We start from the raw sequence: 288,358 nt of genomic DNA, 5'->3' as shown, positions 1-288,358 counted from the left end.
ATCTATGAATTGAAGCCATTTATCAGTGTGAGGGGACATAAGACATTACCTCTTCAAATATTGTGTGCATCCCATTTTCTCTCTCCTTTGCAACGGGAACTCCAATAAACATGCATTGCAATTTATCACTGTATCTCTTACAGACTGAATGCTGTGTCCCCTCAAATTTTTTTGCGATCCTAACCACCAGTGTGATGGTATTAGGAGGAGCGGCCTTTGGGGGTGATAAGGTCAACTGTGGAGTCCTCAGAAATGGGAATAGTGCCTTTATAAAACAGACTTCAGAGAGTTCTCTCACCCCTGCCATTTAAGGGCACAGTAAGAATGTACCATCTATGAAGCAGGAAGCAGCCCTCAGCAGACACCAGATCTGCTGGTACCTTGATCTCAAACTTCCCAGCTTCCAGAACTACAAGAAATAAATGTTAAGTCACTCTATCTATGGTATTTTTGTTAAAGCAGCCTCATTGGACTAAGAAAGTACTATTCATATCTCTTACCCTCTCCTTGCATTTTTCAGTTATTTTTTCTTGCTGTGGTTCATTCTGGACTTTTTTTTTTTTTGCCTTATCTTCCAATTTATTGTCCTTCCCTAGCTGACTCAACATCTATTCTTTAAGTTCTTACTTTTGCTTATTTCATTTTTTATTTTGAGAATTTCTATTTGGTTCTTTAAAATTATCTGCTAAAATTTTAAATCTATTTTTTTTTAATTAGAGGATAATCACTTTACAATGTTGTGTTGGTTTCTTCTGTACAAAGACACGAATTAGCCATAAGTATATATATATATATATATATATATATATATATATATATATATCCTTTCCCTCTTGAGCTTCGCTCCCACCCCCTCAACCCACTCCTCTAGGTCATCACAGAGCACGGGACTGGACTTTTCGTGTTATACAGTAGCTTCCCACTAGCTATCTATTTTATACATGGTAGTGTATATATCCCCACTGCGGTACTCTTGCCTGGAAAATCCCATGGACGGAGGAGCCTGCTAGGCTGCAGTCCATGGGGTCGCCAAGAGTCGGACACAACTGAGCGACTTCACTTTCACTTTTCACTTTCATGCATCGGAGAAGGAAATGGCAACCCACTCCAGTATTCTTGCCTGGAGAATCCCAGGGACGGCGGAGCCTGGTGGGCTGCCGTCTATGGGGTCGCACAGAGTCGGACACGACTGAAGTGACTTAGCAGCAGCAGCAGCAGCAGCAGCAGTGTATATATGTCAGTGCTACTTTCTCAGTTCATCCCTTTGTCTTTTATTTCCTCGAACACCAGAAACATTAAGGCTTAGTTTGTTCAACTAGAGTTATCACGGTTTGTTTCTACTGTACATTGTTTCTCTGGATCCTCACATGTCTTGTCTGCTCGTGGGACTGGTTGTCTTTGATTGGGCATGGGTCATTATACTTGAAAATTGTAAAAATAAGTCAAGAACTTAAATTTTGTCTTCCCAAAGGGATTAAATGCTTCTGCTAGGCTCCCAAGGCCATTCACGGAGAAGGCAATGGCAAGCCACTCCAGTACTCTTGCCTGGAAAATCCCATGGATGGAGGAGCCTGGTAGGCTGCAGTCCATGGGGTTGCTACGAGTCGGATGCGACTGAGCAACTTCACTTTCACTCTTCACTTTCACACAATGGAGAAGGCAATGGCAACCCGCTCCAGTGTTCTTGCCTGGAGAATCCCAGGGATGGCAGAGCCTGGTGGGCTGCCGTCTATGGGGTCGCACAGAGTCGGACACGACTGAAGCGACTTAGCAACAGCAAGGCCATTCAGATCTCATAAACACTGTTAGTAATGGAGGTGTTTTAGGATTGAGCCTTTCTAGAGTACCCTGATGTCTAGGAGCTGGGTTGCAGCCTATATGAGGGCTGGTTTACTGACAGTTCCCCCATATATTCCTTCAGAGTCTAAATGTGTTAAGACGTTTACTATGGTCCCCACTTTTGCAGACCCTAAACTACAACGTTTTCCACCACCCGCAAACATTGTCAAAATGTTTCCCAGTCTCTCCGCTGCATCTTCTGGATTTGAAAATGCCCCAAATGCCAAGCTCTCCTTTCTGGGATTCCTTCCCGTTTCACACCTCAGTCCAGTCTTTTTTTTTTTTTTAACTACTCTAATAGCTTTCCCATACTTTTAATCTGATTTTTAGAAAATATTTTGTCCGTTTTTTGAATTTTCATCAGAGAGAAAATTTGTCTATGTTATTCAACCTGCCAAAATTGGAAATGCAATCCAAAATATGACAATGTCATTTCCCCAAGATGCCCTTTGATAATATCTCATAAAACAAGAACTTTCTGGCGAACCTCCTATGATTTCCTATTCAAAAGCAAGTTCCCGTGGAACAGTGATTTTATCCAGTGTTATCTAATAGCAACTTGAAGACCAAGAGATTAGTTCATTCATATATTCAACAAGTGTCTATTGAGTGGTCTCTCCTGGACACTGATCTAGGTCCTGGAGATATAATGGTAAGTAAAGCAGACACCTTCCCTCTTCTCCCAAAGCCAAAGGTCTAGAAAAAGAGAGGGAGGAAGAGAGAGCAGGAGGAGGGAGAGAGAGCGAGAGAGAAAAAACAGCTGTTCTCAGAAGTGATGAAAGATTGAGAAGAAAATTGAGAACAATTGATCGAAATAGGAAGAACAGGAGAGTGCCAAGTACAAGAAGAATGATATCAGTAGCGATGCTTTTGTCTGCAAGTACCGGAAAACCAGACCCAAATGGGCTTAAATAATAACTGAATGAACCATCCATCACAGAATACTAAGCCTAGCAGTGGAGGGACATCAGACAGAGGTCTTGACAACTCAGCTGCTCTGCCACCTCTTCCCTTGTTGTCCTCAGGCTGGTACAGGGTGGCAGCTGGAGCTCCATTTGTTTCATCCAGCCATGAAACCATCCAGAAGAAAAACAGGAACTCCTTGAGCACCTTTCCTCATCTTTCATTGGGCAGAACTGGGTCACATGCCCTCTCATATACCTAATTACTGGCAAAGGGGATGAAATTACCACAATGGACCATACTAGTCACACTTTGTTCCTGACTAGGAATGAGGCCACCTTCCTTTCGGCATGCATGGGAGATGTTCAACAAAACTGGGGTCTGTTAGGAAGAAAGAAGGAACAGAATGGGCACTGGAGAGATGGCCAGCGTCCACCAGAGGGGTTGGTAGTAGCGGGGGGAGATGACCAAAGGCCAACCACTCACTCCACAGTTCCACTGGAGTCTTTTATAAATGCATTCTAACCCATAGACCAACATCAATGGCTAACATTACTCACTGTTCATATATTACATAAGAGTTCATCTGGACTTTACGACAGCCCCAGAAGGTAGATCCTATCTTATAATGACACAATGGAGTCACAGAGTGTTTAGAACCTTATCCAAGGTTATATGACTGGTGGAACCTGGATTGAAACCCAGGATGTCTGGTTCCCAAACTAATGATTTTACCCTCTTTGATAAACCTGTCTCTAGCAAGGTAAATGTTATTGTTTAGTCACTAAGCCATGACTGATTCTTTTGAGACCCATCCCCATGGACTGTAGCCCACCAGGCTCCTCTGTCCATGGGATTTCTCAGGCAAATATATTGGAGTGGGTTGCCATTTCCTTCTCCAGGGAATCTTCCTGACCCAGGGATGGAATCCGTGTCTCCTGCATTGGCACACAGGTTCTTTACCACTGAGCCACTCAGGGAAGCCTGCAAGGTAAATGGAGGTGATTATTCTGATGTTTTAGGTGAAGAAAATGAAGTTCAGAAATGTGAAATTCATTTATTCAGTTGCTTAACAAAACTTTGTTGAGTCCTTTAATACTCCTGGTGCTATGCTGGACTCTAAGGATACTGTTCTGAATGAGACATGTCCCTTGACCCTGTGACGCTTATAGACTAGTGGCATCGTAATGACCGAATGCCCACTGTGAACAATTTGGCACAAAAGTAAAAGCTGTAGCCTCTGGCATCAGATGCTAGGGTTCAAGTGCCAGCTTTGTGGCTCCCTAGCTGTGTGATTGTGGGCACGTTTCTATTGTAATCACCTCCTTTTCATCAGTGAGAGATTATCATACTAGAGTTACAGGGTTAACTAAACCCACAATACCCAACACAAGACAGATGAGATCAACAGTCACTTACTAGTCACCTTTACTGACAGCCTGGGGAGGACAACACACCACCCCGAGCCACATGGGGGTTTTATTTAGAAGCAGGGTGAATAGATGGGGGCTATGGGAGGCAGGCTTTGTAGTGCGGTTCCCTTGGTTCCTATAGGAGATGTGATTGGTTTATGCGAATAATTCTGCAGGCTGGCAGGCAACTGAAACCTGCTCTTTGAAGATCAGCCAGAACTGCACATCTAATAAGAAGAATTGCTTGGCTATAGAACATTATCCGCCAGAGCAGAGTGGAGAGGAGAGCTTGCTGTTTGGACATCTGGAGTGCTCTTAGTTCTGCTAGATATCAAGGTAGCACATAATATTGCATCTTAATTGTAGGGCTTAGGTCACTGTTTCTTAACCTCATTGCACCTTTGTTTTTTCACATGTAAAATAGGGACAATGACACTTAACTTATCGGTTTGGTTATCTGTGAGTTTTGAATGAGGCAGTATGAGTGAAACATTTCATTACAGGGATTGGCACGTCGTGAGGGCAGCACCAAGTGCTGGCGTGGGCTGAGACACCTGCATAAGGCCCTATGACTGGTAAGCAGTGATCTCAGATTTCAACATCTACCTTTAGTTTCCAGATTCTGGGGACTTTCTACAAGACTGACCTGAGATTTTGTTCATTAAGAAAGTACTGGTTTGCTTACCTATTCATCTTAAACACACACGTATATATTCACTTATTGTTCACTCATTCAATAAACATTTATTGCCTGTCACCACGTCGCATGGTGCCAGCACCAGGAAGATGGCCTTTGGAAGCAGACAGTCTGACGAAGGAGACAGACCTGAATGGCGTGCAATACAATACGATGGAAGCTGTACCAAGACAGCTCAATGCCCGGGATGAACCAAGGGAAGGACCCCTAAAGGTAAGACCCTAGGAATAAGCTCAAAGCAACCTCTGAAATATCTCCAGCTCCTTCCCCATCGACAGCTGTGGCTGATGATCCCTATGGTCACACTGGAGAGGAGTTTCCCACTGGAGTTCCCGGCTGACAAGTGTCAGCCTGTGAATAAGCCAAGACTTTCCCTGAGCGGGAGGAGACTCTTTCTGGCTCCTACACTGTTGCCGTCACTCTTTGGTGATGTGGTTTCAGGCAGGTCCCTCTCCTCGCTGGCCTCAGTTTCTCTACTTGCAGAATAAGGGCACTGGGCTAGGTGGTCTGGGAGGATCTCTCCAGCTCGACCTGAGGACATATTTTTAAACACCATGTCTCATGAGGTCCCTCCTCCATGAAACCACTGCTATTTCCTGAACTGGTCCCTTTGCCCTTCCTCACCCCTTATAAACATGACACTCATCCTTCTGGTCTATACTGCACACTCCTCTGGGCAGGGACCAAGCTCTTCAGACAATTGCTTCCAGGAGGAAAGTAATAGGACCCAACAGCAACACCACCAACAAAACCCAGTGGAAACAAGAGGCCGTTGCTTGCCCCTTTGTCTCTGGAGGTTGGCGGGCTTCATTCATTTGGACAGCTTGACTTTTCCCACAACGGGCCTCTCATCTTTAAATTAGACTGTGCCATGGCCCAGCAGCTCAGCTCTATTTTTTACTCTGTCCTTAGTCCTCCACAGATTTCAGAAAGGAGAGCCAATTTTGCAATTTTCTCCAAATTCGCTGTTGCCCAAAAATCTGGGAGGGGGCCTTTCCAGGCTGGACGGGAAGATGGAAACCTAGCAGCATCTGACACTTCCTAGGCTGGCCCAGCCACAGCCATGTGGGCAGGCGGCAGGCAGGCAGCTGGGCTGGCAGCTGGGGGAGGATCTAGAGAAGGAGGCAGCAAATTCGGCTCCTCTTCTCACTGGCTGTGTAGGAGATGTGACAGAGAGCACCCAATGCTGGGCTCTCTTATATATATATATATTTTTAATTGCAGTATAATTGTTTTACAATGTCATGTTAGTTTCTACTGTACAACAAAGTGAATCAGCTATATATTTACATATATCCCCTCCCTCTTGGACCTCCTTCCCACCACTATCCCCCATCCCACCCATCTAGGTCCTCACAGAGCACTGAGCTGAGGTCATTTGTAGAGATGTAGATGGACCCAGGGTCTGACATACGGAGGGAAGTCAGAAAGAGAAAGACAAATATCCTACATTAACATGTATATGTGGAATCTAGAAAAATGGTACAGATGAACTTACTTGCAGGGCAGAAATAGAGACACAGATGTAAAGGACTGACATGTGGACACAGTGGGGGAAGGGGAGGGTGGAATGAGTTGAGGGATCAGGTGCTGGGCTCCCTTAATCCTGTGTGTCTAGAGCCTGGCCAGCATCAGGACTTCATAGGGGCAAGGTTGTGGGATTCTCCTCCCGTCTGTGCTGTCTCCTTTCTCTGAAGGAGAAATAGATTCTTTATATCAATGAAAGGACTCAAGTTCCTAGAAGGGAGTAACTGAAAAAGATTTCAAACAGTCCAGACCAAACAATTTTCATCACGAGCCAGACCCTTGCAAGGTACCGGGAGGGCTTCCACACCTGCCTGTTGCTCCTGGGACATCAAGGGGAAAACCAGGCAAGCCTGGCACTGCCACTGATAAGCTGTGTGACCTTGGGCCAATTGCTTTACCTCTCTGAGTCTGTTTCCTTCTTTGCCAAAGGAAAGTGTTAAATTATTCAATATAATAGTATTATATCAGTATTGATTATATTATATTATATTATTATTGTTATATTGATATTTTATCTTAACAACATATTAATTACTCAATTAATTAATATATTGGATTTATTTGAATAATCACTTCATGTTATAAAGTACCATAAGTGGGTTATGATCATGGTCTCTGCAATCAGATCCAGGTTGAATCCTTGTACCACTTACCAATAGATGACCTTGGGTAAATGAGTTAACCTCCCTTAACTTCAGGGTTGGCTTGAGGATTCGATGAGCTACTTCATGTTAAGAGTGTGGCACAGGGCCGACTATAAAGTAAACACTCAGTAAATAAGTTATGAGCTCTCAAGACAATGAAGGTAATGAGTCTGAGCATTCAGATCAACTTCTTTCTATTGTTCTTCCTTGGGCAGAGGTCCAGAAGTGAGTGCAATGAAGTGGGCAGGAGCCAGCAGCGGCTGGCTCTTCACTACCCCAGGCTGGGATTTCCTTCCCAGGCACCCAGGCTGATATTTGGCTGACCACCAGAGGGCCAGAGGCTAGACATTAGGCAGTTGCTGCTAAGTGGGAGGCCAGGGGCCAGGAGAGGCCAGCTGAAAGGCAGCAGTACTGATGGACGTGAGGAGAAGGGGCAAAGAGCATTTTCTGGAGGGGTTCATAATTGGAAAGAAGCTCAGGTTCTGCCTCTAATTAGACTGGCCTTGCCTTGTCCACCTGGTGTGTCCCAACCCGTCCTCCTGAGACCTAGATGGTGATGGTGTGCACAGTGGGATACAAGTTTGGGAGGGGAAGAGCAGGCTTCAAAGGATAGAAGGGTGTTGGGGACACTTGCCCCTCCTTGACCGTAGATCAGAGACCTCTCCCCAGTGGCCACGGTAAACAACCTGCCAGGTCAGGCCCGGCCCCAGAGAGCCTTCCATGAGCAGTGCTCTCAGGGCGCTCATTTAAAGCCATGACCATGTTGGCCTCTGTGTGGCTGGAAGCTGACTTCCTCTCTCTAGTCCATAGAGCCCTCTCTTGTGAAGTGATAAGATTTTTTTCCTGCATGATGGCAGACTAGAGAACATGAATGACACTACCAAGTGAAATAATGGATAATGCTGTATAAAGACGAGAAAAATACTTTTAATCGCACCACTGTGTTGTCATAAAAGTAAGGAATCCCAAATGAGATAAAATAAAAAATCCTTGGATGTAAGTTGGTGCCAAAGTTCTCTTTTGTGGGTTTCTGTCAAAATACGGGGATGTTGATCTTCTGTTTCATCGTTCTACAGAAGCAGGGAATAGAACAGAAAGCCTAGGGGTCAGCCAAGATGGAAAATACAGTGAAAGATCTCCTTGCATAAAGCAAGGACATCCCTAAAAAACTTTATCATCAGTGTAAACAAATAAGAAATGAACTCTGCAGAGGGTTGAGCATGGAAACTAGCCTTGAAAAGAATCTTGATAGTGGATGGACAGGAAAGAACTCTGAAATTCAAAACTATAAGCTCACACTTACATGACTTTGCCACCCAAGTTCATTCTCAGCTTGGTCCAAAAACCCCAAATGGAGAATTTAATTTTAAGTGGTCCTACACTGGAAGGAGCAAATATAAATAATCTCTGGAGGAACTAGACTTAAACTCAGACCTCAAAGAATTCCTACAAATAAACTTCCAAGGAAAATGAGCAACTTCTGTCTCAATAAAGACAAAATAAAATAAAATGCACAAGAAATAAGATACCAAAAGGCCGATCAATGAGAAAAACCCACAATAGGGACAGACCTATAAAGACTTTGTATTCTGGAGTTAGCAGACAGAAAAACTAGGTTTAACGCATTTAAAGAAATTTTAAAATATTATGTTTTATTAAATAGTATTAAATAAACAAATTTAATATTATTAAATAAAAACATAAATATTAGGTTTTATTAAATAAATAGTATAAAAATGTTATACATATGAACAAGAAACAAGCAGGTCTGAAACAGAATCAAGGAGACTGAGAACTGAAAAAAATTTTAAGAACCAAAACTAAAAGCCCAAGTGAATTGATTAATGAGCAGATCAGACCCTGAAGAGAGAATTTGTAAACTGGAAAATAGTTTCAGAGAGCAGCAAAAATGTAGTTGAGCAACACAAAGAGCTAAAAGATATGAGAGAGAGAGAGGGTCAAGAGACATGGAAAAGAGTGAGAAGTTTTAACGTATTTTGAATTGACTTACAGATGAAGGTAAAAGAGAAAATGGGGAAGAGATAATGTTTGAAGAGATAAATACTAATTTTACAGAATTGTTGAAAGATTCTAATCTTTATATCCAGAAAACCTAATGAATTCCAAAATAAACACACACATATACACACATCGCTATGCCTAGTTGTCGTTGCTGTTCAGTCACTAGTCCGTGTCCGGCTCTTTGCAGCCCTGCGGACCGCAATACACCAGGCTCCTCTGTCCTGCACTCTCTCTCTCTAAATTTGCTCAAATTCACGTCCATTGAGTCGGTGATGTTATCTAACTGTCTCACCTTCTGTTTCCCCATCTCCTTTTGCCTTCCGTTTTTCCCAGCATCAGAGTCTTTTCCAATGGGTTGACTCTTCACATCAGGTGGTCAAAGTATTGGAACCTCAGCATCAGTCCTTCCAATGAATATTCAGAGTTGATTTCCTTTAGGATTGATTGACTGGCTTGATCTTCTTGCTGTTCAAGTGACTCTCAAGAGTCTTCAGCAGCACAATTTAAAAGCATGAATTCTTTAACGCTCAGCCTTTTTTATGGTCCAACTCTCACATCCGTACATGACTACTAGAAAAACAATAGCTTTGACTATATGGACTTCATCAGCAAAGTGATGTCTCTGCTTTTTAATATGCTAAGTTTATCATAGCTTTTCTTACAAGAAGCAAGTGTCTTTTGATTTCGCGGCTGCAGTCACTGTCTGCAGTGATTTTGGAGCCCAAGAAAATAAACTCTGTCACTGCTTCCACTTTTTCCCATTCTATTTGCCATGAAGTGATGGGACTGGATCCCATACTTTTAGTTTTTTTAATGTTGAGTTTCAAGTCAGCTTTTTCACTCTCTTCTTTCAACTTCATCAAGAGGCTCTTTAGTGCCTTTTCATTTCTGCCTTTAGAGTGCTATCATCTGCATGAGGTTGTTAAAATTTCCTCCTGGCAATCTTGATTCCAGCTTGTGTTTCATCCAGCCAAGCATTTTGTATGATGTACTCTGCATATAAGTTAAGTAAGCAGGGTGACAGTATACAGCCTTGTTATACTCCTTTCCCAGTTTTGAACTCCTTTCCCAGTCAGTTCTTCTCGTTCTAACTGTTGCTTCTTGTCTTGCATGTAGGTTTCTCAGGAGACAGGTAAAGTGGTCTGGTATTCCCATCTCTTTCAGAATTTTCCACAGTTTGTTGTGATCCACACAGTCAAAGGCTTTAGCATGGTCAATAAAACAGAAGTAGATGGTTTATTTTTTAATTCCCTTGCTTTTTCTATGATCCAGCAGATGTTGGCAATTTGATCTCTGGTTTCTCTGCTTTTTCTAAATCTACCTTGTACATCTGGATAAGTTCTCAGTTCACAAACTGCTGAAGCCTAACTTGAAGAATTTTTAGCATAACCTTGCTAGCATGTGAGATGAGCACAATTGTATGGTAGTTTGAATATTCTTTGGCATTGCCCTTCTTTGGGATTGGAATGAAAACTGAATTTTCCAGTCCTGTGGCCACTGCTGAGTTTTCCAAACTTGCTGACATATTGAATGTAGCACTTTACCGGCATCATCTTTAAGGATTTGAAATAGCTCAGCTGGAATTTCATCACCTCCACTAGCTTTGTTCATAGAAATGCTTTGTAAAGCCCACTTGACTTTGACACTAGGATGTCTGATTCTAGGTGAGTTACCACACTATTATGATTATCTGGGTCCTTAAGACTTTGTTGTATAGTTTTTCTGTGTATTCTTGCCACCTTTTCTTAATCTCTTCTGCTTCTGTTAGGTCCTTACCATTTCTGTCCATTATCATGCCCATCTTTGTATGAAATGTTCCCTTGATATCTCCCCTGCTCCTGGACATATAGTGAATATTGCAAAAGCAGCCAGAGAGAAAAGACAGGTAGTTTGGCAGCTGATGTCTTAACAGAAAAAAAAAAATTGAGAGAAAATAACTACCAATATAGAATTCTTTTTTCTTCTGATTTTTATTTAGAAGAAAATAAAAGTTGCTTTACAATGTCTGCTGTACAGCAAAGTGAATCAGCTCTACGTATACATATATATCCCTTCTTTTTTGGATTTCCTTCCCATTTAGGTCACCACCGAGCACTGAGTAGAGCTCCTTGTACTATACAGTAGTAGAATTTTATGCACAGTGAAACTATCCTTCAAGAATTGGGGTAAACTAAGACATTTGCTAACAAACAAAAACTAACTTTACCAATGAAAATCTTTGCTAAAGGAAACTATAAAGTGTGTACTTCAGGTGGGAAAAAATAGTTTTAGATGTAAGGTTTAAGATTCAAGAAGAAATGAGTAAATATGTAGGCAAATAGAAAAGAACTATCTGCTCAAAATATCAATAATATGGAGAAGGATCAAGATAAAAATAGAACACTGAACAATAATAGCAAAGGAACTGGAAAGAGGTCATTGGAGTTAAAGAATTCTAAGATATTTGTATTACCTGGTAGGAAGGCAGAAAATACCTTTCAGTTCAGTTCAGTTCAGTTCACTCAGTCGTGTACAACTCTTTGTGACCCCATGAATTGCAGCACGCCAGGCCTCCCTGTCCATCACCAACTCCTAGAGTTCACTCGAACTCACATCCATGGAGTCGGTGATGCCATCCAGCCATCTCATCCTCTGTTGTCCCCTTCTCCTCCTGCCCCCAATCCCTCCCAGCATCAGAGTCTTTTCCAATGAGTCAACTCTTCGCATGAGGTGGCCAAAGTACTGGAGTTTCAGCTTTAGCATCATTCCTTCCAAAGAAATCCCAGGGCTGATCTTCAGAATGGACTGGTTGGATCTCCTTGCAGTCCAACGGACTCTCAAGAGTCTTCTCCAACACCACAGTTCAGAAGCATCAATTCTTCAGCACTCAGCTTTCTTCACAGTCCAACTCTCACATCCATACATGACTACTGGAAAAACCATAGCCCTGACTAGACGGACCTTTGTTGGCAAAGTAATGTCTCTGCTAAATACCTTTAGCAAATGCTAAAGTTCAACATGTATATAAAGATAACTTCCACAATCACTAAACAAATAGACAAAGAACATACAGCTTCTAATAAAGTACCTCTCCATAAATGTGAAAGCAGGCAAGAAAGCAGTGGGGAAAAGAGACGAAAAAGCAGGAAAAATAAACAGTACACAATAAGATATTAGGAGTAAATTAAATATTTCAGTAAGCACAATAAATGTAAGTAGAAAAAACTTAAGTTAAAAACACGGTCAGACTAGGTTAAAAAAGAAAATGGCAATCGCATGCTGTTTACCACAGGTGTATTTATAACAAAAAGCAAAGATCAAAAGTCTCAGCATGGAAAAAGGTATGCTGGCAAATACTAACAACTTAAATCTGAATTTATGTTAATAAAAGACAAAAATGAACTTTAAGATCAAAAGTATTTTAGAGTTAAAGAGGTAAAGTATATAATAATACATAGAGAAGTCTACAAAGTAAACAGGAAATTCTTCATTTGTATGCATATAACATCCTCATGGACTCCATGGAGTTGAAAAGAGTCAGACATGACTGAGCGACTTTCACTCATTCACAACATATCCTCAAAACATATAAAGGAAAAATTCATAGCTACAGTAAAAAATAGACAAATAGACCTTGTAGTGAAAGATTTTAAAACTATTTCTTCTAGTAAACATTTCTAATAAAAATTTTTTTTAATCCCTGGGACTGCAAAGAGATCAAACCAGTCCATCCTAAAGGAAATCAACCCTGAATATTCATTGGAAGGACTGATGCTGAAGCTGAAGCTCCAAGACTTTGGCTGCCTGATGCGAAGAGCTGAGTCACTGGAAAAGACCCTGGTGGTGAGAAAGATTGCAGGCAGGGGGAGAAGGGGATGACAGAGGATGAGATGGTTAGACAGCATCACCACACTGTTTTTATACCACTGTGGCCTTTTGATAGGTCTTGCTATCCAGTAGTGACCATCTTCCAGCTTAGTTTTCTTTAACACTGTTTTTTAATTTATTTATTATCTGACCATGTTGGGTCTTAGCTGTGGCACGTGTGGTCTTCCTGTGTCATGTGGGGTCTTTTGTTGTGGTGTGCAAACTCTCCAGTTGTAGTACACAGTCTCCGGAGTGTGCGGGCTCAGTGGTTGTGGCACGCCGGCTTTAGTTGCTCCACTAACACACAAAAATATAAAACCCAAAGGGATTATAAATCTAAATGTGAGAGCAAAAAAGTAGAGAAGAAGAGGAAAACATTAGAAAACATTTTCATGTTCTTGGAGTAAGCAGTGGTCTGTTACATAGGTCACAGACAGTGTTAACTATAAAAGAAAAAATGTTAAGTCAAATCCTGTTAAGAGTAGAATTTCTGTTCATCCAAAGATACCATCAGAAGAGTGAAAATGAAATGCACAAAATGAGTTACCCAACAAAGTACTCATACCCAGAATGTGGAAAAAACTTCTAAAAATCATTAGAGAAAGATAAACATCCAGTTAATAAATGGGCAAAATACTTGATGAGCAGACATTTCAAAAGAGGATATCCAAATCACTAATAAATACATGAAAAGCTGCTCAACTTTATTCGTCATTGTAGAAATGCAAATTAAAACCACAGTGAGAATAAATTTGGACCCCTACTTCACACGTACACAAAAATGAACTCAAGATAGATCATAGGTCTAAGTGTAAGTTAAAACTATACAACTCTTACAAGAAAATATGGGTGTAAATCTTCATGACAAAAAATGATTCCTTAGATTGATAAAAAGAGACTAAGTTGTCCTTTACCAAAATGAAAAACTGTGTTTCAAAGGACACCATCAAGAAGGTAAAGGGTAATTCTCAGAATGGGGGGAAATTTCTGCAAATCACAAATCTGATAAAGGACTCGTATCTAGAATATATAAAGAACTGACAACTCCATAATAATTAAGGCAGACCAGTTAAAAGTGAGCAAAGGATTTAAACAGACATTTTTCCAAAGAAAATATATAAATGGCCAAAAAGCACAGGAAAAGATGCTCGACATCATTAGTCATTAGAGAAATGAACATTGAAATCACAATAATAATAATAGAGAAAATAATTTTAAAAATCAAAGAATAAAAATAAAAGCAGACAATAAAAAGTATTGGGATTCCCCAGCAGTGATGGTGGGAGTGTAAATGAAAATGACATACCAACCATGCAAAAACTTGGCAGTTCTCCACGCAGTTACCATATTGATTCAGCTATTTTACTCCTAGATATTTATCCAAGAGAAATGAAAATGTATATCCACACAGAACTTGTACATGGATGTTTATAGCAGAGTTATTTATAGCAGCCAAAAAGCAGGGGAAAATCTCACGTTACTCAGTTGATAAATGGATAAGTTAAGCTTAGTGTCCATACAATGAGCTATTATTCGGCAACAAAAAGGAATATGCTATGACATGGATGAACACTGAACACATTATGTAGGTGAAAGAAGCTAGTCACAGGGGAAATTCCCTGGCAGTTCAATGGTTAGGGCTCAGTGCTTTGACTGCCTGGGCCCAGGTTCAATCCCTGGTTAGGGAAATAAGAGCCTGCAAACTGTGGTGCAGTCAAAATAAAATAAAATAAGATAATCATAAACGACTACATATTTTATGATTCCACTTACATGGAATGTTCAGAATAAGCAGATTTTTTTAGGGAAAAAAGTAGACTGTTACCGCCTAGGATTGAGGTGGGAGGGACAGGAAGTGGAGGGAGATTAGAGAGTGATTATTAAAGGGCACAAAATTTCTTTGGGGGATGATGAAAATGTTCTGAAATGAGATTATGGTGATAGTTGCAAAATTCTAAAAAATAAGCTAAAACCATTGAATTGTACGCTTGAAATAGAGGACCTTTAGTTTTTTGAGTGAATGCAAGTTTATTTAGAGAGACACACATTCCGTAGGCAGAAGGGGAGAGCGGCCTCTAGATGAACTTTATTGTATGCAAATTATGTCTCAATAAAGTCATTCAAAACAAACACACCATGAGATACACATTCACTCTTACCAGAATTTTAGAATGAGAAAAGACAAAATATCAATTAGTGGCAAGGGCGGGGACCACCCAGAACCCTCTCACATTGCTGGTGGGAATGTAGGTTGGTATAATCACATTGGAAAATTGTTAGGCAGAATCTCCTAAAGTTTAACACACAGTTACTCTGTGATTTGGCAATTCCACTCCAGAATACATTTCCAAAAGACGTGTACCAGAATGTTTTTAACCACACCATTCACAGTAGGCTCAAGCTAGAAACTACGGTATGCTCATGAACGGGGGAATGGATAAATGAATTGTGGTATGGTCTCACAATAGTGCAATGAGAGTGAGTTCACACCTACCAGTGTGAATACATCTCACAAGTATAATGCTGAGTGAAGAAGCTAGGCCTCAAAGAGTAAACCCTATGTGGTTTCATTTAAAAGAAGTTCAAAAACAGGTCACACACATTGGTGTCTAGATGAAAGAGTTGGGACACTGCTTATCCCTAAGGACAGTGACTGGCAGAGGGCACAAGGGGATTTGAGGATGTTATTAATGTTCTGTTTCTTGATCTGGGTGTTGATTAGATGAGTGTGTTCAGTATGTGACAATCCAGTAGGCTATTAACTTGTGATATATTAATATGTATTTTTCTAATGTATGTGTGTGTGTCAGCCGCTCAATCGTGTCCAACTCTTTGCCACCCCATGGACGGTAGCCCACCAGGCTCCTCTGTCCACGGGTTTCTCCAGGCAAGAACACTGGAGCGGGTTGCCATTTCCATCTCCAGGGGATCTTCCTGACCCAGGGATCACACCCCGGTCTCCTGCATTGCAAGTGGATGCTTTACTGTCTGAGCTACTAGGGAAGCCCAATACATCAATAAAAAAGTTATAAAAATACCAAATACAAAAACAACAAAAAATGTAAAGAATTTAGTAATAAATTTAAGAGAGATGGGTTAGCCTTTTATGGATAGATCATAAAACCTAACTGAAAAATATTAATGAAGACTTAAACAATGGAAAGAAAAACCATGTTCTTGGATAGGAAGACAAATATCATCATGATGTCAGTTCTCCTGAAGTAGGTATGTAAATTCAATATAATTCCAATGAAAACCACCAGAGTATTTTTGGAAAGAATTTTTTAAAATTTTAATAAGCTGATTGTCAAATTAATATGGAAATGCAAAAAAAAAAAAATCAAGAATAACCAAGACACTCTGATTTTAGAAACCCCAACAAACCAGATGGTGGACTCATCATGCCAGATATCAGGATTTATCATAACAATATGATAAAGACAGTGTGATATTAGCATAGAGATGAAATAGAACAGAGAGCACAGAAACCAGCTCTCACATATGCACAAGCTTGATTTATGGCAGACCAGGCGTGCAGAGCCGCAGCACTAGGACAATTGGTTATCCATATGGAAAAAAATGAAATTAGTTTCCTACCTTACACAGTACAAAAAAAAATCAATTCCAGATGGAATAAAGGCTGAAATATAAAAGCATAAACTATAAAAAGATTAGAAAGACAATATCAGAAAATATCTTTTTGACCTCAAAGTAAGGAAAAAGTTTCTTAAATAAGATAAAATAAGTACAGATCATAAAGACAAAGACTGATAAACTTAGCTACATTAAAATTAACAATCTTGGTGTCATTAAAAGACACCAAAAGAGAATGAAAACATAAACCACAAACTGGGAGAATAACTACAACACATAAAACTAACACAGGATTGAATAGCATCCAGAATATGTAATTAGAATCAATAAGAAAATGGTGAAATGGCAAAAACGTAACCAGAAAACAAAAAATTGTGAAAAAAAAGATTTCATAGACAAAGGAAAATAAATGGCTTGTAAAGTGTAGGAAAAGAGGGTCAATCTCATAAGTCATCAGGGAAATGGAAGTTAGAATGAGATACAATTGCATATTCATGAGATGGACAAAAAGTCAAAGTGGGACAACATCAAGTATTGGTAAGGTTATGGAGCCATGAAACTCTCTTTCCCTGCTGTAGGGTGGCTATGAATTGACAAAATGATTTGGAAAACAGTTTAGCATTACCTTGTTGAGTCGAACACACACAAAGCCCGTAACTCCAATTTCACTCTTAGATAAAGACACTTTTGGTAAAGTGTATTTATTTATGGCTGTGCTGGTTCTTCCTCGCTGTCCAGGCTTTCTCTAGTTGCCTTTGTTGGGAGCTACTCGTCTTGGTCGTGCATGGGCTTCTCTTTGCGGTAGCTTCTCTTGTTATGGGGCACAGGCTGTAGGCACGCCAGCTTCAGGAGGTGCAGCACGCGTGCTCCGTAGCTGCGGCTCAAGGGCTTCGTTGCGCCACAGCACGTGGAATCCTCCAGGACCAGGGACTGAACCCAGGTCCCCTGCACTGGCAGGTGGATTCTTATCCACTGTACCAGCAGGGAAGTCCAATAAAGACACTTCATATGCGCACAAGGGAACACTTTAAAGATGGTTCATAACAGAAAGAAAGAAAGAACGAAAGGAAGAAAGAAAGTGAAGTGGCTCAGTTGTGTCCAAGTCTTTGCAACCGCACACACGGTAGCCCACCAGGCTCCTCCGTCCATGGGATTCTCCAGGCAAGAATACTGGAGTGGGTTGCCATTTCCTTCTCCAAGTTCATAACAGAACTCTTTGTAATAGCCCCAAATTTGAAACAGCACAAGTGTCTATCAATAATAGAAGGTTTAGTTTATTTGCCTATTTAAAATTAGGTTGTTTTTTAATTACTGAATTGTGATAGTTATTTATATATTCTAGGTATGAATTCTTTGTCAACTATACAATTAGCAACAATTTTTTCCCGCATTCTTGATGGCATCTTATGAAGCACAAAGTTTAATTTTGATTACGTTCAGTTTATCTGTTTTTCTTTCATCATTTGTACTTTTGGTGTCATATATAAGAAACCATTTTTAATCCAAGGTTATGGAGATCTATACACATATTTTCTTCTGAGAGTTTTATAGCTTTAGCTCTTACATTTAGGTCTTTGATGCATTTCGAGTTAATTTTTGCATATGGTGTGATGCAGGAGACCAAATTCATTCTTTTGAATGTGGAAATTTATTCTTTAAAAATATGTATTGCTCAACTTAAAAAATAAGTGCAGGACTTGAATAGACATTTTTCCAAAGAAAATATGCAAATGGCCATTAAGTACATGAAAAAATGCTCAGCGTCATTAGTCATTAGGGAGATGTAAATCAAAAGCACAATGAGATACTCCTTCATACCCACTAGCATGGCTATGATCAGAAGGACAGACTGTAACAACTGTCAGAGAGGATGTAGAGAAATCAGAGCATACACACTGTGGTAAAATGGTGAAGACATTGTGAGAAAGTGTCTGGCAGTTTTCAAATGATTAAACATAAAGTCACCTATGACCCCAAATTCCACTCCTAGGTATATACCCAAGAGAATTGAAAACATGTTCACACAAAAGTTTGTACATTTTAAAACTGTATGGTGATGATGGAAATTAATTTTTGTGAGCATGCTAGAGTGTATGCAGAAGTAGAAATATAATTTTGACCTTGTGAAACTTATACAGTGCTATAAACCAATGTTACCTCGAAAGTAAATTAAAAACCTTACACATGAATATTCATGGCAACATTATTATAACAGCTATAGAGTGGAAACAACACAGATACCTGTTACTTCCTGATGGACAGATAAACCAAATGTGGGACATCTACACAATGAATATTATTGGGCCCTGAAAAGAAATGAAGAAATGATATGTGCTACAGTGTGGCTGAGCCTTGAATAATACATTACGCTTGGTGAAGTCAACCAATCATAAAATATCACATATTGTATCATCTGTTTATATAAAATGTCCAGAAGAGTCAAATCTATACAGATGGAAAGTAGATTAATGGTTCCAGGGATTATGGGGAGAGAGGTGTAGGGAGTGATCATTAATGGGTACAGGGTTTCCTTTATGGCTGACAAAAATGTTCTGCAATTAGATAATGGTTGTACAACTGTGTAAATATACTAAAACCCACTGAATTGTTAATGTTGAAAGGGCAAAATTTATGATGTGTGAATTATATCTCAATAATAATAATACATATTAGGTAGTTAAATTGTTTTCAAAATTAAAGGCTGATTAACCCCAAATCAAGACATGATTGTCTCTAGTCTGTGTTTTAGGGGAAAGGGAGTTATTGCTACATGGAATGGGGAGGGCAGTTCTAATGTAATGTTTCATTTCTTAATGCGGATGATGTGTACATGCTGTTCCCTTTTATGATTCTGTAAACTATACACACATCTCTTGTGCAGTTCTGTATATGTGATACATGCTACAATAAATAAAAAAACAAAGTGAGGGAGTTGGATCAGATGATCTCTGAGGGTCCTCTTTGCCCAGATGGCCTCCAGCTCTGAGGATGTGACAGAGGATCTCTTAGACACAGACGTGATGGTGCTCCAGAACTGGGGAGCTGTCATGAGCTGTCCTTGGAGTGCACACTCAAGTGGAGATGAGGTCTCCCCGGCGGGCCCTCAGTGTGGTCTCCCAGAAGGCCTCAAGGGGGCGCTCATTACACTGACTCTCAGCCAGGCTCATCAGACACACAGGCAGCTGGCAGCCCCATCCTCCACCCAGAGGGGTGGGGGAGGGGCGAGTCCTCACGAACAAAGCACAGGAATCTATTGGATAAACCTAAATACCGCATTGTTAATTTGCAAGTAGAATTTAGTACTCATGTTGGTGTGTCCACATTCCCTTCCTGAAAGGGGGCTAAATGACCGCCCTTATTTCACCAGTAAGTGGCTCAGGATACTCACAGCGAGGACAGAGGGACCATCTCTCTCACACCTAGATGGTCTTACCAGTGCGGCTGGAATCCTCACAATCTATTGATGCAATCTCCTACTTCTCTAATCTCAACAGGAATGACCTGTCCTATACTATCAATGAATATTCATCAAGTGGTACTCTGACGCAGGTCCCATGGTAGGTACTGGGGATACAGCATGGAGCAGAAGAGACCTTACAGCCTAATAGTGGAGGTGGGACATATTTTCTAATAACCACACAGCCAAGAATAAAGTTAAAAATTGAGATAAATACAATGGAAACACATCTGTTCTGCTCACCAGCGAATCTCAGATCCTGGAGGAGTGTCTGGCACATATGTACTTGAAGAATAAATGAATGACTAGAGATTGAAAGAAATGAATTTGTTATGTGACTGGAAATGTTTCCAGTCCATGGCCCAGGGCTCTCTCTGCCTGTACTTCCCGGCACCACCAGAGTTGATCCAGGCTCATCACTAGTCTCTCTCTTCTGTGATTGGCCAGCCCCTCCCTTTGTGACCTGCACATGCTCTCTTTAGACCTTTCCATCAGGATGAAGCTCAGACTTGCTGACATGAGAGCAGTCTGTCTCTGAAGGGGACTTTACTTACTATTGCCCTGGTCTAAGTTCTTGGGGAGCGGGTCACCAATGCCAGCTCAGACAGCGCTTACTTGGCTATCAGAGAGCAGCCTTGGGTGGTCGTTAAAGCAGTATGAAGGTGAGATGCTGATTACTTCTCATGCAGGGGAAATGCTCAGAGAACTGGGAGATGTCACTTCTTCTACATAGCAGGCATGAGCCTATTCCTGATGTTGTCCAGACTTGCCAGGCCAAGAGGGGACTGGGACCTCAGGGCAGCAAGGAGCTGTCAGTCTACATAGATAGATGGAGCGAGGTCCTTGGAAGTGGTGATGGGAGAGTAGAAGGGCACTCCTGAGAGTCAAGTAAGGAGAAGAAGAAAGGAGGGAATTCTATAGGAACCCAACTAGAGAGACTTACAACACAGAATGGAAGGAGCCCGCTTGCTCTGTTACTGCAAAAAAGAGACCTTGGTCTTCTGGGAATGCGAAGCCAACTAGTAGAAGGGCAGGGCTGACTTAGTCTGCCTGTTTTCCAGAAGCAGAGTCCTTCTCTGGAAGGCAAGGTGAAGATGGTTTTTTACTGAGAGTTAATTCTGCCTAAATCTCTAGGAACCAGGGAGACTGAGAAGAGCAGGTATTTGCCTATTCTTCAGTTGAGAGGTCACAGTCTAGAGAGTCAGACAAGGACATGGACACCAATGGGAAAGGGTGTGAAAAGCTGCCAGGATGGGTGGTAGAGACTGAAGGAGCTTCAGGTCCCACCCCCATAGACAGTGTAGCCAAATGGCTAGAACAAGGCCGCTGGCTCACACAGCCAGCCCTGGGCTTGCACACCAGCCCTGCCCCTGACAAGCCGTGTAACCTCGGGCTAGTTACTTAAACTCTCTAGTTCCCCTGTATTCCCCTTCAAAATGGGGATAAAAAATGGTACCCGCTGGGCAGTGATCATGCACCTAGGGTTTACATGAAATGATCTCAGAGCAGGGCATTTGACATGTACAAAACCTCAATCAATGTTAGTTACTTATAGTTAGTTACTATATAATTGTTAAATATATATTATTAGTATTATTGTTAGTATAATTATAACTATTGTTAATACTATCCTGGTTCAGAGAAGAGTGAGAAGGCTAGAGAACCTGAGATAAGCAGTAAGAACTGGATACATGGGAAGGATGGCATCAGTGGGGGAAACTGAGGCAGGGGACAGGGAGCAGCAAATGAAGCTGGTAGCTGGTGGACAGGATAGGGCACAAAGACAGAGCTGGGGAGTCTTGAGGGTTGAAGGATAGTTGATGGGACCTGGAGGAGTTGAGCCTGGGCCCTGAACCTCCATCTACAGAGCCCTCCACACCTTAGCAGAGGCAAGGGCCCCTGTGGTCTGCTGAAGCGCTCTTGAAAGTGTCCCCTGTCCCTTCCTGAGATCACCCAGTCACATGCAATGAATTTGTGAGGTAGCTGCCATTCTGGAAAGAGCATCCCTGGAGAATAAAGAAGACTCAGCTTCTCATCCCAGCTGTGCCTCTAACTGGAGTGTGCTGGTCTGTCCCTTTTCAGGACTTCAGTTTCCTTATCTGTAAGATGGGGTTGGGGAAATACCTGCTCTCAAAAGTTCCTGCTACTTGATGATCTCTAAAACAACAACAACAACAACAGAAAACTCACTGCTACCCATGCTACTCTTGTTTCACAGATTTGGGGGTACAGATCTTCAGATATTTTATTTAGTTAGAGTTCAACGAGAGGTTGCTATGAGCCGACGCTAGCAGTCTCCCTTACTTTTAAGTCTGAAAATTAACAAGGCAACTGTTGTCTCTGGTTCTGAATTTCAGGACTAATATTTTTTTAAAAGCCTCTTTAAATGCAAATTGGCTCCAGACTAACCCACAGGCAGCTGCGGGGGTGGGAGATGGAGGAGATCTTGGTCTTGGGGTCGGTGGATGTGGTTGGAACGCTGGCTCAGCCGCTCACCATCTACTTTATCTTAGTCAGATACTTAATCTCAGTGAGCCTCGGCTTTCTGTAACATACGGTTAAGGGTCCTTTTCTCACAAGGTGAAGGGCGGTTGGGATGTCATCATGGCCATTACATTCTTGTTTTTCTTCCGTGTGTTGAACTGTAGGCATCACAACGGTTTTGTGAGCCTAAACAGATGCTATTGCTTCTGTTTTCAGGTTGGAAAACAGGTTCAGAAAGGGGGAGTGAATTTTCCAAAGCCACACAGCAAGGGCCGAGCTAGGATTAGAGAGCCACTTCCTGTCTCCTTTGGACCATGATGGCACCTCCACAGCCTGCATTTTCATGATTACTGTGAAGGAGACTTGGAATTCACCATCCTTGTCCTGTGGACCCAGGTGAGGCCAGATAACCTTAGCAGTGGGCCATGGATGCAGTGTTCTCTGACGTCTGCGCTGCCGGGGCAACCCTGGCAGGGCCTTCCTGGGAGCAGCTCTCCAGCTTGGACCAGGAACGAGACCCTCCTCCTCCAATCGACGACCATGGCCTGGGAAGGCGAGGCAGGCCCATGCGGCTGTCAACCACAACCACTAGCAGGCCCCTGATTCCAGTAGCTGTCCCGGAAGCTGCAACCCAGGCCTGTAATTTCCAGACTGGGCCCGGTCCAAAAGCAACCCCACTGCTGAATCAGTCACTCGATCGGTCCTATCTTATTATTTCTTGGCTTCTTGGCCAAGCAGCTTCGCCTCCGGGAAGTAGCACACAGGAGTCTGCCTTCTGCTTGGCATGTGTGGGGCACTGGCCAGCTGCATCCTGGCCTCCTCACTGTCTCTGCCCTGCTCTCCAGTGCTTTCTTGCCTGGAGGAATCCATGCCCCTCACTCTTTGCCCCTCACCCCCAGCATCCCTCCAGCCTCCTCCATCAGTTACAAACCTTCCTGGCTCCATCTCACTGGCTGAATCATGCATTTCTTCTCCCCAAAGGGCCTCAGTTGGGGTTCCTGCCAGACAATCTGACAATCTGTGCAGATAACTGTAGGGCATTTTCCCACAAAAAAGTGGGAAAATGGCCCAGAAATTAGAGAATTTGCCTTCCTTCTTCACCACCCCCAACTTCCCTACCATTTAGCAAAATGCCTAAGCTCAGCCAAAGAGGAGATGATTCTTAGGAGGACAAAGCAGAGACTTCCTAATACCTCCAGGAGTCTATTTTGTTATCAGGTGGGCCAACAAGCTGAGCATCACATCCTGGACCCCAAATCACTGCAGAAGAGGCTGGGGACTTGGGCCAGTGAAGGCCTGGTAATCATTCCTTAAATATCTTGGCATCTGTCACCTTCATCTCTGGTGGACAAAGCTCTGGATCGTACAGTCACCTCCCAGCAGGGCTAACAGCATCGCATCTAGTTCTTCTCCATGTCTTTCCTATGAGGAAGGCAGGGCCCCTTTCTGAAATGTGAATATCTCACACTTCTCTGTGCTCCTTCTTTAAAGCGCATCCATGGCTCCTTATTGCATTGGGGAGGTTTGTCACTATCACACCTCCAAGGCCCTACCTGGTCAGCCCTCTTACACTCCAGCATCTCTCAGGCCTCATTCCACCTGCATTACTGCCCAGCTCACATCAGCCTGTCTGTGGTTCCCCAAGTCTACACTCCCTCTCGCCACAGGACCCTTGCACATGCTCTTGCTTCTGCCTAGAGTGCTCTTCTTCATATGGTACCTGACAACACCCGTTTATCCTCAGACCTCAGTCCCTGTGTCCCCAAGCCCTGCTCCTTCATGGTGGTTTAGTCACTAAGTCGTGTCCTACCCTTGCGACCCCATAGAGTGTAGCCTGCAAGGCTTCTCTGTCCATGGGATTCTCCAGCCAAGAATAGTGGAGTGGGTTGCCATTTTCTTCTCCAGGGGATCTTCCCAACCTAGGAATCGAACCCAGGTCTCCTGCATTGCAGGCAGATTCTTTACTGGCTAAACTATGAGGGAAGCCCACCTCCTTCATGGGATCCCCTCATAGCATCACAGAACCACCCCCCATGACAGTAGAATCATGATATAATTGTGTGTGTGTGTCTTTGTGATTATTGGGTTAATGTCTATCTCTTTGATGAGTGCAGGGAGCGTATCTGCTTTGGCTCACTCCAGTGTCCCCAGTGCCTAGTGCCTGGCTCAGCACAGGGAAAGTATCCAGTCAATGTATATAGAGGGAGGGAAGCAAATGCTCTATCTCCCTGGTGCCAAGCACCCACGTTCCAGGAGTTTCTGATGGAGGCCACAGGGGCTCAGAAAAATGACATGGCAGAGTCGAGGGCTGTGGATAATTTATTCCTTTTGTAAATATGAAAAACATGAAAAGACACATATGTGCATCCTCAGAGTATGCAGTTATGTAGGCATAAGCTCATGGCCCAAACTACTATTGGTGCAGAAGTTCCTTTATCTGTCAGGTACCTGACAGAGGGTCACCAGCCTTAGACTGAACATTCCAGTTACAGGGAAAAGCAGAATTAAAAACATAGGCCTTGAGGTCAGACAGGTCTGGGTTGGAATCCCAGTTTCCATCACTGATTAAGCCATTTAGAGTTTGGGAGTATCAGTTTCCTTCCTTGAAAAGCAGAATGATGACTTCTACCTTATGGGATTATGGTAAAAATTAAATGCGATACTGCGTTTGATGTAGTTAACGCACGCTGGGCACACAGGAGGAGCCTAATCATTTATGCTATCAGCATCACTAAAACCCGTATTGGTGAGCAAACTTTGATTCCTGAACACGTCATTTGTGTTCAGGAATCAAGAGTTACCATGTTCCTCAAAAGTAAATTCACTGCCCAAAGTATAAGTTAAGACCATTAAGCTCAGGGAAGATTTTGAGGAGAGCTCAAAGCAGGGTTGTATGTTCTGCTGCTGCTGCTAAGTCGCTTCAGTCGTGTCCGACTCTGTGCGACCCCGTAGACAGCAGCCCACCAGGCTCCACCGTCCCTGGGATTCTCCAGGCAAGAACACTGGAGTGGGTTGCCATTTCCTTCTCCAGCGCATGAAAGTGAAAAGTGAAAGGGAAGTTGCTCAGTCGTGTCTGACTCAGCGACCCCATGGACTGCAGCCTACCAGGCTCCTCTGTCCATGGGATTTTCCAGGCAAGAGTACTAGAGTGGGGTGCCATTGCCTTCTCCGATGTTCTACTTCACATCAGAACAATAAAAGTTCCCAGACGTCCTTCTCGTCAGGTCTGTTCTCCACCCACCATGCTACAGAGTTACTTTTCCTCCACCGTTCCTCCATACAGCTCTTCACTGCTGTGCCTAGCAGTTCAGCTCCAGCCCAAGCTTGCATTCACCGTGAAGGGAAATAAAAGCTCAGCTTCCCAGGTCTGACTTCCCTGGCAATGCTTTAACACCAGTGATCACGTTTGGTTATGAAGGTTTTCCCTTGAGGTTTACCCTACTCTTAAGCCCAGCTGCTGCTCATTACTCTTCTTTTTAGTCTTATGGCATGCTTTCTCTGAAAGGTAATTGTGGTAAATAAAACGTCTTTAATTTTTAAGCAAACCATGAAGCCCACTCCACTGCAGGGTGAGTCTGTGATAAAGCGTTCTTATGCTGAGCTGAGATCTGTCTCCTTGTAACTACAGCTCCCTGGCCCAGCTCCCCCAATGTTCATACTCTCCCTTGCAGGACAAGTCTCCAAATATATCAATTCCCTTTCAGCCTTGTCAAAATTTTCACATGACACTTTTGTATTTGTCCTTGGCTGTGCGTTTGTCCGTTTGTCCGTTTAGTTTTCATATACGTCCTTTTCCAGTCGTGGTTCATAGAGTGTCTGATGCCACTATATTGGCATAAATTAGCTCCCCTTAACCTCCTCTGTGTCAGGTCACATCTGACCATACTGGCTGAATTTTCATAACTCTAAGATGCAGTCTGTCAGAATCAGATATGAGAGCAACTGGCTTCTAAATTGTCTACAGGGATAATTAAAAACACAGATTCTGGGCTTTATCCCAGAACTACTAAAACGAAGCCTCTGGGGATAGGGCCCAGGGATAGTGTTTTAAACAAATTCCCTAGGACTGACGATGCACAGTTAAAAGTGTAAACCACAGTTCTAAGGCCACCGGAGATGCAGCTAATAAAACTGAGACCCCTCTCACATTCTATTGCACTTATTCCCCAAGTGGATTTATCTTTGAAAGGATGGAATTCGTGATGGGGTTGGTGGTGGGGAGAAGAGAAGTGCTTTTTTTTTTTTTTTTTTCTTTTTCTTTTATGAGCAGAGGTTGTTTATCATGTAAGAGAATGTTCCTTTCTTGGGCTTTAGTAACATCATTTCTGGAATTACTAGGGTTTCTAAAAATGCCCCAGAAGCTGATGTATTGAGCTAGTTCCAAACCCACTGGCCAGTTGCTCAACCAAGCTATCCATTTTTGTGTTTGATAATATTTATTGAGTGCCTACCTTGTGCTTGGCACCGGGGATTCTTTGGTGAAAATGTAGACACATCCTGCCCTCATAGAGCTCACTTTCTAGTGGAAAATAAATAAGACCAAAGAACAGAGAAGAAAGGAGACAACAGTAGCTGGTGAGTGATATCAGCTGTCTTTGGAGATAAAGGAGTTTTCCAAGGATACGAGGGATGGCAGAAGTGGGGGACTTTGGAGGAGACTGGGACTGTGCCAAGGAGACTATGTCATACTACAGGGACCAACACGCATGCAGTAGACTGGCAGCTGATAGGCCGCAGATATAGCTGGGGGTGTAGCAACCCACTCCAGTATTCTTGCTTGGAGAATCCTGTGGACAGAGGAGCCTGGTGGGCTGCTGTCCATGGGGTTGCACAGAGTCAGACACGACTGAAGCGACTTAGCAGCAGCAGCAGTAGGAAGACAGAGAAAGAAGTGAATGTCAGGGTGAGGAGGTATAAGCCTGATACGTAGGAACATGAGCTATAAAGCTGGGTATACAGGAAGATAAGGTTTCAGTGTGGATCCAGGCAACTTGGACAGGCTGGGGAACCTCCAAGCAGATAATCTATAGGTTTGGCTCACCCTTCTGTGGCTTCATATCTATTAAATATGGTGCACCGGTTCCTCCCCTGAAAAATGGGTTGGGACAGAGTGGAGGGCCTGACTCCAAGGCTCACCAGAGGCACAAGTGAAACATGTGTTCAGGACACGTGACAGGGAAAAGAGACATCTCACACACACAAGCATGCACAGTCTCCCTCCTTTTGTTACACTGAGCTTGTTAGGTATGGAGCAGGAATTAGGGCTACAGAGCTGCTGGTGGGGTTGGCTGGGACATGTGAAGTGTGGAGGAGACAGGAGGGAAGAGTATTTGCCGCTTTGTGACATCTGTGCTGAAGATCTAGGGCCATCTCATTCAGGGCACCACTCAGCTTCCCATCTGCAACCGAGCTTTTTCACCATGAGTGAGTAATAACAGCATCAACAAAGGAGAAAGTGCTTCAGATAGCCCCAAATTGGCGTTTGTCCTCCTCAAGAGTGGAAAACACATTTTTGAGGTCAAATGTTTTATAGCTGGGAAGTCATTTTAACCAAAGCAGCTAGCCTAGCGATGTGTCATTTTGACAGCACAGTTTCACGTTCATTAAGTTCTGCCGTATAACCTTTCCTTCCATCCTTCAATAAATATTTGTCTCACTCCATAATGTTTGAGGCCCTGTCCTAGATGTTCGGTGGGGAGAAGGACCAGCCTCGACCTTTCTGGAGCTTTTGCTCTAGTGTGAGATCAGGCCTGGGGAGCAGAGCAGCTGGGTGGGAACCAGAGGGCTGGGAGTCCATACCAAGACCACTGGGGTCTTTCTGGATGTGGAGCTTCCCTCCACCCTACCAGGGGACACGGCTGGGCTGCCACCCATCACTACTTGCAGAGAAGAAGGTCTTAAGGCTTTGCTGTCCTTATACCGTCTCCCGGAGTGCAGGGAGGCCCTGGGGCTGCTGAGTGGTGAGGGGAGTAGCCTGAGTTCAGGGTTATCTGTGCCCAAAGACCAGAGAATGCTGCTTCCTCACCCCCCGTCATTCCTCAGGACAGTTCTCTCTGCTTGCCCACTGTGATTCCACATCGTGCTGGGGATGGAGTGGAGAGGAGAGAGATCTGCTTTGGTTGAGGCCAGGTTCTTGTGGAGCCTCAGAGGCCAAAGTCACATGGGTCTGGGTGTGCATCCAAGGTCAGTGCTAAAGTCCAGCTTTACTACCTTCCCCAGGCTCCTTCAGAACGTGACCTCCAGGTCCACTGCGCGGGGCTTTTCTGGCCACCCTGCTCTATACAATAGCAACTCCTGCGGCATGCTGAGCAAGCGTGCTGGGCACAGGAACACAGAAACACGAAGCATGTGCCCAGTGTTTTGGGGATGGGCACCTGAAGTTTTGGTGGCATAAGAGAGGGGCCCTGAGCAGGCCTAGGGTCAGGAACACTTAACTCTGAGTGGGAGATGTGCCCAGACTTAGAGTGATGCCATCTTCTCTCTAAGTAAGGTCTGCCAGGGCAGGTCCATCGTGGTACCCCAGGGCCTAGCACAGAGCCTGGAGCATAGTGTTGTTGCTGTTCAGTAGCTCAGTTGTGTCCAGCTCTTTGCAACCCCATGGACTGCAGCACTCCAGGCTTCCCTGTTCTTCACTATTCCTGGAGTTCACTCAAACTCACGTCCATCGAGTCAATGATGCCGTCCAACCACCTCATCCTGTGTCCCCTTCTCCTCCCACCTTCAATCTTTCCCAGCATCAGGGTCTTTTCCAATGAGTTGACTATTCACATCAGGTGGCCAAAGTGTTGGAGTTTCAGCATCAGTCCTCCCAATGAATATTCAGAGTTGATTTCCTTTAGGATTGACTGGTTTGATCTCCTTGCAGTCCAAGGGACTCTCAAGAGTCTTCTCCAACACCACAGTTCGAAAGAATCAATTATTTGGCACTCAGCCTCCTTTATGGATGTGGTCCAGCTCTCACATCCATACATGATTACTGGGAAAGCCATAGTTTTGATTATATGGACCTTTGTTGGCAAAGTGATGTATATAGTGGATGCTTATTATTTATTTGTTAAGTGACTAAACACAGTCAGTCAATACAGCCTTCGGTCTTGCAGCTCTCTTGTGCCCTAGGTTATGTGACCAAGTTATAGTTTCCTCTCCAGAGGGAACTCCAGAGAGGTGCAGTAACCACGCTGGTTCAGTGTGGAGGATCTCACTACTAGTGACCTCTGAAGAGCCTTGGTTCTAGAGATGATGGGCAGTGGAGCTAACGAAGCTAAGGCTTCAGGACCTCTCTCTTGCCCAGGCTCTTCCAAGGCTGGGAGTTCCCTGCTGGGAGTGCAGGAAGTCTGATCACTATGCCCTGGTGGTGTCAGCATGACCCTGTGTATTATATAAAGCTCCCCAATACCTGCCTCTGGGAGACATTATTAAGCAATTGGGCCCTGCTTTTAAAGACCATGGGGAAGGTGCTAAAGGAGATGGTACCAAGATCCAGGTTTTACTGTGACCCTGCTCTGTGGGTACCTGTCTGGCAGGTGGGGGTGATGGTGATGACTGGACTGAGCTGGGCCAGATGCCTGGGGAATGATTTCTGGGCACAAAGCACCAGCTGAGCAGGAGATTTCAGGGGAAGTTTCATGCGTGATATTACTGGTAACAAGCCCTGACGGCAAAATTTCCAGATTATCAACACAAAATATATTTTGGTAACACATACCAACCAAAGGGAAAATGGAATTCTCTTTCTTTTCTCTCTTTAATAAAAGATTTATAAAATCCTTATTATATAAAGAAGTGATCAAACAGGGTGCAGTCAGAAATGTTAAAATATAGGGGAAAGTATCAGTATCCTTGAGCCATGTTAGAGTGTAATTATTATTAATGAAAATATCATGGTATTCTTTCAGATTCTGTGATGTTTGTGTTGTCACATGTATTAAAATATGCAATTTGTGATTTCTAGTTCTAAGTACTTTTATATCTGATTTTATATTTTGTATACTTTTTTCTTGCAGCATCTCTCCTCCAAATTGTATAAATTTCAGGATCTACACAATATGGATATATCACTATGGTTCACAACACATTCTCATCATTGCTGTAGTCATTATCAATTTTTCTATGTAAACATTTTTAAAAATTTATTTATTTAGCTGTGCCAGGTTTCAGCACGCAAACTCTTAGTTGTAGCATGTGGGATCTAGTTTCCTGACCAAAGATCAAACCCAGGCCCCCTGCGTTGGGAGCACAAAGTCTTAGTCACTGGACCACCAGCAAATTCCCCTGTGTAGGCATTTTAATAAACACCCTAGAACCAGGTGGCACTTGTGGTAAAGAATCCACCTGCCAACGCAGGAGACATAGAGATGCGAATTTGATCCCTAGGTCGGGAAGATCCCCTGGAGTAGGAAATACAACTTGCTCTAGTATTCTTGCCTGGAAAATCCTATGGACAGGGGAACCTGGCAGGCTACAGTCCATAGCATCGCAAAGACTTGACCACAACTGAAGCGACTGCGCACCCATGAACCTGCCACCCAATACCAAGACATGAAACACTGGCAGCATATATATTTCTCCCACCCCATCTTCTTGTCGCACCTGCTAAGACAGCCACTATCCTGAATCTTGTATGCATCATTCCCTTACTTTTAAAGTGTGTTAACCAAATATGTGTGTTTAGTTTTAGTGTGTTATTGTTTTAAATCTTTTAAAAAGTGGTATTGTGCTGTTTGTGTATTTATGTTTGTGCTCATGGATTGAAGACTTAAAATAGCAAAGATGTCAATACATAGGTTTAAAGCAATTTCTATCAAAATCCCAGAAAGATACTGTGTAGATATAGGTAAGCTTATTCTAGAATTTATATAGAAAGATGAACTAGAATAGCTAGTATAATTTTGAGAAAGAGAAACAAATTGGGAGAAATCAGTCAACCCAATTTCAAGACGTACTGAATAGCTACAGCAATCAAGATTGCATGGTATTGGTGGCAGAACAGACACATGGATCAACAGAACAGAATAGAGAGCTCCAAAATCAACCCACACAAATATACCCAACTGGTTGTTTGACAAAGCTGCAAAAGCAATTCAATAGGGAAATGATAGCCTTTTCCACAAATGGTGCTGGAGTGATTGAACATCCACAGGCAGAAAAATAAAACTTGATCCAAACCTCACACCTTGCACAAAAATTAACCTAAAATGAATTCAGACTTTAATATAAAGCATAAAACTATAAAACTTTTAGGGAAAAAAAGCATAGGGAAAAATCTTCATGACCAAGGGCTAAACAAAGAATCCTAGACTTGACATTGAAAGCATGCTCCATAAAAGGAAAAAATTATAAACTGGACCTCGTCAAAATTAAAAACTTTTTCTCTAAAAAATATTTTGTTTCAGCCTGTGGGTGAAAAACAAGCTACAGATTAAGGAAAAAATACTTGCAAGCCATGTAACTAATAAGAACTACTATTCAGAATATCTAAAATATTCTCAAAACTCAACAGTAAAATCCCCAAACAATCCAATTAGGAAAAGGGCAGAAGACGGGCACAGGCATTTCACCAGAGAGGACATTCAGATGGCAAATGAGCACATCAAGAGATGTTCGTCATTGTTAGCCACTAAGGTCATGCAAATTAAAACTACAGTGAGACAGCACTACTGTGGGGATAGGCTAAATAAAAATAATGACAGAGACTAGCGAGATCGCTTATACATTGCTGGTGAGAAGGTAAGGTGGTACAGCTACTGTGAAAAACAGTTTGACAGTTTCTTAAAAACCTAAACATGTAACTACCATATGATCCAGCAATTGCACCCCTGGGCACTTATTCCAAAGAAATGAAGTCATATGTTCACATAAAAACATGTACATAAATGTTAAGAACGGTCTTATTTGCAATAGTCCCAAGCTGGAACCAACTCGGGTGTCCTTGAACAGTGAATGGTTAAACAAGCTGGTGGGACATCCACACCGTGGAATGCTATTCGGCAATAAAAAGGAATAAGCTATTGATAGATGCATTGTCTGTGCCTCATCTCCAGAAAGTCATGCTGAGTGAAGAAAGCCAATCTCAAAAGGTTACACCCTGTATGATTTCATTTAAACTGCAGTCTTTAAAGGACAAAATTATAGAAATAGAGAACATGTGGCTCTCCAGTGGTTGCCAGGAATTAAGGAGATGGGAACAGGAAAGAAGTGTACGAGGCTGCAAAAGGGCATCATGTGGGATCCTGTGGCGGGAAATGATCTGTGTCTTCTCGACTGTGTCAGTGTCAATCAACATCCGCGCTGTGATATGGGGCTATAGTTTTACCAGATGTTACCATGGAGGAAACTGGGGGCGAGAGTCATGGATTTCACTACATTGGTTAATCTACATCTCAGTTTTCTGAGGATGAGGAAAAAGAGTGTTGGCCAAAGTAATTTGAAAAGCTAAAGGTGTCCTTTATGTTAAATTTGAAGATAAAAAGAGCTGGGTCTTCCCTGGTGGTGCAGTAGTTGAGAATTGCCTTCCAATGCAGGGGATGTGGGTTCAATCCCTAGTCAGGGAACCAAGATCCCATATGCCATGGAGCAACAAGCCCACGCATCACAACTACTGAGCCTGTACGATCTAGAGCACTGCTCCACCACTAGAGAAGCATGGGTGTTGTAACTGGAGATGCCCCCCTCCCCCACACCACAACAAAGACCCAGCACAGCACCCTCTTCTAATGTAACAGCTGCCATGGATGCTAATGCTGACCCGAGGTACTGTGGATCACAGCTGTGGAATAAAGCAACCAACTCTCTATGTCGAGACAAAAGACCTGGGTTCAAATCCTAACTTTACTGCTTACTAAGCCCTTGACCTTTGGCAAGTCATTTGTGGCTCAGTCCCTTGGTCTGCCCTGATTCTCTCTTCCATTCTCCTTGATTCATATGAGGCTGACCTGGTCTTCCTGGCCAGGAGTGGGCACAATGCTGAGGTCTGAGCATCAAGGACTCATCGACCTAGCCAAAATGATTTGTTCTGGTGTCAGGCTGTGATCAAGGCCAGGTTAATTAGAATTTTCCTTACACCTTTTTTTTTCCCCAAGAGCTATCAGAAAGGACCCTCTCTTTTCCTTTGGAACTGTGACTCAAGAATGATATGGGAACTGCTTGGAATCTTCTTCTCAAACACATGGAAGAAGCAATAATAATATTGTTAGCATTCTGAGATCCAGCCAGGCCTTAAGCCAGCTACTTTAATAAATATTCTTTTCTATTTTTGCTAATTTGAGTGCGATTTCTATCACTGGCCCTTTAAAAAGTACCATGATTATTATTTCATTTAGCTATTTTGAGCCTGTTTTATTATCTATTTATATAAGCATGCTATTTAGCTATTACACGTAAATATAAAAATAGTAACAGTCTCACTGGATTGTCATACTTAAATAGATCATGCACATACATCTTTGTTCCTAAAGGTCATAGCTGGAAGGGCCTTAATAGTCATCTAGACTAGCAATCCTGGAGAAGGAAATGGCAACCCACTCCAGTGTTCTTGCCTGGAGAATCCTAGGGGCCGGGGAGCCTGGTGGGCTGCTGTCTATGGGGTTGCGCAGAGTCGGACACGACTAAAGCGACTTAGCAGCAGCAGCAGCAGACTAGCAATCCAACACTTGAATCTTTTTACCTTCCCACTTAATATTCTTTTTTTTTTTTTTTACAAGATTGAAGACAAATCTTTAATTGATAAAGATATCTTAATATTCTTAAATCTTGCTTGTTTACAGTGAGGATAATGACCACTTTTTTTAAGCACGTTGTGTGGTTGGGAGGATCAAATGGCTTGATGCATCTCAGTGCATTTTGCACAAAATATAAGAAAATAGTTATTATCTTACAAGGAGCTTGTGGTCTAGCAATAGAGATAAGAAATTTTCCAAGAATCCTCTAGATAGAGGTTCTTAAAATACAGTGTGTATAAGAACAATGTGAGGACTTCCCTGGTGCTCCAGTGGCTAAGAATCTGCCTACCAGTGCAGGGGACACGGGTTTGATCCCTAGTTGGGGAAGATTCCACATGTTGGGGGGCAACTAACCCTGTGTACCATAACTACTGAGCCTGTGCTCTAGGGCCTGAGAGTCACAACTGCTGAAACCTGCGTATGTAGAGCCTGTGCTCCACAACCAGAGAAGCCCTCATACTGCAACTAGAGAGTAACCCCTGCTCCCAGGAACTAGAGAAAGCCTGTATGCAGGAATGCAGACCCAGTGCAGCAACACACACACACACACACACACACACGAGGAATAGGGCAGACTGACCAAAATGCAGATCTCCTCCTTCTTATAGACACCAAGGTCATCCAGGAGTCACCCTCAAATCTGAATTAGTGACTAAAGAAAAAGAAGAGAGCTTGTGGGAAGGAACAGCTCTTACATGCTTGCTGCTGACAGTCAGAGAAGCATTCATTAGGAAGATGCAGAAAAGGCAGCTGGTCTGGAGTCAGGATGGGATCCCAGAGGAAGGGGTTGTCCCCAAAGCAGACTCAGAGCTGAGGTGTCAGGAGCAACGGACTGGTTAAATGTATGCTTCTGGTGGAAATTGGTAAGAGATGGGTGGAGCAGGATGTGCAGGGGAAGAAGCCAGGCAGGGGGGCTTGCAGGGGAAGAAGCCAGGCAGGGGGGCTTGCAGGTGAAGTTCCACACTCAGCCTGATCCCAGGGGAGCTCTGAAGTATGGATGACACTGTGGTACTCCCTCTCTAGTCAGTCATTGGCTATAGGGTAGATGGATAAGGATCAACTCCTACCCCATGCAGCTTTCCCTGGACACTTGTGTTTCAGCGCCAAGAGTAACCTGCTGAAGGCCACAGGTGCTAGCTGTTAGCAAAAGCTCCAAGAAGCTGGCGGATGAGAACTTTGAGAATCTGGACGGGACAGTATCAGTGTCCATGACTGAGGTCTGGGGTAGCACCTGGAGGCTGGGTGCATGATCTAGGAAGGAGGGGGAAGAGTCATAATCCTGGACTGAAAGCACCATGGGATGGATTCCATGCGGCCGGAGTTGCGACTCTCCTGTTATTTCTCGTATTCCCAGCAGAGCACAGATAAAAATCCAGAGCATTTGGGAATGTGACCCACCTTCCCACAGCCCCCTCCTTCTCTGCCTCCCGCCACACACACGAAAATGAAATATTTTTAGCTGTACAAATTTGCTGTCTGTCTCTCCAGACAGGGTTGCATAAGAAGGGCTGTTTTCCTCCCTACGGGACTGCAGAGGGATGGCTAAGCTGCACAGGGATGGTAAAGCCATTTACACATGGAGAAGCAGCCAGTGTGGCTTAGAGGGGATTGGCAGGTCCCAGCCCTCTCGGCAGACAAAGAGAAAACCTGACCGACGCCAGGGAGGCCGAGTGACTTCATACAGGGGCTGATTTACCACAAAGAACAACACACAAGCCCTCCCACTGCCCCTATCTTTTTTAATTTTTTAAGATCAGAAACCATTACCTCTGTGAGGAGGGCAAGTCAATCACTTGGCCTGAACTGGCCATTACAAGGATGAGAAAACTGAAACTTCAAACTGGGGAAGAGAAAGGAATGAATACCGGTGCAGCAGCCAGTGCTGGGCCAGGGTCACTCTTTTAGACCATTTCATTTCGGCTCCACCGTGGCATCTTTGGTATAATTGTGAGCATCTTCTTTACCAATGAGGATACAGTCTTGGGTAGGTGACTAGCTCTCCCTAAGTCTCACAGCTAAGCAGGAAGCTGAGATGAGAACCCAGGCCCCCCTGGTGTCCTGCCTTTGTGTTTCCCAATCTTCAGGAAATTGGGGGACCAACTTTCTAGCCAGCCATGCAAGAGCCTGTACTTGCTGCTTTTCACTCAAGTGTCAGGCCATGAGGGCAGGACATCATCTCTTCATTTATTTCTAAATCCCAGAGCCTGGAACAGGACCTGGAGGGACTCAATAAGTATCCACTGAATGAATTAGTTGAAGTAAGCAAGCCTTTCAGTTCAGTTCAGTTCAGTCACTCAGTTGTGTCCAGTTCTTTGTGACTCCATGGACTGCAGCACGCCAGACTTCCCTGTCCATCACCAACTCCCGGAGTCCACTCAAACTCATGTCCATTGAGTCGGTGATGCCATCCAACCATCTCATCCTCTGTCGTCCCCTTCTCCTCCAACCTTCAATCTTTCCCCGCATCAGGGTCTTTTCCAATGAGTCAGTTCTTTGCCTCAGGTGGCCAAAGGATTGGAGTTTCAGCTTCAGCATCAGTCCTTCCAATGAATATTCAGGACTGATTTCCTTTAGGATGAACTGGTTGGATCTCCTTGCAGTCCAAGGGACTCTCAAGAGTCTTCTCCAACACCACAGTTCAAAGCATCAGTTCTTTGGCACTCAGCTCTCTTTATAGTCCAACTCTCACATCCATACATGACTACTGGAAAAACCATAGCTTTGACTAGATGGACTTTTGTCGGCAAAGTAATGTCTCTGCTTTTTAATATGCTGTCTAAGTTGGTCATAGCTTTTCTTTCAAGGAGTAAGCATCTTTTAATTTCAATGGCAAGCCTTTACTGTTCCCTTTATGCAATTACTTGTACCACAAAAAAAGAAACAGTGATGCCCTTGGGGTGCTCACCCTAGAGTTGATAGGACACAATGCACACGTGGTGGAAAATGCTGGAAACGGGCCCAAGGTGACACAGATGCCCATATGAGCTGGTGTGGTCCAGATGGGCCTGAGTCCAGGACAGCTATAGGGGTGTGTGTGTATTTCGCCATTGCTCTGCCCACCTCCACCCCACCAAGCTCTGGCCAAAGTGAGCTATTCCTCATGTCTTTCCAGCCAGAGCTTTGGCCCCAACTGACTGGGGACCCCAACTGGGCTCCTTCTGATTCCCCAAGTGCCACCAGCCTTCAATGAGCTTTTCCTGAACCTTTCAGCTGGAGATTTCTCCCACCTTTGAGCTCCCATAACACTTGACCTGCACCTCTTCTGTGGCATGTGCCTTGTCTCTTTATTGACCCTCAAGATGGGTGTTGCTCCAAACACCCGACAAGAACCTGCACACTCTGGTGCTTCCCAACTGTGTGATGAGTGAGCCAGTGGAGGAATGGATAGAGAGATGGGCGCCAGCCAGCCAGGGGCACCTGGTGCTTTCTGCAGTAGGTGGTTGTCTCCAGGACATGATTCGAGGGGCACGGGGCCCACTCACCCTGAATTGAATGACCCCCAGCATTGTGTCTCCGGTGGCTCAGATGGTAAAGAATCCACCAGCAATGCAGGAGACCCAGGTTCAATACCTGTATCCAGAAGATTCCCTGGAGAAGGGAATGGCAACCCACTTTAGTATTCTTGCCCAGAGAATTCCATGGACAGAGGAGCAGGCTACAGTCCATGGGGTCGCAGAGTCAGACACGACTGAGAGACTAACGCTTTCACTATCATGTTAATATATAATTATATGTGTGTGTGTGTGTGTGTGTGTTTCTTTTTAAAAATCTAAAGTCACAACCAAGAAAGAGCTGAAAGAATTGAAAGTTGGTGCCACTAGGGAGAGGAAATTAGGGTAGGGGGCAGAGGGCCACAGTTTCTCATCAATTTTTACAACAGTTTAAAGAAACTTGTGTACAGTACTTTGATAAAATAAAATTAAAACATGAAAGATGACTCCGGTAGCTTTGCAGAGGATGGATACAGGTGATAAGGCTGGAGGGAGGGAGGTGGGGGGAGGGTCATAGGACAGGCCCCATGGAGGAAGCTTTCTGGGGAAGATAGGGCCTGAGTGAGGAGCTCCTGGTCTGGGCCCCTGGATGATTCAAGTGTTGAGGGACCCTAGGGGTCAGCTGAGGACAGGAATGCCATGGGGCAGGCAAGGCAAGCGTCCTGGGCTGGCCTCAGATGAGGCTGGAGTGTGGAAGCTCAGTCCTGGCTGCTGCAGTGGTCTGTGAGTCCCTCTGTGAGCTCCCTGACCGACACGCAGGCACCTTCATGACAGCTAGAGAGGGCGCCCGGGGTGCCCATGGCAACGGGACAAAGAATCCCCGGAAAGGAGAAAGAAAATGATGAAATCGAATCTGGCCCTGAAATAAAAACAGCCAATAGTTGAGATTTTTAAGAAAAAGGAAAAACAAAAACAGTGTTTGGTATATGAGTCACACCAACTTCTCCCAATTACCAGCTTTCAGGCTCCAAAGAAAGCATCTTTGGAGGAGCCTTGGAATGTCGTGATGGTGAGGCTGCAGGGCTCTGGCCCTCCAGGCAACCTTACGTTTGCCTCTTTCCAATGGGGGTCCTCACCCGTCCTACCCAGAGCCAATGGCCCTGCAGGCAGCTGGGTGCCAGGGCAAGACCAGTGCTCTGGAAGCCAGAACTGGGGTGTCACGTCCCTCTCTGGGTCTCAGTTTTCCCTCAAAGTGAGCAGCCAGACTGAATGACATCAAGGCCCTACCCGTTGGCTTCTACCCTGACTGCTGTGCTTTGGTATGGGAGGAGCAGTAGAGTGGCCATGGCGATGACCCTGGCACTTAGATTATTATTTAGACTATTACTGTCAACAGACAATAGAACCTTGGCAGAGGCTCCCATTCAGAAGACTGGGTGGAAGTGTTGGGAAAATCTATCCAACCTTTGAGTTTGGGAGGAGGGAGAGAAGGCTGTCTATGGGCTTGGCTGGGCAGACAAGGGAGGCTTCTTGAGGTGGTTTCAAGCTTGGAGAATCAGATGGATGTCCAGCTGCTCAGGCTGGTTTGGGAAAGGGCACCCACATTGCAGGGGGATGGACCAGATGGGAATGGAGTTCTATAGAACTCCCTGATCTATCCACGACTTCAAGGCAAGTTTAGTAGTAACCTCCTCTCGCATCTGGGTCTGCACCATCTTGCTACACCTGCCTACTCCCTTTCTCCATAAAGCACAGGTTTTGTGCTTTCAAGGATTACAGTACACATGCTTGGATGACTGGGGGTGGGAGAGAATTTAAGTAGTGCAGGGAGACTGCGGCTGCCATTTCACTCAAGTCGAGTGGCAGGACTGTTCTGGACCCTTGGTCAGTCTCATGGCTATGAACCTCACCTGGTGAGACCCTGGGAAATTCCATTCTACAGATCCCAGTGTGCAGCAGGGCCATGGGCCGCTGGCCTTTTTGATAAGAAGTTGCTTGTAGCCTGCTGCTGGATGGCCAGGGTCTGAACCTGGCTCTGCCTCTTACTAGATGAGAGATCTTGAGTGAGATCCCACAGGAAATAGCCACTCACAGAGCTTGAAGAAGAGGATGTTTATGGACATGTTCACAGGGGAAGGGGAACTCACAAAGATGGGGCAATGCCAGGGCCTCCCCCAGAGAGGATCGTTCTGCCTCTAGGACTGAACAGGCTGGTAGGGAGGGAGCCAGGCAAATAACTTCCCTGTCTCAGGGAACAAGGGAGCAGGTGAAGCTGACTGTAGATCAGCCCCTCACAGCACAGAGCAGTTGGAGCAAGGTGAAGGGTGGACCTGAAGGGACAAAGGCCAGCATGCATGACCTTTCTGTGCCTCTGCCCCTTCATCTGCAGAACTGTGGTGATAACACCTTCACTATAGGACTATTGTCAGAATTAAATGAGTAAATTCACATCCATATCAGCTGCTTAGAACAGTGCCTGGCACATAACGCATGATGTGTAAATGTTTGCTATTATTCATCTTATCAGGCTCCCACACAAATTTGTTCCCATCCTCTATATACTCAACTCTCTTCCTCCTTTTTACCCAAATCTGTCCCCTGCCAGCTGGCACTTGGGAAGGGTCTATCATCAGTTCCAGTGAGAGGGTACTTAACTGGTTTGCCTGGGGGCATTTAGCACTAACGGTAGAACTGCAGGTCTTTTTTTGCTGCTGTGATTCCAGGTGAATGGTCTTCTCTTCCTACACTGAGTACTAAAATGACCAGTGGGGGATACTGGGGAGCACGGAGGCTTCCTGTGGCCCCTGCCCAGGGACTGAGTGCCTGTGGCCCCTGCCCAGGGACTGAGTGCCTGACAGAAGGAGGCGATCGAGCTCCTTGCCCGTGCCGGAGCAGCTAGCCCTGACGCTGAGCTGGAGAGGCCTCTGTGTGAGGCCCTTCAGAGCTCAGAGAGCACCTTCAGTGTCCAGCAGACAAGGTGCCCAGAGAGGGGTGACCGAGCCTTGGGTCACCCAGGTGGCTGATGGTGAGGCCGGGATTTGAACCAAGAGTCCTGACCCCAGGCTGAGGTCCTTCCTTCACCCCTAACTGACCACTTTCAAGTCACACCCTTGAGTGGCCAAAGACATCCCTGGGCAGCTGTCTGAACTCACCAGTTGGCCTTGGAACAGTTTGGCCTTTCAGCTAGAGGGGAATGTATGATCCAGGAGAGGCTCCAAATGTGAGTCAAGCTGAGACGGGGACTCTTTGGGGTGTGAAGCCCCTCCTGTTCCCTGCTCCCTCCAGCACTAGTGACCCTCAGCTTGGGTATGTGGCCTTGACAAGGATTCTCTCCCCTATTCCCACCTATGGAGGTGCCCTTCAAGTGAAGTTTCCATTGACCTCAAAATGCCTTTCCCTCCACCTCATAGCCTGAGCCACCTCCAGGCCATTGGTCACATGCTCTGGGACACACACACATGTGAGCTGACTGTTTATGCCGTGTTTGCTCACAATAGCAACAAGCACCCCTTCTTCTGCAGCCCTTTGATAGAAACACTTCGTCACACTAGGAGGGGCTATAATGTAGCTGGCAGCAGAAAGCATTCAAAACACAAACTCAGGCTCATGAAAGCATCTGCAAAACAAGCTCACACTCAAGAAAGCATCCAAAAAGACTAAGTTTGGATTCAAGCTCTCTCCCCAGCTCCTGACTCATTTGTGCAACCCAAGACTTGCTCCATGGTGACAGGGACTGTCTGTTTCTGCCATATCTTAACCTCTCGAAACTTCATGACCCCTGACCCAGCATCACTCACACCCAGATGCCCCAGATTCCAAGGCTGGGAAGAGAAAGCTACATGGCTTCAAAGATCTTAGAAACAGATGAAATTTTTTAAAAAATAAATTTTATTGGAGTAGAGTTGGTGATGGACAGGGAAGCCTGGTGTGCTTCAGTCCACAGAGTCAGAAACGACTGTGTGACTGAACTGAACTGATAAATGGAGAAGGGAATGGCAACCCACTCCAGTATTCTTGCCTGGAGAATTTCAGGGACTGAGGAGCCTGGTGGACAAGAGTCCTTGGGGTTGCAAAGAGTTGGACATGACTGGGCTGCTAACACAGCACACAGCTGCTTTGCAATGTTGTGTTAGTTTGTACAGTAGAGTAAAATGAATCAGCTACATGTGTACATATGTGAGTGCTCAGTTGCTTCAGTCATGTCCAACTCTTTGCAACCCCATGCTTTGCGAGCCACCAGGCTCCTCTGCCCATGGAATTCTCCAGGCAAGAGTACTGGAGTGGGTTGCCATTTCCTTCTCCACTGTATATATAGATATATCTCCCTTATTTTTAGATGAAATCTTATGACATTGAAGTTGAAAGATACTAAATTTTGCAAGAATATGCAGTTTTCTTGTGGCCCGAGCTTTCACTGTTACTGGGTCCAAGCTCGCTCTGCTTGCTGCACGACAGGCCGATGAATCCAAGAGACGAGGTGTCGAGTTTATTTGGAAAGCTGGTGGATGGAGAAGATGGCAAACTAATGTTTGAAAATAATCATCTTGTCGGACTGTGGATGTCAGGTTCTTTTATGGATCAGAGGTGGGGGGAGGTGAGGGAACAAAATATAAAGACCATTTAATTCTTGCAAATATGTCCTAACGTGGCAAGCCTCAGGGGGATGTGTTACTCTCTTTTCTTTACAGTCATTCACAGGTGGGCAGGGTCAGATTGTCCCCCTGTGAGCTAAACAAAGGCACTTTAGTTTGAAGGTTAGGCAGAGGGGGCAGGGTTCTCTGAGGCAGGCCATTATGTGTGATTATAATAACAAAACCGGCAAAAACAAGGTTTAAAGTCATAGCAGGGACATCAGATTCCCAAAGGGGCTCTGTATGCGTCAGGATAGACTAGGTGATGCAGTGGTAACCACTGAGCCCCTGATCTCAGTGGCTGATGGCAACAGTGAATTTTCAGAGAGCTCTGGGTTGGAGTCTACTCCCCGAGCCTGTTCTCGTTCCCTAACATCCAGTCGCCCATCTTTGTACGAACTAAACAGAAGACAAACACAACCACGTTGCTTGACTAGATGAGCCTTTGTGTGGCAGGCACAGGAAGAACACAGCGTTCTGTGAAGGGCTGGCTTATGGGATCTTGTGAGGCAGAGGAGGAAACAGGCTCACAGAGGGGAAGTGGCTGGTTCTAAGCCACCTTGCTTGTTGTCTAGCCAGAAGCTGGGCTTGAACCCAAGCCCACCCCGGTAACTTCAGTGACTGAACCCTTCCCAACCACAACACTGCTAGTCCTGGTGTCTGTATTGTGCTTTCAGCTTTCTGGGGTATTTACATTTGTTTGGTGAATATTCACTGAGCCCCCTCTCATGTGCTGGGCACTGTTCTAGGTGCCAGAGATCCAGGGGTGAGTGAAATTGACCTGGGGGAGAGAATCGACAAAGGCAGAGATGGACTGGGCAATGGAGAGAGGACAATTAGACCGCTGACTGATAAGGAGACAGAGCTTCAACTGGAAGGCATGGTGTCTGTGGGGATTCAGCCTCCAAACGGATTGGCCAGAGCTGTTCTCGAGTCTTCCACAGTGCCAAGTCGCTCTGCCTCTAGCATGGTGGTACAACTGCCTGGAAGGATTCTGGGGATGTCCCTGCACCCCTGGGCCTGGGCTGCTTTTGTTTTTTTTTAAACTGTGGAATCACAGCCATCATTTTCTTTCCAACAGCGTGGGATCTGGTTTGTAGAAGCTATTCCTCAGGTGTTTAATGACTGAGTGAATAAATAGACAGGTGAATGATGACTGACGGTGGACGAGCCCCGTCTGTTCTCTGGGGCTCAGTTTCCCCATCTGTCCACTGGGATACTGTCTACGGGCTCCTCCCTGGCTCGTATATGATGACTAATGTGACAGAAGTGTGCTGTTGTGGTTGGAAACCCTGCCTGCTGGGTCTGCCCAGATGGGGCCTGTGTGTGTCTCCAAAGCTGACTTCTAGGCTGGGTAATTTTGCCCCAGAGACAATATGGGAATATGGGGATCAAATCTAGTAGTGTGATGTGGAGCAGGTGAGGAATTCTCCAGGGAGCTGGACTCAAGGACTCTGCAGCCAGTGTTAATAGTCAGACAGGTGTGACCCTAGAAGCGCAGACAAGAAATGTCTGTTCCCAAATACCTCTCCTGATGCTGCTGGAAATTCCGCCGTTTGTGATTGAGTTCATGAGTCCAGCATTGTTTCTTCTGCGTTTGGCAGGGAAGGGTGGCATGCGGCTTGTCCTCTCTGTTGCTGTTATTGTCATTAAGTCGTGCCCAACTCTTTGCCACCCCATGGGCTCTAGCCCACCAGGCTCTTCAGGCAAGAATACTGGAGTGGGTTACCATTTCCTTCTCCAGGGGATCTTCCTGACCCAGGGATTGAACCCATGTCTCCTGCTTTGGCAAGCAAATTCTTTACCCATGAGCCATCTGGGAAGACCCATGGGTCCTCTTTACAAATGCGAAAAACCTTGGCAGAGTGATGGGAGCTTTTAAATAAAATTCAATTCGTGTTTGCCTTTTATGTGCCAGCTTCCGTATGGCAGTGAAAGGTATATGGAGCTCTTTCTACTACCTTTGCAACTTTCCCGTAAACCTAAAACTATTCTCAAATTTCATATGTTTATTTAAATAAATTAGAAACTCCCTCTTCAGGCAGCAGAGTTGAGTGGGGAGGACCACAGCATCTGTGATAGTGAAGACCTGTGCTCTGCTAGTGGCAGAGTGGCTGAAGGGAAGGGGACAGAAACGAGGGACACGCAGGCAGTAGGTGAGACAGGACTTCACGACTGCTGGGGTGTGAGGGTTGAGCTGGAGGCACAAGTCAAGGTGATGATCAAGCCCCAAGCCCAGTGCCAGGCATGGAGGACACCGCAGGAAAGGAAGGGGGAGGCTGCCACAGTCCAACCTGGGCAACTGGGGCCATGGGCAGCATACCATCCCAGTGCTGCTGGGGTCTTCCCCAGTTCATGTACTGGGAGGCCACGCTCTTTACAACAGTGTTTACCAAACTATCGGTGGTGATAGGACCAGGGTTTTGTTTTTAGTCTTATAATGTATTTCCAGTCTGATAAAGATCAATATTATGGTCCACACCCTGTTCAGTGAGGCAAGTCCCCTAATCATGAGCTTGGGTGTCAGGCAATTTCAAAGTCTATAAACATTTCTGAAGGCTTAGTCTCCATTGCTCTTTTCACCTTGCTGCAAGCCAGTAAAAACACAGTTGATGGACGAGGACTGCTCACTTTCAACCTCACAACTACCCAAGTTAGGGACCATGATTCTCAATGTACAGATGAGAAAACTGAGACTCAAAGAGGTTTGTAACCTACCCAAGGTCATACAAAACTAGTAAGTTGCAGAAAGCAGAGATTTGAAGTCTCTAAAGCTTCCATTGTACATCCCCATCAGTTACTCAGGCAGACCTCTTTCCTCCTGCCCTTCAGGCTGTTTTCAATGTTACTCTTTACTCCTTTTCCCTTGAGGTCAAATCACGGGTTGCTTTGACTCAAGAAAAGGAGAATGTGGAGGAAAATGCCTGTGCCAGAAGTGACCTCACAGCCTGTCTCCCCGGGGCCTGGCGGGGCGGTGAACATGCAGAGTACTCAGAGTAGGGACCTCGCCAATGAGGTGGGAGCACTGACCTTGACCCAACATCGTTCCTCGGGTTCTGCTGCCCACCAGCTGGGAGAGGAGGGAGGGTTCCACAGCATCCTGCCCATGGCCAGCCCCTTGGGAGACCCCAGGGAGCATTTAGCAATGACTACTGATATCAACAGAATGGTCTGAGGACCTGCCATATGCCAGGCAGAGGGCAAAGTATGAAGAGCCTCTTGTAAGATGCCATCTCCCTGGGTTTCTATTTTTCACATCAAGTTTCTCCCAGTTTGAGACCAAAGCTGGGCTCTGGGGCTCCCCTTCTTCAGAGATGTTTGCAGGGATGAAAGAGGAGTGGATTTGAAACAAGCTCCTTTTCAGGGTTTGAGAAAGCCTAAACTTTCAGAGGAGATGGTGCCAGAAAAGAAGACAAGCTGTGCCTGTGGGGTAGTTAAGGGAGCGACAGATGACAGAGAGTCCCTGCCCTTGGGAATGGTCAGAAGTCAGGGGATCTGTGGTTATGAGGGACCAAGGAAGGTCCACTTCCCAGGGCAGTGGCTGAACTATGGGCCCAGGGAGACTCATCAAATATTCACCAACATCCACTGCATGCATACACCCATCTAGGTTCTGAGGATACCGTGTTAAAGGACAGACTTTTAGAAAATAATAACACATTTCTGGGGGCTTTCCTGGTGGTCCAGGGGTTAAGAATCCACCTTCCAATGCAGGGGATGTGGGTTCTATCCTTGGTCAGGGGAACTAAGATCCCACATGCCACAGAGCAACTGAGCCCATGTGCCACAACTACCGAGCCCAGGAGTTCTGGAGTCTGTGGGCCCCAACTAGAGAGAAGCCCTCGGCGAAATGAAGATCCCTCGTGCCACAACTAAGACCTGACACAGCCAAACGAATAGATAAATAAATATTTAAAAAGGAAAGAATGCATTTCTTGCACACACCTCTCCTCCAGCTCCTGGCTCTGGTCATTCTCCTGTCCCTGAATCCTCCCCTCAGGTCTCTGCTCACTCGTCCTGTCCCACAGCAGAGGGACACTCTTACTCAAAACCTTGATATTCAGTGGCTGCATTTTAGCAAAGGATAAACTGCATGTTCCTTGTCAGAGCTACAAGGCTGTTAGAATGGAACAGCCGAGATCACGTGTGACCATCGCTGGCACACACTCCTTGGCACCCGCGTGTGCACCGCTGCCCTGACCCTCTGCATCCTGGCCAGTTCTCACCCCGCCAGTCGCATTTCCAGTGCATCCTTTCACACGTTTCATGCCCTGGCAACACACGACCACTCCTTACAATTCACTTTCAGGTCTCTGCTCTCCTTTCCTTATACTCTTCCCTCTGCCCCAAACCTCTTGGGGATTTCCCATTCCTCAGCATATTGAAATCTTATTAACTGCCTGAGGCCAGGCTCACAGGCCGCCTCGGCTGGGAAGCCTTCTCTGATTTCCACGGTCAGAATGAATGCCTGCTGCTCTCTGTTCCCAGCGGCCTGACTCACAGATATTCATCACAATCTCCCTACTTTCAGCCAGCCCCTTCCGTTTCTTCTGCAGAGCACACTGCTTGGGCTACTCTCTGCTGGCCCTCACCCTCTGCCCGCCGACTCCCCACCCCCCCCCACCCCCGCCTCCATGTAGCATGCTCTCACCAAGCCATTGTTCTCAAACCTGCTTACCCGGCTAGTTCTGGTTATTGTTCAGATGGCAGATCCACCCAGGCTCAGCTGTAACCAGACTGCAGCAAGGGGTAGGGGTGCGGACAGGGCTGGCTCCAGCAAGGGAGAACTAAGCTTACAGGATGTACTGAATGTGATGGAGAAATGTGTACGGTTCTGATGAAAAGTTAGGGGCTGAATTAATCATAGATTCATGGAAAGAAAACAACTGAAAAAGGAAAAGCAATTAATAACTTTGTTTATTTTTGGCTGTGCTGGGTCTTTGTTGCTGTGCATCGGCCTTCGCTAGCTGTGATGAGCAGGAGCTACTCTCGAGTTGGGCTGTGCAGGCTTCTCGTTGCAGTGCTTCTCTTGTTGCAGAGCCTGGGCTCTAGAATGTGTGGGCTTCAGGAGTTGTGGCTCCCGGGCTCTAGAGCACAGGCTCAATAGTTGTGGCACATGGGCTTAGTCACTCAGCAGCATGTGGGATCTTCCCGGATCAGGGATCGAAACTATGTCTCTTGCATTGGCAGGAGGATTCTTTACCACTGAGCCCACCAGGGAAGCCCAGGAAAAGCAATTATTGATTCCAAAAAACCCGCAAAAACTCTTCAAAAGAAAGAAAGATATGTGTTTTGTATATTATTTATACACTTAAAATCGTGTCAATACTGAACAGTGATTAAGTAAAAATTGTGTATGCATGCCTGTGTGTGTTTATGTGTGTGCATGTATTGGGTTTTAGACAGTGTTACAGAGCTAAGTTGTCATTTGACAGTTAATGGCTAATGTCTATAGCTGAAAAATCAAGAATCAGAATTATAAGCTTATTATACAGAAGTATACAGATACAAGCATCTGTCTACAATGCTGGAGACCTGGGTTCAAGCCCTGGGTTGGGAAGATTCCCTGGAGAAGGAAATGGCAATCCACCCCAGTACTATTGCCTGGAAAATCCCATGGATAGAAGAGCCTGGTAGGCTACAGTCCATCGGGTCACAAAGAGTTGGACACAACTGAGCGGCTTCACTAACACTTTCATACAGATACACACACTCCAAAAACTGCTGAAAGTGGCTGTCTTGTTTTCAAAATCAGGACACAGCTGTTTTTCCTAGAAATTTTACAGTACTATTGCCCTTTTTTAAACTAAGAAGGTATATGAAGAAGATATAACAATTATAAATATATATGCACCCAACATAGGAGCACGGCAATATTTAAGACACATGCTAACAAGTATGAAAGGGAAATTAACAATAATACAATAATAGTGGGAGACTTTAATACCCCACTCACACCTATGGATAGATCAACTAAACAGAAAATTAACAAGGAAACACAAACTTTAAATGACACAATAGACCAGTTAGACCTAATTGATATCTATAGGGCATTTCACCCCAAAACAATGAATTTCACCTTTTTCTCAAGTGCACTTGGAACCTTCTCCAGGATAGATCACATCCTGGGCCATAAATCTAGCCTTGGTAAATTCAAAAAATTGAAATCATTCCAAGCATCTTTTCTGACCACAATGCAGTAAGATTAGATCTCAATTACAGGAGGAAAACTATTAAAAATTCCAACATATGGAGGCTGAACAACACGCTGATGAATAACCAACAAATCACAGAAGAAATCAAAAAAGAAATCAAAATATGCATAGAAATGAATGAAAATGAAAACACAACAACCCAAAACCTGTGGGACACTGTAAAAGCAGTGCTAAGGGGAAAGTTCAAAGCAATACAGGCATACCTCAGGAAACAAGAAAAAAGTCAAATAAATAACCTAAAGCTCACATGCTAGTAAAGTAATGCTCAAAATTCTCCAAGCCAGGCTTCAGCAATATGTGAACTGTGAACTTTCTGATGTTCAAGCTGGTTTTAGAAAAGGCAGAGGAACCAGAGATCAAATTGCCAACATCCACTGGATCATGGAAAAAGCAAGAGAGTTCCAGAAAAACATCTATTTCTGCTTTATTGACTATGCCAAAGCCTTTGACTGTGTGGATCACAATCAACTGTGGAAAATTCTTCAAGAGATGGGAATACCAGACCATCTGACCTGCCTCTTGAGAAATCTGTATGCAGGTCAGGAAGCAACAGTTAGAACTGGACATGGAACAACAGACTGGTTCCAAATAGGAAAAGGAGTACGTCAAGGCTGTATATTGTCACCCTGTTTATTTAACTTATATGCAGAGTACATCATGAGAAACACTGGACTGGAAGAAACACAAGCTGGAATCAAGATTGCTGGGAGAAATACCAATAACCTCAGATATGCAGATGACACCACCCTTATGGCAGAAAGTGAAGAGGAACTCAAAAGCCTCTTGATGAAGGTGAAAGTGGAGAGTGAAAAAGTTGGCTTAAAGCTCAACATTCAGAAAACGAAGATCATGGCATCTGGTCCCATCACTTCATGGGAAATAGATGGGGAAACAGTGGAAACAGTGTCAGACTTTATTTTTTTGGGCTCCAAAATCACTGCAGATGGTGACTGCAGCCATGAAATTAAAAGACACTTACTCCTTGGAAGAAAAGTTATGACCAACCTAGATAGCATATTCAAAAGCAGAGACATTACTTTGCCAACAAAGGTCCGTCTAGTCAAGGCTATGGTTTTTCCAATGGTCATGTATGGATGTGAGAGTTGGACTGTGAAGAAGGCTGAGTGCCGAAGAATTGATGCTTTTGAACTGTGGTGTTGGAGAAGACTCTTGAGAGCCCCTTGGACTGCAAGGAGATCCAATCAGTCCATTCTGAAGGAGATCAGCCCTGGGATTTCTTTGGAAGGAATGATGCTAAAGCTGAAACTCCTTTACTTTGGCCACCTCATGTGAAGAGTTGACTCATTGGAAAAAACTCTGATGCTGGGAGGGATTGGGGGCAGGAGGAGAAGGGGACGACAGAGGATGAGATGGCTGGATGGCATCACTGACTCAATGGACATGAGTCTGGGTGAACTCTGGGAGTTGGTGATGGACAGGGAGGCCTGGCGTGCTGCGATTCGTGGGGTTGCAAAGAGTCGGACACAACTGTGTGACTGAACTGAACTGAACTGAACACCTAAAGCAACTAGAAAAGGAAGAAATGAAGAACCCCAGGGTTGGTAGAAGGAAAGAAATCTTAAAAATTAGGGCAGAAATTAATGCAAAAGAAACAAAAGAGACCATAGCAAAAAATCAACAAAGCCAAAAGCTGGCTCTTTGAAAGGATAAATAAAATTGACAAACCATTAGCCAGACTCATCAAGAAACAAAGGGAGAAAAAATCAAATCAATAAAATTAGAAATGAAAATGGAGAGATCACCACAGACAACACACAAATACAAAGGATCATAAGAGACTACTATCAGCAATTATATGCCAATAAAATGGACAACGTGGAAGAAATGGACAAATTCTTAGAAAAGTACAACTTTCTAAAACTGAACCAGGAAGAAATAGAATATATTAACAGACCCATCACAAGCACAGAAATTGAAACTGTAATCAGAAATCTTTCAGGAAACAAAAGCCCAGGACCAGATGGCTTCACAGCTGAATTCTACCAAAACTTTAGAGAAGAGCTAACACCTATCCTACTCAAACTCTTCCAGAAAATTGCAGAGGAAGGTAAACTTCCAAACTCATTCTATGAGGCCACCATCACCCTAATACCAAAACCTGACAAAGATGCCACAAAAAAAGAAAACTACAGGCCAATATCACTGATGAACATAGATGCAAAAATCCTTAACAGAATTCTAGCAATCAGAATCCAGCAACACATTAAAAAGATCATACACCATGACCAAGTAGGCTTTATCCCAGGGATGCAAGTATTCTTCAATATCTGCAAATCAATCAATGTAATACACCACATTAACAAATTGAAAAATAAAAGCTATATGATTATCTCAAGAGATGCGGAGAAAGCCTTTGACAAAATTCAACATCCATTTATGAAAAAAACTCTCCAGAAAGCAGGAATAGAAGGAACATACCTCAACATAATAAAAGCTATATATGACAAACCCACAGCAAACATTATCCTCAATGGTGAAAAATTGAAAGCATTTCCCCTAAAGTCAGGAACAAGACAAGGGTGCCCACTCTCACCACTACTATTCAACATAGTTTTGCAGTTTTGGCCACAGCAATCAGAGCAGAAAAAGAAATAAAAGGAATCCAAATTGGAAAAGAAGAAGTAAAACTCTCACTGTTTGCAGATGACATGATCCTCTACATAGAAAACCCTAAAGACTCCACCAGAAAATTACTAGAACTAATCAATGAGTATAGTAAAGTTGCAGGATATAAAATCAACACACAGAAATCCTTTGCATACCTATACACTAATAATGAGAAAATAGAAAGAGAAATTAAGGAAACAATTCCATTCACCATTGCAACGAAAAGAATAAAATACTTAGGAATATATCTACCTAAAGAAACTAAAGACCTATATATAGAAAATTATAAAACACTGGTGAAAGAAATCAAAGAGGACACTAATAGATGGAGAAATATACCATGTTCGTGGATCGGAAGAATCAATATAGTGAAAATGAGTATACTTCCCAAAGCAATCTATAGATTCAATGCAATCCCTATCAAGCTACCAATGGTGTTTTTCACAGAGCTAGAACAAATAATTTCACAATTTGTATGGAAATACAAAAAACCTCGAATAGGCAAAGCAATCTTGAGAAAGAAGAATGGAACTGGAGGAATCAACCTGCCTGACTTCAGGCTCTACTACAAAGCCACAGTCATCAAGACAGTATGGTACTGGCACGAAGATAGAAATACAGATCAATGGAACAAAATAGAAAGCTCAGAGATAAATCCACACACCTATGGACACCTTATCTTTGACAAAGGAGGCAAGAATATACAATGGAGAAAAGACAATCTCTTTAACAAGTGGTGCTGGGAAAACTGGTCAACCACTTGTAAAAGAATGAAACTAGAACACTTTCTAACACCATACACAAAAATAAACTCAAAATGGATTAAAGATCTAAACGTAAGACCAGAAACTATACAACTCCTAGAGGAGAACATAGGCAAAACACTCTCCGACATATATCACAGCAGGATCCTCTATGACCCACCTCCCAGAATATTGGAAATAAAAGCAAAAATAAACAAATGGGACCTAATTAAACTTAAAAGCTTCTGCACAACAAAGGAAACTATAAGCAAGGTGAAAAGACAGCCTTCAGAATGGGAGAAAATAATAGCAAATGAAGCAACTGACAAACAACTAATCTCAAAAATATACAAGCAACACCTGCAGCTCAATTCCAGAAAAATAAATGACCCAATCAAAAAATGGGCCAAAGAACTAAATAGACATTTCTCCAAAGAAGACATACAGATGGCTAACAAACACATGAAAAGATGCTCAACATCACTCATTATCAGAGAAATGCAAATCAAAACCACAATGAGGTACCATTTCATGCCAGTCAGAATGGCTGTTATCCAAAAGTCTACAAGCAATAAATGCTGGAGAGGGTGTGGAGAAAAGGGAACCCTCTTACACTGTTGGTGGGAATGCAAACTAGTACAGCCACTATGGAGAACAGTGTGGAGATTCCTTAAAAAACTGGAAATAAAACTGCCTTATGACCCAGCAATCCCACTGCTGGGCATACACACTGAGGAAACCAGAAGGGAAAGACACGTGTACCCCAGTGTTCATCGCAGCACTGTTTATAATAGCCAGGACATGGAAGCAACCTAGATGTCCATCAGCAGATGAATGGATAAGAAAGCAGTGGTACATATACACAATGGAGTATTACTCAGCCATTAAAAAGAATACATTTGAATCAGTTCCAATGAGGTGGATGAAACTGGAGCCTATTATACAGAGTGAAGTAAGCCAGAAAGAAAAACACCAATACAGTATACTAATGCATATATATGGAATTTAGAAAGACAGTAACAATAACCCTGTATGCGAGAGAGCAAAAGAGACACAGATGTATAGAACAGTCTTTTGGACTCTGTGGGACAGGGAGAGGGAGAGGGTGGGATGATTTGGGAGAATGGCATTGAAACATGTATAATATCATATAAGAAATGAATCACCAGTCCAGGTTCAATGCAGGATACAGGATGCTTGGGGCTGGTGCACTGGGATGACCCAGAGGGATGGTACGGGGAGGGAGGTGGGAGGGGGGTTGAGGATGGGGAACACATGTACACCTGTGGCGGATTCATGTTGATGTATGGCAAAACCAATACAATATTGTAAAATAAAAAAATTAATAATAATAATTAATAAATGATAAATGGTTTAAAAAAAGGAATATATACTCCCTCTGAACTAAATAAAGCTAAAGTCCTGTCAAAAAAAAGAAAAAGGAAAAAAAAAGAATGTATATGGACTTCTTTGGTGGTCCAGTGGTTGAGAATCCACATGGCCAATGCAGGGGACACGGGTTTGATCTCTGATCCGGGAAGATTCCACAAGCCACAGAGCAGCTAAGCCCATGTGCCACACTGCTGAAGCCCACACATCCATAGCCTGTGCTCTGCAACAAGAGAAGCTACAGCAATGAGAAGCCCACACATGGCAGCTAAAGAAAGCCTCCGCAGCAATGAAGACCCAAAGCGCAACCAAAAATCAATAAATAAATAATTAAAAAACAAACAAAGCTAAGAACATATACAGCTTTGTTTAACCATTTCAAAATACTCAAGGTAGGTAAGAGACTGGTTGACTGCCATTCCTGCTGCGCAGCAGGCTCCTCTTGAGCAGACACTGGTGGAACAGGGTTGGAGAGAGCAGCCCCCACCCACTGGGGCCATTCTGACCCCTAGGGAAGGGTTTTGGGGAATCTGCTGGGACACAGCTGCTGCACCCGGTCGTGTTTTATTTTCATGGCTCAGGAGCACAGGGTGAAGTAGCTCCTCATTAAATGGAATGTCCCCTGTTAGAAGGGAGCACAGTGGAAGGCATTAGGTGGAAGGATGTTTGGGGCCAGCCAGGAGTAAGGTATTTGTTTTTTCTCTGCGACTCAGACACTTCTGGTAACCATTGTTCCCAAATGTGGTTTTTTGAAAACTTATTCTTTTCAAATTCCATGGGCAGCCCAGACTGATTCGTCCGTCTAGGAATTTGAGGGGCCAAGCACAGAAATAACATTTTATGGGAGAAGGGGGATCAAAGCCAGCAGGCTTTTTGCAGAATCCACTCAGGTCTTGCACTTTTGGGATCACACCTCATTAACGCCCCCGCCCCCCAGCCTCACCAGGTTGGTTTTTAACAAGCTGCCCTTCAGCTGTGCTCTGGTTTCTTGTCAATGTTTTCCAGGCAAACTGTTTCGCCTGGTGCTGGGACCAGTCCCCAGGGCCCAGACTGCAGCATACAAGGGGTCTTGTGCTTTGCTGACATACCATTGCCCTTCAGCAGCCAAGGGCATTGGGGATTGTTTCCAGGATGCCCATGGGTACAAAATCTGCAGCTATTCAAGTACCTCATGTAAAATTTGGTATAGGCTGATGGGGATATGGTGGGCTGATTATATATAGGACTTCTTTCTTAGAGTTCTTTCCTCCCCTTAAAGCAATTGTTTTCATGTCTCCAGTGCTTTACAGGTCATGAAGCACTTCAGTTTATCTATGTAATATCAACACAAATGGGCCAGGATCACTGTTTTCAACACAAATGGGCCAGGTTCACTGTAATATCAACACAAATGGGCCAGGATCACTGTGAACAAGTGGGTTCACTGAGGCTTAGGGGCTTCCCCGGTGGCTCAGTGGTAAAGAATCTGCCTGCAATGCAGGAGACTCAGGAGATGTGGGTTCCATCCCAGGTCAGGAAAATCCCCTGGAGGAGGGCACCAGGCAACTCAATCCACGATTCTTGTCTGGAGAATCCCATGGACAGAGGAGCCTGGCAGGCTGCAGTCCATAGGGCCACAAAGAGTCAGACACGACTGAAGCGACTAACGCTCAGAGAGGTTAAGGGACTTGCCTGTGACCACACAGCTAGAAAGAACAGAGCTGGGAGTTGAACCCAAGTCCTGAGGCCTTGGTCAGAGCCCTGCCCAGCACCAGTCACCTCTGAAGGTGCCAGCCCTCAGCCCGTGTACCCTGACCCTGCCATAGCACCTGGGCTGGTTCACCACCTGCCTTCTTTACATGCAGCCAGGTCTCCAGGCCTCTCATGTTTCTGTCCCCTCCCTCCCCAACCATGGCCTGTTTCCTAGAGCCTCAGTTTCAACTGTGACCACCAGTTGCATGGTCTGAAGCTAACTCACTCTAAAGGGTGAATGCATGCTTCTCAGTCCCTCCCAGGTGAGAGTGGACAGAGCCCAGGGTTTGATATGAGGGACAAGTCCCAGCTCTGTAACTATACTGCCTTGGGCAAAGCTTAAGACACACTGGGCCTTAGTATTTTCTTCTCTGAAATGAAGGCAGTAATTCTTATATCAATAGGGTTTTAATGATTAGACAATAAAAATGATTTATCATCTGTATAGAGGAAAGGAATGATTAATATCAGCAATAGTAATAACTGCCTGAGACCTCACACCTTTTCTCTGAAGGGTGTTTCATTCTCCCCATTTCACAAATGGGAATACTAACACTCAGAGACACTTCCTGACTTGTCCAAGGTCACACAGTGAGTTAGTAGCAGAGTCAGGTCTAGATCTTAGCTCTGCTCATTCCAGGTTCAGTGTTCTTTCCCTTGACAGAAGCCCAGTAGTTGCCTCCCCATATGAATGTCCATCTTGTGGCTGAGTCATCCACACCTCTTGGCATTCAGACAGTAGCTAGTGAATTCTTTCAATAAGAACTGTTATATGTTTTAGGATTATTTTGATTGCAAGTAACAATTTATAACTAAAACATGAGGAAAATGTATGATATCACACAACCAATAGTCCAGCGACCCAAGTACTGGCGGACTCAGGGCTCAGTGTCACTGCCAGCAAGTGACAAGGTGGATGGGTGGCGCTTCAGGGGATTCATGCAGGTGGGATGGAGCTCTAGGAAGGAGGGGTACTTTCTGCCAGTATCTCTGCTTATTAGTGAGGAAGACTTCTTAGGAGCCACCCCCTCTCTCCCAGCAGAATCCCCCTCATCGGCAAGGGGTGTATTTCAGGCCCAGACTAAACCCATCACTGGGCAGGGGGTTACCAAGATTGGCCTAAGCTAATGAGTACCCACTCCTGGGTGGGCCTGGAGCTCACATCACCTTCCAGAATAGGTGGGAAGGCGAGCACCTAAGCACAGTCAGGGCTCTGGCAAGAACGTAGAGAAGTCCAGTCCAGTAGAACTTTCTACAGAGATGGAAATATTCTGTATCTGCTCTGTACAGAAGGCGATGGCACCCCACTCCAGTACTCTTGCCTGGAAAATCCCATGGGTGGAGGAGCCTGGTAGGCTTCAATCCATGGGGTCGCTAAGAGTCTGACACGACTGAGCGACTTCACTTTCACTTTTCACTTTCATGCACTGGAGAAGGAAATGGCGACCCACTCCAGTGTTCTTGCCTGGAGAATCCCAGGGATGGTGGAGCCTGGTGGGCTGTTGTCTATGGGGTCGCACAGAGTCGGACACGACTGAAGCGACTTAGCAGCAGCAGCAGCAGCAGCTCTGTACAGTACAGAGCAGTGTGCCTACCATATTGGGTGTGGGAGATCTAATATGTGTGCGTGCTCAGTTGTGTCTGACTCTTTGTGACCCCATGGACTGCAGCCCACCAGGCTCCTCTGGCCATGGGATTTTCCAGGCAAGAATACTGCAGTGGGTTGCCGTTTCCTTCTCCACAGGATCTTCCCAACCCAGGGATCAAACCTGTGTTTCTTGTGTCTCCTGCACACACGTGGATTCTTTACCACTGTGGCACCAGGGCTATGTAAGTACATGTATGTGCATGTGTGTACGTCTGTCTGTCTAGCCACTGGACAGGTAATCAACTGTTTCCCACAGTTAATGAGCTCTACTTTTCTGGGAATACTTATATTTTGTTTCCCCTAAAATGGAAAGAGAGGGTTTTTGGTGGTTTTTTTTTTTTTTTTTTTTCAGCTCATAAACTGGTGGGTAGAGAGGGAGATAAGAAGCTTCTAGCAGGCTGGCCTGGAGCTGGGGCACCATGGTCTCCCCTGTCCTGGAAGACAGCTGTTTCTGACCAAAACCGCCTTTCTCTGTGGGCTTCCCATTTTACTGAAAGCTGAGAGTCTCAGGGCCTAAGCAGCTCTCTGAAAGGAGGAACGACTTCATCAGAATTCTTTCCAGCTTTGGGTCTTCACTGTATTTTTAAGGGCCAGATGCCATCACCCAGCCCCTTTCCAAAAACCCAGATGGCTTTCAAACAGGACAGACAGGGGCTTCTGCTCTCCAGGAAAATCCTCCACCTCAAGTCATAAACAGCCTGGGTAACCCTACCCTAGAGCGCCCGAGCTATAAAGACTGGCTTTGTTCAGGGAAAGGGCCTGGGAGAGGCAGCAAGTCTGAGCAGAGTGATTGCTTTTTCTCCTGGGGTCTGTGTGGGTGGGGGATGCTAGTGATCCTGTGCCAAGCAGGGAGGCCCACCCAGGTGGCGGCAGACGGGGCTGTGACCCCCAATGGGTCTTGAACACAAAGCCAAGGTGGTGGGGAGCATGGCCCAGGCTGGAGGATTTTGTCATAAACACCCTGTTCTGCTCCCAGGCGGACCACCTCTCCAGGCAAACACTTCCAAGTTCCCGCGTGACCCTGCCGGGCACTCTGGGTTCCTCCCCCACTTCCATACCTCCCTCCCTCCTTTTGTTCCAGAACTGACTCTCCACTCACATGCCAGGACTCCTTACCTCCTTACTTCTGTTTAAAATGTCTCCTCCTCATCCATCTACATGGTCCTGGGCTTCTGCTGCTGCTGCTGCTAAGTCGCTTCATTCGTGTTCGACTCTGTGCGACCCCAAAGACGGCAGCCCACCAGGCTCCGCCGTCCCTGGGATTCTCTAGGCAAGAACACTGGAGTGGGTTGCCACTGCCTTCTCCAATGCATGAAAGTGAAACGGAAGTCGCTCAGTCATGTCCTACTTTTCGCGACCCCACGGACTGCAGCCTACCAGGCTCCTCCGTCCATGGGATTTTCCAGGCAAGAGTACTGGAGTGGGTTGCCGTGGCCTTCTCCTGGGCTTCTAACAAGGTCCAAGTCAAAATCTGCCTCCTCCTTGAACCTCTTCCAGATTTCCTCCCAGTATTAAACACTTTCCTCTCTGCTTTGAGAGGTATGTGAGAACGAATCACAGTCTGCTGTACTTTAGAGTTCACATGTCTGTTATTCCATCCACTTTTCTCTGGGTCTGTTCTTCCTTTCTGCACTCCCACCCAGTGCCAGGCGCCATGTCCCATTTGAACTGGCCCTCAGCCCCTTTGGTGAAGATTCACTCTCTTTCAAGATTTTGCATCAGTATAACCCTAAGAGCTAGCATTTACCGAGCACTTACTATGTGTCTGGCCAAAGTTGAAGTGTTTTACGGGCATTAATGCTTGCACCCTCTAACAATCCTATGAAGGAAACATTAAAAGTTCCCCATTTTGCAGGTGAGAACGTTAAGGCACTGAGATGCTGAGTAACCTGCTCAGAGCCACACATCCAGTAAGTGGCAATGCCCAGATTTAATTCTGGACAATCTGTGTCCAGAGTCTGTGCCCTCAGACCTCCCTGGTGCCCAGTGGTTAAGAATCCTCCTGCCAATGATGGGGGCATGGCTTCAACCTCTGGTCCAGGAAGATTCCACATGTCGGGGCAGAGCAAGAGCACTAAGCCCAGGCATGACTACTGAAACCCGCATGCACTAGAGCTGGTGAGAAGCCACCACAAGAGAAGCCGCCACACTGAGAAGCCCTTGCACCTCAACTAGAGAAAGCCTGTATGCAGCAAGGAAGACCCAGCACAGCAAAGACCAAAACAAAATCTGTGCCCTTTAACCTCCCGCTCCCACTCTCAAAGTGGTTGTGAGCATGGCACCTGACTGGTGGGTTTGAATCAGGGCTCCACCTTCCCTCCTGTGTGACCTTGACGAGGTCGCTTATGAAATCACATACGTGAAATAGGGGCAAAAAGAGGACTGATATCTCAGTGCTGTTTCCAGGGTTCCATGAAAGAATGTGCTCCAAAAACTATGCTGTGCTTACTATTCCTGCTGGGACCACTGGACTTACAGAATGGTCCTGGTCATCTGCTGCAGGCCCAGGTATTGAAAGTCAGTCCTAGGGAAGTGCCTGGTGAAGGATTCATGTGGACAGGTCCAAGCGTAAGGGCCACCCCTGCCCAGGACCCTGGTGAGGCCTGACTGTGCAGCGTGGGGAGGGCGGGGGAGAAGGGAGGGGGTCAGGGCCTGCACTGCCACCTAGCACCTCCTACTCTTAACTGTTCCAACACCCCAGAAACAACCCACCCTAAATCTCACCGAGCCACAGGCGCAAAATCCCAACATCAGAAAACAAACAAGTGAAAAAAATACCTTGGAAAAAATAGGCTTGCGGTTAAAGGCCCAGAGTGACAAGATTCCTTTCTGCCTCATTTGAAAAGAACCAGCCACTCTGTCCCCAGGCTAACCCTGGTCTCTCAAGGTCTTCCTTGCAGACAGGAGAATTGTGCTGTGGGTGATCACCGCCTCAAATGATGTCTGCATGGGGTCAAGAACTGGAGGTGATAAGCAAGAATAAAAAGTGTCATGTTTGGAATGACATAGAGGGGGTGTGTGTGTGAGTTTCTGGAACATTTTTAATAAGGTTATTATATCCCCTCAACTCCCATTAAAATATATTGGAAGAAAATAGTGTTGTTTCAGACCTATTTGCTGTGTTTGCCTGCTCAGTATGTGTTCCCCTGCCATCTGGGTAAATAAGAGCCCTCTCCCCACTCTTAGACCACGGGATTCCAGGGTTCAGATTCCAGGCCTGCTCCCAGGTTGGGCTTGAGACCCAACCCTAGACTTTTAGAGCGTAAGATGCCCTGGGCCACAGAGGGTGGCTCAGAGATGAGCATATGACCCCAGGTGGCCCATTTAGACAAGTTTTCAGGGTTGTTGTTTCAAAAGTTGGGGTTGGTGGAAGCCTTAAGCTGCTGGTGGCTACACAGAGGACTGAGACCAAATGAGCACAAGAGCTGGCCGAGAGCCGGGGAGGACGTCGGGTGCAGGTGTTAAGGTCATGGCCTTTGGAGCCAGCCTGCCAAGGCCAAATCTGGGCTCTATCACTTCCCAGCAGTGGGATCTGGGTCTGTCTGCCTCATATTCCTCACCTGCAAAAATGGGGATAGGAATACCCACCTTCGGGTTGTTCTGAGTATTCACTGAGCTCAAATGCCAGCACTAAGTAAGTATTGGTTACTTTCAATATCCAACTGGGTTTTTGCCACTTGTAGCTGAAAGAGCACTCACTGTTTCTTGGAACCAGAGTTGGGGATATTTTCTGAAGCTGACATGTAGGAAAGCTGACAAGTGGCCCTGCCATAATGGAACTGTCCACAGGACCACATACCACAGTTATCAGTCCACCTCTGCTCAGCCCCAGCCCCTCGCCCCTTCACCCATCATGAGAGCCAGTTCTGACCAGGCAGCACGTCCCCCAGGATCCTTTCCACCCGCCAGGCAAGGACGGGCACCAGCTGCCCTGGGGGTTCAGGGCTCTGATGAGCTTGGACACAGATGTGTCCACTATTGGGTCACAGCTTCTTTCTTCACTGACCCATTGGTCTCACTTGGAAGGTGGGTCACTGACTCGCTCCCCTGGCTGGCCCTGCAGTGCCCTGTGCAACCAACACCTGCCCTGTTTAGCCCACGGCAGCCTTGCCCCCAGCAATGGACACTGTCCATGCACATGAGGCTGGCTCCAAGCAGCTGGACTTTCTGGAACTTGCCAAAAAAAAAAAAAAAAAAACACCTTGACACTTTCCTACCAAAGGAAATCCCCAATAGGGTCCAAACCAAGAGCATGGCACAGTCAGTTACAGCAGCAGCCTCTATTTATTGAGCATGGGTTCCTTCACCACAGAAAGGCAGTGCAAAGCTGTGCCCTGGCAAGGGACATGCCCGCCCATTCAGCCAGTGCCCTCCTCTGCAGGAGCTGCTGCCATCACACAGAAAGCCTGGGCTCCTTTCTCTTGGCTATGCCTCCGGTCCTGTGAGTAAATCTGCCTTTCCTGCAGTCCTGGCTAACTGCTGGCAGAGGCCGTGCCTGAGCTCCCCACCCCACCCAAGAGCCCTGCTATTAGCTAGCTATTGCCACATAACAAATTACCCCAAAGCTTATCAGCCTAAAACAACAAACACTGATTGTCTCCCACAGTTTCCGAGGGGGAGGAATCTGAGAGCAGCTTGGCTGGGTGACTTTGTTCAAGGCCTCTCATGAGGTTGCAGTCAAGCTGTCAGTCTTGTCTGCTGGAGGACCAGTTTCCGATCTCACTCATGTGGACTTTGGCAGGAGGCCTCAGTTCAACAGAGCTGCTAACGACATGGCAGCGGGCAACCCCCAGAGTGAGCAATGTGAGAGACAGAGAGACAGAGACCCCCCCCCCAAGACAGAAGCTGCAGTGTCTCTTATAACCAAACCTTGTATATGGCACACCTCACTTCTGCCATATTCCAGTGCTCACAAAGACCAACCCTGGCACCAAGTGGGAGGAGGCCTCATAGGGTCTGAACAGCAAGAGGTGGGTCCTCTAGGCCACCTGAGAGAGAGGCCACCACAGCGGCTCACACCCCCCTCCCACCCCACCCCAGCAGTTTGAAGTCAGAAAACAGCAGCAGGGGAAGGAGTGTGACTCAGAGTTAAACAGAAGTTGGATGGTGACAGGAATGCCTCAATTATCTAGACCGTCACCCAAGAGACTTTGATTTTCATAACCTGATCCATCCTAAAGGAGATCAGTCCTGGGTTGCCGGGGTCCAGCCCCGGTGGATCCAGGGAATTCGAAGGGGAGACGGCATCGGCAATCAGGAAACAACAGCTTATTTAAATGTTAATTAAAGATATAAAGAATGGTTAAATAAGGATAGGTCAGTGAGAAAACTTAGTGGAGAAAAGAGGCTGAATAATTCAGCCAGAAGGTGAGAGAAAGAACGACATGGGGAGACCAAGTTTCTGTGAACAAGGCCCGCACTTTATTTTCCAAAGTAGTTTTTATACCTTAAGTTATGCATAGAGGGTAATGGGGGAAGGGGTAGAGTCATGCAGTAAGCCAGGCTTTCTTCCTGCAAACTTATCATATGCAAAAGTTTAGGTGATTTGCATCATCTTCTGGCCCGGAGGCCTGTTAACATTGTAAGACCCTTTCTTCAGAAAACTTATTTTTCTCTAAAGGTGACTAGTCAGGCTCCACCCTCCAAAAGCTTTAGATAAAGTTGCATTCCTATAGGGCAAAGGTGTGGTGGGCTATAACAATAAAAAGAGTTAACTCAAGGGTCCAACGTCACAAACATTAAAGCTACTACTTACACCAATTATATTAATCAATACACTGCCAGGGACACAGCAGGTAAGGGATATGGAAACTTAGCAGCAAACATTGGCCCAACAAGTGAAAAACCCTTCACCAATACAATTTCTAATCAATCTTTTAACTGCTCAAAGGAATCTGTATTTAGACAGTTTAGAACATCTCATGCCTCTCACGGTTGGGAGGCTCTGAACAATCACATGTGGCCGGAAGAAACTATTTAGGATAGAGATGGTGGTGGGGGACAGCCCCCCATAAAGTCAGAGGTGTAGGTGAGAGCACAAAGCAGTAAAGTAGGCAGACTCTGGTTTTGGGGGGTAGATGCTCGAAAATTTCCAGGGGGACTCCTGAGGCTCAATCCCGCCTTTGTGTATGTCAAGCCTCCTTCCTCTGACCTTTGCCATGGGCGGAGCTCCTCATGCAGGCTCCCGGCACTGGGTGTTCTTTGGAAGGACTGATGTTGAAGCTGAAACTCCAATACTTTGGCGACCTGATGTGAAGAGTGACTCATTTGAAAAGACCATGATGCTGGGAAAGATTGAGGGCAGGAGGAGAAGGGGACGACAGAGGATGAGATGGTTGGATGGCATCACTGACTCAATGGATGTGAGTTTCGGTAAACTCTGGGAGTTGGTGATGGACAGGGAGGCTTGGTGTGCTGCGGTTCATGGGGTTGCAAAGAGTCGGACGTGACTGAACTGAACTGAACTGAACCTGATCGGATTACAAAGCCCCTTGATTTGGACTCTGGGGGAAGATGAGGGTGGGATGATTTGAGAGAATAACAGTGAAACATGTATATTACCATATGTGAAACAGATCGCCAGTCCAGGTTCGATGCATGAGACAGGGTGCTCAGGGCCGGTGCACTGGGATGATCCTGAGGGATGGGATGGGGAGGGAGGTGGGAGGGGGGGTTCAAGATGGGAAACACATGTACACCCATGGCTGATTCATGTCAATGTATGGCAAAAACCACTACACTATTGTAAAGTAATTAGCCTCCAATTAAAATTTAAAAAAAAAGCCCCTTGAACCGGGCTAACATTCTGGCAGCAACAGGATGAAGTTTGATTCTTCTTGGAGCCAACGGATGGTGGAGGTATTTGGGGACCAGCACAGACTCTGCAGCTTTGAGAATAAAGCGGGTTTGTACCTGAGACTGCTCGGTGGGGCAGGGCCAGTGGTCACTGTGCTATGTATGGAGCTGGGGGCTATTTGTTCACATGGGGACCCACTCATAGAGGCTAGAGGGAGCCACTCACAGAGGCTAGAGGGAGCCACTCACAGAGGCTAGAGGGAGTGTCTGAGGAAGACAGGTCTCCTCATGAAGGGGAAACTTGTTTTTTTAATGTATTTATTTAAATTGGAGGATAATTACTTTACAATATAGTGATGGTTTTTGCATACAGTAACATGAATTGTTCATAGGCATTCATGTGTCCCCTCCCTCCTGAACCCCGTCCCACTCCCCTCTCCAGTCCATCCCTCCAGGCTGTCACAGAGCCCAACTTTGGGTTCCCTGTGTCATACATGAAACTGCCACTGGCTATCTATTTTACATATGGTAATCTATATGTTTCAACGCTACACTCTCAAATCATCCCACCCTCTCCTTCCCCCACTGTGTTCAAAAGTCTGTTCTTTATGTCTGTGTCCCCTTTGCTGCCCTGCACATAGGATCATCAGTAATATCTTTCTATATTCCATATATAACATATATATATTCCATATATATATTATATATAATATACATATAATATTCCATATATAAAGATATTTGTCTTTCTCTTTCTGACTTACTTAACTTTGTATAATAGGCTCTAGGTTCATCCACCTCATTAGAACTGACTCAAATGTGTTTCTTTTTATAGCTGAGTAATATTCCCTTGTGTATATGTACCGCAAGTTTCTTATTCATTCGTCTGCCAGTAGACATCTACATTGCTTCCACATCCCAGCTATTAAGTAGTACTACAATTGATGTTGGGATACCTGTGTCTTTTTCTTTTCTGGTTTCCTCGGGATATGTGCCTGGTAGTGGACTGCTGGGTCATATGGTGGTTTTATTCCCAGCCTTTTAAGGGCTCTCCATACTGTTGTCCATAGTAGTTGTATTAGTTTGCATTCCTACCAACAGAGTAAGATGGTTCCCTTTTCTCCACACCCTCTCCAGCATTTATTGTTTGTAGATTTTTTGATGATGGCCATTCTGACCAGCATGAGATGATAACTCATTGTGGTTTCGATTTGCAAGGAGATCCAACCAGTCCATTCTGAAGGTGATCAACCCTGGGATTTCTTTGGAAGGAATGATGCTAAAGCTGAAACTCCAGTACTTTGGCCACCTCATGCGAAGAGTTGACTCATTGGGAAAGACTCTGATGCTGGGAGGGATTGGAGGCAGGAGGAGAAGGGGACGACAGAGGATGAGATGGCTGGATGGCATCACTGACTCGATGGATGTGAGTCTGAGTGAACTCGGGGAGTTGGTGATGGACAGGGAGGCCTGGCGTGCTGCGATTCATGGGGTTGCAAAGAGTCAGACACGACTGAGAGACTGAACTGAACTGAACTGAATAATGAGTGATGTTGACCATCTTTTCATGGGTTTATTAGCCATCATTTGAGCCCTGCCTTGAGGGAAGGGAAGGATTCTGTCAGAGACAGTGAGGACATCAGCACAGATGGAACAATGGAAGGAAGGAAGGAACAGCGAGAGAAAGAATTGAGGAACAGGAAACAGCGGGGCGGCTTCCGGGAAGTCATCCACCACCCTCGCTGCTGCAGGGGCCACGTTTCCGTCTTCTGGGCTTCATGCACCTTTCCTTCTCATTTTGCCCCACCGAATTTTAGGTTTCTGTGGATTGTCAGAAGGGTTTTTTACTTCTCTTTCACAGGTATTTGTTAATGTCTGCTCTGAGTTCCTGGAGCCTGTCCAGACCTCAGCGGTTCCACACCAACCCCCATCTAGCTCACTGTCCCATTGAACCCCCCTCTCACCACCCGCTCCTGTCCATCTTTGGCGGCCGCACATGTGGCTTGATACAGCTGCAGACACCATCCCTGAGGAAGCAGGGGGAGTGGCTGATCCAGAGCCAGCTAGCAAATTCCTAAAGCGTTAACAGGTTGGTTTTCATCAACGACTTGAAAGTTCTGGACAGCCAGACACGTCTCTTCAGGGTAATGATATTTGCAGGCCCCAAGGCCTGTCTTCCAGCTCCCGTGCAGGGCAGCCCTCAGTCTTCTGACAGCCATCACTTTAGGGTCTCAGCATCCCAGAGCCAGGCTCCCTGAAGCCTTCTCAGTCCTCCTAGAAATCTCTAGGGCCCGCAGTCTTACTGGATGCGACAAAACCTAGTTATTGTAAACTATGCATTCAGTCAGAGGATACCAGGGAGTCCCAGGCTCAGGCCTGAGTCTCTGACATGATCAGCATCCCCCTCTGCCTTCTTTGCGTGGGGCTCCCTGGGTGCAGTTCCTGCCTTCCTATCTCATAAGATGGCTGAGCAAGCGAGTCCATGAGGCTGTAAGTGTGATGGTCAGATGATTCTGTTCTAACGACTCATAGAAGTTTGTGCTTCTTTGGTTCAAAGTTCCCCCATTATCTGTTTTTTTCCTTTGTACAGCATTCATTTCAAACCACCTCTCACCAAGTAATTCAAAGGGCATGATTTACAGGAATAATCAGCTCCTATCTGTGGTTGCTGTATTGACATTTGCAGTGCCCTGGAAGAGTACCACATCCCCTGACGCAAACCCATGTAGTTATGCAAACCCATGTAGCAAGTTAAAGTGTAGCCAGGTCAGCTTCTCCCTTGTTCTGAATTCCCTTGTCACTCCCACAGGTGACGTCAACAAGGGAAACTCATGGTTTCTAAATAACTGCCAGGTCAAAGGGTTGGCTTTTCACCACTTTTCCCTCCTCCCACCTCCCACCCACCCCACCTCTGACGCTGGTGAGGAAGCTCTCAGATGAGGAGTCATGATTTTCAGGGTGCTGAGGGTGCAACATCCCCCCTCCCCTCTGAATGGTAAGTCTGTGCAGCTGGGATCATTGGAACGGGGCCTGCAGCCCCACCGGGCTGCAGCCTCCAAGTAAGTTTGCAGATGGGCCAATTTGGGGATAAGCATATAGCACTCACCTTTGCATCTTCTAGAAGCTCCTGCGTTGTTGCCAGGTAGAACTGCTGTGAAGCCACAGGAGTGACTCTGACCACTGCTGTCCAGTCCCTTCAAATTAAGACTCCCCATGGTGCTAATGCGAGTATTAAGCAAATATGATCACATCCAGATGGGCCACTAAGGCAAGAGGGAGCAAGCAGGTACAATGTGAGCAGGGATCTACTTACTCATTACGTTGGCATTCACTCATTCAAAAAATACTCTGTGCACTTGGGGTCAGGCCCTGGGGATGGAGTGGTAAGTGTGACTGCTGTGTTCTTGCTCTCACGGTGCTTACAGTCTGGTAGGGAAGTAGAAGGGTGGCCCAGCAGTGTGGTACAGTGGACAAGAGTGGCTTGTACTATGGGAGTCCATGACGGGGCTCTGCTATGAGTTGAATTGTGTCCCCCCAGAAGATATGCTGAAGTCCTAACTCTCAGTACCTGTGAATGTGACCTTACCTAGGAATAGAATCTTTGCAGGTATAACCAAGCAAAGATGAGGTCTGTAGAGTGGGCCTTCATCCATTGTTGCTGGTGTCCTTATGAGAAGAGATACAGGGATGCTCATGGAGAAGGCCATGTGAGGAGGAGGCAGAGGCTTGAGAAATGTGTTTACAAACCAAGAATTGACAGAAACATCAGAGGCCAAGAGAAAGACATGGAACAGATTCTTTTCTAGAGCCTTCAGAGAGCGTGGCCCTGCTGGCACCTTGATCTTGAATTTCAAGCCTGCAGAGCTGTGAGAGAATAAATTTCTGTTCTTTAAAGCCACTCAACTTGTGGTGCTTTGTTACCACAGCCATAGGAAACATAAAGGCATTAAACCCAGAGTAATGCATCAGAGAAGGCTTCTTGGAGAGTGACATTTAAGCTGTGATCTAAAGAACAGCGTTGTAATCAGAACTGTTTTTTTTTTTTTTTTCACTGTTTCCCAGATGGCTTCTACTTTTTAGGTCTCAATAAATAAGTCACCTCTTCAGAGGGCCTTCCATGCCATGCTAGATAAGTGGCCCTTCATTATTCTGTCCTATTACCCTGTTTATTTCCTTTATAACATACATCACAAACCATAATTATGGTGTCAACTTATTTGTAAATTTGTTCTTCATCTATCTTTCTCATGAAGTCAGAATTGTGACCTGCTAAGAATCTAGATTAGCTCGGTTGATAGAGAATCTGCCAGCAATGCAGAAGGTCCTGGTTCAGTTCCTGGGTCAGGAAGATCCCCTGGAGAAGGGATAGGCTATCCACTCCAGTATTCCTGGGTTTCCCTTGTGGCTCAGCTGGTAAAGAATGCAATGCAGGAGACCTGGGTTTGATCCCTGGGTTGGGAAAATCCCCTGGAGAAGGGAAAGGCTACCCACTCCAGTATTCTGGCTTGGAGAATTCTATGGACTGTATAGTCCATGGGGTTGCAAAGAGTTGGACACGACTGAGTGACTTTCATTTCACTTCAAGAATCTAGAGTTCCAAAGAATAAGGAGGAATGTTGAGATCTGAATTGTGTTTTCTAAAGCTCCCGGGCTGCAGATGGAGGCTGGACTGGGCGAAAGCAAGACCTAGCATGAGGCCTGGCACCAAGCCTCTGCTCAGGTGATAGTTACTGCGTGGGGGCAGGGAGGCTCACGAGGAGGCCATTTCCATGGTCTGGTCAAGAGATGATGGTGGCCCAGGCTAGAGCAACAGCAGGGAAGATGGAGAAAAGCAGGTGATTCTGGAGACATTTAGGAAAAAGAATGGAAACTGGTGCCTGATAACATGCGGGGAAGGGAGAAAGGGGAGAAGGCAGGAAGAACACTCAGGGTTTAGGATACGGCAGTGGGGGGTTTGAGAGGGCATGCATTCCTGGATGCGGTGAGTTTGAGATGCCCCAAGAGCATCAGAACGAGATATTGGCAAACAACTATAACATCTGTAGTTATGGCCTGAAGTTCTGGAGGCCACACTTGTCTGAATATACTGATTTGGAAGTCTTTCGCCTATAAAGAGTAATAGAGCCTTGGAGATGACTCCCAGGGAGCCTATGAATACAGAAAAATGAGAAAATGACCTTGGACAGAACCCTGGGAAGCAGCAAACCATAAGGAATGATTAGAAGAAAGAAATCTGCAGAGAAACCTGGGAGGCAGTGGCTGAGAGGGAGAAAGGAAACCGCGGGAGAGGTTTCATGGAAGCCATGCAAAGAGCACTTCACAGGGTGAAAATGGCCCGCAGCATCAAATGCTGTCTCGAAGCCAAGAAAACTGAGCAAAGGAATCTATCCCACCTATTTATGGACAAAGAAGTCATTGGTAATCTTGGCAAAAACCACTGCATTACAAAAGGTGAGGGCAAAAGCAAGATTGCCGCGGGGAGGCAGTGGGTGAACCTTGTATGTGTGGACAACTCTTTCTAGAGAAACTGGGCTAGAGGTGGAAGATGAGGGTAATTCTTAGACAGTTGTTGGTGTTCAGTGGCTGAGTCGTGTCCTACTCTTTGTGACCCCATGGACAGCTGCATGACAGCTTCTCTGTCCTTCACTGTCTCCCAGAGCTTGCTCAAACTCATGTCCATTGAGTCAGGTGGGGGTGAAGAATAAGGAAGTGATGGAGATGTGTTTGTTTGCTTCACATTACTGGGTACAAACAGAGGTACCAACCCTGAGAAGGCAAGTGGGGCTGGGATCCAGAGCCTGCAGAGAGGGAATCCTGGGGAGGAAAAAGCAGGGAAGAGAGTGGAAAGGGTTGCTTCTCTGGTAAGAGGCCACAGCTACACAGGTGGGACAGAGCAAAGGGCAAGGGAACACAGAGATCTTGAAAGAGGCTCGATGCAAACAGCCCCCGAGTATTCCCCTTTCTCACCCTCTTGGCCCCGCCAAATGCCTACACATCCTTCAGAGATCCGTTCAATGTCACATCTTCAGGAAAGCCATCCCAAGGCTTCCAGGAAAGACACACTACCAGTGATATACAGTCTCTTAGCACTCCACACTTCTCCTTCAGAGCACTTTTCTATAAAAACATAAGTTATAGAGACTTGAGAGAACTACTCTCTTTTCATGGAATTCCAACATCATCTCTCCATGCAAAGTTGCTGTGGTAGGCAAAATAGGAGTCCCTCAAAGATGCCTGAGTACTCTTCCCAGGAACTTTGAATATTTTATCGTACATGGGAAAGTGACTTTGCGAGTGTGATTAAGAAAAAGATCTTGAGATGGAGAGACTCTCCTGGATTATCTGGGTGGGCTCCATGTTGCCACAAAAGTCCTCATAAAAGGAAGGCAGGAGCATACGACCCAGCAATCCCACTGCTGGGCATACACACCGAGGAAACCAGAATTGAAAGAGACACGTGTACCCCAGTGTTCATCGCAACACTGTTTACAATAGCCAGGGCATGGAAGCAACCTAGATGTCCATTGGAAGAAGAATGGATAAGAAAGCTGTGGTACATATACGCAATGGACTATTACTCAGCCATTAAAAAGAATGCATTTGAATCAGTTCTAATGAGGTGGATGAAACTGAAGCCTATTATACAGAGTGAATTAAGTCAGAAAGAGAAACACCAATACAGTATAATAACACATATATATGGAATTTAGAAAGATGGTAACGATGACCCTATGTGTGAGACAGCAAAAGAGACACAGATATATAGAACAGTCTTTTGGACTCTGTGGGAGCGGGAAAGGGTGGGATGATTTGAGAGGGTAGCGTTGAAACATGTATATTATCATATGTGAAGTAGATCGCCAGACCAGGTTTGATGCATGAGACAGGGTGCTCGGGGCTGGTGCACTGGGATGACCCTGGGGGCTGGGATGGGGAGGGAGGTGGGAGGGGGTTCAGGATGGGGAACACATGTGCGCCCGTGGCTGATTCATGTCGATGTAAGGCAAAAACCACTACAATATTGTAAAGTAATTAGCCTCCAATTAAAATAAATTAATTTTTTTTAAAAAGGAAGGCAGGAGGATCAGAGTCAGAAAAAGCGACGTGCTCATAGAAGCAGAGTGAGTAAAGGAGATGAAAAGATGTTACACTGCTGGCTACAAAGATAGAGGAAGGGGTTGTGAGCCAAGGCGCGCAGGCGACCTCCAGAGGGAAAGACAAAGCAAAGGACATGGTTCTCGCCCGGAGCCTCCAGAAGGAATCAGCCCTGCCGACACCTTGGCTTTGGTCCAGTGAGACTGACGTTGGACTTGTGACTCAGGACTGTGAGAGAGTGCGTTTGTGTTGTTGTAAGCCACTAGGTTTGTGGAAATGTGTACCAGCAATAGGAAACGAACACAGCTCTTGTTCTGTTTTATTTTGCTTTTTGCTTTCATCCCCAGTATACGTGATAGATGTCTTTAGATATGTGTGTATCTTGGGGAAATATGTAATGTAGTGCTCTTTACGTGTATTTGCTTTTTTTTTTTTTTTTTTCCAGCTATGCTGTGCTGATTGTGGGATCCTAGTTCCCTAGCCAGGAATTGAACCCAGGCCCTTGGCAATGAAATTGCAGAGTCCTCATCACTGAACTGCCAGGGAATTCCCCATGTGTATTTGCTTTTAATTTACGTGAATGCTAATGTGATTTAGCCATCACACTTACTTGCATTTTTTTCTGTAAATGCCGTTTTTAAGACCTACCCCTAATTGTTGCCTGTGCATGCAGTGTGTTGCCCTGCCTGTGACACAGACCCCACAGGGCACATTGATAGCAGTCAACATAGATGCTAGGATTCCTGCTGACATCCTGCTGCTGCCAGGATTTCTGAGATGAACGCCCTTCCTTGTCTTCCATGGGCCTGTAGGTCGTCTCTCTGGATTGTATACCCGCGGTGCGTTTGTACTGCCCAAAATTCATTCACTAAGTGTGACCAGGTCACTCTTCAGAATAGAGGCTCCCACCTAAGTAAGTGGCCTTTGCTCTCCTACTTCTCCAACAGTGTCTGATATTATCCAGCTTTCTAATTTTTGCCAGGATTATGAGTGTCAGCAGGCATGCCATAGTTGAACTTTGAACTTATTTGAACTTACTCTTTAAAGGCCATGAGCTTGTGTTTCTCTTCACATACTTCTTAGCCATTTGGCATTTTCCTTATGCAAATTGCTTATTTATCTCCTTTGTTAATTTATCCATTGACATTGGGTTGTATATCTTGTTGATTTGCAAGATTTCCTTATATATCTTTTGCATCCATACTCCATTTAAGCTATTGAAAATATTTTCTCCCAGATTATCATTTGTTTAGCTTTGTACATTGTGTTTTTTATTGAAAAAATTGTTACTAATGATGTAGATAAATTATCCTTTTTCCCTTTTAAGGTTTGTACTATCAGGGCCATGAAAGAACTCATTTCCCATGCCTAGAAAGATTTTCTTCTGGTATATCTTCTACAAGTTGTTTAAATTTACCTTTCACATCCAGTTGGTATTTACCTTTGTTATAAAGTTTTATAATTTGATTCACAAATGTCTAATTTTTCACTTGGTTAATCCCTACATAATTTATAGATTTGTTGCTATTGTGAATAAAAGTTTATTTTCTACTATATTTTTTAATTGTTGGTTGGTGTTTTGGAGGAATGTTAATGAGTTTAGCAGGTTGATCTTATATTCAGTCATCTTGAGAAACTATCTTAGTTCTTTTAGTTTATCCGTTGGATGTTAGTTTTTATTTGTAGATAAGCATATTCTCTATCATTGATAGTTTCATTTCTTCCATTGCAATAGTTATATTACAATCCTAATTTCTTTTTCTTATCTTAATCATTGATCAGGCCCTCCAGTACTATTAATATATTGAGTAATGGTAGTTATCCCTGTTTTGTAGCTTAACAGAAGAAGAATGTATCCAAACCATTAAGAAATTTATTGCTAAGATTATCTATCATAGGGTTTTAGTAGAGAAACTTTTTAGAGTTAAAAATATACCCTCCTATTTATAGTCTTTAAGACTTCTTATCATAAAGAGATGTGACCAACCAATACAACATTGTAAAGAAATTATTCTCCAATTTAAAAAAATTAAAGAGATGTGGCCTTTTCAAAAAAATTTTATCTGCCCATTGAGAGACACGTGGTTTTTATCTCTTAGTTTATTAATGTGATGAGATACATGGGTAGACTTACTGATACTGGACCATCCTCACATTCCTGGCTAAAGCTTTCTTAGTCATGATGTGCTGTTTTAAAAATAATTTTGCTAATATTTTATGAAGAACTACCTGTGGCTCAGATGGTAAAGAATCTGTCTGCAATGTGGGAGACCCAGTTTCAATCCTTGGGTCTGCAACATCCCCTGGAGAAGGGAATGGCAACCCACTCCTGTATTCTTGCCAGGAAAATTCCATGGACAGAGGAGCCTGGGGTCACAAATAGTAGGACATGACTGAGTGACTAATGATTTTCAAGAAGAACTACAACTATGGCAGTGAGTGAAAGAGTCTATAATTTTCTGTAATGTCCTTATAAAGGTTTGAAAGAGGGTTATAGTGGCCTCGTAAAAGAGTCAGGCAGGTTTCTCTCTTTCTGACGGGATTCTTACTAGGCTGGACTCATGCTACTCAGGCTGGAGGAGGTGGCTAAGACCTTCTCACCATGTGTGTTCCTCGTGTCAAAGTTCTTCCTCAGAGAATACTGGTTACACATGTGTCTGCAGAGATGGCCGTGTATGTCCTCCACCCCCAGCCTACTGAGAGTCTAAGTGTTATACAGTGAAGATTCACTTACCCTCTTCTTTGTATGTCCAATGACACATGCTCTTCTATAGGGTCAGGCCAGCCTGGGGTTAGGGCTTGGTGTTCAGGGGTCAGTCTGCAGTCGGTGAGTGGTTAGTTCATGGCAGTTAAGGGCAGCCCTTGAGAACTGGGGTCAAGTACGGGTCTTTCCCAGAGGTCATCTCTAGTGAGTCTCTGGGTGGAATAACGCCATGGGTGGGTTCAAGGTCAGTCTGTGCCTGAGGTTTGGAGCCAGTCTCTGCCTGGTTTAAGGGTCTACGTGGGGCCAGGGTTGAGGTCAGTCCTGGCTAGGGTTAGGCATCAGTGTGTCGCTGGACCATGGATCAGAGAGCAACCCACGTGGGGCATGAGGCTTGCCTTGACCCCATGAGCAGTGCTTACTACCCTCTGCACACAGAGAGGACAGGCTGAATCCCTTTGGCCAAACAGGCTCTGTTCTGGGTGTTTGCACAGCATGTGCTCCACCCAGGTCCTCCTTAGCAGCAGACCTTAGCCCTGCCCCTTCACAGGATCGTCACTCAGCCCTGGGGATGGCCTGTCACTCTGCTCCCAGCCGAGTCAGGTGGCACCACTGCTGGGAGATGGCACTGCTCTGCTGTCCCAGGTCAGGCCTCCCGAGTCCACCACCCCCAGAGAAGCTGGAGGCTAACCTAGGTAGCCTCCTAACTAGAGTTCTGACAAAATGTGGTCCACTGGAGACGGGAATGGTAAATGACTTCAGTATTCTTGCCTTGGGAAGCCCATGAACTGTATGAAAAGGCAAAAAGATAGGACACTGAAAGATGAACTCCCCAGGTTGGTAGGTGCCCAATATGTGACTGGAGAGCAGTGGAGAAATAACTCCAGAGAGAATGAAGAGACGGAGCCAAAGCAAAAACAAAACCCAGTTGTGGATGTGACTGGTGATGGAAGTAAAGTCTGATGCTGTAAAGAACAATATTGCATAGGAACCTGGAATGTTACGTCCATGAATCAAGGCAAATTGAAAGTGGTCAAACGGGAGATAGCAAGAGTGAATGTTGCCATTTTAGGAATCGGCAAACAAAAATGGGCTGGAATGTGTGAATTTAACTCAGATGACCATTATATCTACCTCTGTGGACAAGAATCCCTTAGAAGAAATGGAGTAGTCATCATAGTCAGCAAAAGAGTCTGAAATGCAGTACTTGGATGAAATCTCAAAAACAACAGAATGATCTGTTTGTTTCCAAGGCAAACCATTCAATATCACAGTAATCCAAATCTATGCCCCGACCAGTAATGCTGAAGAAGCTGAAGTTGAACGGTTCTATGAAGACCTACAAGACTTTCTAGAACTAACACCCAAAAAAGATGTCCTTTTCATTATAGGGGACTGGAATGCAAAAGTAGAAAGTCAAGAAACACCTGGAGTAACAGGCAAATTTGGCCTTTGAGTACAGAATGAAGCAGGGCAAATGCTAATCGAGTTTTGCCAAGAGAACACACTGGTCATAGCAAACATCCTCTTTCAACAACACAAGAGATGACTTGTGTTGACATCTAGTAATGTCACCAGATGGTCAATACAGAAATCAGATTGATTATATTATTTGCAGCCAAAAATGGAGAGGCTCTATACAGTCAGCAAAAACAAGACTGGGAGCTGACTGTGGCTCAGATCATGAACTCCTTATTGCCAAATTCAGACTTAAATGAAGAAAGTAGGGAAAACCACTAAATCATTCAGGTATGACATAAATCAAATCCCTTATAATTATACAGTGGAAGTGAGAAATAGATTCAAGGGATTAGATCTGATAGAGTGCCTGAAGAACTATGGACAGAGGTTTGTGATATTGTACAGGAGACAGGGATCAAGACCATCCCCAAGAAAAAGAAATGTGAAAAAGCAAAATGGCTGTCTGTGGAGGCCTTACAAATAGCTGTGAAAAGAAAAGTGAAAAACAAAGGAGACAAGGAAAGATATACCCATTTGAATGCAGAGTTCCAACAAATAGCAAAGAGATATAAGAAAGCCTTCCTCAGTGATCAGTGAAAAGAAATAGAGGGAAATAATAGAATGGGAAAGAGTAGAGATCTCTTCAAGAAAATTAGAGATACCAAGGGAACATTTAATGCAAAGATGGTCTCAATAAAGGACAGAAATGGTATGGACCTAACAGAAGCAGAAGATGTTAAGAAGAGGTGGCAAGAATACACAGAAGAATACAAAATAGATCTTTACAACCCAGATAACCACAATGATGTGATCACTCATCTAGAGCCAGACATCTTGGAATGTAAGTCAAGTGGGCCTTAGGAAGCATCACTGCAAACAGAGCTAGTGGAAGTGATGGAATTTCAGTGGAGCTATTTCAAATCCTAAAAGATGATGCTGTGAAAGTGCTACACTCAATATGCCAGCAAATTTGGAAAACTCAGCAGTGCCCACAGGACTGGAAAAGGTCAGTTTTCATTCCAATCCCTAAGAAATCAATGCCAAAGAATGCTCAAACTACCGCACAATTGCACTCATCTCACATGCTAGCAAAGTAATGCTCAAAATTCTCCAAACCAGGCTTCAACAGTACATGAACCCTGAACTTCCAGATGTTCAAGCTGGATTTGAAAAAGGCAGAGGAACCACAGATCAAATTGCCAACATCCGTTGGTTCATTGAAAAAGCAAGAGAGTTCCAGAAAAACATCTGCTTTTGCTTTATTGACTATGCCAAAGCCTTTGACTTTGTGGATCACAAGAAACTGTGGAAAATTCTGAAAGAGATGGGACTACCAGACCACCTTAACTGCCTCTTGAGAAATCTGTATGTAGGTTAGGAAACAACAGTTATAACTGGACGTGGAACAACAGACTGTTTCCAAATTGGGAAAGGAGTACATCAAGGCTGTATATTGTCACCCTGCTTATTTAACTTTTTGCAGAGTACACCATGAGAAACGCTGGGCTGGAAGAAGCACAAGCTGGAATCAAGACTGCTGGGAGAAATATCAATAACCTCAGATATGCAGATGACACCACCCTTATGGCAGAAAGTGAAGAGGAACTAAAAAGCCTCTTGACGAAAGTGAAAGAGGAGAGTGGAAAAGTTGGCTTAAAACTCAACATTCAGAAAATGAAGATCATGGCATCCGGTCCCATTACTTCATGGCAAATAGATGGGGAAACAGTGACAGACTATTTTTTGGGCTCCAAAATCACTGCAGATGGTGACTGCAGCCATGAAATTTAAAGACGCTTACTCCTTGGAAGAAAAGTTATGACCAACCTTGATAGCATATTAAAAAGCAGAGACACCACTTTGCCAACAAAGGTCCATCTAGTCAAGGCTATGGTTTTTCCAGTAGTCATGTATGGATGTGAGAGTTGGACTATAAAGAAAGCTGAGTGCTGAAGAACAGATGTTTTGAACTTCGGTATTGGAGAAGACTCTTGAGAGTCCCTTGGATTACAAGGAGATCCAACCGGTTCATCCTAAAGGACATCAGTCCTGAATATTCATTGGAAGGACTGATGTTGAAGCTGAAACTCCAATACTCTGGCCACCTGATGCGAAGAACTGACTCATTGGAAAAGACCCTGATGCTGGGAAAGATTGAAGGCAGGAGGAGAAGGGGATGACAGAGGATGAGATGGCTGGATGGCATCACCAACTCAATGGACATGAGTTTGAGTAAACTCCAGGAATTGGTGATGGACAGGGAGGCCTCGTGTGCTGCAGTCCATGGGGTCAGTAAGAGTCGAACATGACTGAGCGACTGAACTGAACTGAACCTAGGTAGAAAGAAGTAAGCCATAGAAAGAAGTAAGCCATAGAGGAAAGTGTGGCTGCTTAAGGCAGACCTGAAGGTGCCCCGTTGTGCTACTTAGCAGCACTGCTATGAGGGGGAAAGGCCCTGGGTTCAAGTCCTACTCTCCCACCAGAAGTGAGCAGTCCTGGATAAGCCACCACTCTCTCCCAATTGCAGTTTTCTTGTTTGTATTAATACAATGGGAATCAGAATTCTGTGAGGATGAAATGAGGTAGAATGCTAAAACATTGTGAAACCTGTAAAGCGCTACTACAAAGTAGGGGGCGCTGGCGGTGGTGATGAGAATGATGGGGGTGATAGCTACGATTCTCCTGGGGCCTTCTGCTGGGGCACGGAGATTCTCCTGAGATCTGCAAATACAGAGAGATGAGCAGCAGCTCTGGAGTGACACTATCTTCAGTTCCAGGCTCAACTTCCTACTAGACGTGTGTCCATGGGCAAGACATGTTACCTCTCTGAGCCTCATCATCTCTAAAAGGAAACACTTGGAGCAGCTAACATTGTGAGAGTATTTATTACATGCTAAGTACTTTACGCAGAATAACTCATTTAAACCTTCATAACATTGTGCGTGGGCCTTCCTTGGTGGCTCAGTGGTAAAGAATCCACCTCTCAATTTAGGAGACACAGGTTCAAGCCCTGGGTTGGGAAGATCCCCTGGAGGAGGGCATGGCAACCCACTCCAGTATTCTTGCCTGGAGAATCACATGGACAGAGGAGCCTGGTGGGCTACAGTCCATGGGGTCTCGAAGAGTAGGACACGACTGAGTGACTAAACAGCAACACTGTGCAGATGCGGTTCCAGCAGCACAAAGAGGTCAAGTGAACTGTCCAAAGTCACACTGTAAGTCCAGAGTGGCGCCTGGCCAGAGGGCCCCTCCCTCACAGCTACTGTGTTCTGTTGGCCCTCCAGGTGCAACTGTACCTTCCCTCACAGGGCCATCCTGGGCATGAGTGCTGATGCCAAGAAAGCTCCCCACCCAGGATCTGGCACATAGCACAGGGTCACTAGATGGCAGCTTTTTTTAGTAGTAGCATGTAAAGCCTAAAGATCCCAGGAGAAGTGTCTGTGGGACCCAAGGGTTTCTAGTACTGAATCTGTGCCCAAGCCTTCTGCCCTGAAACTGGCAGAGCCACCCTCCACGTTTGGCAGAGCGCTGCCCACAAGATTTCTTTTGATCCTCATGCCCCCTGTCCTCCCTTCCCCCCCTCCACCGCTCCCAGGAGGTGTGTGAACCAGAAGGAGCCGGGATGTGCTGCGGCACAAATAACCCCCTGATCACAGTGACTTTTCACAGCCAAGGCTTTCTTCTCCTTCACTGCAGAATCCAGTGCAAGCTGGGTGGCTTTGCTCTGTGTCAGGAGTCCTTCATCCTGGAGCTAGACATTCTCTGTCTCCTCCGAGGGAGAAAATAGGGCTGCTGGAAGACATGGATATTTTTAAGGCTCAAGGCTGGGATAGCTAGCCTCGCTTCCGCTTACATTCCACTGAGAACTTGGTTCTAGGCCCTTGACCTAACAGCAAGGGAGCTGGGAGTAGTTCTACTGTGAACTCAGGAGGAAGATATGATAGAGTGGATATAGCGCATTGTCTCAGCCACAGGAGGCACTACTATCCCCATTGTACAGATGAGGAGACTGAGGCTTGAAGATGATGTAATTTACCCCAGGTCACCTGACTCAAGGATCTTTGACTCCTATATTAGGATTTGTGCCTCAGTGTGGGAGGTGTGCCTCCCTGCTCCCTTCTCCAGTATCATTTCCTTTGTCCACACCCCGACTGATGGCAAAGTTGATAGCAACAATTGACCCAATGCTTGCTATCCACCAAGTACGTACTAAGTTTTTAGATACCTCATTTCCTTTCCTCCTCATGACAGCCTTTAAGAGTTGCAGGCCGAATGTTCCCATGAGGGAATATTCCCAGGAGAGAAGAGGAAACTGAGGCTCTGAGTGTGGGAGTGACTTGCCTGTGAGTGGCTGGACCAAGCCTCACTCCTGGACCTGCCTGGCTTCAAGCCTGTGCTCCTCACCTCTATGCTGCACTGAAAGTTGGCCAGTGTAGCCTGGTAGTCAGACGTCTGACTCCCCACCCTACGTGGCCTGCCAGAAACACCTTTGCGTTACTTGGACTGGCCCGACATTCTCATTGGGAGAAAATGAAAACTCCCACCACGTCTGCTTTTGGTGGGGGTGGGGGGTGGGGGTGGCAGTTGAGGATCAAACGAGTGGAAGAATATATTTAAAAGGTCAAATTGTTCCATAAGTGGAAGAGATTTTTAATATCCTCCAAACTCTGCTTTTCTCCACTTCTTTCTGATGGGGACAAAAGTGGTGATTATCTGAGGGGCACAGCAGGGTCTGTCTCTTGGCAAGGCATCTCCTCCCAGCCTCCTGGGGCTTTTCCAGTTTTCAGGCTGTTCCCAACGACCCCGAGAAGACTGCCACCGTTTCCCTCTGCAATGATGGAAATAATTAGCTCCTTTCTTCCTATTTGGACAGTTATGCCTCGTTGGGCTCTTAAATATGATCTTTGTTTGCAGTACATTTTCAGCCCCTCACAGGTTCTATTTTTACTTCTTCCGCTAGAGGAGCTCTGGGGGAGGGGACCAAGCACAAAGGGCCCTAATTAATTTTCCCCCGCCTTTGAGCAGTTTTTCAAAGTATGTGTTTGAAAGGAATATTAAAAAAAGAAAATTCCATGACTCTGGAGGCAGATTCCAACATATTTCTCACTGCTTTCCACTTGGAAAGCGCCCGCCCCTGCCAGCGGTGGCCTGGCTCAAACGTTCTGTTTTGCCACCGGTAGCGCTGCTCCTCCTCCCACAAAGGACAACCGCCTTCTCCAGCCAGCCCCTCAGGCCACAAGCCGCCTTCGATTTCAGAGTCTGAAGGCCCAGGGAGGAGATGGTCCTGGCGAAGGGCCGGGCAGAGGTAAAGGAGGCCTCCAAGAGCCAGAATCACGAAAGCATAGGACTGGGCCTTTGGAAAAACCATTAAGGCAGATTCCTTTGCCCTGAATCCCCATTCCCAGAAGAGCCGCACAGCCAAACCATGTATGTTGGAGGTGATTTATTATCAATCTGGCCATCCTGGCTTTGAAATCCCATCCCTCCTACCGCCTGGGTCTTCCCGTGGCCATGCGAATCCTGAGCATACCAGCCCAGGGTGACCAGAAGCTTCTGTGACCAAGAACACTGGCCTGGAGGGAGGCAGTTTCATTCTTGGAGAGTGATTCCGGTTTTCACATTTCTCATTGCAAGTTATTTTGAAAGAGCAGATGCTTTTTGAAAACACGAGGAAATGTTTTCCATTTCCAGCTTTCAGTTGCCAGCATTAGGCTGCAATTTCCTGGGATGAATCTGAAAGCTAGAAGGGAGGTTAGGGGCCCTCTGAGATGAAGGGCCGTCTCCGGCATATGCCTGAATCCCACCATTAGTACTTCGTGCTTTAGGATTTTAGGCTCTATCGACAAGATGCAGTTCCTCTTAGTGAAAGGCATGGATGACAGTAACCTAGGGACACATTCCTCTCTGCCCCGCTCTGTTTCCCCTCTGCTTCTTCTCTCCTGATCTGGCCTTGTTCCCTTCTTTCTGTCTTGCCCACTCCCATCCACCCTCCATTTGCTCCCAATTTTCTTGTTCTTTTTTTAATTAAAAAAATTTTTTTTTGGTCACAAGGCATGTGAGATCTTTGTCCCCTGACCAGGGATTGAACATGTGCCCTCTGCATTGGAAGTTCAAAGTCTTAACCACTGGACCGCCAGGGACATCCCCCAATTTCCTTGTTGCTGGATTTTTTTTCTCCTCTCCTCCCTTGTCTCCTGTCTCTTCTCCTCTTGCCTTTGGCATCTGCTCCCCTTGCTCCTAGGAAGCAGTGTCCAGTCCTTTTTTTCTGTGCTGAGTTCAGTCAGCAGCTCTGCAGTCTTGCTCTAGAATTGGGACCATCGGGGCATGAGCTTCAGCTGCAGCTGGAGAAACACTTCGGGCTGCTCTCCACCCTAGGGCTTCCCAGGGGCTCCCTGGTAACCCTGTGATGACCTTTCCTGCTTCTTTCTGATGAAGCGGGGCAGGTGGGTGGGGGTGCACTGGCTGAAGAAAAGAAAGGTCTTCTCTTTAGAGCTGTCAAGGGGCACTGACAGTGAGCACTGAGAGGTCAAGGGGCCCGTACAGACACAGAGCAAGCTAGATGCGCTGGGCCCCTCAGCCAGTGCCCTGAAATGACCTCCAGTCTAGCAGGAGCCTGGTCAGGGCCTCTGCTCTCTGGTCACTGATTTCAGACCGCACACCCTGGCTGTCTAGCTCCAGCCCAGTCCTGCATAAACAAGAGCAAAGGTACAGAGAGCACACAGAGCCCCGGGGAACCCCGCTCACCTGGGGAGCCCCTGACCAGGCTGTCCATCATGCACGCGCACAGAAGACCGCTGCTGCAGGGTCACTTCTGCGGTCTGCCCCCACCCTTACTTCACCCCAGGACAAAAGTGTCCTGCAGAGGCCGCCCCAGGAGAACCCAGCCCTGGTAGCCTGCAGACGTGGCCAGGACAGACAAGGGCTCGGGAGATCTGACTTCCTAAAATGTGCAAATGCACTGAAGCACACATCCATAAATGTATGTGGTTGGAGTCCCAGAAGGAGAAAAATGAAAAAATGGAGCAAAAGTCATCTTTGAAAAGACAATGGCCATGGATTTTCCAAAACTATCCCATGTGTTACTTCTATTTTGTTAATTTAATTTGATTTGATTCAATTTTCTAGCTTTATTTTGATATATTTAACAAATAACAGTGTATCCGTTTAAGATATACAATTTGCTGATTTGATACATTTATATATTGTAAAATGATTACCAACATAGCTTAGCTGACACCTGCATCACATCACATAATTACCATTTCTTTTTAGTGGTGAGAACATTTGAGATCCACTCAATTAGCAACTTTCAAGCATACAACACACTGTTGCTGACTGTAGCTACCCAGCTGCACATTAGATCTCCAGACTGTATTCATCTTATAACTGCAGGTTTGTACACCTGACCACCATCTTCTCTTTTCCCCCACCACATACCCCTAGTAACCACCATTCTAGTCTGTTTCAATGGGTTTGGCTTTTTCAGATTTCACATATTATACAGTGTGCATCATTCTCTGTCTCACTTATTTCACGTAGCATAATGCTTCCAAGGTCCATTCATGTTGTTGCAAACAGTAAGTAGGGTTCCAGCATTAAGTAGGTTATTTTTTCTCTTGACTGAATAACACTCCATTGTGTGTATTTATGTCCCACATCTTTATTCATTCATGTGTTTGATGGGCATGCAGTCTGTTTCCATATCTTGGCCATTGTGCATAATATCAATTCTATTTAAACCACAAAGACCTAGGCAATCTGGTCTTATAGGCTGTTTTCTTAATCACTCTGTAATGCAGTCTGTATAAATCTAAATATTTGAATATTATGATTATTTGTCTTTTCTTTACTGATATTGATAACTTGTACCCTCTCTTGATTCATCTTTCCAACAACTGACTTTGACTGTTGATTTCCTTTTATTGTTTATATCCTGTTTCATTAATATCTGCTTTTATATCTATTATTTCCTTCTACTGTTTTCTTTGGGTATAATTTATTATTCATTTTCTAATTTCTTGAGATGGATACTTGTATAAATGATTTTCAGCTTTTCTTCTCTTTTAATATAGGCATTTTAAGGTAATAAATTTTCCTCTAAGTATAGCTTTAACGTCATAAGTTTTGATATGTCATATTTATATCATTCATTTCAAACTGCTTTCTAATTTCTATTGTGATTTTTTGATCCATGTATTATTATGTGAAACATAATGATTAATTTTCAAACATCTGGGAATTTTCCAGTTTTCTTAATAGATTTTTTAATTTAGTCCCCTAAGGTCAAAGAATATGCTTTGAATCATTTCTACCACTTGAAGTGTGTTGAGCTTTGCTTTGTGGTCTACCCTGCGGTCAATATTGGTACATGTCTCACGTGCGCTTGAAATCAATGTGCTTTCTACTGACCTTAGGTGCAGGTTCTGTGTATGCCAATTAGATGAATGTTGTCAGTTGTGTTGTTTAGGTCTATATCCTTATAGATCTGTGTTGTTGTTGCTTGTTTCATCAGTTACAAAGAGATATATTGGAACCTCTCCTTATAATTGTGATTTTGTCTGTTTTTCCTATGAGTTCTGTTAATGTTTGCTTTCTATATTGTGAAGCTATGCCATTAGGTGCATAAGAATTTAGGACAGCCGAGTCATCCTGATGGGCCTGGCACTTCAATCATTACAAAGTGTCTCTCTGATACTAGAAATGCTTCTTGCCTTAGTCTCTACTCTCTATTTACTACTGTGTGCATGGTTTATTTTTTTCTGTCCCTTCAGCTTCACCGTGCCCTCATTTTAGGTTGAGCCATTTGAAACTGCCATTTTTGTAAGTCAAAATATGGCTGCATGTTGGTCTTTACATATGTTTCAACTTAATATTTAAGGTGAGTTTCTTGTAAGACACTTAGGTTTTAGTAAAATATCTAGTCCAAAAATGCTTGTCCTTTAAATGGAATATTTATTCCATGGCCCATACCTTTCTTTGCTGTTTAGCCTCTAAGTTGCATCCGACTCTTTTGCGACCCTACAGGCTGTAGCCCACCAGGCTCCTCTCCCCAGGGGATTTCCCAGGCAAGAGTACTGGAGTGGGTTGCCATTTCCCTCTCCAGGGGATCTTCCCCACCCAGGGATCAAACCTGCGTCTTCTGAGTCTCCTGCATTGGCAGAAGAATTCTTTTAGCGCTGAGCCACCTACCTCTCATCATTATTTTCCTTTCTGACATTTAGCTGGAGTATTTAGTACTTTGACTGACACATTTGGTTGTATACTTACCATCTTTACTGGGGTTTCTTTTTGTATTTTTCCTACTTATTTTATGTTCCTTTTCCTTTTCAATAATAAAACACATTTCATTATTCCATTTACCCATTAGCTTGTCAGTTTGACATTCTTTCACTATTATTTTAGAGATTGCCTTAGATTATTTAATTTATTATAGTCTAGTAGAAACTAATCCTTCTGTAAATTCTTAAACAGTGCTAGAAGCTTAGAAGACAAAGTCCATTTACTCCCTCCTTTCTGTGTTATTGTTATGCACTTCAATTCTGTGTGTATGTGAAACTTATATTGTATTATCTTGTAAGTCAATATTCATTTAGACTTACTCACTCTTTTGCCCTTTCTATTGTTCTTCATTCCTTCCTACATGTTCTTTTTCTCCCATCTGGGATCATTTTATGTTTTCCTGAAGAACTCACTGTGGTGTTTATTTTAGTGCAAGTCTACTGGTGTGGAATTCTCTTGGTTCTTGTCTGTCTGGAAATAACTTTATTTTGCCTACACTTTTGCAAGATTTTTTTCCACTGGTACAGAATTCTAGATTGTATTATCATCATCATCATTATTATTTTAGCAATTTGAAGAAATCATTGCATTTTTTTCTGGCTTTCATCTTATTATTCTGCTTTTAAAAGTATGCATCTTTTTACCTGGAGCACTTTCAAGAATATTTTCTTTTTCTTTGGTGTTTAGAGATTCACCGTGATGTTCCCAGGTGTGATTTTCTTTATATTTATCCTGCTTGGACTTTGTAGTGCTTCTTAAATCTCCAACTAGAAGTCTTGTCATTGTTGGAATATTGTTGGTCATTATTTCTTTAAATATCACTTCTCTATTCTATCTTCCCCTTCTGGAATTTCAATTATATGCATATTTGGATGTATATTTAAACGTTCTGCCATATCTCTTATGTGTCTTATCTTCTTTTCAGGACTTTTGTTTGTTTGTTTTGGACTTCAGACTGGATATTTGCTAATGACTTCAGTACAGTTTAATTCTCTTCATCTGTTTCAATCTGCTATTGCATCATCTGTTGTATTTTTAATGCCATGAATTGCATTATTTTTCAGTTTTAGAATTTTATTTTTTAATACAATTATAGTTCTCAAGTAAAATTCTCCATTTTGTTATCAATAGAACATTAATCAGAGTTATTTGAAAGTTGCTGTATCTGATAATCTAACATCTAGGCTCTGTGGGTTTGTCTTTCCCCGTTTGTTTTTCTTGTGTGTTTCTTTTCTTGGCCCTGTGACCTCATGCACTTAGTACTTTTGATTGGATCCTGGTGAGCTTGTATTTAAATTTGTGGAGGCTTTGGATGACGTCACCCTCTTCTATAGAGGACTCACCCCATCCCCTAGTGGCATCTAGGGTAGGGGTCACCAGTCCACTTCAGTTCAGTTGAGGCTGAATGACTTGAGGCCTGGTTTTAGTCTTTGTAAGAGTCAGTCTTCCTCTGCTTAATCTTTTAGATAGTAGCCCTCCGGGGGTCCCGGCTGAGAACCTGGGTAATTCCTAGGTCCTTTATCCCTGCTGCTGCTGCTGCTGCTAAGTCACTTCAGTCGTTTATCCCTAGCAAATCCTAAAATCAGATTTTTATCTCCCAGGGATCTTGGACGCTTTCAGCACCCTTTTACTTGGCTTCTTAGCTTCCTACTCTACATAGGGTACCGACAAATAACTCGAGGAGAAAATTGCCAATGGCCAGTCTCACTTCTCTGTACCTCCACTGTCCCTTGGATCTTGACTCCTCAAGTCCCATCTGCCTTGGAAGCCCAAAACTGTGCTTTTTGTTTCTCTGCCCTATGAGATGGCCTGAACTCTGCTGGCTTCTCTGCCTGTTTGTGGGAAACCTCCGCCAGGTCCCTCAGCTTCTCCCCCTACACCAAATGTCCCAAAGGGAAAAGTGATGATCAAATGTTCATGTCTTCAAATGTCTTTCTTTTTTCCTGCCAAATCCTGGCCCCTTACATAGTGGCTGCCTTGGTAGTCCTACAACTCTTCAAAGAGATTTCTAATTTTTTTTTAAATTCAGCATTTTCAGTTGAACTCAGTGAAAACTATACTCTGATACAAGCTGTTCTATCATAGCTCAGAGTCAATCCTCACCTTTACATCTTTCAAAATCTTTTTTTAATACTTTTCAAGTTAACTGAAATGATTGTTTTTCCTAATCTTTTCTTGCTGCTCTGTGAGAGCATAAACAAATAAATCATGAGTATTTTCTTATACTTTTTGCTGAGTTGTTTTAGGCTTATCTCCCCAATCATATTCTAGTAAACGAACTTCGTAATTTTATTGTATTTATATTTTATAAATGGACAACCTAAACATTATCTTCTTTGAATCTCACTCTGATCCTGTAAATTGAGGTAACTTTTCCCCTATTTTGAAAATCATGATGTGGACGCTCCTCAAAATTCATTTAACAAGGAAGTTACATGAATTCTTGAATGAATGCTGCTAAATAAGCAGAAGAACCTTAACTAAAATTTAGTTACCCTGGTTTGAAGCCTAGCAACCGTTCATGCTTCGCTTTTGTGGGGGACTCCTTGAAGCCAGAACCTTCTTCTGAATATGCCATCAGGCTCATCAAGGATCTGGGTGCACGGCTGACACTGGGAACCCTTGCTGAACTGACTTCCGCTGTGTTGCAGCCGCTGATCAGAAGTGGAGGCTCCCAGGATGACACTGGCCCTTGACTATTGCATCAGACTGCATTTTAAAAGAAACAGAGAATAATAAATTAAATGTTGGTGCCAAAAGAAACCCACAGGAATTTATGAGAAATACAGCATAAATTCACTGAACCTCTGACTCAGTATTTGTTCTCCTCTGTCTTTTATTTAGGCACATCTGGATATAACTAAATCAGACAAATCTGTCCCTCTCAGACAGGGAGCAAATCCAGCAAAAAAAAAAAAAAAAACAACCCACTAAAACCCAAAAATAAAGCAAACTGACATCATTTAACAGTTAATGGAGACTATTATGGTCTAAAATGACAGGCGTGTAGATTGAAGCCATTTCTGAAATCAGTCATTCAAAATTTGAGGAGTGGGGAAAATACAACTTTTTTTTTTTGGAAGCATTTGAAAAGAAAAGAGCAGTCTGTGAACCATTGCTGAAAAAGTCAGGAAGGACTACAGATGCTTTGAAGCAGATTACTGGCGAGCTTGTCAAAATCTGGAAAAGGATAGCGTCCCCTCATTCTGGGTCATAGCAGGATTCAAGGCTTTATGAGTTACCAAGCTGGGAGTAACTCAACTCTTGACAGAGTTTGGGGAAAATGTTTTTCATTTGTTAAAAAATAGAAATGTGATTTCTGTAATTTGTTCACTCAATGAAAATCTCCAAACTCCTATCTCAGATTTAGCCTAATTCACATCTGTCCACAGCACAGAAACTGCAATCCATGAAGATCGAAATTGTCAGCATTGGTTATATTGGGCTCCCAGGTAGACAGTAAAACTTTATGGATTTTAAAAATGGGTTTAATCAAGTTTATTGGGGTATTATTTATATATACATGTATATATACATTTATATATGCATGTGTGTATGTATGCATATATAGTAAAATGAACCCATTTAAAGTGTACATGGGAAGTACATGGGACTTCCTTGGTGGTCAAGTGGTTAAGAATCCACTCCAATGCAGGGGACACAGGTTCAATCCCTGGTCAAGGAGCTAAATTCCCTCATGCCACAAGAAACTAGCTCCAAGTGCCGCAACTACTGAGCTTTCATGCTGTGTAGCCCTCACACCGACACTAAAGATCCCAGGTGCCATAGCTAAGACCTGATGCTGCCAAATAAATAAATATTTTAAAAAAATAAGTGTAAAGTGCAAAGAGCTTTAACAAATATATATGTTCATGTAAACAATATCAAAATCAAGATAAAGAACACTTTCTTCACCCCTAGAAGTATGCTTGTGCTATCTCTTAATACCAATCAGAGTGATTGAGAGCCAGCCCTAGGCAACCACTAATCAACTTTTTGTCACTATAGTGTAGATTTGTTGTTTCTATAATTTCTAGAGTTTCAGATGAATGAAGTCCCAAATATGTTTTCTTTTGTCCCTGGCTTCTTTCACACAGCATAATTATTTTGAGATTTATCCACGTGGTTACATTTATCAATAGTTATTCCTTTGAATTGGTGAGTAATATTCCCTTACATGTATGTTCCACAATTTATATACTTACTAGTTAATGGACATTGTGGTTATTTTTAGTTCTGGGCTTTTATTAACCTGCTATCTTAAGCTGTTCCTTGGACTGCAAAGAGATCAAACCAGTCAATCCTAAAGGAAATCAACCTTAAATATTCATCGGAGGGACTGATGCTGAAGCTGAAGCTTGAATACTTTGACCACCTGATGCAAAGAACTGGCTCATTGCAAAAGACCATGGTGCTGGGAAAGGTTAAGGGCAGGAGGAGAAGGGGACGACAGAGGATGGAATGTTTGGATGGCATCATCGACTCAATGGACATGAGTTTGAGCAAACTCCAAGAGATAGTGAAGGACAGGGAAGCCTGGCATGCTGCAGTCATGGGGTCACTAATGACTTAGTGACTGAACAACAAGCCCCTAACAAACATTTCTATATGAATTGTTCATAGGTGTATGTTTTCATATCTCTTGGGTAAATGCCTAGGAGTAGAATTGCTGGGTCATCTGATAAGCATCTGCTTAATAAAACTGCCAAATTTTTTTGAAAGGCTGATATCATTTTACACGGTCACTAACAATGTTCCACATCCTTCCAACTCTTAGAATTGTCAGTATTTAAGCATTAACCACTAGTGAGTGTGTAAAATTATATTAATATCTTATTGTGGTTTTTTAATTTTTATTTTCCTGATGACTAATGATGTTGGGCATCTTTTCACGTGCTTATTGGCCAGTCATGTATCTTCTTTCGGAGAAGGCGATGGCACCCCACTCCAGTACTCTTGCCTGGAAAATCCCACGGACGGAAGAGCCTGGTGGGCTGCAGTCCATATGGTCGCAAAGAGTCAGACACGACTGAGCAATTTCACTTTCAGTTTTCACTTTTATGCATTGGAGAAGAAAATGGCAATCCACTCCAGTATTCTTGCCTGGAGAATCTCAGGGATGGGGGAGCCTGGTGGGCTGCCGTCTATGGGGTCGCATAGAGTCGGACATGACAGAAGTGACTTAGCAGCAGCAGCAGCAGCATCTTCTTTGCTGAAGTGTCTTTTCTAACCTACTGAACATTTTTAGTTGCTTTTTCTGTTATTGTTGAATTCTAAATATTCTTCATAGATTCATGATATAAGTCCTTTGTCAGATGTATGTAAAGTGAATATTTTATCCCAGCCTGTGTCCTGTCTTTTCATTTATTAAAGAAGTTTTCAAAGAGCAGAAGTTTTTAATTTTGATAAAGGTTGTTATGAACTGAATTCATATCCTGAAGCCCTATGCCCCAAGTGGCTATATTTGAAGATAGGACCTTTACAGTGGTAATTAAGGTTAAATTATGTAATAAGGGTGGGGCCCTAATCAAATAGAACTGGTGTCCTCATAGGAAGAGGAAGAGACATGGAGATGCATAGACATAGGGAGAGGGCCATGTGAGGACACAGTGAAAATGTAGCCATGTGCAAGCCAAGGAGAGAGGCCTTAGTAGAAACCAACCTGCTAGCACCTTGATCTTAGACTCCTAGTCTCCAGAACTGCGAGAAAGCCAACTTCCGATGTTTTAGCCACTCAGACTGTGGTATTATGTTGTGAAAAGTCTAACCGACTAATGCAAAGTTCAAGTTATTAATTTTTTTTGTGGGTTTTTGCTTTTTCTTTCCTAGCTAAGAAATCTTTGCTTACCCCCAAATCACAAAGATTTTCTCCATGTATTTTCTGTAGGTCTTATACTTTCATGTTTTACCATTTGGTATTTTACTTAATTTGAATTAATTTTTATATGTAATGTTCAGCAGAGATTGAGGAGTTGTCTTCCCATATGGACATCTAGGCTTCCCTGGTAGCTCAGACGGTAAAGAATTCGTCTGCAGTAAGGGAGACCTGGGTTCGATCCCTGGGTTGGGAAGATCTCCTGGAGAAGAGAACGGCTACCCACTCCAGTATTCTGGCCTGGAGAATTGCATGGGTAGAGGAGCCTGGCAGGCTACAGTCCATGGGGTTGCAAAGAGTCAGACATGACTGAGTGACTTTCACTATGCATATGGACATCTAGATACTCCAGCACCATTTTTAAAAAGACTGTCCTTTTCTTTTTTGAATTATGTCAGAAGTAATTGACCATCTGCATTATTTTTGACTCTTTATTCTGTTCCACTGATCTTTATGACTATTTTGATGCCAGTACCACACTCTCTTGATAACCATAGGTTTACAGGGGACATTAAAATCAGGTGATACAGGTCCTTCATCTTTTTCCCCAAAGTTGCTTCAGCCATCCCAAGTATTTTGCACTTCCATATAAATTTTAGAAGAAGCTTGTCAATCTCAAAAAAAAAAAAAAAAAAAAAAAAAGACCTTCTCGGATTTCATTGGAATTGCCTTGAATCCATTGGCCAACGTGAAGTGGATTAACATCTTAACAGCATTCCAATCTATGAACATAATACAGCTCTCCATTTACTTTGGCCTTATTAAATTTCTCACAGCAATGCTTCATAGGTTTTAAAGTACAGGTCTTGCATATATTTCTTTGTCAGATTTATCCCTAAGTTTTTCCTAAATTTATCCCTGTGTATTATTGAAGTTATAACACTTTCCAAAAAGTATTATTCGATACTACTGTAAATGGTGTTTTGTTCAGTTTTGATTCTGAGTTGTCACTGCTGGTAGAGAAAAGCAGTTGATTTTTGTGTATTGGCCTTTTCACCGTGTGAAATTCACTTTTAAAAGATCCCCTCTATGTAGAGAATCATGTCATATATGAATAAAGAGAGTTTTGCTTTTTCCTTTCCAATCCAGATGCCTTTTACTTCTTTTTCTTTCCTTTTTGCACTGAGTTGGATCTCTAGGACAATTTTGAGTAGAAGTGATACAAGCAGACATTCATCTTGTTTCTCACATCAGTAGGAAAGCATAATCTTCCATAAAATTAACTGATCCTCTCCATCAGGTCAAGTAAGTTCCTTTCTGTTCCTAGCTCATTGAGAATTTTTATCATAAATTGTTGAATTTTTTTCAGATACCTTCTCTGTGTCTATTAAGATAGTTATATGGTTTTCACCCTTCATTTTATTAACATTGTGAATCTCACTGATTAATTTTTGAGTATTCTAGCAATCTTACATTCCTGGGATAAGCCTTACTTTTATGGTATATTATCCCTTAAAATATCACCAGTTCTATTTGCTTATATTTTGAAAAGCTTTTTTCAGTGTCTGTTCTTGAGTGATACTGGCCTGTAGTTTTCCTTTTTCCATGGTGTCTTTGTGTGATTTTATTGTCAGTGTATAATGGTCTCATAAAGATTTGGGACATAAAGAGTTCTCTCCTTTTTTATGAAAGAGTTGGTTTAGAATTCGGAGAAGGCAATGGCACCCCACTCCAGTACTTTTGCCTAGTTTAGAATTGGTATGATTGCTTTCTTAAATGTTTGTTGGAATTCAATAGTGAAGCCATCTGGATCTAAAGTGCTCTGTTTTAGGGATAAGCTTTTAAATTACTAACTCAATTTCTTTGATGAAATATGTGTTGTGCTTGAGTTTCCAATTTCAATTTCAATGTTACTACTCAAATGTGAGCAAAAACTATATGCAGAACTAAGAAACCACACAAATGACTTAATTAAACATGGGATTTTCCAGGCAAGAATACTGGAGTGGGTTGCCATTTCCTTCTCCAGAGGATCTTCCTGACCCAGGGATGGAACCCAGGTCTCCCACATTGTAAGCAAGACGCTTTACTGACCGAGCCACCAGGGAAGTCAATTAAACATTCAGTTCAGTTCAGTTCAGTTCAGTCACTCAGTCGTGTCTGACACTTTGTGACCCCATGAATTGCAGCACGTCAGGCCTCCCTGTCCATCACCAACTCCCGGAGTTCACCCAAACTCATGTCCATCGAGTCAGTGATGCCATCCAGCCATCTCATCCTCTGTCGTCCCCTTCTCCTCCTGCCCCCAATCCCTCCCAGCATCAGAGTCTTTTCCAATGAGTCAACTCTTCGCAAGAGGTGGCCCAAGTATTGGAGTTTCAGCTTTAGCATCAGTCCTTCCAAAGAACACCCAGGAACTATCTCCTTTAGAATGGACTGGTTGGATCTCTTTGCAAAACATTAATACATTCAAAAGCAAAGCAGAAAAGGAAAAATATCCCCATTTGAATGCATAGTTCCAAAGAATACCAAGGAGAGATAAGAAAGCCTTCCTCAACGATCAATGCAAAGAAATAGAGGAAAACAATAGAATGGGAAAGATTAGAGATTTCTTCAAGAAAATTAGAGATACCAAGGGAACATTTCATGCAAAGATGAGCACAATAAAGGACAGAAATGGTATGGACCTAACAGAAGCAGAAGATATTAAGAAGAGGTAGCAAAAATACACAGAAGAACTATACAAAAAAGATCATAATGACCCAGATAACCATGATGATGTGATCACTCACCTAGAGACAGACATCCTGGAATGCAGAGTCAAGTGGGCCTTAGGTAGCATCGCCATGAGCAAAGCTACTGGAGATGATGGAATTCTAGTTGAGCTATCAAATCCTAAAAGATGATGCTGTGAGAGTGCTGCACTCAATATGCCAGCAAATCTGGAAAACTCAGCAGTGGCCACAGGACTGGAAAAGGTCATATTTCATTTCAATCCCAAAGAAGGGCAATGCCAAAGAATGCTCAAACTACTGCCCAATTGCACTCATCTCACATGCTAGCAAAGTAATGCTAAAAATTCTCCAAACCAGGCTTCAACAGTACATGAACCATGAACTTCCAGATGTTCAAGTTGGATTTAGAAAAGGCTGAGGAACCAGAGATCTAATTGCCAACATCCACTGGATCATCAAAAAATATTTCCAGAAAAATATCTGTTTCTGCTTTATTGACTGTGCCAAAGCCTTTGACTTTGTGGATCACAATAAAATGTAGAAAATTCTGAAAGAGATGGGAATACCAGACCACCTGACCTGCCTCCTGAGAAATCTATATGCAGGTCAAGAAGCAACAGTTAGAACTGGACATGGAACAACAGACTGGTTCCAAATAGGATGAGGAGTACGTCAAGGCTGTATATTGTCACCCTGCTTATTTAACTTATATGCAGAGTACATCATGCAAAATGCTGGGCTGGATGAAGCACAAGCTGGAATCAAGATTGCCGGGAGAAATATCAATAACCTCAGATATGCAGATGACACCACCATTATGGCAGAAAGCAAAACACTAAAGAGCCTCTTGATGAAAGTGAAAGAGGAGAGTGAAAAAGTTGGCTTAAAACTCAACATTCAGAAAACTAAGATCATGGTGTCCGGTCCCGTCACTTCATGGCAAATAGATGGGGAAACAATGGAAATAGTGAGAGAGGTTTTAAATGAAATATTTACTTTAAAAGCTAAGTGGCTAAAGCAAATTTAAAAGGTGTTAAGTCCCCAAAGCAGTCAGCCTTCCTCTCTACCTCAGTCACTGCTGGGTCCTCTGACCTGGCATCCCAGTGTTTTCTGAGATACAGGGAGCCCAGCACGTGGGCTGCTCAATGGGAAGTGGCGGATGCTGCTGCTGTGGTAGACTGGGGTTTTGTTCTCTCACTCTCCATGTGTGTCCTGATGGGGACTGGTCAGTAGATGCGATATTTTCCCTTATGCTTCCGTATTTAATGACTTGGTAATCATAACTCTAGTCACTGCTCCTTGTGTTTGTCAATTTAGGAGTAAATAGCCAAAGTATTTTATTTCCTTATGTTCTTTCACATGCACAATCAAATGAGTCAAAGCAGGCCACGGTAGGAACACAATGCCAAGGATGAGGTGTAATTCATACAATTCAGGAAACATTCATCACGCATGTAAGGCTATTTGAATATTTTTATTTCTTCTTAAGTAAGCTGTGTCTTTAAGCAATTGGCCATTTCATCCAACTTTGATTTTATTGGCATAAAGCTTTTCATTACATTCCCTTAGTATGCTGTTACCGTCTCTAGAAGCTGTAGTTATGCTTTCTCTTCCATTCATTGTGTGAGTAATTTGTATTCTCCTCCTGCTCACCCCACTCATGAATTGTTGTCACAGGTTTTCTCAATTTATTGATCTTTTCAAAGTCAGCTCTTGATTTTTTTTGGATTTCTCAATTATTTTTTCATTTCCTATTTCTGTTCCTTCATATCTTTTCACTTATTTTGGGTGTAATTTGCTTTTTTTCCCCTTAGTTTTTTAAGAGTGAAGCTTACAATGTTAACAAAACACCTCTCTAAAGCAAACATTTAAAGCCAGAAAGTTTCAGTAAGCAGTGTCCAAGAAATTTTATGTTGACTTTTCATTTTCACTTAGTTGAAATATTTTTTAAATGTCCCTTGTGATTTACTCTGTGAATCAAAAGTTATTTTAAAGTTATTTTAAATCTCACACATTTGGGATTTTAGCACCTTTCTATTATTGATTGGTGGTTTAATTCCATCTTGGTCAGAAAGCATATTTTGTTTTCAGTCCTTCAAAAGACATTGAGACTTTCTTAGAGTACAGAAAATGGTCTGTCTTGATACATATTCTATGCGCGCTTGAAAAAAAAGGTGAAACTGTTGTCAAGTGACGTTCAAGAAATGTCAATTAGGTCAAATTGGCTGGAAGTGCTGTTCAGGTCTTTTCTAACCTTACTGATTTTCTAAGTACTTGTTCTATTGAGAGAGGAGTTTTGAAATATCCAACAATAATTGTGGATCTGTCTATTCATCATTGCAATTCTGTATGTTTTACTTCACTCATTTTAAAGCAGTATTAGTAGAAGTATACATATTTATGATTTTGTGTCCTCTTGATCTGTGCTTTATTATAATTGCATATTCATTTTTACGTCTAGTAATATTCTGCTTTTAAATACTACTTTCTCCAATACTAATACAGTCACACGAGTTTTCTTATGTTTATTGTTTTCATGGAATATCTGATTCCATTCTTTTGCTACAAACTATCTGGCCTTTATATTTAAATTGGATTTTTTGTAGACAGAATATAGTTAGATCTGCCTTTTTATTTTGACAGTGATTTTTTAATTGGGGTGTTTATATCATTTACATTTAATATAACTTTTGGTATGACTCTACCATCTTGTTACTTGTTTCCTATTTGGCTCATCAGCTCGTGGCATCTTTTCTTCTTTCCCTGCCTTCCTTTGGATTAATTGAGTTTTGTTTTAATTTCATTCGGTTTCCACTATTGACTAATTAGGTATATATCATTGTTTTTATTTCTTGCTGTTTGTTCTACTACTTGCAATATATATCTTTTCCTACCAGACCCCACTCATGCTTGGGCATAAGCCCCATCTTAGAGCCTCACGTTCAGTAGCTTTATACAGCCATTTATAGATCCAAACAAGACTCAGTTTGGCCCTAATCTCCCTGCTCTCTAGGCTCCCCAGCAGGAGTTCTTCGTCGAAATCACGCAGAGTTCCTCGAGGTTTTCATGTACCCGTGTGCCTTTCCCCCACCAGGAACCTGCGTGTTTGGTTGGTCCTCTGGCTGGTAAGACCTCCCACCACCTCTGCCAGTTTCACCCCCAACAGACTTCTTGTGTTTATAGAGCCAGCCCACCATCTCCGTCTCCATCCACTCTTCTCCACTCACCTCTCTGTGTGTATGCATGCACACACACAGACATGCATGCAGCACCCCCAACCCCAGAAGTGAATTTAGGTTTGACCTTGGTTCACTTGCTCCTTTTGTTTAAGTGGGACTTCTTAAAGACAAAGATTTTGCCTTATACATTTTTACAGTATTTTATCTCCAGACCCAGGAACAACATAGCAACTCAACAGTTGACTGCTGAATGGTATACTGACTTCCACCTTAGGAATTTATCTGCATAAATTCATATTCGCACCTGCCAATACGTGCATACTCTTTTCCCACTCACTGCTGATTAAAGACTGCTAAATCAACCTTTGAAAATATACTGATTGTCATGATCCCTTTGGCAATACATTTACTCTTTCTATATGTCCCAGAACAATGGCTCCTGGTACACAGTTCTTAGTTACATGGGTTACACTCACGGCTTCACCCTGGTCACCTTATTTAGACCATTGCCTTCCAAAGTCTCCTTGACTCCTCTCTATTTACTCTTAAGAAGGATTTTTTCCGTAAATGGCTCCTTTTTTTCTTTTTTATCATTTTCTAGTGAAATATGGTAGTTTTGATCTCAAGGATAAACCTATCTTTTACTACACTCTGCCCTCAAAGCTGGAGGAATCTCCCCGTGTACCCCTGGAACCAACAACCAGGCTGACAATTTTTACAAAACTACTACTTCAGAGATGTATGACATTAGACAGGTTACTTAACTTTTCTGAGGCTGAGTTTGATCATCTAGAAAGTGAAGGTGTAGATGATAATTATTAATGATGTTAATTATAGTGATAATTCAATCACAGGGTTGCTGGGATAATTAGATGAAGTACATCAGTGACGTAGTAGGTATTCAATACATGTTGTTCTAATTATTATTTTTATTAACCCTCAATACACTGATGATATCACCCCTCTGTTCCTCCAGCCTCTCACAAATACGTGAACACTTCCAGAATCTGCTAGGGGCTATGCCACAGTTGGGGTTGCCCAGAGAGGAAGAGTGCCTGCCCTTGGCATTGGAGGAGTGATGTTCTGTGAACCTTGAGAGCAGACAGTCAACTTCAACTGGTGGCTCAGTGGGTGATTTAGAAACGAAAGACCAGGAATATAATCTATATAGAATTATGTGGGATTCCAGAATTCAGGTCTTTTAAGAACACTGAACAATTCTGGAACTTTGGTCCATGGGAAGTATATAGGTTTATGGAACAGTAGACTCTTAGAACATTAGGCTGTGTGTTTCTAGATCCAAAGGTTTGAAAGAACTTTCTGTGATTCTGGAACATTAACCTGTGAAAATGTTATATGATTTGCAATTTTGGCTAATAATAATGTTATGCCATTTCATAACTTTATGTGCTTCTGGAAACTTGACCTGTAATAGACTTACATGATTTTGGAAATTTGATTTATTAAAACATTACATGGTTCTGAAAACTTGGCATGAAAAAAATACCCTGGATTCCAGGATCCTTGCTATCACAATATTACTGTTTTATTTTAGAAACTTGCTTACAAGAATATTATCTGATTCTGGAAGCCTAGTCCATAAGTGCACACATGCTAAGTCACTTCAGTTGTGTCTGACTCTTTGTGACCCCATGGACGGTAGCCTGCCAGTCTCCTCTGTCCATGAGATTCTCCAGCTAAGAATACTAGAATGGGTTGCCATTTCCTACTCCAGAGTATCTTCCCTACCCAGGGATCAAACCCCCGTCTCTTGGTCTTCTACATTGGCAGGCAGGTTCTTTACTACTCGCACCACCTGGGAAGCCCTGATATCACTTATGTGCAGAATCCAAAAGGAAATGATGCAAATGAACTTATTTATAAAACAGAAACATACTCACAGACTTAGAGAATGAATTTATGGCTACCAGCAGGGGAAGGATGGTTAGGGTGTATGAGAGCAACATGTACACACGGCTGTATTCAAAATGAATAGCCAACACGGACCTGCTGTATAGCACAGGGAATTCTGATCAATGTTATGTGGCAGTCTGGATGGAATGGAAGGAGAGTTTGGGGGAGAATGGATGCATGTACATGTATGGGTCAATCTCTTTGCTGTCCACCTGAAACTACCACAACATTGTTAATTGGCTATACTCCAATACAACATAAAAAGCTTAAAAAAAAAACCACAAAAACCCTTATTAGAAACCAAGCATGGCCCACCACTGAGGCAAGACCTTTCTGAGCACTTTGCCCAGCGCTCTGTGATTTATGAGGTTTTTCAGTATGACTGGATAACAAGCACTGTTCCTGACCCCGTGTGAACTTCTGCTCCATAATCCCACGAATGCTTTCAGATGCTCTTCCTCGGGCTCAGGTGGTATCCTCGCAGGGACTGTGCTCCTCAGAACTCTGCTCAAGACTTGAGGGGGCCCCTCTGTTGATACATGCAGCCATGTAGCTCTCTCCTCTCCTGCACTCTGCCCCGTGAATTCTAGCTGCCTCAGTCTCCTTAGACTCAGTTCTGTCTTCTCAACTCAAGGAGTCTTCCAGGATTTGCCTGTGTTCCTTCTCCCTGCACTGTGGCCGGGAAACTCTCTCCTGACCAGCACAATGAGGCAGTCACATGACTCAGGTCATTTGCTTGTTGTGTTTGGAGATCACTGACCTTTGTTGCCTGAGATCCAGTGTCTTGAAAACTGTTGTCTCATATTTTTGATTGTCTCAGGTAGGCCAGTAAATCCCATTCCTTACTTCCTCCTGGCAGGAAAGGCTCCAAACGTTCCAGATCTCATCCTGCTGTGTGCGCCCACGTATTAGGTCAACTCAGCCTTAACCACATCATTTCTGTGCTCATCACTTTGTTAAAGATTGATTGACTTTATTTTTTGGCTGTGCTGGGTCTTCTGGAGAAGGCAATGGCACCCCACTCCAGTACGCTTGCCTGGAAAATCCCATGGATGGAGGAGCCTCGTAGGCTGCAGTCCATGGGGTCGCAAAGAGTTGGACACAACTGAGGGACTTCCCTTTCACTTTTCATTTTCATGCATTGGAGAAGGAAACGGCAACCCACTCCAGTGTTCTTGCCTGGAGAATCCCAGGGACAGGGGAGCCTGGTGGGCTGCCGTCTGTGGGGTTGCACAGAGTCGGACACGACTGAAGAGACTTAGCAGCAGCAGCTGGGTCTTCGCTGCTGCACATGGGCTTCCTCTAGCTGCAGAAAGCAGGGGCTTCCCCTTGCAGTCAGCGGGCCTCTCATTGCTGTGACGTCTCCTGTTGCAAGTGCTGGGTCTAGGTGCCCTGGCTTCAGTAGGTGCAGCTCGCAGGCTCTAGAGCACCGGTTCTGAGGTTGTGGCACATAGGCTTAGTTGCATGTGGGATCTTCCTGGACCAGGGACCGAACCAGTGTCCCTTCCATTGTCATTTGCAAGGCAGATTCTTAAGCTCTGGACCACCAGGGAAGCCCAACTCATCACTTTTTGCAGTGCCTTTCCAAATGTAGCCAACATTAAGCAAATCACACTATTAGCTTTCTGTCTTCAAACTTCTTTCCCTAGACTACTTTCCACGTAACCACAGGTAATTGTTTTACCTATTCCTTCTCCACTGCAAAAATCATCATCTTTCCAGCCTCCAGCATTAATTTTATCACCACCTGCCATGGAATCTCTAAGTGTATGCCATATCTTTTTGCTTTTGGTTTGTTTCAACAGCCCCCTGCCTCCACTTCCAAATACAAATTTCTGTCAGTCAGAATAGGATAGGCCAAGCAATACTAACAACACCCCCCAGATGAATAAGACTTTATTTCTGGTTCACATTTCATGTCCAGTGTGGACCAGAAGGAAGGGGACCTCACTCATGGTAGTCACCCAGAAACAAGGCCACTCAAGGCTGCATCTGAAGACCCACTTTCACAGTTGCTGAGCAAGACGGGGACATGGCCAAACCCGTACCTTGGCTCTTCAAGCTTCCCAAGAGAGTCATACATTACTTCTGTCCACACTGTGTAGGTCAGGGCAAGACCTATGACTTCACGTAATTCCCAAAGAGATCAGAGACATTCAGTCTTACCATGTGCCAAGAAGGAAAAAAATGGGAATATTTTCCACCCACCCCAGTGCACACTCACATACTGTGTAGCTCCCTCTTTGATAATCAGCAGTCAGTATCAATACATGATTTGCTGAAGGATGCTCCACTACCTGGAATATTTAACAAGAAATGCCTTGTTCCAGACTTCCCCTGGGTGGTCAGAGTTTACTGCAGAACAAGGGAAACTCTTAACTACCAAGGCAGTGCAGATCTGCAAAGCATCAGGCTGGCCAGGTGGAGACAGCTAGGAAGGCTTGCAGCAGAAACATTCGCACTCACAGTAAGCTCGGGCTTAGTTTCTAAGGAGGCATTTACCAGCAGTGACTCTGCGGCTGCCATGTGACCTTGAACAAGTCATGTTTCCTCTGTAGCCCTCAGGTTTCCCTCCTAAAAAAAGGGGGAAAAACGTGTGGAAATTTCCAGGAGAGTGGCTGGCTTGCTCCCTCCCCACTGGCTGGGAAATATCTCTCACCCCTGGACCTGAGCCTGGGGCTGATTCACAGTAACCCTCAGCATCATGGGCCGGGTCAGCCAGTTGTTTATCTTGGAGTCTGAGCCCATTCCTGACATTGCAGAGATACAGACACTAAAAGCATTTGGGGGGCTGGTAGATCCCCACCCCCACTTTTCTACCCTCTCCTCTCCATCGTCTCTCACCCCAGGGGCTCAAGGGAATGTCTAAAAATGCGACTCAAAGGCCAGCGAGGGCAATTTCCCAGGGGCAGAGTCTGATGGTTCCCATGGAGACCCTCCTGTTTGCTTCCAAGGAACCTTCCCTGGTAATGACTCTTGAATTGATGCCTCTTTTCCAGCACCCTCTCCCGCCCCCAGCTTGTCTCTGAACTCAGAGCTTCCATTCTTCCCTGCAGATGATTCTAGAAGTTTCCCCTCTGTCCTCCTGCCCTGTTCCCCGCCCCCATCCACCACTGCTTGTGATGGCCAGTCCCATCTCCCCAGCTTCCCCTTTGCAGCCCCCTGCCCAGCAGCTTTCAATGGCTGCCTTTTAGGGAATGAAGGAATGAAACCCCCCTGTAACTCTGGACACCCCCCAGCCCTCCATTCAGGACAGTCTGCTGGACACATGGTGTGTGTGCTTCCTGGATTATCACCCCTCAACCCCATCCCTTTTTCTGGTTGTCTGAGGGGTATCTCAGACCTCATCCTGTTGACCACACCAGCCCACTCCAAGCTCTTACGTCCCCTGCTGTAGGTAGCTAACTGTGGAGGGTGCTGGTTGAGAGCGGAGGCACCGCCACCAGGCTGCACACCCTGGCTCTCCTTCCCCTGTATCACTGTGTGGCTCAGTTTGCCCATCTGTTAAAAAAGGAGGTAAAGATGGTGCCTCCCTCAGAGGGTTACCGGGAGGCGCAACTGGGAGACAGCACGTGACAATACGCAGTGCGTCTGTGTGTGGCAGTGACCTGCACACTAGGCAACACTTATTTCATCCACTGACCCACCCACTCAGCACCTGTATCCTGAGCCCCTCATTTTTGCTGGGCTCTGAGTTAGTTGCTGTGGACACACAGCAGCAGAGGGCTCAGTCCTGGCCCTACAGCAGGAGCAGAGACTGACCCTCTGCCTGGAGGACAGAACCTGAGCGGGGCTCTCAGGGTGGCCCGGGTGAAAGCGTCACACCCCAACGTGACCCTAAGCTCCTGGAAGAAGACGTGGTCGCATCTCCGTGCCCCCTCTGGTGCCTGGCCCCCGGGCCTCACTGCAGTTGCTGAGCAGTGGAGTCAGTTAGCGATGAGTACTCACCTTTGCGTTGTCAACTTAAAATAATGCACAACATGACATTGTGAGTTAAGTTTTATTTGAGGCAATATGAGGACTGCAGCCCAGGAGATAGCACCTCAGATAGTTCTGAGAAACGGTTCCAAAGAGGTAAGGGGAGAAGATAGCATGTATGTGATTTTGGTAAAGGGAGAATGCATGCAATCAAGCACATATTTTTTATAGAAAGTTTCTGCTGGTCTCGTGAAGCTTCTGCTAGTCACGAGAAACAATCGTCACCAAGAAGGATTTTAGTGCTTTTCTAGATATGAGGAGATACAAGAATTGGGCTCATAAATCAGCTCCTGAGACTATCTCACTATCTGCAGACCTGTCCTGCCAGTTTCCTGGAGCACAGAGTGCCTCATCTCTACTCTCCACCCTGAACCCCTTCAGGGTTGTTGGAGGTCAGCAGCGGCGGCAGCACATGATTTAATCCTCGCAGAGGTAAGTAGCAGACACTCATGGTGAGAGCCAATTTGTGATTGACACTGTGTCTCATTTTCTGCATCTGTGAAACGGTAGAAGTATTTCCTCTTTTGTGGGGCTGTGAGGATTGAAGGAATTATGATAAATAAAATCATGATGCCCGGCATATGTGGAGTGCTCAATCGATGAAGAAGGTATCAAAAAATGAAGACCCTACCTCTGAACCTCCGTGAATTTTCCCCCAACTTTTCGAGCTAGGGGCTTAGTTCACTTATTTTCACTGCATTGATGTATAAAGGCCTTTGCTGCTGTAAATGTTAGGTCTGGGGTTTATGTGACTCCAAAGTGTGTGGCTTCCCTACTGCCCCCACCCCTTCTCTGCTAAGTCGCTTCAGTCCTGTCCGACTCCGTGCTACCCCATAGACGGCAGCCCACCAGGCTCCCCCATCCCTGGGATTCTCCAGGCAAGAACACTGGAGTGGGTTGCCGTTTCCTTCTCCAATGCATGAAAGTAAAAAGTGAAATTGAAGTCACTCAGTCATGTCCGACTCTTCGCAGCCCCATGGACTGCAGCCCACCAGGCTCCTCCATCCGTGGGATTCTCCAGGCAAGAGTACTGGAGTGGGTTGCCATTGCTCCCACTTCCGTCCCTGCCAAATATGAGGTAGTGAACTCAATCCTGTGAATTGAATCATGAATTAAATTTCATCGCCTATGTTGGGTGTGGCCATTCCCCACATTTTAAAGTTCGTGAAATAAAGGATGGAGTTTCCCCACTGGCCTCTCCCACCAGCCCCAAACACCCTGAGGCTGAGGCCCTGTGCCCCCCAGCCAGAATGGCATCCTCCAGTCTGTAGCCCAGCCTGGAACAGGATGGGAGGAGGGGCAAATCCTGGGGGAGGGGGGCAGAGCGGCAGCCAGGGCGGTGCTTTAAGGAGCCAGAGGGGTTTCCTCTTCCTTCAGTTCTGGTAGAAACATTCCTTTTTTGAGAGAGAGAAATCCTATTGTCCAGGCCAGGAGGGTAAAGAGCCAGGCTAAATGAGGCCGTCTGGGAGGCTGTGGGCACTGGGGGAAGGCGGGGAGCTGGGGCCACCTCCTGGGCTCAGTCCCGCTTGTCCCTACCCCCCTGGAGACCGCTGTGCCAACACCCAGAAAGCGCGTCAGGGTCAGCAGCCACCCAGAGACTTGATGCTTCCTCCAGAAAGGTCCGTTTCCTCAGCATGGGGTCTCCTTAACGCCCAGACCTCACCTCACCCTGCTCTCCCTCTCTTGCCAGCCCGTCTCACTCATCTTCCAGAGCAAAATCCCAGCACGAGCAGTGCTGGCCACCCTCAGTTCTCCAGGCAAAAAATGGGCTCGAGGCCCTTTTCTGAATATAGAATCACTCTCTGCTGATGGTCCCGTGTATTCCGCTGCACCCCCTCCACATTTCCTGCCTGGAGCGTGACCAGACAAAGGACTGTAGTGTTTGTCTTGCCAATGAAGAAACCCATCTGGAGACAATGAGTGACCTTCTCTTAGACTTTCCTAAACTCCGGGAAGATTCTGTTATCTAATTGCAGTGTGTGTGTGTGTGTGTGTGTGTGTGTAGAGCAAGTTTCTGTAAATCAAGTCATGACTCATTTACTCCAAGTGACAATGATAGTCATTAATATTTTTTAAGAATTATTTTAGTGAATAAAAGAAACAAAACACCTCAGGTAAAGTCCCTTATCTCCTTCTTCTCCCCTTCCTTTTCCCAAAGGCAACTACCACAATAAATTTGGTATTTATCCTTCTAATCAACTTAAAATGCAGACATATGTTGCATCAATTTGATTATCATTTTTAATCTACATCAGTTCAGTCCAGTTCAGTCGCTCAGTTATGTCCGACTCTCTGCAACCGCATGGACTGCAGCAGCTCCCTGTCCATCACCAGCCCCTGGAGTTTACTCAAACTCATGTCCATTGAGTCCGTGAAGACATCCAACCATCTCATCCTCTGTCATCCCCTTCTCTTCTGTCTTCAATCTTTCCCAGCATCAGGGTCGTTTCAAATGACTCAGTTCTTCACATTGGGTAGCCAAAGTACTGGAGTTTCAGCTTCAACATCAGTCCTTCCAATGAATATTCAGGACTGATCTCCTTTAGGATGGACCGGTTGGATCTCCTTGTAATCCAAGGGACTCTCAAGAGTCTTCTCCAACATCACAGTTCAAAAGCACCTATTCTTCAGGGCTCAGCTATCTTTATAGTCCAACTCTCACATCCATACATGACCACTGGAAAAACCATAGCCTTGACTAGATGGACTTTTGTTGGCAAAGTAATGTCTCTGCTTTTTAATAAGCTGTCTAGGTTGGTCATAACTTTTCTTCCAAGGAGGAAGCATCTTTTAATTTCATGGCTGCAGTCACCATCTGCAGTCATTTTGGAACCCAGAAAAATAAAGTCTCTCACTGTGTCCATTGTTTCCCCAACTATTTGCCATGAAGTGATGGGACTGGATGCCATGATCTTAGTTTTCTGAATGTTGAGTTTTAAGCCAGCTTTTTCACTCTCCTCTTTTATTTTCATCAAGAGGCTCTTTAGTTCTTCTTCGCTTTCTGCCATAAGGGCGGTGTCATCTGCATATCTGAGGTTATTGACATTTCTCCCAGCAATCCTGATTCCAACTTGTGCTTCATCCAGCCCAGCGTTTCTCATGATGTACTCTGCACATAAGTTAAATAAGCAGGGTGACAATCTACAACCTTGATGTACTCCTTTTCCGATATGGAACCAATCTGTTGTTCCATGTCCAGTTCCAACTGTTGCTTCTTGACCTGCATTCAGATTTCTCAGGAGACAGGTCAGGTGGTCTGGTATTCCCATCTCTTTCAGAATTTTCCAGTTTGTTGTGATCCACACAGTCAAAGGCTTTGGCATAGTCAATAAAGCAGAAGTAGATGTTTTTCTGGAATTCTCTTGCTTTTTCGATGATCCAACAGATGTTGGCAATTTGATCTGTGGTTCCTCTGCCTTTTCTAAATCCAGCTTGAACATCTGGAAGTTCATGGATCATGTACTGTTGATGCCTGGCTTGGAGAATGTTGAGAATTTGGAGAATTTTTAATCTACATAGCATCTCTCTAAATATTTCATTCTGTCACTTTTTTAATAGTGTGATTTTTAGATCAGTCTTTGTGGATATATAAATCTAGTTCTTTTAAGGTAAGTACACTATTTTATAGAATAAACACACCACATATTATTTACCAATTAATGAACTGTAGATTAGCCAATGTCTTTCTGTTAAAATTAAAACTACAAAGAGCATATTTGCAGTGGTGTGCCAGTAAATGTTTAACCATCAACTTTCTGTTGAAATAAAAAAAGCCCTTGTTTGTAATGTTTGCTAATTCCTGAGGTGTAAATAATCTCACCATGACTCATGACTGATTTCAAGCTACTGACATGACATCACTGAATGCAGAGTTGGGAAGAGTTGAGACGGCCCAGCTCGCAAGCTGCTACAGGTCAGTTGAACAAAGTCTTCTGGCTCCTTCTCTCCTGCTCCCTTGACTAGTCTCTGGCAGAACCAGCTGGAGCCTTCTGTGGGGCAGGGGAGGGGCTGCAGGGAGGACGGAAGGGGAAAGGCCCTGAGCTGGAAGTTGGGTCACTCCACTGCAGCCTCAGCTCCTCCACGAAACTGTGGATGACCATGAGCGAGTCACTTAGCTTCTCTCAGTTCTGCTAAGCTCCTTGCTTCCTGCTCCCTGGAGGGTGCAAACTACCCTTGGTAGATTTCCAGATCTGGAGAAGGTGGAGGTGGCTAAGAGGTGGAGAGGAGAGATGCCAGGTCCAGGTGTGCTTGAAGCTGGGAATTCTTTATGGAGAAACCTCCTTGCCTGAGGCAGGATTGAAGCTACTTCTATTCTGCCACATGAATATGTAGCATCGCTCAGACGAACCCCAGAAGCAAGCATGGAGGACTGTGCTTCGAGTAATGCTCCCTGTAGTTGAATTAGGTTTTCTCCCTACTTTGTCACTGACTTGCCATGTGGCCTTGGCAAGTCACTCAGCCTGGGCCTCAGGACCCCTCTGACACCTGCCCGTTATAGGGGGTTATGTAGTGATGTGAGGGACTATGGAGTCAGAATGGTAACGTTGAATTTCAACCCCATCTCAGACCACCTTAGGCAACTTATTTAACCTCTCTAAAATGTTCAGATTCATAATCTATAAAATTGGAACACGGTAGCACCTATAGAGTACAATGTCCTGTAAACTTTTAATGAAATGTTCCAGGTGCAAAGTAAGGCTCAACCGCTGCCATTTGGACCCCCGTGAGTTCTGATATTCTAGGGTCACCTGAGAAAGGATGGGCGTCATTCCCAGAATGGCCAGCAGGTGGTGCTGTCTCAGAACAAATCTCCCAGTCGCTCCATGGGAAGGTTTTCTCCACCAAGACAGCAGAGGTCCCTCTGGAACCAGAGGACATTTCAGATGGGAAGGGGTTCTGGAGAGTCCAGCTTCCTCATTTTCAGAGGGGGACCCTGAAACTAAAGAGGGCATGCTGCTTTCCTGCAATCATGACAGAGACAGGGCTAGAACCAGGCCCCTTACCTCCCAGAGGAAGACAATTTCCACTCCTGATACCTCTATCTCCCTCCCACCTGCAGACTGCCCCCTCCAGACCACCGGTGTGGGCTGTTTGGTGGGCAGAGCCTGATTGAAGGGATCCGGATGGCCGGCTTCCCGCAGCTGTGCTGGGTGTGTGTCTGTGTGGGGAGGTGGCTCCTAACCCTCCAGGGGAAGGGGGCCCAGGGTGCCCCCTTCAGCAACCCTGAGTGGGGTTCCCCACTCAGCTTTTCCCAACCATCATTTACTCAGGTGAGTGGGGAGGATGCAGTTGGGAAAAGCGAAGGTATGACCCCAAAGACAGGCAGCTCAGAGGACGCAGAGCTAGGATGTTCTCAGGCCTCATTCTGTGTGCATGCCCAACCCCCAGTCCAGTCCACCCTGGTCCCCACTCTCAGGGTGCCGGGGATTGGGAGACCCAGCGAATGATCACTGCAGCAGGCGTGGCTCATCTCATCTTGGAGCTCCTTGGTCCACAGACCCCCACATGGGCTGTGCATAAGGCAGGGTTGCTCCCAGCTCTGGGAGCAGAGGGAGCAGTGGTGTCTGGGCAGTCCCTCACCCGGTTCTGCCTTCTCAGCCTCTGTGTGTGTGTGCTAGGTGGCTTTAGTCGAGTCCAGCTCTTTGTGACCTCATGGGCTGTAGCCCGCCAGGCTCCTCTGTCCATGGGATTCTCCATGGGATTCTCCATGGGATTCTCCAGGCAAGAATGCTGGAGTGGGTTGCCGTGCCCTCCTCCAGGGGATCTTCCCCACCCAGGGATGGGACCCGCACCTGTTGTGCCTACCTGCATTGGCAGGAGGGTTCTTTACCACTAGAACCACCTCTAGCTCTCCTCAACTCTCGGCTCCCCGGCTGCCCCGCCCTCACTCTCTCTGAAGGTCCCACATCATCTGCAGGGGTGCCCAGACCCCCAGATCTCCTGGAAGGGACACTGAGCATCTAGCCCCCTAGAACTGGCGGGCCAGGGCCCTCGCAGGTGGAAGGATACCTGGACTGTTTTCATTTCTTTGTTGTTGTCTAGTCACTAAGTTGTGTCTGACTCTTTTTGAGACACTATGGACTGTAGCCCGCCAGGCTCCTCCATCCATGGGGTTCTCCAAGCAAGAATACTGGACTGGGTTGCCATTTCCTCCTCCAGGGGATCGTCTCGACCCAGGGCTGGAACCCATGTCTCCTGCCTTGCAGGCAGATTCTTAACCACGGAGCCATTAGGGAAGCCCTTTCATTTCTTTAGACTGAAATGTATTTGAAAAATGAAAAATAGCAACTAAGAGTTACAAAGACTGCAGCTTAACTTAAATACTTATGATTACTGATTTTTTTTTTTCAGTTATGAAACATGACAGTGACTATAACTTTCTTTGGTCTGACATCTGAAGTCTGGATTTAGGGCCCTTCATCAATGTGATGTGTGTGTGCTAAGTCGCTTCAGTCGTGTCCGACTCTTTACGACCCCATGGACTGTAGCCCCCCAGGCTCTTCTGCCCATGGGGATTCTCCAGGCAAGAATACTGCAGTGGGTTGCCATACCGTCCTCCAAGGGATCTTCTTGACCCAAGGATCAAACCTGGGTCTCCTGCATTGCAGGCAAATTCTTTACCACTGAGCCATTGGGGAAGCCCCCATCAATGTGATACTCAGAGCCAAATGGCCCTCCTTCCCCGTCTCCCCATGGACCAAGACCAGAGGCTTCAGAGCTGAGGGGTGGGTGGGGCAGATACCTGGATGGAACCTGGAGTCTGGTGTCTGGTCCATCTCTGCCTCCGAGGTTCTGGAACCACAGACTGTCAGGCCTAGAAGGGGCCTTGGTGATCAGCTTGCCCCAAGCCTCCTGTCAAAGATGTGGAAACTGAGAAACAGGGAGGAAGGGCCTTTTGCTTCAAACACCCAGCAAGCAAGAGGCAGATCCATACCACAGCACCAGTCTCCTGACTCCCAGGCTGGCGCTCTTCCTGCTTCACTTTAGTAAAATGGAAAAGGAAAGACTGAGGCTGAAACGCCCCCTTTGTCCCCCTCCTCATCTAGGCCGTCTCTGCCCTCTTCTGTCCTGACACTGAATCCATGACCCTGACCGCAGCCACCACAAAAGACCTTTCATCTATTACCATTGGTATTTGGACACAGAGGGAATCTGGTCCCATCTAAACACTGGAGCAATCTAGAAAGGGCTCAAAGCTCCCAAGGGGCAGAATTGGCCATTGGAGGGATGGAGGAGGCAGGGCCTTGTTGCTGGGCAACCAACTTCATCTGTTGCCTCGGTGACAGCCCCATCAGAGGGAGGCTGTGTGCAGAGAGTGTGCTCATGAGCACCAGCTAGCTGGAACCACCTCCTCCCTGTGCAGACTGCCTCTTGTACGTGTTTGAGGCCCCCCAAGCATGATGAGGACCCTTTCCGGCCTCCTTTCCAACCTCCTCTTCCACTCCTTATGTAGAATCTCAAACACCCCAACTGTCAACCTCTGATTACAATATGCTTCATTTTACCTCCAGACCTTTGCTTACGCAGTTCTCCCAAACTGGCTGCCTGGGGTCTCTCCTCTGGAGGGCAGAGAGCAGGGAAGAGCAAGGCTTGGGGCCCAATCGTGATGCTTGGCAGTTGCAGAGGCTGCCCATGAGTGGGCTTCCTGCTGCCAGCCTTCAGGTGACTGAAGAAGCAGAGAGGTAGCCATTCATTCACTTGGCATGCAGTAAATGCCGATTACCTGCTGGGCATGTTGCCAGGCCCTGGAACATGGGGGCACAGAGGACAACCCAGTCACTGCAGCTCAGCCTAGCAGGGGAGTCAAACCAGAAAAGGGAGAATGACTCAGAGCGGGATGTGCTCCAGTGAAGAGGAGATCTCCAGAGGCTGCGTGAGCACAGGAGAAATGCATCTCATCCATAACTGAGGGAGAGAGTGGGGTGTGGTTGGCTGAATACTGGCTCCTCCCAAAGATGTCTGTGTCCTCATCCCCAGAACCTGTGAACGTTACCTTATGCTGCAAAGGAGACTTCACAGATGTGATTAAAGATCTTAAGATGGTAAGTTTACCCTGGATTAACAGGACGGGACTGAGGTAATCACAAGGGTCCTTGTAAGGAGAAGGTAGGAGGGTCAGAGAGAAAGAGGAGACAGATGATGGAAACAAGAGAGGTTGGAGTGATGGGAAGAAGTGGCCACAAAGCAAGGAGACAGGCAGCTTTAGAAGCTGAAAGAGGCAAAGATCAGGTTCTCCCTCGAACCTTCCAGAAGGAGTGTACCCCTGCCAACACCTTGATTTGGCCCTGTGAGACTCATTTTGGATTTCTGGCCTCCAGAACTGTAAATCTGCATCATTTTAAAACCCTAAGTTTGTGATAATTTGTTGCGACAGCCACACAAAAACTGATAGGAAGGCAACGGCTTCTTGGAGGCAATGATGTCCAGCAGTGTTTTGAAGTCCTAGTGTGTCCAGAAAATGGGCAGAGAAAGCAGCCTGGGCAAAGGCCAAAAAAGTGAGAGGGCAAGAACTCCACACTTCTGTGCCCTAAATGTGGTGCAGTGAGGATGGCGGGTGTGGGGGCTGTGAGAGATGAGGAGAGAGACCAGGGCACAGGCTGGACCACTCAGGATCTTACAAACCATGGAGAGAGGTTTGGGGGTTTCCGAAGAACTGTGGAGAGCATTGAGGGTTATAAGCAGGGGTTAAAGCACGTTGAAATCCAAGAAAGCTCACAGATTTCCTAAGGGAGAAAGGATTACAGGGGACAAGAAGGATTCGAGGACACTAAGCTGGAGGCTGGGCAGAAGTCCAGTGGGAAGGTGACCATAACAGGCTAGAGAGCGATGATGGTCGTGAGAAGCTCAGCAAATGGGCTGGTCAGGCCCTGGTGCTATTGGAATATGGAGGAAGAGAGAGAAGCAAACACAGAGGCTTTGACTTTGCCAGTAGGTGGCAACATTGGTCCTATTTGGGGAGCTGGGGTGAGTGGCTAGAGGAGGTCAAGGGGACTGGACTCAGAGGTAGCTGTTGGAAGGACCATCCAGGGGTTCATGCCTCAGGACTGGGAGCAGGTGGGGGCAATCCTGAGCAGGAATCCTGTCTGTATTCAGCTGAGGACCCCAAGCAAAGCCCTCAGGAGATGCCCACCTGGAAACCAGGGAGTTCTCCCCAGAGAATCTGCACTTTCCAGGGCGAAACAGACCTTCACCTCCTCCCCTGCCCCTGCGTCTGCCAGACCTGGCAGGAGAAGCATTCTAGTTCTAAGGCCCCGGGACTGCTGTTGCTGAGGCCGGGGCATCTGTCCAGGTGATACAGAGGAGAAATGGCCCTGCCCTTTAATTCCAAATCCCCGGTTACAGCACACACAGTCAGGCCTGGTCTTGGAGGAGGTGGGGGCTGCAGAACTGTTGACTCTCTTTCTCTGGCTGTCCCCCATGATGGAGGAGAGCTGGAGGCCAGAGTGTCTCCCTCCCACCACCCTGTGTGACCCTGGCCTTGGGTTAGAGGCTGTGAAGTCTCCATTAGCAAATGACAGGAGGCAGCTGGAGAAAGATGCTCACCTTCATGAGAAATCAAAGAAATAACTGTTAAACTGCAAAACTCCTCATATCCAGCAATGGCCCATGTGGGGTGGGACACCGACCGGGGCATGAATTGGTAAATGATTCTGGAGAGCAACTTGAGAGTCTGTAGCTTAGAAATGTTCATTCCCTTCCACCCAGTAATTTCTCTCCTAGGGATGTGTCCTAAGGAAATAGGCACAGATGTGAAAAGAAAGATTTATGTTCAAAAATGTTCCTCATGACAGTTCTTATAACTGGGAAAATAGAAACTATTCCACAACAGGGCAATGGTTATGACTCTAGGGCTCCTTGGACGGAGGACTATTATGGGGCTTTAAAATACGATGTTTGCAAAAAAAAAAAAGTTAATGATGTAAGAAAATACTCATAACATAAAGTACTTACATCATGCAAAATTGTCTTAATGATATAAACTCAAGTCTGCTAGAGGGAGCCCAGATTCCATCCCTGGTTAGGGAACTAGATCCCACATGCCACAGCCAAAAGTTCCCACATGCCAAAAATAAGACCTGGTACAGCCAAATAAATAAATAAATATTTTTTTCTTAAAAAAAAAAAAAAAAGCCTGCCAAGAAAATTGCAGAGAAAGCAGTATGCTGAAGCAAAAACTTGACTGGCCATATATTTGGTACTTTGAATGTTTTGTTTTATTTTTATTCTTAATAATTTTCTGAAATTTTCCACATTTTTTACCAATATACAGTACAACTTTAACAAAAAGAAAAAAATGTTTTCATAAAAGTCTCTCTGGAAATCAGGAGCCGGTGTGTTTTATAAGTTCAGGGTTTTCCTTGAACAGATGAGTGTCTGGTCCTCTCCTCACTGCTCCCCAAAGTGGGCAAGTGAGTGACAACGAGCTTCTGGGAAAAGGTGGCTCATAGACAGGCTGGTCACCTGGGTGCTCTTGGCTCTGACTCAGTCACCAGAGCCCCAGGGGAGCAAGTTGATGTCTCTAAGCCCCATCCGCCTTGTCGGCCGGATATTAAGTGAGAAAGGTGTTGCTGTCATTTTGTAGATGAGGAGGTTGAGGCTCAGAGAGGCTGAGTAACTGACAGGTAAGTTGCTCAGAGTCCTAACAGCCAGGAAGGGATCCCAGCGTGTGGGGCCAAGGTCAGACAAGGCTACCTTCCATAGACAGTAAATGGCCGAGTCGGGATTTGAACCCAGGCCTGTCTAACTCTGAAGCGCATGATACCACACCCAGGAGTTTGGACAGAAAGTTGTAGATTGAAGGACCTGCTATTTCCCAGTCCAGGTGCACAGGAGAGCTACCTGGGCAGCTTTTTAAAACTACACACGCTGAGGCCTTGCTCCACAAGTGAATTAAACCAGACCATCTAGGGGCGGGGCCCTGGTATCTGCATTTTAAAGTCTCCGTACGGTTTCAACGTGCACCCAGGAATGAGAACCACTGGACATGTTTCTCTCAGTAGTCCTTTCCCACCTGAACATTCCAGGGTGCTGTCTTGCCCAAGGTCACACAGTTAATCAGAAGTGAGGATTAGAAAGGGGGCCCAGACTGCAGGCCTCCCCAGCAGGGCTCTGTCTGTCCCCTGCCAACTCTGGAGCTCGGATTTGAGGAGAGACAGTCCCAGTGCTGTTTCCTGTTTAAGCATCTTCCAACTCATCCCCGCTGGACCTCTGCTAGTCCCAGCCCTGCAGGGCTGCTGTTTTCCTTCTGCTTCTCCATGACCCCCTCCAGGGCCCGGCTCCCACCCCACCCCACCCGCCACCCAGCTCCACAGCAGGGGCTGGGAGGGAGGCCCCTTCCCACACTGTCCAGCCTCGGGCAGGCCCAGTCATCCCGCCACAGGCACCAGCCTCCTCCTGTGTTCACAGTCACTGAAGACTGTCTCAGGAAGGGCCCTGGCACTGCCCGTGGCTTCCCCGATGCGTGGGCAGGACAGACGGGCATTGCGGGCATTGAGGGCTGCAGTAGGTGTTGAACCTACCCCGTGAAGAAGAGACAGCCTCGGGGAGGCCTGGGGACAAACTATAAGCTGAGAGCCCTCGCATCCTGGGGGCATCCCTGCAGTGGGACCATGCCTGGGGGGCGGGTGTCTGCACTCCACAGGCCCTTTCAGGGGGTGCCTGTGCCCAGTAGGGAGGCCGTGACCTCATGCAGCTGAAGTCGTTTGTGAAGTGAAAAAACTGATTTCCTCTCCCTGTGTCAAGCCATGCTGCTGCTAAGTCGCTTCAGTCCTGTCCGACTCTGTGCGACCCCATAGACAGCAGCCCACCAGGCTTCCCCGTCCCTGGGATTTTCCAGGCAAGAACACTGGAGTGGGTTGCCATTTCCTTCTCCAATGCATAAAAGTGAAAAGTGAAACTGAAGTCGCTCAGTCGTGTCCAACTCTTCGCTACCCCATGGACTGCAGCCCACCAGGCTCCTCCGCCCATGGGATTTTCCAGGCAAGAGTACTGGAGTGGGGTACCGTTGCCTTCTCTGGGTGTCAAGCCATAGACCAAACCAAAATGACTTAGTTACTTGTTCCAGAGAGGTTAAGACTGAATTAATTAAATTGTCTGCTAACAACCAGATCATCAAGACTCACTTCAAGACCCTCATATCCCTGTGCCCTGAAAGTAAAAACTCTGTAAATTGCCCCCAATCCCACCCAGCTCCCTGCCTGCACGTGCAGTCCTAACATTCTGTCTGTGCTCTTTGACTTTCTCACTTCAGACCCTGGTGAGAGCCTGTCCGGGTGGATTTTCCTTTACTGCCCGAAGTCTAGGTAACCCTTCTACTTGGTCAACAGTTCTTTGTGTCTTTTGGACAGTTCTTGGTCAACTTCTGGCTGACAACCTTGGTTGGTGCCTATGATGTAAAAAGTAATACTAATAAAATATATATATATAGTCTTTGCCCCCTGTTTCTGGCACAGAGCCCCTAAAACCCTTGGAATTTCCTAGGATTAGGAGCCTCTTTCGAGCACACCTGAGTGTAAGCTAATAAGATAACTTAGGGTGGGGCCCTGGACAGCCTCAGGATGGGGCTGGTCACCAGAAAAACCAAGTGATTAGAGGGTTGGAACTTCAGGCTCACCTAGGGACCTCTGGGAATGGAGAGAGGGCCTACAGGTTAAACGCCGTAAAAACTCTTGAACAACCAGAGTGGATGAGCTTCTGGGCTGGAGATTGAGGAGTGGCACATACCTTGCTCTGCACATCGCTTCCATCTGGCTGTTCCTAAATGGCAGCCTTTTATAATAAACTGGTAGATGTAAATGAATGTTTCTCTGAATTCTGTGAGTTGCTTTAGCAAATTGATCAAACCCACAGAGGGGTCTAGATCTAGAACCAGCTGGTCAGAAGCACAGGTGATGACCTGGGACTTGTAATTGGCATCTGAAGGGATTAGGAGGTAGTGAAGGGCAAGACTGAGCCCTTAACCTGTGGGATTTAATACCACCTCCAGGTAGATAGTTTCAGCACTGAGTTAAATTTGTGAGGGCACCCCATTAGTGTTTGCTGAGAATTGGAGAATTGTTTCGTGGTGTGGAAAAACAAAACGTGTTGGGGGGCCTCAAAACTATGGTTTTTCCAGTAGTCATGTACCGATGTGAGAGCTGGTTCATAAAGAAGGCTGAGCATCAAAGAATTGATGCTTTTTAACTGTGGTGTTGGAGAAGAATCTTGAGAGTCCCTTGGACTGCAAGGAGATCAAACAAGTCAATCCCAAAGGAAATCAACCCTGAATATTCACTGGAAGGACTGATGCTGAAGCTGAAGCTCTAATACTTTGGCCACCTGATCAAAGAGCTCCCTTATGGGAAAGATGGAAGGTAAAAGGAGAAGGGGATGACAGAGGATGGGATGGATGGATGGCATCACTGACTCAATGGACGTGACCTTGAGCAAACTTGGGGAGATGGTGAAGGACGGAGAGCCTGGCATGCTGCAGTCCATGGGGTCGCAAAGAGTCAGACGTGACTTAGCGACTGGGCAACAACAACAGGCTCAGGAAAGAAAAAGACCTTGTCCCCCCTTCTTATGTTCTGAGAGCCTGGGCTGAACCTTCCCTACCGAAGAATGGCCTGAATTGGTGGTCTGAATACAAGCCTCTCGAAGCAAGCAATCCTGTGGACTTAGAGCAGCACAAAGAAGTGACTGCTCCTTCCGTGTGGGATGAAGGTCAGTACATAGGCTCAGGGAGCTGGGAGGAGGATTTGAGCCAGGCTCTGAGATGGGTCATCGGGTGCAGAGTTCTCAGTGCATGTGGAAGAAACAGCCTCTTTGGGCTGGAGACATGGGGCTTCTGCAATTTTGGGGTCTCAGTGACACCTGGGCGAGGGTGGGGAGTGAGGGAGGGGGACCCCCTGAAGTGGCCTTACAGGCGTGATGCCATGGAGGCCTTTAGGTGGAAAGAAAGGAGGCCTGACTTGAGATCTAGGAAGGTCACCCTGGCTGTAGAGAGGTGGGGGGACCAAAGGCACCTGTGAGGAGGCAATAACAGAGGTTCTGGGAGCAAGGATGAAGGCCAGGGTGAGCAAGGATGCCCACAAAGGAAGAAGAGGGCAAAGCTGATGGTACCCACACCAGCACCCAGAAGAGCTGAAGGGACAAGATGGGGGCAGAGGAAACGACCTTGGTGGTGGCACGATGTCCCCCAAGGCCTTCTCTATGTTTGATCCTTTAATCCTCTGGGGCTCAGTTTCCCTGTTGGTATAGTGACCCCTGAAGTTCTCACAGCCAACAGTCTCTGAGCGGAAGGCCTCAACGAGACGGTACCACGGTCCCCAGCGGCCGCTCTCTGGAGGTGTAGTTCCATCGAGTGTCCAGCAGAGGGCAGGGCGGCCTACGTCCTTCTTAAGAAAGCGAGGGCTCAAGAGGAACTCTGTTTCCCCCAAAAGCGTGGCGCTCCTGCACGCATACATAGTGTGGCTCTTGGCATCTGTGTCAGTTTGGGCCCTCTGGTAAGCAGTCATTGAGTTGGTGTTAGGCGTGCAAGAGGCTGGCTGATGCTTAAACTTGTGAAAGATGGGGAGGGAGGAAGCAGCATAGGTGGGGATGGCCTCAGATCTAGATGTGACCTGACAACATCTCCATCAGCCCCCATCAACAGGGAGCTCTGGAGCCCAGACTGCCATCCGGCCGAGCAGTCCTGTTTGCGGGCTGAACCCTGCAGACCTTGAACTTGCGGTGCTCAGTCGTCGGCTGGGGGCTGCTTGGCAAGATAAGGCTTCAAATTCTGTGGACAGAAGGTGTTTGGAGGCAGTCAGCTAACCGCACTCCCTGCAGTCAATCTGCAAGTTCTTTCTTGAGGAGGGATCAAGCAGAACACGCCACCTCCTCTCTCTCCAAGCACAGTCCTCCATGACCAACTCATATTCCACCTCTCTGCTCCTTCCTGGTGAGTCTCCTCCGCAATTTCTAAACCCTTCACTTTCAGATCAGCTTTCAGGACCTTGAGGACAGGGAGCCAGGCCTAAGCTGGTCTTATTAATGGGTCTGATATGAGGGAAGAGCCGGGACAACCCGAGGTGCCAGAGGAACCAGAGCCCAGCCCTCCTCACCCTGTTTGGGGTTTGCCCAAATGAACACCCACTCTTTGGGATTCCCTATAACACAATGAGTGTAATCTTCCCCACCAGCCACCAGGGATAGGATAGGATCCAAAATGGGGATGCAGGAGGGGGCCACACTTCCCCGAAGGGAATGGTACACAAAGAGCATGAGAGCCCTAGTGGTTTAAAGGGCTCTGTGCCTCCCCCACACCCCTAGCATGACTCCACCTCTTGGTGCTGGTGGGGGCCCAGAAAAGGGAGCTTCAAAAGGGACTTTTCCAGAATCAGATCTGAGGATGCTCAAGGAGATAAGCAGTGGGGTTGGGGACTAGGCTGGGAGGGGAGTGGGGATTCTCCTGCATGTGTCATCCTGGGCTGCCCCCTCCTCCCAATTCTTCTCAGGCACCATGATGCCCATCTGCCATTTTGGAGGACTTGGGCAGTGCCTGCAGCTCCACTCTCTCAGGTCCAGATGCCATCCCATCCGTTCCTCCCCCTACTCCCCCCACTGGCCTCACCCCCGGCCCACTCAGATCAAGGGCCTGGGCAAAAGCCAACAGTGCCTCCCAGCACCTTCTCCTTCCCGAGAAGAGGGTCCTTGGTTGTTATGGAGACCAGACCTGCCCATCATCCCTCAGCCTTCCTGCAGGGAGGGAGGCAAATAGCTGCGGTGGGCGTCTGGATGATGGACAGATATCCAGATAAAGATAGCAGGAAAAAATATCTACCTCCCCCAAACACACATACACACACACACACAATGACATCTAGAGCTTGAGAAGGCATAGGCAGAGAGCACGAGGTTTGCTGTTGCTGTGATCCATGATTGTGTACGGGATTGAGTGAGTGTCAGCAGGGACGTATTCATGTGCAGCACCGTGCATCTGTGTGAGTAGGACAGGTTTCAGTGAGTCTGCACGTACAAGACCGTCTTTATCCTGCGTGCGTGTGTGTGGCAGGCCTGTGTGTGTAGTAGTATGTGAGAATGTGTGTATAGTAAAGAATGTGCCTATGAATGTGAGCATGAGTGTGCTGTGCACACACAGTGAATGTGGATGAGTTGGGGGTTATCATTGCCCTGTTATCTCTATTATCCACTGATCTTGTCCCCAGTGTGAGCTGCTTGGGACTCCCCAGTTCTACAGTGAGGTATGGGGGAGAGAACCTTGGGAGACCCAAGAAGGAGCAGGGACCCTGATGCAAAGGCCTGGCCAACTCCCTTTGCCTCATGGTCAGATTGTATAGCCTCTCCCCACCTCCATTCTCCTCAGACTGCAAGCTCCCTGTACAAGGATTGTAATTCCCCCTTGAACTGGGATCCCTTCCAAGGGAGGTCCTAATTTTCTCCTAAAATCAGAAATTCTCAGAGGGTAGGGCCTGTGTATTTAAATGCTTGTTGGAAAAGGTTTCCCAAACAAAATATAGGATGCCCTGTTAAATTTGAATTTCAGATAAAACATGAATTTTTAAATATAAATCCACTCCAAATATTACACTGAATATACTTATATGAAAAAATTACTCACTGTATCTTAAAATTCAAACTTAACTGGGAATTCTGTTTTTTTATTTGCTAAATCTGGCAACCCCACAATGGAAGCCCCCCAAAGACACAAATAGACTGAAAATAAAAAGACAGAAAAAGATATTCCATGCAAATAAAAACCAAAATAGAGCTAGGTGGCTATATGTATATTAATAGCAGACAAAACAGATTTCAGATAAACAATTGTTACAAGAGATTGGGATATTATATATTCATAAGAGGGTTGATTCATTAAGAAGATACAATGGTATAAACAAAAATACTCCTAACACCAGAGTTCCAAGATATATGATGCAAAGACTGACAGAACTGAAGGGAGAGATACACAGGTCTATGATAATAAGTGGAGATTTCTGTACCCCACTTCCAATAATGCAAAGAACAACTAGGAAGATTGATAGGGGAATAAAAGACTTGAACAGAGCTGTAAACCAAATATATCTGACAGACACATGCAGCACCCTCTACACAACAACAGCAGAATATATATTCTTCTCAATGCTCATGGAACATTCTTCAGGACAGACCACATGTTAGGCCACAAAACAAGTTTCGATCTTTTTTTTTTTTAATTTAAATCTTCCAAATCACCAAATCATCCAGTATAAAATCATTTAATTTAAATCATCCAAACCACCACACTGGAATGAAACTAGAAACCAACAACAGAAAAGAAAACTGGAAAATTCACAAATATTTGGAAATTAAGCAACAAGCTCTTAAACAATCAGTGGGTCAAAGAAGAAATCACAAGGGAGATAAAGTTAGAAAATACTTTGACACAGCAAAATACTTTGATACAGCATACCCAAACTTCTAGGACTCAGCAATAGCAGTGCTTAGAGGGAAATTTGTGCTGTAAATGCCTACATTAGAATAGAAGAAAAGATCTAAATTAAAAAAAAAAAATACTTTGTATCTTAAGAAACTAGAAAAAAGGGCAAACTGAACCCAAAGCAAGCAGAAGGATGAAAATAATAAAGATTAAAGCAGGGATTCCCTGGTGGCTCAGAAGGTAAAGAATCTCCTGTGATGAGGGAGATATGGGTTTGATCCCTGGGTCAGGAAGATACCCTGGAGAAGGGAATAGCAACCCACTCCAGTGTTCTTGCATGAAGAATCCCATAGACAGAGGAGCCTGGCAGGCTACAACCTATGGGGCTGCAAACAGTCGGACACAACTGAGCAACTACCACTTACTTACTTAAAGAGAATAGAGAACACCAATGAAACAAAACTTTGGTTCTTTGAAAAGATCACAAATTTGACACACCATTAACTAAGAAAAAAGAGAGAAGACTCAAGATACTAAAATCAAGAAATGAAATTGGGGATATTACTACCAACTACACACAAATGAAAAAAGACTAAGAGCATATGAACAGCTGTATGACAAAAAAAAAAAATGAATAGCATAGGTGAAATGAACAAATTCCTAGAAAGATACAAGCTACCAATATTAACTCAAGAAGAAATAGAAAATCTGAATAGACCTATATGTAGTAAAGAGATTGAATCAATAAAGAAAAATCTCCCAGTACAGAGAAGCCCAGAACCAGATGGCTTCACCAAAGTCCTCTACTCATTAAAAGAAGAATCAGCACTGATCTATTCTCCAACTACTCCAAAATAAGAGAAAAAAGGAATACTTTTTCATTCATTCTATGAAGTCACCATTATTTCCATACCAAATCCAAAGATGTTACATGAAAAGAAAACTGCAATAGCCCTTGTGAATATTAGATGGTCTATGTTTAAATAACTGCTATCTTTATTATTGAATGTGTGGTTTTCAAATGTGTCTTGTAGTCAAAGAATTCCGGTAAAATATCTTTACTATAATTCTTTTTCACTCTATTTATTAAAGGATAAATAATAAAAAGTGTCAATGTACTATACATTTTTTATTATTTATCCTTTAATAAATATTGTTTTCAAGATGTAAACTCCCAATTATACAATGGACCTTGACATACCTAAACTAAGCTACTCTATGGAAATGTTTGGAGATGAATTTAATTATTATGAAATCCTTCAAACCATCCTCTGACATAGTTTCTGTCTCAGTAGATTGAAAATGACCTATAATTACAGTCATTATAAAGATGAAGAAATAGAAGTTGAGTTACTCAATTTTGTCATCTTTCTAAGCCATGGGTCAAATTACATCAATGTTCTCTGCCCTGCATGTATGGTTGTGAGAGTTGGACCATAAAGAAAGCTGAGTGCCAAAGAATTTTTGCCTTTGAACTCAGGTGTTGGAGAAGACTCTGGAGAGTCCCTTGGACTTGAAGGAGATCAAACCAGTCCATCCTAAAGAAAATTAGTCCTGAATATTCATTGGAAGGACTGATACTGAAGCTGAAGCTCCAATACTTTGGCTAAACTGACTCATTGGAAAAAGACCCTGATGCTGGGAAAGATTGAAGGCAGAAGGAGAAAGGGACAACAGAGGATGAGATGGTTTGATGGCATCACTGGCTCGATGGACATGAGTTTCAGCAAGCTCTGGGAGTTGGTGATGAACAGGGAAGCCTGGTGTGCTGCAGTCCACGGGGTCACAAAGAGTTGGACATGACTGAGCGACTGAACTGAACTCTCTGTCCTTCAGCCATTTCCTCTGATTTTTGAGGAAGGAAAACTTCAGAAATTTTTCCCAAATAGAAAAAAATTTCCTGTGAAGACATTTTACTGGAATTTTTTGACTACAAGAAACATTTGAAAACCAGTATAATCAATACTGATGCTGAGGCTGAAGCTCCAGTACTTTAGCCACCTGATGTGAAGAGCTGACCCATTGAAAAAGACCCTGATGCTGGGAAAGATTGAGGGCAAGAGGAGAAGGGGGCGACAGGGAATAGTTGGTTGGATGGCATCACTGACTCAATGGATATGAGTTTGAGCAAGCTCAGTGAAGGACAGGGAAGCCTGGCATGCTGCAGTTCACGGGGTCAAAAAGAGTCAGACATGACTTAGCAACTGAGCAACAATAATCTACACCAAAGAAACAAAGATATAAACAGTATCATAATTTCTGGGATTTGTTTTGAAATGGAATATTTAGAATTTCTACCAAATCTATTCATATACTTTTTCTAATTATTTGCTTATCTATTGCTTCATGTAAAAGTAAATTTTAAGTTATAATTAAATTCTTCAGTGACTTATGAGCAAAGATAGATTGACAAATATGGCTTTACTTTGCCCTGAACATGAATTTGAGAAGATCAAATTGGATGTTGTCATTCACAGATTTGCAGAAACTGTAATGTTATTATTTGCCACTATGACTAATATAGAAATGTAGGCTTTTCTCCATTTTAAAAAACACATTAATGTCATGAGAAAGTATTGATCATTACTATTTTCCTTTTTTGTACTTCTATTAAAATTTGTATTGGCTGAATATATGTGAAGTTCAAAAAAACATTTTCACTGCATTTTTCCCATTCATTTTTGTGATTTCTTTGCAAGGTTATAACTGAGAGTGTTTGTCGTATGGGATAAGGGATGATTCCCCCACTCTCGATGTCAGACACACTAGGAGGGCGACTGACTGGGAGAGACCATTTGTCTAAAGCCTGAGGAACAGATCTGCCCCAGGCTCCCTGCCTTCCTCACTTCCTTCTGGATCCTTCCTGCACAGCTAGGAATATAGGGCTTCCTCAGTGATTCAGTGGTAAAGAATCAGCCTGTAAAGCAGGAGACTTGGAAGACACAGGTTCGATCCCTGGGTCGGGAAGATCCCCTGGAGAAAGGAATGGCAATCCTCTCCAGTATTCTTGCCTGGAGAATCCCACTGATAGAGGAGCCTGGAGGGCTCCAGTCCATAGGGTCACAAAGAGTCTGACACGACTGAGCACACAGGCACGCACGTGCACAGGAAAAAATAATACTTGCCAGGGCTCTGCTGGCACACTCCAGTCTTAATGGCTGATTCCACAATATCCCCCTCGCCCCCAGCCTGGCTGCTTCCTCTGCCACGTGGTTTCAGGCCCCCAGCCAGCAGGGAGGCAAACCAGGGTGAGAGCAGAAGGGAGCCTCAAGGTGTTAATTGGTGCTAAAGAATTCCTGCAACCCCATCTTTCCTCCATTGCTGAGGCGAGGCAGCTGAGAACAGTGCCAGCTTTGCACTTTGTAGCCTAAAGTCAAGCAGCCCCTCCCTCATGTCCTTGCTAACTTGCTAGGGATGGGAAGATGGGCAGGGAGGAGGAGGATGTTAATAATAAAAAGTCAGCCCTTTCTCTGCACCAGGATCCTTCCTAAGCACTTTAGTGTGTTACTCATTTGACCTTGATGACAAGGTAGGTACTATTAGAAATCTCATTTTACAGCTGAGAAGCGGCTCATATGTTCTGAGTCCCTGACCCAGGCCAAATACCGACTAAGCCCTATGAGGTGGCTGCTGCCCTCATCCGCATTTGATAGAGGAAACTGGGGCCCAGAGAGGCTAAGTGAGTCAACTGAGGTCACAGAGCCAGGGAGCAGCGCAGGTAGGATTTGGACTCAGACCTGGGTAACAGCAGAGCCTTTCGTCCCTGATGACCACACAGAACATAGGTGGTTCTCTGTGTGCTCTGAGGTGAGTGCACGCTTAGTCGCTCAGTCGTGTCTGACTCTATGACCCCATGGACTGTAGCCCTCCAGGCTCCTCTGTCCATGGGATTCTCCAGGCAAGAATACTGGAGTGGGTTGCCATGCCCTCCTCCAGGGGATCTTCCCAATCCAGGGGTCAAACCCACATCTCTTATGTCTCCTGCATTGGCAGGCAGGTTCTTTACCTCTAGCGCCACCTGGGAAGCCCATCCCACTTGAAATCTAGTCTCTGATACAGTGGTAGATACTAAGAGGAGGAGTCCATGGAGAGACTGGCTCCTCCCCTCCCCTTTAACTTTGGGCCACACCTTCTGGGAGTCAGGACACTAACCCGGCTTGCTTCCTGGCCCTGGATGCTTTGCTTCCCTGGGCTATGTACTGGCTGCCCCATCGTCCCACTGTGGCCCATTCCTGCTCCACAGCCCTACTCTGTGGTTAAGGGGCAAGTGAGGGTCCAGGCTTCTGACTTTCCTTCCTCCACCTTGACTTTGCTCCCTCTTCCTGGGTGGGGAAAGAGGCCTGTACTGCCCTGTGCCCCCAGGGTGGATGCAGCAGAGGGTAGGGCCCAGCTGTGGCCTCTCTCAGCTGCTGATTTGGTGAGTCTCAAATGGAAGTGTTGCAGCAACAATACAGCAAAGTGGACATTATAGATACATGCACACACACACATGCACACACACACACACACTCACACCTGACTCGACTGACCTTGTAGCAACTGGAGGACCCAAGGTCTCCTGGGGGAGGCAGGATGTCCATTAGAGGACTTGGACCAGCTGAGCCCCACTTTCCCTGTTGGGTCTGATATTGTCTGTTCTTCAAGTTCTAGGCTTCAGTTTGCTCATCTGTAAAATGGACATAATAAAGGTACCTTCCTCGTGGAGTTACTGTAAGAAGAGGAACAGGGCATGTCACGTGCTTAAGACTGCTGCTGCTGCTGCTAAGTCGCTTCAGTTGTGTCCGACTCTGTGCGACCCCAGAGACGGCAGCCCACCAGGCTCCCCTGTCCCTGGGATTCTCCAGGCAAGAACACTGGAGTGGGTTGCCATTTCTTTCTCCAATGCATGAAAGTGAAAAGTGAAACTGAAGTCACTTCGTCGTGCCCGGCGCCTAGCGACCCCATGGACTGCAGCCTACCAGGCTCCTCTGTGCATGGGATTTGCCAGGCAAGAGTACTGGAATGGGGTGCCATTGCCTTCTCTATGCTAAGACTAGTCCTGGTTCATAGTAAGTTCTATGGAAGTGTTGGATATGGAACATCATTTGTCATGAAGCTGGTCCCCAGTCATCAGGCAATGGCGCCACCTCCTCGGGTGCCTTCCAGGGTCAGCCTGGGCCACCTGGGGGCAAACCTGGAGGTTAAGTACAAGCAATGAGTCTTCTGGAACCTACTTTGCTGCTGACCAGCTGTGTGACACAGGGCAAGTTGCCTGTCCTCCAGCACTACCCCTCCCCACTTCTCCCGCCCCCATGCTTCAGTTTCTCATCAGTTGTAAGGATTAAATGAGATAATGCGTATAGAGGGCTTAACACAGGGCCTGGGTATAAATGGTGGCTGCCACCACCGCCATCACCACCACTTGCCACTTCCTCTCTGAGAGGTCGTCATGGGGATGGGAGTGAAGAAGAACAAGTGTTACTGTTTGTAAACCATTACTTGGTCTGTAGCAAAGGATATTGGGCCCGCAAAGTCAAAATGACAGACCTGAACTCCCACTGCAGAGTTCCGGCACAACTGGGATGTGAACACATAAGAGAATCAATCCCTTATGGCAACAAACCAACTTGCCGTCTGCAAACTGTCTCCACTGGCATTAGCTTTTTTATCCCAGCCTGAGACCTGGGTGGTTTTGCCCCACTTTTAAAAATAGATTTTTATTTTTTTAGAGCAGTTTTAGGTCCAGAGCAAAACTAAGCAGAAATTACAGAGATTTCCCATGTGCTCCTTGCCCCCACACAAACCCAGCCTCCCCCACTATCAACATTCCCCACCAGAGGGCACATCTGTTACACTCCATGAGCCTCCCTGGGTGATTCCTGATCACCCAAAGTCCATACTTTACAGTTTACTCTTGGTGTTGTATGTTAGGAATTTCAACAAATGTATAATGACATATATCTAACATTACAGTATCATACAGGATATTTCCAACTGCCTTAGAAATCCTCTGTGCTCCCACCATTCATTCCTCTCTGCCCTTAACTCCTGATAACTGCTGATCTTTTTACTGTCTCCACCAGTTCAGTTCAGTTCCGTCGCTCAGTCGTGTCCGGCTATCTCTGTAGTTGTGCCTTTTCCAGAATGTCACATAGTTGGAATCATACAGTATGTAACATTATCATATTGGCTTCTTTTACTTTGTAACATGCATCTAAATTTCCTCCATGTCTTTTCATGACTTGATAGCTTATTTCCTTAGTGTTGAATAATATTTCATTGTCTGGAGGTACCATGGTTTATTTATCCATTATCTGCTCAAGGATATCTTGGTTGCTTTCAAGTTTGGGCAATTACGAATAAAGTTTTCTACTACCATAGACATCCAGGGGTAGGTTTTCATGTGAATGTGCTTTCAATTCCTTTGAGCGACTCCAAAGAGTGTAATTGTTGGTTTGTAGGGCGAGGGTAGGTTTAGTTTTGCAAGAAACTGCCAAACTGTCTTCCAGAGTGGCTTACCATTCTGCATTCCCACCAGCAATGAATGAGAGTTCCTGGTGCTCTAGACTGTCACCAGCATTTGGTACTGTCAGTATTTTGGAGTTTACTCCCCATTTTGCAAATAGGAGACTAAGGTGCATAGAGGTTCAAGGCTTTGCTCAGGCAATGACAGATTGCCTCCTGCTTCACTGCCTTCTTACAGCATAACTCTCACAGTGTGCAATGTGATGTGTGTGCTTTGGCTAAGGAGTCATTTTCCAGTGGGGTCTGTGCCTGGCCCAGCAGGCTTGTGCAAAGGTCTTCCCTGTAGGGAGAAGCTACTCTTGTAGTCACCTGGGCAAGCAGTTTGGCAGAGGTAACACTGGAAGGAAGGGACAAATCTGCAGGGTCAGTTGTTTCTCTTAACCTCTGTGCTGGCTGGGTGGTGTGGACTTGGAAACAAATCTGAATCTTAGCTCAATCACTCATGAGCTATGTGAATGCATGTGAGTCATTTAGCCTCACCCCTTAGTTTCTCCCTGCAATCTTGATTCCAGCTTGTGATTCATCCAGCCACAAAATTAAAAGATGCTTGCTCCTTGAAAGAAAAGCTATGACAAACCTAGACAGTGTATTAAAAAACAGAGACCTATTTTGCCAACAAAGTTCCATCTACTCAAAGCTATGGGTTTTCCAGTAGCCACGTGTGGATGTGAGAGTTGGACCATAAAGAAAGTTGAGTGTCAAAGAACTGATGCTTTCAAACTGTGGTGCTGGAGAAGACTCTTGGAGAGTCCCTTGGATTGCAAGGAGATCCAACCAGTCAATCTTAAAGGAAATCAACCCTGTGTAATCATTGGGAAGACTGATGCTGGAGCTGAAGCTCCAATACTTTGGCCACCTGATATGAAGAGCCCACTCATTGGAAAAGACCCTGATGCTGGGAAAGATTGAGGGCAGGAGAAGAAGGGGCAACAGAGAATGAAATGGCTGAATGGCATCACTGACTCAATGGGCATGAGCCTGAACAAACTCCAGGAGACAGTGAAGGACAGGGAAGCCTGACGTGCTGCAGGTCATGAGGTCACAAAGAGCTGGACAGGACTTAGCAACTGAACAAAAACAACCAAAGTTTCTCCACCGGAAAAATAGACACAGCTTCATGGGATTGTTGGGAGGATCAAAGTGCCTGCATGCAGTGCAATTATCTAGAACTTAGATCACTTATATTCATGAGAGATAATGGTCTGTAGTTTCCTTTTCTCATGATGTCTTTGTCTGGGACTTGGTATCAGGGTAATTCTGGCCTCATAGAATGTGTTAGGGGCTCCTTTGGTCTTGATCATGACCTTGTAAAACCTCGGGGGAAACTTCTGGGTGGCGATTCATAAACTGGTGTCCTCACTTAGAGGCAAGACCAGGGGATAAAATGTTAGGAATTAGCAAAGTGCCCACAGAACGGGCTGGTCAGAGGGCCTGGGAACCACAAGTAAGACAGCAGGTGTGCTTTCAAACTCTCCTGTTCTCCCCTGAGGCTCAGTGAAGTCCTGACAGCTCCACCTGTCGCATCTCTGCTGAAGAGAATACAAGTACCCGAGCCAGCCGGGGCTGACAGTGCCACCCCAGCAAGGTGCCTGGGCGCCTGGACTGGACCCTGCCCGGGGTCCCCAGCTCTCTCCTTCAAGCACTCTCTAACCTTTCCCCCAGGCATGGAGTTGGCACGATATCCACCCACCAGGAGCTTCAGGACTCACACACACCGGGGAGCTGTCCTAGGGCCCTTGAGGCCAAGCTCCAGGTCTAAAAGGGTGGTCTAGTGAGCAGGTTGTTCCCACAGCCTGGCTGGTGCCATATTGCTTTTGCAGGATTGAGATCCTGAGAGACTGGGCCACTGGAACTGGGCTGACACACCGATTCTGAGTGACCCTCATATCAGACTCAGGACAAGTTCAGGCTTCTGGACTACCATCAGTCCACTGCTGACCCTTGGGTTTGAGCCCCATGTGTGGGTCTGTGCAGTGATTCTTGCCCATCATGGTGACCTCTGGCCTACAGCACCAGGAGTGGCAGCAGTGGTAGCAAACGTCCTTTACCCTGGTGCTAACTTCCAGGAGCACCCAGGGCACCCCTCTCCACCCCACTGCAGTCTTTTACGGCCTTTGTCATTTACACTTGAACATTGTGAATGGTCAGTTTATGATCAGAAAACAAATGACCCTTCTTATTCTCCTGCACACTGGGTAGGACTTGCATTTATGGTCATCATCAACAAAGCAGACCCTTTGAGACAGTTGTTAGAAGCCAGAATTCATGGCAACACAGTGGATGATGCAGTGTCAGGAGTAAGTCAGCAGCCAGCAGTAAGGGTAGCAGGAAGCTGCAGAGACAAGAAGATTCCATGCTTTCGACACAAACAAGTTCCTGTGAGCCATGGTATTGTGAATAACAGCAGCATTCTCACTTTTTTTCATGATGGAAGAAAGGAAATTAACCAGGAATGTCATATTTGGTGATAAAGAACATGAAGAGATGGTTCCTGGGCCTGAGCAGGAAAAGATGGTTCTTGGACCGTATGAAGAATCTTCACATGCACTGATCGGACAATCAGCAAAATATGTTAAGACCTTTCCTCTGCTCATTCATTGGTAAGTCACAACAGCTCATAAGGGCCAAGAATTTTGTATTGCATTTAAAAATCAAGTTGTTGATCTAGACAAGGGTGTTAAAGAGAAAAACCGCAGGCCCCAGATGGTGTTGTTTTGTGGTAAAGCCCATGATACCAACCCTAGATTTAGTATCTAATGGAATTGCAGTTTCAACCTTCACTAGAAATGTAATCATAATCAACTAGTCTGGAATTTTATGGTTACCACCAATGAGGTAATCTGTCACGAAGGCCCTTTCCATGCCCCAGAGAAAAAGAAGGCAAGGTGCAAGATAAAAGCCCTTGTCAGTTCCTTCCCCACCAAAAGAGGACATCCAGGCCTAAAAATAATCATCTCTTTTCTTGTGTGATAACTCTTTTGCCCCGCCTGTCTTTCTATAAAAACCTTTCATTTTGTCCAACCCCTCAGAGCTCCCTTCTATCTGCAGGATGGGATGCTACTCAGTTGATAAATTGCCTAATAAAGCCAATTAGATCCTCAAATTTACTCACTTGAATTTTCTTTTTTAACAAAGTTCCTACACACACCCAAATTTGCTGGAGGCCCTGCACGTGCTAAGAGTAGATATGACTAAGGGAGATAAACCCTCTTCTTGTGAACTGAAGTTCTGATCATCTTGGAGTAGCCAGAGAAGACCCTGGAGACCATCTGGTCCAAAGCCTGCTCTTTACGAAAGATGAGGACTTGAGATGCAGCACTAGCAAATGCCTCAGGGTATTCAACACGGACAAGCTGCTAAGTGCTGGAAGCATAGTGAAGGGATAGGATAGAATATCCCTGTGGCTTTCTGCTGAGCACTGAAGTGTAGCCAGATCTGACCATCCTGGAGAAGAATGGAAGAGAGCAATCCTAGGGGCAGGCACAGAGGGGCGGGGATGAGAGAGACCTGGGGGCCCTGCCAGGGGCTGGTCTGGCTGTGGGGCTTCTGGGGAGGGGCTGCTGGGTTGTAACTGGATCTTCAAGACCTTGCTCCCAAGCTCTGAGTTCCCAGCCTCGTTCTCCAAACTGAGGAGCATGTCTCCCATGAGCCTGTCAGGACTCTTGCCATCTCCACTCCTGGGCCTATCTTCAGGTTTAGCCTCAGACAGGCAAGCAGGGCTTAACCAGGACAGTACCTGCAGCCATGAAGTTTGCACAGGATTTCAAGCCAAAGCAGGAAACGTCAAAGCTACAGTTCCTTGCTGGACCTGTTTCAGGCACCTTCGGTCACCCTTCTGCTCCCTGCCAGACTTGTAATCTTGTCCTTAGAGGAAAGATTTTGAGAGCCACTGACTGGTTAAGATATTGAAGCCCATGTTCAAATATAACTATGTTACCTGGGACATAGAATTTCTCTGACAGGGTGTTCACCATATTTTATAATGAAAATCAATGATTCTTAGTATTCCCTGGAGGGCTTATTTCAACAGCCTGCTGGGCCCTGAATTGGTAAACTTGGTATAGGGCCCACAGATCTGCATTTATAACAAGCCCCCATGTGAAGCTGATGCTGGTTTGAGACCCACACTTTGAGAACCATTGCAAGTTATTTCAAAGTTTAGATCCAAAAAGCTCTAAAGGCTGGAAATCTGGTTTCTAGGGCCCGAGTGGCTCTGTATAAGGGACCGCTTTCACCTTCTGTTGGTGGTAGTGGCATAGCAGGTTTTTTCCTCTTTTTTCTTTTTTTTTTTTTTTTGCCCCCAAAGATTTTTCTTGTGAAATAAAATGTTTGTCAATGGACAGTTCTTAAGTAGATGGGGTTTTATAATCCCATTACAAAAATGAGTGAAACCAAGTCAATTGCTTGACTTGGAGATGGGGCTCTGGTAAGACTTGGGGGGCAGCAGAGGATGAGGTGGTTAGATAGCATCAGTGACTCAATGGTTGTACATCTGAGCAAGCTCTGGGAGATAGTGGAGGACTGGGAAGCCAGGCGTGCTGCAGTCCATGGGTTGCAAAGGGTCATTCACAACGTAGCGACTGGAGAAGGGAAAGGCTACCCACTCCACTATGCTGGCCTGGAGAATTCCATGGACTGTACAGTCCATGGGGTCGCAAAGAGTTGGACATGACTGAGCAACTTTCACTTCACTTCACTTATCAACTGAAAAACAACAATAAGGACTCAGACTCCTGTCTCCCTTCCCGATACTCTGTGTGTGCGTGCTCGGTCATGTCTGTGAGATGCTATGACAGATGCTCAGGGCTGTGGAAAGTGCAGCAAAGATTCAGTCTTCCTGGGTCTTGAGCCTGCTCTGCTACATGTTAGCTGTGAGCCTAGGCTAGCCACGTCTTCTCTCCCAGCCTCAATTTCCTTTCCTGATAAATGAGGAAGATAATAGTTGTTTAGTCCAACACATACATGTACTATATTTATATTAGTATTAATAGTTCTTGGCACATAGTAAGTATTGTATAGATGAACAGAATGATGATGCTAATGATGATGATGATGTTAATTATTAGCAAGATGTTCCTCCCTATAATGCATGTTATTATTGTTTAGTCGCTCAGTCATGTCCAACTCTTCGTGACCCCACGGACTGCAGCATGTTAGGCTTCCCTGTCCTTCACCATCTTCCAGAGTTTGTTCAAATTCACGCCCATGATACCATCCAACCATCTCACCCTCTTCTCACATTAAACATTAATTACAAATTTTTTTTAAATAGTTTTTTAGTCCACTCTAACTTGAAAATCATGAGGACTGAAAGATTGAATGACTGTGGATTTCTTATAGCAGTCACAGGACTTACGGAGTGGATACACTGCACCAAGTGCTTTCTCTCATTTACACTGCATAACAGCTCTGTGAGGCCACTGTTATTATTATCTTCATGATGAAGAAAAGAAGACGAGGTACCGGGAGATCAAACAGCTGTCCCGATGACACAGTGTGGGGGAGGGGAGCTGGGGTTTGAACCTGTGTATTACAGCTGCAGAGCTGGGCACTTAACCGCCGCACTGTGTGAGTGGACTGTGTTTCCGGAGCACACCTGTCCCTGGGATGCACGTGTTGAATCTGCTGGGAAGCCCTACCAGGGTGAGCCATCCGCCCTTTCTGCAGCCATCATGGCCCCAGGAAGAGATGGGAGGGCAGAGCTCTTGGGGGAGGCTGACTCTGAGCCGAGTTCCAAGGCTCCTCCCTCCATCATCTGTTTCCGTACCCCACCCACCCGAGTGCAGTAAACAGAAAAAGCCATCCACTCGCACATGCATGGGTACAAGCTCCCAGAGAGGCTCGAGGACGAAGAACCTGCTGCCCAGGTGGAGGTGTCCGCAGTGAAGGATGCAGCCCTCAGAGGGCCCAGACGTGCCTGCCTCCAGGTAGCTCACCAATCATCACCCCTCAGATACGGGGTGCGAGAGGACACCCCGGGAGCAGCCCAGCAATTCACACACCGGAGTCAGCATGTGCTGTTGTTCAGAGGCCACAGAGAAAGTGGGTGAGGGACGAGGACACAGAGAGGGACAGAGATACACAGCCACAGGGACGGGGGAGGGAAACACAGGGGTGAGCAAGGCTGCAGAACAAGGGCACGCGGATGCGGCCAGAGCACAGAGCTGGAGGCGAGACGGGAGCAAGAGAAGAAGCATGGTGGTCAAGGGGAGGTGGGGCGGGGAGAGCCCCACACCCAGACGTGAAGAGCAGCGGCGGTGCTGCCCGGAGGGCAGGGGGCAGAGCAGGACTTGGATGCAGTGAAGTAGGAGGAGGACACAGACACGGAGCATGGAAAAGTGGATGCACCAGTGGAGACAGGTAATGGGGAAGAGAGGATGGGCAGACGATAAAAAAGAAAGGGGGAAATGAGGGGCCGAAAGAATTAAATGCAGGGAAGGGTATTGAACAAGGCACTTGCTGTGTGCTGGAATTACCAAGAGCTGTGAAACACACAAACAGGAAATAATGAAACAATGAAGATGTGCAGAAAAGAAGGAGGCTCAGAGGGTTATGGAAAGTAGCACAGAGACTGGGCACCTAAACCATCCCCATCAGAGTCCAGGGAGGCTTCCTAGAAGAGCTGACATCTGAGGAAAGAATGAAGATGACTCTGGCAGTTGTTCAGGGGGAGAGAAAGATAACAGTGTGATGAGACAGACAACATCCAGATGCAGAGGTTGGGACAGGTCTTGGAGGACCCTGTTTGGACCTCATCCCGAAGGCAGCTGGGAACCCTGGTGGGTTTCAAGGAGACTGGTGTGTGTGTGCGCATGCACACTTCATCAGGGATGCCTGAGCTGCTTGGTGGAGAGCGGAGTGATCAGCACAAGGCAGGAGGCAGATGAGGAAGGGAAGGAATTGAGCAAAAGTGTGAGCTGCAGAGCTTGACAACTGAGTACCCGAGGGCAGGTTGTGTGTGGGTGTGTGTCCCGGCATGAACAAGGCAGCCAGGGAGGACTGCAAGAACTCCTCCCTCCTATAGGGCTTCACAGCTTTGATGATCTCCCTCCTCCTGGCCCCGTGCTACTGTGCAGCCCGCACACATGGTTTGGGATGTGTGCTCACATCTGCAGGTCTTTCCAGGGAGACTGCAAGCTTCTTGCAGGCAAGGACCAAGCCCTCCTAATTCTGCACAGTGGCATCCAACACAGAGTCTGGGGAAAAGCTAGGCAAACAAACACACGAGGCGGATCAGAGCCTGACATCGACATGCCGCCCTGGGGCATGCTGGGACTTGAGCCAAGAGGTTATTAAGGCTGAAGCTACAGGTGCCCATGGCAGCCCAGTTGGATTGGCAAGCAGTTATCCAGCATCTCCTATGTGTCAACTATGTTTTGTGATTAAGAAAAGAGAGAGACAGAACACATAGTCACAGCCCCATCAAAAGAGACAGGACAAATATGTTTAATTATGATAGTTATACTACAGTGTGAATCAGGCAGCTGTGGAGATAGTGTCAGGAGAGCTACACAGAGGTGTTGCCATTTGAGCTGGGATTTGAAAGATGAATAGGAGTTTGGCATGCAGAGAAAGAGGTGTAAGGGCATTCAAGGCTAAGGACAGAGCATGGTTTACAGCATTGAGGCATGAAGGAGTCTAAAGGAGACCAGAGCTTCTACTGCAAATGCTTATTTATTCCACAATTTTTAACGTGTCCACTCGGACTCCCTCTGGTTTCACCTACAGCTCAGTGGGTGGTCCAGGACAGCTCAGACTTAAACTAACAGCATCCCACCTTGAGTAAGAGCTGGCAGGTGGTGTTGGTGTCTTTCTACTTTCTGGCCCAGGGCATTCTCCAAGCTGAAGGAATGCCATAAGAGGCAGCCCTCAGACAGTGGGGAGGAGGAGTCCATGGATGAATGCCCACTGAATGACTCCTGGCAGGCAATCCTGGCCACATCCCAGACGTCTCTGGGGAAGTGAGTCTCCTTGGCCCCAGCAGTGACCTTGAGAACAAACAATATAAAGCCATTTTTTTTTCTTTCTCCAATCTTAATTTTTTTTCTTAACATATATATTTTATTGAAGTATAGTTGACTTACAGTCTTTCAGGTGCACAGCAAGGTGATTCAGTTATACATATGTAAAAGTGAAAGTCTCTCAGTCATGTCTGACTCTTTGCGACCCCATGGACTGAACAGTCCCTGGAATTCTCCAGGCTAGAATACTGGAGTGGGTATCCTTTCCCTTCTGCAGGGGATCTTCCCAACCCAGGGATTGAACCCAGGTCTCTGGCATTGCAGGCAGATTCTTTACCAGCTGAGCTATCAGGGAAGTCCATGAGTGAGTGAAGTCGCTCAGTCGTGTCCAACTCTTTGCGACCCCATGAATTGTAGCCTACCAGGCTCCTCCATCCATGGGATTTTCCAGGCAAGAATACTGGAGTGGGTCGCCATTTCCTTCTCCAGGAGGTCTTCCCGACCCAGGGATTGAACCCAGGTCTCCCACATTGTAGACAGACGCTTTACCGTCTGAGCCACCAGGGAAGTCCAGGAAGTCCATATACATATATTTTTCAGATTATTTTCCATTATACGTTATTACAAGATATTGACCACAGTTCCCTGTGCTATACATTAAACCTTTGTTGCTTGTTGCATACCTATTTTTTAAAATTAGAAATCTAGTATTCTATTCATACTAAGTCAAACAAGTAGAATCAAAGGTCATACATTTTTTAGGCAAAAATTTTCTAAAATATATATTATACATATTTGTAGACATGTATGCAATAGCTTTTCTACTATATAAAGCCAATTTTTATGTTGACTTTTCCTTCTTCCCAATCTCACTAATTACCCCCATTCACTCTTCCACTCCTGCTTCCTGGGATCACCTTCCAATTAAATCACCTGTATCCAATTCCTTTCTCAGGCTCTGCTTTGGGGAGAATCCAAACTAAGATGGGCCATGTCACAGGGGACCAGGAGGTGGGAGGTACTGTGATATTGACAATCAGGCCACAGAAAAAGCACACATTTCTGCATATCTCTTAGGGGCCAAGCCCTTGACTTGCAGGGGGGCTGCCAAGTTCTTTGAGGGGGCCATTGCTCTTTCAGACCTCTGTTCTGATTGGGGAGAGTGACAGACAGAAGGGGCGAGCCAGCAGCACGTGAGGAATCAGAAACATTTTCCTTCTGCCTTGGGAGCCTGTCACGTGGGCTGTGGGCAGCAGATTGATGTTCCTAATTACATTTGGCTTAGGCTGATATTAAGTATCTGTCTCGTTCCCAGAGCCCACAATGCTGGCGGATGGTGGGGAAGGTGCCAATAGGCATGCTGGGTAGCTGAGGATGACAATCTGGGAGTTTAAATATCCATGAGAGAGAAACATGGACAAGTCACAGTTGTGGGGGGCAGGGTGGTTCTGTTCTTGAGTTGCCCTTTAAAGGTTTCCAAGGGCTACGGGGGCTTCAGAAAGGTTTTGAGGTCCATCCTCCTGTCTTGAGGCTGACCTGCCCAAAACAGCCCAGACAGGGCATGTGACCCTTTCTGATGCTGGACAGCTTGCTAAGGGGAAATGCTTTCATGGATCTAATTTAAATTTCTTCTGTTGCAGGTCAAACGTTTACTCTGCTTGATTTTGTTCTTGGTGGCATTAAATATTCACTGAGCACCCACTGTGTGCCCGGGGTACACAGTAAGAGAGGACATGCCCTGGTACTCTGAACGCTTGCAGGCTCACAGTCTGTATTGGCCAGAAGCTCATGAAAACAAGTCCAGACGCTGGGACTCAAATGCAACACGGGGATCCGTGGGGGGTGGAGTTGTCCGGGGTTTGGCAAGGAGATGGGACTGTGAGAGGCAGAGAGAGCCTAGATCAGTGCAGAAGAATGAGGAGGGCATTCTTGGGAGGGGAGTAATGTGGTCAAAACATGAGGTCCATTGAGGAACACACTGAGGAAGAGTCTGCACAAATCAGATGCCTGAGACTTGTGACATCATGTGCTACCCAAGAGACTGAGTTTAAACTCCTTGTGGCTGAAAACAGGACTACTAACTGTCCAGCTACCTCCTAAGGGTGAAGCTCAAATAAGGCAGCAGGTATGAGTAGCCCTGGAATTCACAGCTCCAAAGCACAATGCTGTGCTCAGTTGAAAATGACTTCTGTTCAAAGTGTTGGCTTTGCCATTGTGTGATCTTGGGGAGGTCCCCGCCCCTCTCTGAGACTGTTCACTCATCAGCAAACCGAGAATGGTAATTCCTTCCTCATACTATTGCGTTAGGGATCACAGGAGAAAATGTAAATAAAAGTAGCAGGATGATCCACAAAGAGCTCTACAGATGCTGATTATTACTGCTGCTCTAAACAGTGGGCTCGGTGAAGTCAGGCATCCGATCTCTTCTCTGTTCCTCCAGCGCCTTCTACAGAGCAGGTGCGCATACCATTGTGGACAACGTCTTGTATTTGATTGAATTGTATAATCTCCAGGAGCAGAAAACTAACACTTCCGGGCGTAGGGGGAGGTTGTGATGCGTGGCAGATCCGTCCGCCTCCATCTCCGCTAACCCCTCCCCTCCTCAGTTTCAGTAGTTCGGGATCTGCCGAAACCGGTTCTGCTCCGGTGCTCAGGAGGAGGACTCCTTTCAGAAGACTCGCGGGGACACCTTCAGGTGGTTGTACCTCAAGTCCCTGAAGCAGCTCCAGAGTATGGTGGGAGGGACCCAGGTCAGGATTAGTTCACCACCGAGGACGCACCTGTGTTCCCCCAGAGCAGCGCTAAGCCCGAGGGTCGTACGGGCACACCTGGGGCAGGGCTCGTCCTGTCTCTAGAACGCAGCTTTTATAACCCGGGCTTCGGTACAGAGCTCAGAGCTCGCGGCGACGTGGAAAGAGCGGGCTCCCAGAGAAATGCCAGCCCGGCTACACGCCAGTTGTCTCAGTCACTTCCGATCCTGACCCTCAGTTTCCTCCTCTGTAAAATTGGCTACGAGCCCCCCTGGGCCACCTTCTCGCTGCGGGAACGAGACTGAAACGGGTGCTGGGCCGCCTCATCCTGCGCCCCTCGGTGCAGGGGTCTGCGAGAGGCAGGGGGTTCAGGCTGAGTCCCGGCGGGCGGCTGCCACGCCCCTCTCGGCCCGCCGCTCGGCCCTCCCCGCCCGCCGGCCGACTCTCCAGGGGGCGAGCCTGGCGGTCGTTTCGGCCCGCGCGGCGCCTCGGCCATCTAGCGTGTGACTTCGCCAGCGGCCCGGGGCCAACGGGGCACGCAGAGCCCGGGTCGCCGCCCATCCCCCGCCCTAGCTGGCAGGTGCCAGGACCCAGCTCGCCCGGCCGCCAGGCGGCCGCGGGCCTGAAGGGGTTAAGGCCGCGGGGCCTGGGCGCCGGCCCCGGGCTTGGCGAGCCGCTGTGCCCTGCGGCCGCAACCGATCCCGGAGGCGCGGGGCACGGCGGCTGGCGGGCAGGCGTGCGTTTCCTCCTCCTTCCGCCTCCTCCTTTGTAGCGAGTTCCCGGCCCCTCTTCCTCCCCCCGCCCCCCAGCCCGGGCCCTCTCCCTCGCTCCCTTTCTTCCTGCCTCGCCTTCCTGCGGCGAAGGAGGCTCATCTATTATAAATGCACATTCGGGGCTGACAGCGACGAGCGGCGGGCGAGCGCTGACGAGCGGTCCCTGCTCGCTGCCCGCCCGGAGCGCGGCCCCCAGGCTCGGCTGAGCCTCCCGCGGGGCGCGGGGAGCGCGCGGAGCCGCTCCGGACCCCCTTCCTGACGCCGCCGGGAGCCCCCGGGCGGACCCCGGCCGCCGCCCCCGCACGCCGCGCCCGCGGCCCCGTACCGCCCCGGAGTTTCTGCATGACTGTCACAAAGGTAGGCGCCCCTGGCCCGCCGCGCCCGGGACCCTCTGGCGCTGGAAGCCCCCGGCCTGGGCTGCGGGGGGCGCGGGGATGTGGGCGTGCGAGGGGAGGGTGGCGCTGGGTCCGGAAGGTGTGTCTCTCTTGCTCCCGCAGTCGCTCGAGCCCCTCGGCCCCCAGGACTGCGGAGGGAAGTGGGAGGATGCCGCTTTGGCAGGAACTGTCGTTTGGGCAGGATCCCTCTCGCCGGCTCAACTCCAGGACTGCATTTTTAACCCTTGTTTAGGATGCTGCATTTTTAACCCCAGAAGAACAGTGTCGGGCAGCTCAGTGGTGTCCCCCCTCCTCCCCGTTGGAGCGCACCGCGGGGAGTGTCGCTGCACGGACCGACGCTGGGCAGTGGGTGTGGGAATGGACTTGCCACTCTGAGGAGGCCCGCAGAGGTGAAAGCCCACCCCACCTGCCGGCCTCTGCTGCCCATCCCAGGAACTCGGGCCTGCCTCCAAAAGCAGTCTGTGGGCGCTCCCCAATCCCGGGAGTTGCTACCAGGGATGGGAAAGATTCTGGAGTGGCCAACTTGAAGATATGGGGAAGAGCTGTGGCGGGGTAAGGAGGGGCGGCGCTCATTCTGGCAGCTCCCATGTTGGGGGAGAGTTCTTGGACCTCATCTTAGGGGCCGAGGAGACATTTTGGGAGCTTCCTTGCTGTGGGAAAGAAAGAGTTAAGTGGAAAGCAGATCTGGATAGTGGAAAGTGCCCAGGGTTTAGGAGATCTGCCATTCACTCCCCAGCTCTGTCCCGACCCCCTGGGTGACCTTGGCAGGGCCCTCCTGCTTTGCCCTCAGTTTCCTCCTGGAGTGTGAGCATAGGAAAGATAATATGAACGCTGGGGTTGGTGACCAGCAATTAAGAACCAGTAAGATCAAGGGTGTGAACCCACACTTTTCAGAGAGCTCAGTCAGGGTAAGGAGATCACAGCCTGGTCTTGCTCTTGGGTTTGGTGAGCCATGTACCCAAGGCCAGACTCCACCAGCTGCCCACCTGGCTCTCATAATTAGAGAGTTGGAGGTCAAAGTGGGAAGGGCAGCTTGTTTGTGGTCAGAGCAGCAGACCAGATGGTGGGTCAGCCTGGAAGCAATGGGAGAAGTGGGTCTAGCTCCATCTGATGCCCCCCAAGATCTGCTATAAGACATCATGTTCAGTCAGGGTCTTTGGGCTCAATTCCAGAACTGGAACTTGGAAACATTGTGGGAAGATGAACTTGGGGGCTGAGGGGGTACCTTAGCTCTGGCTGCGGCTGGCAGGGCTGCTGCAACCCACAGAGGGCAGTATGCTTAGTGTTTTGAAATGATACAAATGCTATTTAGCTGGGAAGGATTACTGTCATTAACAGTGTTAATGTCAAAGAGGTAAGCAGGTTAGAGTAAAAGAGTAATGGATGGGCCTGGATGAGAGATAAAGGATGAGAGAGAGATTTGTAATAGTAGCCCTGAGATTTGATTCAGTGTCTCCCCTGTGTCTCTTTATGTATGTGAGCTCAGGCAGCCCTCCCAGGAGACCTGCAAGGAAGGTGTGTTCAGGCCCCCTTTAATGGAGGAAGAAACTGAGGCTCAGAGAGGTAGAGTAACTTGCCTGAGGTCACACAGTGAGTAAGTAGCTGAGCTGGGATTTGCCCTCAGGCCTGTTTCAGTCTCTAGCCTGTGATCTTTCCATTACCCTGCACCTTGGAGACTGGATGATTCCCGTGGTAGAGGGCCACTACTTGGAGACCTGGGCCCTGGGGTGGGGAGTCCACGAAGGTGAATACCTGTCTTTTCAACTCATTGGCAGCCCTGGCCTCTTGGTATCCAGTGATTATTCACTAATGTGCCCCCTTCCCCCACCATCCCCCATCAAATCCCTCTGTGTCTGGCTCTTCTAACAAATGTGGCATCAGTTTAAGCTGGCTCAGAGGATTAAATAAATAAAATCCCCACCTTAACCCTATCTGCTCTTCCCTTGTTAGCCCTTCATAGACTGCTGGTTTTCCAGTAGGGAGGAGCAAGAGGCCTGCAGGGGAGGGGCCTGGGGGGCGGGGGGCAGGGGGTGGGGGTGGGGGGCAGGTCCTAAAGCCTGTTGGTAAAGGCTCCTCTCTGAGTTTGGGAAGGAACCAGAGTGTTCCGGGAGTCTAAAGGCCTGGCCTCTGCTCCTAAATAAGTCACTAACAGGCTGTGTGACTTGGACCAGTCACTTCCATCTCTAGGCCTCTGTTTTCTCATCTGTGAAATGCAGAATTGGTTCCACCTTCTGCAGGGATTTGGGACAACTTCAGCTCTGGCAAGAAGTCAGCTCTGATGGAGACCAGGAGGCTCTTTGTTCTCTGAAGTTGGTCTGGTTACAAGACAGATGCCAAGAACCCTAAAGGGAGTCTGGGAGGTGGGATCACACTTACAAGCTGGGGGTGGTAGGCAGAGGAGGGAATGGATTAGAGGGTGAGACCCCAGCTCCTGCTGCCTTTACGCAAAGAATCACCACTTTGGGTAAGCCCAGCTTCTTGGACCCTTGCTTGGAGCTCTTGTGTCAGATCCCTGGAGGGCAGATCCTCAAGGCCAGGGTTTGGTGTGGACTGTAGGAGATGATAGGAAAGTAGAGACAAGGAAACATGATGGCCCGTTGCCAGATCTTTAGTAGCACTTCCTTAGGGGAAGGGGCCTCTGTTTTCCATTTGCCACCCACCCTCTGATACTTACCCCATTCCCCCTTCTTTGTGGGGCACAGCAGGTGAGGTTGCATATAAAGCCTGAGGGTTTTCTGGAAGGGCTCCTGCTCTAACACACTAGACACACAGAGCCCTGCAGATTTTGGATTGTGACCGTCTAGCCAGATGACATTTTTTTCCTGGGTATGATGTTTTAAACTATATTTTATGGTGTGTATTTTAGTAAGCTGTCTTAGTTTCTTTATGTACTAAGGAAAAGAAAGGAAGAAAAAAAGAAGAGAAAGCAGAGGGAAGGACCAGATGCAGTTTCCCCGGCCGCAGATGTCCACAGGAGGTCAAGGCCCAGCCTCCTCCTGGTTCTGGTCCAGTATCCTTCCATAGGGCAGGTCAGGGGTGACAGTGAAGGCTGCCCTCCTAGGAACAAGACAGTTTCATTCCAGAAGATTTTATTCTTTGAGTCCTTGTGCCTGATTTTTAGCATTTTTCTGTCCCTGTTCCATTTCAGTCATATACCTGACTTAGCATATAGCAGTCCTTCTCTGCTTCTAAATATCTGTTTCTAGACTGCCCTTGGCTGGAAAAACAGAACAAAATATGTTAGAATTGTGTGTAGAGTTTGAGTCAATGGGCTATAAGAAAAGTCTTTGAGCTCTATGTTGGCCTCTACAACCGCCTTCTCATTGCTCAGAGGTCCTTTGGAGTGCTTTCCCGGGGTTCATCTGTGATGTGACCAGAGTTGGGGCTCTGGGTAAGGAAGGTGGTGACTTCCAGTGGCTAGGCGGCCTTGTTCCCAGGTGCCTTGTTAAGTTAGGTGCCACTGAGCTTAGTGCTTTCCAAGTTCCCTAGGCTGGCTCAGGGACCCAGTGGCCCAAGAACAAAGTGCCCTGAGCGGCAGGAATGCCTACCGTCCCTCAGAACGACTTAGGAGAAGGAATGCGGGCAAAGAGAGGACCCTGGATGCCAGTGCTGAGCGGCAGATTCCAAGTCCACGAGCAGGATTGTCAGCTGCACTCTGGCCCCCAGGCCTGCAGGTTTGCCTTCCCTCTCCTGTCCCACCCTCACAGAGCTCAGCTCACTGGTTGGAGTCCCTGGCTTCTGCTGGGAAAGATTGAAGGCCGAAGGAGAAGGGGGTGACAGAGGATGAGGTGGTTGGATAGCATCACCAACTCAGTGGAAATGAGTGAGCAAACTCCAGGAGATAGTGAAGGACAGGGAAGCCTGGTGCGCTGCAGTCCATGGGGTCGCAAAGAGTCAGAAACGACTTAGCAACTGAACAGCACCAACACCATGTCTCTAGGCCCCTGTAGAGAGCCTTATAGGAGAACAGAATATACGAGCAGTTAAATCATCGCGTTCTCTCCCTTGACAAATGAAGGATCCTGGGCCCACGGAGCAGAACCGTGATTTCCTTAAAGTCACTCAGCAAGTATGACATTAGAGAGCTGAAACTTGGGTTCTTCTGACTCCTGGTCAGTGCTCTTTCTGCCCAGCTGCCCAGTGAGGGGGACTTCAGGCCGCCCTAGTGGGGGTGGGTGTTTTTCCCCCACTGCACTGCCCTCTTCTGCTGGACAGCCTCTCCCTTTTTTGGGTCCAGGTGAAGGGAGCCCAGGGTCAGGATGGGGGAGAGGGGATTACAAGCCCTTCTGCTTCAACTCACTGACCCACATCCAGTCCATGTAGGATGCTGGAGCCCCAGTGTCCCACTTCCCAGCACCTTTTTCCTGTCTGACTCTTACTGCGAGAAGAGATGAGAGAACCTCAGTTAAAAGGCTGAGAGGTACCGGTGTAACTGAAAGTGGGATCTGGCTGCTTACTGCTCAACAGCCATTAAAGAGGCCAGGTTGGTGGAAAGGAAAGTTTGCTTTATTTTGGATGCTGGCAACTGGGTGGGGTGGGGGTGGGTGGATAGGGTGAATGCCTGTCCAAAGGCCGACTCGCCCCATCCCCAGCACCCAGTGGGGTAGAGCTTTTATAGGCCGAAGGAGGGGGCTGCTTATAGAAACAGCACAGTCAGCTCTGATAGTCATCTTGAAATTAGCCATTGGTGGTCTGACCAGCGTCATCTTGATTGTTTTAAGTACAGTTAGTCTTCAGTTCCAGGGTCAGTTTGTTCGCATTTCCTTGAGGCCGGTTTTGAAATTGTGGCAGCTTATGCCCCGGCTGCAGGGTGGTCATCACGTAGTTAACTTCTCTACCTGGTGGGAGTTCCAGTATCCATAAGACGATTCACAGGCTGTGGCTCAGATTATTATCGATAGCTCCTGAGAAGGAACTACAGGTCCTTGGCTGTGCTTAATATCAAAACTATTATTATTTGGTTTCCTTTGGCTGTTTTCCTTTGTTTCTGCATATTCTCACTTCTCTGGTTAGACTTATTCTTTGACGTTTTTCCACAGACAAAAGGCAGGCAGAGGACATGAGGGGCAAAGACCATAGGGTCCTGCCCCATTTCACCAGTATGATGCAGCTCCCAGACTCTTGGGGTGGGATGGGGCAGGGATTCTGCCTTCTGTACATCTCACACTCTCACTATACTGCCTCCTTCCTTGCAATTCTTGTTGCAGATCACTGGCATCCTCACGCAGAAGGAGTCTAGGTAACATTTACTCATTCGTCTAGCCCTCTGAGATCCTGCTCTGGGCCAAGCCCTGTTAGGCACTGGGCTCAGAGAATATATAGCTGCAGCCCCTGCTGTCCAGGACCTTTGAAGAGATGGGTGTGAAGGAGGTATCATAGAGACCTGGGTTAGGAGCGTCAAGGTCCGATGGACACAAGGTGGGTCTTGACTGCCTGCCCTTAGTGCTTGCTTAGTAAATGCAGGCTCTTCCCTTCCTTGCCGTCTCTCCCTCTCTCTCTAGAAAAGCTCTGCTGAGTTACTCTCTTCCTGAGTGTGCCCAGAGACCCTGTTTTCTCATGGCTGAGGGTGTTGCCGCCTTGGCACCCATGGCAGCACCCAGAGGCATCAGGGCAGGGTGTGAGGCTCCCCAGGGCCCCCAGAATCACCCCACAGCCGGCCAAGGCTGTGGAGTCAGCAACAACATGGGCTTGGTTGGTTTGCGTGTGTGGATGCTGGCCGGACCAGCGGCCTGGCAGCGTCAGGCTCTGGCAGCCCAGCCATGGAGTGAGTTTTTCCACTTCTCTCCCAGGTTGGCCAGCCTGGAGCAGACATGGCCTCAGCCGCCGCTGGCTCCTGGCACCGGGGCGGCCCAGATTCTGATTTGGATGTGCCGGCCACAGAATTTGTCTGGTGTCCAGGAGATGAGGGAATGTGCAAATTCCCTCTGTGCCCAACCCCCTCTCCTTCCCTCTCCTCCTGCTCAGCTCGTTCAGTTCCCTTCCTTTCCCTGCCTGTGGACCCCACGGGCCCCAGCCCGAGCTGCCTGCAGCCTGGGAAGTTCAGAGCAGCTGGCACGGGGCAGGCCTGGCCAGGGAAGGACAGATGCAAATCCGGTGGTTTCCACATGAAAAGACGCTGTTTAGAATGAGCCTCTCCTTTGTGGGCCTGGAGTGTGGGACCAGCTGCGAAGGAGACACAAGTAGGGTGGCGGGTGGGGGGGCAGGGGAGGGGCTGTCACCGCTCTCCCCTTCTCCTTCCTCCCTGCCCCCTGCACAGGCCCCTGGAGGGACTTGGTAATTGGTTTCTGGCTGGCACCCTCCTTCCAATTAATTAACACAGTGATGGGAGGTGCCCAGGTTTCCTCAGAGCGGTCCTGTTTACAGAATACAAGCATGGGTTACTTCTGTGCATTGCTTTGCCCGTCCCATGGTGGGAGGCTTCCCCCTATTTACAGATGAATAAACAGAGTCTATGAGAAAAGAGACCACACCCTAAGTCACAGAGCTTATGTGGGTCAGAGCCGGGATGCACACCCGGATCTTCTGACTTTAAGCTAGAACCTGCTCGATCCAATCACATAATGGTCCATAACATGTGAAGACACAATGACCATCATGACAAGAATAAGTTATTAATCAGGCTTTGGGCAGGCATGATTGCATTTACTCTGTGCCCCATGAGATTGAGTCTATTATTGGATGATCCCATTTTTCAGATGAGGAAATTGAGGTTCATTGAGAATAATTGAATTGTTCAAGATTGCAGGTTTAGTGGGTAGGGGAGCAGGGATCTGCACCTAGGCTGTCTTGCTCCAGAGCACACATTCCTATAACTTCTAGGCCTCTCCTGCTGGGGCTCCATCATGGTCTGCACCTTCTACCCCCAAAGCATAGGGCTCCTGTCTGTGTGTCTGTGGCCCTGCCATGGAGGTGTGCTTGCCTTGAGCATGTCACTCGTGGGTGTGTCATGCTTAGATTTCCCTGTGGCCTTTGCGGGAGCTTGGAACCATGCACTTGATTAGGGGAAGGCTGCTGGGTAAGAAGGACATCTGGATGTGGTGACTGGCATTGGATAGGGCTGCTTATTGGTAGGGCAGCCAGCCCAGTGGCAAAATGGAGGCAGAGCGTTCTCCAGTTCTGTGAAACTAGCTTTGCGTAGCGGAGAAAGCAATGGCATCCCACTCCAGTACTCTTGCCTGGAAAATCCCATGGACGGAGGAGCCTGGTGGGCTGCAGTCCATGGGGTCGCTAGGAGTCGGACACGACTGAGCGACTTCACTTTCACTTTTCACTTTCATTCACTGGAGAAGGAAATGGCAACCCACTCCAGTGTTCTTGCCTGGAGAATCCTAGGGACGGGAGAGCCTGGTGGGCTGCCGTCTATGGGGTCGCACAGAGTCAGACACAACTGAAACGACTTAGCAGCAGCAGCTTTGCGTAGGGAACACAGGTCTGTGATTCAGGCCTGCAGCCCTTACCAGAAGCAGCCTTCTCTTGAGATGGCTTTTGATGCCCAGAGGGTGCCTACGAGTGCCAGCTTTAGAGTCAGACAGATGGCACTGTTTTATTTACTTGCTGTGTGTTCTTGGGCAAGTTGCCTAACCTCTCTGAACATCTGCTTCCCCATCCATTAATTGGGATTGATAATAGTAGTACTTAAAAGGATTATTATAAAGATTAAAAGAGCTGATCTGTGTGAAGCATTTACCACATGCCTGGCAGTTGTTGTCAGCTATTAACGTCAGGCAGACAGAAAATTAAACAAATGCTGACAATGAGTGTCCTGGAGTGTTATGAAATGAGCAGGGAACTCTGGGAATAGTAACAGTGGGCCTGCCTAGTCAGGGGGCTCAGGAGGGGCTGTTAGCTGAATCATGTAGGCTGAGTAGGAGGTAGCAGGTGACATACATGGGGAGCGGGGGAGAGATAACCGGCAGATGCCTGAAGTCAAAAACAGCTCTTCAGGGTCGCTTCCTGCATGCCAGGCATGGGTGAGGGCTCAGCCCAGCTCATTTAACCATCAGAGAGACTTCATGGTCTAGATCACTGTCATTATTTCCACTTTACAGATGAGGAAACGGGCACAGAGAGGCTAAATATGCTGCAAAAGGTCACCCATTGGGCGGAATGGAGACTCGGGCTTCCTGAGCTTGGTACTCTCCTTCTTCCTCCCTGCGGCTTGAAGATGCTTTATCCCACTTCGTTTTTCTATTTTTCCTGCACCACATGGCTTGCAGGGGACCAGGGAGTGAACTCGTGCCCCCTGCATGGGAAGCACAGAGCCCTAGTCAGTGGACTGCCAGGGAAGTCCCTCCCTGGGCAACTTCTTAAACTGACCTGAGGGGTGTGGAAGTGCCATGTGCAATTGCCCAGCCCTCTGCTGCCCTCCCAGGGCCTCCCCAGGCCCCCTAAGGGAGGGCAGTGCCCCTCCTGGCTAGCAGGCAGCTCTGGGGAGGGGTCATTTATTTTTTCAAAAGGAAACTTTGCTCTGGCAGAAAAATTTCCACCTTACATTTTTACTGGGCCTGATCATGACCACTTTTGTTCTTTAAATCTTTCTAATCATCTGTTGGGCATTGGTCTTTAAAGTAAATCCGTAGGGACAGATCCAGAACTTTTAATGTTCAAAGTCTATTGAGTGTCTGCATTTTGGTTTTTGCCCTGCCCGAGCTCGGAGAAGGTGACATTCTCCACAGGCTTAAACTCGCCCCGAGTGAGACAGATGGTGACAAGGTAGGAGGCTCTGGCTGCCCAGAGATGGGAATATGGGGAGGCTGCCTCTGGGTGGTGCTCACACTAAACCCTGGGAAGGAGCCCCCATGCTCAGGGTTTAACTCCCAAGCCATCTGAGGTCATCTGGTCCAGGCCTCTGCCTCCATGAACTTCACACTTTCTAGGAATATGAGAATGACTCCTAATCTCAATAAATATGAATTTATTATTAGGCTGTTCCTAGCCTTTCACCAGTTGGTAAGTCCCTGCTTTCAAGGAACTGACAGTGAAATAAACAACAGAAGTAGCTAACCCTTCTAGGGTGCTTAGTTTATGTCCCAGGCACATAAAAAGTGTTTCATATGTATTTATTCATTTAATCTTCCTGATTATCTCTGAGCTCTGTGCTATTATCATTTCCATTTCTATAGTAGCAGAAACAGGCCCGCAGAGGGCGGGGAGGTAATTTACTAGGGTCCCAAAGCTGGGAAGGGTTGAGCCTGCCTCCTAGGCTTCTGTTTTACCCCTCAATCAGGCTGGAATGACCCCAAAACATGGGGCCAGAGCAGGGGCCTGAAGGCAGAAGACCCAGGCTTGCTCTTGCCTCCTTTCTTTACTGTGTGACCTTGGACCAGTCCCTCAACATCTCCGAGCCTCTATTTTCTCATCTTTGAAAATGGAATTAGGACTCAGCCTTACTAGGATGCTGTAATGTGTAAGTGAGGCTCTCATAGATGTCATGTATGGGGTTTTTTGTTTTGTGTCTGATATGATCTCTCTCCCGTCCCCTGCATTACCAGCATTTCATAGCCTTCAGAGTTTGGCAGTTCCTTCCAATAGATAACCCACTTCTCCCCTGCTGTCCTGGCTTCAGAATTGATTCAAGGACTTCCCTGCTGGTCCAGTGGCTAAGACTCTGTGCTCCCAGTTCAGGGGGCTTGGGTTCAATCCCTGGTCAGGAAACTAGATCCCACATGCTGCAACCAGAGGTCCCGCATGCCACAGTGAAGATCACACATGCCACAACTAAGACCTAGCTCAGCCGAATAAATAAATAAAAATAAATATAGTTTTAAAACAATTGATTCATACTCTGCTGGTGTGAAAGAGCCAAGTTCATATCTTCCAAACGGCCTCTGTTTTCACTTCATCAGGCTTGTTGGGTACAGATAAAAAGTTGTTTTTCTCTCTTCCTGTTCTGTCTTTTTTGGCTGTTTTGATATGCTCGGGACAAATAATCTGGCTGTAAAAATTGGATGTCCTGCTTTCATTTGAAAAGTAAGCCAAATAAAGCATCCGTACCTTGATCTGTATCATCCTGGCTCCCCGCAGGTCTGAGCTCCCTGTGGAAGGCAGGGGAGGATGGGTCCCAGAACACAGTCCTGCCTGGGTCTCTGGGCAGAGAGACCCTATCCCAACCCCAGTGGCATGTGACCTTGACCTTGGCTCTAGGCGCATCCTTATTTCCTTGTGGCTCAGGATGCTTTTCTTCTGGGTTTAGGGAAAGGAGTATGTTCTAGTAGCATGAAGCATTTACGCCAGACAGTTTAAGCACCTTAAGTGTGATTTCAGAACTAACAGCTTTATGATCTGGCAGAGTTTCTAAGACATGGAACAGCTAAAAACCAAAGTGTTGGTGGGTGGGGACAAAAGGATTTAGTTCCTGGGGTTTTTTCCCTTTAACTTAAGGAAGATAATACTGTTGCTGCCTGCCCTGCCGACTTTCAGGTGAAAGATCAGTTTGCAGGAATGCTTGGGGAAATTTGGGATTCTGATAAATTTGGAATTCTGGGAAAGGGGATTTCTGTATATCTGTATATCTGAAGGACCATCTGATAACTTTTTATTATCACAGATCTGTCCTCTAAAGCTCAGGGGTCTACCTTCCTGCCTTAGTCATTATTATATCAGAGGACACACTAAAATTGTTGTGCATTGAGTCTCTTTCAGGACCTGAGTTGTCCTGTTAAACTGGCCTTTTCAGGGTCTATAAGTGCAAGCGTTAGTCGCTCAGTCGTGTCCAACTCTTAGCGACCCCGTGAAATGTAGCCTGCCAGGTCTGTGCATGGAGTTTCCCAGGGAAGAAGACTAGAGTGGGTTGCCATTTCCTTCTCCAGGGGATCTTCCTGGCCCAGGGATCGAACCCGGGCTTCCTACATTGCAGGCAGATTCTTTACCGTCTGAGCCTCCAGGGTCTAAACCACGTTCATTTCTCTGTCCCAGGAGCTCCTGTAGCACCCAGTCTCCACTGCACCAGACGCAAATAAAAGCTTAACATGCTATGTCGTTTGCTGATTGGTTTAGGAAGATGAACCTTGACTCAATTGTGAGCTTGCTGAAACCAGAGATTACACTTGATTCTTTTTAGTACCTTTCACAGTGCTCATCCCAGGGCTATCTATGCACATTAGAAAAGGTGTGATATAGACTTTGGGGTACCTTGTGTAAAGGTACAAGATTGGGCAGAATTTGAAACAATCCTAGACAGTTCCCTGGTTGTTGCTGCTGGACTAAATCTTTACTCCTAGAGATCCACACACTGCTAGAGCTGGAAGGAAATCTAAAGAGATGTAATGGATTCCTCCATTACAGAGGAGAAAATTGAGGCCCCAGAAGGTTTACCCAAAGGGGCACAAGTGCCTGAGCCAGATCTAGGGCTCCCTCCAATTAGTTGCAGGCTCAGGTTGGATGAGCTTCAGTACACTGGGTTTTTCTAGGCTTCTACTAGAAATCAGGCCAAGGACTGATTGAAAAGTGGGCATGGGGGAAAACTCCAGAAAGGAGACTTTGCGAACTTAGCCTAGCTTGCAAGGGGCGCCTGAATGGAAAAGCTTGGCTTCTCAAGTAACCAACCAGAAATGGCTGGCCCCAGGGCCGACTCATGGCCGTGGCAGAAGGAGCGACTTCTGAGGCTCCTGCTGTTGGGCTGTGGGGCTGTAATTACCCAGATCTGGTGGCCCATGTGTCCTTCATGCCAGGCTGCCACCTTTGCCTGCACAGCGGAGCGAGAACCCCACTCTCCCTCCTGGAAGCCGGCCCTCCTGGCACGCAGGGCTGCAGGCAATCTTTCTCTCCTTTGTTTCTCTGAAACCATTAGAAGGGCCTCTGGGTTGGGAGTCTGGGTTGCTAAGAGCTTTCCTCTGGCTAGACCTTATCACTGGCTTGAGAAGTCTCCAGACAAAGTTTTCCCTGGAACTCTCACTTGGAGGGAGGGAGAGAAGGAAGAAGGGAGAGTGGGTGGAGGGAAGGAGAGGGGAGCTCAGGAGCCACAAACAAAGCCGCCCCTCTGCAGGCCCCAGAGGGCCAGAGTGCTGGGGCTGGCAGAGGGAGCGGCAATCTCTGTGGGCCTTTGCTGTAGAGAAGCAGCGGGAGGGGCGCCGCTCTGCTGCGCCCACCACTCGTGCAGCGGACATCCGTTCCCTCCTGTTCCTGCCCTCTCCCCCTCTCCCCGCCTTACAGGAGGGTAAACTGAGCCCCAGAGAGGGAGGCACTCACGCTGGTGCACACAGCGGGGAAGCTGGGATCTGAACCTTGTACGTCTGATTACAGAGCCCCGTGGACACACAGAAACTGATCGTGCTGTGTGGTTGCCTTTTAAAGAAGACCCTCCCAATCACCATGCCCAGAAGCCTCTATAGAACTCAGTGCCGCTGGGCCTTTGAGATGTTATTAAAATAGAACTTCCCCTGGGAAAGGTAATGCCTTAGCTTGCTGATAGCAAGACCCTAAGTAATAAGGCTCAGGAGAGGACTTCCCTGGTGGTCCAGTAGTTAAAAGAGTTCGCCTGCCAATGCAGGGGACACGGGTTTGATCCCTGGTCTGGGAAGATTCCGCATGCTGTCGGGAAACTAAGTCCATGTGCCACAGCCACTGAGCCTGTGCTCTAGAGCCCGGCTCTGCAACGAGAAGCCACTGCAATGAGAAGCCAGGCACCCACTCTCTGCAAAAGAGAAAGCCCATGTGCAGCAACAAAGACCCAGCATGGCCAAAGGTAAATAAATACATTTTTAAAAAAAGACTCAGGAGTGGTTCCTGAGGGGGAAGGCAAGGCGGGGGAGAGCTGATTACCATGAACCAGTTTTACCCAGGGAACAGGAGTGAAGAGGATGACCAACCTTATTCTGTGCACCTCTCCACCCTGGCTTCCCTGCTCCCTTGACCACTGACCACAATCCCCACCCCTCGCCCTTAATGCAGGTAAAAAGAGGCCTCGGATTCACTCAGAAAACCTTTGCTGAGCACCTGGGTACCAGGGCCAAAGTGCCAGGAACTGAGCTTGCAGGGATAAACTCAGGCTGCCCCTCCTCGAGGGAGGTCAGTCTCATTGGAGAGATGGTGGCTCAGAAGGACATAGAGCTGCAGAGATAAGGGGAAAGAGGCTGGTGTGAGTGGAGCGGAGATGTGTACACACACCTCTGAAGCCATGGGGATGGGGCAGGGGTCAAGGAAGGTTGCTGGAGGAAGAGGTCTCATCTCAGTCATCAAGGATGAGTTAAGCAGAGGCAGGTGAAGAGGAGGGGAAGGCATTCCAGATGTGAACAAAGGCTTGGAGAGAGCTGTAGGATTGGCTCATTCCAAGAGAGATGAGAGTTGGATGCTGCTGGGTGGGAAAGGGTAGGACGGCGGGTGATGAACAGACTGGGAGGCAGGAGGAGCTGGGGGAGCAGAGCTGCCTGGCCAAGGAGGGTGAGCTTCACCCTGATGGTGCTAGGATCCCCCAGAGGGTTTTAAGCAGGGGAGTGACAGGGTTCACTTGCACTTTAGATGGTTCCGCCCAACCCATGTTGCCCAGGAGGCATTTCGGTGATTGGAGATTCACAAACTTCATGTGTCATGAGGTAGGAGTGAAAGTTCCAGGCCTCCAGCCCAGAGTTCCTACTGGCATCTCCCTGTACCTGGGTGAGTACTACACATGCCCCTTTCTTCCCCAGGCAGATGCCACTGGCTGAGACCACTGTAGGTTACTGGCCTTTCCCATCTGCCGAGGGCTGCCAGAGAGGTTGGATCTGAGCTTGAGAAGATGGGGTGAGGGTGGTGGAGCAGAGGGGCCCAAAGCCTTTCTAGGAAGATGTGCGTTTGGCCTGGTGAACAGACCTCTGAAATGCGATTTTGGAGCCCCCTGCTTAATTAAGCCCCAGCTCTGACACTATATGACCTTGGGTCGATCCCCTCTGGTTGGGACTCAGTTTTCCCAAACTAGCTTAGGGGAGTGTCACCAGGTCCAGGTCCAGGTGCAAGAGTGAGGCTACAGGTGTGCTTATGCCCAGAACTAGGCCCTGCTCAGCCTGCCTCCCCCAGCTTTCCCAGACCCTGCAGCCAGAGTCTCCTCCCGAGCTGTGTTCTCCAGCACACACATACATGCACACACACCTCGCTCCAGACTGCCAGGGGTGGCGGCAAGTTTATGAAATTCAGAGGTTGAGGACCAGAGTTGGAGTCTCAGCTCTGCCACCAATTTGCTCTGTGCCTCTGAGCAAGTGGCTCAGCCTATCTGAGCCTTTGTACCTGCCCCCTCCCGTTTGGTATAAATATCAGTCCTCGGCACACAATGAAGGGAATTGTATGAGTCAGCCTCTTCCTTGTCTCTCTAACACACCCTCCCCGGTGCTGCTTCTGCCAGATAGCCCTTGTGTTTTTTTTTGGCCACAGTGTGTTGCATATAGGATTTTAGTTCCCTGACCACGGATTGAACCTGTGCCGCTTGCATTGGAAGCACAGAGTCTTAGCCACTGTCCCACCAGGACAGTCCAAGAGAGTCCTTCTTTGATGAAAATTCTATCTAGTTTTGAGTGCTAAGCTGGTTGGGGATGAGGAGTAGAATTAACTGGGATAGGGCACAAGAGAACCTTCTGAAATGGTGGTTAGGTGAATGTGTAAAAAATTTTCAAGCTGAACACTTCAGATTTTCATACTACAGGCATGTTGGATATATGAATGTTAAAATATTAATGCTTGGTTTTATTATAGAAAATATCCTATTTATTAATAATAAAACATTAATATTTAATACATTTACTTTTTAATGGAAAAAAGATCCTTTCTCAGCTTTCTGGCTCAAGCTCCATCTCTCTCCATCCATTCATATATTCATTCACTCTACAAATATTTGCTTGGGCCCCAGGCAGCCCGGGCTCGCAGAGGTGAAGGACACACAGATGCATGCACTGTCTTGGGAGCTCAGAGGTGCAGAACCTTCAGTGGCTCCTCGTTGTCATTAGCGGTGATTCTCCTGCTGGCTGCAGATCACCTGGGGAGGTTTATATGCTTTTCCTCAGGGTCTGTATCAATAGCTGTGTGACCTGTGCAGTGCCTGATTTAATGTTCTGCTGATCCTGTCTTGAAATTCATTATAATTTTTAATCAAGAGGACCAGATTATGTAGTTGGTCCTCCCTACTCCCCCACCCCCAGAAGAACAGAATCAGATTCTCTGGGAGTTAGGGTCTGGGCATCAAGATTTCTTCAGAGCCGTGTGTCCTGCTGGAGGAGACCTATCCAGATTCAGCTCTCATCCTCAGACCCCTGGCTGAAACAGAAGCTAGAGCCTGGCTCTGCAGACACTTGTAACTGAATTGAAATGATAAGCCCTCACACGTGAGCGTATCACAGGAGCCATCCCCGGGGAGGCAGTGTGGGCAGCGAACCACGAAGGAGCTCGAGGGAGCGGCGGGGTCACTGTGGGGTGTGATGATCCAGAAGGGCTTCACGGAGGAGTTGGCACGTGCACCACCCTGAGAAGGGCGAGAGAAGAGGACGAGAGGGGAGAAAAGGCACAGGCAGAACAGCGTTTAGGAAAGGGAAAGACTCGGGGAAAAGGAGGAGCCAGCTCAACTGGAGTGCAGAGTGAGACTCGGGTCGGGGGGCTGGGAAGCACAGGAAATGACAGTCTGAGAAGTCAGAATCCTGTCAGCAATGGGGAGCCGCTGAATGTTCTGGGTCCAAGAATAATGTCCTCCATGAACATTTGAATCAATAAACAAAAGGACTTTGGTGAAGTCTTAAGGGGAAACTGGCCTGCTAAGTTGCTGCGGTCTCCAGCTGGACTGTGGTTCACCTGCTCTGAGAGGCTCTGCGTCCCCGTCCCCGTAGGTGGTGCCTGTCTGTGTGGAACCCCGTGTCCCCTGTGGTGTGGTCTTGGGCAGCAGTGATTGAAGTGTCCCCCAAAACAACAGATTCTGAGCAAAGGAATGGCAAACACAAGGGGAGGAATTTCTAGGAATGGCAGACAGTGAGGGGAGGGGCATTTCTGGTAAAAACTGGGCTCTGCACTCCAGCTCCCATCAGGTTCCCTGACCCAGGTGAAGAGCCCCTGTAGGAAGGTGGCTGTCCCCACCATCTTGCCTTCCCCATGGCCTGGTGGACACTGTAATCCCTGGGGATGGTTTGACGGTCCTGCCTGGGATAGAGGAGCCCCCATTTCTGAGTAGCCAGGAGATCAAACACAGATCTGTTTGTTTCTTAAGTCTCCTGAAATATTTATGGAGAAAAATAAGAAAGGGTCTCTGTTTGTTTAATGCATCCTCCAGGGAAGAAGTCATAGGGAATAGGCCACTTCCTGAGTCTGAGAACCAGTGAGCAGAGATGGAATTTCTTGGGGTTTGAAGCCAGACTGTGTACTTGCAGAAGAAGGTGGGGTAGGATTTCTGGAGGTGGTGAAGCCCTCTCAACCTCCTGCCTCCAGCCCAAGAAAGCCCTTCAGCACTTGCTTTCCTGGTGACTCCAAATAACGGCTGAAATCTCAGCCTAGTTTTTATTCTGGGCTTTGCCTCAACATGCTGTGTGACCTTATGCAAGTTGCTTAACCTCTCTGGGGGTATCAATCCTATTTGGCCCTTGACAGTGTCTGGAGAGTCAACTGAGCTGTGGAGTGGGCTTGCTCTGAAGCAGTGAAGAGGTAGAAAGGGGTATAGGGAGCATTGTGCTGTGCAAAAGTCCCAGCTATTCAGTGTTCCAGGCCAGAGAGCTGGCCAGGAGCCGGACTGAGGGCCGTTGGTGGCCTCAGCTGTGGCCCATGGGGTCAGGCTAGCGGGAGGGCTCTAGGACCCAGGCCCATCCTTTGGACCCCTCCCCCCTTCCTCCTCAGCTCAGCCCTGCTGTTCCACGTCCCTGAGAATGCTGGCAGGATTTCCTCCCAGGAAAGGGACGGGGGTGTCCGGTTTACATCCCCTGGGAGTTGCAGGCAGCAATTCCCCCTGACAGTGGGACCAGCCTTGTCTTCAGATGTGGAAGTCTGTGGCTCCGTGCCCGAGCCTCGTGGCTGGCCTCAGATTATCTGCTGTCCACACTCAGGGAACCTGGATCCCTGCCCTTAGTTTGGCCCCTGAGGCTGGGCTTCTGTTCTCAGCTCTGGGGCTGGCTGCTTGTTCTGTCTCCCATGGTGGACCTTGTAAAGAGATAGTAGTTAATAACAGTTCTTATCATTAGAACGATCTGAATCTTAATACAAATGACCATCCACTAAGCACCTGATCATGCCAGGCACTGTGTGGGCTGGGGATGCACAGAAGGGACCCATCTCCCCAGCCTTTAAGGAAGTTGACTTCTGCCTGGGAGGCAGACACAGACACTGAAGGAGGGCATGGGGCAGTGCTGAAAGCAGGTCCTGAAAGCCACAGAGCCCTGGGAGACTGAACAAGGCTTCCGAGGGGAGGTGGTATTTGAGTCTGACTTTGAAGGTTGAGTAAGATTTGGGAAAGGGTGGAGGAGAGGAGGTGCAGCATGAATACAAACAAGGCGGGCTCACTCCTGAGATGTTCGAGAGCTTCCAGGTTGTCCAGAGAGGTTGGAGCATGGAGGGTCAGGAGCTGGGAAGGTGGGGAGGGGAGGCAAAGCTGGAGGCCATGGTGAGTTGTGCATGAGTTGCACATGGGAAAGAGACGTGATCAAGTGCTTAGATTCCACAACAGTAAACATCCATTAAGCACGTACTGTGCCAGACACCGTTCTAGATGGTGGGACACATCCACATAGGTGATCGAAACAGAAAAACGTCCCTGCCCTCAGGGGACTGGCTCTGGAGGGTGGGGACACAGGACAGAACACAAATACATAAACACTAGGGTGGCAGGTGGTAGTAAATGCTATGAAGAAAAGGGCAGTGGGGTCAGGGGGCAGAGCGATGGGAGGGACTGCTTTAGACAGAGCAGCTCTGAAAAGGGGACATGAGGGCCCAGGGTGGAAGGAGGGGAGGAGGAGCCACGTGGAATCTGGAAAGATCTTTCTGGCTGAGAGAACAGAAAGTTCCTAGGCTCTGAGGGGGCTTCTCTGGTGGCTCAGATGGTAAAGAATCCGCCTGCAATGAGGGAGACATGGGTTCAATCCTTGGTTTGGGAAGATTCCCTGGAGGAGGGCATGCAACCCACTCCTATATTCTTGCCTGGAGAATCCCTATGGACAGAGAAACCTGGAAGGCTACAGTCCTTGAGGTCTCAAAGAGTTGGACACGCCTGAGCGACTAAGCACAGCACAGGCTCTGAGGAGGGGCTGCCCTACACTCAAGGCATGCTGCTGCTGCTGCTAAGTTGCTTCAGTCGTGTCCGACTCTGTGCGACCCCACAGACGGCAGCCCACCAGGCTCCCCCATCCCTGGGATTCTCCAGGCAAGAACACTGGAGTGGGTTGCCATTTCCTCCTCCAATGCATGAAAGTGAAAAGTGAAAGTGAAGTCGCTCAGTCGTGTCCGACTCAGCGACCCCATGGACTGCAGCCTACCAGGCTCCTCCATCCATGGGATTTTCCAGGCAAGAGTATTGGAGTGGGGTGCCATTGCCTGAGGCTTTTGTCTAGGGAAGTGTGAGGGGGGAGGTCAGAAAGGAGGGCGAAGCTGGGCCTGGGTCCCCCGAGTCCTCCTGCCTCCCTCCTGCTGGCACGGGCTTCCTGCTCACTGTTGTTTGTTGACTGACTAAATGAGCATGACCACTCAGGGGAGGACGGGCAGGACGGGGAAAAGCTGAAGTCTGGACAATGGCGAGGGTCTGAACCAGGGCAGAGACAGTGGGAACGGGAAGAGGAATCTCCAGGCCTTGGGGGCTGGTTATGAGGAGAGGAAGACAGCCAGGGTGTTTCTAAAGCGCCTCCAGAGAAGTGCTGGATCACAAATCCATAGGCATCACTACGGTGGGCTTCCCACACCCCTCCCCTGGGTCACCTGAGCTAGCTTAGCCTTGATCTGGGGCTTGTGAAGCGAAACCAAAGCTTCCCATCGCCCCTGACCTCTCGAGGGTGCTCCAAAGTGGGCCGCATCCTCCCAAGGGGCCTGCAGGACTTGGCGGAAGTCCTCAGAGGCCACCCTCCCCTGCCAACCTCACCTCGCCTCCAACCTCATTAGTATTTTGAGCAGAAGCATATTTATTTTTTCCTGTGGGGAATTGGTGTACAGCTCACTTCAAATTGAGTAAAACCAAAGAGCAGTTAAGAGGCCCTGCCTGCCCGGGTCAAGGAGGAACGACCAAGCGAAGTGGTACTGATGCTCTGCTGGCTGCTGGGCACGTCTGTTCTGGGCTGGCCCAGGTTTGAGTGGTAAGGGAGATGCTGTAGGACTGGAGCATGACCGGTAACAAAATACTAAGGAGAGATGTTTGCTTAGTGCCAACCACGATCCAGGGACTGTGCTGTTTTACGTGCATATTATATCATCCTTTCAACAGTGAGGCACAGGGATGGGGGCAGGGGGCAGGTGCTACTGTTATGTCCATTTTGTGGATGAAGATACTGAAGCTCAGAGGGGTTAAGTAATATGCCCAAGATCACACACTTGTAAACCGAGACAGAGCCAAGATTCTGTCCCAACCTTCATGCAGCCCAGAGCCCATGCCTCTAACTGCCTGGCTCTTTAGTCCCTCAGAAGCATTGCATTTTACCAATAGCTTCTCCCTGAATTGTTTCCGTCTCATTTAAAGAAAAGGACCAAACAAAAAGCCCTTTCGTTGCTATGGAACACAGAGGCCTCTCTAGAGTCACTGAGGTGACCCAGGACAGAGGGGCACGGGCCAACATTCCGTCCCAGCTCTGACTCGGTCCCTGCTCCTCCCCTGGGGGCTCAAGACCCTTGGGGGCCATTGTGATGGTCCAAGCAAGAGGCCTGAGCCGGCCAAGTGGAACAGTGAGGGCTGGAGGGGAGACAGGACTCGAGGTGAGGTTCTGGAGGTTGTTGAGTCCCTGGAGGCTCCTGAGAGGTGGAAGTCAGTGGGGGAGCAGGGGTGCCTGAGAAACCCAGGAGGAGGCTACTCCGGTCAGCAGTTCTGTGTCCCAGGTCCAGCCCCCTTCAACCAGACCATCTTCCTTGTTCACCAGCCTTGGCTCAGACAGCTTTTTCGGATTTAGAAAATCAGATCTCTCAGAGGCTGAAGTTCAGTGCTTTGGGCTCTGTGGGCAGCCCCGGGAGAAGAGGGGTGGCAGCCAGCCGGAATTGGGGAACTGAGCTGGGTTCCTGGCCAGAGAGATTGGAAGCGGGGTTGGAGGAGAGAGACAGAGAACCAACAGGAAGCTTTTTCATTTCTGCTTCTTTATCATGCAGGGTCAGTGATTTTTGCTAATAGCAACCTCCTGGGAAAAATATTGATCCAAAGGTGGTAATCCAGGAGAGCTGTATTAGAGAAAGCTCCTACTTTCTCAGGAGAGTAGCCCTGCCTTCTAAAAAGCCTGAACCTTTAAGAATCCCGGGGAGCTTGGTACCCTAGAGAGAAAGTCCCTGGAAAGCATTCCTCCCCGGAGCCTGCCACACCCGGGTTGCCTGTCTCTGCAGCTGTCTTCTCTCCCCAAATCCTTCCTCCCTACTTCTGATCCTACAGCAAACCATAACTCTCCCCTCTCCTTTCCTTTCTCTCTGCTGGGTACCAAGGGGCTGGCATGTGTTTAGAACACTGAGGGGTTTGTGCAGGACACTTGTCAGAAAAGAGTTTTGATTCTGACCAAAACTTCTGATGGCCTGGAAGGGTGATGCTGCTAGAGGAAAGCTGATAGGGATGAAACCTGGGCTGCCTCGCTGGGAGCCTGTCCTGGGTTCAGGCCCAAAGAGGGCCTGGGGCTGGATTAGGGGAGCATGGAGTGGGGTCCTATCAAGCTGGGTAGCAGTATTCTCTAGCTTCCCCCTGCCCTGACCCTGCCCTCCAGCCACACTGGTCTGCTAGCTGCCCCAAACTCAACTTGTGCTTTTCTGCTTTGTCTCTACTCAAAAGATCTCTTGATCCCTGCTTTCAAGGCCCAGCCAAAATGTCACCTACTCCCGAAAGCCTTCTCTGATCTCTCCTCACTCCAGACTCCATCCTTCTCATGTCACTGCTGTGTTGAAATGGTTCTGGCTGAACACACCTGTCTCCCCTGCCAGAGGGTAAGCCCTGTGCCCTGAGTGAGGAGTAGCATGTGGTGCCCCAAACCCCATGATGTGTTTCTCGTGCTGGCCCCATGTATGTTCCAGTAGAGAATTTTGAATGACATATCTTATGTTTTTGCATGGATACGAGGGTCTATTCTGTGCGTACAGCACAGCTGCAGCCATGTGAGATGTGTTTGTTGGCAAATTTATCAGAGGATGCAGAATAAAGCCTCCCAAACTTGTCCCCTGAAGGGCTGGGGACAGATATGGAAAGCTTATTTTTCCCTTCTCCCATGCCCCAGTGCTGCTCAGACAGAGGCTGTGTTGTCCTTGAAGAATTCTAAAGAAAGGGAAGTGTTCCCCAATGCCTCGCAGACCTCCTGCCCAAGAGAGGCAATGGCCTGGTGACCTTGTGACAGGAGTGTGCTCTCCCGGGGCTCCGCTGTCCCCTGGGAGGCTGCCATATGCTTTCCGGATGTCCGGGTCTCATTATACTCCAACTCGAAAATTCATCTTGTCTAATTGTGCTCAAGGCCTGAGTGAATCCAGGAACTATTAGCTTGGCTCTGTGGGCTGGGGATCACCATGGCAACAGAGGATGCGTCCTAATGAACTGCATCCTTGGAGACTGGCTCAAGGGTCCCCCTCCCTCTCTGTGTGGATTGCTGCTGTCCCTGCTGCTTGGCAGGGGCCCCTCCAGAAAGGACCTGGGCTGAGGAGAGGTGATGGAAGCAGCCTCTGCAGGAGCCGCCCAGCCCCCTGTGGTGTGGTCCATAATTCCTCCCAGTGCTGCAGGGATAAAAGATACACATGATCCTACAGCCTCATTACAGGCCAGAGGTTTCCCTTCCCCCACAGACAAATACCTTTCATCTAAAACACACACACGCACACAATTCCAGTGGTTTAAGTGCTGTTTGCTTTGCAAATCTTTCTAAAATGTGGAGGTTACACTTCCCCTTGGAGGCCTGACTCAAATGCCACCTCCTCCAGGAGGCCTTCCTGGAATGTCTGCCTCTTTCCCAGCCCTGTTTTGCCACTGTGCTTGGTTTGTGCCTCCTGGAGGCTGGGCCCAGAAGTGGACTTAGCCAAGTACATACCAGCTTTGCTTCATGCCAGGTGACAAGCTCCTCTAACACAGTAAGCCCCCACCCACCTTCCTCTTTGGAGGAAGCTCAGCTTAAAGGAGAAAGGGGTCTTTGCTAGCAGCCTTTTCTACCTTCAATCCCACCCCAGGGCTCAGATCGGGGAGCTTCTCTGTTGATCCCTGTGTTGGGAAGATCCCGTGGAGAAGGAACTGGCAATCAACTCCAGTATTTTGGCTGGGAAATCCCAAGGACAGAAGAGCCGGGAGGGTTATAGTCCATGGGGTGGCCAGGACCATCGGAGACCCTTCTGCCTCTGTAACTGTGTGTAGTGGCCCCAGGCCAGTCACTTTGCCTTCCCCACCTGAGCAGGAAGGAAGGGGATCCCCTAAAACTGGGCCTGTGGGGGAAGGAGTGGAAAAGGAAAGAAGACTTGAGGAAATGAAAAGAGTAACAAGGGACAGCCCTGGCCCGGCCCTCAGCCCCCAGGCCCCTGGCACTGCCATCTCTGGGCCTGGTCACCCACAGGAAAGTTGTTTTATGTGGGAGGAGGGTTGGAAGGCAGAGATGCAAACCCAGCAATTTCTCCACATCCACCCCACCTCCTTCTCAGCTGTCCTGCTGATTCTCAGTCTTCAGAAATGACCTGGAGAGAGAAGAATGAGTAGGGAGGAGGCTGCTGGTCTGACTTTTAATTAAAAGGGACAGGACACCTCCCAGCCAGCCTGTAAGGCAGTGGCACTCGTGATGTGTGGGTCTCCATTGAGGAGACTGGGGTGGTGTGCAGGTATGTGGGTGTGTGGACAGCTGGCCAACAGCAGAAGAGATCTGAGCATCTATCCAGAAGGCTGAGTTTTCTCTTCGCTCCTCCATATCCACTCCCTTAGTGCAGCAGACATTCTTGAGCATCTGCTGTGTGCCAGCCTGTGTGGCAGGCCCTGGACATGCAGAAATGGATGAGACACAGGCCCTGGCCTCAGTGACTGGGTGGGGAGGGTGGGCACTGAGGGGTTGAGGGGCCCACCTCTCACTGGACCCTTTCATTCAGGCGGCACCGCCTAAGCTCTGCCTGGGTGCTGCCTTTGAGAAGGTCCTGAGGATGAACTGGTGAATGTGGTAGAGGCCCAGGTCTGCGTGAAGCTTACAGCCAAGGGTGATGTGGGGGTGGGGCAGCTATTACAGGATGAGGGTAGCACATGGGTTGGGGGTTAGGCACCCCGGGGAGGAGCAACTAATGCAACCTAGGGGACTTGGAGGGCACTGAAGCAGAGGCCAGGAGGAGGAGGACTTGGCCAAGCAGACAGTTAGGAAGAATAACCAAAGTTAACAGCGGCATGGCCTGTGCAAAGGCCCAGAAGAGAGAAGCAAAGGCTTTGCGGAACAGAAAGAAATTGAGCATGGTGAGGCCATAAGTGTGTCATGGTGGAGCCAAAGCCAAGGAGGCCATCAGAATCCAATTTGCAAGGACCATGGCCTTGATTTGAGGGCAGGGAGCGAATGTGCACTGTGCAAGAGAAGGATACCAGGTTTAGATTTTACAAAGGCCACTCAGGCAAGCGTTTTTGTGTGTGTGATTAAAAAATTAAAATAGTTTCAGGTTTGTTTGTTTTTTTTTTCATTTAAGGCCACTTGGTGCTGTGGAAGGGAATGAGGGAAGGGAGGAGAGTGTTGGAGTAATTGGGGTATTTGGCCCAAATTAGGGTCTGACCCCAGGCACACAATGCGTTGTACTTGGATGGTTTCTGTTTTTAATTGATGTATTGGTGTATAGTTGATTTACAGTGTTTCCAGTGTTCAGCAGAGTGATTCCATTATACATAAATATCTTTTTTTTTTTTTTTTTTCAGATTCTTTGCCATTATGGTGGTGGTTTAGTTGCTAAGTCGTGTCCAATTCTTGTGACCCCATGGACTATAACCCTCCAGGCTCCTCTGTCTTTGGGATTTCCCAGCCAAAATACTGGAGTTGATTGCCAGGTCCTTCTCCACAGGATCTTCCCAACCCAGGGATCAAACCCAGATCTCCTGCATTGCAGGCAGTCTCCTGCATAGCAGGCGGACTCTTTACCGATTGAGCCACCAAGGAAGCCCATTTTCCATTATAGATTACTACAGATATAGAATATACTTCCCTGTGCTCACTGCATCTTTGTCATTTATCCATTATACCTAGATGTTTATTCGCCTTGTTATAGAAATTTCAGGCCACTAAGAGAAAGAAGAGTGAAAAGGGCTCCCACTTCCCTTTGTAATATGTCTTTAATTCCTGCCTGTCTTTCTCATGAGGCTTCTCAGGTGGCTCAGTGGTAAAGAATTCACCTGCCAATGCAGGAGATGCAGCTTCAATCCCTGGGTCGGCAAGATCCCCTGGAGAAGGAAATGTCAACCCTCTCCAGTATTCTTGCCTGGGAAATCCCATGGACAGAGGAGCCTGGTGGGCTACAGTCCATGGGGTCACAAAGAGTTGGACATGACTTAGAGATTTAACAACAACACCATCCCTTTCACGTACCAAGTTAAATAGGATCCAGCTGTCACCTCCACGGTTCCCAGGGCTCTGATAGCCCCGGTTGGTGGGGGTCCCACTATTGTGTCTGCTGAGGTTTCCCCTCCTTTGCCCCTGCTAGGGAAACGATGGTGGCTATGAGTTTCATCGTTCTCGACTTCAGTGAAGGGAGATTTGGTGAGGTAAGCAAAGCCCACCTTCTCCCTCTCTGAGAACATCAAGAAGCAGTTCCTTTCTGTTTTCTAATAGAAATGCTTCATGGAAGCAAACCTGTTTTGTGGGCAAAAGGGACTGCTTGTACAAGTCTCGCAAGCACACATTTATTTTCCTTGTTGGGATATGCATAATTTTATTTTCTGGGAGGTAACACACAGCTTTGCGATCCCTTGCCTAGAAAGAGCTGGCTGTCCCATTGGATTAACACCGTCTGTTTCCTCTGAGCAGGAAGGTGTTAAGGAATCCCTGCCCAGGCTGGGTCTGGGACAGGAGGTGGGAGCTGTCAGACGGCCTGGGGTGGGGAGTACAGCGGGAGAGAGAAGTGGGAAGGTTGGCCTTATTAGAAGGCAGAGTTGTCACTGTATCCCGCGCACCGTTGAAATCCCAGGGCTAACACAGGGCCTGGCTCCTAGCATGTGATTCCTAAACTAGCTGGTGGACGACAGAGTGAATGCATGAGTTGGGTGAATGAATGGGGTGGTGGGCACAGGTGAGCAAAGGTTGCCTGCAACCTCCACATAATCATAAGCTAGTCAGGAAAAGCTTGCTCATTGACAGTGGTAACATGAGGTGTGACGACAGCAGAGCCTGCGTGGAGGATGAGCTGCGGGGCAGTGCAGGGTCATCTGGAAGATGTCAGGAGTCTGTGTTTCTCAGGACAGCGAGGTATTATGAACTGATTGCGCTGCTCCCCGCAATGCATATGTTAAAGCCATAACCGAATTTGGAGATAGTGCCTCGAAGGAGGTTATTAGGGTTAAACCAGGTAATAAGTCTGGCGTGTTCCAGTTCATAGGGTCGCAAAGAGTCAGACACAACTTAGTGACTGAACAACAACAACAACAGGTAGTAAGGGTGGGATCCTAATCCTTAGGACTGACACCCTTATAAGAAGAGGAGGAGACACCGAGTGTGTGGCAAGCAGTGGGAAGGCGGCCGTCTGCAAGCCAGGAAGAGAGCTCTCACCAGAAACCAACTCCACTGGCACCTTGATCCTGGACTTCCAGCCTGCAGAACTAGGAGGCTGTTGAGCCATCCGGTCTTCTCTTGGGGTATAGCCTTAGCACCTGATACAGTGGGGATGCTGTGTCTGAGTTGGGCGGTTAAGCTGAACAGGGCAGGGGGAGGACTTCTCCCTCACAGAATCCTAGGGGCAGCTGGTCTCCTTGGGAGACTTATCCTGGAACACGTGCACCAGGAGATGCGGAGTAACAGCCCAGACTATGGAATCAGGCTGCTGGGGTCCTGAACACATTCTCATCCCCCAGTGTCTTATCTGTAAAGGATGATAATAGTAGTTACTGTTGGAACTTCCCTAGGGGTTCAGTGGTTAAGACTTTGCCCTGCAATCAGGGGGTTCTGGTTTGATCCCTGGTTGAGGAGCTAAGTAAGATCCCACATGCTTTGAGGCCTTAAAAACCAAGACATAAAACAGAAATAATGTAACAAATTCAATAAAGACTTTAAAAATGGTCCACACCAAAAAAAAAAAAAAAGTAGTTAACTGTTGTTAACTCCTTATTGTACAAGTGACATTGCGAGCATTACATTTATTTTACATGTGTAAAGCGCTTAACCCCAAGCCTGGTGTACAGTAACAAACACGAGCTCTCCCTCTTTCTCTTTGCAGTTTTGTCATTGTTGTTACTCTGGGGGGATCCTTCTCTCAACTCGTTTTCCGGGGCTCCAGCCATTGTTCAGAATGTTCTAGGACCTCCTTGAGAGCAATTTTCAGTACCAGCTCTTAAGGTCAGGAAATCAGTTTGACACTTCATAGCCGGCCTCCCCCCAAACCCCAGAGCCATCTTCCCCACCTGGAAAGGACCAAGCTTGTGTCTGAATGAGGAGGGCTGTGACTCAGGAGGCGGACTCTGTCACCGGAGGGCAAAGACATGCCTTCGCTGACGGGATCCCTAGCCTGCCCTAAGCAGGATTTCACACCGGGAATGTAAAAAAACTAATTTTTTGTTATTGTTGTTTCAAAAGTGGTGATTAAACTTAACAGTGTGGCAAGAATATGTTAATGTCCTTCCCAGCGGACTATCCAGAAAGGCCAGGGCCCTCTCTCTTTAAAGCCATGATTTAAAACAACCACATCAGACATCCCTGGTGGTTCATTGGTTAAGAATTCACCTGTTAATGCAGGGGACACGGGTTCAATCCCTGGTCCCGGAAGATCCCACGTGCTGCAACTTCTGAGCCCTCGTGCCCTAGAACCCGTGCTCTGCAACAAGAGAAGGCAGCGCAACGAGGTGCCCACACACCTCAACTAGAGACTAGCCCCCAGTCACTGCAACCAGAGAAAACCTGCACAGCAACACAGACCCGGTGCAGCCGAGTTTATAGATTAACTCATTAACTAAAAAAGAGCAGCCACCTCACTTATGTGTAAATTCAGCCCAAATTCATCATCCTAGCAATCCTACAATCAAAAGTCATATCTCCTGAGACCCTTTGGAAAGGTAGAATTAGAGGTACTTTTATCTGATTATACATTTCTGTCTTTGCCTTTCTGTGCTAGGTATTATGGGCTTCCCAGCTGGGGCTAGAGGTAAAGAACCCGCCTGCTAATGCAGGAGACATAAGAGATGTGGGTTTGATCCCTGGGTTGGGAGGATCCTCTGGAGGAGGGCATAGCAACCCACTCCAGGATTATTGCCTGGAGAATCCCATGGACAGGGGAGCCTGGTGGGCTACAATCCAAAGAGCTGCAGAGAGTCAGACACAACTGAATTGACTCAGCACCCATACACTGTGTATTTATTACTTTGCTAATTAGGAGGAAATTAAGCAACCTTTTAAGAAGTCTTTGAAAAAAAAGAAGAACTCCAGACTCCCAGCTGCCAGGACTGTCCTGGGTCTTTGATGGCATATTCCGATTTGTACATGCCATCATCAAAGACACATAAAAGTACTGTCACCCTTTTGGAGAGCAATTTGGCACTGTGCTTCACAAGCCGTAAAAATGTCCATATCCTGTGACCTAGTAATCCCACTTCTGGGAATCTGTCCAAAGGAAATAATCCAGAGTCGGGGACAGGCTCTGTGCATCAAGATGCTCATCGCAGCATTATTTATAACCAAAAATTGTGAGCAAAATAAAGGCTTTACAATATGAGACTGGCTAAGTAAATTAAGCAGCATTTATTTGATGGAGCATTCTGCAGCCATTAAAAACTGTAATACCCGATGCTCTGCATGTGGGAAGTTGTTTCTACTAAGTGAAGAGGGCTGGATACAAAGTTTTATGCACTCCAGGGCCATAACTGTGTAAAGGTTCTTTGGAAAATGCAGGTACTCTGAGACTGAAAAGGGAAGAGAGAATTGACAGGAACTCCAGGTGGGCTGAGGGAGAGAGGAGGGATTCACTGATGGCTCTTAGGCTTGTGGAATGAAAGTTCCATTGACTGGGAGTCACTGGTGGCCGAGCAGCCTGGAGTGGGGAGAAATCAGTAGTTGGTTCCCAAGATATTAGGTCAGAGGTGTCTTTGAGAATCTAAAGGGAAGGGTCCAAAGCTTAGGAACGATGTCAGGTGGAAATTTCAGAGCCATCAATATAGATGATATTTATTTATTCTCAGCTGTGTTGGGTCTTTGTTGCTGCACGTGGGCTTCCTCTGGTGGCAGTGAGCCTGGGCTACGCTATCGGGGCGGTGCTCAGGCTTCTCGTTGCGGTGGCTTCGCTTGTTGCGGAGCGCAGGCTCCAGGGCACCTGGGCTTCAGTAGTTGCTGCAGGTCGGCTCATTAGTTGTGGTGCTCAGGCTTAGTTGCCCCATGGCGTGTGGGATCTTCCTGGACCAGGGATTGAACCCAGCCCCCTGCATTGGCAAACGAATTCTTAACCACTGGACCACCAGCGAAGTCCTACAGATGGTATTTAAATGCCTGAGTTTGGATGACGTCAGGCGGGGAAGAGTAGAGGCAGCGGGTCACACCTGTGAGTACCGTTAGAGTCCCTTGCACGTCCCTGCAGGTCAGTGAGTCAGAATCTCTGAGGTGGCCCATCGGCATTTACTCCAAGCTCCCTGAGTCATTCCCATGGAGGGTGGGGGCTGGGTAAAATAGAAGTGACAGGTTTGAGCCCCAGGCTCTCTATGGCTGAGACTGAGGAGGGGAAACGGCTTCGAGTGACTGAGGAGGTGTGGCCAAGGGAGGATCAAGGAGGAGGGACTGGTCACCTGTCCCAACTGCCCTCCAGAGAGCCGGAGTGAGGAGGCTTTGGGCTCTGCATTGGGCAGTGTGGACGAGGCCCTTCCAGCTCTGGGATTCCTGTGTCTAGAACTGTGAAGATGGGCCCCACAGTGCCCAGCACAGGGCCTTGCAGGCTGTCAGCACGTTCTGTTGAACTGAACAAAGCAGTTGTTGGTCAGTGGCTTTCCTTAAAGTAAACGTTTTCCACACCCCAAATTCTGGCACATGGTCTGCAAGATTTTTGAGCTGCTTCTGAGTGGAAGAGGCCATGTAGAAACTGCAGCTTCGGATATAGACACACTGAAAGGGTGGAAATCCTTTGATAGCTCATGGATATAGTGGGTCAGAGTATTTGAAACTGAAACAGACAAGAAAAATCCAGAGCATAACTGAATATGGGGTTCCGTTTTCTCCAATATGTCTGGTCAGTCTCTGATGGCTCTAGATAGAGAACAATTTTCTTGAGCATGGGGGGTAGGCATGGAAGATGCTTCCAGGAGCTGTGGGCATGAGAAGGATTCTTTATAGGTGCTCAGTACATCCTCCACTTACTGTGGATTGATTCGGAGCTGCAGAAAGGGAGTCCCATGATGGAGGGTGCTACAAAAAGGAGCCTGTCGCAAGCATCCTGGAGCTCCCAAGTTCCTCCCTGGCTCTCCAGAGTAGAGACAGACATTGGGCTTTTAGAGTAGGTGGAGGGTTTAGCAAGGGGGCTGCATGGATTCTGTTGGTCAGCATCCAGACAGGGACGGCGGGGACAGTGCATCTGCGTTCTACAGTGTCTAGGGTCTCTACTAGGAAACCACAAATGACTCGGGGTGACTTGAACACCTGGAGCTGGGGCTGGAATCATCTGGAGGTTTCTTCATTCTCAGATCTGGTGCCCGGACTGGGGTGACATAAAGGCTGGGCCCAGCAGGAACTGTGGATGAAAGCATTTACATAGGACATCTCCATGTGGCTTGGCCTTCCTCGCATGGCAGCCTGAGTAGCCACATTTCTTCTATGATGACTCAGGGCTCCAGGAGCAAGTGTTCCAGCAAGTAAGGCAGAAGGTCATGACCGCTTAGGATCTAGCCTCAGAAGTCATGTAGTGTCACTTCCATACCAGATTCAAGGGGAGGGGACAGGGGACCACCACGAAGTCCTTTTGCACAAAATGCTTCTCTGGATTAGTCACTTCCAGCCCCTGTTTAAGGTGGCTGAGACTAGGTCTGGAGGAACAGTTGCCATCCCATGTCCATGTCCCCATTTTCCCCGAGACCTCAGGGCATGTATCCTATTTCAGTCAAAGTCCATGCTCTCAGACATAGGACCCCATAGAGCAGGGGCTTTGGAGGGAGGACTCTTATGTGCCTGACTGCCACCCTTCGGCTCAGCTGCAGCTGCTAGAGTGCAACCTCAACAGAGGGTTTGTAGACTGTGAGCTGCCACCCTTGGGAGGGGATTTACCACGCTTATGCTGGGCGAGAGTTTCCTTTCCCTTGGACTGGGACAACTGAAACTGGACCTGGTGGCCTCAGCAGGGCCACAACAGGCCAAGAGCTGGAAGTCAGAGGCTGAGCAGTGCCCACAGTAGAGTGATCAGCGTTTGGCCTCCTGTGGCTGGCTGCCCACGGCCAGACCAAAGGGTGGTGGTCACAGTGTCCAGGCCTCTGGGAAAAGGGCCAGCAAGGCAGGTGCTCCCTCGCCTCCCCTCAGGTTCCCTGGAAGAATGCAGCCTGCAGGACAGCTCCCCTGGTCAGGCTTACCTACTGACTGGCAAGGGGCCCGGCTGTCTCCCCCTTTGTGTGTGTGTGTGTGTGTGTGTGCATTTCTGGGGGGTGCCTTTCTGTTTTTCAAGAATTTGGCTCCCTATGCACTGCAGGGATTTGCTGCAGGATGATGTGAGAACCATGGGTCAGGGAATGCCCTCGCCACTTCTTCCCAGCCCCTCCTCTCCAAAGGAGGGACCACCCCCTGGAACCAGGATTCTTGAATCCTGAATGGTTGGAGCCTCAAGGCTTTGTTCCCTGCCCCTCCCCGGCTGGAGTCCTAAATGCCCTTTCTCAGGCTTCCCACCCGCAGAGTGATGGAGCTCCATGAGGGGACTTGGGATTTTTTATCATTGTCATCATCTTCATCATCTGCCTCCCACGGTGTTCACTGTTCCAGCTCTCCATCCGTCCATTCAGCAAGTATTCCAACAAATATCCACTGAAACCCAACATGTATTTACTAAAACTTCTACTCGATGTCAGACACACAGAGAGAGAACGCAGACTCAGACCCTGTGTTCCACGGGCAGCGATAGGAAGCTGACCTTCGATGGCAGCCAATGTGTTGGGAAGTCCCTAGGGCCCCTGGGTCAAAGCACAGGGCACCGGGGAAGCAGGGCGGGGCTCAAGGAGAAGCACGTGTGGACTGGGCCTTGGGGATGGCTGGGATTTGGCCCAGCAGACAGGACATGGGAACTCATGATAACAAGCGCGACCTGAGTGTGGGGCCTTGTTGGGACCAGGAATGCAGCTGCCCTGCAGGGGCATATTTGCTGTGTCAAAGGAACCTGGTGGTCCAGTGGCTAAGAATCTGCTTTGCATCATGGGGAACTCAAGTTCACTCCCTGGTTGGGAACTAAGACCCCACATGCCACAGAGCTGCTAAGCCTGTGCGCTCCCCCACTGCAAGTACTGAACCAAGCAGGCCACAGCTAGAGAGCCTGTGAGCTGCAACAAAAGATCCCTCATGAAGCAACAATGATCCAGCATGCCACAGCTAAGACCCGAGACACCCAAATGAGGGGAAAAAAAAAAAAATTTAAGGAGAGAGAGAGAACCTGCCCTTGTCCTTGGGTGCTCCCTGTCTAGAGCCCTTGGGGCAGAGGGGAAAGAAGATCTGGTGGACTGGGTCACACCCTGCCATTAGGAGTGAGCTTTCTTCTTTTTCCCAGCAGGGTCCATATTATTTTATTTTTGTTGCTTTTTGTTGTTGTTGTTTTTCTTTTTTGGGGGGCCATGCCGTTCTACTTATGGGATCTTAGTTCTCCAACCAGGGTTTGAACCCATACCCTTGGCAGTGAAAGTATGGAATCTTAACCACTGGACCACCAGGGAATTCCCACCAGGGTCCACATTTAAGAGGAGGTGAGGCTATGTAAGAGGAGGTGAGGCTATGTAAGAGGAGGTGAGGCTATGTAAGTACCAGTTCAGGGAATCAGTTTGTCGTCCACACCAAGCATCTAGGCAGGAGGTGATGAGAGGCTGAACCAGAGGAGAGTCCATGGAGGGGAGAAAGAAGGGGGGGTCTCTGAATCCTGGGGCTGGGCCTTGCCTCCCACGGGTGTCTGCCGAGTTGTCTTTGGTGGAAGGTTTCCTGAGTGGAGGAGGTCACTGGGGTCTCCCTCTTCTCTTTGCTGCTGGCCTCCCAGCTCCTCCCAGTGCCAGGCCTGTTCTCCTGGTCCTTTGTCCCCTTGCTGTGTTTTTCCCCCAGAGCCTCCTTGTGACTTAAACAAAGGCATAAAAGCTACTGATGGCAGACTGCTGCGCTGGCTGCCCGGGGTGAGCTGGGGTCAGCCAGCAAGGACATGGGACCGGAGACCCGATTTTCCCCGCACGCCTGTGGATGGGCCTTTGGGGCCTCGTCACTGGCAATGATGGCAGACAGGCTGGAATGGGGCGGGGGAGGGTGAAGAGGTCCCTTTCAGCCTGGAATCCGCATGAGTCATCCAGACTGGCCAGCGAGCCCATCCCCGGGGGGCCCTAGAATTGTGTAACCAGCTTCTCCCCTCCACCCTTAGTTTTCTTGTCGGAAACCTGCCCAGAGACTCAGACAGGGAGAGAAAAAGGATGTGGTGATAATTCCACTTGTTATTCAAAATGAGCTAGGTGAGAATTTATGGAACACCTCTCACAGGGTAGGCATTGAAGACCTGTCAGAAATGGGCCCTGTCCTCACGGAGTTTGCAGTCTCGAAGCCCTGCAGAAGAGCCTAGGCTCTGCAGGGTGGATGGGGTCTCTGGTGCCTCCAGTGATTTAAGAAGCAAGAGATGAGCCAACCACTCCCTGCCCAGAAGTTCTGGGTTTTCCTCCTGATGATAGGGCTGGCTTAGGCCCAGGCACACCCCTTCAACTGCCAATCCTTAACTTGACATCCAAAACCCCCTGCCGCCTGGCCCTGCCCATCTTCCCAGGCTAGTCTGCAGGCTCCCTTGTTCCAGCAGCAACAGACTCCTTGCCCTTTCCTGGTGGCCCATGAGCTTGTCCCCTGCATCCTCCCTTGTGCTGTTTCCTCTTCCTGAAATGCCAATGCCTCTCCCTCCCTCACCCCTGGTTCCGCACTGCGAATCTGGAGTCTGAGTCAAGCCTCAGGCAGACTCCATGCCAGCTTTTCCTCGACTCGCCTTCATCTCTCCGTTGGGTCAATCAGGCATTGTTCTGTCTCCCACTCAGTATTGCTGTGGTTGCCTAACTCAGATGGGTCTGTGAGTTCTTTGAAGGCAAAACTGGAGCTCTGTTTCTTAGCAGGAAGATGAGGCAGAACGAGTTAACTTAGTTTAGGCTCTCAATTCAACTCTTTATCATTCTGTGACCTTGGGCAGATGACCTAACAAGTCTAAGCCTCAGTTTTACCGTCTGTAGAATGGTTGCCTGACAAGTATGAAATGTTCCGTGAACGTGGCCTCTCATTCTGCTTTGCAGCATCTGTGGTCCTTATGCTGTGCCTTGCACAGATAATATGTTCAGAAATTTTTGGATGATCAAAATGAGTGACTGGTGCTCAGAAATAAACTTGAGCATACACCATTAACTAATTTTCTACAAAGGTGCCAAGAAAACACACCGGGGAAAGAATTGTCTCTTCAGGAAATGGTGTTGGAAAAACCAGATATGCACATACAAAAGGATGAAATGAGATCCTTATCTTACAGCATACACAAAAATCATCTCAAAGTGAAGTAAAGACTTAAATGTAAGACATGAAACATAAACCTCCTAGAAGAAACCATAGGGGGAAACCTCCTTGACGTTGGCCTTGGCAATGAGTTTTGGGATATGACACCAGAGGCACAGGCACCAAAAACAAAAATAAACAAGTGGGACTATATCAAACTGGAAAGTTCTACACAGCAAAGGGAACTATCAGCAGAAAGAAAAGGCAACCTGGAGACTGAGAGAATGTATTTTCAAACCATGTATCCAATAAGGAGCTAATATCCAAAGTCTAAAAGGAACTCATGCAACTCAATAGCGTAAAGCAGAAACCCAATGAATAACAAGAGAAAACAGTTGTTTTCTGAAACAAAGGGGAAACAAAGGGCAGAAACAGAAAACAAAGGGGGAAGGATCTGACCAGACATTTTTCCAAAGAAAACACACAAATGGCCAACAGGCGTATGAAAAGGTGCTCAATGTCACTAACCACTGGGGAAATGCAGATCAAAGCACAATGAGACACCTCCTCAGACCTGTCAGGATGGCCGTTATTAAAAAAAATAACAAAAGGTTGGCGCAGAAGTGGAGAAAAGGAAACCCTGGTACACTGTTGGTGGGAATGTAAATTGGCACAGCCATTATGGAAAACAGTATGGAGGTTCCTCAAATATTTAAAAGTAGAACTACCATATGATCCAGATATTCCTCTTCTGGGTATACAGTCGGAATCCTCTTCAGATTCTCAAAGAGCTATCTGTACCCCTATGTTCATTGAAGCATTATTTACAATAGGCAAGATATAGAAACAGCCTAAGTGTGAGTTTGATCCCTGGTTGGGGAACTAAGATCCTGCATGGCCAAAAAATAAATAAAAATTTTTCATTAAAAAAATTTTTTAAAAAATCTCTTGCCATTTTTCAACAACATGGATTAAACTGAAGGATATTATGCTCGGTGAAGTAAGTCAGACACAGGAAAAAAAAACTATAATCTCACTTATACATGGAATCTTAAAAATCTAAATAAATACGTATAAGCAAAGCTCAAAATGGTGGTTACCAGGGGCAGGAAGGCAGGGAAGATGGGGAGAGGTTTGTCAAACGATGCAGAGTTGCAGTTCACAGAATGAATGAGTCTAGAGATCCAATGCACAGCATGGTGACCGTAGTTACTAATACCGAGATGAATACTGGATGTTTGCTAAGAGTAAGTAGATGTCAGGTGCTGCCGCCACACACACACACACATGACAACTATGTGAGGAGATGACTGAATTAACGAGCTTGAACATAGCACTCATGTCACTGTGTATATGTATACCAAATCATCATGTTAAGTATACCAGATCATCACACCTTAAGTACGTACTATTATTATTAGAGAAAAAAGAAAATAAAAAAAATTTTAATCAATGACTTGCCTGAGTCACATCTATTTTGGAACCTTAAGCTGTCCAAATCAGAAGGGACCTTAAGGATCACTTGATTCAAGCGATCGCTTTTACTCTTCCTGAAACGAGTACTGAAGGGCACATGGTGTACTGAGGGTCACTTGAAAGACTCACAATTCAAACCTTAGTCCCCAGGGCCCAGTTCAGCGTTCTGACTGTTGCTGACATGTTGCCTGGTCCTTTGGGGCTGCTGGGCATGGGCACGACCAAGGGACATCCTGATGGGGAAGTGGACCCTTTGTGAGAATTCGGCATCTTCACACCATTCTGCTCACCTCCATTTCCTCCCTTTTTCCTACAATCAAAATTCCTAGATTTTGATTTCCTACAATCAAACTAGGGAGTTTGGCATGGCATCCAGAGACGGCAGTGAAGTCGCTCAGTCGTGTCTGACTCCTTGAGACCCCGTGGAGCCTACCAGGTTCCTCTGTCCATGGAATTCTCTAGGTGACCATACTGTGGGTAGCCCTTCTCTTCTCCAGGGGATCTTCCCAACCCAGGGATCAAACCTGGGTATCTCACATTGCAGACAGATTCATTACCATCTGAGCCACCAGGGAAGCCCAAGAATACTGGAGTGGGTAGCCTATCCCTTCTTCAGGGGATTTTCCCAACCCAGGAATCGAACAAGGATCCCCCTGCATGGCAGGGGGATTCTTTATCAGCTGAGCTACCAGGGAATCCCCCAGAGATGGTAGAAATCCAGCATTTTCCCTAGCTCTGCAGGGAGGCAGGCAGAAACTCTTGCTTGCCGTTTTCCTTGGAGAAGATTGTCTGCCAGGCTCCAGGTCTCCTTTTTCGTGCCCTTTCCTTTGGTGTCATGGGTCCTTCTGCATTTTCCCTCATTCACCTCCTCCTACTCTTCCATCCCTCCCTCTCATCCTCCCCAAGCACCCTGTGCCTCTAAGTTCTGTTTGTAGATACCCGGCCTCAGACTAGATCCTATATCCATCTTCAGTACCTGAGGCTGTGTCTCTCCCAGGCTCCCAATCTCTCCAGGAACTGATGCTTTCATTTCAGTTATTGAAATGACTTATCACCTTGCAGAGTGTGATACTCTGCTCTCCAGTCGAAGAATTTCAGCCTTTGTGAGGTGGGTTTGGGAGGCCAGCAAGGTCTCAGGCCAGTCAAGAATGTTCGCATTAGAGAAATAGGATGAGAGTGAAAATGGACCTCAGACACCAGCCTTTCCCTTGGCTTCAACTCACAGGGCTGCCAAGTAACATGTTCCACGCCACACCCTGCAAGTGGCCAAGGAAATAACCTGAGAGGGAAAATGAAAGAGGCTCTTTAAAGCTTCTGTTAGCAAAAAATTGTACTGAGCAACTCCTAAGCTAAGCCAGCTGTGGTTCTTCAGCGAGAGGGACGGTGCCCAGCCCTGAGACTGGCTGTGGGACTGGCTGTGACTGTGTGTGCGCTCACCATGATATTGCCATTCCAGTGCCAATTCATCCTTATAATTATTTTTTTAAATGATACCTTTTTCAGAGGATGAAGATGATACGTGTTCATCCTGGACCATTCTTTGTGTTCTTCTGCTTTCCCTTTCTTTTTTTCCTATGAGTGTATTTAAATATATCCTACCTTTGACATTTATTATTTTAGTATTATATCAAGAGCATTTCCCCATGGGGTTATCTATACCATATTTCACTGATTATAATATTGCACATTTTGTGATCTCTGAAATTGGGGTATATTTTCAATAGATAGCATGTCATAGTTTATCACTACATGTTCTTCTTTCTCAGAAGAACAGAAATTAATGGTCAGCCCCACAATCAATTGAATTAGAGTGATAAAATACGGTATATGCTTCAAAAACATACTTTTTCTGCTTGAAAATGATGGTCTGTCATTTGAACACAGACGTACTCGATGTTATCAGCCTCTTATTGTTGAATAATTAGGTGGGTGCAACTTTCTGGTTTTCTGGAACTTCCGGATATGTGAAGTGTGTCCACCTGGCTCGTTGTTTATTCGAGCAGACTCCCAGAGTAGGTGAAATTAATGAAAGTCTTAGAGGCTCTTGATGCAAATACATGTGCATGTTGACAAGGACCAAAAGTGAACACAAAGGGACTAATCTCTCTCTGAAGGGTTGAGAACAGATTTGGAATTACAAGCCAATGAAGCACAATTCCATTGATTTTTGTTTTAATACACAACCAAAAGTTGCTTCTGAGTATCCTCCTGTATCAACAAGGATTATTAAGCCATATTTGGTATTTGGAAATCCAAATTAGTACATCCATAGAGTTTACTGAGGCCTTAAAATTTACAAGGATGGCTGGTGCCGTTGCCATTTTTAGCAAAGTTCCTACTGTGTGCCAGAAATCCAGAAATTCTCAGTCAGCATGCTTTACCCTTGGTGTCGTCTTGAGTTGGTGCCACTGTCCAGTTGCTGATGTTTCTACTTAATTGAAAATTGCTGTGAGTTTAACTCTATCATTATTGACTTAGTTTGTTGTGGGCTGTTTAGTGAACCAGCCCTGGGTAGTACTTATTTGCATATCTGAAACCTATAATTTTTAATTAACCAGTTCATCTTAAAGTGTCATCTGGGACTTCCCTGATGGTGCAGTGGATAAGATTCCACCTGCCAGTGCAAGGGACACAGATTCAATCCCTGGTCTGGGAAGACTCCACTTGCCTCAGAGCAGCCAGGTCCATGTACCACAACCACTGGGCCCACGCTCGAGAGCCTGTGAGCTGCAGCTGCTGAAGCTGGCGTGCCTAGAACCTGTGCTCGGCAACCAGAGAAGCCACTGCAATGAGAAGCCCGTGCAACACAATGCCCCCACTTGCTTCTACTGGAGAAAGCCCAGGCACAGTGATGAAGACCCTACGCAACCAAAAATAAAACAAATATATTTTAAAAAAGCGTCATCTGTGGCCCACCTACACGGGAATCTCTTAGGTGCCTATTCAAATGCAGATTCCTGGGCTCTCATCTAGACCTCCTGGATCAGAATTTCTAGGAGTGGGCCTTAGAATAAGCATCTCTGTGCTAGTGAGACCCTCTGAACACATCTTTAATGTGTTTGCATGGTGGTTCAAAAGGGAATCTTCCGGATCTTTATTGCTAAGGCAGATATACATATAGTTCCCCAGTTCTGCTTATATAGAGCTAACTGCATGTGGATTTATCCTACTTAAATATCCTGCAAGAGGAAGGGTGCTGTTCCATCACATAAAATTGCGCAAGGCCTTTTTTAGGAAGTAGCGGGTGATTCATCATGCCTCCCTCTTATCCTCTGTTATCCCCGGTTGTTTCCCACTGATGCTTGGGCGTGGGTACGTGCGGGGCCTCTGGAGCAGCCAAGATCCAGGAGCCCAAGACCTCACGGAGCACACTATACCCTGACAGTGGCAATGCCTGCTAGAGAAATCCACTTAAAAGGGGAACATGGCGACCAAGACAAAGAGAGGTCCTAGATGGCTCTCCAGAGGCCACGGGGAGAAACAGCCAAGTCTCAGAGCCAAGGATGCGGCTGCACTGGAAAGTGGCTGGGAGGATTTCAGGACAGCCACCCCTATGCCCGGGGCCCTCTGAGGGCAGCCTTCTTCTCCATGCCTGCCCTGTGTGCTGGGGGCAGGGCCGGTTCCAGGGCCCCAGTGGGCCTTTATCCGCTGCCCTCAGCTCTGACTGGAGCACATTGTGTCCTGGCTGCGCCCCTCACAGCCTCTTAGTGACGGGCCTGTTGTCCAAGATGGGCCCGCGGCTGGTCCAGGCCTGTGCCCATGTATTATGCATCAGCCGCTCAGACAAAGCTTCTGTGTGTGGGAGCTGGGTGGGGTGGGGGCTTGACCCCCCACAGAGTCCTGTTTACCAGGCACTGGATGGCCGGAGGAGGGGATGGTAGGGGTGCTGGGTGCAGGAGGTGAGCTCTGCAGCGGGGCCTCTGAGAGCAGAGAGGTGAGCGTCACGGGTGCCAGGCAGGCCTTCCTGACCAAGGTGGGAGGGGAACGATAGCCCGCTGGAAGTTCAGGGCAGTCAGGGGAACGGTCCCCCTCCCTCCAACTCCCAGGGTTCCCAGGTCTGTTCAGAACTCACTGTTTGGTCATTAAGAGAGGCTCTCTGGCTCACCCTGGCTCCAGCCAGCCAGTAATTCCCTGAGGCACCTGTGATGTGGCCGGGCACCCAAGGGATGGGGCTGACATGGACCTTCCTAATCTGAGTGGACAGAAAATCAGTCATTCCCCCTGGATGGGGAGTCTCTTGGGGGTACAGGGGGTCCTTCTCTTCTGAAGCCCCTAACCTGAGGACCTGGCAGCCACACAGTAAATGCCTGTGGAATGAGAAAGGGTTTTTTTGAGCCATGATGGGTCCATTCCTGAGTCAGAGGCCATGGTCAGGCTCGGAGCAGCAGCAGAGGGAAGATGCATAGCCTTCCTTCCTAGGTGCTCCTGCCTGATGGAACCTGCCTGATGAAAGACAGGCTTCCCCCAGAGGAGGAAGGTGGAGGAGGCTGCCACTTATAGAGCCCGTTCTGCAGACCAGACACATGGCTGGTTGACATGTGGGCTCACTCCCTCCCCCAACCCGGCAGCCCAGGCAGACAAACCCTTTCCTCCCCTCTGTGCTGGAAAAACCTGTCTCTCACTGCCCTGCACCCTGCCTGGAGTGCATCGTGTCCTGCTTCGGATTGGTCAAGCATCGTGCTCTGGTGTAGAACCTATGAGCCAGGGACTGACTCTGGAGCTTGCGCTTTGCTACCAAACAGTATGGTCATGGGCCCCACATGATTGCTGTTGGGGACATGACTAATCAGAATTCTTTCAAAAGAATATTCGTGCCTCTTCTCTACCCCCCGCCCCCCACCCAGTTTCTGATATACATTTTTTAGGGAGAGGAGGGTTCAGAGTCTTGGATGTATGTAGCCTGAAAAAGTTCTGAGTTGTCCTAGTTCCTTCTCAGACAGGCATTTAGCCTTTTTTCCGTGTTATTTATAGGTTTTAAAATTGTATTCTGAGTCCCACAGAAGGAAAGTCTTTGCTCAAGGTCACCAGCCCCCACCAGGGTCTCTTGCTGGCCCGCTGACCTTTCTGCCATGCCACACTCCCTTAAAAGCCGGCGGCTGCCCTGGATCTTGGATCAAATGCCTGCTGGAAGCCATGAGCAGTTATGAGAATTTTCCGGGCTACAGCCCGAGTGATTCTGACAGGCCTTGCGTGCAGGCATCGGCACGTGGATGCTGACACGCACCGGGAGTCTGCATCACTGTCATGCGTGAGAGCCCTGGGGTGTCTGGGCCCAGTGGCTCAAGATCAGGGTCTTCCCTCCTGGGTGCTCGTGGTCTCAGGGGAAAGACATGCAAGGAGTAACTGCACAGTGTGCTGAAGTGCACTAGGTTCTGGAGCGCAGCTCACACAGGCAGACTAATTCCAATAGCGTGGGTCTGAGAAGGCTTTTGGAATTGGGTGTTTGAAAGGATGGTGTGGAGAAGGCAAGTGTGAGGAAAGAATGCTCTGTGTGTGTGTGTGTGTGTGCGCGCGCGTGCGTGCGCTTAGGTGTGTGCATGTGTTCATTCTCAGCAAACCCTGAGATCACAGGTGACGGGCTGGATAAAAATGATGGCTCTGTTGATGGACAAAGAGCTAACGAGGTAAAGAAACAGAATCCAACCCATGAAGGATTTTGAGTGTCTTGCGGGGAGCTTGGACTTTCTTCTCTCAGTGTAGGACACTGAAGGTGTTAGTGCAGAAGAAGATGTGACCAGAGGTGTTTTGCTCTTGTTTGGAAGAAATCTCTGAGGATGGAAGAACGGGTTCCGAGGATGAGGGAGGAATGGGAGGAACTCAAGTTTACACGTGCATACCAGGCCCTTAACTTATCTTGTCTCATTTAATTCTCCCAAAAACCGTGAAAGTGGGGCAGTAACTGTGGTTCCCAGATGAGGAGCTACAGCTCTGAGGGGTTAAGAAAATGGCCTAGGAATTGTTGGGCCTGAGTTACAGCTTTCCAAAGACACTGGCTCCCTCTGGCTCTCCTGAGGGGACAGGGTGCTCTCCTGGCGAGGTGGCCTGAGGGGACAGGTGGCTGGGGTGGGCCGGGACCCAGAGGCAGTGCGGAGGGAGAGGAGCGTGTCAGCCCCTGCAGACCGTGGGGCTGGGCCTGGCACTGCCTCTCAGCCTTGAAAGGGACCTTCTGTGTTTGTCTGAACCTCGTTCTATTTAATCCATCGCTTGTCCTCTATTCATCCTTGGTCTAGGAACCAAGGGACTTGTCTGATCCCAGCTCTGCCTCTAGTCTGCTGTGTGACCTTGAGCAAGTCGCTCGCCCTCACTGGGCCTCCATGTTCCCGCCTGTGAAGTGGAGAGCAGTGTACGTACATGTCTGTGACTGCGTGTGTGTGCCTGGAGTATGTGCATGCATGTATGAGTAGAAGCACATGCTCGCGTGTGTTCTTTCTCAGCAGACTCGCTGTGAAGAGCAGGAGCAGGTCAAACCTAGAGCTTTCCCCACTGTGTTCTCTCCCCATGGGGGGCTCTGCTGCAATCATCACTTCTTGTTACAGGAGAGAGTCCTGTGAGCGGGTCCTAAATAGGCATGGACTAAGCCACATTGTTCTTTCCCAACATCCTCGATTTTATTTCATTTCATTTATTTATTTGATTGTGTCGGATCTTAGTTAAAAGCATGTGGGATCTTTCATTGTGGTGGGAAGACTCTCGTTGGGGCTCGTGGGCTCTGCAATGGCGCCACAGCACGTGGAATCTTAGTTCCTTGACCAGGGATCGAACCCACATCCCCTGCATTGCAAGGCGGATTCTCAACCCCAGGATCACCAGGAAAGTCCCCCAACATCCTCATTTTGAATTCCCACTGGGTAACTGGAATCCTGCTGGCTTGACTCTGTGTCTGAATGGGGCTCTCAGAAGTTGTGGCTGAACTTGGGGTTTATGGTTGAACCTCAGGCACATGGAATGCCCTAGTGAACACGTTGTTCTGGATCACTAGATTTTCAGTTCACTTCAGTTCAGTTCAGTCCAGTCACTCAGTCGTGTCCGACTCTTCACAACCCCATGAATCACAGCACGCCAGGCCTCCCTGTCCATCACCAACTCCTGGAGTTCACTCAGACTCACGTCCATCAAGTCAGTGATACCATCCAGCCATCTCATCTTCTGTCGTCCCCTTCTCCTCCTGCCCCCAATCCCTCCCAGCATCAGAGTCTTTTCCAATGGGTCAACTCTTCACATGAGGTGGCCAAAGTACTGGAGTTTCAGCTTTAGCATCATTCCTTCCAAAGAAATCCCAGGGCTGATCTCCTTCAGAATGGACTGGTTGGATCTCCTTGCAGTCCATGGGATTCTCAAGAGCCTTCTCCAAAACCACAGTTCAAAAGCATCAATTCTTCGGAGCTCAGCCTTCTTCACAGTCCAACTCACATCCATACATGACCACAGTTCACTCTAGTCAGTGTTTACTGACTGCCTACTATGTGCCAGGCTCTGTGCAAACAACTGGTGACCCAAAGGTGCACCTGACTTGGTCCTTGCCCTCCAGGAACCCACAGATGGTGCCGTGGCTTTCAGAAGTTTTTTTGGCTGTGACTCCTAGTAAGAAAATCATTCTGTTTTGTGATCAAATGCACACACACACTGGAGAAGGCAATGGCACCCCACTCTAGTGCTCTTGCCTGGAAAATCGCATGGACGGGAGCCTGGTGGGCTGCAGTCCATGGGGTCACTAAGAGTCGGACATGACTGAGCGACTTCACTTTCACTTTTCACTTTCATGCATTGGAGAAGGAAATGGCAACCCGCTCCAGTGTTCTTGCCTGGAGAATCCCAGGGACGGGGGAGCCTGGTGGGGTGCCGTCTATGGGGTCGCACAGAGTCGGACATGACTGAAGCGACTTAGCAGCAGCAGCAGCAACACACACACACACATTATATATACAAAATCAAATCCAAAGTCATGCCATGCACACTGATATTTTCTTTCTTTTTTTGCCAGTAGCAACCTACCACTTGGGTTTCATAACCTACTAGTGGGAGGTGACCCTCCAGGGTGAGAAATGCACATAATGCACAGACTGTATTGCATTTAAATGATGTGCTGTGGGGAATCAGAACAAGGAATGGGTTCTTCTGATTGGGACAGTCAGGGGAAGCCCCTGGCTCAAGTGGCACTTGAACTGCGTCTGGATGAAGGCTAGGATTTCAGTCAACAGAGAAAGAGGATGTTCATCCAGACTGAAGCCACAGCCCAAGCTGTGGAGATACAAGAGGGCCCCACATCTCCTGCATCTCCTGCATTGGATTCTTTACTACTGTGCCACCTGGTAAGCCTCCATAATGCCTTAGAGCAAGCTTTAAATAAAATACAAGTAAAGTGCACTGAAGCAACTGGAAAACAGTTTTTCACAAACAAGATTGGACTCTCCTAAAAAGTGGGAATTACCACCTCCTATGGCTTCTGTCCCAGGACTGGGTGCCAGGTGGGTGCGTCACATAGATGTACACCTTGGACAATTGGAGCTGGAAGAAGCCTGAAGGATCCTTTCTTTGTGTTTTTTTAAATTTTGTTTTTGTAGACCATTTAAAAATTCTGATTGAATTTGTTACAATATTGCTTCTATTTTCTATGTTTTGGTTTTTTGACCACAAGGCATGTGGGATCTTAGTTCCCCAACCAGGGATCAAACCCACAGCCCCTGCATTGGAAGGTGAAGTCTTAACCGCTGGGCCACCAGGGAAGTCCCTGTTTCCTAAAGAATGGAGGAGGATCACCAGTGGTGTACAAGAGGGTTTCAGTGGGGCCTGAATGAACATTGTTTGCTTTAATTGTCACATATTTATTTCATGTGGATTATAAACAAAAGCAGCTAACAGATCAACCCAGTTTGGTCATGGATAAAATTGCTTAGGACGCGGCTGAATTAGATATTTAAATTTTAGAAAGCCAATTTATAAAAAATTTAAAAATAAATATGTTTCAGGTGATTCGTAGAGATAGTGAAGACGGATTGACAGGGGTATGCAAATTATGAAGTTTGGAAAACAGTGATTCATTTGAACCCCCATCTGACAAGTGACGAGGTCGTGGCCCAGAAAGGACCTTGCCTGTGGGTCCTGTGGGATGTATGAGACCACAGGAGTGAAGTGAGTCTTCCTCTTCCAACTTCATCTGGCCCTGCCTCTGGCTTTTGAATCATCTCTGTATTTCCAAAGTCCCTTCTGTCTTTTACTCACCATCCCCTTTTTCCCTGGCTGTATGAGGCAGACATAGCAGGGGTCATTGTTTCTCCTGCTTTGCGGATGAGCAGACTGAGGCCCAGAACGGGATGGGCCTGACCAGGGTTCGAGCACTGCCAGACTGGCCCCTGTGTGTGTCAGGCAGGGTCGGGCGGGAAGCCAGTTTCCGTGATGAAATCCCCCCAAAAATGGTAGAAAGTCGGCCGGGTGAAATCAAGGCGGTCTGCGAGCCTGGCTGCACTTGGGAGCAGCGTGAACAGTACGTCCGGATTCTGCACCGTCCACTTCCCAGAATCTATCGCTTTCCAAAGGAGCCTCAGATGCTCTCCTCGCCTGCTTGCTAACAGGGCTTGTTACTCGGCTCTTTGTGGATGGATGACATCAGCCATGAGCGTTCTCTACTCCATAATGATTGCAAACCCTGCCAGTACCCTGTGTGGGGACCTTCCTGGCCATGAGTAATGAGACCACAGCGGTGATTGGGCATCTTTGCCATGCCAGGCCCTGAGCTCACAGAGGGACTTGCACATTGAACCAGACGCTACCCCGACCCCAAGGGACTCACAGTCTGGCCAGGGAGGCAGACACATAAACAACAAGGCAGAGAACACTGCAGCAAGTGCTGGAATGGAAGACTGGACCAAGTGTCGTAGAGGGAGCGCGGAGGAGGGAGTGATCAGAGGGGCTTAACCTAGCAGGAGACTAGGGTTTGCCAGGAGGAGAGGAGAAGGCATTTCTGATAAGAGGCCAGGCCTGAGCAGAGGCCCAGAGGTGCCGAGGAAGTGTCCGGTTTGGCTGGGTTATATGGGTGAGGGAGGCAGGAGCAGAGACGAATTACAGAGGTGGGTTGGGACCATTCACAAGCTGCGGTCCCTGTGTTGCTCATGCCCCAGCGGAGTCCACTGCTGACGGGGGTTCCACTCGTGAGTCCACCGTTGACTGGGGTTCCACACGTGAGCCTGGAGACCAGCCCACATGCCCTTGAGGTGAGACTGTGCCTTTGGCCGCACCATCTGCCTTTCCCAGTGGGCCGGTTGCTGCTCAGTTCACTCTGCCATCAAGGCTGGGATGTCAGCTGGGCTGGAAGCAGCCTGGTGAGAACCAGTTGAATTCCCTTTAGTTTGGTTGCTGATTTGGGTTAGGAAGGCAGGGTGGCTCAAGAGGACAGGCTTTTGAGCAAGATGGCTCCCACCAACCCATGTGACGTCTAGAATGGGGATGCGGAGCCCTTCCTCTTAGGAGTGAGAATTGAATGAGACCCAGTCTGCGGAGGACCTAGCGGAAGCCTGGTTCTGAGTGAGCATTCGATACGTCGGCTGCTGCCGCCGTCGGTATGATGGTGTCAACTGTCAGTGAGTGGCTGGGTGTGTAAAGTGGGGTGTGTGTGGACGTGAGCGTAGTTTGAGGCCGTCTGTCTGAGTGGAGTCTGTGACCACAGTGGATGCCAGGGCTGGTTTTACATTCACTGAAGTGTGACTTGACAAGAGAAGGCAGTTGGTGGCTGAAGGATACGGATGGGATGTATAAGTGTAAGTTAGAAAGGACTCGTGAGGTGTTACCCACATGATGTGTGGGTCCCATATCTGGCACCCGAGTCAAGTGACCTTCCAGTTTCTTTAATTGCCTCCAGTGATGGGGAACTCAGCACTTCCAAACAGGACCTGTTCTGTCATTGGACGTCACTGACTACTCATTGGAAACAAAAGCAGTTCACCCATGTGGAGTGCCTTCAGAGGCACAAGAAACATCCCCAGGCTTCATTCACTCGCTCATTCACTCATTCATATTTGCTAAGCACCTAAAATTACCAGTGGTTCAGTCACTAAGCTGTATCTGACTCTTGCAAATATTATTAACACCAGGCACTGTTCTAAATCCTAGGGATGCATTGGAGGAGAAAGCAAACTCAGGCTCTGTCTTTTATTGGAATTTAGTTTTACCTTATCTCACAATACCCCTCTGAGGTTGGCAGGGCAGGGATTAGAATTAATCCCATTTTGCAAACTGGAAAACTGAGGATGGTGGTGGTGGTGGTGGTGACAGATGAAATTATAGAGGCCTAGAATGTGTGAGGTGCTTTGTATATTTTATTGAATCTAGTCTTCACATCAACTCTGTAGGGTAAGCACCATTAATATCATCCCCATTTTACAGATGAAAAAGCTGAGGTTCAGAGAATTGAGGTTGCTTGCTTAGGGTCATGCAGCAAGGATATGGCTCAGTTCTTTTCACCTTCACTCTGTGCCTCTAGAAGTGAGGTCCTGAGACTTGCCAGAGTGGCAGGGTTGGGGCAAGAACAGAGCAGCTGGACTCAGACCTTGGGCCCCTGGCAGCACTGTTGGGAGGCCACATGGGAATCCAGGCAGTATCTGCCATGTACAGGCTGCAAGTGGTAACCTCCAGTCTCTCCTGCCCACAGCTGTGTTTATCCCACCTCCTCAGTGCCACCCTGCCACCTCCTACCGCCACAGAAGTGGGTGAGTCCATCTTGAACAATGTCCAGGAGTGATCGTGGACATCCTGGTGGGAGAGGCCAAGGGCGGCCCTCAGCTTCCTTTGCTCCGGAGATCCTGATGGCTTCTCCATCCAGGCACCCGGGCACCTAAGGATCCCTGGAGCAGCAGACAAGGCAGGCAGCAGTGGGCGTGATCACTGCGTGCTGGGTCACGACTCCTGGGTAATCCCGGTTTGCACCATTTGCCCGGAATGAGATTGGAGGCTGACGTCTTGAGCAGCCCACCCTCTCATTGCCATCGCCGTGGTCTCAGCTGCTGCTCTGAACCTGGGCACCGGGAATGCAAACAGGGATATTGACAGCTGGATTGAGAGGAAACCCTTCTGATTCCTCCCTCTTCGCCCAACCATTCTGGGTTCATCCTCCAGTGGGGAGGAGGATTCTGAGCCTTAGGGACAGGATGAAGTGGACTCAAAGCATTAGGGTCACAGGGTCTCCCACCCCATCTGGGCAAGCAACTTAACCTCTCTCTTTGTTTTCTCCTCCAAAAAATGGGGATAAATCAAGCGAGCCAACTGCCCAACTTAGACAGGGTCATCCGTGTCAGGGTGCTCTGTAAGCTGGAAGCACCCTGCTGAGGCTAGCTTTTTAGACCCAACAGTGACCACAATTACTAACAAACATATTAATGATGATGCTCAGAGCATCCATGTCTTTGAAAGACACCATTCACTATTTTTTCCAACCTGGAACTCATATTGGAAACTACTGTCCATAGGACCTAAAGCCAATATATGATGTATCTCAAATATTATACACTGGACTCACCTGAGGGGCTTTCTAAACATCAGACCAGCAGGTTCCTGAGCTCTGACTTCAGAGATTCTAATACAGTGGCTCTTAGGTGGGGCTGAGAGTCTCTGTTTTTAGCTCCATTGCTAGTGGCGGAAGGTCTCACCCGTCCAGAGCAGGGATGTTATAGGACAAGTGGCAGCGTTCCCAGGGACCCTTTCTCCCAGCGGCGCTAAGGCTCCTGACAGCAGGTGTACAGAGCACATCACTGCACGGGCAAAGGGGCCCAGGTCTGCTCGGTCCACCAAACAGGGTTTAGGGATCTCTCAACTGGAAGCTTTCTTTTATGCAACTTTCTGCATTGAGGCCAGGACAAAAATTTCTTTCAGTAACTTGTTTTTAAGGCCAGGCTTCTAACTCTAAGACCCAGGAATTCTATTCCTAGGTACTGACTCCAAACGTTTGTCCACACAAAGAATGGTATATGCATGTTCCCAGCAGCGTTATTTGCAACAGCCTCAAACAAGAAACAACCTACTGTCTGCAGCACCAGATGGATGGATGCTGCCCCCACACTGGGGCTCTGCCCAGCAGTAGAAAGGAGCAACCTAATCCACGCAGCAACAGGGGTGAATCTCAAAAGAACTTGATGTTGCATGGAAAAAAGCCAAATATCAACATCGATACTCTATTCCATCTGTGTGAAATTCTAGAAAAGGCAAAGCTAGTCCATTAGTAGCAAAAGTCAGAACAGTGGTTGCCTTGGGCCAGAACAGCAGGTGGAGCGGGGCCTGACTGCAAACATACCTATCAGGGGACTCTTTGGGATGGTGGAATTGTTCAGTTTCTTATTTGTGGGGAGTACTCATCAAACTGTATGCTTAAAAGGGATGCATTGTATTGTCTATGCATGATATCGAAATAAAGTTGATTCAAAAGGAAAAAAAGGAAGGCCAGGTTTGTTGAGGTATAATTTACATGCAGTAAGAGTCGTCTTGTCTAGTGTACAGTTCTGTGTGTTTCCGCAGCTGCGTGCAGTATGTAACCACTGCCATGATCATGACAAGGCATGTTGCTGTCACCCCCCACCAAAGTTCCCTTCTGTCCCTTTTGCAGTAAACTTCTCCCAGTGCCAGGCCTTGCCACTCATCTGTTTCCTGTCTTTATAACTTTGTCTTTTCCAGAATATCATACACCTGCATACCTTGGAGATACTGCTGTTCTAGGCCACTGTAATAAAACAAATATCACAATCAAGCAAGTCACAAAAATTTGGAGGTGCTTACAAAAAGTATGTCTATACGATAATGTAGCCTATATGCACTTAATACTGTGTAATTGCATTATGTCTAAAAAAAAATGTGCATGCATGCTAAGTCACTTTAGTTATGTCCAAATCTTTGTGTACATACCTTGATTGAAAAATTCAGAGACTTCTCTGATGGTCCAGTGATTAAGAATCCACCTGCCATGCAGGGGACACAGGTTCGATCCCTGGTCTGGTAAGATCCCACGTGTCTCGGGGCAACTAAGCCCATGCACCGCAGCTACTGAGGCCCTCACTCGTGCCTTAGAGCCTGTGCTCCACATCAAGGGAAGCCACCACAATGAGAAGCCCTCAGACTGAAACTGGAGAGTAGCCCCTGCTCACTGCAACTAGAGGAAGCCCATGCACAGCACAGCCAAAAATAAAAAATAGTTAATGTTTCTAAAAAAGAAATATATAAAACAAAATCTTTGCAATAGTAACATCAAAGATTACTGATCACAGATCACCAAATATAATAATAATGAGAAATTTGAAATACTGTGAGAATTACCAAAACAGGACACAGAAACACGAAGTAAGCAAAGGCTGTTGGAAAACTGGTCCCAACAGACTTGCTGGCTGCAGGGTTGCCACAGACCTTCAATGTGTAAAAACTGCAGCATCTATGAAATGCAGTAAAACGAGGTCTGCCTGTAGATGGAGTCACTCTGGTAGCCTGTGCCTGGCTTGTTTCAACCTTCATCCTGGCTTCGGTGTGTCAGTAGCTTGCTCCTTTTTATTGCTAAGTAGTCGTTGGAAGGAATGATGCTAAAGCTGAAACTCCAGTACTTTGGCCACCTCATGCGAAGAATTGACTCATTGGAAAAGACCCCGATGCTGGAAGGGATTGGGGGCAGGAGGAGAAGGGGACGACAGAGGACGAGATGGCTGGATGGCATCACCGACTCGATGGACGTGAGTCTGAGTGAACTCGGGGAGTTGGTGATGGACAGGGAGGCCTGGCGTGCTGCGATTCATGGGGTCGCAAAGAGTCAGACACGACTGAGCGACTGAACTGAACTGAACTGAACTGAGTTGTCCATAGTATGGAGGTGCCACAGTGTATCCTCCTTTTTGTTGTTCAGTCACTAAGCTGTGTCCGACTCTTTGCAGCCCCGTGGACTGCAGCATGCTAGGCTTCCCTGTCCTTCACTATCTCCTGGAGTTTGCTCCAACTCATGTCCATCGAGTCGGTGATGCCATCTAACCATCTCCTCTTCTGTCACCCCCTTCTCCCCCTGCCTTCAATATTTCCCAGCATCAGGGTCTTTTCTAATGAGTCACTTCTTCGCATCAGTTGGCCAAAGTATTGGAACTTTAACTTAAGCATCCGTCTTTCCAATGAATATTCAGGGTTGATTTCCTTTAGGATGGACTGGTTTGATCTCCTTGCAGTCCAAGGTCCCAAGGATCCTCCTGGGGTAATTTAATTATCCCCAGCTGTTGTCCAGAAATCCTGTCTAGCAAGCAATGCTGTTTCTTTGATTCACATATACATCTTTCTGAACTGGCTGCTTCAAAAGTCAAAGTAGTTCATTCTTCTGCAATATTTTTGTAATTACCTCCAGCATGCCTCTTCCAGGGCTCAGAGTTCAAGTGTCTACAAGATGCAGACAAGAACCATGATTAGGGAGGTGACTTGAGCAGGACTGGGACAACCCACTTACTTCCTGAAGAGGCAGTGATGTAAATATGGGCCTAGAGGGTACACATCTCTGATTTCTGGTGTTTCAAAAAAAATCAAGAAATCTGAATCTTTATGAGAAATATCCTGATTTTTTAAATGTTGGCAGCCAATTCAGAACATTTGATTTGTGGCACTGGCCCTCGAACCCCACATCTGCGGGCCAGATTGAGTCTGTGGATCTTGTCTTGCGGCCCGTAGCTAGTGCTGTGCTAAGTGCTAGGGATGCAGAGAGGAAGGACTCTTGCCCTGAGGTCCTAGACTAGTGGGAGAAACCAGAGTTGTAGACCTACAAGTGTAGACACTGCAGACTGGGGTAAGGGCTCCATGAGCCATGTGAAAAGGTGTTTCGAGAAGACAATACTGTACCTAGTCCCTGAGACTATGTGAAAGGCTCCCCAGATGAGGTGACCTTGAATGAGTAAGAGTTTGCCACCAGGAGGGACAGGCCATTGGAAGGATCAGCATGGGTGGGGAGGTGTGGCATGGAAGAGGCTGGACCCTGCAAAGCGTGGCAGGTCAGCGGGTCTGGGCAGGTGCTTTGTGCACAGGGGTTGATTCACAATCCATTCTTTTCATGGACTTGACCCTTAGATGCTCTATTTTCAAAGCAGGAAGTTGGCACTGCCCCTGGATAGTTTTATTCTTAGAGCGCACTCTATCAAAGGCTTCGGTGGCCATTGTCCTGGAAGTCTGGCTGCACCCTTTGGAGGACAAACTGTGGCCTCATTTCTGGCAGCTCAGCCCTTCCCCTGGGAGGTCCAGGGCTCTGGAGCCCTCTGCCCGATATGCTCGGCAGATCAAAGGAACACAAGGGCCCCTACAAGTGATACCATCAAAGCCAGTTCCTAGGAAAGATGAAGACCGAATGGCACAAACATGTAAATAATGGAAAAATAGCACCAATCCCTAGGGGGTTTTTAATTATGTCATTATGCCTTAAGGATGGAGAGAAAGTGAAACAAGCTCTTGAGACTACTCCAGATTCTTTCCATCCCAAAGCCTTCTGTGGCTGCATGCAGGGGAGCCTGGTGCCATGACGAGGTTGAGTTTTGCTCTTTCACCTCCCCTGGGCCCTCTGGGGAGGAGTGATATGGACAGAAAGAAAACAGCAGCCTGGATAACAGATGCAGGACTGCCAGCTTTTGAGTGAGGGGACGAGATAGCAAAATCGAGCTGGGGTCTCCATGGCAATCACCACTTTTAGAGCAGTGGCTCTTAGATGTCACTGAGCGCGGCTCTTAAAAATACAGATGCCCAGACCCCCTCATCAACCTTCTGTCTCCTTGGCTGGGATGGCCCAGGCATCAGTACTTATGAAAAGAGACCTTCCCAGGTGAATTTAAGGTGCTGCAAGAGCTGAGAACTACTGCTTTAGAAATAGTGGTCTGGAGGTATGACCAGAGGCTGGGGCCATAGCCCTAGCCCCTCAGCTGCCAGTCTTGCTGGGGAAGTTACAGATCAGCTAAGAGGACCGAATCACTGAGCCCCTTAGCAATTACAGATGAGAGCCATGAGAGCTCTGAATATCGGCCCTGGAACCAGACTCCTGGGTCCAACCTCCAGTCCCATCATGCAGACTGCGAGACCTTCAGTTCAGTTCATTTCAGTCACTCCGTTGTGTCCGACTCTTTGCGACCCCATGGACTGTAGCACACCAGGCCTCCCTGTCCATCACCAACTCCCAGAGCTTATTCAAACTCATGTCCATTGAGTCAATGATGTTATCTAACCATCTCATCCTCTGTCATCCCCTTCTCCTTTTGCCTTCAATCTTTCCCAGCATCAGGGTCTTTTCAAATGAGTTAATTCTTTGCATCAGGTAGCCAAAGTATTGACATTTCAGCTTCAGCATCAGTCCTTCCAATGAATATTCAGGACTGATTTCCTTTAGGATCCACTGGTTGGATCTCCTTGCAGGCCAAGGGACTCTCAAGAGTCTTCTCCAACACTACAGTTCAAAGCATCAATTCTTCGGCTCTCAACCGGCGTCAGTCCAACTCTCACATCCATACATGACTTCTGGAAAAAACCATAGCTTTTGACTAGACAGACCTTTGTTGGCAAAGTAATGTCTCTGCTTTTTAATAAGCTGTCTAGGTTGGTCATAACTTTTCTTCCAAGGAGCAAGTATTTTTAATGCCTGCTTAGCAAGCTATTTAACCTTCTCTCTGCCTCCATTCCTGCATCTGCACAATGGGTACAATAATGTCAGCCTAAGAAAGATAATCGGGACTTAGTTAATACACGTAAATTGCTTCTAACAGTGCCTGAATGTTATTTGTTCCATTACTTATTATTAAATTTTATTTTTGCTTGCTTATTTGTTTTGCTTTTATTTTGTGAATTCATTATTATTTTTGTTCTGTGTGGGTTTCATAAGGGAGATTTGGAGATGACTAAGGCACCATTCTAATCCTCAGGAAATTTAGAGGCAAGATCTGAACATAGGAAAAGCAATGCATCAGGGTGGGGCACCTTACTCTATGTGCCTGGAATCCCTGTGAAGGGACCCAAAGTGTGGAAGGATCCTAGCAAGGAAGAGCAAGTTGGTGGGAGGGCACTGGAGCTGTGTGGCAGAGGTGGGACTGACCCCAGGACACAGAGAGAAGAGGACAGGAGTCCTTTTGGGCCATTTCGGGGTTGGGAAGAGAAAGTAACTATGTGCCCGGGACGAGGTGAGTCTGGCTGCAGCACAGTTCGTGGGAGGGGAGACCCAGAGTGATGGTTTGGTGAGAGGGGCTGGTCTGGTCTGGTCTTTGTCTTTGGGTGGGATGGGATGATGTGAGCAGGAAGTGCAGGAGGGAGGGGGGCCTGGACAGACCCCCCAGCCTGAAGGGGTGACTCAGGGGTGACTGGGCACTGGCCAGAGCCAAGGCAGGGAAGGAAGGGTGACCTGGGGGACACTGCCCTCCTCCTGATGAGGCCCAACCTTTGTTGTTGGTGGAAACCGAGGCCGTCGTCACCCACATCCCCCCACATTCACTGGGCCCTTATGTTGTTCACCTCTCAGGCCAACTCAGAGTCTCCCCAACCACATAGTTGCTCTGCAGTGATGAGTCCACAGAAGAGAGAGGCCCCAAGCGGGTGGAGGTGTGTCTTATTCATTCACCATTCAATTAACAAGCCTTCATTAAACCTCTGCTGTACGAAAGGCCCTGTGGGAGATAACAGATATTACAGACCTGGTCCCTGCTCTCCAGAAGCCTATAGTCAGAGACATTTGGCCTCTTTGTGCTGGGAATCTAAAACAAAGTAGGCATTATATGGGTGGGGTTGGGCTAGAAATATAAAGTATTATAGGAGCAGGGACTTCCCTGGTCTAGTGATTAAAACTACACATTCCCAATGCAGGGGGCATGAATTCACTCCCTGGTCAGGGAACTAAGATCCCAAGTGCTACATGGTACAGTTAAAAAAAAAAAAAAAGTATTATTGGAGCAGAGGGAAGGAAGACGTTGATTCAACGGGGGAATCTAGAAAGGCTTCCTGGAGGGAGGGGCATTTGCACTGGGCCTCAGAGATGGTCTTAGGTATCTCAGTTATAGTTTGCTGGGTTGGATCTTGCAGGGGCAGCTTGGTCTCCCTCCATCCGCTTCCACATCCCACAGACCCCCAGACTCCCTCTACTTACCCCACCTCCCAGCATCCCCCTCTTGGACCAACTTGATTTGCTATGTGTCTGAGGTATCACTGGCTCGATGAGGCTCTATGCCGAGGGAGTTTATTCACCCTCTCCTTTGTACCCCAAATCTCTCCCTGCCCCCAAACTGGAAACCCAGCAGGAAACCCTCTACAAAGAGTGCCAGGAATCCCACCCACCACCAAAACACAGCAGCCTCAGTGCTGGAGGGAGGGAGAAAGATGAAAAGGCAGCTTGATTTTGGTGGGCACTTTGCATATATTAGTAATAATGATGATGAACATTCAAGAGTAATGCCTCATTAGCATAATGACCGTATATTGAGTGGCTTCTCCGTGCCAAGCACTTCGCATGCATTATCTCATTTAGTTCGCACAATAGCCACCGAGGCCCCACAGCTTACTTGTTAAGCACACACCCAGTGGAGCTGGAAGGCCTCGGTTTGAATCCCCGTTCTTCCGCTTCCCAAGGTGACCTTGGGCAAGTGACTGTGCCTCCGTTTCCTCTCCTGCAGGAAGATATAGCACCTGCCTCATTGGAGTGCTGTGAGATTGATGTAAGTTAATATTGTGAAATTATAACTACAGCGCCTAAAACACACAGTGAATCCTACACATTGTCAAAAACATTAAAACTTGCAACATATCACTTTACCCGTGTCACAGACAAAGAAGTAGGACCTGCTGAGTCAAAGGATTACAGTAGCTGCATATATGGAATCACATAGTATGTGTCAGAAAATGTCCTCAGCAATTTACGTGCATTTTCTCACTTAATCCTCATATCTAACCCATGAGGAAGCACCACTGTTATCTCCACTTGCCCTGCAAACAGAGCCCTGAGAAGTAAAGCAACTGGTCCATGACAGTAGCTGGTTAACGGTAGAGGAAGACTTCTAACCAGGGTGGGACGCTAACACAGGAGGAAGGGAACTCTGTGTCTCCAGGGACAGCTGTGTGATTCTCCTCCAGGTGGGACAGGGAGGAATGAATTGGAACCAGGTGGCAGAGGTGCTTTTACTTCAACTTGTGTTAGCAGAGAGGTGCTCAGGAGGTGAGCCCTTCAGGGAGTGCTGGGTGAGCCTTGGGATTGTGCTGGGGGTACTAGGCAGGTCTTGGTGTTCTGTCAATGCTCCATGTCAAAAGTTCTAGAGTTATCAGTTTCAAGAATAACATTTAGGTCAGAAACATCAGAGGGTAATTGGAAAAGCTCCATGCATGGCTGCCATGCAGAGTTGTGTGAGCTGTGCCCTGCACAAGGGCACCTGGCTGAGAAGCAGATGGGGCTGCGATCCAGCCTGAGTTCTACCCATGGAGCAATGGGCTCTGGCCTGGAGCTGCATCTGCTGAGAGGAAGGGGCCCCTTTGTCTGTTCTCGCCAAAGCACCGTACAGACTGGGGTGGTCTGACTCCCATAATGGGGTCAGTAAAGAGATTGTATCTGCAGAGGTGAGGCTGCAGAGGCCAGATGCTACCAGTAGGTTGGAACTCAGGGAAACCTCAGCTTTGATTTCCATAGTGACCTGGGAGGCCTGAAGCAAAGAACCCAACCTTGGGCCAGGACTGAGATGCAGTGATGTATGAGAAAATGCTGAGCACCCAGCAACTTCACGGGCTCTGTGTTGTGCTTACGAAGTGGATGGGGGCCCGTAGAATGGTCGGCACCAGGAGCAGCCTCAGTGGGGACCAGATCCAGCGCTTTGGGATGGGGCTAAAGAAAAGGCTAATTGAGAACCCTGACCCTGTGACTGTGACCCCAACTCACTGGGGAGTCAAGGAGCTTGGGTGAGTGTATGTGTGAATACCATGAGAGAAAGGAGAAAGCACTTCAAAAACCAAGAACCCAGGCTTCTCTGGTGGCACAGTGGATGGGAATCCACCTGCCAATGCAGGAGACATGGGTTCAGTCCCTGATCTGGGAAGATCCCACATGCCATGGAACAGCTGGGCCCATGAATCACAACTGTCGAGCCTGTGCTTTAGAGCCTGGGAGCTGCAACTTCTGAGCCCCTAGAGCCCGTGCTGCACACCAAGTATAGCCGCCACCACGAGAAGCCCACGCACCACAACTAGAGCGTGGCCCCATACTCGCCACAACTAGAGAAAAGCCCGCGCAGCAATGAAGACCCAGCGCAACCAAAAGTAAAATACATAAGTAAGTAAATTCTTCTAAAAAACCGAGACGGACAGTGGGAGGGCCCCCTGCCAGACGCATCCCCCACGGCCATGTTTTGTCACCCGCAGCCGTTCTGTTGAAAGGGAAAGACAGGGCGCTGCGGTTGCTCATTACCCCTCTGGCACTGTGCCAGATGTTTTACATACATAGCCTCATTTCCATCTCCACCCTCCTTCCTCACAGTTTCTGTAGTAATGACAGCATTCAGTGGAATAAAGAAAATGGGGGGTGGGGATGGTAGGGGAAACTTCCTTGCAAGCTTCAACAGTGTTGCTGGATGGGAAGGTGCTATGTGGTTGATTGTGTAGCAATAGGCAGTATGAGTCTGATGACTGCTTTTTTCCCCCAGTGGTTGTCATTATTACCCCCTGAGTTGTGCAACTTTTCCTGCAAGTGCACAAGAGGCAGAGGTATCAGCCCACCCCAAGAAACTCCACTGAGAGAGGAGAGAAAACCTGGAAGGGAATGGAAGGGCTGTGGTTTCCTTCACCCTCTGGCAGAGATGGGTCTGCCAGGCATGGATGAGGCTTCTTCATAATCTCTAGCTTCTTGGTCGTGGGGACAGAGCGTCTGAAATGTGGAGACCTCATGGAGGCAGGTCACAGGCAATGACCAAATACTGAGACATCTGCTACCCTCGCCCTTTCTGCTACATCTCTATCAGTTGGGATGCTTTTGACTGTAAGTAACAAAAGCAGCCAATCGAGAATGACTCAAGCTCTAGACATATTCACAGTTTATTGAACAAGAGGCCTGGAGAGAGGTGGTCTAGGGTTGGTTTTGTGGTTCAGCAGTAGTCATGTATGGATGTGAGAGTTGGACTGTGAAGAAAGCTGAGCGCTGAAGAATTGATGCTTTTGAACTGTGATGTTGGAGAAGACTCTTGAGAGTCCCTTGGACTGCAAGGAGATCCAACCAGTCCATTCTAAAGGAGATCAGCCCTGGGTGTTCTTTGGAAGGAGTGATGCTAAAGCTGAAACTCCAGTACTTTGGCCACCTCATGTGAAGAGTTGACTCATTGGAAAAGACTCTGATGCTGGGAGGGATTGGGAGGGGGCAAGAGGAGAAGGGAACGACAGAGGATGAGATGGCTGAATGGCATCACCAACTCGATGGACGTGAGTTTGAGTGAACTCTGGGAGTTGGTGATGGACAGGGAGGCCTGGCGTGCTGCAATTCATGGGGTCGCAAAGAGTTGGACATGACTGAGTGACTGAACTGAACTGAGTGTCATTAAGTGAAGAAGGAAATGACAACCCATTCCAGTATTCTTGCCTGGAGAATTCCATGGACAAAGGAGCCTGGCAGGCTGTAGTCCCTGGGGTCACAAAGAGTTGGACACAACTGAGTGACTATCACTCACTTACTCAGTGTCATTAAGAACCCAGCTTTTTTCTATCCTTCTTGTCTGCCTCTTTATCATGTTAGCTTTTGATCAGGGGCTCATCACCTCATGGGCCCATGAAGGCTGCCACATCTCCAAGCATTACGTTCCCAAATGCTAACAAAGCCTGGAAGCAGTATATCAGCCAGTTTGGTAAGAAAGAGCTTTTATGTATCTCATTTGATTAATGAGTTAAAAAAAAAAACCTTTCCAAGAGTCCCCCTCTGAAGTGGGTGATAGGGTATCTCCTAAGTGTGGGGGATGCTAGAACAGTGAGTATCCCTCCTGTAGTGAAGTGGGTGGAAAGGGATGGGCATGGCTGGCATGTAGCCAGTCTGGAGCATCTGCCACAACACCCTTTTCCAGGCACTTGTCCCAGTGCTCTCAGGGAATACCCAGATGGCAGAGTCATGGAACAGTTCTACAGTTATGCCTGACTCCCTCCCTCCAACCCCAAAATCCAGTCACTTATCCAACAATTGGCTATTGACTGTTTGTGCAGGACACTCTGAGGGAGACCAAGAGGATGGAAGGAGCCCAGAGAGGTAGGCATTGTTTTCCTCCAGTTTTACAGATGAGAATGCAAATTCCGAAAAGCTAAGGAACTTGTCCAAAGTATGGTGCATATCTAGTAAGTGGTGGTGATTGTTGTTAAGTTGTTGAGTCATGTCCAACTCTCTGTAACCGCATGGACTGCCGCACACCAGGCTTCTCTGTCCTTCACTGTCTCCCAGAGTTTGCTCAAAAACCCCTGTCCAATGAGTCAATGATGTTATCTAACCATCTCATTCTTTGCCACCCCCTTCTCCTCTTGCCCTCAATCTTTCCCAGCATCAGGGTCTTTTCCAACAAGTCAGCTCTTTGCATCAGGTAGCCAAAGTTTTGGAGGTTCAGCCTAAGTATCAGTGCTTCCAGTGAATATTCAGGACTGATTTCCTTTAGGATCGACTGATTTCATCTCCTTGCTGTCCAAGGGACTCTCAACAGTCTTCACCAGCACCACAGTTCTAAAGCATCAATTCTTTGGTGGTCACCCTTCTTTGTGGTCCAACTCTTTCATCCATACATGACTACTGGAAAAACAATAGCTTTGACTATACAGGCCTTTGTCGGCAAAGTGATGTCTCTTCTTTTTAATACACTGTCTAGGTTTGTCATAGCTTTTCTTCCAAGGATCAAGCATCTCTTAATTTCATGGCTGCAGTCACTGTCCATAGTGATTTTGGAGCCCAAGAAAATAAAGTCTGTCACTGTTTCCACTTTTTCCCTATCTATTTGCCATGAAGTAATGGGACTGGCGTGATCTTAGCCTTTTGAATGCTGAGTTTTAAACCAGCTTTTTCACTCTCCTTTTTCACCTTCATCAAGAGGCTCTTTAGTTCCTCTTCACTTTCTGCCATTAGAGTGGTATCATCTGCATATCTGAGATTGCTGATATTTCTCCTGGCAATCTTGATTCCAACTTGTGACTCATCCAGCCTGGCATTCTGCATGGTGTACTCTGCATATAAGTTAAATAAGCAGGGTGACAATATACAGCCTTGATGTACTCCTTTCCCAATTTGTGCAAGATGTACAAGCTGGATTTAGAAAAGGCAGAAGAACCAGAGATCAAATTGCCAAAATCCACTGGATCATAGAAAAAGCAAGGGAATTAAAAAATATATATATATCCATCTACTTCTGCTTCATTGACTATCCTAAAGCCTTTGACTGTGGGTCACAGCAAATTGTGGAAAATTCTTAGAAAGGTGGTAATACCAGACCACCTTACCTGTCTCCTGAGAAACCTATATGCAGGACAAGAAGCAACAGTTAGTACTGGGCATGGAACAACCAACTGGTTCCAAATTGGGAAAAGAGGATGTCAAGTCTGGGTATTGTCACCCTGCTTATTTAAGTAAGTGGTGGTACTTGGATTTAAACACAGGTCTGTCTGATTTTAGAGGCCTGCTCTTTCCAACCTGCAAAGCTGGCATGTGGGCCCAGCTTACAGCCTTCTTGCATCTTCTTTTTACATGTAAAGAGAACAGATCAGACCATGAAGTGTACACTGAGTGCCCACTGGGACCTGCAGCCAGGAAATACTGCACGTGTGCAGGAAGGGCGAGTTCCCAGGACAGTGTGGTCAGAGACCCGCTGGAGCCAATTCACTGGCCTCTGTGTGTGTGTGTGTGTGTTTTATTTTATTTTTAAATTTAATTTTATATTTAATTGGAGTATAATTACTTTACAATATTGTGATGGTTTCTGCCATACATCAACATGAGTCAGCCATATCACTAGCCTCTTAACACCAGCAACCACAGCAGAGAAAGTCCTGACACGCCTGTTCAAGGAGAGTCCCTTCTCTTGAGCTGCCAGGGACGAGACACTTCCACTTGCCAGTGTAGACACTTATCAGTGTAGACTGGGGGCTGGAGTGGCTGAGGGCAGCTGCCCAAGAAAGGCCAGACATTGTCCCTCTGCATTGCTTGAGTGGGGTCTCGGTTGGTAGAAAGATTCTCTCTGTGACCGTTACTAATGGAAGACAAGAGGGTGACCAGCAGGCTGACTCCCCAGACCCCAGAGCAGCCACAAGACCAGGCATCAGAATCCTGGGATGACGTTTCAGAGCTACACGTACACGGGATCCCCCTTGTTGTCTTGTCTGCTCTAGCCTGGCCTTTGTGGTGGTGATAGGATCTCTCTCACTCCACCTCCTGCTTCTGCGGCCACTTCTTCATTGTGAAGGGACTCGCAGGCACCCCTGCCCCACATGCATAACTCTGGGGACACCATTCATGTGGTGCACAGAATATATATTCTGTTTCAAATTCTTTTCCATTATATGTTATTACAAGATATTGAATATAGTTTCCTTTGCTATACAGTTGCTGCTGCTAAGTCACTTCAGTCGTGTCCGACTCTGTGTGACCCCACAGGCGGCAGCCCACCAGGCTCCCCCGTCCCTGGGATTCTCCAGGCAAGAGTACTGGAGTGGGGTGCCATTGCCTTCTCCCCTGTGCTATACAGTAGGTCCTCGTTTATTTTGTGTATAATAGAGTGTAAGGAGATACAGATTCTTTTTTTTCTCTAAGGCTGATCTGATCTCATTCAGGAGCCCCACCTTGAAGGGTCACAGTGATGAAATACGTGGAGCTCCATGCAGTGGAGCCAGTCTGATTCAGTAATTTAGACAGTCTTGTGATGTTAAGACTCGGCCTCTTTGAGCTAATTTGGCTTCTGCTTGAGTGACTCCCAAGGGTCATTGTTCAGAGCTCCTCCTGTTCCAACTCCTTTGTAGAATGGCACCTGGGGATGTAGACAGCAGGGCTTACGTGACCTGGGGTGTCGGGGGAGGGAGACCTCTGGCCGGTCCTCAGACATGTCCTGGCTGCTGTCCGCTGAGGGGTGGCTGGTGTCCCCTCCCAGGCATTCCTTGGGCATCTGCATTGGAGTCTGCAGTGGACAGACCCGTAGTCCATTTTCCCTTGGCCCTGAGGGCAGCATCCATCCCCCGCCGGGCCTTTGGCCCACTGTCCATCTCACCCCAGGCCTGTCTTCCTCACAGCCTCTGCTTCAGTGAGCTTGCCCCCCGCCATGGCAACCTCCTGCTGGCCTGTGGTTCTTAGATCTCCCATGTCCTCCCTGTGGGCTGTGCAGGGCCGATCGGCTGGCTTCCCTCCACCACCCGAGAGCGAAAGAGGCTCCAGAGTGCATGCCTGGCCCTCTCTGTCTGACCATTTCCCTTGGCCATCTTAATTCTGAGAGGCCACCTCTTATTTGGCCCAGGACCATGCTGAGTAGTGGTCTCTCTCCTTCTAGAATACCAGTCAAGGAGTTGGAGAGAAACACCTCTACCCTCTGCTGTCAGCACCATTCAGCCTACAAAACACACCCACCTCCTCACTGAGATTCAGGCCCAGCATGTGGCAGATCAGGGCATGCGTCTGAATCTGCCTGTCGTCTCTGTTTCCTTCTCACTCTCAGTCTTTCCTTCTGCAAGAAGTGGGCTTCCCCTCCTTCTGGTGTCTGCCCAGGACACTCTGCCGTCCAGTCATCCAGGAGACTCTCTTCATTGGGTATCGGGGAAATGGGAGTCAAGAACCGCCTCTCTAGTCTGGAGCTTAAGACTATTGTGTAGCTGCAGATCCTGTAGCGGATGTCAGAAGCTGAGTTGTTCGGATTTCTGTTTGAACAATCCTAACCCTCTCTGGGTGAATGGATGCCCTGAGGAGGAAGACAGGGAAGGTTGTGGTTAGAAAGTACTAAGGAGTAAAGTACAGTGACATATTTAGAAAGAAAAAATGGTGCTCTTCACACTTCTCTCTGTCCTCCTCCCCATACCCTGCTCTCTGCAACCAGCCACTGCCTCATGGAGCTCACATTTAAACCCACAGGCTGTCACCGCTGAGTGTGGGTCCCTCCTACTGGGCAGAGCTCTAGAGCTGAGCTGGACGTCCCCGGGGACACAGCATGGCCGCCTAGAAGGAGGTGTGTCCCTTGTGAGTCTGGGGAATGACTGCTATGCTGGGGGAACTGGCCAAAGATCCATGTGGAGTCTTCCTTCCTTGCCAGGTCCTAAATTAACTCCGGGATTCTTTTCGTAAGGCAATTGGTGACAGGTAGAACATCATACCTGGTAAAGAATCCGCCTGCCAGTGCAGGAGACATAAGAGACACGGGTTAGATCCCTGGGTCAGGAAGATCCCCTGGAGGAGGAAATGGCAACCCACTTCAGTATTCTTGCCTGGAGAATCCCCATGAACAGAGGAGCCTGGCAGGCTACAGTTCATAGCGTCGCAGAGTTGGACACGACTGAAGCGACTTAGCACGCTAGCACAGAACATCATAAGACAGTCATTGGTCAGAGGGTTTTTTCAAACAAAAGCCACTTTATTTTCTCAGTAATGTTAAATTTGGACTTCCCAAATTTGGACTCAGCAGTAAAAAATCCACCTGCCAATGCAGGAGACTTGGCTTCTATCCCTGGGTCAGGACGATCCTCTGGAGAAGGAAATGGCAACCCACTCCAGTGTCTTTGCCTGGAAAATGCCATAGAGAAAGGAACTTGTGGGGATATAGTCCATGGGGTTGCAAAGAATGGGACATAACTTAGTGATTAAACAGCAGCAACAATGTGAAATTTAATCAAAAAGTTTCTGTTCTAGTCTCTAGACCCTCAGCTGGTGAGTCTCCTTGAATTGTTCCCAGCATCTTAGAGGAAATGGTGACTCTTACGCATACACACACGCACACACACACTCACACTCACACACTCACATTCCTTGGAGGACAGTGCAGAGACTCCTCAAGTAAGCTCTCTGCATGTGGCCTGCTGTGTGCTCACTGCCCTCTCTCATGCCCAAGATGACTGAGAGGAATGTAAAGGGTTTGCCCCTTTCCTTTCTCATTTGAGGCACTGAGAGATGGGCCGGCTTCCTCTGTTCACTGACAGAGATCCTGCCCTCTGGATGCAGTTTAGATAAATGATCTCTTGGGAAGGAGAAGGCCCAGGCCACGTTACATGTTCCCCCAGGGACTGTTTATCAGCCCATCTTTCTCTGCATTTCCAGGCAACAGGAAGCTATGGTCCCGGTCTATGAGGTAGACAGTCTGAGAGCCTCCTGCTTACAGGGACCAAGCAGAAGGGCCCCTCTGCAGGGCTCTGGGGAGGCCCATGGGATTCCGCCTGTGGACAGCTCCAATTGTTCCTTTCCCAAAAAGCACACTGAAACATCATCTTAGGAGGTTTTGTTGACAGGGAGCAGCATCAGCCCATGCTAGGTCTGCGCATAGACGTACAAGCCCTGCAGTGCCCCGGCTTGGAGTTAGCTGGGTGATCAGATCCTGCTGGGGAAGAACCTCTGCCTGGAGGACACACCCACCAGGTGCCAGGGAATGGGCCAGGTGCTCTCAGCATGGGATCCCAACTCATCTGAGAGTCAGACAGGACATTTCACAGGGGAGGAGCCTGGGGGTGGCAACTGGGCCTGGAGTCTCCTTAAAGCTCACCCTTTAGCCCCAACTATCAAATAACCTTTTAAAAAAATAAAAGTCTCACCTAACAAGGGACCAGAGGGCCTCTAAGGAGAGGATGTGAGAAGTAGAGATTGGAAAGAGAGTGAACCAGACGTCTTGGGTTGAATTCCACCAGTCCTTATTGAGCAGTTATTGCCTGCCTAGTCCTGTGCTGGATAATCCTGGGATGCAGAATAAAGCCCTCGAGGAATGCATGGCTCTTTGACTGACTTGCTGTAAGTCAGGGTGACTGTCAAAGCCAGTGAGATCATCTACAACACTTCATGAAGTACAAATTGATATAATTTACATAGTCTTTACTATTTAAAAATAATAATTCACAAAGTATTCACAAAACACTTTCACACATGTTATTATTCTATTGGTGCCTCACACTGCGTTGGGAAAAAAAAGGTATGAATTATGTCCATTTTACAGATGCCCAAAGGGCACAGTGCCCCTTGTACTGCAGCTCAGGGACTTGGGTAGCTTCATTATCACCAGGCAGCCTGTTAGAAGTGCATATTCCCAGACCCCCAGACTTCCTGAATCAGGTGAGGCCCAGTGATCTGTGTTTTCACAAGCCTGCGGGGGTGATTCTGAAGCATGCAGATTCTGCAGGTTCTGCGTCAGTCCTGGGTGGGGCCTGGGATTCTGCATTTCTGACTAGCTCCCACATGATGCCAGTACTGTCGGCCCACAGACAGTACACTACAAAAACAGGAATCACCGGGAAGCTTCATTCAAACGTCGAGTCCCCGGCCCACTCCCTGAGAGCGCGATCCTGCAGGCCTGCCGGGGGGCCCAGGAACCTGAATTTCCACAGACACCCCAGGTGATGCCACACTTTGAGGATCCATGCTCTGGAGTTCAAGCTTGCAGGCCTCCACCCCAGCCTCATTTTCAAAGGTTTTCCTCCTCCACTCCCCATCTCCATTGGCCCTGAACCACCCATCTGATCTCTTGCCAAATCATGGGTTAAGGGGGTGCGAGTGGGAGGCCATCTCTGAGCCAGCGGGGCCCTCAGTTCCTCAAAATAGGTCAGGAGTCTGGCACAGACCAGGCACAGCGGCTGCAAATAGAAACCATCTGTTGGGTCTGTGCTTTGAGCTCCACCACCCCCTCCCTCCCTGGGCAGAGGAATATAGAACTCAGAACCCCGGGAGAGGGTGGGTGCTTCCTTGGATGGGGCCTGCCCACCCCAGACACTCCCTCCAGGGCTGCCTGCAGGGGAGAGATGGCAGCACCATATCCAATCCCCTTAACCGCACCCCCCACATCCGTTTACCCCCCAGCTTCCCACAGGTAGGCTTACAGTGTGTAGATTGGTCATCAGGTGACCTTGCTGTGTGACCTTGGACAAGTCACTTCCTCTTTCTGGGCCTCAGTCTGTGAAATGAGAAGCTAGATTTTAGTGGACCCAAGGGTCCTCTTCTGCACTGGCAGGCTATGGTTCTATGAAAGCCTTTTTGTGTCAGGACCACATGTTAGACAAGTTGAGTTCATAGGGAGGCAGATACTTCCTTCTCCTTGCTTTCTGCCCAGGTTGGATCTTACAAGTTGGAATCAGCCTGCAGATCCCCATAAGGAGATAGTCAAGTTTTCGGATCTGGGGGCTTTTAGAAGGCTTTAAGGGGAAGTGACAGGGTCATTCTTCCTTCTTCCTGTCCTCTTGTTTCTGTACTCATTCACATATTTAGTAAACATTCGTCAATACTATATTAAGCATAAAGGTAAGCCCAGCAAAGAGAACGAAGGATAAGACACAGTTGCTGCTCTCAGTAACATCCAGTGTGGTTGGGGAGCAAACACGTAAAGTAAGAGACCAGACCAGTGACAGATTTTATTTTCTTGGGCTCCAAAATTATTATGGACAGTGACTGCAGCCGTGAAATTAAAGGATGCTTGCCCCTTGGGAGAAAAGCTCTGACAAACCTAGACAGTGTATTAAAAAGCAGAGACATCACTTTGCCGACAAAGGCCTATATAGTCAAAGCTATTGTTTTTCCAGTAGTCATGTCACTACTGAGAAGTAGTCAAGAAAGTCACTCAAGAAGGCTGACTACCAAAGAATTGATGCTTTAGAACTGTGGTGCTGGTGAAGACTCTTGAGAGTCCCGTGGACAGCAAGGAGATCAAACCGGTTAATCCTAAAGGAAATCAATCCTGAATATTCACTGGGAGGACTGATGCTGAAGCTGAAGCTCCAATACTTTGGCCACCTGATGCGAATAGCTGACTCATTGGAAAAGACCCTGATTCTGGGAAAGATTGAGGGCAAGAGGAGAAGCGGGTGACAGAGGGTGAGATGATTGGATGGCATCACTGACTCAATGGACATGAGTTTGAGCAAACTCTGGGAAATAGTGAAGGACAGGGAAGCGTGGTGTGCTGTAGTCCATGGGGTTGCCAAGAGTCAGACACGACTTAGAGACTGAACAATGAACAAGAGACCCTTGTGTCAGGTCTGAGTTCAGATCTCAGTTCCTCCACTTAAGTGACCTTGGACAAACTTAGTTGCATCTGTAAATAGAGATAATAATTGTATCTATACCTTGGGGTTATTATAAGGATTATGGGATGTAATGATTGTAAAATGTTTGGGTCACAGTCCACCCTTAATAAACGTAAGCTATTGTTATTAGTCTGATGAGCTAGAAAAAGGGGAGCCCAGGACAGAATCTGGGGACTTCAGAATCTGGCAACTTCCCAGCTCAGGAGTCATCTCAGGGGAGATGGGACGCTCTCCTGAAGAGCTTGGAGCAGAGGAGACTGGCAGCCTTCTGTTCACGTGTCCACCAGTCCTGCTCAGCAGATCAGGAAAGGCTGTAGGGATTCAGGGCAGAAACCTGCTCCCGGAATAAACTCCATATCTGGCTGGACTTGTGTTGGGTGATGGACAGAGTGCAGCATCCATGGATGTTTGATCTGAATCTTCCATCTGTAGTCTGTGGAGAAGGCGCCATCCCAACCGTGTTCATTTCCGCTTGACTTTGATCTGCTCCCTGATGGTCTGAGGCAGGCAGGGTGGAGCATGACAGGGGAGGAAGCCTCTTTTCATGGTTGAGAAGATTGAGGGGTTTGCCCAAGAGGCTCTGAGAGTTGGCCTGGAACCTAAGAATTCCGAATTTGCTAGGGATGGAGAGAAAGTCAGTGCAGTGGCTCCAGATCCTGGCCTTCTGTGGTCCCTGTGCACCCCAGCCGGAACTCCCCATTGTGGAGGTTCTGTTGGAGTCTCTTCTTCTAGGATGTGACTTTTGTGAGCTAATTGATATTCTCCTAGCACCATGCAATAGAACTGTTTGCAGTGATGGAAATGATCTATAATCTGTGCTGTTCCATATGGCAGTGGGTCAGCCTTCGCTGTCCTGCACCCCTCCTGAGATTGCCTGTGCTGTGGGGTGCAGAGAATCCAGAAGCAGACCCTGGAGGGACTCCTGGATCCCTGGAGGCTCAAACTGAGCAGATTCAGAAAGAGAGCATTTAAGCGAGAACACTCATGGTCCAGCTTCTTCATGCTAGAAATTTCTTGAGTGCCTTCAAGATCTTTTCCAAAGTCCTGGAAGCCAGTGAGAACCCAGTAAGACTATTAAATGCCAGAGCTGGGAGGGTGAGCCATCTCCTGCAGGGGAAGAAGCAGGGATCTACCAGAGGGTCCCTAGTAGGTTAGTGGCTGAGCCAGCTGGAACGCAGGTTTCTGGCCGCTTCCCTCATGCCAGAGGTTCTCAAATCGGGTTCCACGGTGCAGTCCCAGGACCATTGCTGGAAGGTGCTCCCAGTTTCTTGATAGATTTGAATGCAAACAGTTCCAGCTTTGCCCATTTTAAATTTTGGAGTTATGAGTCATATTTTATTTAGAGAAAGTGTTCTTCTGCTTAAAAAAGATCCTAGCTTTTCATTTCACAGAGGAGAAATGGAAGAGAAGAGTCCACCAGTAATTCCTACCTGACCTGACAAGCTTCTCAAGGCCCTGGGCTGATCCACTTCTGCTCCCTCCAATCTGAGAACATGGGCTGTGTTCCTCCCATGTGTCCGGTCCTGGGCTCTGGAAAGCAAAGCTGGCTCAGAGATGGAGGAGGACCAGCTGACCAGCGATGGCTTGTGAACCCAGAATGTTGTGGGCGAATTCAGCAGAGATATTGATGATCATGTCTGTCGTTGATTAGAGTGGCGCACCTTCTGCAAAGCCTCTGTCCCTGGTGTCCCATCCTGATAGGGATTTCAAGATGTAGGTGTGGCTGATATCCACATTTCACTGAAACAGACACGGAGCCTGGAGAAGGAAGGTGCCTTACCCTGGGTCACATGCGTGATGACCCAGAGAAGACTGAAAATGTCAGCCTTTCTCTGATGGCACAGGGAGAGGGAGTGGCTCTCCCACAGGTCCTGATGGGCTGCCCCGTGGGAACAAGTATCCAGTGGCCACCAGGGCAGATCCTGAGGCCTCCTGTGCTCCCCGGCTGACAACTCTCCCTGAGGATGTAGCTGTGAGCTCCCCACTCCACCCTTGGTAGAGATGAGAACAAAAACTACCCCCATGTATTTTTTTGTGTGTTCCAGCTAAAGGACTGAATTTTAGCCATCGTCATCTAGAAAGTGCGCCCGCTGGCCAAAATGCATCATTTTGGGGATTGGAGGACAGGATACAGTTTGTCTCCATGTGGAGTGTTCATAACAATTATCTCAGAGGAGAAAAGAGCCTGCCTCTATTACTTAAGAGGCTATAAGAACGGTTCAGCTGCAAAATGAATACTTCCTCCTTCCGGGCCCTCCCCTCTCAGAGGGAGACCAGGATGGCTCTGGGCCCAGGGAGAGGCCACCAGGGAGCAGGCCCGGCAACCATGCACATCTGGAGGCCAGAGCTTTTCCCTCCCTCCTCCTGACCCTGGGCCCAGCCCAGCCCCCTCTTTCTCCTGCCAGAGCCCAGCCTCCCCAAGTGAACACTTGAGGTCAGAGTCTCTCCCTTACAGGAGAAGGGAGAGGGTAGAACTAGCCTGTGATAAGCGTCACCCCACTCCATGCCAGACACCTTGCCAGGCACTTAGCATTTGGTCACGTCTTTGCATTCAGTGATTTGGACGACATTATTTGCACTTTGCAGATAAAGAAACTGATGCTCAGAGAGGTTGAGTAACTAGTCTGAAGTCACACAGCTAACAAATAACAGCCAAGATAGAAACCTCTGGGGCATTGCCCCAACCCTGCCCCCTACAGTTTCTTTACACTTTTGTATAATGCCCTGCATTGTATGAAAAATGCAGGGAGGAGTAATTAATAGCTTGGGTGGAGAGGCCAAAAAAGGAGAAGGTGGGTATTATGTAGGAAAGGACAGTAAACTGTCAGAAGTTCCTTTTCTTCCTTCAGCACTCTATCCAATTATCTCATTTAATTCTTATTATAACTTACTGGGCAAATAACATAGCTGTTTCTGTCTTACGGCTACGGAAGCAGACGTTTAGCTCAGTTTAGAAACTTGACCAGAAGGATTTTGCCATTAAGTGATGGAACCAGGACCTGAGGTCACTCACATCTTTATAAGAGTCAGAAGTTCTTGAGAGAGGGCCTGGCTCTGTGGCTTTCACAGCTTATGACTTTGGGACAGCCTCTTAACCTCCCCGAGCCTCGAATTAGTCACATATGCACCAGATACTTTCAGTGGGATTGTAGTACCCGTCCAGCTCTGCCTACTGGACGGCTGCACCTGGGGACAAATGAGGAGATGTGGAGGTGGTGTCTGGGGAGGGTCATGGAACTGGTCGCCTTGCTGATACTGTGCTGTCCATGGCAAGGGACTCGTTAAGCCCCATCTTGAGCGCTGTACTGAGTTCAAGAGACCTTGGCATCCTGATGACAAGAAGCCCAGAGGAGATAGGGCTGTGTGACCAGAAGGGCAGACACCACAAAGAAGGGCTTGGGCCCAGAGCCCTCACGGGCTGAGCATAAGGACCAGGCCCCTCATCCTGTGGCCAGGAGTGGGGGTATGAGCTGAAAATTCAAAATCTCAATAAATTGAAGTCCCAGCCCTGGAGTGAGGTTCATCCCATTGTATCCAAGGAACCGGGCAAGTGTGCCTGCACTTGGCCCTTGCCCTCCCACCGAACCAAGAGATTATTCAACAGGGTGACCAGAAGACTCCTGCTAAGCAGGAGTCCAGGGCCAGGCGTGGGGTGGAGGGGCTCTGCAGGGCCCAGAAGGAGTAGGATGATCACATAACCTACAGTCTAGTACCGGGAGAGAGAAAATATTCATACCGTAACATAAGTGACTCTGCACTAATGAGCAGTGTGAGGAGGCCTGGGGGAGACGCCAAATGCCACGAAAACCGTTGTCATTCTGTCACAGCGCCCCAGCTGGGAGACATTGGAATCCCTGTGTTACAGAGAAGGAATGTCCCTGGCCAGGGTGGCCTCTGACCTGGGACTCTCTGACCCCAGCCCTCCTCTCTGGTGCAACACAAGGTCTATTTGGGGGGTGCTGGAAGGCCATCTAGTCCCATCTCCCTTCCATGTTGCCCTTAACCAGAGGTCATCTACCTGAACCTTGAATCCTCCCAGAGATGGGAGGCTCATTACCTGTCATGATACCTTCTTTTTCCATTTTAGGCAGCTCTCACCATTAAGAACATCCTTCCTCTTAGGGAGCTCCAGTGTATCTCAGTCTTGTGCTAATTGCTCCTGGAAGATTCAGAGAGAGTGTGTGTGCCCTGCCCTCACTGGAACTAGCTTTGGGGAATCCACCAGGATCTGGGCTGAGCTTCAGGGCTAAGGGCAAAGGGCAAAGGGTAGATGTTCAGGGGACCTCTTGGCTGCCACACTGATTTCCCTTTGAGGTCTGGGTGTCTCCTTCAGTGCCAGCCTCAGCATAGCCTCCTCTCTCTGCAGCAGCAGGAGGAGGCTTTGCTGTTGCCTGCCTGCACACCCTTGCATCTGACCTCAGAATGAAGTCAGCCCCTTGGTAAGCGCGGGTGGAGCGGTCAGACCTCTGGGGCCTCCAGATGCTCCGCTTTGGCCCGCAGCATCTGCCAGCGCCTGATCCGGCCTCGCAGGTCCTCCAGCTGCCTCCAGAACAGCTTGGCACAAGCCAGCCGCCCTCACTGCCACCAGCTCAGCCAGGTGCGTGCCCCCAAGTTCCCTCTGTCCCTTCCTCTATATGCTCACCCTCACCCAAGCCAGAGATGAATAACAGGGGCACCTTTAATGTGAATTGTATCAAAGCTTTATGTTTGACTCCTCAGCTTTATAGGGAATCCAAGAATGGCTTTGAAGAGACCACAAAGCAACATGAGACAAATCACTAGGACATTTTCTTCTTCTTCTGTGTTTTAAAGTCTTTATTAAATTTGTTGCAACATTGCTTCTATTTTATGGTTTGGTTTTTTAGCCCCAAGGCACCTGGGATCCTCTTGCCCAGAGATGAAACCCTCATTCCTGTGCTAGGTGAAGTCCAAACCACTGGACCACCGGGGAAGTCCCTCACGAGGACGTTTTCTGAGACAACTGACTTGGTGTGTTTAAAAAGTCACTGTCACTTTAAATTAAAAAAAAAAAAAGTAATGGGAGTGTTCTAGATTTAAAGGAGGCAAAAGAGAGATCACAACCAAATGAAATACATGGGAACAACGCAGTTCCCAATCCTGGTTCAAAATATGGAATAGCTGTAAAAGGCATTTCTTTGGTTTTTAAGGCCATACAGCATGGCATGTGGGATCTTAGTTTCCTGACCAGGGGTCAAACTCTTGCCTCCTGCAGTGCGAGCATGGACTCTTAACCACTGGACCACTGGGGAAGTCCCTGTAAAAGGTATTTTGAAGAATTTTGAATATTGGCTGGGTGTTAGATGGTATTGAGGAATTGTTAATTTTCTTAGATATGGTAATGATGATATGCTCATGTGGGAAACTGTCCTCCTTTGTAGGAAATGCAGGCTGATGTAATAAGGGGACAGGAGTCATGATGCTGGCAGCTTCGTTTCAACTAATTCCACAAAACTGGAAAAAGAAAAAAAGGAAGGAAGAAAGACAGGCACACAGAGAGAAAGGGATTGTGACAAAATGCTAAAGCATATGAACCTAGGTGGTGGGTGATTCCTGGACCATGCTGTCAACTATTTTTGTTTTCTGAAGTATTTTATGATAAGAAGTTGGAAAAAACATAATCAGGTCTGCAGAGTCAGAGCAGGTCCCAGTGGATCCTGTGCGTGTTCACTGGCCGACTTGGGCTGGGTCTGTTTCCCACTCCGTACCGCAAGGACATCGTAACTCCCACCTCCCGGGGGACTGACAGTGCCTTGGGCTCTCTCAGCGTCCCATGCTGGCAGATGCCCCCGCCTCCAGGAAGCCTACCCCTGCCCTCTGCTTCCCTGGCCTCTCACTACTTTTCAAGTGTTGGTTTCATCTCCTCCAAAGGCTCCTAAGATATTTGAACTCAGGATCTGTGTCTGATGCTTTCCAGACACCTCTCAATCAACTGGGCCCACAGGAGCGGTGGTGCGATCTTATCTTGGATGGGATCTTGTATCTACATATCTCATTTTGAGTCTTAAAGTAACCACATAAAGTCAGAAACTATGGTTCTTGTTTTAGAACATCTCAAGGAGGCAAATTGTTTTTCCGAGGCTAGTAGGAGTTAGAATAGGGAGTGAAAATCCAGAAATGCAGACTCCCAGTCCAACACTCGGTCAGGCATGCTCACTGTGGCTTCATGCGGGGTGAAGGTACAGGTCCAGTGATAAGGGCCCCCTGGCCTCCTTCCCCTAATCCTTCCGTAGGTCCTGCGGAGAGATCAGCCCCAGTCTACCAACTGATGGGGGAGAAGCAGTGCCAGGCTTGCTGCAAGATGCTCTCTGCTTTTCCCTGGATGCAGGCTGGGGCTGATCCCAACAGAGGTTCTCTCTGCTGGACTTTTGGAAGGGTAGTGAGATTCAAGTCAGGCCTTGAAGGTTGGGCAGGGCAGAGAAAAGGGCAAGGGCCTTCCAGACCAGATCTACACCTACAAGGAGCAGGAGATTGGAATGAGCAGGCTCCTTTCTCTTTGGGAGGACTATGGAATCTAGAATGTTCTACCTGAAAGAGACAGAGTGATTGCCAGTACTCAATATCAGACAAAATTTCTGCCAGGGCCATGTACCACCCATACTATATTTTTCATACTGTATTTTTCTTTGAATTAATTCATTATTTTTAAACTTAGCTTTCTTAGCACTAATATCTGTGAAATCACGGATTTGGCATGTAATTTACATGTTTTTTTCTAATACAAATTAAAATAAACACATGAGGGACTTCCCCAGCAGTCCAGTGGTTAAGCCTTTGCCTTCCAATGCAGAGGGTACGGGTTCGATCCCTGGTTGGGGAACTAAGATGCCACACGCCTAGTAGCCAAAAAAACAAAACATGAAACAAAAGCAATATTATAACAAATTAAAAAAAAAAAAAAACTTAAAAAAAAAGTGGCCCACATTAAAAACATCTGTAAAAAATAAATAAATAAAAATAAACACCTGGCTAGTAAAATTAAAAACTTCATCTCATGTAAAGGAACATGAGTGACCACCTGGGACTGCAATCAGGGCATCACTGATGTAATCCTGTTGAGGATCAGGTCAGAAGGGGCTTGCCTAAGATCACACAGCCAGGAAGTGCACTTGGCTGTCCAGCAGGACTTTGTCATGAACAGTCGTGGGCAGAACTCAGCAGAAAGAGGAGAAGGCAGGTGGGAAGGGGTACAGTGTAGGCAGAGGCTGGGAGGTGGGGAGGAGTGGAGGGGAGGGCAGTGGCCTGAGGGAGTAGAGGACATAGAGCTGGCAGGAAGAGGCTTTGCCTGAAGAATCCCTGGGATTCTCCTCATTGGATCTGAACTTCTTCCTTCAATAAAGAGGCCTTTGTGTCTGAGCTCCTGGCTTTATTTAAATCCAATGCAAAGTTCTGTTTTCAGGCAAATTCTCAGGGTTGGTTTTGATTCTATGGTGGTTCTTTCCTTTTGCCTTCCATCCCCTTGGGAATTTCATCTGAAGAAATTTCTGTCCTGAGATGGGTTGGGAGACTCAAAGCATATCGAGAGACTGGACGGGAAGAGCAGGGGCTGGATGATGGCAGATAATGGCAAGGTCGGGTCAGAAATGTTTTTTTTTTTTACAATTTTAAACATTTATTTTTGTCTGTGCTGGGTCCTTGTTGCTGTGCAGGCTTTTCTCCAGTTGTGGTGAGTAGGGCCTCCTCTTCATTGTGGCGTACGGGCTTCTCATTGCAGTGGCGTCTCCTGTTGCTGGGCACGGGCTCTAGAGTGTGCAGACTTCAGTTGTTGTGGCTCCCTGGGTTAGTTGCTTTGCAGTATGTGGGATCTTCCTGGACTAGGGATCGAACCCATGTCTCCTACATTGGCAGGCGGATTCTTTACCACTGAGCCACCAGAGAAGGCCGCATGTTCACATTTATAAAACACTTATTGAGCTCCTACTGAATGCCAGACCCCAGCTGGGTACTTTGAGTTTGGATGCCTGTCTGCCAGGAGAGCACCCACTTGGGCTCCACCTGCCATGGCGCCCATTTGTAGGGTTTCCTATAGGAGGCATCATCTACAGCAAAGCTGAACTCCACGGTCGGGCTGCCCATCCTGTCCTTCACCTGCGCATCCGTCCGTGTGCATCTGTGTTCTCTGCAGTACCTAGCACGGGACATGCATGCAGTAGGGGCCAGCTGGTTGGTCAATTGGACTCTGTCTCGTGGATGGTGGACAGGAAGGGTGAGGAGGGGTGTCATTCCATTCTCTAGAACAAGGGCTCTCAAACTTCAGTGCACTTCTGTCTCACTGGGGCGGGAAAGCTGGATCAAAATACCTATGTCTGGGCCCCATTCCCAATATATTGGATTCAGTAGGTCTGGATTGGGAACCAGGAATCAGCATTTCTAACAAATGATATGGGAGGCTTAGAAACCTCCCCCATCCTGGAAAATTTTTAATACAAGTGACCTGTGGGTCACACATGGAGAAACCTTGCTCCAAAGAATAATCTGGCATAGCAGAGTCTCAGATTTCTAGTCAGGAGACTTGTGTCTGTGGCCCTCTACTCATTAGCTGTGTGGCTTTGGACAAGTCACTTAACCTCTCTGGGCCTGATGATGATGTATAGGACTGAGATTTCTGGGGTGTACTTGTGGGTTAGGAGCCCTAGAGACAATCAAGGGGGTCATTTGCCTTGTGGCACATAGTGGGGCCATCTTCCTCCCCCACCCCTCATCATCAGAAGTGTTCTGTGTCTCTGCGAACACCCAGCCTCCTCTGTCTGCACGTCCCGTACTAAATTAAGCACAATTTCTGACACACGAGAGGCAGCCCAGACATGTTTTGGATGGATGGTCGGCTCTATCACATGGCACATCTCTTGGAAGTGAAAGGCTCCCCCATCCTTTCTGAAAGGTGGTGTGGGCGGATATACTGAACGAAGAAATGGGTGAGTGCCCTCATGCCAGTCTTTGCTCTTGCGGGAATTTATTGAAAGAGTAAGTCCTCCTGCACAGGGCCAGGCATCCGGTTCTTGGAGGTCCCTTCCCTTCTGCCTCCCGAGGGCAGGCACCGGGCTTTCCTCACCTCCTAAATTCTCGAGAGCCGCTTCCCTCCCGCCCGTGCCCAGCTCAGCTCCTCAGGGACAGTCTGGCCTGACCCGTGTCTCTCCTGGCCTCTTACAGATGTCCTGGCGTCCGCAGTACCGCAGCTCCAAGTTCCGGAACGTCTATGGGAAGGTGGCCAACCGGGAGCACTGCTTTGACGGCATCCCCATCACCAAGAATGTGCATGATAACCATTTCTGTGCTGTCAACGCCCGCTTCCTGGCCATTGTCACCGAGAGCGCGGGGGGTGGCTCCTTCCTCGTCATCCCCCTGGAACAGGTAGGCCCCCCCCACACCTCCTTAGGCCTGGATGCCGCCCCAGGACAGAGAGAAACCCCTATTGGTCATTCTTGGGCCTGTTGCCCTATATCTCCCTGCCCCCCACCTTTTACTTTTTCATCATGTGTCCAGTGACTGCACCCTCCCCAAAGTTATCCCCAAGAATCACCGGAACAGGTGCAGCTGAGGGACCTGAGGAACGTCCAGGAAAGGACACGTTTCTCTAGGCGGACTGAGATCTGTTCCCAGAACCCCCAACTTGGACAAGTCACTTGCTTTGAGGTTCCTGGGCTTCCCACTGACCCTCAGAGATTGGATCATCTGATCTCCAGGCTAGATCTGGCTCTACGATTGTCTTTCCTGAGTGTCCTTTAGTTCTGGAGCTGGAGACGCTAAAGATCCAGCATAGCCACATCGGGCAGGGATCTGCAAAAATGACACACCCATTAAAAATAACATTTCAAGCTCTTCACTGAGGGACTAGGAATAATTTACCTTCTCTCTCATCTCCCACCTCCACTCTGAAAGCTTCTTCTCTTCTGTGGCCGCCTTCATGAATCTAGCAAATTCAATCTGCACAGCCTCAATCATGAAATTTTGAAGCTCTGCCATTCAGGCGAAGTCCCCGGAGGCCCGTGGGAGGTCACGTGCCTCGGGGAAAGTGCTAGCTGTCAGTCCCGCTTGTTTATGGCTGAGCTCTCCCTCCCCGGCCTGACTCATCTCCTCTCCCATCCTCCGCCAAACGCTTGGGGAGAGGAGGTACCGTGCCCAAGGAATCCTTGGGACCGGAAAGCCTCTGTCAGCTGGTGGTGGAGGATGGGTTTTTCCAGTCTCACCTGCCCACAGTGCTGGGGGCTCAGATTTGGGAATGCCTTAGGCCAGACCCTCCCTTCCACGGAAGAGGGAAGCCACGGAGCCTGGCACAGAGAGCTGGCTGAGGAGCTGTGGGCTTGGGGGCAGGACGTCTAGGTGCTGGTTGGTCTCTGTCGCTCACCAGGAGTGTGACCTTGGGCGTGTCACTTAACCTCTCTGTACCTTATTTTCCTGTAACGGTAAAGTGGACCCCTTAAATCCCCTTCCACTTCCATAGTGATGTTGGCATTGAGAGGGTGATGGGCAGAAAGCTCTTTGAGAACCAAACAACCAGGTAAAGATGTTCTGGTACTTTCTTGGAAGTGTTATCAGCTCTCCCTGTCGATTTTGCAGATGCTCACAGCAGCTCTATCCCATTAGGAAGGATTCTGAAATGTAGCTTGTCTCCCCTCCTGAGCCAGATGGGCTCAGATATTTGTCCACGCAGGGACCAGCTCACCTCCAGCTGCAGTAGGCAGGCTTGCAGGTCGCTAGAAACACATGGGCTGGTTCTTACTGGGGCTCAAGTCCATTGCTGACACCCTGCCATACTCGACTACATGGTTTGCAAAGGTCAACAGTCAATGCCTCACACCATAACAAAACAAAAATTAATTCCAGATGGATTGAAAATCTAAACATTGAAAAAGAAAGAGAAAAGCTGCAAGGGTATTAGAGGGAAATGGAGAGTATTTTTAAAATCATAAGACAGGGAAAGGCTTCCTAAGCTAGTTAAGAATCCATAAAACCATAAAGGAAATGATTAGTAGATTAGAATAAATTTATAATAATATTTTAAAGGTAATTTTTGTACTCTAGTGAGACATGTAAGCAAAATTAAAAGACAGACAACATAATTGAGTACAATATTTGCAATATATAACAGACAAAAGTTGCATGTCCAGGATATATATATATATATATATATATACACATATATATAAAGAGTTAAGAAAAATCAATAAGATAACCCAATAGAAAATGGGCAAAGGCTATGAATAAGCAATTTATAGAAGATAGAATATATCTTTTAGCCTACTAAGTAGAAAAAGATTTAAAAGAGTCATAATCTTTGGTGTTGCCAAAGGTGTGAGGGCAGGCACTCAAATATGCTCTGAGTATTTGATGATCTAACATCTTACTCTTGGTGAGGTATAAACAGAGGTAACTTGGCAATATCTAGTAACATTTAAAGATGTGTCCATTGGCCCAGTGATTCCACTTCTAGAATGTATTCTACAGAAATACTCTCAAGCATATATATTTTTTAAAGTTTATGGCATTTTTGTACTCATTTTTTTTGCAAGCATCATTTTTTAAAATTATTTTCTAGAGAAATGAAATTTCACTCTCAAATTGCTTTGAAGTTTCTAAACTCCTCTCCATTTTTGTAATGGTACCAAAAACTTTCATGTTGTCTGTAACTCTGCTCTAGAATATGGTCAGCTTCTGTAAACACTTCATGGACAGCAAGGGGGAAAAGAGCTCTTTATAGAGCATAAGTTTCTGTCTTTGGAAACATATGTATCTGTACACATGCATGTATGTTCAGTGTACATAGTCTTTCAACCTTATTTGTTCATATCCTGTGATACATTTTGTTTAATTTAATAATAGACTAATAGTGATGGCTTGGTCTTCCAGTTGATTTCTCTTGTTTCCTTTCATTTCAGGAAGTTTTCACTCTATATAGGTACTCGATCTGCTTTTTGAAGGGGGGTGGTGTTGGGGGTTTTTGTTTTGTTTGTTTGTTTGTTTAGTGGACTGTAGTCCGCCAGGCTACGTCTGTCTATGGGAGCAAGAGTACTTGAGTGGGTTGCCACCTGCTTTCTGTTGGTGGTAGTGGGGTTTGGGGCCACACTGCACATGGCATGTAGTGTGTGAGATCTGAGTTCTCCCACCAGGGATCGAACCCCTGCCCCTACTATAGAGGCACAGTCTTAACCACTGGACTGCCAGAGAAGTCCCAGGTACTCAAGGATTTCTGTGGCACTTTTATAACAGTGAAGATTGGAAGCAACCTGCAGATCCATCAATAAAGAAATGGGTGAACAAATTCGGGGCCATCCACACAAAGGGGTGCCACACAGTCACCAAAGGTGCTGATGCAGAGTAGTTGTTCTCAAGTGTTTAGCCTCAGAATCACTTTATGCTCTTAAACACTATTGAGGACCCCAAAGAGCTTTTGCTTACATAGCTATATACCTATTAATATTTAGCATATTTGGGGGGCTTCCCTGATGATAAAAAATCCACCTGCCAATGCAGGAGACATGGATTCGATCCCTGGTCCAGGAAGATCCCACATGCCTCAGAGCGACTAAGCCCGTGTGCCACAAATATTGAGCCTGTGCCTTAGAGCCTGTGAGCTGCAGCTACTGGACCCATGCGCCGCAGCGACTGAAGCCCGAACACCCAGAGCCTGTGCTCCATCACAAGAGAAGCCGCTGCAGTGAGAAGCCTGCGCACCACAGATAGAGAGTAGCCCCTGCTCACCGAAACTAGAGAAAGCCCGCAGCAGCGAAGACTCAGTACAGCCAAAGATAAATGATGAGCATATAAATAAAATTTAAAAAAATATTTAGGATATTCAAAATAAAAATGTAGGAAAATCAAAAATATGTATTTATTTGCCTAATAATAAGCCCATTTCACATCCTCACAGAAAACTATTTTATGAAAAATTATTATATTTAAAAAAAATTGAGAATTACATTGTTCTACATTTTTGCAAATCTCTTTAAATTAATCTGGCTTAATAAAAGGTGGCTGAATTTGAATATCTGCTTCTACATTCAGCCTGCTGAGATATCAAACATCATACGACTCTGGAAAACTTCACTGTATACTTAACTGAGAGAACAAGAGTGAAAAGGCAAATAATGTCTCCTATTATTATGAAAATAGTTTTAACCCAACAGACTCCCTGAAAAAGTCTTAGGGATCCCCAGGGGTCCCCAGACCACACTTCAAGAACCACCAAGCAGTAGAATATTTAATAAGAAAATTTTATCACCTACTGCTAGCTGGAAAAAAAAAAGTAAAATCTAATTAATCCCATTAAATGATATCTATGTAGCAATCCACCTTTTTGGAAAAGACTGGGAAAACATATGGGCTTCTCTGGTGGCTCAGATGGTAAAGAATCCAATCGAAATGTGGAGACCTGGGTTCGATCTCCAGGTTGGGAAGATCCCCTGAAGAAGAGAATGGCTATCCTCTCCAGTATACTGGGCTGAAGAATTCCATGGACAGAGGAGCCTGGCTCAGTCCATGAGGGCTACAGTCCATGAGGTTGCAAAGAGTTGGACACAACCGAGCTACTTTCACTTTTTTAAGCTTCTCTGGTGGCTCAGACGGTAAAGAGCCTGCCTGCAATGCGGGAGATCTGGGTTCAATTCCTGAGTCGGGAAGATCCCAGGCAAGATCTTGCCCATACTCCAGGTAAGAATACTGGAGTATCCTATGGACAGAGGAGCCTGGCGGGCTACAGTCCATGAGGTTGCAAAGAGTCGGACACAACTGAGCGACTTCTCTTTCTATATACACCTACGGGTTTAAAAGTGGTTATTTCTGAGTATTGGCGTCATGAGTGCTCTTTCATTTTTTTTCTTATTCCTTAACTATGTCTTCTAAATTTATCTTAGATGAGCACAATGTTTCATACTTTAGGGGGGAAAAAGAAATAAAGACAATTGGTTGATGTAAAGAGGGAGCCCTGAGGTTTCAGAAGACAAACAACCTAGAGTAGGGACTCAGGTCAGCCCTCCCTTTATGTATTTTGTCGACATTTTCCCCCAAAGTAACACGTGCTTCTGAGCTGGCTGTAGTGCAGGCTAGCAGGAAGTACCCTGAGTGAGGGTGAGGCGCTGAAGGGTGGGGGCAAGGCAGATCCTGGGGCTGAGCAGTTGGTTTAGTCCGAGGCAGGACCCTGATGTCTGAGACTCTATGGAACAGAGTCCTGAGCCCAGAGAGGGGCCTGCCTTCCCCAGCTGCCTGGGTCAAAGCTGTCAGTCTCCTGCCCCTGTGGTCAGGGCAGAGCCCACCACTGTGGGCTGGCTGGTCCTGGGGGAGTAGGGAGGACAAGGGCTAACAAACAGCAATAACAAGAATGCCCAGTTCAGAACCTGCTCCTGATCTGCCAGTAGGAGAGATGAACTGTTCCTCATTGGTCAGTTTTCTAGGAAGAAGATTCTATTATTTTAGCTCCAGTTTTTAATTTTCTTGGTTTAGATAGAACTCTCTCTGAAAACAGTTTCCTGTATTATTCAACAGAAACACAGGCAAGGTTCCGGCCATTTCTTGGCGAGGTCTAGTCGTTGCTTGGACGTTACTCATGCGCTGTGAGCTCACAGGGGCACACTCTTGTCCCTGCCCTGCGTGGCTCCAGACTATTTTCCTGAGCCCACAGAAAGCCGCTGTCTGCTTTTGTAGTTCTTTTCTGGGTTTTTGGCCATCTACTGTCAAATGCCCTTCCCATTCCTTTCTTGCTTCTCTGAGAGGTTTGGGCCAGTTGAGACTAACAAGATTGGCACCTGCCCTGAGGCCAAGCCTGAGGCCGACTCTTCCAGAAGCTTCTCTTCCTTCCTCAGTTTCCCCCCAAGCCAGCTTGCTGAGACCTCAATATTTGTGATGACAAGCTTTCCCCCAGGGGAGGAAGTATGCCGGCAACAATAACAAACAATGATGGCTTGCCTTTGTCTAGCACTCCAGTCCAACAAACTCTGTCTTAATCAACCCTCTTGGGGGTTAGATGGTGGTTGTTGTTCAGTGGCTCAGTCGTGTCCAACTCTTTTAGACCCCATGGACTGCAGCACTCCAGGCTTCCCTGTCCTTCAATATCTCCTGGAGTTTGCTCAGACTCATATCAGTAGAGTCAGTGATGACTATCTAACCATCTCACCCTCTGTCTCCCCCATCTCCTCCTGCCCTCAGTCTTTCCCAGCATCAAGGTCTTTTCCAATGAGTCAGCTCTTCATATCAAGTGGCCAAAGTACTGAAGGTTCAGCTTCAACATCAGTGCTTGCTATGAATATTCAGGACTGATTTCCTTTAGGATTGACTGATTTGATCTCCTTGCTGTCCAAGGGACTCTGAAGAGTCTTCTCCAACACCACAGTTCAAAAGCATCAATTCTTCAGCGCTCAGCTTTCTTTATGGTCCAACCTTCACATCCATACATGACTACTGGAAAAACCATAACTTTGACTAGACAGACCTTTGTCGGCAAAGTAATGCCTCTGCTTTTTAATACACTATCTAGGTTTGTCATAGCCTTTCTTCCAAGGAGAAAGCATCTTTCAATTTCATGGCTGCAGTCATCATCTGCAGTGATTTTGGAGCAAGAAAAAATAAAGTCTGTCACTGTTTCCATTTTTTCCCCATCTATTTGCCATGAAGTGATGGGACTGGATGCCCTGATCTTAGTTCTTTGAATGTTGAGTTTAGAGGGTTTGGTAGAACCGTCCCCATTTTACAGTTGGGGAAACTGAGGCTGCAGAACCAGACTGGAAACCAGCCCACTTATTTCTGAATCTGAAACTCTTTCCACTGCCCATGACGCTGGTGGATTGGTAAGTTCTGGCCGAGCTGGCAGATCTGAAAGGGGTGGATTTGTCTTTCCCAGGCTCATGTTCAGGCGGCTGTTGTGAAGGCCGGTTTTTCCCCTGGTTAACATTCAGCTGCCAGCTCTGTCCTCTCTGGAGTGGAATGTTAAGCTGCAGATGGGGGAGCAATCAGCACCCTGATTGCCTGGCACAGCTGGAGGGGCCTTATGAATATTCCAGAGAGCAGGCACGGTGCCCAGAGGCCTGATTAACCGCTCGGGCCTCCCCAGGTACACCACCCCTTTCCTGCCACACTCCACCAGGGCTGCCCACCTGCCGCCTCCACATCCAGGCTGAAGCTGGAAGCCGGGCCTGGCACAGCTAAGTATTAGCCAGCTACCTACTACCCACGTGGTACATGGCAGAAAGGAAGGAAACCTGGCCTGGACATCAGGGGTCCGGGTTCTCCTTACAACCCAGCAGTCCTCAGCTCTGGGGAACTTTTGGGGGTCTCACATACCAGCTCTTTTCGAATCTCATCTCCAGCCCCATGATGAAAGTACAGTTGTTCGTCCCGTTTTACAGATGATGAAACAGAGCCTTGGAGAAGTCAAGAGACTCCTTGGAGACTTGTACAGCACATGAGTGGCAGAATTTAAAACTAGGGCTCCCCTGGCCACATGCCGGCCCATCTCTGTAAGAGGACTCGGAAGAGGCATTGTCTAGAGGTGCCTTGTATTATTATTACCATCATTTGAACATCTCTACACCTCCAAGTGGAGTTGGACATTAATTGAACATTATGAATTAATGAATTATGAGTTAATGAATGAACATTATGAATTAATTCAACATGGAACATTAATTCAGCCAGTACTTTGTAAACTCCTGTGATATTCTGACACCTCAAGTGTCCATCTTTTCTGGAAGCCATGAGAACAGGTATTTGCTAGAAGGTAGGGAAGCTTTGTCTCTGAAGGACAGAAGCAACAATCTCGGTCAGCAAGGAGAGCTGGGGGGAGGCATCCTGGAGCAGAGGACCACACAGGAGAGCACCACTCCTTCAGTCATGGGGCATGCCCTGGGCACCCAGCCCCATGCCTGGCACTGAGACCCAAGTAGCACCAGGCCTTGTCTCTGATATGTCCAAGGGGCATCTCATTGGTGGACCAGTGGGTTGGAAGTCTCTGAGAGAGTCCTACCCATGTCTTGCTCGAGGAACCAACTCCATGGTTCAGGGAGGGAGCTATTTTTATTTATGTATTTCTTTATTTTTGGCTGTGCTGAATTTTCATTGCTATGCCCAGGCTTTCTCTAGTTGTGGCAAGTGGCAGCGACTCTCTAGTTTCAGTGTACAGACTTCTCATTACAGTGGATTCTCTTGTTGTGGAGCATGGGCTCTAGGGTTCATTGTGGCACATAGGTTCAGTGCTTGCAGCTCCTGGGCTCTTGAGCTTGGGCTCAGTAACTGTGGTGCACAAGCTTAGTTGCTCCATGGCATGTGGGATCTTGCTTCCCAGACCAAGGATCGAACCTGTGTCTCCTGCATTGGCAGGCAGATTCTTAACCACCGGACCACCAGGGAAGCCCCTGTTGAACAGGTTCATCCTAACTGTTCATCCTGCTGGCAGTTCAAAATGATGGACATTAATTGCATTCTCCAGAAACTGGAATCCCTGGTTCATTTATGTTCGGATTTAGCTGTGTATAATGCAAATAACTGAATTCTGGGGTTGGGATGCTGCATTTGATCTCCAGATAGGGGTCACTCCTATCTCCTGTGTAAGCCTGTGGCCTCAACTTTCCCCCTCCATGTCTGCTCAGTCTCGGCAATCTGGTGGTGGAACATTTTCCCCTGGATCTTGGGGTGGGGTGCCGCATTGTCCTCCCCCAACCCAGTTAATGTGGCCTCCTCTTGCTTCTTCTCCTGTCTCTGCTATTCAAGGGTGGAGGTCTAACCAAGGCTGGACAGTTGCTCCGGGTCTCCCCAGCCCTGCAGGGATGGGTGGTGGAGGTGGACTGGGGCAGAAAAAGCAGCACAAATCCACAGGCATCTCAGTGAGGAGACCAGAGCCCTGGAGTAAGAGAGCGGCATAGGACAGGGCCAAGAGATCAGACTCTAGAAGCAAACAGACCTCGCTTGAGCCTCTGCCATGCCACTTAGTTGCCGAGTGACCTTAGGCGAGTCACTTTACCTTTCTGTGCCCTAGTTTTCCTTTCTGCAGAGTGATGGGGTTGGACCACATGATCCCTAGAGTTCAATTTAGCTCTCACATTCCGTTCCCCTCTTTTATGCAAATATGTCCTCATTTGCGTGCTGGTAGGCACTGTGCAGAACATAAGAACTGTTCCTTCTCATCTCTCAAGGGCCAGTTCCAATGAGGCCAGCTCCATGAAGCTTTCCCCCTCCCAGGACCCATCCGAGGCATTTTGTGTCTATTGCTTGGAGTACTGTCTATATGCTTCCTTCTTGTCTATGTGGTTAGTCCATCCATCTGTCCATCCATGCATCCACTCATCCATCCATCTAGCCACCTATCTCTTCATTCATTCAACCATTCACCTATACAGTCACCCACTCACCCGCCACCCCGCTTGTAAATGTTTATTGAGTACCTGTTGTTTCGGTCACAGTTCTAGAATTGGGGACGCCACTGTAAATAAGACCAATCTCCACCTGCATTGAGTTTGCAGTCCAGCTCACCACCTTGATTAGGCTGAGAGCCCCTGAGGCAGGGAGGTGTCTGATGTGTACAGGGTCTGCACACAGAGGGTGCTCAGCAAGTGGGCATGGGTGTGACCTGTGGCTCGGTCCCAGAAGCACCATGCCACGTCTCCCGGCTGGGGTTTTCTCTTTGCTGGTCCTGGGAGCCCTTCACCTCCAAGCCCCAAGGACCATGTGGTGCCCTGTAGGGGCCTCCCAAGCTGAAGAGGGCTACATCCTCCCCTTCAAGCCCTTAGAGCAGTATTGCTCAACCCAACTGTTCTGGAATCAAACCTGAACGTTGGCAGACAGGTTAGCTCCATGAGTCAAAGTATATAATATGTGTGATGCCTGATATTAAAAGAAAGAGGGGAAAGTGCCCCAGCTCAGTGCTGAGGACTGTAATCAAAGCAGGCTTTTTTGCTCACCCAGAGCCTCGGCTTGCATGATTTCTATAACACTCCCTCCCCATCACTCCCCATTGTCAGCCCTGGGCTTCTCAATCCTTCTCTCTCCCATAAAAAAGCCCCAGATCTTCCTCTCCGCTCCCCTCTGTGAAGAGGTCTCCCCTCTCCCGAAGAATTAAGAGAACCTTTTCCGAATCCATCTTTCAGATCTTTCTCCAGTTGTTCTTTGTTCTTCTGCTTGGTGCAATTTGCATCTCAAAGCCTGTGACAGCCTGCGTGTACAGTAAGTGACTTGGGGGAAAGGGGAAGAAAGAGAGAGAAGCCTCAACTTCTTTGCATTTGTCTGAGGCCTGAGATTGACAGCCTTGCTTGGTGTTTTTCCCTTTTTTGGAAGAACGACTGCTTATTTTTGAGAAAAGTGAAGGCAGTCTCTTCAGCAGAAGTGGAAGTGTCTGTCCTGATTTTATTTCTCTATAATGGACTGGGTGCTGTCTCTGGAAGGGATATGGACTAGGGATGCAGGCTGGCTGGTGGCTATCCTGGAGGGGTCAAAGAGTCCATCCCTCTGTTTGGGGCCAGGGCCTCCATTTGATTCATTCTTCTCTTTCCTAGCAGAGTCAGTGAAGCTGGAAGTAATAGGACCTGGTCCACTAGGTTCTGTGAACCTGGGCCATGGGCCCTCCCTCTGACCACAGGCACCACCCTAGATTCCAAACTGTTGCAGGAAGGGGGACCCCTTCCAGGGCCCAAGCGTGGCTCTTGTCTAACCCTCGGAAGTGAATTGTCTGAGGAGATTCATGTACTGACAAGCAAGAGACTTGATCGGGAAGGGGCATAGGGTAGGGGAACCCAGGAGAGCAAGAGGGTAAGGGAATCCAGGAGGACTTCTCTGACCCATGACTCCGAGTCTGGGGTTTTATGGTGATGGGATTAGTTTCTGGGTTGTTCTCTGGCCAGTCATTCTGACTCAGGGCTCTTCCTGGTGGCACATGCATTGCTCAGCCAAGATGGATTCCAGCAAGGAGGACCCTGGGAGGGTCGTAGGACATGTGATATCTCTTTTTGACCTTTCCCAAATTCTTCCAGTTGGTGGTGGCTTGTTAGTTCCATGTTCTTACCAGGACCTCATGTGGTAAAATAACTCATACAAGTGGTTACCGTGCTGCCTGGCCAGGGTGGGTGCTTTCAGCGTTTCCCCTAACAAAACCAGGTTGCCAGTTACCTTGGGCTGCTCCCCATTTTCCCTCTGGAGACTCGCATACCTTTAGAAATCATAGCTCCGTCCCTTAGCTAGGAGCCCCGGGTATGTAACCTCTCTGCGCCTCACTTTTCCTGTCTGTAAAATAATAATGGCATTTATTTCTCAGGTGCCACCATGATTAAATAAGGCTCTGTATCAGGACTTAGCACATCACCTGGCATGGAGCGTGTGCTGGAGCTAAGAGCTGTGGTGATGCCAAGGGCTTTGCCCATCTCCTCCCCTTCCTCAGTCCACTTGGGCCCAGAACTAGCCCGTGGGCTTCTGCATCCACAGGCAGCAAGTGGGGAGGCTTGTCTTTGGCCTCCAAACAATCCCCTGAGCATTCCTAGCATTCCACACAGTGCCTAAAGGGGAGGCACCCAGAGCCCTCCAGAGCACACGAGGGGCACACTTATGTACCAGGTGAGTGCCTGGAGGAAAGGCATGAGGGCAGGGGCCTCGCCTGCTTTGGGACCCAAGATCCCCTGGAGTAGGAAATGGCAACCCACTCCAATATTCTTGCCTGGAAAACCCTGTGGACAGAGGAGCCTGGTGGGCTGTGGTCCATGCGGTCACAAAGAGTTGGACACGTCTGAGCTACTAGCACGAGCATGTACTTCTTGTACCTCTAACTCAGCCTGCCTGATTGTCTGGGGTCCTCCTCTCCACCAGGTTAAATGAGATGTAAGGCATGCAGAGGTTTACCGTAGCGCCCAGTATACAGCCACTGCTCAGAAAAACCCATGCTATTCTGCTTCTATTATTGCAGCTACTGGAATAAGCTTCAGGTTGGTGAGGGTGGGCAAGGGCATTGGGCATCTGGGACAGAGGCTCTCTAAAATCCAGTTGGCTTGGATTTGAGGCACAGGCCCACTGGGTAGGCATGAGTGTGAGATTCTATGCCCTGAGCCACACAATCCTCATAGCCCATGCCCACCTCCCCAGGGCCCTGATTCCAGTCTCCATGGACACTGTACCCAATACTTCATTCTACCCAGGAGAAATCTTGGCCCCCGAGGAGAAGTGCCTTATCCAACTCTGCCCGGCATGTCTGCTTGCCCTCTGTGCTCTTTCCCAGAAATCCTTGCACTTAGCCGCTCCTGAGTCCAAAGTCACACCTACTGAGGTTTTGGTGATGATGGTGACTTCCTTTACCAGGGAGTGAGTTTCAAGGAGACCAAACACTTGAGACCCAGAGGAATGTGTTGCTAACGTGGGATTTCACAGGCAGGGGGATCTGTCCACACAGGGCAGCCTTCCCATGCCCTGTTCTGTCAGGCCTGAGGCTGGAGTTTCAGAAGCTCCCTCTTCCTGGGTCCACGGATTCCCACACTACAGGAGCAGAAGTGGAATAGGGCTCAGGAGGAGAATGGGGAGTGGAACTAAGATGGATTGACTGGGAGCAGAGCATCTCCAGTGGGGCCCTGAGGCCTTGGCCAAGACCCTTACTAGTCTGCCATCTTTTGGTAGCTTCCAGAACAATGAGTGTTAGCCTCAGAAACTCCAGGTCTGACTTTGTCCTTAGGCATGTTTCTCTTCAGGAAGGCCTTCTTCAAGTCCCTCTCCCACCTCCATCCCCATCCCAAGACTCTTAGAGGGTCAGGTCATAGCACTCAGCCTCTTAAGACAAGAGACTGCTCTGTGGCACCAACTAGCATCATGCTAGCCTGTCCTCCCCACTCTCCATTCTATTCAGCGAAGACCTTGATTTTAGTTGCTAAGCAACCTATGCTAGGTGTCCAAGTGGGTCATCCCTCAAGTGAACACAGGAAGGGGAAGGTAGGGGAGACAGTGCTTAGAACTCTGCATTTTATAGATGGGTACACTGAGGCCCAGCGAGGCCAATGGACTTGGTCAAGGCTGCACAGCCAGTTGGTACCCCCTGTGTCAGATGATCCGCCGGGGCAGCAGACCCTCAGGATCCCATTCCCATCACCCCACCCCCACCAAGTAAAGCACCCAGTTGGCAGCAGCCACACCAAAGGGACTTTTCTTGGAGGCTCACGTCTACCCAGACACGGATTCCGGATGCCCAGTGATGAAGCACAAAGGCTCTGGCATTGGTTGGTCCGGATTCAAGTCCCAGCTCCACCATTTACTAGCCACATGCTTTGGGCAAGTGACCTAAGTGTTCTGTGCCTCTGTTTTCTCATCTGCAAAATGGGAGAAATGCTAGTGGCTCAGAGGATAAAGCGTCTGCCTGCAATGCAGAAGACCCGGGTTTGATCCCTGGGTCAGGAAGATCCCCTGGAGAAGGAAATGGCAACCCACTCCAGTATTCCTGCCTGGAGAATCCCATGGACAGAGGAGCCTGGCGGGCTACAGTCCACGGGGTCGCAGAGTCGGGCACGACTGAGCGACTTCACACGCACATACCCTAAGGCTATTCGGAGGATTCAGTGATGTGTTACATAAAGACTGGGAGAGTGCTTGGCAGAGAGCAAGTCTCTCTCTGTGTGTGGGCCTCCCACATAGGGCCCCAACCACCCATGCCCACACCCCCAGGCATACTCCTTTATCTCAAGGGAATTCAGTCCCAATTTTATCAGTCTTATGAGGTTACAGATCTAGTACAAAAAGTTTCAAACTTTAATTTTCAACCCTGGAATATTTTGTTCAAATAAAACATTCTTAACTTCTGAGGACAGCAGGCCTGGACACCTTTAGCTCTTTGGAAAAGCCTATGGACCCCCTTCAGGGGCTTCCTCGGTGGCTCAGATGGTAAAGAATCTGCCTGCAATGCAAGAGTGAAGTGAAGTCGCTCAGTCGTGTCTGACTCTTTGTGACCCCGTAGACTGTAGTCTACCAGGCTCCTCTGTCCATGGGATTTTCCAGGCAATAGTACTGGAGTGGGTTGCCATTTCCTTCTCCAGGGGATCTTCCCTACTCAGGGCTCAAACCCGGGTCTCCCGCATTGTAGATAGATGCTTTACCGTCTGAGCCACCAGGGAAGTCAAGAGACCCAGGTTCAATCCCTGGGTCAGGAAGATTCCCTGAAGAAGGGAATGGCTACCCACTCCAGTATTCTTGCCTAGAGAATCTCATGGACAGAGGAGCCTGGCGGGCTACAGCCCACGGGATTGCAAAGAGTCAGATATAACTGAGCGACTAAGTGCACATAGATACACACGGATGCCTTCACAGAACAGAGTTTTTAAGTACATAAGATAAAATAATATACAAGATTATAAAGAAAGCCAATTATATTGAAATTTAGTTATCAAAATATATAGCAGATTGTGATCTAGTAGTCAATGTGCTTTTATATTAGAACATTAAATAACATGCTCAAGTGGACAGCCTAATCAGTACTATAGTTTCAGAGCAGTGATGAACGTAAACAGTATTTGAGATAACTCTAATAGAGTAAGGTGATGTGAAAATATCTGTGAAGTCTATTGATGAAAAAGTTACAGGTTCAGCTAATGCTTCTGGGTTTGTTGCTTCATTTATAAACAAAGGACATACTAAATTTCAGTTAGAAGCTAGTGAAAATGTACACATGATTTTCCTCCTAGCCAAGCTCATTGACTTTCTAAAGGGTCTGTGGACCCAGGATAAAGACCCCTGGACATAAAATCGCAGGCAGATGATAATTGTATTAAAATTGAGACAAGCAGAACTGCTCTGGTGGAAGCTCGGTGGGGAGGGGGAAGTAAACCTGCCTGAGCACCCCTGTGAGGCACCCCCAAATCCTAAGCTTTTCTGGCAGTGGGGAAGCTTGACTTCTCTGCCTGTTCTTTGTGACCTTGGGCAAGTCCCATTGCCTTTCTGGACCTCAGTTTCCCCATCTATAAAATGAGACGTCAAACCCATTGTCCTCTGAGGTCTTTTCTTGTCTGGCTCTCACATCCCAGGAGTCTGTGTCTCTCCTCCCCTGGAGACAAAGGCCTCAGAAGCGTGGTTCTGCAGGAGCCCTGGACCAGGAAGAGGGAACAGCTGGGGCCAGGCTGGCCAGCTCCCAATTGTTCAGGAGAGGAGGAGGAGGAGATGCATGGTGCTCTCCAAAGTGACAGCTGGGTGAGCCTGGCTGGGGGCCTCATCCTCGCCTGCCATCTGTGCCTCCTTCCTGCAGTCGGCAGGGGGGTGGGGGTGGGAGGGTGCAGATGGGGCCCAAGGCCAAACAGCAACCTGGTGGGCGGGGGAGGGGCTGCCTGAGAAAGAGCCAGGGAAGAGCCCGGTTGTTTCCTCTTGGGTGCTTAACTCTTTCCACCCTCCCTTTCCCCATCTCCTCTTCCAGAGGTCTAGAGAAGGGAGGATATATAGGCCAGGGTCCAGTTAGGCTACGTCATGGCTGTGTGACCTTGGACAAGTTACTCAACCTCTCTGAGCGTCACTGTCCTCCTCTGTCCAACAAGAGACATAATTCCTAAGACTGCTCATTAGATAGGAACAAGGTTTAAATAACACAGGGTAGATCAAGTTCCCCAACACAGTACTGACGGTGGCAGATACTTCCCCGTGGGCTCAGTGCTACCAGCCATCCCAGAGGGCTTGTACCTGTGGGTTTACACTGAGACAGTGCAAACTGCTGCTGATTGGAAGGTAACACTGAGGCCGCCTGAGGCTGGGCAAAACAGTCTGTGAGTGCTCTCTCCTCCCCAGGCATGGGGGACTTGACTTTCCTCTGCACCTTTGCTCCAGCTCTTACCCTCTCTGGGCTGCCCCGTCTCACCAATATCCACATATACAAAACCTTACCTACTTAGAATGACATGTGTCTATAAGGATTTCTTTTCAGATAGGTAAAATCTTCATAAGCTTCAGAAGCAAAGGGCCTACAGGGAAGAGTGTGCCTCTCATGCTTAGCTTCCAGTTACTCAGTTCTTCTACCAGGAGGCAACCAGTGCTGCTTCTCAAATGTCTTTCCTGAAATAGGTATATATAGTCACACACACACACTTATCCCTTTTTGCACAAAGATAGCACAGTACTTACGTTGTTCTCTGTGTATCTTGCTTTTTTTCATGTAATTATGTACCTTGGAGATCTTTCCATGTCAAATACAGAAAGTTTCCTCATTTGTTTTTGCAGCTGCACAATATTCCCTTGTTTGGACGTACCACCATTTGTTGAGCCACATATTCCCTGCTGAGGAGTGTCTAGATTGTTTCCAAACTTCACTTTCACAAGCAATGCTACAGAGAACTGTGGACATGCCTTGTTTCACATATATGTGTAGAATAAATTCCTAGAAGTTGAATTGGTGGTTCAAGAGGTATGTGCTTTCTCCCAGGAAGCACACACACACAAGAATTTCTTCCTGACATGGTAGTAGGCATAGATTGTTAAATGGGACACAAAAAACAACCATTATAGGGACTTCCCTGGTGGTCCAGTGGCTAGGACTCTGCACTCCCAATGCAGGGGGCTCCAGGTTTGATCCCTGGTAGGGGAACTAGATCCCACATGCTGAAACTAAAGATCCCAAGTGCTGCCACTGAGACCTGATTAAGCCAAATAAAAAGTGGATATTAAAAAAATAATTATAAAACATTTGATAAATTAGACCTTATTAAAATTAAAAACTTTTGCTCATCAAAAGGTACCATGAAGAAAGTAAAAAGGCATGGGGGCAATGTTTGTAATGCATATATCTGAGGAAAGACTGGTACCTCTAATACGTGACTGAATTTAAAAATGGTCAAAAAATGGGGTGTGTAAGACTTGAATGGGCATTGCATGAAAGTGCGATGACCAATAAACTTCTAATGACCACTAAACCTATGAAAGATGCTACTTTCTCAGAGTAGTTTTAATTAGCATTGTTTATCAAGACTGAGGCCGAAAATCTCTGTTTGTTTAACATTTATTTGCTCTTCATTTTTGTGTAGATTGTTAATCCTCATGATATGCCCATTGTTACTCAGGAAGATGCAAATGAAAACCATAAGTTATTACTATACACCCACCAGAATGGCCAAAATTTAAAGGATTGACAATGTCAAGTGTTGGTGAGGAGCAACTAGAATTCTCCTACTTTGCTCGTGAGGGTGTAAAATGTTACAGCCACTTTGGAAAATTTGTCTAGTAAAGTTAAGCAATCTCCATGCTATGACTAAACAATCCCATTCTTAGGTTTATACCCAAGAAAAAAAGAATACATGTATCCAAAAAAAGACTCTTAGAAGCATGTCCATAGCACCATTATTCATAATAGCCCTAAACTAGAAACAACCCAAATACCCTTCAGCAGGATAAATTGTGATAGATTGATAAAATAGAACAGCACACAGCAGTAAAAAGGAATGACTCCTGTTACCCACAGCAGCAATGATGGAGCTTTAAAATATGCTGAGAAGAAGCCAGACACAAAACTGTACACAGTGTATGACTTCATTTATGCACAGTTCAGAAATAGGCAAAACCCACCTGTGACGTTGGAAGTCAGAACAGGGGCTGTATTTTGCGTTGGCATGAGGAAACTTTTTGGGTGATAGAAATCTTAATTGCAGAGGTAATTACATGAGTGTGTACCTATGTACCAATTTAAGAAGTTATACAGCTGAGATCTCTGTTTTTTATCAGATATAAATATGCCATAGTTAAAATTTTTTAATTAAGAGGGAAAAGGTATGTGCTTTTGAAATTTTGATAGACATTTACAAAATTGTCTTTTATTGAGGTTGTAACAATTTCTATTCTCACCAGCAAAGTATGCATGTGTGTATTTTCCTACACCCCTTGAAAATGGAATGTTACCATACTTTAAAAACTTTTGCCAGGATGCTAAGTGGGAAACTTTTTCGAAGTAATTTCATTTAACATTTGATTAAAAATGAGGTTGAAACATCTTTATATGTTTAAAATCTATTTACATTTCCTCTTTGTGTGAATTGTGTATCCGTATCCTTTACCCTTTTTTTCAATTGATTCCTTTCTTATTGATTTTAAAAGTTCGTTATATATTAGAGAAATTAGTCCCTTTTTTAGGATATAAGTTGCAAATATACTTTCCAAGTGGTGCTTTTTGCACTGGGGATTTCCTCTTTTACATTTCAAGAAGTCCAGTTTACCAGTCTTTTGTGTCTTCTGTATCTTGGACTATGGTTAGAGTCTTTTCCTTCCCTGAGGTTATAAAGTAGTCTTCCTACCAGGCATTCTAATACTTTGACAATTTCATTTTTATATTTAAATTTTTGCCTAATTTGAAATTTATCTTGGTGTAAAGTAGGAGATATAGATTCAACTGAATTTTTTTCCAGGTGGTTATCTAGTTGTCTTAATACTGCTTAATGAAAAATCCATCTTTCCTCTGCTGATTTGAAATGGAGTTTTTACTCCATTCTACATTTCTGAATATATTGGGGTTTTTCTTATGGGCTGTCCATTCTTTTCTACAGATCTGTCTCTCTGTTCATGTACCAGTGTCATAATGCTGTGTTACTAAGGCTTTATAATATGTTTTAATATCAATAAAGCTAGTCATCATTCATCATGGTCTTTTCTCAAATGTTAGCTGACCCTCATTGCTTGTTTATTTTGGTATTTAATTTTAGAATCTGCTTATATAGATACAAAAACCCTCTGCTATTTTATCAGGATTATATTCAACTCATAGAATAAATTAAAGAGTGTAGACAGCCTTCTAATGTTTAGTTTAACTATCTATGAACATAGTTCACTTGTTTTAGTCTTTTGTGGACTTTTGTAGTGTGTTAAAATTTTTCCTACATCTTATACTTGTTACACGTATTTAGTTTTTTTCCCTGCTATGGTATGTAGGGCCCTGTTTCCATCATATCTGCTAATTGGTGATTAAATATTTGAAAGCCACTGGTTTCTCTATGTTAATTTTTTTATCCCCCCACGTTCCTAAATTCACTGTTTACAGTGGTTTTTCAGTGGTTCTCTTGGGTTTTCTGGGAGTACTATTGTATCGTTTGTGAGTAGTGATAATTTTACCTCTTTATAATTTTTATACCTCGAGTACCTTTTTCTTTTCTGATTTCATTGGCTAGTACCTCCAGGAAAGTGTTAAATAATGGCGGTGTCTTATCCTGAGATAATGGTGGTGGTATGTCAGATGTTTATCCAGTAAATACTTAGGGTTGGGAAAGATAGCTTTTTTCTGCCAACATTTTATTACGAAACTTTTCAAACATACGTCAGAGTTTAAATAGTTTTGCAGTGAACACCGCCTAGCTTCTACTATTAACAACTTACTCTACTTGCCAAAACTAGGTGCCCCAGTTTGAGGTAGAGAAGAGACTTCAGACAGAGAATCCTTCGGTGACATTCTATGCAGCTGGCACAAGGCCTGGCGTATGCTAAGTCATCAGATGAGCTCAGACATTCTGAAAGTGAAGGAGGGGGAGCTGAGATTTTAGGACAGGACTTGGGTGTGGTGATACTCCTGTGAGAGCAGAAGGTGACAGCCTCCCCCACCGCTAGCACATTCGATCTTCTATAGCACCCGGGGAGGGGCTGGTAGCATTTCTAAGAGACAGTCTCTTTCCTGACAGCTGGTGGGAATTTCCTTTCTTCCTTTCTTTCTCCCTCTTCTGCTCCTGCCCAGCTGAGCCCTCCAGGCTGAGCCCCAGACAAAGAAAGGGAAATGGCCTGAGAAGGTGCTTCCCTCCTCCCTGAAAGAGCTCTTCCTGGATAGCTGGAGGGGGCATCAAAGTGAGGCACGTCAGGCTGGGGGCTGGGGGTAGGGAGTGGGTAAGGAAGGGGCCAAAGGAGCTCGTGTCTCTCTCAACTCCGTAGTGGGCAGGAGGCTTCTGCATTGTCTTTTTAAATTTATACTATTGGGATCACCTCCTTGAGAGATTATATATAAGTAATACACAGCTTTGTGGTTGAAAGACTTGGGACTTTGGGCAAGTTACGAGTCTCAGCTCCTCCTGGGGTTCACGAGAGGATCCACAGTCACAATGGAAGTGCCAGTCTGCATGACAAACAGGCACTGAGGACCTTCTCTCCAGCCTCACCGCTTCTGAATCTCCTCTCACGCTCTTGGGGCCCTGAATTCTCCCAAGGCTTCCCCTCCCTTTCCGGATTAAGTCCACGCCTGCCTGGCTCCACTGAACCTCCCACTCCTCCTCTGAGATTCACCACATCCTCCATCCCAGCCCTGAGCCATCCTGGCCTTTCCCACCTCCGTGCCCTTCCCCAACTCTTCACACGGCTGACGCCTGCTTGTCCTGCCCACTCAGCTCCAGGGTACCACCTTGTAGAAACCTCCTGGAATTGTGTTGCTTCTCCCACTGATCTACCAGCTGGTTATGCTCACACCCATCCCTGCCACTCCCAGGGTTTCCGTCTGTTTCACACCTGTTCTTGCTACTACCTGCTGGGCTCCTTGAGGCTGGGGACAGTTCCCACTCATCCTTCTATTCCCAGCAGCCAGGATTCCACCAGGATACTAGACTGAGATCTTTTTGGATGAGGAAATCTTTTGAGGCTCAGGGTGGTGCCATGTCTTGGCCAAAGCTCCAAGCCTGCCTGACTACAGATCTTTGAAATTAAACTTTTGGACCAGAGATGTAATGGGTGAGCCCCCCATGGACAAGGCAAAAGTTTCCAGCAGATCCTAGTCAGGCCCCCTACATGGAGACTCAGCCTGCTTGAGTGTCTGGGAGCAGAATTCAGTGAACCAACTTTGCACCAGGCTTCTCTGCTCACCCACATGCTCCTCTCAGCCTCAGGTTGCCTCATCTGTGAGATGGGAGAGTGCACTGTAGCCTGGGGTAATGTGGCATTGCCTCACACTGCAAAAATGCAGAAAGAGCCTGTTCTGTTCTTGTGTGGAGGCAGTCACTGGAAAGGAAAAGAGACTTCAGACCAGTTAGGTCTGTCTCTTTAAGAAGAACATGTGGCCATGAAGTCATAGGCCTTGGGGCTTAGAATCCTGACTGAGCCACTTCCCAGCTGAGCTATAGACCCTAAAACCTTGGTTTTCTTAGTTATAAACTGGAACTAACAAATCCTACCTGGTAGGGTTATTATGAGAACAATAATCACTCATATGCCTATTGAGCATGTGGAGTGGGCCAGGGACTGTTCTTTGTCTTACTAAATGCTCACAGCAACCCTGTGAAACAGGGCCTGCTGCATTTTACAGATGAGGAAACTGAGGCACCAGAGAGTTATGTATTTAAAGTCACTCAGCTGGATACTGATAGAACCAGAAGAAAGATGATGATGTAGGTCAAGAGGTTAGCAGTACCTGGTACGCAGCAAGCCTCAGTCAGCAAGATGGTCTGGGTTGTGTCTGCCTGCCCCCTAAATGCCCAGATTTGGCAATCTGCAGGCATGGCTTGGGATGGGAGGGGAGTGCAGCAAGGGAAGCTACAGGAGGTCAGAGAACCGTCTGGATCATGAATACAATGCAGATAGAGTGTACTGACAGGGTCCCCGTTCTCAGGAGCTATGTGGGCCAGTCACAAACAATAAGGACACACACCAGGAACAATCCAGTCTTAGGATAGTTTCAGATAGGGCTACATGCTGTGAAAATAACAACAACATCTTAGCAAGGCAATAGAGACTTGGGAGGTATGTATAGGATAAGATGGTCAAGAAAGATCTCTTTGAAAACGTGGATGGGAAGGAGCCAGTCATATAAAGACCACAGCAAAAGGGACTCCCAGTGGTTAAGACTCCACACTTCCACTTCGGGGGTCATAGGATCCATCCCTGATCAGGGAACTAAGATCCCATGTGCTGCATGATGCAACCAAAAAGTAAAATTAAATAAATAAATAAAATTTTAAAAGATCACAGGAAAAAATGTCTCAGCCAAGGGAATAGTACACGCTAAGGCCCAACACAGAAAAGAAGGCTGACGCAGGGGGAGCATCGTGGGTGAGCAGGAGAGCAGTGGAGAGATAGGCAGGACCAGATTACCTAGAACTCTGGAGACCTCGCGACAGTTAGGATTTTCACCTAAGTGCGATGGGAAGCCACTGGAGGATTTCAAGCTCAAGGCTGCCTCTTACTCGAGCTGGCGAAGAAATACACATAATAATAAATTCCTTAGGAAGCCTGGGGACAGGACTTGACCTTGAGAAGTGAAGCATCTTGTTTACTCCTGGCCAGTAGCTTATTTGCATCTGACCGTCTGAAATCTATACGGGTACCTTTGCCAACCTACAGATGGGTGAACTCCATAATGGGAACCATGACAGGGCATCTCTCTGGCAAAGTGGGTATTGGGGTGAGGCCTGTGGTAGATTTTTCTGGCCCAGTGGGTGGAGCATGTACTTTATCTAAAAGCAATTGCAGTTCTTTGCATGAGCACAGGAGTGGGCCGGGGCCAGGAGAGCTAACAAGAGGAACCCGTTCCCATGACTGGCCCTGACTTTTTGGTGTATCACTGAGAACAATGAGCAAAACTACCTCTGAGCTAGCTATGATTCTGTGCCCCTGGGCCAAGAATAAATCTGAACTTACTGGAAAGATCATCTCAAGGGTGGTTCTTTGGGTTCTACAAAGAAATCCTGCTAATAAAAATATTATTTATGGACTTCCCTGGTGGTACAGTGGGTGAGAATCCACCTGCCAATGCAGGGGACACAGGTTCAGTCCCTGCTCCAGGAAGATTCCTCAGGCCTCGGGACGGCTGGGCCTGTGTGCCACAACGGCTGAGCCCACGAGACGCAGTGAGAGAAAGCCCATGCGCAACAGTGAAGGCCAAGCGCAGCCAAGTGAATAAATAATTTAAAAAAATTATTTCTAGATAACCAACTAGATATGGGACCGCATAGGGACCAAGAGGCAAAGTAGAGGTATTTAGTATCATGCGTTTTAGTGCATGGATCAAAAGTGAGAAGGGACACTAAATGTGAAGAAGAACTAATACAAAGAGCGCTTATTAAGAAAAAGGGAAGCATCCCATGAGAAAAATTTTGTGTACCTCATATAATGAGGTAATTCACAAGGAAAGAAATGCAAATGTCCAATAAGCAAATGCAGACATAATCAATCCTACTAGACATCAAAGACTTGCAAATGAAAACAATGAGATCTTATTTTTTTAATCTAAAAATAAGCAAGTTAAAGATATTACCACATCCTGCGCTATTAGAGATATGAGGAAAATAGTCATCCTCTTGACTTGCTGATGGGAATATAAATTAGGACAGCTTTGTTGAAGGACATTTAAAAATCCGTAACAAAAGCATTTTTTAGTGCAGTCTTGTTAACCCAGCAATTACACATACCAGAATTTTCCTTCTAAAAAAATATTACAAATGTGTACAGAGATTCTGCTGTGTTGACCATGGCCTTTTTAAAGTGATGAAAATTATAAACCTCTTATGGATCCAAAAGTAAGGGATTGTGTTATATTCTGTGATATAGCCTTACTATGAAATACCATACAGCCATTAAAAATGGTCATGTCAAAGAATATTTAATGGCACACGGAAACAAAACTCTCCAGCTGGGTATAAAATGAAGCTAATATTCACCAGGGTAGAATAGTAGTTATCTCTCATCTCTATTTCCCAACTTTCCTTTTTTTTAATTACTGCCTTTTTTTAAGTGAGGAGGGGGCCTCTGAAATATCAGGGGTTTGGAGCTCAAACTGGAGACCCCAGAAAGTTCATGCATCAGATTCGCTCCTCCCTGGCAGTGGACAAACACGGAGGTTAAAGTCTTACCTACGTGGCTTATTTGTTCTGTGCTTCATTTTCTCATGTCAAAGTCTGATGCTAATGCCTGTTATGCTTCCCTCACAACAAATGGAAACTGTCCATGTGAGTTTCTACTGCTGCATAACAAACAACCCCCAAACTTGGCTGGGTAGTTCTGGCTCGGAATCTCTCACGAGGTTAAGCGGTTGGCTGGGACTGCAGTCATCTGAAGGCTCAGTTGGGGAAACGCATTTCCAAGCTCACTCTCGCATGGCTGTTGGTAGGAGGTCTTCCTTCCTCACCACCCAGGCCTCTCCACAAGCTAAGTGCCCCCACTCGTGGCAGCTGGCCTCCTCTGAGTGGTGAGCCAAGAGAAGAAGAGAGCCCAGGGCAGAAGCCACAGCTTCTGTAGCCTTCTCGGCAGTTTTCAGCATCACACACTGACCCCAGTACAGTGTGGGAGGGTACAGTGTGTACACCAGGATGTGGAGACTGCAGGGGGCCACCTGGAGGCTGCCTCCCACCACATCCCAGGATTAAAGTACTTCAGAGGAACACAGAGTGTCCCAGGGGGCTGTGGGCGGCTGTGCATCAACTCACAAAGTTCTGATTATGCTTGACTTTTAGGGGAGCCCTGGAGAGCCTGATGGGAGGCCCACAGGGATACTGAACAGGAACAAAAGGCCCGTATTCCACTTGCTCATTGAGTGCACGTTAGGGAATACTTACACCAAAAATAATAGTGATTATTCCTGAGGATAGTAGAACAACTTGGGAATCTGGAGTTGGGGTGTGTGTGTATGTGTGTGTGTATGTGTGTGTGTACTTCCAGGGTGTTTCCAAGTTGTCTCCTTTGAGTATGGATAACTTTTGAAATTAAAGCAAAAATGTCTAAGAACAGTGAGTTCATCTGATTCTCAAAGGAAACCACAAATGATGCAGTGACTGAGCTTTGGAAATGAGAAAAGGCTCCCTGAGAACCAAGAAAAATCCTGATCCAGAATGAGAGGCCCAAGGAGAGGAGAAAGGGAAAGAAAACATCGAGGCACTTCCAGGTTATGAGGTAGGGAACTGCCACCCGTGAATCTGTCCTTCCCCTCCCCAGCAAGTGGCCAGGGGATGCCAGGCAGGATGAGGAGACCCGGGGTAGGAGCTCCATGACTCACGAGCAGCCCCCGGCGTGGCAGCTGGATCAGCTGCGCTTAGTGAAGGTGTCAGGTGTGGCCGGGGCTGAAGAGGAGCTCAGGTGCAAGTGGGTGAGAGTGTAGTGGCCAGGACAACCCAAATCCTGTGGAAAGGGTCTAAGAACAGGCTGCAGCTTGAAGGTGGTAACACAGAGCCTGGAAGGCAGCGTGAATACCAGAAATTTCCCCCAAGAAGGTGTGCAGAGCAGCCCCTCTTCTGTCCTTCAGTGGTCACTGTGAAAGGAGTGTCATTTCAAATGTCAGAGTTGGGAGGAGCCTTAGATTTATCAGGATCCTCTCCTTTGTCTCATAGATAAGAAAGAAAGACCCAGAGAAGGAAAGTGTCTTGCTGAAAATTACACAGCATTGAGGTGGCCAGCTCCAGCTCTCAAGACCTGGCAGATTAAAAAATGGTTGACTTTTTCTGTGTGGCCCAGAAGCTAGGTGCTCATGGCGAGAGTTACAAGAAGGCAGATTTTCATCTCAATATAAAGAAGAAGTTTCTAGTAAATATAGCACAGTAGTAAGCTAGAGTTGTCTGGAAGCATTGAAGCGAAGGCAAGAATGTGTCTCAGGAACCAGAGCCTTAGGAAGAGCTGGTGGGATAAATTTCCTCCTCTACCCTTAAAATTTTGGATGCAGCTGAGAGCAGCGCAGCCGCCGCCCTCTGCTGGTGGAATGGCGGTAGCACAGCTTTCCCTGCTCCGCCACGATGCTCTTTATCTGGCTCGGGTAGGCTTTCCAGATAAGAAGCAACTCTTTGGAGTCTAAGAGCTTCCTGATGAGAGGACTTCAGGAAGGCAATGGAGGGATAGCCCCTGTACATATGTTCCAGAAAGGCGAGACCGGTCAGCAGAATGCCCCACCAGTGTCTGATGTAGAGTGAAGCCAGTAAACTGCTCTCAGGTAACTGATGTGTGCCCTGTGTCTTCTTGGGGTGACCTTACTGCCCCCTTTTTGTGGCTGGCGCCTCCCAAACTGACAGGGCTGGGACTGGAGACTGAGCGTCTGGAAACCTGGGCGTGGCCCTGGGCATAGCATCATCTACTATTTCCTGCATGGCCTTGAACACATGCCTCTCCTCTCTGGGCCTATACTGCTGGGAGGTGGAGGGGCAGGGCCTCTGACTGCCCGAGACAGGCTCGTGGATAGGGGCTCCCCTGCAGGACACAGACAGTTCTGAGGTTAAGAGTTCACAGTGACCCTAGCCACTTATCCTCTTTTTTCTCCCCCTCTCCGACCTTTCCACCAGTGCCCTCATGCTCTTTTCCCCTTAGTTCTGCCTCTAGGAAAGTTCCCAGAGCTCATTCAGAATGAGTTGACAATGACCAACAATATCTCCTACCACTCTGCTCTAATCAATAGTATCTATATGTTAAGAGCTGCGAAGTGTAAGGAATGAATCCCTAATGGTGGAATTTCAGCGCTGAGAGAATCAGAGTTCTTTTTTTTTTTTTATAAAAAGGTAGCAAAATCTTGTGGTCAAGAAAGAAGGAGGCAGTCTTTCCCCCTCCCTTTGGTACTGGTCAGACCACAGGCTGGAAGTACAGTATTGTCCTCAGCTCCGTGAGCCATACTATAATTGGGAACTAGAGCAGAAGGTAATCTGATGAAGGCAGCCATGATGCTGAGCATACCTCTGGTCCAGTGTGAACTGGAGTGTTTGTGTCCCCCTTCAGTCTGCTCTGGAGTTCCCCTTCCAGCGTCTGCCTTTTGCTTTGCCGTCAGTCCTCTGTGAGGATTTCTCAGTAACTGAAGGGAAACGAGCTTGTGCCAATTCCCCATCCTCGACGAGTTCCACCTCTCCCTGGGCCTACAGATCTGTCCCTTCCTCTAACTCATCTTCCCAGGGAAAGCATAAGCTTCTGAGGCTGGAGCAGCATCTTCTAGATGCAGGCAGGCTGTCTTCATGTCTGGAAAGACCTGGGGACTTGGGGGGAGGGTGTATAATCCTAGGTTGTGGTTTCAGCTCTGGCACTTTTTTGGTGAAAAAAATGTTTCACTTTTTTGAGCAAGTCAGTTAACCTTTCTGAGCCTTTGTGCTCTCCTTTCTACAACTAATAATGCCTCCTGCAGGGGAGTGGTGAGACTCAAGTAAGATGTTAATAAACATGTTTGTAAATGATAAAACCGAGGTCATCAATAGAGGAATACACACACACAGATACACAGCTCTTGTGAGATAGCTTTCCCTGTGCGACCTTAGGCAAGTCATCTGTAAAATGGAGATTATAACGTGTTAATACATATTTAGGGTGCTTAGAAAGCACGAATACACAGTAGGTGTTCTATAAATGTAAGCCATTATTATATTTCCTGGGAAGAATTCACTTACTCAGCCAGTTTTTGCTGGCCCCTACTATGTACCAGGCACTGCTGGAAGCAGTGAGGACCCAGCAGAGAATAAAACAGACAGAATTCTGGCCTTTGTGGAACCTATGTTCTAGTAGGGAAGACGGACAAGTAAATATGGAACTAATGCTAGGAAGTGAAATCAATTAGGGAAGATGACAGAGGTGTGGGAGGAAGGAGGGGGTTATAACTTTAAATAGGGTGATTAGGGAATCTGATTGGCTCAACACTTGAATTAGATGTTCATCGTCATCCAATCAGCTGAATGTACATGTGTATTGGGAAGGTGGGGGAGGGGGAGGAGGGGAGGGACAGATCGGAGAATCTGATTGGCTAAACTTGAATTTTCAATAGATGTTCATTCTGGTCCAATCAGCTTTGTATGTGTGTGTGTGAGCGTGTGTTAGGAATTAACATAGCTTTGAGCCTCAACATCTATGGGTAAAAGTCTTGGTAAGGGAGTCCTTGTGACCTAGGTAGACGCTCCAAGGGAGGACCCTGAATTCAAGTGGAACCTCTTTTTCTTCCTCCTGGCCCACCTTGGCCTTTAACTAGCTGAAGGTCATTGTCTTCAGCTGTTGGGACTGAGGGGTCAGAGGGTGACGTTTCCCCTCCCCTCCTCTTGGGCCTGCCTCTTGCCTCCATGGTCTCCTCTACCATCACGTCAAAAACAGACCCTGGTCCTCTGACTCCACTGGCCACAGGGTCTTTGCAACTAGACATGAGGCTGGACCGGACCAGGGGCTTCCTTCCCCTCCCAAGCAGAGATCAGGCTCCATGAAAACTCTTGCCTCCTGGGGCCCAGTGGGGCCCAAAGGCTTGCCCAGGGAGACTGAGCTCGGCCTTTGGAAACTGACAAGAGCCTCCACTTTGCACTCCGAGTGCCACTATCCCTTCCTGAAGCCGGTCATGCACTTGACACCCCCCCACCCCCAGGAGATGCTCGGCACCCATGCCGCTGCTCATGGGTTAACCCCTCGCCACCCTGTCTGGGGAGACCATCAAGTCAGGCATGGCCGAGGGCTCCACAGCATAGAGTGTGGGTTCTGAAGGATCAGGAAGCCCAAATTTCTACACTGATGGAAGCCCTCTCTGCCCTCCCCGACACAGAGCCCCCAGAACGTGGCCATGGGGCCACTGGACAACCTGAGTGTGCCAGGGATTGGCAGGTGGGGCAGCCAGGGCCAGGCTCAGAGGAGCGGCCCACACCGCCTCCTATGTGGAGCCTCCAGACACACAAGCACCACTCACCTAGCCCCAGGCTTTCATGGCTGCATCCCCCAGTACTCAACCCAGGCCGGGCCTCCTGTCCCATTTATCTTTGGAGAATTAGAGTAGCCCCAAGTCACTGGAAAGATGATGGATCTGGATAGAGGCCAGACGGCAGGCGTAAACAGGGGGTGTGTTCCCCTCCCTGCCCCTCTGACAGCCCAACTCAGCTTGACATAGGAGCAGAAGAGCAAAGCCCTGCCCTGGCCCTCTAGGTGCTTGAGAGAGGGTGTGCACCTTCCTGGAAACGTCACCTGCTTCTCCCTGTTGCATTCATTCAATAAATATTTATCAGTAGGGTCTACTATGTGCCTGGCACTGCTTGGTGTTGTGGTTACAGCAGTGAGAAAAACACACGTCATGGAGCTGACATTCAGAGAAGGGATTCCATCTCTAGGTGGCCAGTGGCAAACCCAGGGAGGGTCCTTGTCTGTGTTTGATGAGCGTATGGGTGGAGGTTCAGCTTAAAACCATAGACAGAGCTGGAAGGACCCTGCGGTTTCAGTTCTGTTCACCAGTCACTTCTGGGCATGCGTGCTGGGTGGGGCTGTGCTAGGTCTGGGGTATGAGGATGGGTTAGACACACGCCCAGCCCTGGAGAGCTCGTGGATGGGTAGGGGGATGGAGCCATGAGATAGAGCACAGGCCAGCGGAGGGAGTGTCCGGGGAGGGGTTGCTGTGCAGAGCACAGGGGTAGAAGGGGGATGCAAACCCTCATCTTGGAGATGATAATGATAACTGATATTGACTGAGTGCTTACTTAGTGCCAGGCACTGTGCTGCGTGAGCATGCATTTATTGTCACGAGGAAACTGAAGCCCAGGAGGAAGGAACTTGCTCAGTCACCATCAGTGAGAGCAGAGTCACAACTGGACCCAGAGCCTCCGAGCTTAAAGTGCTGCAATAGGCTCCTTCTCCCACCAGCCCAGCCCCAAGCCCTGAGGATCACCAGCCCGCACAGATTCAGCCAGGAGAAGGCTTGGGGAGGGAGGGGCATCTAAGGATTGGGCTGCTCACTCACTATTTAAAGGGAGTTTTCAAGGCCATTGAGGTCCCAGGGCCATTGCCTTGGAGGTGGTGCATCCCTTTCTCTGGTCTCTTAGATGTCCCTGATGGAGCAAGGCTGAGGGTCTGAGCCAGAGGTCTGCAGCTCTGCCCATGCATTCCACAGCTTCCAGGGGCCAGTGGCAGCCCAGGGCTGAGCCTTGGTGGTGCCTAAGCAGGGGAGATGGTAGGCATTGGGCCTCCCTCTGCACAGTCGGCATGCTCTTGGTGGGTGGTGGGTTCACTCAGCAGATAAGGCAGAGGAGTGGTCCAGCCTGGGGGAATGTGGATGCCACTCCCGCTCTGACGGAAGCAGCATTGGTGCAGCTGGCAGCATGGGGCTGGGGAGTTGTTCGTCTTGAATACAGACCTGACCTTGTATTTGTAGCCAGAGGGCATAAGAAGCATGTCTTAGGTTTCACTCTTCTGTCTTAGGTTTCACTTTTGTCCCACACTCTGTTGAGAAACCTCCATGATTATCTCATTTAAGATGACGGTACTGATAATCTCTTGGGAGAGGCAACCAACAACCATGAAACAGAGCAAACACAAGGCAGTCCTAAGTGAAGAAGCAGGGCAGCATCGTGGCTACGCCCAGAGCACCACAGGAGGCTCCACACCATGTGAATTGGATTCCCTTGAGTTGTGCAGTGCACAACCCATGCAACTGTACAGGGGACCCGATGAGGCCCAAAGTTTATGGCATCATTAATTCATTCAACGAAAATTTACTGAGAGCCTACCATCAGTCAGGCACAATTCCAGACACTGGATTTAAAGCAGAGAACTAGACCAAGCACTACCGCTCAGGTAGATTACATTCTAATTCAAAAGTCACACAGACTGAGGCTTGAGTCCTGGCCTTACACTGTGTTAATTAATTTCACTGAGCTTCAGTTTCTTCCTCTGTAAAATGGACACAATGATATGTACTTTATATAGTTATCTTGGTAAGTAATTGAAATAACATTTGGTTTCAGGCCTGACATGTCGAAGGCCCTCAATGATCACCAGTATTGTCTCAAGTGGTGAGTTATGGGGAGAACTGTGAAAGCTCAGGGGAAGGATGGCTAAGGCTTGCATAGGCCCAGAGGCCCAGCCTGGGAAGGGCGTGTGTCATGAGGAAGGTGGGGAGGGGGAGTGAGGCTGTCATGGGCTGGTGAGGAGCACCCTGTTTGGGGACCGTATTTTCCCAACTCAAGGGTTAGGACACACATGACCTGGCAGAGAAGTTCTGTGTTTCTTCTAGATGTGAGAAGCAGTCTGAGAAAAAAAAATGCAGTCATCAAAATATTGGGATGTAGGGAGATTGCAGTATTTTATAAAGACCTGAGATACAATATTTAAAATTGAGAAGTATGACCCCCAGGAGCATTGAAGAAACTGGTTGGTAAGTTGGTGGAGGGTGTGGAACAGGGTTTGTGAGTCCCTCAAGGGCCAAGCAGATGAGCTGGGTCTAATTAAGGTAGGGACAAGGGCGCTGACTCAGTCAGGATCCCTGGCTGGCCATAAAAGTCGCCTTTGATCTTTCTGAGCAAAAGGGGGTTGGGGGCCTTCATAGATCCAAGGGGCTGGGTGCTGGCAAATCGAACTGGAACACAAGTGAGCACCAAGATAAATCAGAGCTTGGCCATCCTGGGCAGAAGGTCTGATTGGCCAAGCCCAGCTACATGTCCCTGCTTGGCTAGCGGGGGACCCCAGGTCGGAGGAGCCCCGTTTCAGCTCTCACATGGAAGGTGAGGCACTGCGTCTCATCACTGCAGCCCACAGCAGGAGAGTCCCCCAGATCAGGAGGGAAGCTTGGTTGCAAAACTGCCAAATTCATACAAATGGTTACAACTGTGGAAAGTTCTGGAGGAGCCGCACAGTGCAAATCATTATATTAATAGAATGCCGATGTCACAGTGCGGTTTGGGAAAAGGCAGGCATGAAGGAAAGTGGCTGGGAGAGTATGGAGTGCCTGGAGGTGGGAGGCAGGGTGGGCCTGGAGAGGAAGGGGCGGATGTGAAGGTATTTGTGAGGATTAACTTACCCGAGGCCTCTGGGAATCTCCTGTGAATGCAGAGAGTACCCAGGGGTCTCAGAGGCTTAGCAGACAGCTGTCAGAGCTCTAGGGGTTCACGTGGCCCCAGGCGGACATTCAGACTTCATCTCATCCATGTCCGGCTCAGATCTCCAAGGATGGCAGGACTCAGGAGGGACACAGGAAGCAATTAACAGTATCTGCCGGAGCCCTGACTCCAGGCTGCTGCCCTGTCCACTGGAACAGAGCTGTGGCGATGCTCACCAAACCCTGGGTGGACTGGCCCAAAATAATGGCCCCTGATGAGTTTCCTCTCACTCTGCAGGAGAAATAGGTGTGTGGGGAGGTTGCAGGAAGAGCTTCAGGCAGGAGGGTCCACCTTTCTGTCCTTTCTCCCTGGGCCAGACGGCAAATGGAAAGAGGGATTTTTGTCCTCTTGGCTCTGTGACAGGGAGGAAGGGCAGGGCTGGTGTGGACAGCCTCGAGATGGTGCAAGCACTCTCCTTTTCTCTTGCTTTTCTGACACCACCAGAGATCTGCTTTTCTGCCCATTGTAAAACAAACGAAACTAAGGTTTCCACCACAATTTGCAAGGATGCTGTTTTGTATTTTTTGCCAATTCTTTTACATTTCCAGTAGGCACAGATTTTGGCTCACTCCCCTTCTTCCCCACAGTGGGACACTGGGGCATGAAGGGAGGACTGGGGTGTGAGGGACTCTGCTCTCTGTGGTCCCCAGCCCCATTAGACTTAAGGCCCACGGGGTGAAGCCCACACCCCTTCATGAGGCCAGCGAGTTCCTAAACCATCTGAACTGGCCCTTCTCCGGTCTTTCTCTCCACTTATCTGGCAGGGACTGGTCCTGTGTCGTAAGCATCCCCCATGCCGTCCTTGCTGTGTGCTATCAATCTTTCGGGCTTCCTCTGGGAAGCCTTTCTGGATTTCAGAGCCTCAACTACTTGCCCTGCCTCCTGCACTCCCAGAGCCCCGGCATTTCCCCCACCGAAGCACAGCCCACCCTTGTGGGCTTGTCCAGCTCTTTGTCTGTCTCCCCAGGAGACTGTGAACACCCAGGGCCAAAAACCCACACCCCCACGACCGCCCCTCAAAAACCACGCTCTGTGTAGACTCTTCAGGCACAGTAAGTTTGGAGTTTTCTTATTTTCTTTATGTTTTAGCATGGGGTTTTATCTTAATAAAAAGGGGCAAGGAATCAGGAAACTGCAGGGGCTAGTGTGAACTCTGAGTTCCCAGGCATCCCTCTCCCCAACACACACACACTCACACTCACTTACACACCCATTGTTACTCAGTTTTTTTCCCATTTCAGCCTCAAGGAGTCTCTTATCTCTTCCCCTGGGGTCTGCCGCATGACACAGCCCCAGACCGGGGACAAAGGTGGCCTTATTGCCTCTTCCTGCTGGAGCCTGGGAAAACCGTGTTCATCTCCCAGTGCTCAAACACGCACCAGGAAAAAGAGAATTCCTTACAGCTCTTCCCTAAACCAACACTCTACCCACCCACCCCCCAGGGGACCTGCTTCCACCATTTTCCCCCCAGAACATAAGCATACATGCACGCTAGGGATTTTAACTGGAAAAACCAGCAAACCCTTTCCAGCTTGAGAAACACAAAGATAAAAGACCGAGGGAAAAAATCAAAACAGGAAGTCATGAAGTTAGGAGGCTTCCTGAGGTCTCTCCATGAACTTTTGTCTGACAGGGCGACGGCCTTCAGAGCATCACAGCCTTTGTTACACACTCTGCCCTATGACTGTGAATCTACCCCGAAGCTCAGCCCCAGGCCTAGAATTTCTCAAGGTCAGAAGAGCAGGATCCAGAATTATCTCCCAGCATGGGAAAGGTCAAGAGATATGTCTGCTCCCTGGACGGTGTTTTCTGGGTGCTGAGGATGGGAAAGGGCGTCCGGGCTGAGGCGTGAGCAAAGATTCAGAGGTGGGAAGCAGGCTGATAGTCATTAGCCCAGCTCAAGTGCTTGTAATGAGCAGGGCACTAAATGAGGCTCTGAAGGTGGGGGGCCAAGGTCACCGGCCTCGGGGTGCTCACAGCCTGGAGGCAGGGCTGAGCCAGGAACCAAAGGTTATCGGGCGGCGGGAGCATTGGAGGTCGGGGGTATGGAGAGTCACGCGTGTGGCATGAGCAGCAGGGTGGGCGATTGTATCAAGGCAGGGTCAGGCTGGGACCACAGCAGTTCTGATGTCTCATAAGGAATTTGCCTTTGAAAGTCAAGATAGTGTGGAGAGTAGGGAGCCATTGAAAATTTCAGAGTGGGAAAGTTACTGCAGCAAATCTGTACTCTGGAAAAATTAGACAACTGTATGTAAGCTGGATCAGAGAGAACTGCAGAGGGCAGACACTAGAGACAAGGGGGCTAATCAGTGGACCCACTTCAGAAATCCGAGGACAGTCCTGTGAGCTCTAGCATGAACAAAGCCCTCCACCCAAAATAGAGCTCCCAGAAGACTGCCCAGGGGTCCAGACACCCAGGAGAGACCACCTCTGGGCTAAATGGCCTTCTCTAAAAAGTTGCTGTGAACATGCATGTCGATGGCCCACAAGGAGAAATGGACTGACCCATTACCCTCCAGTGTCCTCCTTAGCAGGCTCTTGTTTATTATACATATTATTTCAGATTAACGGGCTGAAGACTGCAGGGCCCTGAAGTGTGGGACGTGAGCCCAGGAAGTTCTGATTGGGATGGAGGGAGGGAAGGAGTGCAGTCGGAGGCCTGGGAAGAAGTGGTGTGGAGCGTAGTTTATATGGGGGGAGGGGGCATGTGTAAATGTGTGAGCGTGCGTGCGTGCCTGTGTGTGCTCGTGTTTTGGGCACAGCCGCCGGCAGATGGGGCACACCCTGGGGTGGTGGTACCCACACGTTGGACCGGCAGTCCCCAACCTTTTGGGGACCAGGGCCAGTTTCATGAAAGACAGGTTTTCCACAGACCAGGGCGGAGGGGAGCAGTTTGGGGGTGGTTCGAGCACGCTACACTTACTGTGCACTTAATTTCTATTATTATTATTTCATGAGCCCCACCTCAGCTCAGCGGGCCTTAGATACTGGGCATCGGGGACCCCTGCTTTGCACGAAGGACACACAATCTTAGGCCCTGCTGAGAAGGCTATGGTGGCACCCGGAGCTCTGAGGCTGCACAGACTTGTTCTGGTGTCACTGCCAGGTGAGGATGACCAGGAGCAAGTTCCCTTGGGTCACCCCTTCCCTGGGCATTAATAATTAGATAATGAGGTGCAAGTGCTTTGTGAAGTGTCAAGGCTGAGAGCTGGAGGCCAAGGCCTCCTTCACACCCAGGAGGCTTGGACACAGGGGGCCTGACTCGGCCCAGAGCTCTAGAGAGAAGGACTACATTGCCTAGTTTATAATAACTCTCTCACTTAATGTCCACGTCCATCCAGAGAAGAGAAGACCGTGGTAGGCAGCCTACTCGGATAGTCCGGGACACCTGAGGCAGCACGGGGAAGAGGGAGAGTGATGACAGAGGCAGAAGGGTGGAGACCCCAAAACATCTCTCATGCAGAAGCTTGGGGTTCCACTGTGAGCTCACCCATCTCCTGGCTCAGGGTTATCTATTGCCCTGGGGCTTCTTTTAAAGCACACATCACCTGATGTGACCATTTTTCTTCCTATTTGCTTTATCTGGACCTGCACTAAACATGCAATGCTGTTTTTTGACTTCTCACCCCTGGCATCCACATCTAGCAACACCAACAGTCTCTGCTCCTGCACCAGAAGGAATCAGCTTTGCAGGTACTTCCCTGAGGGCCCAGCAGAATATGGAGCCTTTAGGGTAGTGGCTCCCAAACCTCAATGCCCAAGGGAATCGGATGGAAATCTTTAAAATACACTGATGCCTGGCTCCCCCTTCCCAGACCCTGGGATTAAATTGATACGGGATGCCCACCTGGGCACTGGAATTTTTAAAAGTTCCCATGTGATTCTAAAACAAAAGCAAAGTTTGAGAACCACTAAGCGGAGAAGGTGATGGCACCCCACTCAAGTACTCTTGCCTGGAAAACCTCATGGACGGAGGAGCCTGGTAGGCTGCAGTCCATGGGGTCGCTCAGAGTCGGACAGGACTGAGCAGCTTCACTTTCACTTTTCACCTTCATGCATTGGAGAAGGAAATGGCAACCCGCTCCAGTGTTCTTGCCTGGAGAATCCCAGGGACGGGGGAGCCTGGTGGGCTGCCGTCTATGGGGTCGCACAGAGTCGGACATGACTGTAGCGACTTAGCAGCAGCAGCAGCAGCAGGGTGAGAGGAAAGACAGAGTTGGGGAAGGGAGGGTCTTCAGGAGCAGGCATAAGGGTTTTCACAACTGAGTTGCCAGTCGTCCCTTCTGATAACCTTATTAAAAATTCTGAAGGCCTACTTCTGATTTATGACTTTCCCCCCTAATTTACGGATATGAGAGTTGGAGCATGAAGAAGACTGAGTGCCAAAGAATTGATGCTTTTGAATTGTGGTCCCGGAGAAGACTCTTGAGAGTCTCTCAGGCCACAAAGATATCAAACCAGTCCATCCTAAAGGAAATCAACCCTGAACATTCATTGGAAGGACTGATGCTGAAGCTCCAATACTTTGGTCACCTGATGCGATGAGCCGACTCATTAGAAAAGACCCTGATGCTGGGAAAGATTGAAGGCAAGAGGAAAAGGGGGTGACAGAAGATGAGATGATTGGATGGCTGCACCTACTCAGTGGACATGAGTTTGAGCAAGCTCTGGGAGATGGTGAAGGACAGGGAAGCCTGGTGTGCTGCAGTCTATGGGGTTGCAAAGAGTTGGACAGGACTGAGCGACTGAACAACCACCACCACTTATTTATCAAGTGTCTCACCTACATGGTTTTAAAAAATTATTTATTTATCTTTGGCTGCGCTGGGTCTTCGTGGCTGTGTGCCAGCTTTCTCTAGTTGCAGCGAGCAGGAACTGCTCTTCATTGCAGTACACGGGTTTCTCATTGTGGTGGCTTCTCTTGTTGCAGAGCACAGGCTCTAGAGCACAGCTTGAGAGCATGGGCTCAGTATTTGTGGCACATGGGCGTAGTTGACCCGTGGCATGCGGGGTCTTCCCGGACCAGGGATCGAACCCATGTTCCCTGCATTGGCAGGCAGATCCTTAACCCCTGGACTACTGGGAAGGCCCTCGCCTACATTCTGAAATAGGAGGGTAGTGTAGCTGAGGTGCCTCAGAGCCAGACAGCACCCAGAGCAAATTGCAGCTTCTCATTGCCCAGTGGCATCACCTTCTACAAATCATTGACCAGAGTGTGGTTTTCTCATCCATAAAATGGATTGTTATAGGGGAATTGTAGGATTTAATAAATTTAATTTTTTTTAATTTATATTGGAGCATAGTTGGTTAACAATGTGGTGGTAGTTTCAGGTATACAGCAAAGTGATTCAGTGATATGTATACATGCATCTATTATTTTTCAAATTCTTTTCCCATTTACATTATTACAGAATATTGAGCAGAGTCCCCTGTGCTATACAGTAGGTCCTTGCTGAAGTTACTAAAACTTTGTAACAAGACTTAAATAAAATAATGTATGCAAATTGCTGAGCACAAGGCACTTTGTAAGCATTTGTCAAACGGTCTTCATCACCATCCTTGTCTTTTTCATTGTTACCTCTAGTGATGCCATCCCCGTGACTTGATGTTCATCCATGCCTTCTGTCCTGGTGTGCCAGAAGCTGGGCCCTCTGGTTGCGGGTGTGCCTGGCTTCATACAGTAAAATGGGCAGCCAGGAAGAAGCAGGAAGGGACTTGCCCGGGGTCCAGGAATCTGGGAAGCCCAGAGAAGCCAAGGGGCACATTTAAGGTCATTCGGTTGATGAGGTGGCCTGAGACTGGGCCTAGAAACCCTGCCTCCTGCTCACTCTTTTCTTTCTGCCTCACTAAGCTGATTCCCCAGGTAAGAAACCATTTTGCTTCTGTGTGCAAAATTCAGCTTTGCAACCATGGGAAATTCTAGGAAGCTGAAGCTGCAATGCAGGTTGTTTTGAAAATATCTCAGTCAGTTCACTGGGTTCAAATAAAGCCTGGACTGGGGCCCAGGGCACCCGCCGTTCCCCTGGCAATCTGCTGGGTGAGCCACACCCTCCAGCCTCTCCAAGGGAGAGCCTGGCCTGCCTGCACACATGCAACGCACACACACACACACGCTGAAACATATTTTCAATTAGCTATATAATTTTATTCAATTTCAAGGATCTTATTTTCCCCTAAACTATCTGTGTGGCAACAAGTAAGTAAAGAAACCTGTATGAGCAAACCATATCTATGTTCCACCAAAGCTTCTGAAACATGTAAATCTGGTCAGTATGAGCCTGCATCTCATTTTCTTAAGACCTGCTTAACCGAGACCGGAGAGGGATAGTTTTCAATCAAATCTATGGTGATCATCTCCCACCCGGGGTACCAGAAACAAAACACTATTGTGAGTGTGTGTGTGTTTTAAATGACATTTATATTTTTATTAGAAATTATAAATGTTCATCGCAGAAAAATGAGAAACACTAATATCCACCTAACAAGAGATTGTTGCTATTAACCTTTTGATGCGTTTTCTTACAGACTGTGGTTTTTTTTTAATAGCTAGGGATCATTTTAGGTATAAACTTGATTCTGACTGTTTCACTTACCATTAGCCCTTGAGCAATTCCCATGTCATTAAATATTTTTTGAAAATATGATTTTAAGTGACGTCATAATATTCCATTATATTGGCATCCTAAAATTCATTTCCGCAATGTGCCATTGTTGAGCTTTTATTTTTGTTCCTTCTCATAAATAACCAGGCAGTGAATGTCTTAGTATGCTTCCCTGTTCATTTCTCTGGGATGCATTCCCAAAGTGGAGTTATTGATCAAAGGCCAAGAAACTTTTAAATGTCTTTGAGGGAGTTTCCTGGTGACCTCGTAGTTAGGATGCAGTGTTTTCACTGCCATGGCCCAGATTCGATCCCTGGTCTGGAAACTGAGGTCCCACAAGCTGAGTGGCACAGCCAAAATATAAAAAATACATAATACAAATAAAAACAAAAATCTTTGTGCTGTGCTGTGCTTAGTCACTCAGTCATGTCCGACTCTTTGCGACCCCATGGACTGTAGCTCACCAGGCTCCTCTGTTCATGGGGATTCTCTAGGCAAGAATACTGGAGTGAGTTGCCATGCCCTCCTCCAGCGGATCTTCCCAGGCCAAAGGTCGAAGCCAGGTAGCCTGCATTGCAGGCTGATTCTTTATCGTCTGAGCCACCAGGGAAGCCCAAGACCCTGTCAAATGGATCTGTGGGAAATTTGCCCTGCTTGGCACTCCCCTGCACCCTGTACAGGCCATGTCCCAGCCCCTCCCAGCTCTGTCTTTTGGCAGCTCAGGTATATTTGAGCTGCAGCCCGATCTCCAGCTCTGAGCTCCTCCTTGAGAAGACTCAGGGTGCATGACAGCTGCCATCTGACATCGAACGTCTGTCCCAGCGAAGGGGACTGGATTTGTCCTTCAAGGTGGCCAGGACAAGGCCTGCCCTAACGGCCTGAAAGATCTCCCCAATGATTACAGACATCGTGTAACAGGCACCCACTCCCCACCCCATGCAGCAAGATTTCTGTCCCAGCTCTGTTGAGGCTCAAGCTCCCTTTGAGGTTCAAATGGCAGGTTAGACCCCAGGACCCCGGGGAACTCTCCTGCTGGAACAATTCTGTGAGCTGACGATCTCAACAGTGATTCTAAAGTTATGAAACAGTGAGAAAGTTTGACTTCACTCCTTAGAAGCTCTTTGTGCTGTGCTAAGTCGCTTTAGTTGCGTCCAACTCTGTTCAACCCTGTGGACTGTAGCCCACCAGGCTCCTCTGCCCATGGGACATGCTGGCAAGAATACTGGAGTGGGTTGCCGTGTCGTCCTCCAGGGAATCTTCCTGACCCAGGGATCAAACCCGCGTCCTTACATCCCCTGCGTTGGCAAGCGGGTTCTTTACCACTAGCGCCACCTGGGAGAAGCTCTTTACACAACTGTTTTCTCAGATACAAGCTGGGGTTGCCATGAGGATTAAATGTGATGATATCTGTAAATTAATATGTTTGATTATATTGCTGTATTAATAATAGCTATTAGTGTTGCCATGAGCACAAGAATGAGAAGGCGGTGTTGAGTTGCCGTGAAGAACCAGATCTGCATTTGGTCTCTAGCCACACCCCCATCCAGAAAGTAGAACAGAAAACAGAGGCATTTGAAGGGTCTGGGGAGAGGATTGTTCACACTTATTACAAATTCAGGAAAAAATTTCAGAACAAGCTTACTTTAGAACACCTGATACATGCATTTTATTTGTTTGTTCTTTGTCAGGTCTCTAAGAGTAATAATTGTACAGGGGTCATGAAGTCTAAGAGTACTGAGGCCTATAACACGGCAAGGGTTGTGCTGGGGTGGGCTTACACCAGCTCATGTTTAAATTTTTGTTTAATTTTTGCTTATTGTTAAACTTTTAGAAGTTTTCCCTGCCACTTTCCATTATTTCCATTTAATAATGCACGATTATTAAAATTTAAGTTATGCAACTTTCACTTAAATGAATTATGTTAAAAATAGAAGTACTAAATATTAAACATTTATTTCTTCCTAATTATTTTACTACTGTCTCTTTTTTTCTAATAAATGCATCCTATTTAATTTATTTATTTCCTGGCTGTGCTGGGTCTTCGTTGCTACACACGGATTTTCTCTAGCTGTGGCGAGTGGGGGCTCCTTTCTAGATGCGGTGCATGGGCTTCTCACTGCAACGGCTTCCCTTGTTGCAGAGCACGGGCTCTGGATGCACAGGCTTAGTAGCGGCAGTACACCAGCTTTGGTAATTGCAGCACACAGGCTCAGTAGCTGTGGCTCCTGGGCTTTAGTTGCTCCTTGGCCAGTGGAATCTTCCTGGACCAGGGATCAGACCTGTGTCCTCCTCACTGGCAGGTAGGTTCTTATCTCCTGTCCCCACCAGGGAAGCCGCCTAAGTCTCTTTTAACTCTACTTCTGGTGATAGCACCGTGGTAGTTTGAAATGATGGGCATTTAGCCACTGAAATTGGCAAATGTTCCAAACCAGGCCCTTTCTTTCCTGGAAAATCAGTTGTTAAACGCTTTCTAGTACACCAGGCCCTGTCCCCTCGATCTTTACCCTACTTTGCTACACCCCTCATTTTCTACTCCTTAGCTGCTTCCAATGTTTTGAGCTGTTTCTTTTTGTACTTCTCTTTGTATTTCTTAATTCCATGCTTTCTCTTCAATGTCTTGATTTTTTAAAATCTTAGACATTGTCTGTTGACTTCCTATTATGGAAGATGAGGATCTGGCTCTCCAGCAGCTTGGTCTCCCGTCTTAACTCTACGCACACACATTTTTCCTTTCTCTGCCAGCCCAATATATTATAGCACAACTCATGTTTAAATAAACATTCAGGATTTACATTATTACCACAATGTAAATATTGTCCATAAGTCATTATCTCTATGATTGTATAAGCTTTCTTATGCAGTTCTTCTCCTGGTGTTAATAATTGTATTTTAAAATTTGCTTGATTTCTCTATATAACTGTGGTTTTCAAAACTTTTCCTCTTAGCAATAAATCTTGTCTTTCAAACAAAATTTGGGGAATTCCCTGGCAGTCCAGTGGTTTAGGATTCAGTGGTTTCACTGCCGTGGGCCAGAGTTTGATCCCTGGTTGGGGAACTAAGATCCCACAAGGTGCATGGCACAGCCAAAACAAACAAAAAAATTATGTGAAGCCTACTATATAAAACGGGAAAGTCAGAGCTGCCAGTTTGAAAAGAGGTCCCTCCCATTGAGGGCGCTGTGTACAGCCGAGCAGATTCTGCAGGTCACCATTTACAAGAACAACAATGTGATTCAGTCATGAAAATCAATGCTAACCATCCCTTTGGGGAAGGCATTCATTTTGAAAAGGCAAGTCCACCTGGAAGGGTGCGCTCTGTCAGGATGGTGCGTGGGTGCGCGCTCAGCTGTGTCTGACTCTTTGCAACCCCATGGACTGATAACCCACCATGCTCCTCTGTCCATGAGATTTCCCAGGCAAGAATACTGGAGTGGGTTGCCATGGGGGCTCTTCCTGACCCAGGGATCGAACCCGCATCTCCAGCGTCTTTTGCATTGGCAGGCCGGTTCTTTACTACTGCACCACCTGGGAAGCCCACCCCCCCCCCGCCCCCCCCGCACACACACCCAGTGTAGAAGAAACTTGACCTCTCCCCATTCTGAATACATTCCAGTGATGTGGCTTCACCTGTCCCTCCAGGACATCACCTGCAGGCTGCTGACCAGAAGCTGCTGCTAGCTGCTGGCTACCTACTAACTGACTGATTCAGTGCCCCTGAGATCTGCCTGGGTACCGAAAGCTGAATGCAGACAGCTTTACTCAGGGACCACTCAGGGCAGCCTTCAGGATCAGATGTAAGGAGAGAAGGCTCTGGCAGGGAGCACGTGAGCTGTGCAAACAGCTGATGCAGGGCCTGTCAGCCCCTGGCCATCAGAACTGGAGGAGGGGAGCTGGCCAGCAATAAGCAGTGGGGTTCAGCTCGGCTTTGAGGGTCACCCCTGTGTGGGAATCCTAGCTTAGCTTTCAGCTGGGTGACCTTGGGCAAGTTGCTTAACATTTCTGGGCATTAATTTCCTCATGCCTAACTCCCAGGGTTTTGTGAGAGTTAAAGAAGCTATTTTGTAACCCTAGTAAATCCTAGGGCCATGTGTGGTTCAGTCACTGCTCAGAGTCTCAATTAAAGAAACATAGTCCAACAGCCTAAAGGTAATTGAAAAGGGTATTCCAATTCATATTGCGTCCCTCATAGGATGCAAAAGGGGATCCCATTCTTAACTGAGAGCCGTATTCCCCAAATCCTTTTCCTTAATTCTCTAATTTGCCCCAGGATACAGTGTCAGTGAAGTTCTCCCAAGTACAATCTCTGAGGCCTTTTTCCTCTCTCTTTCTCTGCCTCATCCCTCACCCTCCATACCACTGCCATTTCTGTGTCATAAAAAAAATCAGACAACCTCCTGGAGATAGACATTCAGACAAGAAGTGGGTGGGGAAGAGGTTACGGCAGGACACACACTCTGAAATAGCTCTTGCCCCATCACACTGGCACGTATAGCAGGGGCCTGCCTGAAACGGGTTGATTTTCTCCTTATTCAGTTGAGGAACTTAAAGGAGGGTGACGTTTGGCCTGCCTCAGGTGCCTCTGATCATCTAACCACTGTTAGCTGATGGGCAGTGACTGGGAAAACCCTTCCTGTTTCCTCCACACACCAAAAATCTCATGTTAAACAACCTGGGGAATGGAGACGCAGCCTCTGTCTCCCATTTCTCCTCTCTTCCCGGCCACCTTTGCAGCCAGTAGGCATGGAAACTACCCTTCACCCCGACTCCCCTTGCTCCATCTTTTGTGGACTACATCTCCACTGCAGGATGTCTTTCAGGTCATGTACTGAGCACCTACTGTTTGCCAGACTTGTGAGTTGCTGGCGATTCAGAGACAAGGCAGTCCTCAGTTGCTCATAAACAGACAGAAGCAGACTGCAATTCTTTGTGATGGTGCCTATAACAGAGGGAAGCACAGAATACAGTGAGCTCACAGAGGAGGAGTGCTTGATCTGTTGAAGGAAGACTTCCTGGAGGAGGTGTCATCTCAGCTGTATGATAATAACTAGTATCGGGTATGGGGCATTCACTATGATGATAATCTCCACACTAAGTACTCTGTTAAGCACATCGGCTCATTTAGTCTGCACAGCAATACTAATGAGGAACCTCTCTTGACAGCTGCACTCTCAAGCTTTCCAGCTGATTTTATATCCACGTGTCTGAAAATAAAGTTGCTGAAGCAGTGAAAGAAAGAAAGAAAGGAAATGCGGAAACCGAGGCCCACAGAAGTTCGTTGACTTTCTAAGGCCTCTGAGCTCAAAAGCGGCAGAGCTGTGATTCAAACACAGGCCTGTGTGGTTCCAGAGATGGTGCTTTCAGCCACAGGGCGCCGAGCACAGGTGTCTAAGGTCCACACTGAACAAGCATGTGCCGCATCTGGGAACAGCACCGTTCACATCCCAGGCAGATTAACATGAGCGCGTATGCCCGGAGATTCAGACCCCTCCGCTGATTCCTGGAGAGCAGGAAAGAGCCGCCTCTTGATCCAAACCTGTCCGGGTCAGCTCCCCATAGAGATGGGGCAGAAGTACAGACATATGGCCCACGAACTGCCAGGGCTGCTGCCCACCAGGCTTTGGTGGTTCAGGTGGATGGTTACATTTTAACTTTAGATGTTTTTACTTGAGGAAGGGACACCTTTCTCTAAGTTGCACTCAGATGTCGTGTGGACCAGCATGGCTCCACCCACCCTGCTCTGGGACCCTCCCACCACCATTCAGTGTTGGGAGGATGCAGCCACAGAGCAGTATGGCCCAGCCAGAAGCAGGGATCCAAAAACATTAGTGGACCCTCTAGGACCTTCTGGCTCTTCTTTCAGGTCATCCCAGGGCCATCAAACTAATGCCCTTCTCTCTTCTCTTTCTCTCTCTCTCTCCTTGGCAGACGGGCAGGATCGAACCCAACTACCCCAAGGTCTGCGGTCACCAGGGCAATGTGCTGGACATCAAGTGGAACCCCTTCATCGACAACATCATTGCCTCGTGCTCAGAGGACACGTCGGTGAGCAGGAGGGGTGTTCCTGGGGAGGGTGGGCACATGGGGACGCCTCCCTGCTTCCTCCCTAAATTCGCTCCTTCTCCCTTCGTTGCCCCTCTTCTGCCCTCTTAGTCATCCCTTCAGCTAGCCCCGGGACAGGGAGTGAGGAAGAGGACAGGGAGCCAGTCCATGAACTGTATGGCAGGTCTGCTGCCTTTACCGTGATTTCGTTTGGGGGCGTTGACTTTGGAGGTGAGAACAGAACAAAAAGATTAAATATGTGATTTGGCACTCATCTGTGATAGCAAAAGGAGAAGGATCAGAAGAGGAATATGGGCAAGGAAGAAGGGGAAAGGGGTAGAAATGGATGAGCCATGAGCAAAAGAGACCCTGTTCTTCAGGCTGGGTAGTTTTTTCCTCTGTGAGCCATGGTTTTAGGGATGGACACCAGGCTGAGGTTTGTCATGACTTGTCCAAGGACCCACAGTGGTGGCCCAGAATTTGAATCACCACTTAATGAGGAGAAAGAAGAAATAGGGGAAGGAAAGTGAGGAGGAGGGAACAGGGAGACAGAGGGAAGGAGAAGAGAGAACAGATTGGAGGGATGGGATGAGGGAAGAAAGGAGGCAGGTAATTTGGAAAGGGGAGATGATAAAGAATCCAGGGAGCGCAACATGTGAAGCTGCTTTCTGGTCGCCCTTTCCCCAGGCTCTGCTGACTTGCACACGTGGAAGCAGAGTCAGATGTTGGCAGCCGTGTCTGTGTTTCTGGAGAAGGGCCCCAGGCCTTTCCTCAATTGCCCTTCAGCAATGTCAACACACCAGCCTGGGAGCAAGAGGGGATTTCAGAGCCTCAGCTGAGCTGGCGAGGAGGGGCTGCTCCAGCCCCTGGTGTTCCCAGATGAGGGAAGATCAGACCACAAGTGTCTCTCTAGTGCTCACTGGCATAGTCTGGGGGCAGGTCATAGACTCCCAGGATATTGGAACTAGAAGAAACTTTGGTGCTCATGTCTCCTGTCTATCCAGACTGGCCTGAGAGCTCCTAAGAACAGAGCTCGTGGCCTTTTGGTTCTGAATCCCAAGCATCCAGCACAGAGCCTAGTACCTAGTAGATGCTTAGTAGGTATTTGATGGGATGGTTGGCTGGATGGATGGATGAATGGATGGACAAACAGATGGCTAGATGAATGGATCTTTGGATGGATGACCACACTGATGGATAGATCACTGAATGGATGGATAATGGATAGATAGATGAATGGAAGGAAGGAAAGAGGACAGGAGGAAGGTGACTAGGTAGCTGAATTGAATAGAAAGATAAATGAATACATGAGAATAAATATAGTCCATCTAATGAATTATCCAAAGAAAAAGATTCACAGTAAATAGTCCCCACTGGTTAATAAATTAGGGGGTAGGGAGGAGGTCAGCTGGCACAGTTGTCTAGTAAAAGGGAGTGTTGCAGAGAGAGCTAACAAAGTAGAATGGGCTTGACCAACTCCTAAAAGTCAAAGCCCTGAGTCAACTCAAGAGGATTCCTGAGAGCAGCAACATCAAGGGCAGGGCACAGCATAAGAAAGGAGGGCAAGAAGTTGTGATGGGCACAGTCCATCAGGTTTGGCTACTTTCTACAGCAAAATGGAGACGGTGACTGGGCAGGAAGGGAGGCTGTGAACGGAGGCCAGGAGCAGAGAGGGAAGGCTTGGGACACCAGGGTGAGCAGCTGAACTTTGAAGTGAGACTTGTGCTTCTCAAGCCATCTGAACAGGAGCCCCTACACCTGTGTGGCGTGGAGACACTACATGCTCTGGGGTCAGGGAAGGGGCTGGATGGGTCACAGCAGCTTTGTGGAAGACGTGGAACCCCAGCCAGCTGGGCTGGTGCTGGAATGTGGCTCAGCAGAGAGGAAGGGCGTGCCCAGGAGCGGAATGTGACTCGTGTACATGTTGAGGGTATAAAGAGAAAGAACATGGGGCTTGGGAGCACAGGGAGAGAGGGGTTGGCCCGGGGCTGCTCACCAGAGAGAAGGGGATTAAGCCTCTAGAACAGAGAGGAACTAAGCTCTTGCTCTGGCTGCCAGTCCAGCCAGCCCGGAGCCCACGCAGTGACCCTTATGTCTCTGCCCCTCCCCAGCCTCAGGGCCAGAGGTCTTGGCATTGGAGTCAATATCCCCCCTGCCCCTGCCATGGCTGGAAACAAGCCCCTCCTGGAGAAGGGCACACCGAGGGCCCAGGATCACACAGGGGCTTACGTCCCAGACGGACCTGGAACCCAGGTCTCCTGACTCCCAGCCAGCACCCTGAGCAGCTACTCACAGCCCTGGCTTTAGGTGAGGAAACTGAGGCTCAGAGCCTGGAGGGGCTGACAGTTCAGATCCATCTGACACTCAGTCTCTCCGACTCAGCGAGCTCCCTATGCCAAGCCCATGCAGGGTGCTGAGGGCACATGGAGCAGGGCATCCTTGCCCGGGTCCTAGGAGGGGAGCTGGAAAGACAGAGGACCAGCTGCCCCCAGGGTGGGGAGAGGAGGCTGGTCAATGCTGCCAGCACCGCTCTGATTGACCTTCCCGTCTCTGCCTTCGCCCCCTCCAGGGTCAGGCACCCTTCAACCCACTCCAGATCACATAACCAACTTACTGCGCCTCAGACACCACACCCAGAACCAAGGTTAAGAGGTCAGTCAGCACACATACTGTATGCCAGGCACTGCTACATGCCAGAGCTGGGGAGGGAACCAGCCCCCGAAGGGACCCAGAGAGACCCTGGCAGGCCCTGCACACCCACTCCCCACCCTCTGCTTGTCTCACAACGTTCAGAGGACACTGAGGGGGTCCAGCTGGCCTCCACCCCGCTCCCAGCTCTTTTCCCATATCCCCATCCCTTGAAAAATCTCCAGTGAAGTCCATCCCCCAGATCTGCGCCCGGCCAGTCTCCTCTCCCTTAGGGCATGAGGAGGTCTTCCAGAGTCTAAGCCCCTCCTTTCAGGGATCCAAGAGCATACCAAGCCCTTTCCCAAGGGGCTCCCATCCTGAGGGAAGTCTGGGGGCTGTAACTCTCCCTGGCATCTGGCAGAATCCAGTTCTTTCCGCCGCTGGGTGATGTCACCTATTGTTGAAGGGCTGTGCTTTTTATAGCTTCTGCCGCAGCTAGGGAGGGCGGCTGGCAGGCAGCAGGGAAGGGCGCTATGGCTTTCCAAGCCTCATGCTCCCAGCCCTTCTCCAGCAGCCACAGAGAGAGGTTTCTGACATCTCAAGGAAAGGAGAGAGCGATCCCAGGAGAGTGGGAGGAGGGAGAGGGAGACGGGCCCCTCTCCTGGGCTTAGTATCTTTCCTTTCCCTTCTATTCCACTGCTCCTCCATCCAGCAGCGTCCTCACCCAACTCCCCCAGGAGAGGTGATGCTCCCCACCCCTCCAGGAGCTGGGGGTGGGCTGGGGCAGGATGTCAGCCCTGCTGGAAGCAGCCGGAAGCCACCCACCCCCCTGCCCTCCTACACACACATATAAACTTGAGAACCAATACCTCTTGGAGCTGGAAGGGAGCATCGCACTCCTTTTAGAGATGGAAGCACATAGCCCTGAGAGGCCTCACCAATGTGCCTGGCAGCTGCAGAGACTCCACCAGTGTGGAGGGGTGGCTCAATCATTAGGCAGCCAGGCTTGGGAGGCCAAGGGCCTACATTCAGATCCTGGCTCTGCCACTTCCCAGATCTGTGATCTTACCAGCTTCTTTAACCTCTCTGAGCCCCAGTTCCCCTGCTATAAAATGGTTTATCATGAGAGCAAAATGAATCTAGTGTTTCTTGGCTACTAAGAACTTCATAACCATTAATGTGGGCCAAGGTGTTTAGATATCCTGTCCCAGTGAGGGCAAGCTGGAGGGCTGGGACAGAGAGAGACCCAGACTCTTTTTTTTTTTTTTTTTTTCAAAATACTTCCCATTATGCATGTCACTCTGTGCTTCTTAGGCTTTTCATCATTGGTTTCCCAAAAGGACTAAGCTGAATGCTAAGCCTTAAAATCTAGGAAAGAAATCCCCACCAGGGCCCCCTTCCAATTCAGGACTGAAGGGGTGTTTTGCCATCTATCCAGCTCACCACTGGCCAAAGCGAAAACTAGCATGCTTCCCCACGGGTGACTCATTGCTGAAGCTGCTGATGGTCGGAAGCTTTCTGGGCTTCTCAGGTTCTTCTGTTGGTTCATACATTTAACAAGCGTGTCTTAGGTGTCTATGATGTGCCAGGCACTGTTCCCTGTCCTAGAAATAGGGCAGTGGATTTAAAGACCCCACCCTTGAATGGAGGAGTTGACCATCAGTGGGAGGCCTGGAAGGTTGTCTGTGCCCCAGATGGGGTAATTTTTAGATTCTTGGGGCCAGGGAGTAGCACCTCTTTCTTGGAATAGATGAGCAGAAGGACGGACCACACCCTCTCTAGCTTGTCAGATTCCATCCAGGGAAGAAGGAAGGGATGAGCAGGGGTAGGGGTTCAGAGGAGAGAAACACGGCATTTTCCCTGGTTCAAATCCAGAGTTTGAATCCCAGCTTCTCCCTTCCTAGCTGTGCAACCTGGGCAAGTTTCCTAATCTCTCTGTGGCTCATTTCCTCACCTATGTAAGGAGAGTCATTAATAATAACAATGATAATGATGATAAGTAACACATATCCCTCCCTGTGTCCAACCTCACGAGTACCATTTCATTTCATCTGCTGGCAGCCCCTTCATAAGATTCTCAACAGTAGACGCTCAGTTGTGCTCTCTCCTGAATCCTCGGGTGGCCTTTCTCTCCGCCTTCTCTTTGGAGTGATCTGTTTCCCACATTAGGAACAAGTTACGTGGTCAGAAGATAGCAACGTTAAACTCGGAGGCTCTGTCTCTTGTTTAGGCTAGCGGTGATGCACTCCGTGTCTAGTAGCAAGCCGAATAGTTGGGAAGAAATAAGGAGGTGGGTGTTCCAAGACCTTCTGGGCAAGACCCTCATGCTTTTTTTCTTCTCACTGCAGAAAAGACAAGAGAAAAGAGTTGCTCTGACCTCAGCTCTAGGCAGTGTACCTGTGGATTTGCTGGATGGAAATCCTGGGCTCGTGGCTATGTAATATAGTACAGCTGAATTGGATACTATTGGAAGGCAGAGACTATACCTTATACTTGCCCATTCCTCCCCACACTACTCCGAAAAGAGTGGTTTTTTAAGTAAATACTAAGGAGTTGGAATCCATATCTTTTCCCAGCTACTTAGGACCACTATGAACTTCGGCTCCTCCTCTGAGCTCCTATACCACAGATGTAGGCAGTAAGTACTATTTGCTGTAGCTATGTAACAAGCAGTTCCCCTAACCAGGGCTTTCTGTCACTTAGTAACAGTGTTCTCAGAGGGGCTGAGTAGGCCCTGGGCCTAAGTCACTAGCAGCCACAGTCCTCAGTGTATCAGAAAGCAGAGAGGTCCAGCCAGACACCTTCATAATCACATAATAATTTTAAAGAGGAGATGTATTTGCATTGTGTAAAACGGAGACAGACTTCATACCACATTCATTGACTACGCAGGGGGCCACAAAGCACATATGAAAAATAGAAATCACATCTAAAATGTGACCTGTCTAAAATTTGTATATAATCCTTAATATTAAGCAAGCATTGTTATGGAGAAGGAAATGGCAACCCACTCCAGTATTCTTGTCTGGGAAATCCCATGGACAGAGGAGCCTGGTGGGCTACAGTCCAGGGGGTCGAAAAGAGTTGGACACGACTTAGTCACTAAACAACAAAGCACTGTTAAGTATTACTAATGTATTAGTCATCTGCTTGGTAGGGTATATAGTTTATTTCGTCTTTGTAACAACGATAACGGTAGGTGTAATTATTCTTACAGTTGAGAAGACTGACATTCAGAGAGGTTGAAAATTTGATGAAGTCTTGCAGCCGATAAGGTCAGAGCCTGGGTTGGAATGGAGCTGGTGGGCCACAAAGCTCTCGCATTCTCAGCCACGTGCTCCCTCCCCTGTGCACCAGGACACTTGGTTTTGCAGCTTTATGAACTGTGCCTCTCACCCGCCTTGCCTTAGCCGTGTCTGCCATCAACCCCGCAAGACTGTGAGCTACTTACTGGCTGAGGACTGGCCCCCAGTGTCCAACACGACCCAGGGAGTGACTAGGTATATTTCGTTGGCTTGATTGTAACTGGCTTTAACTAAACAGGGCTCTGACTCAGGGATTTATGAAAGGGACAGTCCCAGACACAGCTGGCTTAGCTGGAGAAAGCACTTTTGCCACTTCTCCCCTCCCCTTCCTTCCAGAAATCCGATTTGGCACACTCTACTGGGTTTCCTGTTGAAGTAACCTCTTCCAGAGCAACCTCTGAGCAGATCTACCTACCGCGCCCATCCACTCTTTGTTCCCAGCAAATCCCTTGAATGTTTAGGGATTGGAATTCCTTTCCAGCTACTTGGGCCCTCTGTGAACTCCAGCTCCTCCTCTGAGCTCCCGTTGCGTGTGCTGCCAGCTGTTAGCTGTTGTGGTGGATCAAACAGAAGTAGTCTCTTTTCCCCAGTGATAACATTCAATGGTGTCGAAAGCAGAGAAATCTGGAAGATTAACAAATACTGTCTCAATATGCAGCAAGGCTTCCCTTGTGGCTCAGCTGGTAAAGAATTCGCCTGTAATGCCTGGACTGGGAAGATCCCCTGGAGAAGGGAAAGGCTACCCACTCCAGTATTCTGGCCTGGAGAATTCCATGGACTGTATAGTCTATGGAGTCACAAAGAGTCAGACATGACTGAGTGACTTTCATTTTACTTTATGCAGCAGAAGAAACTGGACCCCAGGAAGCGAAGTGGCTGGAATCAAATGGGGTTTTAAGGCAAGACTCCCCTTTCCTTCCCTGTGGGGCATTTTCCACCTGAGACCCAATTCTAGCAGTTACTGGTGAAAACAATTCTTGGCTTCCCCCGCTGCAGCCCTTCGTTCCTCTGGACTTGGAGCCAGTCCAGCGGCTGTGCCTGGGCATAGACACCACCTGCCGCCCCCTCCCCTTTTAGCCCCTTCATTACCAGGCAGAGCTGTCATGCCAACAAACCAACCTGTGTGGGCAGCTAGAAAGCCTCACACTCACAAGGACCCTGAAGTTCAGATTCATTCAATACTAACCTCTGAAAGGCATGTATCTCTCGATTTATCATCCGGATGAGGAGCCTGAGGCTCAGAGAGGTTAACTGGCTTGTCTAAGGTCATCTAGCTGGGCCCTCGGAGAAGGCAATGGCACCCCACTCCGGTCCTCTTGCCTGGAAAATCCCATGGGCGGAGGAGCCTGGTAGGCTGCAGTCCATGGGGTCGCTAAGAGTCGGACATGACTGAGCGACTTCACTTTCACTTTTCACTTTCATGCATTGGAGGTGGAAATGGCAACCCACTCCAGTGTTCTCGCCTGGAGAATCCCAGGGATGGCGGGGCCTGGTGGGCTGCTGTCTATGGGGTCGCACAGAGTCGGACACGACTGAAGCGACTTAGCAGCAGCAGCAGCAGCAGTTGGGCCCTGGGATTACAGCCTGAATGGACCCACTCTTCACAGCTTCCCTGGTGTCTCTACTTTACACTGCCCGTGATGCGACCCAGGGATGCCTCAGTTAGCTGGATCCTCAGTAATCAGGCTGTTCTGGAAAAAGCGTTTCTTCTGAGACAGCCCAAGCAGGGCTCCTCAGGTCCAGCCTCTGGCTTCCTCTGTCACCTGCTGGCCTACTCCACACCAGCCAGGCCGACCCACCCCTAATTTTCCACCCACTGTGCCTGCACCCACTCACAGGAGTCATTTTTCTGTCTCCTCATCTTTCCCCACATTTCCAACCTGTCTTTTCAAACGTGGGTCAACATCTCCTCTTCTAACCCTGCGCCTTGTGGATCTTCCCACCGCATCACCCTCCAGACTGGATTCAGGCTCCCCCATCCCTGTGCTTCCATGGGCTCTCTGCCCTGTGACCCCACTGTGTGCCAATCAAGAGCAGACATGGGGTGACTTCAGCATCCATCCCATTGGTACCCAGGGCCTGGCTCACAAGAGGTGTATATGGAATGAGTGAGGCTCAACTTTCTGTTTCAAAGATTTTTCTTACAGGCCAGATTTTCTCTCCTATCTCAGTCAGTGTGTATGCACTGAATGCCATGGGCTCGTGTGTGTATGTGCTTCTCTGCTGTCCTCAAGATACAGTATGAGGTGTCCGTAGACAAGACCTTTTGCCCCCATACACCTCCACGTTGGCCTATCTTCCTGCCCCTTAAAGTTTCATCCCCTTGACTCTGAATGCATCTCAAGCTTCCTGTCAAGTGCAAACAAGGGTAGTCTATGAACAGGGAAAAAGATACCCAGTGTTGCTAAGAATCAAAGACCTGCAGATCCAACAGCAGAGAGATGGCATTCTTAAAAGTGAAAGTTGCTCGGTCGTGTCTGACTCTTTGTGAAGCCATGGACTATATATAGTCCATGGAATTCTCCAGGCAAGAATACTGGAGTGGGTAGCCATCCCTTCTCTAGGGGATCTTCCTAATCCACGGATCGAACCCAGGTCTTCCACATTGCAGGCAGATTCTTCACCAGCTGAGCTACCAGGGAAGCCCTTCTTGATCCAAGAACAAAAACCTGTGGGCTTTTTGATATTTTTTTTCTCGATACTGCGTGGGGGCTACTCTGTAGTTACAGCGCACCGTGGGCTTCTCATGGCAGAGGCTTCGCTTGTGGCGCGTGGACTCTAGGGTGAACAGGCTCCATAGTTGTGGTGGGCAGATTTAGTTGCCCTGTGGCATGTGGAACCTTCCCAGACTAGGGATTGAACCCGTATCCCTTCCATTGGCAGGCAGATTCCTTACTACTGGACCACCAGGGAAGTCCCCAAAACCTGTTTTTGAAGGTACAGTTTTAGAGATATAGGTAAAGAAACACAGACTCTGCTGGTGAAGCCTGGGACAGTTTTGAAGGACAATTTTACAGTGACTAAAAAAGTGAAACACTGCTAGGCATGTGTCTTACAGGAATACTCCTGGCCATGCCCAAACTTGTATGTCAGGCCTCATCATCACAGAATGAATCGCAACAGTGAGAAAAGTGGGCAGAGCCCAGGTGTCCATTCACAGAAGTTGATTAAATCCATCATGGCATGGCCACAAAGCAGCTGTCCTTCTGGCCACTTAAAAAGCTAAGGCAGGGCCACGTGAGGGTGTGAAAAGATGCCCATCAGCTCTTGTTACATGAGAGAAGCAAGTCGCTGAAGTGTATGGATCATAGCATCCCTTTGGATAAAAAAGAAAGAAAGCGGAAGGTATTGAATGTGTGGGGGGGTGTGTGTGTAACACAAGCATTTTTTAGTCTCCACTCTTCAACAGTCACCTTCCTCTGGGACACTGGAGGACAAGAAGAATGTGTGTCTTTTTTTTTTTTTTTTTTTTTTTGGGCTCTGCCAGGTCTTAGTTGCAGCACCCGAACTCCTGGTTGCTGCATGTGGTATCTAGTTCCTTGACCAGGGATTGAACCCTGCATTGGGAGCACAGTCTTAGCCACTGGAGCACCAGGGAAGTCCCAAGAATGCATGTCTTACTGATGACTACTGAATCATCTACCTTGGTCCCCACTCCACCCTCTCTGCCCCTTCTATGTGAGACCTCATCTCATAAGGCCTTTGCACAGGGCGGTCAGGGAAAGACCGTGGAGCATACTGGGTCTTTTCTGTCACCTTTCTGTCACCTCCCTCCCCCCAGCTGCCACCAGCATGCTGGGCTATGTGGAGTGTTGGGCTTTCCTAGAGAGCTGGGACAACCACAGGAGATTATAACATTGAGGATGGAAAAACATCAAACTGTCCCCTAATTATAAACTTTTTCTCAAATATGTTTTTTGAAGCTGAGAATGGTGCTCCCAAGAGTAACCATAAATCCCTGGCTAGACCTGGAGCCTCCCGTGGTCTGTATGTTCAGAGCTGGGTCTTCAGGAGAACATATGTGTGGGAAATACTCATTTCTATACTCTGAGGATAAAGTGCCAAGAAAGGAAACCACATCAAGGGAATTCCCTTAGGGACACCCCCAGTTGCCAGCCTTGCTCCCTGTCTTTGGGATTGCCTTTGGCTTTCTTTAGCATACTTCCCTTATTTGTTCTGAGCCATCATGATTATCTTTGAATGGTTAATATTGCATGTTGCTATGACATATTAAATTACTAATGGTGGTCACTTAGAGTGTTTCTGAATTTTCTACATTGCAGTGAACATCCTCATGCATGGAGATTTTTGCTTATATTGAAATTTAAGAGCAAAATTACTAGGTTGAAGAATATAATACAAATGTCTTTATAGTTCCTACTAAAGGCGAAACCAGAAAAGGCAATGGCACCCTACTCCAGTGCTCTTGCCTGGAAAATCCCATGGGCGGAGGAGCCTGGTAGGCTGCAGTCCATGGGGTCGCTAAGAGTCGGACATGACTGAGCGACTTCACTTTCACTTTTCACTTTCATGCATTGGAGAAGGAAATGGCAACCCACTCCAGTGTTCTTGCCTGGAGAATCCCAGGGACGGCAGAGCCTGGTGGGCTGCTGTCTGTGGGGTTGCACAGAGTTGGATACGACTGAAGCGACTTAGCAGCAGCAGCAAAGGGGGAACAATCTGGTAAAGATTGCCTAATTGTTTCCAAAACAGAGTTGCTCTGATTTGTAATACTACCAACACCAATGGAATCCATAAACTCCAGTATAACCTTGTCAACACTGTTTCTTTCAGTTGGCTGTTTTATTAATAGAAGATTATAAATGGTATCTCAAAGCTGTTTTCCCTGTTTTTCTCCTTTCTAGGAAGTGTGGAGTTCAGATTTTCAAAACATTTGTTATAAAGGTGTCCTAAGCTGTAATCACATGTGCTTTTTCCTCTCCACTCAGTTAGATCACAATAAATGGTATTAATGATGATGATGATGATGATTATAACAAGAACTATAATCCCATAGGTCTTTAGAGCATTTTATACTTTACAAGTTTTTACAATCAGTAGCTTATTTTATTCTGCCAGTAGGCAAGGCAAGGTAAAAACTTCACCCCCAACCCCATTTATAGTTGAAACTGTGCAAAGTATGTTTGGCTTGAGAAACAGAAGCCTACCAACATTAACATAACAATCAAGGGGTAATTCAAAGATCGAACTTCACTGGTAGCACAGCGGTAAAGAATCTACCTGCCAATGCAGGAGACGCGGGTTCAATCCCTGGGTCAGGAAGATCCCCCGGAGAACGAGATGGTGACCCACTGTAGTATTCTTCCTGGGAAATCTCATGGACAGAGGAGCCTGGCAGACTACAGTCCATGGGGTCCCAAAAGAGTCAGACATGATTTAGCAACTGAGCATGCATGCATGCAATTCAAAGATGACAGAGAAACTGCTCAGTTTCTCTCTCTGGGGTCACATGGTCACTCCTCTCTCTGAATTCCATCTTCCTCTTTTCTTCCCACTTGTTTATCAGCATCCACAAGACTACCTCCAGGCTCGATATGCTTTCAGCTCAGGGTCCAGCACCTCACCCTTCTCTGCCCTTAGTTCATCATCTTCAGGAGGCCTCCCAGCCTCCCAGATGGGTTTCCCTCTGCTCAAGTATCCATTCTGGGTGGGGGACAGAGTGAAGGACAGGCCATGTGGTACAAACAGGCGCTGAGGCTGAAGGCGTTCATAGACGGGCGTGGGAAGGGAAGCAGAGACAGGCTTTGAACACAGCACTTGTTAAAAGTTGCTCATTGTGTGGTCCTCTGGGCCTGGCTAGACTGAAACAGTAACAACATGCCAGGGATAATAGTTGCCAAGGTCTGCAGAGACTCCTTAGAGAAGATCCTCCCAAAGGCACAGAGAAGGTGGTCTCTTCTCTCTAACTACCCCTTGCAACCTCCCCCCTCCCCCCAGCCTCAGCCAGGCTCTGCCCACTGCCCTGGCCAGGAGGTGTCTTACCAGGCAGATCTGGTGTCCAAGGAAGGGGCAGCAGGGCTTCTCCTGGCCCTGCCCCCACCAGCCTTGGCCCTCCGTCCGCTCTGCAGGTGCGGATCTGGGAGATCCCCGAGGGTGGGCTGAAGCGGAACATGACGGAGGCTCTCCTGGAGTTGCACGGGCACAGCCGGCGTGTGGGACTGGTCGAGTGGCACCCCACCACCAACAACATCCTCTTCAGTGCTGGCTACGATTACAAGGTGGGCAGCCAGTGGGCATGGTGGCCAGAGCCAGCTCAGCAGGGAGGCAGAGGGAGAGAGAAGGGCATCTTTAGGGGGCTGTAGAGAGCACTGTTACTTTCCCAAGCCTGTTAGCCAGTGTCACATCCATTCAGTCACTCATTCATTTGCTCATTTGACATGCACACAGCTGAGCATTTTCTGTGTGCCCATCATTTCTGCGGTCCACAGAAGCTGGAGGCATCTTTACTGCCTTCTCCAGCCCTGATATACCAGAGAAGCATGCCCTCTCCATACCTGAAACTAACACAACACTGAAACTCAACTCTTCTCTAATAAAAATTTAAAAAAAGAAAAAAAATGCCCACTCTATGCCCACACTCTCTACCTGACCATCTCTTAACCAAGAAGTAGTCTCTACCCTCCTAGTAGGAAAAAGAAGAACCCAAAACTGCTGGCGGGGAGAATGGAGCACCAACCCCTACCCCCAGGTATGCCCTCAAAATAGGTATGGAACCCAGCCAGGAATACTCATCCTTTTTGTTAGAAGTAGGAACTGAGCCCCGGCTGGGGCTGGGATCTGCCCAAGGACAGTGGTGGATTTGTGTGACAGGGACACATCCACCTTTGATGTAGAACCCACTGACACGGTCCTGCATCCCCGCGCACGCGACCCTGCACAGGGCATCTTTCCCAGCAGGGCTGAGCCTGCCTCCTGCGTGTCTGCCCTCCCAGGTCCTCATCTGGAACCTGGACGTGGGTGAGCCGGTGAAGATGATAGACTGCCACTCGGACGTGATCCTCTGCATGTCCTTCAACACTGACGGCAGCCTGCTCACCACCACGTGCAAGGACAAGAAACTGCGCGTGATTGAGCCACGCTCTGGCCGCGTCCTGCAGGTGACGCCCCGCATCTTTCTTGAGGGGTAGGAAAGGTATTGGGACCTGGGGCTCTGCTGTCAGCCAGCCCTGAAAGGAAAGACTGTCCTGGCTCCCCTCTTCCATGTACCCGCCCTGCACCTCTGGGGACCAGCCCTGCACCTCTGGGGACCAGCCCATTAGTTCTGGGCCCTTCTATGCTCGTAGGAGCTCTGCCTTGTTATGGGTGCAGAGGGACCTCGGTAGCCTCTCTCATCCCCACAGACTCTACCCCTCTCCCCAGATGGGATTCTTCTGCCTGCTCTGAAGACCAAAGTGGTGACCCCCTTCTGTACATGAATCCCTGGGTGCTCATCGTGGGCACAGGAGGAGGGGACTTTGGACTCACTGCCCAGCCACCTGCATGGGATGAGATGGTAGAAGGTGCCAGCCTCAAGGGTGGTTCCAAGTGGAGAGGTGGATGGTGAACTAAGCTCCAGTTTTGGTCTTTGATTCTGGGCCTTGACTCCGAGGAAGGGATTAGGTGCCATTTGGGAGTAAGAAATTTACATTTCTTGAGTACCAACTCCCTGCTCGTAGTGGCACTAGATGGGTTGGAAAATTTGGATGGGATCTGAGGTTTACCACCTAACACAAGCAAGACTGATGCATTTATCTTGGAAAAACCCAATACTGCAGGACCAGAAAGTCGTCTACAACAACTGCTATTACAAACAATCATCACTATGGTTATTAGTGTCATTAGTATTTACTCAGAGCTCATTGTGTGGCATGACTATGCTGTGGGCTCCACGTCGCCCTCCCCCCACCCCCATTTAATCCTTGTGACGGTCCTTTGAGATGGCCACTGCTACTCTTCCTATCCATTTCCTTCATGGGAATACTGCTTCTTGGAGAGTGACAGACCTGAATCTCAGAGTTACAGGAGGAGCTAGAATTCAAACCCAGCCAGTTGGACCCCAGAGCCCAGGCTGAGCAGAAAAAATATAAAACAGCAGAGACCTCCAAGCTCCATCTCACACCCAGAGAGGGTGAGGGACTCCTCCATGGTTCCACTTTTTGGCAGAACTTGGAACTAAAATCCAGAGTGAGTGACACCAGCCCGGCTCTCTGCACTGCCCCACCAGCCTCTGGTTCCTACCTGACGCTGACTCATCCTGGCAAAAGGCTGCTGCGTGTTAGGAGGAAAAGGAGGTGCCCAGAGGCAGGAGCAGAGGCAGAGGACGGCCCAGTTAGAAGGAGGTCTTGGTGAAGTGAGTCAGCCAGCAGTGATCCAGCATGAGTCCCGGTTGTCCTGAGCCTCAAGCTCCGCATACTCAGAGAGCCCTTGCGGTAGGCGTTGTGGTGACGGCTGAGACATACCCCAGTGAGGGCTCTTGGCATCCAGCCCAGCGCCAGCCCTGCCTGGGGCTTGGTCCATGTCCCCATCCGCTCTGGGATATGGTCTGGTTTCCTGGTCCCAGGGCTCCGTGCTCCACAGCACCTGTATTCATTTCCTGTGGCTGCTATAACAAGCTACTGTAAGCGGGGAGCCTTACAACAGAAATCAATCCTCTCGCACAGTTCTGGAGGCCAGACGTCCACGGGAAGGTGTCCCCAGCTTCTGGGGGCTTCCTTGGCTGGTGGCCCCACCAGTCCAGTCTCTGCCTCCACAGTCACGCGACCTTCTCTCCCTTCTGCATCTGTGGAATCTCCCTTTGCCTCTCTCTTCTAAATAAGGACGCTAGTGATGGCATTTAGGACCCCTGAGTGTGATCCGGGGGAGTCTCCCCATATCGAGGTCTTTCACTTAAAATCACATGTGAAAACCACCCTTTTCCAAACAAGGAAACATCCACAGGTTCGGGGAGTGGGGACACGGATATGTGTCTGGGGCCCTCCAGGCAGCCCAGCCCCATACCCTAGTGTCTGGGGCCTGGCTCACCAGCTCTCTGATTCCATCAGGAGGCGAACTGCAAAAACCACAGAGTGAACCGGGTGGTCTTCCTGGGGAACATGAAGCGGCTTCTCACCACGGGGGTCTCCAGGTGGAACACGAGACAGATCGCCCTCTGGGACCAGGTCAGCTGTGGGAGGCGAGGAAGAGGGTGATGTCAAAGGGTTGTAGCCCCGGGGCCTTGCTGGAGTTGGGGAAGGTAAGTTGCTATCCTGCCTGGATATTGATCCTGGGCCCCCGCCTGCAGGAGGACCTGTCCATGCCCCTGATTGAGGAGGAAATTGATGGGCTCTCTGGCCTTCTGTTCCCCTTCTACGACGCTGACACCCACATGCTCTACCTGGCTGGAAAGGTAGTGGAAGGTGGGGGAGGGACGGGGGCAGCCTGTGGGAGACCTCTGCCCCCATGGGGCCCTCAATCCCTCCCTACCTCCCAAAAAGAGCCCAACCTCTGCCCTTCTCCCGACCCAAAACGGCCCCACTGTCTTCTATCAAAACCTACCCTTGCATTGGATGCTCATTTTACTCAGGTGTCAGTGACTGAGGATCCCTTGGGGGTGGACTGGAGCCAGATTTTACAGGGAAATAAGGATCAGAGCCTGGAGTGCATCATCCCTAATGATGTGATTTGAGGCACCTGCCAGGAGATCTTGTTTGTCGAGAAGACTGTCTATAGGCCCGCCAACATACACACACCCCCCCACACACACACCACCCCACCACCCCCAGCGAGTCCCGCATGGCATCCCCACTGGGGCCTAGAAGCCAGGCTTCCGTGGCCTTTTGAGCATGTTGGGGGCTGGTGGAGGCTCACTTCAGTGGCCTCCTGGACCAGGATCTGCTGAACCCCTCCCCTACCCTTCCTTCTTCCTTCCCTCCCTCTCCCCTGGCCCCCAGGGTGATGGGAACATCCGGTACTACGAGATCAGCACGGAGAAACCCTACCTGAGTTACCTCATGGAGTTCCGCTCCCCGGCCCCGCAGAAAGGTCTTGGTAAGGGGGCCCCGGGGCTGCCATGGCTGTTACACTATGAGAGGAGAGACTGGAATTTAGCTCTTGGGTCACCTCTCCCCCACAGTGAAAAATCAGCCTCTGAAGGTCAACTCATGGACCAGTCAGAATAGAACCTCCAAGTGCTGCCCTGTGAAGGTCAGCCTACTTTTCCTCAGCCAGACTGTCACTGCCCATTTGACTGGTTCCATCCATCCACGGTGCTTGGCGTCCTCCGCCATCTCTGGCCATCAGCAGCCGGCAGAGGTGTGCGCGGTCCCTGCATTCCTGTCTGCAGATGGGGAGGCTGAAGCCCATTGTGGTTCTGACATGGTGGAAGGAGGTTCAGTAACTACAGCTCAGAACCAGGTCCAAGTGCAGGCCCCTTCCTGAAGCTGCTGGGAAGCCAGGACCCCTAGTCCCCTGAAGCAGCTCTGTCCTTGCTGAGAAGACAAGAGGAATTCCAGGGGTCCCCTCCCCACCTCCCCAGGCTCTCCAGGTTCTGAGGCAAATCCCAGAGAGGACTCCAGGATTGACGAGTGTAGTGAGTCTGTTTTTCACTCCCACTCTCTCCCACCACTAAAGCCTTACTATGAAGTCTTTGTGCCCAGGGACTCACACTGGGGGCATCTGACCCAGCAGTCTGCCATGTGGGGTCCAGATCACCCAGTGGAAGAAATCTCTGGAGTGGCTCTATTCCCTTCTCTCCTAGAGCTTGAGTCTGGCTTTGTCCTTCTGAGGATCTGGTGTGATGGACAGGGCCTGAGGGCCAGCTTCAGAGACATCAGGGCTGCAGGGGCCTAAGGGCCCCCCCACCCCAGTGACCAACAGCAAACTGAAAAGCTAGAGATATGCCTGAGGTCCTGATGACCATTCCACTGACCTCACCCTTCCCCAGGGCTCTGCCACCCCCACCTCCCTCACGGTCACTCCATCATCAATTAGTATAACAAGCAGCCTGGACTTTGGAGTCCAAACTGGGTTTATACTCTGATTCAGCTGTGCCCTTAATGCCTCTGAGTCTTAGTTTCCTCATCTGTAAAATGGGATTAAACCTGCTTTGAAGGGCTGTTGTAAAGCTTAGAGATCATGTATACAAAACACTTAGCAGAGTACCTGGCTCTGTCTGCTCCTTCATGTAGTCATTCAACAAGCGTTTATTGGCTACAGCTGTGTGCCCAGACCCTAGCTTAGTCCAGGGGTACAGTGATAAATAAAACAGAACACGGCCTCTCTCACTGCCCACTGAAGGGAAGACAGACAATAAACAAATACGTAAGGAAAATATTGTAAGTTAGGAAGCTCTAAGAAGAGAATCAAATGGGATCATAGAACAGAGAGTGACAAGGACTGTTTTAGACCAGGTGATTGGGGGAAACCTTGCTGTGGAAGTGACATTGTAAACTGTGATCTGAAAGGCAGGAAGAGGAAAGAGTAGTGCCAGCAGAAAAAACAGTTAGTGCAAAGGCCCTGAGGCCAGAACAAGCCTGGCATGTTCTAGGAGCAGAAGGGAGGTCAGTGTGGCTCAGCATAGAGTAGTCTGTGGAACAGGTGACAGACGGGGAAAGTGTTAGGAGATTAAGTTGGAGAGGTGCCAGATCCCATGGGATGCATTAGACAGGGTGTATTAGAGTTCTCCAGAGAAACAACCAAGTGTATTTATAAAAAAGGAATTGCAAGGATTTGGCTCATAATCACAGAGGCTGAGAAGTCTCACCATCTACCCTCTACAAGCTGGAGCCCCAGGAAAGCCAGCGATATAATTCAGCTCAAGTGTGAAGGCCTGAGACCCAGGGGAACCAATGGTACAAAACCCAGTTCAAGGGCAGGAGGTAAGATGTCCCAGCTCAAGCAGCAAGGCAGGAAAAAAGGGCAAATTCCTCCTTCCTCTGCCTTTTGCTCCATGCAGGCCCAGAATGGATTGGGAGATGCCCACCACCCAGCCTCACTGGGGAGGGCCATCCACTTTACTGAGCCCACTGGCATATAATGTTAACCATCACACAGGGGGAGGAGTTGGGATTTCACTGGGAACTCTTTGTAAAATTTTATTCTTCTTGGGCTGGTGGGTAGGTGAGAGTGGGACCGTGTGACATGATCTGAAAGGTTAGTTTGAGATTGCTGCGGCTCCTGTAGGAAGAATGGATTTGGGAGACTGGATCTTGAGAGGGCAGGAGGCAGGCAGAGACCAGTTAGGAGGCTGCTGTGGACTTCTAAGCAAAAGAAGATGGTAACTAGGGGGATGGCATGGGGATGAGGATGGATCCGGGAATGTTTAGAAAGTTGGGTTATCAGGACTTGGGGAGTGGGGAGAGAGGGGGTACTGAGGATAATTATTTCTGCTTGTCCTTCTCACCTGTGGTCACTGTTGAGCACTGACCATGAGCCAGGCACTTTCTGCAGGCTCTGGGTGGCTACTTAACTCACTCTGGGCGGGTAACATAGCTCTAAGTGGCAGAGTCAGGACTCAAACCCAAGTCTCCTGGCTTCTCACAGTACCACGAAGCCACTTCCCTCCAGGTTCCTGAATTCTCTGCTCTGGTAGAGCATCCTTCCATTCCAGATGAGGAAAGGTAGAACCTTCAGTCATATTCATATCCTGGAGAAAGAAATTCATGTTGTCTGTGCTCAACACTGCTGGGCAGTTAACAAGCATCTTCACACTCAGTCTCATGAGGGGCCACCACTGGACTCCTCTAGGCAACCAGGGAAGCTAAGGCTTAGAGAGGCAGTGATTTGCCCAAGGACTCCCAGCCAGAAAGGGGAGAGAATAGAGATTCAAACTCAGGATCCTGTCCCACCCCAAAGCTGGTGTGTCTGACCCCACACCGAACTGCTCCCCCAGCAGGTGTTCAGCTGATGCAGCTGTTAGGGCTGTTGTGTCTGATGCCCACACAGACACACATGAACACACGCAGACACGCATGCATGCACGTGTGCCTGTCAATCCTAGAAAGCACATGATGGAACAGCAGTCTTGGGCTGCATGTAAACCTCTGAGTGCACAGGAGAGCGTTCTCCTTCTTCCTTCCTTCCTTCCTTCCTTTATTTCTGGCTGTGCTGAGTCTTCGTTGCTACTGGTGGTCTTTCCCTAGTTGCAGCAAGCCCGGGCTACTCTCGGTTGTGGTGTGCAGACTTCTCATCGCGGTGACTTCTCTTGCTGCAGAGCACTGGCTCATTAGTTGCAACTCATGGGCTCTAGAGTGCAGGCTCAGTAGTTGGGGCTGAGTTGCCCTGAGACATGTGGGATCTTTCCAGACCAGGGAGGGATCGAACCCATGTTCTCTGCAGTGGTAGGCAGACTTTTAACCACTGGACTACCAGGGAAGTCCTCTCTCTCTTTCTTTCTCTATGAAGACTGGGAGCACAGAGGCTTCAGGATACCAGTTCATTTCAGCAGGTGATGGGCTCTGAGGTATATAGAGTGGGCAAAAGCCCCTTTCTCTCTGCCCCTCAAGAGTCTCACCTACAAAGAGAATGGATTAGATTCAAGTAGTTGTGCAGCCCCTTGCAGGTCTCAAAGGCCCCCAGGTCTACAGTATGCATCTTAGTGAAACAGGTCTGGCCCATGGGGCTTATTTGAGAAGTTACCCCCAGAGACAAAGCCTGACTCGGGAAGCCCCCAGCCCCTTCCTGTCCACTGCATGGGTCCTTGCCTCCAAACCTAGTGCCCTCCAACTGCACCTTTCCCCTGGCCAAGGTCATCAGGAAGGAGGGTTGCTGGGGGGGACTCCTGGGACCCCATGCAGCCGTGTGTGTGCCTGTCTGCAGGGGTCATGCCCAAGCATGGACTGGACGTGTCTGCCTGCGAGGTGTTCCGGTTCTACAAGCTGGTGACTCTCAAGGGCCTCATAGAGCCCATCTCCATGATCGTGCCCCGGAGGGTGAGTGGGGCCGGGCTGGCTGCAAAGGGCCCCTGGCATTGAAGGCTAACTTCCTCACTACTGGGGCTATGAGCCTGGAGGAACTCAGAAGAAGGAGGTGTTTTCCTGTGGATTGGGGTCTTCAGGCCTAATTGGGGGTGCAGAGGGTGAGGACCAATCCAAGGTGAGGACAGTCTGGCTTGCTAACGAAGGCAAGGTGGGAATTCCAAGCGGGAGACAGAGTACAGAGACTTGCAGCAGAGAGAGCAGGTATGTGATTGGAGGTCAGCGAAGGGGAGACTCTGACTGGAAAGAAGGGGCCTTCTCAGCAGTCCCCCACCTGTCCACTCTTCTGCTCCACCCCACTGCAGTCGGATTCCTACCAGGAAGACATTTACCCCATGACGCCGGGCACGGAGCCAGCTCTGACCCCTGATGAGTGGCTGGGAGGCATCAACCGAGGTACCACCAGGGGTGGGCTTCCCAGAAAAGAATGGGAGACTGCAATCTTGGCCTTCAGTCTAGCCCACCCGCTTCCCCTTGCATATCCTCCTCGTTGAACTCGCCCTCACGCCCAGCCAGCCGTCAGGCATGGTGTCATGACAGCCACCTTCACTGGGGAGTCCACAGGATAGTCGGTGAGAATACATGCCTTGCCTTGCTTAGATCCTGTGCTGATGTCTTTGAAAGAAGGCTATAAGAAGTCCCCAAAAATGGTGTTCAAGGCTCCCATCAAAGAAAAGAAGAGTGTGGTGGTCAACGGAATAGATTTACTAGAAAATGTCCCACCCAGGACAGAGAATGAGGTAAGAAAAATAAGTTATTGCCTCCACACACACTGGCAGAGCGAGACCTTTGCATTTCAATTATGAGCTTCAAGCCTTTAGGCCAGCTCAGTTCTGAGGCATTTTTCTTTCTGTGACAAATACCATAAGTAGCCTGCTGTGGGCTTCTGTTGCCTCTGACCCCAATAAATAGAGGCTGGGCTATGGTGGGGATATTGATGCCCCTCCCTATCCCCACAAATCCCAGAACCTGGAGTTACATGTCCCCTTGTGAAACCATATCAGAATGTCCCCGTCATCTGCAGTTGTAAATTCCTGGCTCACGAGGGAAACCAGCCTCATGTGTTAGAGCACTGCCTTCCTCTCTGGCATGGCAGCTGCCGCGAGGTCTGATGATTTCCTGTTTTTGTGGAAGAGGCTGAGTGTTTATGAAAGTACTCTTTGTACCATTTGGAAAGGGAGCAGCTCTCTCAGGGCAACCAGAGCTGGGCCTTGTCCACGCCCCCGAGAGGCCTTGCCTTCCACCACACCCTTGGTCCCTGGCACAAATACAGTTCAGCTCAGCCAGGATTCATGGAATGCCCACTGTGTGCCAGGCCCTGGGCTGGATGCAGCTGAAGTGGAGATGCTGCAGGGAGCCACCTGCATCTGGCTCTCTCATTTCCTGGCTGTGCCTGAACATGTTTCCTGACCTTCCTAAGTCCATTTCCTCACAGCAAAATGGGGATGTGAAATGCTGTGAGAGTTAAAGAGATCGTCCCTAAGTGTCTAGCACTTTTCCTGCTCACATGAGATGCACAGAGAGGCTAACTGCATTAGCTCTTGAGAAGGGGGCAACAGAGGATGAGATGGTTGGGTGGCATCACCGACTCAATGGACATGAGTTTGAGCAAGCTCCAGGAGATGGTGAAGGACAGGGAAGCCTGGCATGCTGCACGCACAACAAGAACCATGTAACAAATTACCCTGAGACTTAGGGACTTAAATGCCACAAATGTTTTATTATCTCACAATGTCTGTGGGTGCCTGTGACTCAAGGTCTCATGAAGGTGTGAATTGTCAGCCAGGGCTGCAGTCACATCTGAAGACTCACCCGTGGAAGGATCTGCTTCTGGCTTTCCTCGCTTGGTTGCTGGCAAGACCCATTTCGTCATAGGTTGTTAGACCAAGGGTCTCATTCCCCCAAGAGCTGTCAGCCAGAGGCCTCCCTCAGGTCCCTGCCACATGGACCTCAAAACAGGGCAGCTCACAGCATGGCCTTGAGGAAGAGAGGGTGTCAAAGGTGGAAACCACAGTCTTTTTGTAAACTCCCCTTGCAAATGGCATCCCAGCACATCTGCCATATTCTGTTCATTAGAAGCAAGTTACTGGGTTCAGTCCATCCTCGAAAGGAGGGGCATAACATGGGGGCCATCTTATAATTATCACTGTTATTCATGAAAGTATGATCATTCCTGACCACCAAGGCTTAGTCTTACAGGTAAAATTGACAGGTAAATTTTTAATTGCTATAAAATATGTTTATGTGCCATTATAGAGGGATGCTCAGATTTCTAAGGCTGGATGAAACTATGATCAATGGGATTTGCTTCAAAATAATCACCCAGGAGAGTGGTACAGGGGAAGTAGGTAAAAATAAAGATGAAGCAAGAGTGGTTACATGTTATTTGCTGAAGTTGGAAGTTGGGTACTTGGAGGTTCATGGTGCTTTTCTTTCCACTTTTGTATATGTTTGGTGTTTTCTTTAAAAGAAATTTTTTATGTACCCTGACAAGGTAGGCATAGTTGAATTGTTGCGAGCCTAGGGCCTTAATAAGAACCTAAAGTTAGTTCTAGTACTGGGTGTGGAGAAGGCAGGGTTGAATAGCAGTTACATGGAGTGGACTTGTCTATATGAATCAGAACAGAGGACCTGGAGAAATATTTTAAAGGGTCTCTAAGCAAACAATACAAATGCCACAATCTATACACTACAGCTTGTATCCTTTCCTCCCTGGGGAAAAAAAATTTTTGCTCAGAGGCTGGTAGCTCTTGTTTTACCTTTTACCCACAATTTTAATACAGAAAACTAGAAGCAACAAATGAGAAATTGGTTCAACAGTGAAGAGACAATGGGTAGCTTGACACATGGGAGGAGACATGGTTGTACAGCTCTGTAATTTTACTAAAACTCACTGAATTGACACTTAAAATGAGTGAAATTTATGGCATATGAAGTATACCTCAAAAAATATGTTTTTTAAACAAAAGCTGATCCAAAAAAATTATACAAGGAAACTTTGAGAACTTGGAAGGCACAGGTGTATGTAGAATTATTTAGTGTGGGGCATATAGCATAATCTCTCTCTGAACAGAGGTAACTAGAACTGGTTTTTTGGTTAATATAAATTTTTTCCAAGTCAGTTAAAGGAATGAATCATATAAATGATATATACATTCTTTAAACCATTTATTTTTGTTTAAAATATGAAACATATACATTCAGTCCACATGTTTTGATGTAGAATCAAGACCTTCCTTTTCTCTCGGGACATCCCAGTTGGGATCTTCTATGTATCTGTCAAATAAATCACACTTTAACTCCTATTTCCATTTTCAGTGTTTTTTTAGGTGGAATGAGAACTTAAAATCAATCTGAAAACAAAGCTCTTGTGTTTTCAAAGTTTTCCCCAGTGTTTTTTTTAAAGACAGGTTTATTGAGGTATAATTGACCTGCCATACAATTCATCCTTTGTAGTGTACAGTTCCACGAGTTCTGACATATCCTATAGCCATGTAAGCACCACCATGCAATCAAGATACAGAATATTCCTCAGTCTTTTGTGTGTATATCATCCGTACCTATCAGTAGCAACTTTTTAGCACCCCCTCTTCATCAAGATTCTCAAATGCATTCAACTTGGTTTTTATAGAAAGAGCCACTCTCCTTTTGTATTTCTATTTCATCAGTTTGTGTAGTATTTAAATTATGCAATTACAAAGACAACTGCAACTCACACTGGGCAGTTGGAGGACCAAGACAACTGTCTGTTGGTGACATTCAACTCAAGTGTGCGGGGTCCTTCAGGAGCCTGCAGAGGCTGTGTTGTGTGGGCCAGTCTGTTTTATGGAAGCAGTGGAGAGGCTGTTTAATCCAGGGAGTCATCTCAGCAAGGGTATTGTCAGATTCCTATGCTTTGCTCATGGCCACTCTAGCAATGCCCAGTGCAAACTTTGGGGTGCTGTGCTAGTCCCCCATCAGCAGGAAAAATGCCATTCTATATCCTGACCTTAAGGAAAAGAGAAGAATAGGGGGAAGGCTATATGAATAGAAAGAGAACTATATGAATCTTAGGAATTAGGTATTCTTAACTTCCTTGGTGGATCAGTGGTAAAGAATCTGCCTGCCATTGCGGGAGACACGGGTTTGATCCTTGGCCCAGGAAGATCCCACATGCCTTGGAGCAACTAAGCCAGTGCTCTACAACTACTGAGCCAGCACTCTAGAGCCCTCGCGCTGCAACTATTGAACCCATGAGCCACAGCTACTGAAGCGCACGAGCCTAGAGCCTGTGCTCTGCGACAAGAGAGGCCACCACAACGAGAAGCCTGTGCACCGCAACTAGGGAGTATCCCCCGCTCTTCGAAACTAGGGGGAGAAAGCCCAGGGAGCAACGAAGACCTGGACAAAAATAAATATTTGTTTTTTTAAAAAGGATATTATGTATAAAATAGATAACTAATGAGAAGATACGGTAAAGCACAAGAAACTCTACTCAGTGCTCTGTGGTGACCTAAATGCAAAGGAGATCCAAAAAAGGGGGGATGTATGTATACATACAGCTGACTCACTTCGCTGTACTGCAGAAATCGACAGCAGTGTAAAGTAACTATGTGCACGTGTGCATACTGTCACTTCAGTCGTGTCCAACTCTTTGCGACCCTCTGAACCATAGCCCACCAGGCTCCTCTGTCCATGGGACTCTCCAGGCAAGAATACTGGAGTGGGTTGTCATGCCCTCCTCCAGGGGACCTTCCTGACCCAGGGATTGAACCAGCATCTCTTACATCTCCTGCATTGGCAGGTGGGTTCTTTACCACTAATGTCACCTTGGAAACTCCCAAAGCAACAATACTCCAATTTAAAAACAAAGAGAGAGAGCCGGGTACAAAACATTTCAGAAAGCTTTCCATTCCGAATGGTAAGTAAATAAAGTATTAAGGCTTGAAGCCCTAAGTGGGTAAGCTTAGGATATCTGGCCTATGTGGACTGGGCCCTTCCTTGGTGATCTTGGATCAGGGTCCTTTCTTTTCTGCCTCACAGGGTGGGGTGGGGGTGGGCATGGGTGAGCTGAGTCTAGAGATGGGAGAGCGGCCTCCTGAGTCACCTTGGACCCTGGAGTGGGGAAGGAGTGGGAGGCCTGAGTCAGGACAGCGGCTGCATGGGGGGAGGGGCGGGGTACGGATACCCCTCCCCCCGCCCCCCGCGAAGGTCACCTTCTCACCTGTTCTCTCCCACCCTCTGGCCCCTTCTCTCGTCCACACCAGCTCCTCCGAATGTTCTTCCGGCAGCAGGATGAGATTCGGAGATTGAAAGAGGAGCTGGCCCAGAAAGACATCCGGATTCGGCAGCTTCAGCTGGAACTGAAAAACTTGCGCAATAGCCCCAAGAACTGTTAGCTCCCCGGCTGGGCTGCTTTCTAAGCCGATCTCTCCGTTGTTTCTACTCGTCCCTTAACTTCCCCTTCTCCGGTGACCCCAGAGAGAGCGCCAGGACTGGAGCTGGGGGAGAGCCTGAGGACCCCCCACCTGCCACCTCAAGAGCTGGAAGCTGACCTTTGACCTCTTGACCTCATGCTAATAGGAGTCCCCAGCCTCTCCCAGAGTCCAGGCTGGCAGCCCCTTTCCCTGACACCCCCGGAGCCTCGGCTTCCCCTCGGCTGAGCAAAGGCCGTGAACTCCCCCCGACGAGTGCCCTCTGTGGACCAAGGAGCGCAGGGGGAAGCCAGAACCCCAGTAGACTTAGAGGTTGAACTTGTCCCCGGCAGAGGGGACTGCCGGGACATCTCCGCGCTCCCTGCTGGGGCTCATGGTGGCCCTGATGGACGCGCAGTAAGGGCTGGATTGCAGGCATCCGCGGTCTCCCTCCCCTCCCTCACCTCCCTCGCCCTGGGCAGTCCCAGAAGCCCTTTCGCCTGACCAGGGTTGCAAGCAGCCCAGCTCCTTCCTGTCTCTTGCCCCCTCTCTCTTATCTTCAGGGAATTAAGAGGATCCTTCACCAAGGCCATAATGACCCCTTGCCCTCCCCTGATGCTCTTCAAAGCTCTGGCAACACCCTTTTCCCGTTCACTTTGTGAGGCAGTCGGGGTAGGGAATAGTGTCCCCATTTTACAGATGACAGAACTGAGGGTTGCTTTGGGGAAGTGACATCACTGAGTCACCCAGCAGGTGAACAGTGGACCTAGGACCAGTGGTGTGCAGACTGCAGGCCCGAGCGCTTCCCACTGCATCAAGATGCCAGTCCTACAGGGGCATCACCAGGGCCCAAGTCTCGGTGGAGCAGAAGGGGGACCGGGTGCCCCCCAACACCAGTAGTGCCGATGTGCCACGCCCCTCCCCCACACTCAGTATCCCTTCGACCTCCTGGCCCCCAGCCTTTGCCCTCACCCCCCAGGTGACTCACTCCGAGATGAGGCCTCTTCCTCCCGGAGGTTGAGGCCGAGGAGGGTGGAGCTGGCCCTGGGAAGGCCGAGCAGTGGCCTGCCGGCCCCGAGGGCTGCTCTGCGTGCGTGTCCCTCCTCCCGCTCTCAGCCACGGTCAGCCTTACGCTTGTAGAACGACTGCAGCCGCTAACTTTGGTGTAGCACTTTAAGGTTTACACAGCCCTTCGACATATAGGATCCCCTTTGAGCCTCATCTCAGCTCCCAGAGGCAGGGAGCGTTCTCCCCACTTTGCAGATGAAAACACTGAGAAGCAGGTCAAGGCCACAGGACCCTGGGAGATGCCACGCTTCACTTGGTCTTCTACCATTTTCTTTTTTTCCTCCTTTTCTCCCTTCATTTCTCATTACTCACAGAGTGTATGAACACTGTTCTCAGAAAAGTCACAGTTTGAGGGGGGAGATCTGGTCTGGGGATCAAGAAATGGGTGTCTACACCTCTCTCTCATTAGCTAGAACCTCTAGACACATTGTGCTCTGCACCTGCTTGTCCCACGGCCACCCTGCAGAACTACCATCCAGAGGGGCGGGGCTCCCTAAGCCCCTACGAGTGACCTGGGCAGGGAGAGCCCCCCCAAACCCTCAGGCTTTTCCTCCAAGAGCCTTCCACGCTCACGGCCAGCTAAAGCAGGGTCTCCTCACCCCCCAGACCCTGCTGCTAGACTGCGTCAGCTCACATCTCCTCCTCCCCACACTTCTGAAGCTTTTTTTCTTCCCCACTGACCTTTGTGGTCTTCTGTGATTATTTATGCTGCCTCCCAAGGATAGAACTGAAATAAAATGTTTTCAAGTTATCAGGCCTGGGCACGGCGGGCTCTTTTCACCTGGGCGGTTCCTCCTCTTGGTCGCCATTGTATCCTAATGACCAACTCCCCAGCCATAGCTCTGTTGCTTCTCTGCAACAACAAACCATGTCTGTGTCTACAGGTGTGATTTCACACCTCAGCACTGCTGATGTCTGGGGCCAGATGCTTCTTTGCTCTGAAGGCTGTCCTGAGCACGATCAGCTATTTAGCAGCATCCCTGGCCTCCACCAGCCAGATGCCACAGTAACCCCAACCCCGTCATGATAAACAAAAATGTCTCCAGATATCACCCAGTGTCCCCCTGGGATGTCAGAATTGTCCCCATTTGAGGACCACTATTCTACATCCACATCCAGCCCTGTGTTGGGGTCTAGAGGACACCTACATTTTACACTGGAATGCCGCTTCACAGTTTACAAAGAACTATTCCATGTACTTGACTCCTTTGATCTTCACAGCTGCTCTAAGTGGTGTGTTCTGATTTTTCCCATTTTCAAAAAGAAAAGTCAGGTCCAGAACGTGACATGCTCAGTCAAGGTCATTTAGCTGGTGTAATGGGGGAGACACGCAGGGACATGGACCTTCTGAGCCCAGAGCCAGAGGAGGCACATGTTGCCAGTCCTCAGCCAGGCTTAGTGCTGGGCAGGGTCTCTTCTGGAAGGAGGACAAGGGCCCATCATGAGACAAGGGGCTGCCATGCCGCTGGGCCAGCCTCCCTCCCTCACCGAGCCAGGGTGGTGGAGGAGTACAGCTGTCAGTCTACACAGTGGATAGTCATGTGACAGTGTGGACACCACAGGAAAGTCCAGAGAGAGAAAAGCAGAGAAAATCTCAGAAGAGGGCTGGAGAGGAAGTGATAAAGGGCAGTGGAAGAGCAGGGGGCATGACCTGGGATAGGTAGGGCGTGGTCCAGGCCCAGCTCCACCTCTGATGGGCTGTGTGACTTGAAGGGATTCACTGCTCCTCTCTGGGCTTCACTTTCTCTATAAAGTGAGGGTGTAGGACAATTGGAGGGCCCCTTAATGATCTGACACTTGAGTTTCCTTGAGTTTCTCCTAGCAATTAGGACAATGGGACAAAGCCCCAAGATCACCAATTGTCCAGCACGAGTGATGCAAACAAGAAACAGTTTCCGTAAGATGTTATGGAAAAATCCAAACAAACTTTTTGGCCAACCCAATATCATCAGGAGAAGAAAAGTAGTAGGGTGGCTCCCAACAGGGCTTGGGTGCAGAAATATACTCTAGCTAAACATGAATTTGAAAAAGACACCCATAGAGTTTCTGATGTGGATCAATTCACAGTTCTGGGTTTGAAAGCAATGCTAAGGTCATTGAGAGTTTGGACTCCAAAGCTCCTTCTCCAGGGATGCAGAAGAAGGTGGGTAGAGCTGGGTCTTTCACCAAGGCTTCTCCCAGCCTGGGCAGGTGAACACACACAGTGACCTGTCTCACGTATGCCTCTGTCCCATCAGATCCCCAATTCCCAGTCCAACTGGGCAGCTCTTTAATTCTCACTTATTATGGAAGGTTGTTCAAGGTCAGAGGTGAATGTGGTTTCTCTCCAAGCAGCCCGTTTCCCAGGTGCATTTGTTGATGAACCCATTGCTTGCTCATTGGTTGTCCACATATGTCCTTTAGTTCTTCACATACTAGACTATGCTCCATGCCTCCTCATTCATTACGCTGATCCTGCAGCCAGTTACAGCCTTGCTGATCCTGCGGCCAGTTACGGCCTCACCTACCACGTTGCCCTGATTAGTGTAACCATGGAGAAGAACAAGCCCATCTGGCTTTTCATACCTTTTCCCAATGCCATGTTCCTCCCCAGGTGCTTGCTCCCTTCTTTTCTCCAGGTAAGTATATCTGAGGCTAACCTCCAGACCCTTTTCTTGTATGGAGAGGTCCCTCTGGGCATGCCAAGAACTCTAGTCACACATATCCCCCACATACCAACACCTACTTGGATTTTAAGCTCAGCCTAACTCACCTTGAGTGGCTGAATCCACTCAGTACTGGGCACTGGGAACCCAGAGATGGGAAAGAATCAGACTTGCCCTTGAGGGGCTCCAACCAGTGGTCCATCAATAGGCATCGTGTCACCCAGCGGGATGTGGAACCCCTGGAGGCTGGGGTGAGTTCCATCCTTTGCTGGGTTCCAGGTGAAATAGGCAGTTGTTTGAAGATTTACTGATTCCTGAATTCCCTTCAGCCAGCCTCCTGAGATCCCAAGATGGGCTTGGGCATTTTTAGACTCTCTCGTGGTGCTGGGCACACATCCCAGACTGCCAGTGGACCGTGCAGAACGTGGCTGCTTCTTCACTGTGTGAAATGATTTCATATTGCAAACACCTCCACCACAAGGGCCCTGCCCCTCAGCTTGGAAGGTTGTGCTGACCGGGCTGCTTAGAGCAGGAGCAGATGCTCACCTCCACCACAGGAAACCTTACCAGACTCCTCTCCTCTATCCCCACCAACCCAGGTCCGCCAGCCTGAGGAGCAGGGGGATGCAGGCCCTTGGATCAGGGAGAGGAAGAGGGCGATGCTGGCAGAAGCTTCTTGCTCTCTGTGCCTCTGTGTTTCTATTTGGGAGCAACCTGCAGACTGTCTTCCCCTAGAATTTATTCAGTGACAAACTCAATTGGATCAGCCTTACTTAGAGAAGGTGAGCAGCTACAGGGTTGGGTCTGCAGAGTTCTACGAAGGTCCTGTCCCAGGCCTTATACCTGGCTGTCCCACTGCCTGGAATCCCCCCCATTAGCACAGTCCCTTTGGGCAAAGCTTTGCCCTTGCCAAAGCTCTCTACCTATAACAGATTCCCGCGGGTATTCAGATGCTGTTGTTAAGAGGGTTGTCAGATTGAAGGAAGGAAAGAAGGGGCAATGAAAAAGGGGCAGGCTCAAGTGGAAGGAGGGCGATGGGAACACTAAAGACTAAGATTTTGGATTTCAAGGTCACAGTGATTAAGGCAAGATTCAAAGACCAGGAAGAGTTTGCTAGGAGCTTGAATCCAGCCAGCAGGTGGCAGATTATGGCCTTCTTATCGAGCCCATTTTTCCTGAGCTGAGTCCCTTCTGTCACCTCCCATCCCACCCCAGAATGAATGACCCAGATATAGGCACAAGGGCCTCATGGCAAAGCAGGCACACAGAATAGCTAAGATCTGAAACACCCCAAGTACAGAAGAAGGAAGGCTCAATGGGGGACAGCAGGACCCTCGCTGCCCCAAGTCGCTGTCAACAGACTGCTGGAGGAGTTATCTGGAGATAGCCAGAGGGGGGCGCTCACCTCACCACCCTCTGAGGCTGCCTGTCCCGAATAGCTGGAAAGAGGCTGAATCGGGGTTGCCTTCCCAGCTGAGACCGTGACTCTCTGACCTTTAGCAGCTCCCCGCTTCCTGTCCTGCCCAAGGGACAATGGCAGGGAGGGGCCTGGAGAGTGCAATTCAAAGAGGCCTGGAGCTGATGAGATGGCAGAAGGAAGAGCCAGGAACATGAAGGGGAGGGAAGAAACGCCAGAGAAGGAGGAGCAGGGGACAAGGCTAGACTTCTGCAGCCCTGGTCATAGCCCAGACCAGGCCTGGGGCTCACCAGCTTCAGCCCCACACAATCTCCAGGAAGTTGCTGAGGAGAGACACCTGAGCTGCATCCCAGGCAAGAGATACAGCCCAGGGGCAGAGAAAGAGGGGTCTCAGCCAGGCCATGGAAGCCCTGAATCTGTGCCCTGGGAGGCTGGACTCCACTCTGTTGAAACAGGAGTGAACACTTCCATCTGACTACTGCAAACAGAAAGAATTAGGGGGTGGCTCTGAAGCAGGGAGCCAGGTGGGGGATGGTAGGCTAGTGGTGGGTAAGGGAGGAGATGGGGAAGGGGTGGCTGGGGCATGGGTTAGGGCAGACTCCAGGATGGTCATCTTAGGTGGGGATGTAGGGGGAGGGGAGGAAGGGGGATGTGTGCAGAAACGTCCCAGGAATGGAACCAGTGGTGTGATGAGAAATGAGTCACCCCTGCCAACAGATGGAGCACTTTACAGAGCTTGGTACCTTGCTTTATACCTCTCTTAAACTTCCAACAGCAGGCAGTGTTGGTTGCATCCTGCTTAGCAATTGTCCTTCAGACTAGCTCACAGAGGAATGG

The 288,358-nt window shown here is 47.7% G+C and overlaps 1 protein-coding gene across 3 annotated transcripts; it reads left to right on the top strand.

Moving 5' to 3' along the window:
• The first annotated feature begins 137,081 nt into the window (after positions 1–137,081).
• CORO2B (coronin 2B) lies at positions 137,082–284,210 on the top strand. 3 transcript variants are annotated; one of them, XM_044925383.2, is made up of 12 exons: positions 137,082–137,250; positions 212,984–213,184; positions 257,000–257,116; positions 269,136–269,285; positions 270,000–270,164; positions 272,088–272,204; positions 272,327–272,431; positions 272,976–273,072; positions 276,841–276,953; positions 277,304–277,394; positions 277,599–277,738; positions 282,245–284,210. In XM_044925383.2, exons 1-12 carry the CDS (start codon positions 137,236–137,238, stop codon positions 282,374–282,376), a joined length of 1,443 nt encoding a protein of 480 aa, XP_044781318.1. In that variant the 5' UTR covers positions 137,082–137,235; the 3' UTR covers positions 282,377–284,210. The 3 variants fall into 3 exon arrangements, with proteins under 3 accessions (XP_044781318.1, XP_006054840.3, XP_044781319.1); XM_006054778.4 differs by lacking the exon at positions 137,082–137,250 and adding an exon at positions 137,521–137,840; XM_044925384.2 differs by lacking the exon at positions 137,082–137,250 and adding an exon at positions 208,691–209,099.
• The last annotated feature ends 4,148 nt before the right edge of the window (positions 284,211–288,358 follow it).

Source organism: Bubalus bubalis, chromosome 11, assembly GCF_019923935.1.
Source record: "Bubalus bubalis isolate 160015118507 breed Murrah chromosome 11, NDDB_SH_1, whole genome shotgun sequence".
NCBI lineage: Eukaryota > Metazoa > Chordata > Mammalia > Artiodactyla > Bovidae > Bubalus > Bubalus bubalis.
Note: the sequence above shows the minus strand (reverse complement) of the source record. Positions and strands in the feature narration are given on the sequence as shown.

What these genes read in the sequence shown, in the direction of transcription:
- CORO2B (XM_006054778.4), top strand. Translation starts at nt 137,820, where the DNA reads ATGGGGAAGAGCTGTGGCGGG. An exon ending in TGGGGAAGAGCTGTGGCGGG is followed by an intron (nt 137,841 to 212,983) that starts GTAAGGAGGGGC and finishes GGCCTCTTACAG; the next exon opens with ATGTCCTGGCGTCCGCAGTA. An exon ending in CGTGCTCAGAGGACACGTCG is followed by an intron (nt 257,117 to 269,135) that starts GTGAGCAGGAGG and finishes TCCGCTCTGCAG; the next exon opens with GTGCGGATCTGGGAGATCCC.